Source organism: Delphinus delphis, chromosome 10 (genome assembly GCF_949987515.2).
Source record: "Delphinus delphis chromosome 10, mDelDel1.2, whole genome shotgun sequence".
In the NCBI taxonomy this organism is placed as follows: Eukaryota; Metazoa; Chordata; class Mammalia; order Artiodactyla; family Delphinidae; genus Delphinus; species Delphinus delphis.
Window position 1 is genome coordinate 98975415 of NC_082692.2, and position 237781 is coordinate 99213195.

Sequence of the window (237781 nt, forward strand, 5' to 3'; positions counted from 1 at the left end):
TGGAATATCACCGTGGAAACAGAATAGCTGACATCACTCTAATAGAAAGCCCAGTTCCTCAGCCTTCTGCTCAAACTTCCCTGTCCTCAGTCTGCTCAAAAGAGAAATTGTGTATCAATAGTAGCAGTTCCTTGTATCAAGAGCAAAGTTGGCGCATGGGTCCAAATATTCAAAACAAAATTATGTTCATAAAAATGGAAAGGCTTGTGGCTATGTAAGTAAGGCTCAGGTCAGTAGCTGAGCCTGAGAATTTACATAAACGATATTCGTCAACTTTGTAGACATCATGAAGGATGAAAATACAACCTGTAAAGGTGACTGAATTTATGGCATTACTATTTTTTCAATAATAAAAATGTACGCCATATGTTAGGCATACCATCATCCAGGGCTACAATAGCAAGTAAAAAAATCTCTGCCTTACGGGCCGTATGGGAAATCTCTGTACCTTCCTCTTAATTTTGCTGTGAACCTAAGGCTGTTCTAAAATTATAAAGACTTTAAAAAAAAAATGCTGCCTTCATGGAGTTCACATTCTAGTGTGGGGAGAGAAACAGTAAATAAATAAAAGTTTAAAATATAATTTCAGGTAGTGATAAGTGGTAGGAAGAAAAATAAAACTGTTAAGAGAATAAAGAACAATAGTGATGGAGGACCTCTTGATGAACCGACATTTGAATTATTTACTTAATAGTAGGCTTGGGTTGCAAGTTAAACACTTGGCAATCAATCATTCAACAAACATTGATTGTCCACTTATTTGGTTTCAGGCCTTGTAGGGCAACAGGTCGTGGGTGTAAAAAGATCAATAAGCCATGGCTTCTGCTGTCAAGGTGCTTACACCTTAGTAAGGGAAGATAGACACTTCATGGGCACACAAGCGTTGGGGTTTTTTGTTTTTTGTTTTGGAGGTTTTGTTGCTGTTAGCAACTGAAGTACCATAACTGCCTTTCCCCGGATCCAAGCTCCTTGCCCATTACTCAGCCTGGACACGGCATTTATGTCCTTAGGTCGCTAAACTCTGGAGTGTGCAGACGGTGGTCCTCTGAGCAGTGAACGCGTTTTACAACTCGCCCACGATAGACGTTAAGAGTTGAGAAAATTTCAGCAGAGACTTTTCTGATAAATCCAAAATCTAGGACAAATTGCTTGAACAACTTTTAAACAGAAGACTTAAGGACAACATTTTAAACCAGTTTGAATTTTTTATGATGAAATTCATTTGGGGGATTTACAGAATTATACAGAAGAGGGAGGCAGGTGAAGGTATAGATGAAACAGTATTAGCCATAGACTGAAGCCATAGCCATGGCCATAGGCTGAACCCGGGTTATGGGTACAGGGGGTATTCATTACACTATTCTCTCTACTTCTATATTTGTCTAATGTTTTTCATCACACAAAGGTTTTGTTTTGTTTTTTGTTTTTGTTTTAGTTTTATGTGACAAAGCCTAGGACCCATAAGTTCACATGCATACCATGAGAAAACCATTCTCATACAGATATCTGGGGTTCATAGCTATTTCAAAATCTACTTATTTGACTAGTGACTTTTTACTTACAAGAAAGAGAGTAGCATATCCATGTAGACTGATGACTAAATAGGACACATATATGAAAAAAAACCCTCAATTTAGCATCCAAACTGTGTTTTAATACATTAGTGAGTAACTTTCAGAAAAAAAATATTCTCATTGCTTTCACATAGTTGATAAACAACATTTATTGAGTTCCTACTAGGAGCCTGACTTGGCATTTTCTCATGTTATCTCACTGATGAGATTATGAGAATATATTTCCATTTTATAGATGAGAGAACTAAGCCTAAGAGAGGGTGAGTCTCCTGCTCAAGGTCACAATAAGCAGAGATAAAAATCAGGGCTCTTTCCATTCTATCAGTGCTTAATTAAAACCAAACTCTTGAAAAGAAAAGACAGATAGAAGGTAGGACAATTTTCCTGAACTGAAAACTCTGGCAGGCATTCTCTTCTTCCTAATAGCTACCTCCTACCTCTTCATACTTACAAGCCAATCTGATATGCAAAATACATCAATTTCTGAGGGAAAAAGTGAAGAAAAACTGATAAAGCAGGGCAAAAACCTCTTTTTTAAATTTCCTGAATATCAAAAGTATTTTTGAACCTTTAAAAGATATTTTCAAACCATTAAAACTTTAAAATTTAAATAGTCTAATTCAAAACTATTGAAATTGCCAAATGGAATTTCCTTGGAATTAGATATTATTATTAATTTCATAGGTGCTTACAGATTATGAGAAATAAAATATTTTGAAAATAGGAGTCATCTCATTCAATATTAAAGAAAAGCATATCACTGAAGAAATGGCCTTAAAATTATGTCTCTTTCAGTTCTTTCAAATTATCTAAAAGAAAGCTCTAAATTGGGGTATTAAGAGAAAATAAAATATGAATTGGCGTATATCTTCCATGTTTTTTATTTTGAACCAATACATAGCTGTATCATATCATAACCTAATGATTTGTATATAATCAAGTATTTATTAAAATATTCCAGCAAAAATTCTTTTTTTATAGGCAATCACTCAAAACAGAAAGAGAATGTAAGTTAAGCAGAGGTGTACAGTGAAAGGATCAGGCAATTGGAAATCAGAAGAAATGGGTTACAAGTCTGGCTTTGGTACTTAAGACCTTATAAAAATGGACAAGTCATTTGGTGAAGGGCAAGATAAGACAGAAAAGCAAGAGTAGGAGAAAAGGACCTTAATAAAATTCAAAGTAAAATTGGGAGATTGCAGGTAAAATTTCATAACTAGACTTAAAAATCATATGTGGGAACACAACAGAGTCATTCACAAAGTAGATGTGTGTGTGTGTGTGTGTGTGTGTGTGTGTGTGTGTGCGTGCGCACTTAACCTGTCCAACATGTTGAACTGGCTATCATTTTCTTTTTAATTTTAAATTAAGAGCATCTAAATCTCCTGAGAATTTATGGTATCTAGAGACTGAGAAATGGTATCTCAGTTAGAGGAGCAAATGTCAGAGCCATGACTGCGCACAGCTGCTGTAAATAAGTGACCCTCCCCCAGCCCCCACTGGATGACTGGAAATACAGCACATTAATTTTCCTAAACTCAATCTGGTAAATGGTTACATGTCATTCACTATTGATGCCAATGCTGTTTTGCTGAATGCCTTGAAAATAAAATTTTTGTCATGATTTAAAATGTTTCCCTTTAAAAATAATATACCAGTGTTTAAAAATACCTGAGGTCCGTCAGTAGGGGTAGTTTAAGTGTAGTTGGAGTAAACTGGGAATCAATTCAGTTAAGGCCAACTCCCACTACTAGACCTGTACTTCCTTCCCAGTATAATAAACAGAGTATGCAATTATGAACCTGGGAACAAAGTTCCCCTAGTTGGAAGAAAAGCAAATATGTCTGCAAATCTCAAATGAGATTAACAACTGAGCATTAACTGCAGAAAAATAAGTGCCTCAGGACCAAACCTCAATATTTGGAAGAAGCCCTTGTGGTTGGGGAAAAGTGAACCAAGGCACAATCTTTCATCTCTAGAAGCTAAATGTGGATGGAACTGCATGTGTGCACTGTTGCAGGGTGGAGACCATGTGCTATTTATCATATTGTCCCCAGGACTTAGCAGAGGGCCTGGCACAAAATAAGCACTCAGTAAATGTTTGTGGAATGAAAGAATTCTGCATTATAGTTTATACAGTGTTTCTCCAGCTTTTGAAAATGTGGCCCCACAGTAAGAAATACATTTTACACCAACTCCTGGTACATACAAATACATACACACGCACACACATAACACAAAAGTTATGAAGCAACACTTTAGGGGAAGAATTCTGATAGTTTCTGTTCTCTTGTGTTCTGTATTATTTGACTTATAAAAAAAATTGGTTATGACCCAGTAAACTGATTTCATAATCCACTAATAAATCAAGACCAGTAGTTTAAAAAATAGATTTATGCTATTTCTATTTCTATTGCTTAACTTCTTACATTTTTAGGCTTTACTAACTATAGATCACTTTTTAAAATGACAATTTTTATTGTTAGTTAGTTTACACTGTTGTGTTAGTTTCAAGTGTATAGCAAAGTGACTCGGTTATACATTTATATGTTCTTTTTCAGATTCTTTTCCATTATAGGTTACAAGATATTGAGTATAGTTCCCTGTGCTATATAGTAGGTCCTTGTTGTTTACCTATTTTATGTATAGTAGAAAATCGCTTTTTTTTTAATCTGGAAGAAAGTTTAGAAACTATTCAGATCAACTCTAAAATGTTGTACCAGTTATAAGCTCACTGTGGTGAGATTCCACTTAGTCAATATTGTTGAATTATGAGTATTTCTCCACGAAAAACAGACTGGCCCTACCTCACACCATACACAAAATTTAACTCAAAATAGATCATAGACCTAAATGTAAGAGCTAGACCTATAAATTTGTGGCCACCAGAGGTGGGAGCAGGGAGAATTAAAGGAGGGTGGTCAAAAGGTACAAACTTCCAGTTATAAAATAATTTAGTACTAGAGATGATAGATATTCACTAAACTTATTGTGATAATCATTTCATGATGCATGTAAGTCAAATCATTTATACGGTACACCTTAAAGTTATACAGTGCTGTATGTCAATTATATCTCAATAAAACTGGAAGAAAAATAATTTAGTACTAGAGATGTAATAGACAACATGATAACTATGGTTAACACTGCTGTATGATATATAGGAAAGGCATTAAGGATTAAAGCCTAAGAGTTCTCATCACAAGGAGAAAAAATTTTTTTCTTTTCTTTTTATTGTATCTATAAGAGATGATGAATGTTAACTAAACGTATTGTGGTAATCATTTCACAATTTATGTAAATCAAACCATCATGCTGTACACTTTAAACTTATACAGTGATATATGTCAATTATTTCTCAATAAAAGTGGGGGAGAAAACTCTGTCAAACTAAAAATCATTGGATTGTACATTTAAAGTGTACGGTATTTAGGGACTTCCCTGGCTGCCAATGCAGGGGACATGGGTTTGAGCCCTGGTCTGGGAAAATACCACATGCCGTGGAGCAGCTAAAGCCATGAGCCACAACTACTGAGCCTGCACTCTGGAGCCCGCGAGCCACAGCTACTGAGCCCACGTACCTAGAGCGCGAGCTCCGCAACAAGAGAAGCCACCGCGATGAGAATCTCACGCATTGCAAGGAAGAGTGGCCCCTGCTCACCGCAACTAGAGAAAGCCCACGCGCAGCAATGAAGAACCAACGTGGCCAAAAATAAATAAATAAATAAATTTTTTTTTTAAAAAAGAAGGGATGCATGCAGCACTTCTATGCTGGAGTGTAGAATGCTGAGCCGTGTCAATCTGACTACCTAAACGGCAGGCAAGGAAATGGTGTTTTTCAGTGATAAATAAAATGGTCCTCTTTGAAGTCCCTATTCAGCTGTGGCTCTTAACTTCCTATTTTATGGGACAGGTGGAGAGCATGAATCTATTGAATTAAGCTCTGAACCTTCTCCGAGGTGATAACCATCCTCATAATGTTTTACTTTAAACTGCAAACAAGGACCAGCTGCCCTAGAGGAAAAAGAACTAGCCATCCCCAACCAATTAAGACGCTAAAGGACTGGAGCAAGTAATCCTGGGCAAGTAATTGATAAGCTGCTTAAAATCACAGTTTTTATGCACCTTTGCTCCCCAAGGACGGCCAGGCCCAGAACAGGATGTTCAGTAAATGGGATTGGAAAAAGGTAAGGAAAGTCAGGCCTCAAGTCCAGAAGACTAGGAGGCTTTCTGGCTGGACATCTATCAACCCCCTTTGGATGGGTCACGATAAAGGGAGCGGCAGGAAATGAAGCTGCCCAGAGTCCACCTGGTCCATGCACGAGGAAGCTCGACCCCAAACTGCTCCTCAAACTGCAAACTTAAGATTCCCATGCCCCGCGTCCCGCCCCAGCCCCGCACCATGTGTCCGGGTCCCTCAGCGTGAAAAACACTGCTGAAGAAGTTTAAAAATTCTGTCAGAGGTTAATGAATACTTTAAACTTTTGCAATTAAAACTTTGTCGCTCTAAGTAAATAATGAATACCAGTGGGAAGTACAAATGCGAAAGCGGGGGGAGCAGAGTGTGCAGCGCCATTGCGTATGGGATAAAAACCAGGTGCTCCTAAATATGCTCTTCTTTCTTTTCTTTTTTTTTTTTTTTTAAGAATGTCATCGAAAAGAACTTGAGGAAAAGAAAAAAACAAAACAAAACACCCGCAGACCACTGCGAAGGCGAGACCCGCGGGCCTGGAGAGGGAGGGCAGCTCCGGAACTCCACACCTCGGCTCTCCCCGACGTGACCGTGGGCATCTTCCTGGGCTCCGGCCGGTCCCTCCTCAGGGAAAATGGGACCATTTCTGGGTCGCCTCCCAGCGGCGGCTGTGAGGAACAAGCAAGGCCGGGCGCAGAGTAGGGGCTCCAGGGAAGGTGGGCGCGGCGAGCAGGAGTCCTACTGTGCGCGGGGCGGCGGCGCCCCGGCCGCTCCCCTCCCCCTCGAGCGCCCCCCCCCCACGCCCGCCCCGCGCCCCCGCCCCCGCCCGCCCCCGGCCCGGCCTGGCTCAGCGGCTGCAGGCGGGGCCGACCGCACTCGGAGCCCGAGCCGGAGCCGCCGCCGCCTAGGGCGCTGGGTCGGCCACCGGGACACCGGAGCGGACCGCTAGGCTACCGCCGCAGGTCAGGGTCGGGCTGCCAGGGGCGGTCGGGGCAGCGGCGCCGGGCGAGGGCCCGTGGACGGAGGGGTTCGCCGAGGGGCGCGGGGCTCCTGAGGGACCCGCGCTGAGGCGCGCTCCGGGGGGCAGGGGCCGACGGGCTCTGGGACGGAGGGGCCCCGGGCGGACGGGTCGTGGTCCGAGGGCACCGGGGCTGACAGGTCCCGGCCGAGGGTCGCGCCCTGAGGAGAAGTCCCGGCGCAGGGCTAATACACAGGCGGCGGAGGGCACGGGCTGCGCGCCGGGCGCGCGGGGGAGAGCGGCGTTCCGCGCCGGCGACGCAAGCCCGTGCGCTCCGCGCGGCCGTGACGGGCCCTTCGGCGCGCGCCTGACCGGGGGTCTGAGAGAACCTGGGTCTTCGAGCTCCGGCGAAAGTGCGCAGGGTCCGAGAGGTGCTCCCGGGGTACTTCGGGGCCGGGCACGGGATCCCGTGCGGGTGCGTCCCGCGGCGACGGAGTCCGGCTCCAGCACCCAGACAGTGACCATTGCGGGGTCGTGGTGACAGTTAAGTTAGGGGCGCACTTGGGGGTCACCCAGCCTAGGTGCCCTTAAGCACTTTGCTGGCGGTGAGCCGAGTGGAAGGGCCGGGGATGGGGGCTGGCTTGCCGGAGGGCAGGGGATGGAGAGCGCGGCCCCCTCCCACCCCCGCAGTGGTCGGGAAGATGGCCTGCCGGCGCCTTGGTTCCTCCACGTGCCAGGCTCGACTCCTGCTCTTCGGAGCCTGACTGGGGTAGGTGGAGGTAGGGCAGCTAAACCGAAGTCTCTGGTCCCTCCGTGTAAGGGGTGGAAAGTGGGTGTGTATTTGTGGTACTTTCTGTCTCGGTATTTGGGGAGGAGCCTGAGGTAAGGAGGCAGAAACTGGGAGTAACCTATCTGCTCGTTTTATATAAGGTCACTTGTTAGGTAAAGAAGGGGCCTTTACCTCTGCTGGTGATCAGAAGGCTGCGTTTCTAAATTCTTAACTCCCATTGCTTAGGTGAGTCGGCTTCTGTAACTGCACTTTGTTGAAATGTGTTAGTGATGCGTACCAAATTTGCAAGATGATGATCATGATGATCGTGGTGATGATATTATATCGTTACTATTTTGTTGTGTTCTTGTTTTACCGCGAGAATTTAATTCACTTGGGTCTGAGAATAATGGTTGGGAAAATAGTGTCAATTATTTTAAGAAGCATAAAGTAAAAAAAAAAAAACGGTCTGTCATGAAGAAGCTGAAGTTTTCTTCTTTTCCTTTCAAAATTGGGGTCAAAATGTAAAATTAATTTGTATAGATCATCATCTGAAAACAAAACCAGGCAAGATGACTGAGTTGTATGAAAAACTCGATTTTAAAGTACATTATTTTCATGTTAACTTTTTATCATTCATGAAACACATTGTAACTGGAGTTACTGAGAGAGCAATGACCGACACCCTTTAGAAGGAGCTGGGCAGTTCTTGTCAGATCCCAGGTATTCGGTGGCAGTCTTCTTGTTCATAGCTAAGTGATCAATCGCTGACTGAAAACAGGACCTCCTGATGGTCTAGATGATTTAGAAAACCCTTTTGGAATAGAGACTGACATAGACACTCATTGCAGCTTCTTTCTAAAGAAATACCTTCCACTCCTATGAAAGTTCTGTAGAAAATACTCAGAGATGCTACCAGTTAGCTTTTGCAGTGATATTTCCAAAGATCCTTTTCAAGTTTGAAAACAATTTTTGTGTTGTCTGTTTTCAATCAGATTCACTCTGAAGTTTGTACGGCACCATAGTATTCTTTAATATACAAAATTGTAAAATGAATGCTGTTAGCTAAAAAGTGAGATTGGTTACAGAAGCATCCATTTTTGTCTTAATGTGTACTTCTCATCATTCTCCTTTATTTAAATTATAATGATATTTGACACTTCACTTGCCGATGATTATATCTTAAATTTAAAGGTCTTAGAATCAATTAGTGACCGACTGCTCCATCTTTTGCAAATCAGTGGAAGGGGGGAAAAACCTGGTGATTTAATTTTTAAATCAGAACTTCTTCATGTTTAAAAGTTTGTTTCTTGCTTTTATGATAACTGCTATGAAAACATGGCATCAGTGAAGTATAAAGTTTTGGAGAATTCCAGGTTAAGTTTTTTGGGCACTTTTTTTTCATTCTTTTAAATTTAAAAGGATATAATTTCTTTTTTTAATTAAAACTAAAATATCCACCAGCGTCATATTCTTTATTAAACTTAGAATACCTTGAAAATAGTTTTGCAATTGGCATTTTTAGTAATTAAATACACTATTTTCTTTGAAGGGACTAGTTTCCTTACTGTTCGTTTCTTTGTATATTTTTCAGAACTACATTTTAAAAACCATTAAATTGTAGTTTTTAAAAAATCACAATATTAATTCCAAAATCCCTGTGACATTAAAGTTGTATTGTTCCTGTGTATTAAAATTTATACAGAGAAAAAAAAGTATGACTTTAGGATTATGCATTAGAATAATACATTACTGATCACAGCTAATTGCTCTTAGTAAGTTATATGACGATAAACAAATGCTTATTTTTCTCTTCTGTAATTCTCTGAAAATAAGGATGTTTGCCACTAACCCTAATTATCAAGATCATTTTGTATTCGAAAGCTGTGTGAGTGGCACAGCTGTGGAAGCAGACACAGGTATTAATAATACATTTCATTTAGTTTTCGAATTGTGAAATGGTTTTTAATAACGGGAGACTCATGAAAACAATATTAAAATAATACTTTACAAATGTTTTATGTATCCTGGTCTATTACTTTCTCTTCTTTCCTAGGATTTATATATGTCCAATGGGTAGGACAGAAAATGTTGGTCATTCTAATTTGTGGGTGTTCTGCTCAATTCACTGTCACTTGAACTTAGAAACATAATAATGCCATAAGGTGTGGCAAATATACCGGAAGAACTTTTTGGTCTCGTAGGATTCCACTAAATGAATATCAGCTGTAGAGGATTTTTTTTTTAAATCACTAATCGAGAAAACTTGTTATGTCACCAGTCTATAGGCGTAAACATATGCCCCCTGACACCTTCAAAATTGTTAAAGTGAATTTCTAACTTGCTTTTCTTATTTTTCCTAACATCTCCTCATGAGGGTAGCTCACCTCTCTTAAGGCCCTGTCCCTTTCTCTCTTAAGGCCTAAAAGCAACGAAAAGGGCAGCGATTTAAAATGCTTATTACAAAGGTCCTTTGAAACCGATCTAATTTGACTCCACAAAAGTACAGTAAGATCTGTAAATAACCACCTTGCTAGCATAGATAGCCCCAGTATATCAACATTCAGTTAGCTTCATAGCCTTCTAGATAAAATTTTCAAATTGAAGATTATTTGTAACCTTCCTCGGCTTTGTCGTTTACTGTTTGTATTGTATCACAATACAGGGGTAGGCTTGGGGGAGTTACATGGCATATCTTTTGAAGCTTATTTAATAAAAATGTCATGTTTTAATTTTTATTTACCTACAGTACTTAAGTAGGTTCTTGAAAGGAAATCAGCTCAAATAAAATAGACCGTATTTTGGGGAAAACTTTTGGAGATGTTAAGACAACAGCTATCCCCGATAATAGTATATACTTAAATTATTTTTTTATTTTAAAAAACAGGTTGATGTATTCTTCGTATTTTTCTTCAGCAGTCAATGCACACCTATGTTTTAATGACAAATATTTAATTCAGAATGTGAATGTTTACATTTTTAACCATTTTAATTATTATAGTGAGGCAAGTCACTTATCCATTCTAAATCTCCATTTCCTAATCAATGAAATGGGAAAAGTATTGCAATTATTGTTCTGTGCTCTTTTTTTTGTATGACTTTAAGACTTTATCAGCAAACCTGTGTATCTTAAATGATATGACCTTGGCCCTGAATTTAATTGAGCTAATACTTTTCCAACTATTTAGTTCACCCTAGTATTAATTTTGAGATTATTGTTAAGAATAAACTGAAGATAATGCTTGCCATGTGGTGATCGATTTATAAAATGTTTCTGAAATGAAAAATTTCATCATTATTCAGCTTAAAACTGTATTTCCTATTCTCTGGTGACTTCAGACAAAAATCAGCCTAGGAATCATTTTTGTTTTACTGATAATATCTCTGTGAGTCCTGTGTAGACACAGTGTATATCCTTTCGTGTCCGTTTCTATGTCTAATGCGTTTAGAAGGTGCAGGCTGTGCTTTTATTTGATAAAGTTCTATTCTTCACATATTTTTATGGTGCACCCTGTAAATACTTAATGTGTTTGTTTTTTAGTGAGGCCTATGATCCTTCAGATCAAAAGACATTTTAGTATCGCAGCTTAAAGACTACATAGTGGCTGTGCTTGTCATAAAGCTTGGGGCTCTTTCTAAGAAACTGCAGCCAAAAAATAGACTTTTAATGGCTTGAAAAGTGAATCTGCCTCCTAGGAACCCAACAGTTTACTAGTAGGGACTCACTGGAAAAGCATATAATTAACTGTGCGTCATCCAAATAATAAATTTTAAATTCTCCTTATGGATTGTTAAGTAATCCATTTTATTGTCTCCTTTGCAAGCAAGTAAGGGCCTTGGTTCCAGGCCTGAACCCCTCACCCTGTTCCCTGAGTATGCAGCTACAGAGCCCAAGTGGGGACCTAACTCAAAGGATGGGGGAGCAGAAGTCAAAGAAAGGCTTAGGCCAGTGCTTGTAGATGAGTGTTCCATGTTTTCGGTGGCTTCCCCTGTGCAAGTGGGGAGTGGGGAGCAGCCCTCATTTCCACTCTCTTCACGTTCTGGTTTGGCTTTCTCACAGCCATTGCTATACCTTCAGCTATTCCAGCGACCAGGCCATTCTCGACTTGAAAATCTTTGGAGGGACGGGCTGCAATGAGATTGTTTTCTCTACTGTGATTTCTCAGATGTAAAGGAAAGAAATGAAGTCATCAATTCATGTACCATGAATCATTTGCAATAGAGATTTAAAACCTTACAGGGAGGATTTACACTCAATCCTGTAGTAGTTTAGTTCAGTTTGCTTCAGTGTCTTGTTTAAGAAACATTTTTCTTCCACTTCACTGGTTTTTAGAAAATAAATTCATTGCCAGTTTTAACTGATTTTTTAAGGAGCACTTTAATTTGTGGACTCATCTAGGAGAATTGTGATGTGTGGATAAGCCTCTCTGAGACAGATTTCCTGACCTTCTGGGAAGAGTTCAGATTAGCGCAGACCTGGGGTGAGAAGTCTGCACAGTTTACCGCAGATAAGGAGAAGGTAGATAGGAGGAAGAAAAGTAGGGAAATACCCTGAGTGGGAGTGTAAGAGATCTGTGTGTGGGTTGCACAGTAACTGTACAGACACCTGGATGAAAGGGTTGGTTTCTAAGAATTTACCCTGCCCCTCGGTGACATCATAGACTTTTAGGACAGCTTCAAATTCTAAAGTTGCCACTTTGCACTGTTTCTCTCTTGGGCTCTATAAGTTGCTTCAGGAGAGGATCTGGGAAAGTGAATGCAAAGAGGATATTCTTATCCTGCGTGTTTAAGGAGTAACAACTATTCCTTTACAGTGAAGGCGATGGGGAAACATACCTATCAGACTGCCAGGGGCAACGATGAGGTGCTGGAAAGAACTCCTTAACCTTGACCCCACCCCACTGGCCTTCATTTTGCCGCCAACACCATCTGTGTCCTTTGAAAGTTTGGAGTCCACTTGCAAAATGCCAATATTTCCAGCAGGGTTAATTCTTTAAGACATCCTCAGCAAAAATTTGAAAGGTTAGCTCCTGGTTTGCTTGCTACCTGCAAACAAGGCTTTTAAGGAATAGTAAACACACTTGGAATTTGAAAGAGGGGATCAGGAGAAGGAAAAATAAAATTAAAGTGATTCATGTCCCCAGTTTTCCATAAACCAACCTTCATGAAACCAAATATGAAAATAGCCACTTGAAATAGCCGTGATAGGAAGGAATATGTCCCACACATGCATTTGTTTTTCTCTTAAAAATCAACACACGAGAATTTCCTGGCGGTCCAGTGGTTAGCACTCTGTGCTCTCACTGCCAGTGGGCCCAGGTTTGATCCCTGGCTGGGGAACTAAAATCCCACAAGCTGTGTGGTGCGGGGGGGGGGAAAAAAAAATCAACATGCATTGTAATTCTTCCTTGAACCATTTTTTTCCTTCAGAAAAACAAATTGTCATTGCTAAATGTCAGTTTATCCAAGAAATCTTATCAGATTTAAGGCCAGGAGTTAGTTGTTGGTTCATGTAATTAGATATCTGAATATTACCTCTCGCTATGTCTTTTCTCTGTGACGTTAAACAAATTATGTAATCTCTTCATGAGTTCTTCCAGACGTTTAAAGTAGCTTTCTAATAGATTGAAATGAGAGGAGTCTTTCAATCATGTCATAAACAATATGCCAAAGACATACAAATAATGCCTAATACTTTGGCAGATCCACAGATCACAAAATTTTATACCTAGTTTATTTTGCCTTTTATTTTTTTTGCCAAAAATAGTTATGGGAAGCCAACATGTATCTGATAGAAATAGAAGCTTAGCAGTCACCTCAAAAACAAGTTCATTAATTCTGTGAATCAGCTGATAGGCAGTGTTTAACAAGTATAGGCCACCCTCATGGGTATGACTAAGCATATTGCTTACTTGTCATTCACTTTTCCACGGTGTTACTGAAGTCTGAATCTAAATCAGAGAATCCCCAAGTCTTACTGTACTCAATGTTGTTCTTTTCTGTCAGTTGATAATTACCTGGGTTTTGTAAACAATGTTTAGATTGTGTAAGGACAAGTACTTATAGAAAATCTTTCTCTTTTTTATATGGTGGATGGAGTTATGAAAGAGAACAAACACATGAATGGTATATATATATAAATGAAGAAGATACTGTAACAAATTATTTGCATATGTTAGTAAAATCCAGAAGAGTGAAGAAAACACTCAGGCATTTGCCATTGTAGGATTACTACATGTTTTCCTAAAGCATTTGGAACTAATTAGAAATACCCTGGCTTTATTTAAAGGGAATATAATATATTTTTAAACTTTGTTTTCAACAAGGTCCAAGTTTGTTGACTTTTAGGACTAGAGCAGTGCAATGTTTACAAAAACATAGAGTATTAATTTCTTGAAGCAGGTACTAACTGGTTTTATTCCTTTTTGTATCTCTAGCACATAGCATGGTACTTATTAGGCACTTAATACATGATTTTAAAAGAATAAAGAAATAATCTAAAGTGTGGTCCTTGGCCCAGCAGCATCAGCGTCATCTGGGAACTTGGTAGAAATGCAAATTCTCGGGCCCCACCCCAGACCTACTGAATCAGAGTCTCTGGGGATGGGGCCCGGTAATCTGTCCCTTAACAAGCCCTTCAGGGGATTCTCATGTGTAGTGTTTGGAAACCTCTCACTCCAGGTGATCCTTGCATCCCATCTGAGAGCCTAGAGCCCAATGCTCTGCGCAGTTAATTTGGATTATTTTTAGTAGGCCTTACTTTTGCCTATAGTTAAGTCCCTTGCCATATTATCCTATTGGTAGACTCTCTTGAGGTCATCCTGTAAAATTACCTCTGTTGGTTTGGCATTTTATTACTTAGAGAAGCTCAGACTTGTTTTCAATAAGCTTGTGTCAGTAGAGGCTCCCCGGCTCCCATCTTAGTCCAAGCATCACTGGTTCCGCTTACCTTAGAATGGTTGCCATGAATCCTGAGTCTCCAAGTTCAAAGACTGGATTTTATAAAATCTCTGAGGATGATATGGCCCTAGAGGACCCACATTAAACAGACTTACAAGATATGGATTTGTAAACTTCAGTTCCAGTTTAATAACAGTAGAAAATGTGTCAGTCTTAGCGATTGTTGATGACAGTTTTTTTTAAATCCTAAAATTCTGTAATTCAGGAATTGAAGAAACTTGTACTCTTATGTGTAGCTGATGTCACTGACACTTAGTTCCGCCTGCTAAAACAGCAATTGGGCAATATATTGCACCCTCTGCTGCTATACCCTCACTTCTGAGATTTTTTTCCAAAGAAATGTAGGACATAGGACAAGCCACATACACAAAGACCTTCATGCGAACATTGTTATAGGAACCAATATTTGGAAATAACTATTCAACAGCAGGGGAATGGTTAAGTAGATTATGGTGTAATCACTAGGTGGAATGTTATGTAATTATCAATGACAAATTAGAAAACTAGAGCAAACCTGAAAAATATTTTTAAAAAAGTAACATAAAGAATGTATGTGCACCATTGATTGCAACCTTATATAAACATGTATATATAAAGTCTGGAAGGGACTATACAAAAATTATGACAGTTATATTAAAATAGTGAGGTATTGGGGCTTCCCTGGTGGCGCAGTGGTTGAGAGTCCGCCTGCCGATGCAGGGGACACGGGTTCGTGCCCCGGTCCGGGAAGATCCCACATGCCGCAGAGCGGCTGGGCCCATGAGCCATGGCCGCTGAGCCTGCGCGTCTGGAGCCTGTGCTCTGCAACGGGAGAGGCCACAACAGTGAGAGGCCCGCGTACCACAAAAAAAAAAAAAAAAAAAAAAAAAAAAAAAAGTGAGGTATGGAGGGCTTTTTGTTTTTATATTTTTCTCTTTTCCAAAGTTTAGCCAGTAATATAAAATTACGTCTATAATTAAAAGCCTACATTTATTGCTTTTTTTAAGTATGTCTATGACGCTGATCAGTAAAGATCAAGCAAAAAGTAAATTAAACATTGAGAACCCCTCTAGCCTTTTTATTCCTTTAAAGCCATCGACAATAATGTGAGACACTACATGAATTCATTGCTATTATACCCAGTTTTATTTCATACATAATTTTACTTCATATATTGGGCTTCTCTGTACTCTGCTGGACTTGCCTGTATTTGGGTGGAAAAAATATCCCATCTTTGTAACAGCCTCTTAATTTTCTCAGCCATACATAAGGTTTGATTTTGTTGATTTCTTTGGGCCTGTGCACTCTTTGATCTTTAGCATACACCAACAACCAAGCTTTTTTTGAACAGTGGTTTCCAGAGCTATTTTATTTTCAAGCTCCCCCCCCTTTTAAGTCTTTTTCTAAAAAATATGTATATCTATTATGGGGTTTTTCCCCCTAAAATTAAATAACCTCAGGATAGAGTTATTTGTCTTCTAACTCTTGACAGAATACTGAACTTATAACCATAAATAGCTGATGGAGAAGCACATGAAGGTAAACTTCTACTACAAATGGTCATTATGAGACCTTGATGTAATTTGTGATCATAATTTTTAAAATAACAAGAGCTTTAAAATGGCAAATGAGTAGAGGTTTCCCAAAATCTTGTCAGACCTCTGAGTGAACACTGTAAAAGATATATATATATATATATATATATATATATATATATATATATATATACACACACACACAAACACACACATACACAGCAATATATATATATATGTGTGTGTGTGTGTGTACAATACACATACACAGAGCAATATCCTTTGAATTAATTAATTTTTCCTTTTTTCTGTTGCATTGTTCTAGAAATCCCAAAGGGAATATTAAGTAGTTTTGCCTTTGACCCAGATTACAGGTTACATTTTTCTTGTCACTTTCTTTGGAACTTCTTTTGAGAAATTTATATCAGTCTGATGTCTTTGGAATAGTCTTTATCTAAATGAAAACAAAGTTTTAAAAGCTTTTTAGAAACTTTATATCAGGGATACTAAAGTAATATTTCTCTCTTCTTTCGCTTCCCCCCAAACCCCCTGCCCCTACCATTTCTGATGATTTAATTCTCAATACAGCCCAAGGCAAACCTCAGCTAACAAAACTCAGTTTATGGCTCTCAGAATTTGTGGGTAACACAAACTTGGCGATGATACCCACCCCCCCAGAGCAAATCTGAGAAGAAGCTCCTTTTTAATGAAGACTTAACTTCTTCAACCAAAATCTGTTGAGCTCCTACTTTGTGCAGAGAGCTGTTTTAGAGAAGGAGGATAAAGCAATGAACAAGACAGACAAGTACATCCCTCCTGACGTTCATGAGTATTGTTATCTAGATTTAACAAGGATGTTAATGGGCGAGATGGTGACTAAGAGTAAGCAATAGCCTAATCCCTGCCTTGTGACCTGGCAGCGTTGCCAGGCCAGCCTGGAGCCAGGTGGCTGTCTTTCAGTTATGTGTGAAGTAGGGAAAAACCTGTGTCCTTGAATATTTTTCCTAAATCTCTTCTTATTACGTATTTTAGGTTATATGTATGTAGTATGTATCACACATAATGTATAATGTATTTACTATATTACTTTCTCCCTCAGTAGTAAAGTTTATTAGCAAAAGATGTAGGAATGCATCTTTTGTTAATAAGCTATTAACTATTCTTGAAAATCCAAATGATAGGGTACTTACTCACTTTGCAGAAGGGTTTATTTTATAATATTCTCAAAATGGATATATTTAAATGGTTAACTATCCAAGTGAATATAGTTCCTAACTTTATTTACAAAAAAAAGTTATTTACACCTAACAAAAATGTAAAACAAATTTCACTGGGACTATCCCATTCGAGTGAAAAAAAAAACACACAACTTTTTTCCCCTGGGAAATAAAGTTAGCTACTTACCTTTAAAAGCATATTTAGAACTTTTACATATCTGGAATATAATATTTGAGTAAAGGGAGACCCAGATCTTATTTCAAATGACTATCCTTTGGTCAATTTAAGTATTATAGCTATTTCCAACTTCTATATTCACAGTCCAGTTGTCTGACTACCATTTCAGTTGTTTTTAAATTCGCAGAAAATATATTACTGACCGCTTAGAGAGAAATCCTGAACAGCATGAAACTTTTGGGAAAAAATGATAAGGAAAATAGATTTTGAAGGAATTTATATGAAGTTAAAAAGAATTAATTTTTTCATATATAGACATGGACTATTAAAGTACATTTCAATGCAGCTGTAACCAAAACCTTCAAATTTTACAGATTTGACCATGGTTTATTCAAAATCCATAAAAGTTTATCAAATGACTGCTTGCTTTTCAGCACCAAATATCCTCATACGGGAAACAAAATCTGCCCACCTGGTGACATGGCCTTATAGATGGTGGGACAGGTGCCTTTCAGACCGGGTAGGGGAACCAGCAGCTAGCACTAGGCAGGCAAATAACCACACAGTGAAAGCTGAGAAAATAATTAAGTGATGGGAACACAGCGTATTGACATCATTGTGTCTTTAGGCCATATCACGATTCCTGTGTATTTGTTTTTTTGTTTTTTTGTTTTTTAATAAAGTGCAGCCATCTGCCCATCCCCAACAGATGGTGATGCCTTTTTAAAAAATATTTATTTATTTTCTTTTTCTTTTTTTTTTTTTTGGCTGTGTCAGGTCTTAGTTACGGTCCGCGAGCTCTTTGCTAAGGCGTGCGGGGTCTTTCATTGCAGCGCAGGCTCTTTGCTGTGGTGCGCAGGCTTCTCTCTAGTTGTGGCGTGCAGGTTTTCTCTCTCTAGTTGTGACGCCCAGGCTCCAGGGCGCGTGGGCTCTGTAGTTTGTGGCACACGGGCTTAGTTGCCCCGCGGCATGTGGGATCTTAGTTCCCTGACCAGGGGTCAAACCCACGTCCCCTGCGTTGGAAGGCAGATTCTTTACCACTGGACCACCAGGGAAGTCCCAATTCATGTGTATTTGACCAAGCCTGCTAGAATGACCTCCAATCCTCACAAAATACAGCGCATATACACAATTATTTTGTTCTTATTATGCATGTTAAGCTTTAAATGTCAGGTTGATTTCCTTTGTCATACAACATGTGTGTGAAATATTTACCCTGGCCACCAGCTTTTGAACTCAGAAAATGCAAACTAACTTTAATCTTAGCTGAAGTAAAACATCATTAGAAGGCAGATCTACTCTGAAATGTAATTTTATGCGCTCCAGATTCCGTATCACACATTGTATTTGCTGCTTGTTTGCTGTCAGGTCTTATAAGTTTTATGTGCAAGTTCTGTGTAAACAAAATTGTGAGTTCCTAGAGAGTAGGAATGAATGTTGTAATTCTTCTTATTCCACTTACATATATATGCCCTGCATACCTTCCCTAATTCACAGCCTACAGTACAGGGGACTTGGGCACATTATCAGTACTTTATAAGTACTTTAAACTTGGTTGGATATCGAGGACAACTTTGTGCTTTTTCAATGTGGGATTCTCAGTGCTAGTGTTTTCTACATGTTCAGGGAATTCCCTAAATTACTCTCTAAAATGTTTATTTCTATTTTATTTAACATTTTTCGTAACACATAATGATATGAAATTAATGCCAGAAGAAATTTCCATTTTGCTCTTCTAAAGCGGGCAAAATGGGATATGAAAGGGAAAAAAATGTTAATTATAGCCTTCAGCATTCTAGGTTGGATCTTTTACTTGTTCTGGTCAGAAGAACAGGTTTTAAATGGCCTAAGGGCCAGAGCACTGTTTTATTTTCTTGCTTGGAGGCTTCCAGTGGCAACTGTAACAAATTCTGTTTAGTACTACAGCTGGAGAAAAGTTCATAAGGATGTGTGATACGAGATGTTACTTCGACTTACTACTCATGCACAAAATGAAACCAGTTCCCTTTCAAACTTTTTGGCAATTGTTAGATAAAACACTACATAGTTTTAACCTATTCATTTGTTTTTAATATATAAAATAATTATACGCTTAGCGATTTCATGTATGAATCACAAGTATTACCGTAATTGTTTCACAGTTAATCTCCTTTTACAAGATAGATACACACTTACGAGCCACTTCAAATCAAAAATACCAGACAAAGGAACTGATGTACATATAAAAGCAAAGCAAATATATGAACCTTTTTTTATGTGGCCTTGTGACATCTCTGCATGCCCGCTTTTCTCAGTAGACCTTCATCTGTGCTTGTAGAACGAAGGTAGGAGTCTCTTAGCAAGAGATCAAGGCAGGGAATTTGCACCCTCTCCACCCTTGGGCACCCTGCCATCATCTTCCTGCAGCCACACCTGTTCATCTCCTACCAGAGCAAAGAGGTGACCCGTACCCATACATACAACACTGAGAAGCACAATGGCAGGGAGGAGAGCATGATAGAAGGAAGGATAAGAACTGACATGGGTTTGAAGCTCTCTCTCACTGATGGTCAAGACTTCACTTTCCTTAACTTGCTCCTCATTCAGAAACATCCGGACACAGTGAGTTGCATACAGTTTCAGTAGGTTCTGGGCACAAAGGGAGACAGCACAGCTCCTAGAACTAGGAGTTTATAATCTACATGAATCAAAAAGGGGTAACGTTGAAGCAGTTAACCAAAAATTCAAAGCACTATGTGATTAAAGACCAAACTAAAGAAGGCAGAAAACAAGCACTACGAAAATTCAGAAAATGGCGAGACCAGTGTGGAGTGGAGGGTAAATCCAGGGAAAGCCTGTAGAGGATATGGGGGTTGGACTAGACGTCAAAAGCTGAGGGATTGACAGGGTAACCTTAAGAAAAATGGCTTTAAAAATATACAGGGAGGGCTTCCCTGGTGGCGCAGTGGTTGAGAGTCCACCTGCCGATGCAGGGGACACAGGTTCGTGCCCAGGTCCGGGAATAGCTCACGTGCCGCAGAGCGGCTGGGCCCGTGAGCCACGGCTGCTGGGCCTGCGTGTCTGGAGCCTGTGCTCCGGAACGGGAGAGGCCACAACAGTGAGAGGCCCGCGTACCACAAAAAAAAAATATATATATATACAGGGAAAGAAACAGAAAGGAATCCAAGTACGATTCTGTTAATATGAAATACCCAGATAGGCAGATCCGTAGAGATAGAAAGTAAATTGGTGGTTGCCAGGGTGTGGGGGGCAGGGGCAGTGACTGATGGGTGCAGGATTTCCTTTTGAGGTGAAGAAATGTTTTTGAACTTGATAGAGTTGACGGTTGCACAGCTTTAAGAATGTACTAAATATCATTGAATCACACACTTTAAAATAGTTAATTTTAAGAATGTGAATTTTACCTAAAGGCAAAAGAAGTTCAGGGCTTGCGATGGCCTAAGAGGAGGGGGAAAGAATTTCCAGTGTAAGAAAACGGAGCCTGGCCTAGTAGAATAAGCGTGTGTTGGGGGGTCGTTTTGCAGAGATCGTCCCATTGGAAGTGGGTAGTGTGTCTGTGTGAGGAGTGAGAAACGTGATTGGAGATGTAGATTTCAGGTCAGATGAGAGTGGGTCTGGAATGTAGGCAAAGGAGTGTGGGTTTTATCTGGTAAGGAGTGTTGAGATTCCAGGTCTTGAGGAGAAGAGTGAGATGATTTAATCAGAAGATTAATTTGGCAGTAGTGTGCAGGGCCAGCAGCTAGGAGGCTATCGCAAAATCTGGACATAACATGAAGAGGGCCTGTCGGAACAGAGAGAGAGAAAGTGAGAGGGATGTTGCGAAGCAGTGAGTGGCCTCTGAGGACAGTTTAGGCACTGATGTGCTCCACACACACTCCTAGTTACTGACTTGGCACGAAGGTAAGTGCAGATTTGAGGATAAGCATTTATAAATGTTTATATTAGAAAACAAACTTACGGTTACCAAAGGGGAAAGGGGGGGATAAATTAGGACTTTGGGATTACTAGATACAAACTACTGTATATAAAATAGATAACCAATGAGGACCTACTACATAGCACAGGGAACTATATTCAGTATCTTGTAATAACCTATAATGGAAAAGAATCTGAAAAAGAATATATTTATGTATAACTGAATCACTTTTCAGGTGTACACACCTGAAACTAACACGGCACTGTAAATCAACTATACTTCAATTAAAAAAAAAGAAATGAAAAACATCATTAATGGAAAAAAAAGTTTATATTCTCATGACATTTAGGCACATGGTTTTACATTTTATAAAAGTATCCACAACAGATTGAAAAAAACAAATGCCTTCATCCCAGTAGAGCTCCACTCCCCTAAAGGACAAATGGACTGGACTTACTGACTGGGTCCTATAAGGGCAGTCATCAGCCATTTACTCATGTTTATGGCTCATTTTTATGGTACTTTACTCTGTGCCACGTGTCGTGCTGGCTCCGGACAAGAGCAGTGACAAGGCAGACTGGTCCCTTCCCTTATGGAGCTCCTGGGTCATAGACAGCCCTTGTCGAAGGATTGCTAGAAATTAAAGGGAGGCATACATGAGCTCAGTGTAAAGAAAAAAAGAGACATGTACCACAGTGTTCATTCCAGCACTATTTACAATAGCCATGACGTGGAAGCAGCCTAAGTGTCTATCGACAGGTGAATGGATAAGGAAAGAATTCTAATGACTACAGTTGTCCAACGGTGGGGAAGGCTGCCTTGTGAGGAAGTAAGTGCTTTTGTCAGTAGAGATTCATGCAGAATCTGAACGGCCATCTGTTAAGAAGTCTTGTTTGATAGAAGAAATGAATTAGGGAGCTTATAAAGTCCCTTCCAACTTTAAGCTGATTTCCTGTTCTACAACATTAACTTAGAGAACATATTTCTTTCTCTTTTTTTAAATGAAAGTGTAGTTGATTTACAATATTGTGTGTTTCAGGTGTACAGAGTAGTGATTCAGCATTTTTGCAGATTACATTCCTATTTCTTTCTTAATTGACCTTATTGGAACACCAATGTGTACGACCATTTTCATCATATGGGTAACTACATTTCCCTAAATTTGAATGCAAATTTGATTTTTAAACATATCTGTGCAGTTAGTTCCACAGTTCTTTTTAAAGAAAGTACTGTTCCCTAATGCCTTCTCAGCGTTCATTTATTTCCAATTGTCATATTTGGAGTAAGTTCCTCTTCCATATGATGTTTTTCACAAGCAACGTGAATTTCTGCAGAAGTGAGTTACGTAAATCACAGGCTGCTGACGTGATTCTAAATCATTTGTTCAATGTAACGCCAAGGTTGAACAAGACCAGGCATGGCTACCCATTTGGGGAATGTCTTTGGGATTCCATTTTGATGTGGGTGAAAGTTCAAATAACTTTTATTATTCAACTTATTTCACTTAGTTATTACAGGCTTCAACATTTTAGCAGCTAAAATCATCACAGATTAATTGTACTTGGGAAGATCCAGAGAACTCGACTCCTATAGGAGTGATAGCCTTACCATATTTGGGGGGAAATGCTGGAATGCTTTTAACTTCAATAAGGGACATGATTTTCATAAGGACTGGTTTAGTGCCAATGGTATCTGGTGGAGAAAAACGTTAGCTGCAGAAGAAAAAATTCATTTCACCTCAAGCCTAGTAGACAGTTTTGTTAAAATAGCTCATTTTCGTTGTGTATTATTGAAACAGCTGATATTTTTCATTATAATCTATGTAACATTTCAAACTGTTCCTAGAACAGTGCCTGGCATATAGTAGGTACTCAATAAATATATTTTTTTAATTAATTAATTAATTTAATTTTTGGCTGCATTGGGTCTTCGTTGCTGCGTGCGGGCTTTCTCTAGTTGCAGTGAGTGGGGGCTACTCTTCGTTGTGGTGCACGGGCTTCTCACTGCGGTGGCTTCTCGTTGTGGAGCACAGGCTCTAGGAGCGCAGGCTTCAGTAGTTGTGGCACGTGGGCTCAGTAGTTGTGGCTCGCGGGCTCTAGAGCACAGGCTCGGTAGTTGCGGTGCACAGGCTTAGTTGCTCCGCTGCATGTGGGATCTTCCCGGACCAGGGCTCGAACCCGTATCCTCTGCGTTGGCAGGCGGATTCTTAACCACTGCGCCACCAGGTAACTCCCAATAAATATTTATTGAATATTGTTCATCGAACGTGGGGTGATGGTGGACAAAGCATTTCACATGGGGAACTACTATTAGCACAGGCACAGAGGTAGGGAAAATGTGAGTTTAGAGAAAAACAGTTTGCTGAAGGCAACATCCTTATGTAATTACCGATGTGAACACTTTTTGGCTCAATAATTATGGTGGCTTCTTAATTTTTGCACAGTATTTAAAACACCAGTGATGACTTTCTGATGCTTGTATCCACAGTGAGCCGCTGAGCTAAAACAGGAAACGTCATTTCCTCTGACTCTGGTTTCGGAGCCTCTCCTCTCCCGTCTTCTTCCTCCTTGCTGCCTCCTGCCTCCCTCTGCCCCTCAATTCTTTCTCTAGCTCTGTTTTTATTCCCTCTTGTTCACACGTTTTTTTCCCCTTTTTCATTCTTGGTGTTTCCCATATTCTGTCTCTTTGTTTTCCTTCCTTTTCTGCCTCTGTTTCTCTCCCTCCGATTGCCCTCTTCCTTTTCCGGTTTCCCAATTCCTAATATCTCTTTTTTTGGTTTGGTCTCTAACTATAGTATGGAAATGAAATGTATTTTAATCTACTAATCAAATAAGGAAGTAGGGATTATTTTCTTTATTGAGGTATAATTGACGTAAAATTGTAAAGTATTTAAAATATACATTGTGGTGGCTTGAAATACATATGCAATGTGAAAGACTTCCCTCCATTTGCTAATTAACATCCATCACCTTGCAAATCTCTCTCTCTGTCTCCCTCTTTTTTTTTGGTGAGAACATTTAAGTTCTGCTCCCTTAGCAAATTTTGATTATACAATACAGTGTTATCAACTATAGTCACCATGTTGTACATTAGCGATTTTTTACTCTGAATGTAACATGAGCAAAATGCTTATGTTGCTATTTCAGAGACAAAATAAAATTGATTATCACTTATAACTGGATTTCAACTGATTTTTTAAAAAATTAGTGAATCACTAATCCTCATTTTTGGAGAAGGGCATCAATAGACCTTAATTCATAAACTTTAGTAAAGCACAGTAGCTTGTTGAAATAATTCCTAATTGTCTTTAACAACCTTAGTTCCTCTTTTCTTCCACATGGTAGATATATCAGCTATAGCATATGGATCCTTTAACACCATCTAATATTTTTTATTACATCTTTATTTACACAGTTACACAAGAGCTGGAATATTAGTCTGTTTTGTTCATTATCCCCAGTGCTTAGAACACTGCTAACAAATATCAGAAGCTCCACAAATAATTGTTGCCTTTTTTAAAAAATAAATTCATTTTATTTATTTATTTATTTATTTATTTATTTTTGCGGTACGCGGGCCTCTCACCGCCGTGGCCTCTCCTGCTACAGAGCACAGGCTCTGGACGCGCAGGCTCAGCGGCCATGGCTCACGGGCCCAGCCACTCCGCAGCATGTGGGATCTTCCTGGACCGGGGCATGAACCCGCGTCCCCCGCACCGGCAGGCGGACCCTCAACGACTGCGCCACCAGGGTTTTATTTATTTTTGGCTTCGTTGGATCTTCGTTGCTGCACACAGGCTTTCTGTAATTGCGGCGAGCAGGGGCTACTTCGTTGCAGTGAGCGGGCTTCTTATTGCGGTGGCTTCTCTCATTGCGGAGCACGGGCTCTAGGCGTGCGGGCTTCAGTAGCTGTGGCATGCGGGCTCAGTAGTTGTGGCTCACAGGCTCTAGAGCGCAGGCTTAGTAGTTGTGGTGCACGGGTTTAGTTGCTCCGCGGCGTGTGGGATCTTTCTGGACTAGGGCTCGAACCCGTGTTCCCTGCATTGGCAGGCGGATTCTTAACCACTGCACCACCAGGGAAGCCCCATAATTGTTTCTTTTTAATTTCAAATCTACCGTTTCATTCGACTTCCTAATCCTAAATAGGTATCATGAGTTTTTGGAGTAATATTACTCATTAGGATAACTTAGTTTATGATTGATTTATAAATGTAACCATAGGATTTCATGCTTAGAGAATGCTTTATTCCAGTTCAGTTTACACTTCAGTCTACTCCACAGTTTAAATCCTCAGCTAAGCTGTCATTTACCCATCCTTCTAAAGGACTCTTTCTTAATTATCTCAAGCACAAAAAAGTAGCCTAGCAATTGATAGTCATAGTTAATATTTACTGAGCACTTATTCTGTATCAGGCTCTATTTTAAGCACATTATGTACATTATCTCGTTTTATTCTTCCAACAAACTGTAAAAGGTATACACTATTATCTCCATTTTGCAGATGAAGAAACAAACACAGAGAGGTAAAAATAACCTGCCAGGTGATAAAACTAAGATTTGAACTCAAGCAGCCTGAACCCAGCCACCCTGTCTTGCACACTTTAGCAAGAGTCTAATTTTCCATTATGTAACTTGCCAGAGAACGAGATAACTCTACCCCATACTACCAGCACCATTCCACTCTACCCCATACTACCAGCACCATTCCACAATTAACAATTATATCTACACACGTGTAACCGTATTCAGATGTAACCATGGATTAGATCCAAGCTTTTAGTTGTTCTGGTTCACTGCAAATCCGTTTATGTGTCATGTAAGCGGTAAGCAACTTGAAAGTACTTATTCTGGTTACTTGTGACAAGGTAAGTTAGATCACCAAATCTTTACCTTATATTCAATTCAGTAACTCCACTGTCACTTAAAACCGACCACCCTTGGGAGATTCTTTATTTTCATTTTTCTCTTTCTCTTAAATTCCTCTTAATTCAAATGAAGTCATTTTATTTTGCCACCTCAGGATATAGACGTCAATTTAATAACCAATTTTGTATGCATGTTGTAAAAATCTAGGGAAGGATGTGATTGGCTCATCTTGACTCTGGCTTCTAAGGGAATCAATCAGCGATTTGCGGGGTTAGTGGGAGACCCATGTATTTAGTTCAATGGGATAAAAATTAGTCGTTTGGGAGCGTTCATATACTTTCACCTTCCCCCAATGCACCAAAGAGAATTTTCATTTGACAGCACAAAACCCGTTTCCCCTACCCTTAGAAAAGTTGATTTTACAAGGTCAGTTCCTAGATTTTTGTGCTGAAGTATTGGAGAATGAGAAGAAAGGGCCTGGACATGAAAAGCTGGAGGAGATTTGAGTTGCCCTATGTCATAAAGTGCTGGGAAAGAGAAGAAGGAGAGATTATGACATTACTGGGCTGAGAATGGAGGAAGTGTTGAGTGGGAGGGCTTTTGCTGAAGGTGACACTTCGGAAAGTGTGGGGTGTGGAAAAGTCGAAGGGAAGGGGGAAAGGGATGTGAGAAGTGTTGCCTATGGTTATGAACTGAGCTTCCTTGAATGTACTTTGCAAGGCTGGAGTAGAGATTAGAACACCTTTTCATCTAGCAGGGAGCGAGGAGTGGTCCAATATGTGTTGGATTGTGTGTCTTTAATTCTTCAGAGGGAGGAGATGGGTAGCCAGCTTAGGAATTGTTGAGTTTGAGGTTCCTGAAGAAACTCAGGGAGAGGTGTTCCCCAAAAATTGGAAATACAGATTTAGAAGTCTTGAGAGAAGACATGGTTAGAGATGAAGATTTGGAAGCTGTAAGCAAGTAGATATGTTTATGGGTAAGAGTGAGGCCAAGAAGGAACTTGCAGAACACACAGGATCGAAGAACTCAGGAGGAAGAGGTACCAAGAAAAAGGACTAACGTAGTAGTCATAGGGTTAGGATAAGAATTCAAAGTAACTGGTCACTAGGCAGCAAAGGGAGGAGACAGTTTCAAGAGTAGAGGATACACAGAATATCAAATGATGCAGAGGCAGAGATGGCGGTGCTGGAGCCAGCTCAGACTGGCCTGTGAAAGTCAATTGTTAAATTTTTAGGATTTTTGTGAGCCGACTGTTATCCACAGCCATTGTTAAAAGTTAGATTGTATATACGAGCAGTGAAACAAGTTATGATAAAAACAGAGGTAGTAACCACACCAACTGCATTGCTTCCTGATTATTTTACATCGATGAGGTGTTGGTGTGGATTGCATCTGTGAGGTGGGGATACCATGTAATATGCTGTTGCTGCCCCAGCTCTGCCCGACTCTGCTGTCATGTTGATGGCCCTATGTCAGTCACCGTGGGAGTATTTACACCACAGAAATTAGCAAACACTACAAACCAGAGCATTCTTCCTGCAAGGAGAGCCAGTTGTTAAACACTTACCAGCACACAATTGGGCAAATAGAATGAAAATCAAGAGAAGTCTAATGGATTTAGCAAAAAGGAGACCACCTGTCACTTTTGCTTGAGTTTCAGTAGAAGGGTGGGTGGCAAAAGCCGCAGTGAAGTGGGTTAAGGAGTGAAATAACGGAAAGTGAGAAAAGAAATGCTCAAATAAGTTTGAGAACTAATGAGTTAAACAGCTAAGCAGATTGTTATTGTTGATACTGTTTTTTTTCTAATTGTGGGGCTTACTGAGCATATACAATGCTAATGTACTTTACTAACCTCCAAATGTGAACAACATGTGCAAATTCATCTTGTGGTGGAAGCTTTTCCATTGGAAAATCTTAAAGAATCTAGTTATCTATAGAACATATTTTGGGAGATGCTGCTATAATATTTCACAATTAAGATGATATTGGTTGTAAGTTTGAGATTAATATTCTTGTTATTAAAGTTTCTTAGTTCTTTAAGGAAATATTTTCAAGAATGAATGTTGAATTTTATTGAGTATTTTCTTTTGTATTTCTTGAAATAGTCATGTGGTTTCTTTTAAAATTCAACCTAGTGCTGGAACACATTATTTTAATACGTATTCCAATATTAAATCTTCTTTGTCTTTCTGAGATAAATCCAACTTGATTATGGTGGTTTATTCTTTTAGTATACTATTGCATTCGTTCATTAGCATTTTATTTTTACTTGTAAGTCAGTATTAATAAGTGCGGTTGGTATTTTGTGAGGTTTTTTGTTTCTTGTTAGGTATCTTTCTTGTTAGGTTACCTTGTTAACTATTTTGTCTTGTTAGGTTTTGAAAAATTAATTTGGTCACTCTTTTTTTTTCCTACTCAGGAACAGTTTATGTGGCAAGAAACTTATTTCTTCCTTGAAAAAAATGTATCTATAAAGTTATCTAGCCCCAGAGCTTCTTGGGGAAGCAAATCTTTGATAAGTTTTCAGTCGTTTTCATTTTTAATTATTTTCCTATTTCTTAAGTCAAGTTTTACCATTTATACCATTTCAGACAAATATAGTAAGTTTCCCTCTGGCTTGCATTATTATCTACTTAGATTCTGGTAAAAAGCCTATCTCAGATATTAAAAAGCTGGATGAGTAGAACAGACCCTGTCTAGTGTGGGTTTTGTTGCAATGTGAGGGGCTTGTCTGCTCTCTTCACAGCCTGGTTCTCTGGCTTATATTAATGAGTAGAAGGATTTATAAACTAATGAATGTAAACCAGTCTGTATTTAACTGACCAGATGGGGAACATGAAAGAACTGTAATACTTGATATATACTGCCCCCAGAATGGATCTTGTTTCTGCCCTACTTATTATATTTTATGCCTGCAAATGGTACCGTCTATGGTACAGTGCAGTTCTGAATGGATACAGAAAGATTACTGATGTTACTGGGGGAGGGGGTTTTAGGAAAGGTTATAGATTCTGTCTGCCTTTGAAAATCACAGAAACTGGTCCAGTTTTCTGTTTGATCCAACTCTTAGGGCTACAAGCTAGGAATACATAGCAGTTTCCAGAAATCTTAACTTTGTCTTGTCTCTTTCTTGCTGTCTATTTCTTAGTGAATTCATATGTATTTCAAAGAGAAATTGGAATGAGTGTCAAGAAAAGCTACTATGGCTTAATCTTACCCTGTAGTCAACATTATTTAATTTTTCAGATAGAGATTTTGCTCAAATTTTTCTTTATTAATACTCTTTCCTTTTGTTTTCACATATTTAAGCACTTTTTTGTTGACTTAAAGGTGAAAAAAGTCTAAATAGTAATCCATTATAAAGTTGTTTCTCATGCGCTATGCATGTTATATGTAACGGACAGGTTTGATGTGGGTACTCCTTTCATTTTTGACTAACAAATGAAAGAGTGTTTGTTTCACATGGAGAGTAAACTGCTGTGATACAGATGAGCAGTCAAAAAGCAAAGCAGACAGGTCTAAAACCCTGACAAGCTAGCTCTTTCTATAGATGAATATGCCCCATTATGAAAACAAAATTGTTACCGTATTGTTGAGTTCATTAGGAGGTTTTCAGTTTCCAAACAACAGTACTAAACAGTGTGAGTGAAACAAAGAATCAAACAAAATACATTGGGCTGTAGTTTATATTCTTTCAAAGTAGAAATAACAAAATGGGAAAACATTTTATATTCATGATCCACTACGGTACCCATGCATTGGGTAATAGAATAGGTTTTGCAAATTCCAAGTGGAAAGGTGCAGCATTAAAAAAGAAAAAAAATTAGAATTTTGGGTAGGTTAGACTGTGCAGAATGTTGGGTCTGGATGTTGGGACTTTGAAGGCCCTGATGATAAGCCTTTGGCCCTGGGTACTGTTTTGTCTTTACGAAATGTACAGCTATTCTAGGATCCCTGAGCCCTTCGTAAGAGCCAAGGATACACATCCTTAGACCTTTGACATAGTTACTCAGATAATCTGCTCTCTGCATCTTCCTTTAAAAATCTGGTCCCCGTGAAATGTGCTGTATCTACTGTCCCTAAATGGTTGTGACGCTTTTACCTTAGGCTTAACAGCCATGTGCCCTCTAGAATGAGTATATTTTCATAAATGTAATCTTTGCTGTGTATAAATTTTATCAGTCCTCTATCTCTTGACGTTACTAACCCTTTTAAAATCTAGTTTTTCTTAAGTCTGCCCAACGTAGGTGTCTTCATTAATTTGACATAAAAGATGGATGAGACAAAGGACCCTGACTCATGATCAGTGACAGAACAGGAGAGTAGGCAAAATGAATCTAATCCATGTCTCTTCAGGAAGATTCTCCAGCCCTGAATGATGTACAAGTCAGTCTGTTGGTTGCTTCTAGAGAATACAAAGCATTCTAAGCTCAGGGACAGCCAACAGTCATGATGAAATCCAACAGAGAAAATACATTCATTTGTGCTTGTACATTTTGGTATCCTAGGTTGTCTAAAAATTTTGAATATGTGTGTATATTAAAAATCTTTTTTCTTTTTAATTGTTCAGATTTGAAAGAAGCCAACTCAAAGCCACAGACATACAAGAAGGCCATTTCCTTAAACAAGAGTTGCCCTTTAACGGTAGGTAAACTCAGAACTTATTGTACTAAATTTGTATTTAGAAAGGTCTCTTTTAAAGAACATGCAAATGCTTCATAGTATTTTATTGTAAAATTTCTTAGAGAGCTTTTATTTTGACTATCAGAATACTTTCTACTGTATAATTTACCAGTCAGTGGAAGGAAAGCACAGTAACGTATTTGACTAAGACAAAACGAAGATAGACAAAACAAAACAAACTTAGGGGTTGAGAAATAACACAAATCCTTAGAAATAAGTCTCAATACAGGTACATTATATTAGGTTCATGTGTTACTTGTAATTGAATTGAGAGAAAAATTAAAATATCTTTCCTGATTCTCTGTAGGCCATGCAACTATGATCCCAGGTCACAAAGGAGAAAGTAGCTTAATTTATCCAATGCCCATGCCTATATACTTTATTTGGGGAATTAAAATCCAGTACTATAGTTATTTATTTTATTGTTCAAATTATTCCAGCTCCCAATGGCCAAAGCTGGAATAATTTGATAAATATAAATAATTTGATAGATATAAATATATATAATATCAAATATATTTGATAAATATAAAAAATTTTTTAAAAACTATAGCACTGGATTATAACCCCCCAAATAAAATATATGTATACATGATTCCATACTGATATAAATAAATGACTGAATGAATAAATTGAAGGACGAGAACTTTTCCTTACAGAAGAATTTAAATTAGTAAATGTTAAAGGAATAAGGGAGATGGAAAATTGCCATCAGAGAACCTCAGCAGCAGTTACTGCTACAGGCAGGACCCACTGATGAATACTCAGATTAGAAGGTGAAAGGAGGAGCAGAATATGGACAGAACCTCCAAGCATCTCCCTTTAAATATTTATTAGTTACAAAGAGAAAAGTAGTAAGTTTAAGCAGAAGAATCCTGGCAGACACCACTTTAACCAAGTGATCCAGGTTAATAGGTTAATATCTACAGTACTAAGACATATTGAGCTTATATACCCCCAAAAAGGGCACATCAGGTCTTCAGTATTCTTCCCAAACATTCATAACGACAGTTGCATCATGAGAAAATGTTAGGCCGATCTAAATAGAGAGACATTCTACAAAATACCTCACCAGCATTCTTCAACAGCGTCAAGGGCATGGAAGACAAGAAAAATCTGGGGAACTATACATTAAATATGTGCACTTTTCTGTATGTCAACTATACCTCAATAAAGCCACTTTAAAAAAAAACAAAACAAAAGGAAAAGAAAAGACTGCGGAACTAGAGGAGATGAGGAGCAATGGCAACAAAATGCAATATGGGATCCTGGATTGGGTCCTGGAACTGAGAAAGGGCATGAGTGGAAAAACTGGTGAAATCCAGATAAAGCCGTTTATAGTAGTGTGCCAATTTTCATTTATTAGTTTTCCTCATTGGGCTGTGGTTGCAAAATGTTAACAGTAGGAAGCCCGGTGAAAGTGACGTGGGAATTGTCTCCAGTATCTTTGCAACTTTTCTGTAAACCTCAAATTATTTCAAGATGAAAAGTTCTTTAAAAGTTACATTGGAGTCACTCAGTAATCATTCTCGTTAGACTTTTACTGATTTTTAGAGTGAGTTTCTGTTTGTTTGCCAACCTTAGAACATTCTTCTCATAAAGGATACTCCTTGAGCTGTTTCTTAATCCTGTCCATACACAGAGCCATCCTCACCTCCACAGGTTTGCTCTCCACTTAGTTCTCCAGCCACTCACTTCCAGCCCCCAGAAAACCTGTGAGTGGGGAAAAAAACCCACTAGGCTCTGAGTCCTCACAGAGCACCTCTGAGCAAAATTTTTAGTTGGTGACGGTCAGGGTGTGATTTCAGTGTTCAAACCAAGTCTTTAGATTTCATTCATGATCTCTTGGTCCACCAGTCTTCTTTACCCAGGACAACATTTGAACAAGCACTTAGAATTAGTAGCCTTGTATTTGAATGGTGAAGATGAGAGAAGGTCATGCTGTTTTTAGGTAAAATGTCTGGGAAATTCTGTGAATATAAGCAGTACTAAGGGAACTTTGATTCTTAAAGGAAATCAATAGCTGTATTAAGTTTGATTTGAAAATCAGTTTAACTTGAAAAAAAAGAGATAAGTCAAAAGACCAAACTCTTGAAAGACCAAGTAAGGAGCAATTATGTACTTTGGCGTCTGGAAATGAGTGTTTGGTCTGAATTCAAGCGTTTGCGCATGAAAAACAAAATGCTGAGTCTTAAGAGTTCTTCCCTGAAGGGTTTTTGCCGGCAACTCTCTTATGTGTTCAACCAATTTTGGAAACTACACTAGTTCACACACTCTAGGCGAAACAAGAAAAAACAGAAGTGGCATCTAAAATAGTCAGATTCATAGAGACAGCAAGTAGGGTGGTGGTGACCAGGAGCTGGGAGGAGTGGGGGATGGGGAGTTAGTGTTTCAAGGGAACGTAGTTTCAGTTTGGGAAGATGAAAAAGTTCTGGATGGATGCACAGCAGTCTGAAGGTACTTAATGCCACAGAACTGTACATTTTTAAATGCTTAAAATGGTCAATTTTTATGTAATGTCTCTTTTACCACAATTTTAAGAAGTGAAAAAGAAATAGAAGTCTTCAGCAGTTCCATTCCATTTCCTTCCAGGGTGCCCAGCTCTGAGGAGAATCTCTGCTTGGGAGCATTTCTCCTTAGGAGGAATCTTTGTTAAAAATCTAGAGATGATTTCCTGGACATCATTTACCAACCGGCAGTTTAAATGGCCCCTATATCATAAATAGTGCAAGTAGAAAAGGAACCTGGTACACAGGAAACAGTAGAGCTGGGTGGTTGGGAGAGTTGCTTGTGGGTTAATTTATAACTAAGACAAATGAATCTATAAAAAGAAGAAAAGCCCCATAAGAAATATGTTAACTGATGGTAAGGGAGGAAAAAAGGGCTTAGATAAAAGATATCTGAACTTGTTTGGTCCCAATGATTTTATGGCTGAGGAATTCAATTATAGGTGTACGGGGTGGAGCAAATCACAATTCTGTAAATTACTAATAGGACACGACGATCTTTATCGTTTTCTGTATGTGCTCACATGCAGAGTTCAGGCCTGCCCTCTGTAAATAAACTCTCTGCTTAGCTATGCTGCTATGTATGAATTCAGGGCTGCAGGACTGGAACATAGATAGGGTTCTAAAATATTAAAGGTGGGGAGGTGGTACAAACAGAAATAAGATTAGGAACTGGGACAGATAAATGACTTTGAATTTGGGCCCTTGGGTTTGTTTCATTTTACATTAAATTCTTTTAAGACGTTTTTGTTACTGAAAAGCTGTGAAAATATCTTTTAAAATAAAAAGACCACACTTAATCACACGTAAACTACTATTCTAACTTCTGTATAGTTTCAGTTCTGGTTGACCTGTATACATGTTTTAATTACTAACAGTTACAGTATATGGAGCATTTCTGCTTCTTTCACTGTTAGATTACATGTCTTTGTTCCTTTTTACCTGGCTTTCAGATGTCATATTGGCAACACAGTAGTCCATATTAGTGATATCACAGAATTTACTAAGCCAGTTTTCAGGTGGCTTCTAATTTTTTATTATTATACAATTACTGTTTATTCTTACACAGTTACATATAGTGAATATCTTCATGCACGTATTTCACTTTTTAAAAAATCATTTTCTTCAGATAAATTGCTTTAAGAGGAGTTTCTATGTTAAAGGGTTTGAGCAACTATATTACTCCTGCATTATTCATTTTTATGGCATTTCACATTGCTTTGAGGATATATTAGTAGCAAAATGAACCAAAACATATTTCCAAAGCGTATGTTTAAATGATTTCTGTTCATTTAAATCTATTATCATTTAGCTCTGGCTCTGTGTGTTTGACAGCGGAATGAGGGTGGAGAGTGAGGAGTTTTCACCAGTTGTTTAGATATTAGCATAATATGGGGTTTTGGGTAGTTTTTGGTTTTTTGGATTGTGATGGGGGTGTTGTTTATGTTTTGGGTTAGGAAAAAACCAACTTGGCTGCAATGAAATTGCAGATTATTTCTTGAGGCTATACCAAATTTAAATCAAATTTAAAACCTGTGCTGCAGGTCCCTATGGCCTTTAAGTCTGCATGTTGCTAGCGGTTATAAAGGAATGATTGCTTGCAAAAATGAAGGTTTAACAAAGTAGCACATCCAGAGAGAAGGATACAAATCAATTCTGTTAAAGGATTTATTTCAATCAAATATTTATAATTTGCGGTTTAAATATTTGAGGTGAATAGTAATTTTAGAATAAAGATACAATGATAAGAGAAAATTTTAAAATGCAAAATCATATGGTTAAAATGTACAATGAATAGAAAAAAGATTATGGGTGTTTGTTTTTCCTTTTTATTCTGAACTTTCATTTGGGGGTTAAGTGTTACAGTTAATGACATGAAATAGAGATTACAGCTTTTAACTACAATGCAGTGTATTGTATTTTTTGCTATCAAATAAGCAACGTAATAACAACAATAAACATTTTAAACAAAAAAATTATCTATAATCTTAACATCCTTATTGAAACTATTTTAATTTCTACAAGTTGCCTTCCAGTTCTTAACACATATACATAGATTTTTAAATATGTGTATGTGATATTTGAGAAAGTAAATACACAGCTATCCCTGACCCTCACTGTCTATAAAACTAAGGGGTTGTGATAAATGATTTCTAAAGTACCTTTTCATTCAAAAGCAATATTTTAAAACCTAGCTGTGTCTAAACTGTATAATAAATATCTTCTGGAAAAACATGTAAGTCGATCACAGTGAGTACTATCTTTACTTAAAAACATGAGTCACTGTTATAAAATGTAGAGGGTTCATTCCTAAAAATTAAGCTTAAAAGAAATTCTGTGATATTAACAGTTTGTTAAACTGAAGAATGCATGGTGGGGGAGGGGTTTGATTATTTGAGACTCTTGAGTAATAATTTCAATAAAGCAGTGTTTGTTCTCAAGTAGTACTTTTATTAAAACCTACTGTACAAATGTCTGATAGAAGAGGATACAAAAAATTACTTTTGGCGATTACTTGATTTTCATTTATAACCACACTTTCATTCTTTTTAATCTTTTTGTAATTTCTTAATTTTAATGTTTTCATGAACTAACAGTGTGTAAAATTATTGATTTTGGCAGGAAAAGTGTACATCTTCCTAATCTCTCCTTCGATGATTTTGTTTACCTTTTTAAAAAAAATTGCCAATAATGAGCTCTGCAGTCCTAGCTGTAGTATGCTCGATTCTTTGGATACTCCCAGTAACTCATATGTTACCAATAATGTGCATAAATTCTGCCACAGTATCATATAGTAAGAGCTCAAACATTGGAGGCCACTATTATTCCATGGACCATAATGTGAAGCAACTGTGATCTCTGTGTTATTCTAGTTGTTGTTTTGATTTTTTTTTTTCTTCACACTTATGAACTCCTTGTCCTTCAGTCCAGATCCTGTGATCTGAAATCATTTAAATTATTAAAAACTTGATATTTTTAACCTTTTATACTCCCAGTAGACAGGACATAGGAAATTTAGTGACGTAAACATCTTTAATAATCTTTAAAAGTCATAAGACTTGGTAGCTGGGACAAACAATTAGGTATAAATTTCAGGGAAATACCATAATGGCATGACTTGTTTTCTTTTGTTAGCAAGCCACTTGGCTTTCCTCTCAAACCCAAGGAATAAGTCGTGTGGCCCCCTTTTATGATTTCGGTTTCATCTGCATCACAGAAATATATGTTTCCCTAAGTTTACTCACTATAATTTGTGATTGCTATTTTTCTTATCTGCGAAGGAAGTACAACAGTTCCCACTGGGGAAATACCATGTTAAGTTGATCCTAAAATAAGAAATCTAAGGGAAAGGTCACATCCTAATGACTTGTGCAAATCTAAATTCCCATGGAGCTTTAAAATTATTTTGTAGCAGTAGAGTATTAACAATGTGTTGTTGAACTTCTTCCAGATCGCATCATAAAATTGAGAGCACTTTTGTGTACAGAAATAACCACTGAAGAATGAGTACAATTGACAAGACCTAATTTTTTTTAGTAATCCATTTTGAATATCCAGAGAAATCTAGCATGAATAATAAACCACAAAATGCTTTTTGTTACTTTCACTGAAACTATAAGGAGTATTATTTAGGAAGTACTATAATAATTATATACAAACAGAGAAAGGGATTTTACCAGCCCTGACCTCCCGTTGTACTTTGGAAGAACCCTAATTCTAGAGAGAGTTGCTGCTTCCAGGACACCTGAAAGTTGACACCTGAACATCAGGACATCTGGGTTGTAGTCTGTCCTTTTCTGTTAATTGGCAATCGCTTAAATATTCTGGACCTCAATTTCCTTACCTGTTAAGGACCAAGTAAGATTAAATATATACAGTGCTTAGAAAATTTTTATAGTACTATATATCTTTAAGATATTACTATAATCATTGTCTTGAGTTTTCATCTTTTCCAAATGAGGAAATAAAATGCTTATCTGTGTGATATGGCATATGTTCAAAGAATCTCTGCAACTATTCAATATCTCTGTAATATCTTTGTTCAGGAAAGGCATTAAGCTCTTTCATTGTGCTAATTCATTTTTAAAATTTTATTTTATGCACCTACATGAAAAGGGTGAAATGTAACAGATCTGTACCCTTTCCCACATTCACCAGAAAAAGTGCTTATTGGAAGCAGTCCCGCAAAGGAGACTAACTTCAAGTTCACATCCTTTTAAGAACTGGGATGAGTGGTGGCTGGAATGTGATGAGGTGACTTGACTTTTACCCTAAGTCATGAGTGAAAGTTAACAATATTGCCAACTTGTGTTCTCAATATGTGGAGTAACTATTCTCATCCTTTCATCCATCAGACTTTGGAATAATAGTGATAGCAACAGCAAGTAAGAGTCTAAGGAGAATAAATTCTTTGAACACTTCTGCTCCCTGCTGTAGTGGGGAAAGAATCTTTATGTGTGAACCTACTGATTGCTGCTATTATAAATTTGTTTTTCCAACTTTTTAGTTTCCATCGATGTTGTCTTAGTTCAGGTTTTCCTTATTCCTCACCTGAGTTATTGCAAATTGTCTGTCCGACTCAATGCACCATTTCCATTTCATCCTCCAAGTAGACAGAGTTCTTTCTCAAACACTGTGTTTGCATTTCACCCCCCTTCCTGGGAGCATTACAGACTTCGTGGTCTACCTCAACCTACCCCCTCGGTCTCACTGCCTCCATTTGCATCATGGATATTAGGGCTCGGCCACTCCAGATGGCTCATCAGTGTTCCTCTCACAGCATTGGGTTCATGCCTGGAATGTACCAATCATCGTATTGGATTATTGTTGGTTTTGTAGTTAGTTTTATGGAGTGAGCTTCTTCTTTTTTTTTTTAATCTTTCTCTTAATTTAGTCTTATTTTGTTTTTTTAATATAAACTTATTTATTTTTGGCTGTGTTGGGTCTTCGTTGCTGTGTGTGGCATTTCTCTAGTTGTGGTGAGCGGGGGCTACTCTGTGGTGCATGGGCTTCTCATTGCGGTGGCTTCTCTTGTCACGGAGCACAGGCTCTAGGCACGCGGGCTTCATTAATTGTGGCACGCGGGCTCAGCTGTTGTGGCTCGCAGGCTCAGTAGTTGTGGTACACGGACTTAGTTGCTCTGCGGCGTGTGGGATCTTCCCAGACCAGGGCTCGAACCCGTGTCCCCTGCGTTGGCAGGCGGATTCCTAACCACTGCACGACCAGGGAAGTCCCTGGAGTGAGCTTCTTGAAGACAGAGACTATCTTCTGGGTGTCCCTAGCACTTAAAACAGTTCCTAGCAAGGATTATGCAAGTGTTACAATTATAATGTAATGAACATTAAATGATTCAGATATACTTTTATGTCTGCTAATTAAGCATAATGCTATTAGCATTCTTGCCTAAATGTTATTTTTAAATTTACCAATGAGAGATGCAAAACATGATGGAAAATTGAAGTAAGAAAATTCTGTGATATAATATGTATTTTACAATTCTGTAGATTTAACTTCTGCATAGGTAGGGACTGCCGCTGCTGCTTCTCCCCTCCGTCTCCCCCCTCCCCCTCCTCCTCCTCCTCCTTCAACTCCTCCTCCGCCTTTCATTTTTTAATTTTTTTGCAGATGTTGAAAATGAGTCCATAAAAGCACATAGATACCTTATCAGCTACTTTTTGCCTGTGTAATTCAGGGATGAGGAATATTCAGCTCACAGACTTGTTATGGCCTTTCAATCTTCTATAGCATTTGAAGCAGGGCTGCTGAGTCAGGTAAAGGGCTACAACCGTTATTCGTACGGAGGTTTTATTGTTGTTGCGGTTCCTATTTGTATATGTTGTTTATTAAACAAGTATTTCCAAGCTGCTTTTCTATATCCAGCCCTGTTCTAGACAAAGTGGAATTAGGCCATTCCTCCCTCACAGTCTCGTTTCAAGGGCAATACCAACACAGACCACATGAAAGAATTAAATCACAGAGCTGGGGTGATGTGTGTTTGAGGGAAAGCATATAGTGCAAGTTCATAGAAGAAAGCACATCTGCAGAGCTGGAATAGTCAGTGGTTGTTTCACGAAGTGCTTGCACCTGAGCTGAACCCCGAAAGTGTGGATACGGAAACATGAGAAGGAAGAGCTGGAAATTTTAAACACGAGGAGCATCATGGGGCAGGAATCTCAGGATGTCGGGGGCACACTGTACTCTAGAGTCAGTGGGAGGTTCACGTAAGAGGGGAAAAGGGCTGAGCTTGGCAGGATACAAAGGCTAGAGCGAGGAACTTGGACTTCGTCTAGGAGGCATTGGGGAACTTGAAGATTTGGGGAGAGGGAAGTGGTGTGACAGAAGCTCCGTTTGGATGGGACAAGTGAAAGAGATATTTTGATAATGTAAGATTTGGTGAGTGAATAAAAAATAAAGAGGATGAAAGAAAAAGAAGAGTCAAAAATGAACTCCAGGCTGATGTACAGAGAGGTGGAAGAAATATGGGAGAGGGACTCTGTTTGGGGGAAGAAAGATGAGGTTGATTTCAGACTTGCTGAATTTGAAGTGAAGGTGGAGTATCTCAGTAAGCCCTAGAGAGAGGTGAAGATTCGGGACTGAACCTCGTTTCGGAGGCCAGAACGAGACACGTGGTTTTGGGTGTCATGAGCGTAGAGTGAAGAATGCTTCTCAGGAAGCAGCACACGTCAAGTTTAAAAGGGGAAGATGAGAGAGTGGCAAGAGTAGATCGGGTCATCACTGCCAAACAAGGAGAGCTTGAAGGAGAGGAAAAGAACACAACCCTTAGTGCCTCCTATGGACCGGGCATTGGGTGAGCAACTTCAGGTATACAATCTTATTTCATCCTCAAAGCAACCCTGTCGCATAAGAATTAGGATTACCCCCATTTTACAGATGAATAAAGTGAAGTTTAGCAGGTGAAATAACGTGTCTAAGGGCATACTGCCAGTGCCAGGAGGAATATAATTTAAACTGAGATCCTTCTGACTCCCAAGCTCACGGTTTTTTTTTTACTGAAATACTGTAAAATGACAGTGAACTGTCAAGAAGAATGAAAAAAGGAGTAATTCCGTTAACAGTTGCAAGGAGGAGATCATTGTTTAAGATTATAGGCTAAGTACAGTGGGAGGAATGGGTATTTGGGGAGGTTAGAAGGTAATAGGTGGTATATGAATGGAGGGAGTGATTTTAGGCCACTGAGGACTGGGGCAGCCAATAGGACAGCTCTCCTAGAAAAGCTGAATCAAGGAAGGGAGGGAGGAGTGCAAATCAAGGAGGAGGTAGTACAGGGCTGAGGCCTCAGAAAAGACATTAAGAAGAGGCAGACCCTGTGAGAAAAGACTGCTTCCACCAAGTTTGGAGGTTAGTGTCACAGTGGAGACCAGAAGAAGGGTAAAGGAAAAAGGTGTCAGACAAAGATTTTTTTTTTTAATTTACTTATTTTTTCCTATTTATTTATTTAATTTTTGGCCATGACACACGGCTTGTGGGATCTTAGTTCTCCCATCAGGGATCAGGGATCAGGGATCGAACCCAGGCCCCCTGTGTTGGGAGTGCGGAGTCTTAACCACTGGACCACGAGGGAAGTCCCCTATTTAGTCACTTATTTATTAAAGAATTTTTTTAATTAAATTCAATTTATTTATTTATTTTTGGCCGCATTGGGTCTTCGTTGCTGCGCGCAGGCTTCTCATTGCGGTGGCTTCTCTTGTTGCGGAGCACGGGCTCTAAGTGCGTGAGCTACAGTAGTTGTGGCTCGCCGGCTCTAGAGCACAGGCTCAGTAGTTGTGGTGAACGGGCTTAGTTGCTCCGTGGCACGTGGGATCTTCCCGGACCAGGGCTCAAACCTGTGTCCCCTGCATTGCCAGGCGGATTCTTAACTACTGCGCCACCAGGGAAACCCAGTTATTTATTTTTAATTGAAGTGTACTTGATTTACAATGTTGTGTTGTATAGCAAAGTGATTCAGTTATACATACATATATTCCTTTTCAGGTTCTTTTCCCTTATAGGTTATTACAAAATACTGAGTATAGTTCCCTGTGCTATACAGTGGGTCCTTGTTGGTTATCTGTTTTGTATATAGTAGTGTGTATATGTTAATCCCAAACTCCTAATTTATCCCTCCCCACCCTCGCCTTTCCTCTTTGGTAACCATGTTTGTTTTCTAAAACATAGATTTTTTAAAAGCACTAGTTGTAATGATACCTCCAAAGTTATAACTTACTTGGAAAAAAGCACATAAAAATAGACATGGTGGATACGAGACCTTAATCAATCACTTCCCCTCTTCTGGCCTCAGTTTTCCCATACGTTGACAGATTAGGATAGAGAAGACAAATGGGTCTCTAAGGACCCTTCCAATACTTAATTTTCTAAGCATTGTGGAATGCGACAGCCTTGATCTGTTCACAGAGAGGGCAATCATATAGCTTTATATTTCAAAGGAACTTGTAGGAATAACTAAAATTAGAGATACAAAGGAAATGCTTAGAATTTTAAGTCCTCAATTCAAAATTTCTGGCTGTATCCCTTTTCCCCCTTATTAAAAGTTATTAGAATGTCAGTGTGTTACCAACTGTAAACTCTTGAAGGCAAGGACCTCTATCCTATTCTCTGATATGTCCTCAGCATCGAGCATAATGCTTGATACATAATAACAACTCAGTAAATACATATTAAATGAATGAAAGTTGAATTACAAAATAAAGTGTTGCCACTATATAGGCTTCCCATGCTTTTTCTCCCCTTTGGTCTCCCTTCTCCTCCATGACAATTCAGGGGTGTGTTAATTATGTCAAGATAGTCACTTTTCAATGTATCTATATCATTTTAATTGTTTTTTTTCATTTGGTTACTATGTTGGTTTTTTGTAGAAAGGGAACTAGGTGATTTGACTGACAGTTAATGGAAGTCTTAGCGTTTTTCAAAATTATCTTTTGTAGAAACTTCCAAATTAATTAGTAATCTAGTTTCCCATCTTTTTTCAGTTTAAATTTTACCAAGAATATTGCCTTTATTAAAAGGAATCGTGTTTTATATTATGGAGGGAAAATGATTTACAGAAAAACAGAAATCTATTCCTGAACAAATTTAGTGATGCTGGTGTAAGAAAAAAAAAAAAGCCACAAGAAATCATCCCAAGTTAGTAATGCTTCCCATCTTAAACACATGATTTCAGTTGTCCCTAGCTAGCTAAAGGTTACAAAATGTCACCATAATACCCTTTACTTCCTTATGAGTTCTTGCTCCCCCCCACCACACTCCCAAATATGGTAGATGGAGTTGTAAAAACCCTGAAGTATGACAATATAGTTTATTACACTTTTAGCTAGAAGTATTCTGCCAAAATGAGCTGAGAAATAGAAGAAATGGATTTAAATTTACAGCAGTCCAGTGAGACAGAATATACTTTTTCCAGACCACTCAACCAGCAAGCCAGTTTGTAACTTTAATGCTTCATACATTGGAAAAGTTGCAACTGTAACAAAATCAACAGAAATATCTCTGGCTAATGTACTTCAATGCGAAGATTGACTGCAGCAATATTTTTCCAAATGCATACTTTTATAGGCTTTATACTACTTTCCAGAATATTATCAGTTTTACTTAGTACTACTTTGGGAATTACTGATTCTTATCTCTCTGGTAGGAATTAAAACCAGAGCTGACATTTCACTGTTAGCAGACTCTGTCTTCAGCGATCTGGTGACCTGAAGATATCTGACTCTCTTTCATTACCAAGCTTCAAGTCTGCAGATTGTCGTTGGTCTTCCCTTTCCCTGAGGTAGAGATTAAGACTATTTGTTTACATGGGATACATGCAAATGCTGACTCTAATAAACGGCTGTTTGATTCTTGGATAGAAACTGAAATATTGGGCAAGATAACCAAGTATCCAAAAATTGAATGATCAGTGGAAGCTTTACAGTTACCTTGGGTTTTGAGTCAAGATAGTAAGTAGCATAGATTATAGAATCAGCCATCCTATGAAAACATGCACATGAAGGAAGATTGATTTTTATTTCTCCTTAAAAGTTTGTTCAGCTTTAAGTATTTGCTTATTTTTTTCAAAATATGCACTCTCACCCTATTATTTTGAGTGACCAATTTACTGTGGTATACGAACGAGTTGTGTTGGAAGAGGTTATCTTGTAATTTGAAATATGAGAGGTAGAGTGAAAAGAATCAAGTGGTAAAAGAGAAGGAAACTGGATGTTTTAACCCAATTTGCTTCTTCCTCTTTGGACTGCTGTTGATTTTATTTTAGCCGTTCTGTTTGCCTGAACGTAGGCGGTGTCACCACTCCTGCTACAATCTTCTGGACTTAGAGAGTTAGAAGCACCTATAAATCCATAGACTGAGTGGAATCTTGGCAGATGAGGTCTCCCTCAGGAAACAAGCGTTTTGTTTACATGTAGGCAATTCAAGAACCTGGCCTCTGGGCATTCAGTAAGAAGTCAGGGAAGGGAAACCACGAAGAACAGAATATTTATTATGAATAGATGTCACCTTTCTGCACTCAGGGGTTTAATTCCAAACAGCCTGAGAAAAACTAAAGATACTTCTCTTTCTACTTACTTGGCAAGTTTTTTAACAGAGTGAGGAGCCCAAATCAAAGGACAAGGACCACAGCAGAGCACGTAAGATGGCAGCTGGCGTGCATGCTTTCCTGGCTCTGTGGAGAAGGGTCTCAGACCCGAAGTCCGAAGAGGTAGTAAGAGGTCACTGTTCACAGTACAGTTGAGTTACATTTGGCAAAGTCCGTGTCATAAAAGAGGCGTTAAAATCCCAGGGTCTTTCAGCCAAGAATGGCACTTGCTTCCGTCAGAATCACTCATCAAGTTTAAAAACAAAGCAGAACAAACTGAACAAATAAAAATAATTCTTTAGCATCTAAATAGCACTGGCAGAGCTCTGTTGTTTCTTGCAAAACACTGTAAGGTAAAAATAGGAATAAGTAGTATTAGTTTCTGCTCTTAGAACCTACAGGGGAGAACAGTTGTGCTCTAACCTTTCTCTCCTGGATTCTGATAGCCACTTAATCATTTATTATCACCTCTGCTAGAAGGGGATAAAAAGGGTAATAGGAAATCAGAATATTTAGATTTATAGTTCAACGTTTTCAGTTATCCTTGAAGCCTTTAACATTCATCGCTAAGGATGATTAATAATTAACTTGAGCCATAGAATTAAAGTTTGTACTACTTGATAGGTATAAACCAGTTACGGAGACCTCCATAATTCCAGAAGAAGCAGGTAAAATAGGGGATTAATCATACACTTCTTACTGATAGTTCTTGAGGTCCTTGACTGTAGAACAAGTTTTCCTATTAAAACAATATGTTATATATTTCATATCTCTATTAGATCATTAACAGTTTAGCAATTTAGATGTCCACTCAGTAAATGACAAGCTGCCCATCTTCTTTCACTTTTTATTTATCATGGTAAATATCTATGTAACAAAATTTTGACATTTTAACCAATTTTAAGTATACAATTCAGCGACATTAATTACATTCACAGTGTTGTGCGACCAACAGCCCTATCTATATCCAAAACTTTTTCATCACCTCAAACAGAAACTCTTTGCCCATGAAACAATTAACACCTCATCACCCATCCCTCAGCCCATGGTTCTCTATTCTACTTTCTGTCCCTATGGACTTGCCTATTCCAGTTATGTGGGATCATACAATATTTGTCCTTTGGTATATGGCTTTTTTCACTTAGCACAGTGTTTTCAAAGTTCATCCATGTTAGAACATGTATCAAGAACTCCGTTTTATGGCTGAATAATACTCCATTGCATGTATATAACACATTTTGTTTATCCATTAATCTGTTAATGGACACTTGGGTTGTTTCTACCTTTTGGCTGTTGTGAATAATGCTGCAGTGACCATTCAAGTATCTTTTTGAATCTCTGTTTTCAATTATTTGGGGTATATATACCTAGGTGTAGAATTGCTGGCATATATGGTAATTTTGCATTTAACCTTTTGAGGAACTGCCATACTGTTTCCACAGCTACTGTACTTTTTTACATTCTCACCAGCAATGTACAAGGGTCCCAGTTTCCACATCCTCCCTAGCACTTGTTACATTCCATCTTTTTTTTTATTATCGCCATCCTAGTAGGTGTAAGTGATTCTCATTGTGGTTTTGATTTGCATTTCCCAGATGGCTAATGATGTCGAGCATCTTTTCAGGTGCTTACTGGACATCGGTATGTCCTTGGAGAAAGGTCTATTCAAGTCCTCTGCCCATTTTTTAGTTGAGCTGTTAGCTTTTTGCCTTTTTATTGTTCTTCTCTCACTTTTTATTTTCTTACACACTTCTTTATGTAATCAAAAAGATCATTTCATTTGAGCTCAGAGAAATGCTTTATATCTGCCTTTCATTGCCACATATGTGGAATTAAGGTTGAATGCTTCTCATCCTGCTGCCAGAATTAGTACCTGAGAATCTGTCTCTCTTAAAATGAAAGAATTTTTCTACATGATTTGATGTTATGGAATTCCTTGTATTCTCTCCCAAATCGCAGTTAAATGAGCCCACATGTAGGGAATGATTCACTAAGAAGTACTCAGGAAAATAAACATCTACTCTCCTAGAATGATTTAATTTTCGACCTGGAAGAGACCGTCTCTTTCTCAAACTGGGATCCACAGGTTTTTGGGGATCAACAAATATATTCTTGGGCTTATAGAATTTCAGAATTTAAAACTATTGCATTGGGGGCTTCCCTGGTGGCTCAGTGGTTATGAATCTGCCTGCCAATGCAGGGGACACGGGTTCGAGCCCTGGTCCAGGAATATCCCACATGCCGCGGAGCAACTAAGCCCATGCGCCACAACTACTGAGCCTGCACTCTAGAGCCCAAGAGCCACAACTGCTGAGCCCGTGTGCCACAACTACTGAAGCTCGCGCACCTAGAGCCCATGCTCCGCAGCAAGAGAAGCCACTGCAATGAGAAGCCCATGCATTGCAACGAAGAGTAATCCCCACTCGCTGCAACTAGAGAAAGCCTGCACACAGCTACGAAGACCCAACACGGCCAAAAATAACTAAATTTATTAAACACACACAGACACACAAAGCATCCCATTGCTTTAAAAAAAAAAAAGTAAAAAAGAAATATTGCATTGTTATATCAACAGTAATCTAAAAGGTCTTTATAAAAAAAAGCCCAGATTTCACAATTCAAGGACATTTCCCTGGTTTCTTACATTAGTTTTCTCAACTTGGGGATAGAGGACCTCTGGGGAGTCTGAGGACACAACCTTGGCAGGTCTGTAAAATTTTTTTCTGCCTTTAAAATGGACCCACACATTAGTGATGCTTAAGAAACTCTGATCAAATTCAACTCCTCGCCTTTTACAAAGGAGGCCTAGAGACGTTAACTGACTTCCCAGAATAATGCAGCAAGTTAATAAGACCAACCAAAACCGAAACTCGAGTCTTTAGTCCAGTTCGTTGTGCTCATATGGGGATGCTGCAGGGATCATGTCTTCACTGGGTTTATAATTTAGGGGGAAGGCAGACAATGAGCAAGTAATAACTAAAACGATGAGTGCTACGAGGGAGGAAAAGGGCAATGAGTTGTTTGGAATGATTCCAGGGTGATTTTGCCTGATCTTAGGGTTTGGGGAAGTGATTTTTATGCTGATAATTGAAGAGAGAATAGGAGCCCGCTTAAGAAAGGAGTCAGCTGAGAGAAAAGAACGATGTTACAGAGGAAATTACGTGTGAAGGCTCTGAGTGGAGAAAAGCGTAGCTTAACTCGAGAAAAGGACCGGGAAGAGGCTTCAGAGGTAAACAGGGATTATTCAAAGCGGCTTGGATTTCAGACAATCAGGAGTCAATACAGATTTTAAACAGCGAGTGACATAATCTGATTGGAACTTTAAGAGGTCACTCCGGCTAAAGTTGCAGAATTGATTGGAGAGGAGATAAGAGCCGATTTAGGGAGACCAGGTGGGAAGTAATGTGTGAAAGAGGTGAGAGTAGTTTGGACTGGGATTGATAGCAGAGAGGGCTGAGAGAAGTGGCTGAATGTACTTACCAGGTAGAATCAGAAGGACGTGGTGACCGACCGGATGTGGGTGTAAGAACAGGCCGTCGTGACTCTCTTTCGTGATTTGGCATGATCAGCTGGGAGACTGGTGGGGCCATTTACGCAGGTAAGGCTCACTGAAGAAGACCAGTTCTGGGGATAGGTGATAGGTGCAGTCTTGGACCTGTTGAGTTTGAGTTGCCTGTGACATATTTCAATGGACATATCAAATAGATATGTGTACATAGGCCTGAGGCACACAAGAGGCCACAAGGACAGAGATAGAGATTTGGTCTCAGTATATCCTTGATCTTTGAAGCCTTCTGTAATGAGATTGCTGAGGGGAGAGCATAGAGAATTGCAAGAATGAAGAGCCTTGAGGGAGAACCAGTTTTCTTGGTAGGACCTTTGGTATCTCAGGAGCCAAAAAGAAGAGAAACAGTGGAAGAAGGGCCAGGACCCAGGGGTCTGCTCTCTGATAGAAAAGTCTAATGATTAGTTCCACAGAGTATCTACCTACCTTACATGCTGAGATAGTTTTATGCTACTAATTGTCAAGTTAAACATTTTTCCAGTTCTTTTTCCAGAAGGTGGGCCTGTGAAATGTTGATGAACTGGGATGTACGTTGTTCTCGGTAAATTGAGTTTCTGGTCAACTCAGTCAACCAGAAACCCCTTTTCATTTCTGGTTATGTAAAATCCTTCTTAAACGCAGTAAGCCATTTTTCTGTCTTGGTAATTATTGTGGGATGAAATAAAATTTAAATAGAATTTAGGTAACTCTGAATTGATGATTCAGGAACTCTTAATGTCTTAGTTTCATTTTGAATAGCAAATAATATTTTACCGAAGATATAGAAAATACTGAAGATTATCTCCAGAAATGCTCTGGAAGCTGCTTTTAAAAACAAGTCACTTTTTAACTGCCTTTTTTATCTTAGCATTTGTCCATTTTTTCTAAAGGTATAGGAACAACTTTCAGTACATCAAGAGCTTTTGATAGTTGATGAAAATTATATTGCATTTATTTTTATGTGGATGTTTAATTATATAATTCTAACCTAGTAGAACCAGGTATATCAGTACATTCCTCAGCATTGTTAATTTCATCAGCATGTGTACTCTTTGATCACTGGCCCCATATGTAATGCAGCTATTTCAGAGTCATTCTGCTGACATTACAGATATGCATATGCGGGCAGTAAAGAGCAATGTGAAAAGTTACATCTATATCAGGTTTGCGTAAACTAAGTCCTGAGGCAGCTGCCCAGGGGATCTTTCCAATGGTAATAATACCAAAGTGAATCTTTTAATAAATTAAAATACCCTTTAAAATGTGGTGTGGGGAGAAGGAAACTAGTATCTGTGGTTACTCTGTGCCAAGCAGTTCTAAGTGCTCTGCATACATTATTTCTTTCAATCCTCACGACAATTCTGTTTTACAGATGAGGCCACTGAGACTTAAAGAAGTTAAGTACTTTGCCCAATGTTACACCCCGGTACGTGGTGATACTGCGATTCTAATTGAAGTTTATCTCATTTTAAAGCGAGTATTCTTTCCATTTACACCTCTACTCCTCCCTGGAAGTCAGGAGACCTATCGTCTAGCTCCTGCCACATCCTCTAACTATGTAACCTTGGATAAGCCACTTACCATACTCCTGTACGGCATGATAATGTTTGCATTCACTCTCTCCCAGACAGACTTCTGCTCTTTCCCCTTGTCTAGAATGCTCCTCACTTCCTGTCCAGGTGTTCATTCATGCATCATTAGTCCATTCATCAGTGGGTCAGACAAAAATAGTGTTTATCCATACAATAATTGTGGTTCTCTGACACAGCTATGAATAGATATATCCATAGCTTTATAGGCTATAGATACGTGGTCGCTGTTTTTCAGGAGGCATGCTCTCGTCTTATCTACATCTTGCTCATGTGTAAGCCATAGCTGAAATCCCATTTCTTCCATGAACCATCCCATCTTGATACTCTCTTCTGAGTCCCTGTGAAATTGAGTCATTTTCCCATGTATTTGGCGAGTCACCAGGTGCTACCTTGTGACACCTCGTCTATCATTGGCTGGAATTCTTATTCATATCATGAATCATTACTTAACTTTTCACCTGTTTGCAGCTTGTTTCTCCAACAAGATATGAATTCCTTAAGGGCAGGCTGAGACTTCTCTGTATTTCCCACCGTGTCTTGTAAATAGCAAAGTTTTTGACTGGGTTCACCCAACAAATGTTTGTTGATTTGTATTAAATTTTTTAAGTTCAGATTTTACTTCCTGGTCACCTGATCTTGGCCAAGTCACATAGCTTCCTTGAGCCTCAGTTTTCAATAAAATGGAAATAATTCCTACCTCTCAAGATTAAATAAATAATATATGGAAAAATGCTTTGGGCACTTTAAAAGACTATACAAGCCTTATATATTTATTATACTTTGTGGTGGAAAGTCGCCCTATCCTGAATTCCTCCAATAGGTCCTTCATGTCCCAACATTTACTGTTAACTGTTCACTTGATCTGCTTTTATCTCCCTTGTCCTACCATATTGCTCTCTACAGTTTAACATCTTTATTTGCTCTAAGCGTAGTTCTAAACTTTTTCTCCTTTATTTTGGGTATTCCCAAATCTTAGTCTTATTTACGACTGTGGATGTAAATGAACTGTCCTCAGACTGCCTTATCTGATGGGTCACAAAGTCCATCAGATTAATGGGGCCTCACACTGAAAAACTGGAAGTAATAGAAATTACTGTTAATTTTCTTTCAAGGTAGCTTAATCCATTCACTTGCAGTTTCAGATTGATGTAAAGGATTTGTTGTTAGGAACGTGATATTGAGATTTTTTAAATCTATATTAGAACTTTGTATATTCCCCAAAGTATATGTTAGGACTGGTACCATCCAAGCCTGTGTTGCCTTAGGTCGTGTTTATGGAACCTTGACAAACTTAGTAAGAACCCCCAAGTACAGTAATTTCAATAGCTGAATCTTATGATTAAGATTTCCCAAGTGTTAAGAATTTACTGAATTGAGTTATTCTGGTCTTTGCTACTTTTGGTGCTTTGGTTAATTGTAGCCATCAAACCAAACTTTATTTTACTCTCTTCATTGAAGTAAGCTTTTTTGAGCATTTAAAAATTTTTTAATAGGATCATTGTTTCCTCTAGCTTTTCTAGAGTGTGGTTCCTACGTGGGTAATGTCTGTCCATCTCTTGGAAACATTGGAATAAATATATTGACTACTGTTATTGTTATTTATGTTGAAAGATATTAAAATGAGATTTGTAATCCAAATGGGCATTACTTACTTCACATCTGGTTCCTTGAAAAGTGGCCAGCTGCAACAATTCTTAATGCAAGACAGCCTGGGGCAAAACCTTTGCAATTCCCACCCTCCTTTGCAAAACAACTGCCCTGTGTGAACCTTTAACACGAAAAAAGAAGAAGAATAAAGAAACAAAGAAAATTTACTTCACATTTAATTATAAATTTCCAATAGAAGTGTGACTATAATTCCTACACTTAAGAGCTAGCAACCATTGGAAGTGGAAGACAATGTGAAAAAAACACTACGGCAGCATCGACCTAGTTTTTAGTTGTCAGGACCAAAGACGTCATGAAACCTATCTCCTCTCTTTAAATCTCCTCACTTTGCTTAATTTTAAAGTGATTATATGTTGTAGTGGCCTAGTGACAGTGTCATAGTGACAGTGTCAGTTTATGCCTTTTGCCCTGTTTCACTCTTCAAAGTGCTCCAGGTTGGGCAGTTAAATATATGGTCATTTTATTGAATCCCTGAGACACTAATCAGGAAGGCTAAGGAGTGGGAATGATGAGAACGAATTAAAGGGACAGTGATCTTCAGGTTGAGGCAGTGCTGAAACCAAAAGGTTCCTGATCAGCGTTCTCAGTAAAGAAGGTGAAAGCTGAGCTAGGAATTGATTTGTGAACACATTCTGAACATCACAAGATCCACCAGATTAATGCTGGTTGCTCTTAGGGAGCGTGGACAGGCGGAGGACAAGAACCAGGTCAGGAGCTTGTGGTATCTTTTATGCAACACCAACAACATTAGACTTCCTGTCTGAGGTTTTCCAAGTTGAGTCTCTCATCTCTTGACATTCTTTGAGGAGTAGTGATACTGGTAGCTAGTAGGAAGACTTCAAAGGAAAAAATAGATGGAAGATAATAGTTGTTTAGAAAAATAGAAACACATTATTCTTGATAACTTTCATCTTCTTTGAAAAGCTTAGCTGAACATTTCTGCCATTTACCTTAATAATCTACTTAGAAATGTAATTGTATCAACTATAAAAGGCTTGCTTTTGATATTCTCTTTTAAAGAGTCCTCAGGATTTGACAGCTGTTTTTTTCATACTCAATTGTTGCACAGTGTCATTATTTGACTTAAAATAACTTTTTAAATTCTAAGAGTAATAGCTACTATTGAAAAAGATGCAGAAAAATATAAAGCAAAAAATAAGTACTCATAATCCTGTCACCCTGAAGTAACTAATGTTAACACTATAGCATAGTTCCTTTCAACTTTCTTACACATATATATTTTTAAATGTTTATTCAATGAAGGTCTTAAATTATAACCTTACGGAAAATGCTTTTAGTATTCTGGTAACAATAGGAAAATAATATCTTACGTTTACATAGAGCTTTAAAACGTGTAAAGTTCTTTTATATAGTAACATATTTAATCCTAATAATATCCCCGTAAGGCAAGGCAGATATTACTTCCTCTTTGACATATGGGGAAATTGAAGCTTAGAAGTGCTCAGTGATTTGCCCAAAGACATTGGTAAGTAGTAGAGCCTTGATTAGAACCCTGGGCTCCTTCATAGTCCAAGACTCTATGTACAACTTGAGAAATTAATTATACTAGAACTTTTAAGTCCTCCAAAACAGAATCAGGTCTAAAGAACTAATTCTGATTCTTCAGCTGGGAAAAGAAAGTAAGGAAGAGGAGTGTTGTGTTTGAAGAATGGCCTTTAGGTTTGTAAAGGGGCAGTATTCAAAGAATGATAACCATCTTTCTTAGAACCTCTTCTGAAAGTAAAACAAGGGGGCTGAGCTTCTTGGGGACATATGAGTTTGGGGTAGGGAACTTTCCTGAAGGCCTTTGAAAAGACAGTGTACTATCTGTTCGGAATTAACAGTCAATCAAGTCTTGAACCCCTAATGCTATATTAAGAACAATAAATGAAATAAAAGGCATACCCTCTTAATGTTTTCAAAGGACTTAACAGAATACCTGGAGGAATAAAACAAACATGTGAAACAACTTAGCTGTAAGTTATGTGGTCTTGACTCTGTGTATAATGAGTTATTAGGCGTAAGAACTAATGAATTGGCATTCAAACAGCATTTACTTTGTGCCTATCAAGAAAAACATATCATTAAGTATTGTATCATACATAAGACCAGGAAGCCAGAAACAAGTCCTGGTGGGTGACAGAAAATAGGAATATACACATTCACTGGCACTTTAATAAAGCCGCCCAACATTTATTGAGCACCTACTGTATACCACAGGTACATAGGAGTGAGTAGATACATCCTTTTGAATAGAACTTAAGATATGTGTTAGGAAATAGTGAACAATAAGGTGAGTGAGTGGGTGGGTGTATGGGCAGATGGTAGCAATAATACCATTAACTTGTTAATAATCGGTTAGGCATGATTCTGATTAGGGACAAGAGTTTACAATAGATGAGCTCTTAACCCTTAAAATACATTGAATGGAAGAGTTAACATAAAATATTAGAAGTCATCTAATCTACTCTCCTTTCCTTGTCTCAACTTTATAAATGGGGAATTAAGACCAGAGCCATTGTGACTTGCTAAGTTCATAAATGGAGTTAGTGGCAGAACTGAAGGTTGGACGCTGGTCTTCTGTTTTTTTCCAGTTACACTATTCTGCCTCTTGACTCTTGAATTTAGCTAAACATCTTTTCCTTCTCCCTTATGCCAACTGTATGAATACCAGATCTTAGATCCTAAATTAAAGGTTTGGATTGTAATCATTACTCAGTCATCAGTAGAAAAATATGATATAAAAAATGAATCTGTTTCATGTCTCAATCTCAGTAGATGTCTTATTTATAAAATGGCTAAAGGGTCAATGAGATTAACAGTATACAACCTGTAATAAATGTTTTGTAGCCATGGCAGTGAAAAGCCTATATTTTAGACCCAGCTCTGTCACTAACTAGCTGTATAATTTTGCGTAAGTCCTGTCACCTCTTTTTTCTTTATTTATAAAATGAGAGGCTTAGAAACTCTTTAAAGTTTGGTTCAGTTATTTTATATAGCCATATCTTATTACTACTTGAGTAAAGCACAGACTTCTTTTAAGGAAAAAAATGTCTTATGATTCTCAGTGTTCACATAATTTTTATTATAATGTAACTGAAATTTGCTCAAAACTAATTATAAATTGTTTACGCCTATAGCTCTTATATGCAACCAAAACAAATTAAATAACATGTTTAAAACCCCTTAACGTTCAAATTAACAGTCCAAAATGGAAATGACTGCTATAACACATGCTTTTGGGGGTTCTGCACCCTGTGCTTCTCAATGCTGTGTATATGATTAAGTTCTCCCTCTACTTTTCTCTTGTTGAACTCTTCTGTGAAACAGTCCTTCCTACAGTACTAATAGGTCTCATTTGACCTTCACTTAACTCCAGTGAATCACTTACATATTAAAAGTCTACCTTTGTCCTTCCGTCCTTAACCCTGGACAACTAAAGTAGTAGTACTGGGAACCAATGAAATCGTAAATACAAACTGTGGCACTGAACTGATAGTAAGTATTCAGTTAAAAAAAAAAAGCATCCAGATAATCTAAAATAGGAATTTTTGCAAATTTTCTGTCATTAAAATGAAAGAAAAATTGAAAATGTAGGATTAAAAACTTTTAATCAGGGCTTCCCTGGTGGCGCAGTGGTTGAGAGTCCGCCTGCCGATACAGGGGACAAGGGTTCGTGCCCCGGTCCGGGAAGATCCCACATGCCGCGGAGCGGCTTGGCCCGTGCGCCATGGCCGCTGAGCCTGAGCGTCCGGAGCCTGTGCTCCGCAATGGGAGAGGCCACAACAGTGAGAGGCCCGCACACCGTAAAAAAAAAAAACCACTTTTAATCAAAAAATTGAAACAATTTAAATGTCCATTAACTGAATGGATAGACAAAATTTGGTATACTCATACACAGCCTGGCCTCGATTATTCAGCAATAAGAAGGAACTTACTACAGATACATGCTACAAATGGATCAAAAACATTATGCTAAGTGAAAAATCCAGACAGAAGAGATCATGTATTGTGTGATTCCATTTATACAAAATACCCAATGAAAGCAAATCTGTAAAGGTAGAAAGTAGATTAGTGGCTGCCTGGGGGAGGTGGGAACTGGGATTGATTGTAAATCAGCATGAGAGATCTTATTAGGTGATGAAAATGTTCTAAAACTGATTTATGGTGATTGTTGCAAAACTCAGTAAATTTACTAAAATTTATTGAATTGTACACTTGAAATGAACTTTATGATATATAAAATATACCTCAATAAAGTTGTTTTTAAAAAGCTTTTATAAAGCTTTTCTTCTAGGACTTCTTAAGACTATACATCTATGGATATCCCTCCCCAGAGTAAGGAGACCAGTTGAAAATATATTGGTTTAGTGGAATTAGAGAGAGGGTTCAGTAATTAGGATATCAGGGATTCTAGCTTTGACTTTGTCACTAACTCTCTGTTATCTTGGGCAAGGCCTTGGGCAAGTCACTTAACCTGTCTGTACCTTGGTTTCTCCCACCATAAATGAAAAGGGTTTAGGTTAAATGTTCTTTAAGACTTCTTGCAGAAATGACAATCTCATGTTCACATTTCTATTATCTATGAATACCATACGGTTTCTCAATCCCCTATTTATCCCCCCTTCCAAATGATCTTTTCAAAACTCCTTTAATCAGCTTGGCATATTGCTTGTCTCAGTAATTCTTGATCACTAAAACTTCCTGACCTCAATGCATAGGTCTTTCGGGTGCACAATTCCCAAAATGTTTATCTGAAAGCTCTGTAGGAGACTGAATGTGGTTATCATTCATTAATCTCCCAGGGGCTATGTTCTCATCCTCTGTAATAACTCTCTTATGGAAGCTCTCCCATAGATAGCAGTACACATCCCCTTCAGGCAGTACATGAAAGAAACAATGGAATCATCCTATTAAATTACAGAGAATGAGAATCTGGCCCATTGTTTTCTTCTGCTGCCTAAGGAAGAAGTTGTACTCTTTGGATCGCCATAAAGATTTTGGCTTGTCCACCTCCTTGGATTCCCCAGTAACAATTAAGCAATCTGGCCTTCTTCCCACTTCTCATTTCAGTGTGTAAGATATTTGTCAACTTGCCCAGAAGGACTTTAGGCGTTTTGTGCTCTTCATCTGAGTGTGTGCAATAGATAAATAAAGACATAATTAGAAGGAAGACTGAGTTAAGACTCAGTTTTATTTTGATTGGGGCAGGGCATACTTATTTTAGAATTGAAAAAGTGGTTTCTTGTCTGTCTTCATATTTTAGTCTTTCCCTCCTTCCCTTTGTGTTCAATAAGATGATTCTGAATGTTTAAAAATGAAAAGTTTATTAAAATGGAGCTCATGTTTGTAAATATAAAAACGTAGCATCTGGGCTTCCCTGGTGGCGCAGTGGCTGAGAGTCCGCCTGCCGATGCAGGGGACGCGGGTTCGTGCTCCGGTCCGGGAAGATCCCACATGCCGCGGAAAGGCTGCGCCCGTGAGCCATGGCCGCTGAGCCTGCGCGTCCAGAGCCTGTGCTCCGCAACGGGAGAGGCCACAACAGTGAGAGGCCCGCGTACCGCAAAAAAAAAAAACGTAGCATCTTACTTCCTAGAGCTTAGTGTATCTGAAGAAAACCACCCTTGGAGTGCAGAGAACAAACTAGGTGGTTGGAATGTGGTTTAATTAGTCCACAAACCTGTCAGGAATCTTAGACTCCCTTCCTAAAGCTATGCTGACACACAACATAACTATGGAGGAACCAGTTAACTTTGTATTCTACTTATTCCCTATACATTAGGAACAACCACTTGCTAAAAACTGAAAATCACTATTAATGGAAATTGTTAGGTGAAACTGAAGCCTTAGTTATATTATTAGGGGTTGATAAGTGGTTTTGTATATGCAATAAAAAGAAAAAGGATTAGAGATCTGAAGAACCAAGGGATGGATGTCTTGGTTGTAACTGTCATAGGACCAAAGATAACAGAGAAAAGTGTAGCTAAAATAAAATTCTCTAAAAATAATTGAAGAAAAGAAACTTAGATATGTCAGTATTTTATGATATGAGCATCCAGTGAACAGAAGAAACAGGTATGCCTAACCAAGAAATTTTGGTATTGAAGATATCTACCTTTTTAATAACAGAGAACAAATTAAACATTTATTCTTCCTTTGCAATAGGAACTATATTTCAGGGTATCCGCATTGCGTTAGTTCTCAATGAAAAGCTCTACCTCATAGAAAAATGCCAGCTAATAAATGTAGGAGGAGTGATAGAATTAGAAAGACTTCATTTCATAAACTCAAAGCATTGATTCAGGCAAAGATTATTAAGTGTGTTATAACCTTTAGGTAAGTGATTGGTGAAACTGAATATCCTTATAATTACATAGTAACAGCACACAGCTTACTTTCTAGGTGCAAGAAGAAAAAAGTAACCCTACAATATTATCATCATTCTAAATTAATAATTGATCTTAGCATCACTAACGGTCAGTCATATACCATGTCTCTGATGTGATGGAATAGGAAGCATAGAACCTCACCTATGTTACATTAAAATAGAAAATGTTTCACCTGAATTCACACACCCTTAGATATAACATCCAGCTTGTGGGAAACATGGGGATAGAGAAGCAAGCTAAATGATCCCACAAGAAAACAGTCAGACAAATCCACAGGGTGAGACATTCTATGTGATAAACTGGTCTGATCTTTTCAGTTAGTCAGTGGCCTTAAAATTAAGGCAAGCCAGGGGTGGGGGAGCATGGCTATACTAGATTTTAAAAGACTTAAGGGACATACAGCCAAATGGATATCAACATCTTGGGTGAGATTCAGGTTTGGAACAAACCAGTTATAAAGAACATTCGGGGTCAACTGGGGAAATTTAAATATGGACTGGGTATTGTTTGAAATGAAACTTCACTGAAATGGAAAGATGGAGGTTACAGACTTGAAAAAGCAGGTTACCACCAGTAAGCGCCATATCTCATTTTTACTAAAAAGCACAAATACTATGTGTATAGGTACATATGTGTACACATGTATTTACTTATGATCATACATATGCCCAGAAAAAGATCCACTTAGATGAACCCTAACAGTTCAACAGTGATAATCTCTGAGTAGTAGAAATACAATGATTTTATTTTTACCAGTCTGTATTTTTAAATTTTCAACAATGAACGTGGATTGGTTCTGTAAAAATAAAACGTACTTAAAGATAAAAAAAGTTTTCATATAGACAAGCAACAGTGTTTCCTGTCCTTTAAGGAAAATTAAAATAAAATGTTTCCATTGAGGAAGAAAGGTGAAAAGACTAGAAAACAATTTAGTATCTTTCAAAAACATCTGACAGTGGGTTTTGTCTGTAAAGTTTTGTCTATTTGTCTTCAGTCAACATGTTGTAAAGAGTCAAACAGAGCGTTTGAATTCAAACTCTGTCACTTTACAAGCGTTTTTGCTTTGGGCATGTCACCTTATCTCTCCAAGCCTCTGTTTTCTCATCTAAAAGAGTGGTTGTGAGAATTAAAGATGATTTAAATAAATCAGTGCCTGGAGCAGAGTGGGCTTTCAAAATTATAATATTATGAATTCTTATCATCAAAAATTTAAATCTTACACGTGACAATTTGTTTAACAAAATAATAACAGTCATCAGCTGACACCCCTGTTGCTCTTAAATATGTTTTACGAGCATAAGTATGTTTCACAAAGAAACGGTATATAAGTAGAGGATGGAATCTTCAAAAACAAGTAGGAATTTTAAAAGTTCACTTAGCAATAATAGAACCATTTTATTTATGATAGCCGTTAGAGAATTGATAGAAAAATAAAGATTAACTCTATAGCCAAAAACCATTACCAGGTTCCACATCGAAGCTCTATTCAAGAGCTGCTGTTATTTTCTTGTTTTGCTTTAAAGGACCTCCCAGCATCATTGCGAATTTCAATATAGATGAAAACACAGTACAGCTTTAAGGTACTTTTAAAAAATTATAGTATGAATACCTCACAGTAGAAATTTTCACACAGTAATTTTATTATTTTCGTTAGAGGAACTATGTCAATAGAAAGCACGACTATTTGTACCAGAAGAACCCCAGCCTGCTAGGATGACTCATGAAGGCTAAGCATGAGGCAAAAGGACATTTGTCAGCAGAATGGATTCCTGAATTGATTGATCAGATATCACCAATTTTTAATTACCAAGTTGTTATTGAGCACTTCCTTTGTGAAAAGCACTGTCTCTAAACTCTGTGATCAACTATGGCATTCCCAGGGGTGAATCCTCCAAATTAAGTGACTCACATAGTACAAATGCTTTCGTGCTGATAGACTTCTAACATGATTGTTGGCATTAAGAAAAATTGATTAGAACAATTTACTTGAACGTTTTATTGCATCATTTTAATGAGATAGAGCACAGTTTGGAGCTTTGGACTGGGAATGAAGAAACCTGATTTCTAGCTCAAAGTCTGCTACTAATTATCTGAGTAATTCCTTGGGCAAATCATTTGATTTCTCTGGAACCCATTTTCCTTGTAAAAAATTAAGAGTTTGAATATATTAATCTCCCTAGTATTAAGTTATATGAGTGTGTGATCTCAAAAGTCCTTGTATTTCCTTTAGGACAGTCACAAAACTGGTAAATTGCTTATTCTACATAAACTAAACTTGCCTATAGCTCTGTGGCTCTAAGCTTGCTTTAGGATTGTGGGGTTTTAGTGTGGTTTATCCATGATGGGATATCTTACCTAGGGAATCTCCATATAACTGATCTTGAAAAATTAATTGATAAAATCTGAACAATGAAGAAGATACATGTTATAGAAGTTTGGGATTTCCCACAACTTAGATATGGGTCATTTGATAATATCACCCATGGTATTTTATTATGCTTAGAAACCAAATTGCTGGAGAATTTCAAATATTACATTGCAAACACAGGTTAACATAGTTTAGGTGGTATGTCTTTGGTTCAAAGTATAATGACTTGAAAAGTGTCTAGTTGATCCCTAGAAAGTGGTTAGACAGGTTAGGGTTGTTTTTTTGTGTTTTTTTTGTTTTTTTCAGGTATTACAAGCAAGTTAACTTTTGAAGGGGGAAAAAAAAAAAGGAAGTTTCCAGATAAAAGTGCCTTTCGTGCTGTACCTAATTAGCCACCGGGTATGAAAAGGAAGAAGTAACTTGGGATTAGAACATGAATAAGAATACAGTACACAGAATTTCCATTACACTTTAAATAAATGAATTACAGGCATACTGGTAAGTATTTCCACATTAGAACCCAAAGGACTTAAAGGATTATTCAGTTTTGCAGAAAGACTTTCTCATTCTAGAGATGAGAAGTGTGAACCCAAAGAGTTGACACAAGTCTGAACCCATATAAGAACCTAAAACCTAGGTTTTCTGGCTCCAGTTTCAGTGTGTTTTTCCATAGATTACATTGCTTCAGGGTGAAGAAGACCTTTTAAAATGCCAAATACACATCTGCTGGAGTTATTGGCTACAAGCTAACATCATTTCAAGTTAATTTTCTTTCAATCAAAATGGTATATTAGCTTAAAATATTAATCCTGTAGAGAAAATATGTTACTGTTTGCAATTCTGAACCAAATTACAGTTTTTGATTAAAGAAGAATGGATTGTACCTTCAAAAAAAATGACCCAGGTGTGATCAATGGCGGCCTTCCTTTGTCTCTTTCCGTGGAAATCCTGGGCTTGCTGGGATGGTTGTGGTAGAATTTACATGTTAGGATACAGGATTGTTTGTTCTTTACATGTTAGGTTACAGGATTGTTTGTCTGTGGTAGAATTTACATGTTAGGATTCAGGATGTGTCCCACTGGAACATCATTTCTCCCACGTTGTGTTCCCTGTGACTATGGAGAAACCCTGAATTTATGCACCCCCCAGTAGAAGGTGGGGTTCTGAGCCAACTTTAGTTGCACTAGGAAAAGACAGCAGTCCTGGGCAGGGGGAAGTGAGCTTTTCAGTAGCCGTTCTGGTTGTTGGCCGTTATGTGGCTTTCTTTGGAGGACCATCGGGAAATGTCAGTCTTTTCAGAACAAGAAGAAAATTGAAGGTGTTGTCAGTTCCTGAGGTGTCTGAACTCCTTGAATGATCCGTGTGAGACGGATGTGTCAGGCAGCTGTCCTCTCATCGTTCTCGTCAGCAACAAAAGCAATAAACACACGCTTTATGCCAACTAGGGACACTGTGCAAGGCCTGAGGGATGCGCACAGGTATTAGGGAGGGAGCTCCTGACCTTTTAGGACCTAAGGTGAGTGGTCATAGCGCTTGTAGCATGAAATCAAGCAAGTTTTTAAATGGGGCTATAGCAAAAGAAAAGAATACTATATGCACCATTCTAACTTGTACGAACATAGCTTGTTTTACAGAAAAGGAAAAGAAAGCAATTAAAGCAGTTTTTAAAATTCAAATTCAATCTAGAGAATGAAATTTCATTAATGAAATTTAATCTAAATTTAACTTATAGCCCCCCAAAACAGGGTTTTACGTAGATTCAGAGAACAGATTGGTGGTTACCAGAGGGAAAAGGAGGTTGAGGGGAGGGCAAAATGGGTAAAGGGGGTCAATTGTATGGTGACAGATGGAAAACTAGACTTTTGGCGGTGAGCATGCTATAGTGTATACAGACGTGGAAACATAGTGTTGTACACGTGAAACTTATATAATGTTATCAACTAATGTTACCTCGATAAAAAAAGAGCAAGGTTTTAATTAGTTTTCGAGAGTAATGTGACATGAAAAATATTCTATTGTATGGGAATATTTGATGTAAATCATTCTAAACACTGAATAATACTTTTTATAAAACTTCATATAGATATAATACCATGATTTTGTTAATTATACATTTTTAGACATTCTCTTTTTGTCATGGAATCATTTATAGCTGTTATTACTCTAGTTGCCTTCTCTAAATGTACTAAAATTTTGGGAGTATTTTGGCTGAGTAATATTCAGATTCTTTTGGTCAAAGACAGTTTCATAAATAATATTGAAGACCAAATACTGAAGAGTAGCCTTCTCAAATACCAAATTGTCCATTTTTTTTAATGTCATAAACTAGGATAGCATTAAGCTTTTCATCCTCCCCTTATATCATCATTCCTGATTATCCCCATTCTTCCTCCTGCTGATGGTGTGTACTGTACCCACAATCACATCTATACCGCTATGTCATCAAAGTCCAAGGGGAGCCGATCTTCTTCTCACCTCTACATGGCACAGAACCCAATATTCCTCAATAGAGGAAGCTGGGTTAGATTTTGTGCAATTGCATAAGGAAGGTGGCCTTCTCCCACTCCTCCTGACTCTGGAAAATTACCAAGTACTATGCTTCAAAGAGGGTTCCCCATAGGATGGAAGGCAATAGACTTCTATATAGAGGTACCCTTCAGTACCTCTAGAGGTATCAATGCAAAGTGCTGATAACCCGTTGGTGTACAAAACACCTAGACATGGTCTAAAGCTCCAAGACCTTACGTAACAGTCCCATTCACCGGCATGCTCTTTTATGCATCTTATTATAATATCCTTCAAATTTTGATATTATAAAGAATAAGATACTGGGGGAATCTTAAGACCTTGAAGATAAAGAAATTCACGTGCATGTCGAAACTCTCATAAGTTTCCTGGTGATCACACACTGTGTTGTCTGATGGTAACGGTAAGTAAATATATTATTTATGATATCAGCACATGCTAATTGACCTTCAATGTTAAGTAAGCTAAGCTATCACTCTTTTAGGTATATTTGGATAATTTTGATAAATATAGTTAAATGTGAACTCACTGAGGATAGGAACCTTGGCTTATGAACGTATTATCTCCTATGCCTAGAATAATACCTGGCACTTAGTAGGTATTTCATGAACATCTGAGGGATGCATGAGTGCATAGCTGTAAAATAAAATGTAATGCCTTTTCAATATCTAAGCACAAAACAGCTGTGTAATTAGATACAAATGAGATTGGCTCAGTTTATTTTTGTCCATTTTAATTTGTGAGCAAGTTGTTTCTTAAGTGACCCAGTGCTACAGTGTGACAGGACAGAACATGATCACTAACATAACAAATATGATTAAACAATCTATGTTATGTAAGTATTTTGTTAGTAACTTGGGGTACTTTCTATATTGCTTGATATGTTGTCAAGAGTTTAAGCAACATTTATTGCTCCTGCTATGTGCCAGGCTCTATTAAAACTGTCATTTTTGTCTACTGAGTTTTTAAACTCCACCATATAAGAACACATCCATCTTGTTCATCAAGCCATCACCTAGCTCCACGCCTGCCAATTTAGTGTGATATATTGCCAATAAATATTTGTTGACTAAATAAATGAATGGAAAACAGTGAATAGGTCAGGTTTTTGCTTTCAAGTAATATCGTCTAGGGGAGAAGGGTTGACAGATGGTGGTGCTGTAAGAGTCGGTAGTATTAGGTTCAGGTGCTATGGAATAATTAGCTGTTAAAAATAATTTTATGTTTGAATAGCTGAAGCACTCTGTCAGAACTATTAGAGGCTTACAAGTTCTAGTGACACAGGACATAGGCCAAATTGAATGGTGTCTGAGAAGAAAAAAAAAAAAGAATAGAAGTAACAGTAGGTGAAGAATCCAGAAATTAGTCCCTTTGATGATCGCTGGAAAGAATGAATACTACAGAACTCGAGAACTAGGTGATACTGTCAGCCTCAGAAACAAAACTCAGACGATCCTCAGGTAGAATTATGTGGCATGAATGAGCTACATGGTCATTGAGGAAATGTGGGAATGAGAGAAAGAAGGGCATTGAGAAACTCCCCACACCCCCTCCATAGCCACAGATACTGAAAAGTGAGTAACACAGTTACTCATTGATGTTCCTTGAAAGAGTGAACACGTTTTCCCCTGAAGTCACCCTATACTCTATCCCTGTTGCACCTGATTTATTAAAAGCGGTGATTTAGACACTTGTGAGAGTGGGAGTTGGTGAAGGCCAATAGTAAACTGGCCTGAGAGTTAGATTCAAGTTCCGGCTGTGCCCCTCCCTTGCTGTTCAACCTGGAGAATTTACTTGCCATTTAGGGGCCTCATTTTCTCATCGTATTAATAGAGCCTTAGACCACAAAGGGCTCAAAAATGGCTATCATTCTGCAAACTTTATCATTCTTATAATCTATCATAATCTTAAGAACATTTTAATAAACTTATTCATTTTTTTAAAATTAGAGAGGGGCTTCCCTGGTGGCACAGTGGTTGAGAGTCCGCCTGCTGATGCAGGGGACACGGGTTCGTGCCCCGGTCTGGGAGGATCCCACATGCCGCGGAGCAGCTGGGCCCGTGAGCCATGGCCGCTGAGCTTGTGCTTCCGGAGCCTGTGCTCCGCAGCAGGAGAGGCCACAGCGGTGGGAGGCCCACGTACCGCAAAAAATAAATAAATAAATAAATAAAATTAGAGAGACTTTGGAATCGGAAGGCAAGAATGAGGTGATGATAGGGAATTGGGTGAGGTACTGCCACTTAATAGGAATAAAGCTGAAATTTGCCTTTCAGACTCAAACACATCTTGGGACATTGAGTAGGAGTATCTGTAGGCAGAATGGGGCTTAAAATTTTGTTCTGTTTTATTAACAAGAAGGAAAGTGTTCTTGACTTTAATCATTTATTTTTATCTCTCATAAAGTCAACCAAGAATCTTGGATTAACACACCTTTAAATATGTCATTGTGCGAAATTTCCCATTGAGAGGAAAAGAGAAAGTCCTTTATGGAGAATTCAAAGTGAATATAGAGAAAACTAGTTCTACGCAACTATAATTCCCCCAGTCATTTGGACTGTCAAGAAACTTGCTTTACTAGTGGGAAGCAGCTGCACAGCACAGGGAGATCAGCTTGGTGCTTTGAGACCACCTAGAAGGGTGGGATAGGGAGGGTGGGAGGGAGACGCAAGAGGGAGGGGATATGGGGATATACATATATATATATATATATATATATATATATATATATATATATAGCTGATTGACTTTGTTATACAGCAGCAACTAACACAACAATGTAAAGCAATTATACTCCAATAAAGATGTTAAAAAAAAAGAACCTTGCTTTAACTTGAATTACCTTAATAAAGGTGTTTTGGTTTTTAAAGGTTTATACACTATGTAATTGCCCAACTCTACACTTTATTCTGCACTGTGGAGACCCAGCTAACTGTTCTTCCCACTGAGCTGTTGCTCCATGACTGACAAGGAAGTCCCTTGCAGGATGACTAGTTACTCAATGTAGATGAATCAGATACGTATTTCTTCCACTTGGGGAATATTGGGATGAGTGTGTTCAGAGATTTGTTGCCATCTGATATACTGCCCTATGTGGGGCATCTTTTTAAATCCATAAGTCACTGCAGTTCTATGAGGCCACTTATGTGACAGGAGGAGGCCTGCTCCCACATTGAGGTTTGGCACAGCTAGTGTTTCTCTTTGCCAAAAAGGGCAAAGGCCTTGAGCAAGAAGCCAGCTTTTTCCTGATTACAAAACTGACCACAATTCCTCGCCAACCTATCAGTGTAAGTCCGCTTTTTTTTTTTTTTTTTCTGGTAATGCATTATTCCTCTCAGGGAGAACTCCACTTTTTTCATTATGTTAGGGAATTTATTGTTTCAGCATTAACCGATGTTCAGACATCAGCTGATGTATTTGCTATTGATGGATAAACTTAATAATTAAGTTTTCAAAAAGCAGACCCTGATATACAAAATCTAAGCCATAGCTGGACCTGCCTCCAGTCTCTTAACTCTTTAATTTTATGGAATTTGGATAGCTTTCAGCATCATTTTTTACATACTTTTCAAAGTAGTAGAATAAATACCTTAGAACATTTTAGTAGCTGATAGCAAATTTTAAAATATGATCACATTCTTGAATTCAGATGTTTTCTTCAGATATCAGATAATGTGATTATAGATTCAACCAGGGATTGGCAGACAGAAGAAAGCTTTGTCCAAGTAAGTTTATTTCATAACCCAGAGATGTAAAGCTTTCCATTTAAGAAGCAATTGAATATTGAAAAATCTCTTCGCTCCAAGAGTTCTAAATACTGTACTGCTGCTCGCTTGCGCCCCTCACAAGACACGGAACATGAGGGTCACTGGCGAGACGGTGTGGCAATGTTTTCCTTGTAATGTACAAAGTCTTGCCAAAGCAGTGAACAAGATTATGACACAACATTCTGTCACAGCTGGTCTCCAACAGGAGGGTGCCAGCCAATTCAGGCCTGGTCCTTTGTGAGTTTATTCCCACCTCCCCCAAATATTTGGAAACTGATGTCTTGACTCATTGGTGCGTTCACAAGTTCTACTACCACAAATCTTTTTCTTTTAACGGATTGGACTTTTGCAAGAAATAGACAAATATCAGTGTGAATCACAGCAAACTCCTCTTCCATGCTGTGATGGGTGAAACTCTGGGAGATTCTCTTATTGACCCAGAGAGTGATTCCTTCGCTGACACACTGTCTGCAAGCACTTCACAAGGTAAAGTGAATTCCAGATACGGCTGTTGGGATACTTCGGGCATCATGGAAGGGTGAAATTGTTCTTGTAGTTTGTTTTCCAAGTTATGTTTGTTCTAATACAATGATGTGTATAGTTCAGTATTTTGATGCTTCGTGTGCTACTACTGTGTTCACTTATAAACATATTTAGAATGTCTTAGAAAACCTAAATTAATCCTTATTTTATCTCTGTGCATGACTCCTGTGCCCTGAATTTTAAGCATTAAAGGTATATTTATATTTTTTAAAATCCTATTCATTTTTTTAAATTGGGGTATAGTTGTTTTACAATGTTGTGTTAGTTTCTGCTGTACAGTGAACCAGCTATATGGATACATATATCCCCTCTTTTTTGGATTTCCTTCCCATTTAGGTCACCACAGAGCACTGAGTAGAGTCCCCTATGCTATACAACAGGTTCTCATTAGTTATTTTATACGTAATAGTGTATATATGTCAATCCCAATCTCCCAATTCATCCCACCCTCCCCTTTCCCACCTTGGTGTCCATACGTTTGTTCTCTGTGTCTGTGTCTCTATTTCTGCCTTGCAAACAGGTTCATCTGTACGATTTTTCTAGATTCCACATATATGCGCTACTATGCGATATTTGTTTTTCTCTTGCTGACTTACTTCACTCTGTATGACAGTCTCTAGGTCCATCCACCTATTTATTTTTATTTCCTGGGTTTATATATGTTTCTCCCAAATACCTAAGGTCTTTTTAGAATACCTGAAGAGTCACTTTCCTGCTTGTAGCCTTCTGTGTTACCTGTCTCTCATAGCAGTGTTTATCCCTCTCACAGCATTTATTCATCTTAAAGTACTCTTTGCACGTTTCTGCTCTACTTTGAAATCTAGATACTTGCATGTACGTTTTATCTGTCCCAAAGAATTGTAAGGTTCCTGAGTGTAGGACCAAGTTGTATTTCTCTTTATATTTCTTAGGGTGTGAAGCATAGTGCCTAAGGCTTTGTAGAATCGTGTGGGGACCTTGAGAAGGTCTAAGTGTTGCATTTTACACATAAAGAAAATGAGGCCCCTAATGCCTATCGTATGCTAAGTAAATGATTATTACTTTTGTTCGGTTATGAAAGATTCCGATACTTCATTTTCAGTATTCCTTTCTTGGCCGTTGCAAGATGTAAGTTCTTATTTCTGTAGCTCCTTCTACTGGAGCGTATTAGCACAGCCGATTCTGTTTTGTACTGTTTTGTACGTGTTTCTGGGCATTGTCTTCTCACAGATGCCACATAAAAATAGGTTGTGTTAACTAGTCTGATTCACGTTTTACAATACAGGTGCTAAAGCATTAAAATTAAGTTGCTTAATTGTTGAAATGGATGGCTTTACATTTTGATTTTCAGTTTTTCTGGAAGCCTGAACTTTGAACATATTGATCACAAATTTTTAAAACATCAAGCTTTTTAAAAATTAAGAGAAAATATTTCGTGAAATACCATTTCGTTTTCTTATGATGACTGGACTCAATGTATGTTTCTATCATCTGAGTCTCTTAAATAGGAGTTTAGTTTCATTATATTATATAAAAGTCTGTTACTCTGTTTTTCTATAAGCCATAAGAAGTATTGCTGTCTTTCTCCGGTTTTTCGTTTATGCTGCATCAGGGCAGAATGTCCTAGCTATACTGTAAAATAATTCTTGAGTCAAAATTTGATAGTTTTGTCTGTTTGAAAAGGATATGTCCAGAATGCAGTACAACAAATGTTTTAGGTTAACTGGGGCAAGTACTGTTTATGGTAAGGGATAGTTATGGGTTTCAAGTTAGTTTTCATCCTGTGCTAATCTCTTTATTTTTATGCCTTGAATTTTCCCTGGGTTTAATTCGTTTGACTCTCAAATACCCTTCAAAAGAATAACCCAGTACTTTTCTTCTTCATTAACATGGTACAGAATAGAATTATTAGCAGTTAAGAAATTATATATTGTGCCAATCATTTAACTATTGCGTTATATGGTCTCTGATTACTCCTTATTCGTAAATGTTTTTCTGTTAAAAATATGAGTTCCTTAAGGCCAAAGACCTGTGATTGTAAGCGTCTATATTTTGTAGGTGACCACTGAATACTCCACCGTTGCCAAAACAAACTTGAAAACAAATTGGGAATCTGGTCATCGTTAGCTAATTGAGGCCAGCAGAGGTGAAACACTGCAGAGATTAGGTACTTGGCCTCAATACAGGAATTCATCTGTATCACAGGCAAAGGGGAATAGGGATGTTGCAAGGAGCTGAGTGCTGCTACTGAAGACAGAGTGGCTCGTTGAGTGTGAATGATCCAGATGTCCAGCCATATTGGTCCCATTCATGAAACTAAAAACTCCACTGTGTGTAGCCACTGTGCCCAAAGGGGACTTCTATACGTTTTCCTGGGCTTCATTATCACTGTGACTCTCTTTATCTTATTTCCCTTTCTGTTTTCATCATGAGCTTTTCAAGGAACCCCAAGTAACCCCATGCTGGCTCTGAAACCATTTCCACTAGAGAAATTGGCAAGATTGAAGGGAAGCTCCATAAACTTAAGCTGAATATGCCTCCCACTTTTAGTGCCAGACTCAGTCCTGTGTGAATTCTCTAATTTTAAATTGTTGCACCAGAGCATTGAAAGATGATGACACGCTTGTCCTTTGGAGCTGGTTGAGCAATGGAAGTGTGCCTTAGAGACATGACAAATGCTGCAATAGATGATTCTTTGAAATGAGAGTCTCTCCTGAGAGAGGAGTGAGTGATTGATTGGCCGCCATTTCTATTGAGGGAGACAAACTGTGGCTGTGTGACTCCAGGCAGCTGTGTACTTGGAAGCGTTTAGATAATTGACCCAAGTCTTTACCTTTCCAGAAGTTTGAGGGGACCCATGTAGTATCAGGGAATGTAACTCCTGAACTTGTCTTGGCCACATACTTTCTGTGTGAATTTAAGCAAGTCACTTATCCTCTCTACCCTCTGTTTGCACATATATTAACAGAAAACACAGGGCTATTGTGAGGATTAAATGACACAGTAGTTGCGAAAGCACACCGGACAGCCTGTATAGAGTTTATTGGCCTGGCCTTGTAGTATTAATCACTTGTGGATAGAATGGAAGACATATAATATCCTAAATGTGAAGCATTTTAAGGAACATGGTGGGGAAATCAGCAGGATTCCTTAGGAATCAAAGCAAGTGGCAGTTTTGAGTGAGACGAGGCCTCTGCATGAGCTCTCGTGAATGTTTTGGTAAGGAAGTGATCAGACGTAGAGAAAGCATCATGTCTGATGTTTTTAAACGGGAGAATTACCTCCCACTTTTATTAACATTTATCCATGAAAAGATTGAATATCCAAAAGTTAAGTCATTCTTTGTGCCTAAATGAGAGCGATGATTATGTTTTCTTCTGACAATGAAAATTGCCTTAGATGATCATGTCCTCCGTATGATGAATTGCTACCCGACGGCAATTATCCATATAAACTGTTAATTGCGGTGTAAAACATGGGTCGTTAAGTGAAGAACAGTTTTTATACCTCTGATGGAGGTCGTCGTAGATTATGACCTTTGTCAGCATTCTCACTTCCACCTTGAATGAGATGAGCTGGAGGAAATTCTGAAATCATCGTAGCTCTTAGTAAGGTATGTATTCTTCATGTCAGAGGAAATCTGACCAAAGTAGCTTTCTTAGTTATATTCAAGCAACAGAACAGACACAAAGTGCCTATTATCTTAGCTTCCTTCGGATACCCTGAATTCGGCATTAGAAAGTTGTCCAGAAAATGCCTCGTGTCCACCTACCACTGTTGAGTATTTGTGAAAATAGGTGGTAGAAAATGAATCAGACTCGTCTGAGTGGGAGTTGGTTTCTATAAAGCTCTACGAGATTCACGTTTTTGGTAGACAATTTTGCACCTGTAACTAATTTAGAGACACAGACATTGCACATGTATTTGATAGCAACTGCTATTCAACTTTTATAACCTGGGAATTAAGATCACGTGGCTGCTTGAGAACACAGTTTTTGAGACCCACGTAATTTTTTTTTTTGAGTAAGGGATTGCCAACACAAGATTGAGGTTCCCACAAGTGGCGAATGGTTTGCATTAGAAAGATTTAAAACAGCCAACTGTCAATTACCTACATGTAAATTATGCCTCATTACCTCATGCCAGGATTTCTGTATGGCCTTCTAGCTGAGCTAAATGAGAAACTCTCAGCCAGCCAATCCAATCTGCCAGATAAGTGGTCCTAAAAGCCTGTCTTTCTTACCCGTTTTCTAATACGTGTTGAGCACCTGCGATATATACAAGGCACCAGTGTGAACACTGGCATTCAGAGCTCTTTGTATTCTGCTTCCACCTCATGTACCTTATTTCCCTCCACACCCCAGAGACTGGCCTGCCATGCTCTTATTAGACTAACATCATTGTCCCAAGAACAAGCCACACTCACTCTTGCCTCCAAAACTAACATGTCCTGGAAGGCCTCTCCTAATTCCTCCTCCTGTTCCAATTCTCTCTGTCCTTCAAGGTCAGGTTCAAGTAGTGTCTGCCCTCTGAATACCTTACCGTTCATCGCTCTCCCTCCCCCCTGCAGGAATATGTGTCTTCTCCCCACTCCACTGCCAGCATCTGATACAGGCTACCCACTGTCCCTTGCCTGGAGGACTATCCCAGTCTCTTGACAGGTTTTCCTGCCTCTGCCCCCAACAACCTAGTCTCAACCCAGCATCCAGAGGGATCACGTTAAAATGGAAGTCAGGTCTGTCCCTCTGCTCACAACCCTGCAGTGACTCCCCTTCTCCTGACACGTAAGCCCTGCACCCCACGCCGTCAGCGTCCACCCCTCCCCTCTCTCCAGACACACTGGCCTCCTTGCCGTTCCTCCCATGTTTCACACTTGCTCCTGCCTTAGTGCTTTCACTCGAGTTCTTGCGTCTTCTGGGAACCCTCTTCCTCTGACGTCTTGGCTGACTCTCAGCTGCTTCTAATCACTGCCCAGCTCTCACCTTCGAGTGAGAACTGCCTTGACCCCCTGTTGAATTATCTGTCCTCCCCACTGCCCTTCCGCTCCCCCCTGCTCTACATTTGCTTATTTCTAAGCAGTCCTCAACTTCTAGCCTGCCATATAATTTATTTGTTCATCGTTTTTATTGTTTATTTTATTTATTTTTTTAAAATTTATTTACTTATTTATTTTTGGCTGTGTTGCTGCACGCGGGCTTTCTCTAGTTGCGGCGAGCGGGGCTACTCTTCCGTTGCGGTGCACAGACTTACTGCGCTGGCTTCTCCTGTTGCGGAGCACAGGCTGTAGGCGCAGGGGCTTCAGTAGTTGTGGCACGTGGGCTCAGTACTTGTGGCTCCCAGGCTCTAGAGCGCAGGCTCAGTAGTTGTGGTGCGCGGGCTTAGTTGCTCCGCGGCAATCCTCCCGGACCAGGGCTCAAACCTGTGTCCCCTGCACTGGCAGGCGGATTCTTAACCACCGTACCACCAGGGAAGCCCATATTTATTGTTTATCGTCGGTTTTATCTCACTAGCACATTAACGCCATGAGGACAGAGATCTTTGTCTAGTTTGCTCACCCACTGGTACATCCCAACTGCCTAGAACATGCTCGGTGAATAGAGGGGCTCAATAATACTTGTTAAATGAAAGAATAAAATCCTCTATCATTTTTGGTCTGTATCACAGTATTTAGGCCTTAATTGGAGACCGCCTGATATTGTTTTCTGTTTTATATATTACCTAAGCCAAATTATATAGTCACTGGGGATAGGATCCAAGTTTTATTCTCTCCTATATTCCACCAGTATCTAACACGTGATAGGTAACTAATAAGTTCTTGCTGACTTATTAAGACCATGCTGATCCCTTGCCGTACTTCTCCTGAGTTCAGGCCCTGGAATCTGTTTAGTGTATAAAAACAAAATTTAGTGTACACTGAATAATATTCTAAAACTGATGTTAATATAAGCATTAAGTATTAAGTATATGCTAAAAACCAGGTACAAGTATATTTTGAATTACCTGTTATTTAGAGTTATTTGCACCATGGCCCTCCATGGGTTTGAATATCATTAGTTGAATATTAATTTGAATGTTATAAGTTTGTGAATTATCCAAATGCCTGGCTTCTTTTCAAGTCTGCCTCCCTTTTGATACTTCAGTATTCATTTGAACCTCAAGAGGCTTATTTGCTAGCAGAACCTTACTTGGTTAAGTAACTAATATCCAATATATAAAGCACTTAGAGCAGTGTCTGGTATGTACTCAGTATCCAACAAATGTTAGTTTTGTCTTCTCACCTCTAAAACAGAAGTTACACTTTGGGATAATACAGATTTTCATTATCCATACTATCAAAAGTTTTCTATTTCCATAGTTAATTAGGTCATAGTTACTTCTTACTCTCTTCCAATCTTTTCCTTAGAATTTTTTTCATAATATTTAGATATCATCTGAAAGATACTTATTATTAATCATAGTTCTAGAAGAAAGAAACCAAGGTTCAACTTCTTGTTTTGGCAAAGAGCCAGTGACAGAACTTAGTAACAGAGCAGAAGTTCTGGTATCCTTCACATGTTCCAGACATATGAACACGATGGCTCCCCTTACTTTTTTGGAGAATGCAAAATATCCATTATTCTTTTTTTTTTTTTGCTTTGCGTTAGCAATTAAATATTTTTAATGTAAGATAATTGGATATTATTTTACTATTGTCTTACACTTTACCTAAAACCCTGCCTTTAGTTTAGTTTTAAAAATTAAAGACCTATTGGTAATTGCCTGGCGTCCCAGTGGTTAGGACTCTGCGTTCTTACTGCTGAGGGCCCAGGTTCAGTCCTTGATCGGGGAACTAAGATCCCACGTGCCGCACTGCCCCCCAAAAAATTAAAAACCTGTTATGTAGACCGGGCAAGTTTGCTTAGTTGATTAAAGTATGATGCTAAAAAGATCCAAAGGTGTGAATTTGACCTAAATGTGGCCAGGTTCACATAGAAATTTTTCCCATTTATGAAGAAATCTCTTTGCTGTTGATACAACACACCTCTAGCCAGTTACAAGGTACAAACAACTGACCAGGAGAAACCAATCCAATTTGCAAGTGTCTGTCCTATATGAAATCTAATCCTCTTTGGTGTTATATTCATTTTGTTATTATTGCTTAAATAAACTCAGGTCATAGAAGGGCCATGCTGGATGAAGGAGACAAGTATCTTTTCCTTGGAATATCTTTATCAGTAATAATCCAAATCCCAATCACTCCACTGGGCCCTCATAATTCAAAACCCGTCTCTACCGAGTCGATATCCCCGATTATTTCAGAATGTGTGAGTCTCTGTCTCCTCGATGTTTTTAGAGCACTTATTTTCTCTGTACTTTCTTCTGTTATCAAACATCTTTCATCTTGGTAACTTTTCGAGCTCAAGAACTACATTATAATGTATTTCTTGTGGGGCCTGAAAAATACCTTGTACATAGTTTTAGGTCATTGGTTATCTTGATTTGAGGTGGTTTTGGTTTTGTATTACTGACTGAGCATGTACTGAGGTTAAGATGTTGAGAAAGAAAAATGCCCAAGAAAAGTAAAACAAGGAAAAGTTTTGGGAAGAGAAACACCATAGTAAAATATAATGACTCTTGTAAGAAACAAGGTTTATAAAATAGATTGTTGATACAGAGAAGAGTTAAATAGTTAGCATAAAATTGGTAGTTTGGATTTAACCTGTTGATTTATTTCACTTAAATGGAATGTCTCAAAAGACAACTCAACTGTTCCAAGCTCATTAACTTCCCAAACACGGGACTCCTAATGTAGGCATTAGTTTTTGGAAAAAGATTTCCTGCATTGTCTAAAAAAAAAAATACAGGGTTCTCGTAAGACAGAATAGGCCAAGCATATCTAAAGCAAAAACATAACTTTTAATACTCATTCCTTAGGATGAAGTGTGCACCCTGTGAATTTTTACCTGCCTTGTTTACACTGATTCGAGAACCTTGGTTAAATATGTATCTAGCCTTTATTGTACACGGAAGCCAGTTTAAAAAATAGATAGTTTACTAAGAATCATTTCAATACTGCTTTATAACTTCTGACTAGGAAAATTGTCAAATGAGTGCCCTGGAAATTCTACACCCATCCTTTGTAATACAAATGGAAGAGTTTTTGCTGGCTATGTAGTTGGTCTTAACGTTTCCTTCTATCAACCTCGACTTCCTGGACCCGTAGGAGACATCTCTGTTATTTAACCTTTTTATTAGAGAAAATGTATAAATCATTTCACAAATGAACATACTTGTGTAATTTGCACCCAGATAAAGAACAGAACAATACCAGTGTTCCAGAAGCTCTCTGACTATCCTAATTTCTAACCCAAAGATTAGTTTTGCCTGTTTTTGAATTTTATGTAAGTAGAATCATACATGGTTTACTCTTTTGTATCTGGATTCTTTTGCCCAGTACTTGTTTGTTGGATTAATCACATTATTGAATGTAATTGCCCTTCACTCTCATTACTATATGGTATTTCACTGTGCGACTATATCACAATATATCTTCCTACCCTACTGATGATGGGCATTCAGGTGGTTTTCAGTATTGCAAACAGTACAACTGTGAGCGCTCTCGTATTGGTCTTCCAGTGAACAAGTATACACATTTTGTTAGATATATACTTGGGCTGTGGGACGTGTTCAGCCTTGAGTCACTACCAAACGGTTCTGAATGCGGCTGTACCAGTGTATACCTCCACCAGCAGTGTCTGAGTGTTTCATTCACTCCACATCTTTCCTGGTTCTTGGCATTTTCTATCTTTTTCATTTTATCACTCTGGTGGGTAAGTGGTGGTATCATCTTGTAATTTTTGTTTCTAATTTTTATTTCCCTTTCTCTGATGACTGTAAAGTTAAGCACCTTTTAAAATATTTGTTGTCCATTTGGCTATCCTCTTTTGCAAAGTACCTGATCAAGTCTTTTGCCTATTTTTATATCAGGTACTTTAGATATGAGTTTTAAAGCGACCTTTGTCAAATATGTGTATTGCAGATACCTTCTCCCACTCTGTTGCTTTTTTATTCACTTAATGAACAGTTTTTAATCCTAATAGAGTCCAGTGTATCACATTTTTCTTTTATGGTCAGTGCTTTTTATATCCTGTTGAATGAATCTTTGCCTACTCCAAGGTTGATAAGGCGTTGTCCTAGTTTTTCTTTTTAACGCTCTTTTGTTTAATATTTCACACTGAGATCTGCAGTTCACATGAAATTGGTTTTTTGTGTGTGGTATTAGGTGGGGTTGAACCTTTTCTTCCTCTCTATGGATACCCAGTTTACCTACACTGCTTATTGAAAGTATTATCCTTGCCCTACTACAGTGACATTTTTTCATAAACTAGGTGACCGTTTACATGTGGCATTGATTCCGGGCTTGCATTGGTTGCATTGGTCTATTTTTCTCTCTTTGCACCAACCAACATCTGGTCTTAATGACTGTAGCTTTATCATTGGTTCTGGTATCTGGTAGGATAAGTCCTCCAGCATTTTTCTTCTCTTCAAGATTGCCTCGGCTAGTCTTGGCCCTTTAAATTTCCACATAAATTTTAGGCTCAGCATGTCAGTTTCCAGGCAGAAACGCTAGGATTTTGATTGGAATTTATTCTGAATCTATAGATAAATGTGGAGGATTGACAGCTTTATAATACTGAGCCTTCCAGTCCATGAACATGACACGTCCCTTCATTTATTTAGATACTTTTTCAATATACTTTTGAGTTTTCAGCGTAGAGATTGTACTCATATTTTGCTAGATTTTTCCCCCTAGGTATTTGATGGTTTTGATGCGATTGTAAACATCATTTCAAAATGTCATTTTCTGTTTGTTGCTGGCTTATAGAAATATAGTTGAATTTTTAACATCAACCTTATATCCAGGAACTTTGCTAAATTCTCCTTTTAGCTGTAATGGTTTTATTTTTTTTTATACAATCATGGCATCTGTGAGTAATGTTAGTTTTATTTCTACTTTTCGAATTCTGTGTCTTGTTGTTGTTGTTGTTGGATTGGATAGGATAGGATCTCCAGTGTTGATGATAACTAGTATCCTTATCTCATTCCTGACCTCAGAAGGAAAGCTTAGATATTTCACTGTCAAGTATGATGGCTCCTTTAGTTGTTTTGTCTTTTTTAAATAGCTGTTCTTTATCAGATGAATGAAGTTTCTCACCCTTCCTAATGAAGAGGTTTTTTGAACTCATGGATGCGTGTTGTATCAAATGTTTTCATGTAGAATATTTTTGGTAATGCTATAATGGCTCAGGAGGAGGACTTAGAATGAAAAGTGCTTACTAAGAATATTTTAATATCACATGGCAATATGTTTTAAGATAATATACAGTATAGCTAGTGGAAATCTGCACTTCATCCCATAACCACAAGTGATCTGGCTACATCTGTTTTGACACTTTTGTTCTCAGAGTTTGTATAGCTTAAGACCATTGTCTTCTCATTAAGAGTGCTTGGCACAGTAAATTGAAAACAAAAGAGTAAACAGAAGCGTAGTGTATCACTCACTTCGCCAGACTAAACAACTCTGAGTAAGGCCAGCTTTCCCCTCTAGCATAATTTCAGGCTGTTAGAGATGCTTCAGTAGTAAAGTTTTCTTTAAAAACACCTACCCACTCTCTCTCTTCCTGGTTGCAGGAGGTCCCTTACAGTGGTTGACGGGTGGACAAAGCAAGGAGAAACAGTCCTTTGGGAGATCTTTGGTGGTTCCCTCCTTTCTAAGTCGCTACAAACTTGTGGAGCATTCCTTGCATTTTTTTCCTTTCCATTCGGTCTCCTCTCTCCCATTTTCCTTCCCCTGTCACTGCAAAACCAAAACCAAATTGTGCAGAAGGAGCTGGCCAGGAGGAAACATTCCAGTTCCTTTTTTCTGACCTAAGTACCAGTCTTCGCTGGCTGCTGGTGTGTGCTAGGCGAGGCTAGAGTTTCAGCTAAACCAGAGTAACTAACTGTTCAGCAGATTTAGCCTTAGTCCTGACTAGTTTTTAGTAAGTCTCCTTTTAGAAACATGTGAAGGTGGTTTTAGCAGAAGAACCAACCTTGAACTAGTTTGACCATGATGAGAAAGAGGACTTGAATCTCCAGCTAAGGTAGCGGAAGAAACGATCATTCTGGATGAGGGCATGAGCCTATCATCTTTCCTGTCCCCTGATAACTCAGGACTGGATTAAGCAAGCTATCTAAACAAGATGTGGCCCATGCAAGAGAAAATGAATTTTTAGAAAGCATAAACTAACATGGACTTCTCCAAAGCTGATCATATGCCCTTTGTTGGTCTGAATTTGGAAATTTGCTGTGAGACCTTCTGGCTCTTTATAAAGAAATGTGCATATAAAGATACGTATTAGAATGCTTTCAACCTCTGCCAAGGCTATCGATGGGAGTGTCACCAGGACAGAAGCACTGGATTTGGTTTGTAATATAGTCTAAGTAGACAACACAATGAAAACATATTTTCTTATATTAAAGAAACAAATGACACACTAAGGAATCCACTAAAATTCCACACTAAGGAATTTTAATCCTTTTCTTAATTCCTGGTGTCCAAACTAAGAGGTTCTCTGTTCAGAGAAACCATAACAGAATTCAAACCCCAGTTCCAATACCTATTAGTTGTACTGGGCAAATCACTTACCTCTTTCTGTCTAATGTTTTCAGTCTATTGGGTAGTAATTATAATTGTTTACAACCCATAGGACTATTTATATATGTAAGTTATATTACTGTATGTACATTTCTAAATTATACTTACATTAACAAATTATAAATTACATATGTAATGGGTCTAAGGTACAGTGCCTGTCATACGATAATAAGTGCCTAAAAATGATTAGCTACTATTAAACTATACTTCTGCTAATGGGGTCCAGAGTCTTTTTCTTCCTTTGCTAATTAAAACTCATCATACCAGTGAAGGAAAAGAAAGGAATTGATAGAATTTATTTTTTAAATGCTTGAGTCACAAGGACAGTCATCTGTTGGTCAAGTATCAAAAATATTTTCTGATACTCCTTTATTTTACTTGAAACTACCATTAAAATTCTCTCTACTTTTCCAGGTTATTGCATGATAAGTCCTTTTAAGAGGACTGGGAAACAGGCAAGGAATATATTTACTCCCTCTGTTAGGTGAAATCATGGGAAAATACTGCAGTTTAAAGATATTTAACTTAATTTTTACTTTCATCAAAGTAATATTTGTACACAGTTTTAGAAGTCAGATCGTAGTACAAAGCTTTTAATGAAGAACCGCAGTCTTCAACCTACACCTGGTTGCCACTTCTCAGAGGCAATGATTTTTAACTTTTTAAAGCATGTCTCCTGGTTTTTACTGCTGTATGTTTAACATGCTTATACTGCGATCTTTTTAATTGTGTTGATTACCCACTGACTTACTGCTGCAGAAGATAAGAATTTAGCCCTTTGCCATCACACTCCCTTTCCCAAAACCTACACTCCTCGTCTCCCGCAACCCACCCTCACAGTGTGGTTATTCGTAATTTTAGGTGAAATTAGTTGTCTGTGTTTACATCGCAGTAATTTTGGAAGTGCACTTACAATTGAGCCGGACAGTATACTGCAGTTTTACTTTTTTTGAGGGGTGCATCGGGTCTTCATTGCAGCACACAGGCTTCTGTCTAGTTGTGGCGCGTGGGCTCCAGGGTACGTGGGCTCTGTAGCTTGTGACTCACGGGCTCTCGTGTTGGGGCACGGGCTTCGTTTGGGGGATCAAACTCGCGTCCCCTGCATTGGAAGGCAGATTCTTTACCACTGGACCAGCAGGGAAGGCCCTACAGTTTTACTTCTGACCCTGAATAGCTGTTTGTTTTTCTGGAGTTAATCATTCTTTTTTTTTTTTAATTAGTAATTACTCACTTTTGTTGTTGTTCCTTTTCTCCATACCTGCCACCAGTTCATTCTCAGACTCTCCCTCAAAGTGGGCATTTGCATGTCTCGGGCATTGCGGTTTCTCAGGGAATCTCATGAGGCCACCGGCACCCTCTGATCCATTTTCTCAACGAACAGGTTCTGCTCAGGATCTGTTGTCCTGGGTCTTCCTTGCACCTCTCTCCTGTACCTCAATCTTTTGCTTCCTGGATCCCATGTTTCCTTTTTGTTCTGGTGTAGAACTCTAGGAAAAAACACACGGGAGGTGACTTTTTTTTGAGGTCTTACATTTCTGAAAATGTCTTTATTCTCCTCTTACGCGTGAGTGATGGTTTGGCTGAATATAAAATTCTAAGTTGGAAATAATTTTTTTCTTTGAATTTTGAAAATACTGCTCTGTTGATTTTCTAGCTTCCGGCGCTGCTTTTGAGCAGTTCAGTGTCATTCTGATTCCTGACCCTTTTTAGGGGACTTTTTTTTTTTTTTCCTGCCTGGAGGCTTTTAGGATAGTCTCTGTAAAAAGAGCATTAGTCTTTACAGTGATTCCTTTCTCTGTGGTTTAAGTTAGAAATCCTTTCTCTCGTTGTTTTAACCAACATAAATCCTTGCCCTTAGTCACTCTAAAGTTAGAGAAAACCTAAGGGATAACTTAATAAAACTTTTCAAGTACATGTGGTAAAGGTCAAGTATGCAGAGGATGATAACTGTATGTTTAGAAAATGAAAGAAAAATGTACAAACTCCAACAACATAGGTTAGACCATCATTTCACAAACTCTGTTCCATCAGATGGTAAACTCCTCAAACGTTGTGTGCGATGCCCTCCCCTGTCTTGTATTTTCTCATGGATTATTAGCATATAATTCTAAGAAGTCCTGCAGTAGACCCATTTAAACTGGCTTCACCTAGCATTTCCTAAGTTTATTTGCCCACCAGAATTTTTTTCTTTTTAATTATTTTAAAAGGAACATCATTAACATATGTATAACACAGTTGGGGAAATGCCAGACAAGACATAGACTTTCCTGGCTACAGAAGAGCAATTTAGCATTGGAATGAGTAACCCAGAGAGGCCGTGGACTCTCCTTTTGCAGAGGCCTTTAAAACAGGACATCTGTTTTAGGCGTAATCCTCTTTGAACAATGGGACTTTGCTGCTGTTTCTTCCTTTTCCTGTCCCCTAGTGGTAGCGTTGGGGAGCTTTTAGCCTACCTTTTACATGATTCTAGTACTCTGGTTACTCTGGTGACAAAAGTTACCACTACTACCAATAATTACGTTTATGGAGAACTTACTTTCTGGCCCTATGCTGGGTGCTTTACATGTATTATTTAACTGAATCTTCACAGCAACTCTGTGAGGTCGGCAGTATGATTATTTACAGATGGGGATAATTAGGGATAAAGAGATCACAAAATTGACAAGAAAGAGGTCAGGATTCAAACCCAGGCTTCTAACTCGCTACTAGCTCTCCATCTTCAGTTGTTAGTGTTCAGAACAGCAACCTGCAACGAACAAACAAACAAATAAAATACATCCATCTGTATTTATTACGTAAAGACTTGGACGGATACGATGCTCACTTTATGAGGCTGTTCCCTAAACCTTTTGAGGAATTCAGAGTTTATTTTGTTAGAAACAAATTCTACTACCAATTTCTTTATTCTAATTTGTCAACCAGTAAATGGCTCCTTGCATGAGACATTTTTCCTCCATAAATTTGATGTCATTCCTGTGTGTTAGTTAAGACCGAAAAGTCTGGATCTGTGAAAATTGGTATAGATTAAAAAGTCCCCTTTTCAACGTATTTACACATGGTAACGACTTCGTAATGCAGTGTGGAGGATGCTAGGGGTAGGAGACAGAGAACCTGGACTCTCGTGGACTCGGCCTCTTCCCCTGAGCTCCTGAGCACATCGCTTTGCCTGGTTTTCTTCAACTGCCAGATGGGGAGCTTAGATTATCTCCAAAACGCCCTTTCTGCTCTGACATTTCAGAGTGATTTTTGTCTCTGGATATCGGCTCTTGTAACGGGAGAGGAATTAGGAAATTCACAGGTCAGTTCACACTGCAAAGTGATTTGAATAGATCAATAAGGAGGGGCTGGATGAATAATATTTATGAGTACCATGACCTTGAACTGAAACAAATGAAAAGAGATTGAAAAAAATTGGTGATTAAGTGTCTTTCTAAGGTCACTTCCAACAGGGCTACTAAGTTTTAGACATGTAGGAAAGGCTCTTTCCTGCACCCACTCTTGTTCAGCTTAACATGTTTCTCCAATGAAGCTTCCATTTGAGAATTACCCTTCATAGTGCATCCCCAGCCCCCTGTACCTGGCACATCATAGGTGTTCAGCGAAGCTTCGTCGAAATTAATTGTTATTTAATATAGAACTAGAAGATCAGGAAGAGATTTGTTTTTCTAATCAGTATTAAGTTTAGAAAGTCACGTGTGCGGGCTGTGGAGTTTTAGACCATCTGGGTTCATAACCCAGCTGTACTCCTTAGTAGCTGGGTGGTTTTAGGCAAGTTATTTCCATAACTGTGCCTCAGTTTCCTCTTCTTTAAGGGGATTTATAAGTATACCTACCTCATAGGGCCATTGTGAGCATTCAGTGAGACAGTCCAAGCATTGTATTTGGTATTATACTTAGCAGAGATTTAGGGTTCTATTAATATTAGCTAATGTCATTATTAAGGAGGTGCAGCATTTCTCCAGACATTCTAGTAGAAGTTTTTCTTTTCATAAGGGACAACATAGAACCCCAAAGGTAAACTGTATAGTTCTAGTGCTTGATTTTTATCATTTAACATCTTTTCTGACCCACATCCATACTCCCAAATAATGATGCCTCTCAGATGAGAGAAGTTGCTGTATTTTTGCATGATATGTCTTTTTGTTTGAACTACATTATACTTTGGCGTGTTGTGAAGTCTGCTCATTGAGTATCGTAGAGTTTAAAGCCAAGGTGAAGGTCTGAGGTAAATGGCACACGACTACGTCCTTCCCCACAGTGTCTGCCTCAAGACTCCTGCCTGCTTGAAACACACTAAAGGCTGTGAAATTAATGATGTGCCTGATGCAATGCACTTCTCTCGCCCAGCTGGAAAATTAAGACATTGTTACTTATCCCTGAGAAGGACTGTTGTCTATGCAAGCATTTTGTTCATTTATTCTTTCATGAGTAATTGCATGGAGTCACGAAAAACACCTACTCAACTTACAGCTTGGCAGAAACAGTAGCTTATGTTTTCTGGAGACAAAATTAGAAGCAGGCTCCCTGGACCCCATCTTTAAGTCAAAATAAAATGTCTAGGGAACCACTGTGCCTCCCAGTAACCATGGCCCCTGTGGAGTAATATTGTTTAGGTCAAGGTGTCCCAGAGTAAGAGGACAGGGAGAAGGGAAAGAGGGGAAGGAAAGTGTGTACTGGGATAATTTGTTTTCATAGAGATGAAGAGGCAAACGGTTTTTCTTTCTCACTTTGTCCTTTCTATGTAGAGAAAAAGTTTACAGTAGCCTAATCTTCCTCCTGCAATTATCAGAAGAGAAAAACTGAGTATACGTTGTTGAGAGGAGGAGTTACAGCTTAAACTGTATTTTATTTATGATATTGAAGATTACATCTTTTCTGGGGAGCTTAAGTCTTAGCAAAACTAAACCACTGAAAAAGTATCTTTATTTTTTCCATTTTCACAGAAAAATGAATACTTGTTCTTTCCTTCCCTATAAAATATGATCATTCAGTTGGCAAACGTTTAGTAAACAACAACTATGCATGAGGTCTAAAAGGAAAACAGAATAAGACCCTGCCCTTTGCTCCGGAACTGGAACTCTAACAGCGGAGATACTTATCCAAATAATTATACCGGAGGGAAAGAGAGGTACTCAGTGCTGTGGGAACACGGAGAATGGAGAGTGTTTTTAAGCTGGAGAATTCGTGGAAGGTTTCATGGAGAGAGTAGCATTTGGACCAGTGTGGGATTCCCCACTACCGTGGAAAAGACAGACGGGAATTTTGACGGGTGGTGCTGAGGGACAGGAGGAGGGTGAACAACTTCAGGAAGCAGCATGAACAGAGATGAGCGGACTAGACCGTGCAGAGTGTCTGCCCTGGGCACACGGTGTGATGCGCCCAAGCACAGCACTGATGAGAATGGGGGTGAGGTCTGGGATCCCGAGTGGAAAATGACACTGAAAAAGTAAGGCAGACTGTCAGGGAGGGCCTTGAATGCCACGCAAAGACTTTTCAATTTATGATGTAGGTCAGTGCTTCCCCTGCTTTTCCACCAAAAATTGCCCTTAGTAGAAGAGGACAACAAAGTCAGCGTTTTCGGGGGAGGAGGGGAGGGATGAATAGGTAGAGCACGGCGGGTGTTTAGAGCAGTGAAACCATCCTGTGTGCTACTGTGATGGTGGATACTTGACATTACGCATTTGTCAAAACCATAGAATGAACAACACAAAGAATGGATTCTACTGTAAACTGTGCGTTTTAGTTCATCATAATGTATCACTCTTGGTTCATCAGTTTTGTCAACAAGCATACCACACTAATACAAGTGTTCATAATAGGGGAAATGCACGTTAATAATGGGGAAACTGTGTGTTTCAGGGTTTGCGGGGGAGGGAGAAAGGGAAAAGGGTATATGAGAACTTTGTAGTTTCTGCTCAATTTTTTTTTTTTTTTGGGGGGGTACACGGGCCTCTTCACTGTTGTGGCCTCTCCCGCTGCGGAGCACAGGCTCCAGACGCGCAGGCCCAGTGCCCATGGCCCACACGCCTAGCCGCTCCATGGCATGTGGGATCTTCCCGGACCAGGGCACGAACCCGTGTCCCCTGAATCGGCAGGCGGACGCCCAACCACTGCGCCACCAGGGAAGCCCTCTGCTCAATCTTTAAGTAAACCTAAAGCTGCTTTTTAAAATAGTCTATTCTTTTTTAAAAATAGCGTTCTTTTAGCCATGAAATGTACTACAAGTATAAAGTTTTTTTAGGAGTTTCATAGTATATCTTTAAAATCACGTGAATTTTTTGCTCTGTTTATTTACACATAAATAACTATTTTATCATTAAAATTTTCCCTGAGACTTTTCAATAAAATAAATGACCCCTAGGGATATGATTCCTGTGTTGAGAAGCCTGACATTGGTTGGCAGGCAGTCACTGAAGTCATATGTTAAAAGTGAAACAAAAATAAACTAGTAAAATGATGAGCAGACAATTTTTCTTGCAACCCAGACGTTTTTTGCATCCTTATTTTCATTTCCCAGTATTCATACAGAAGCATATACACCAGCTTTAACTCAGTCCACCTTTACTTTGTCTACAGAAGAACTTTGCAGTAGGCATGATGAGAAATAGTTGATGAACCTACTTTTGTGGATATTGCAGTTGAGACGAGAGAGGTGTATTTTGATAGGAAAGTAATATATACTAAGAAAAATGGGTAATGAAATAGAAAATAAGCATGCCGAGGAGATGGGCAAAGTGAATGGGGTGACGTGGGTTAGGTAGGTTTAGCTGAAATTTGTTCAATGGCTGCCCCTGTCATTAGGAGCACACACTTTTTTCTGGATGTCATTGAGACCCCGTATGACCTTTAAGCTATCACCAGTGTAGTGTTTGTACTGTAACACAGATAACTTCAAGTTGTTTGGGTACTTATTCATGTAGATATTCAGACATGTGAACCCAAACCGTGCCTGATGCGTCCTCTTGGAACCGCTGAAGCGCATTCACAGCCCTAGTCTCCTTATTTGTGTTTTCAAGGCGCTTTGTTTTTCTTATGAAGACCACAGCTGGAATCTTTAACCTCTTGCAAGAGTCAGCCTTTGAGAGCTACATTCTTTAGCTCTCTGCTTGCTGGGAAAAAACAAGAGGCCCATTCCCAGATACCCTTAGGAAAGCCATCCTGCTCTGAAGAGAGCAGGGCTGTTTCTAGGACATTGATGTGGGTATGCCGTACACGTGACACTATCAGAGGGTCCTCAACTGTGACGTCCAGGTAAGGGGTGACTTCCCTACATTAGTTCAACAGCCTGGACGGCACCAAGAAGGCGGCTGTGTTCTCTGCTCTCCCCATGATCACCTAGGTGACGTCACTTGACCCAAGACTCTTTCTGTTCCCTTTCTGTGGATCTTTACGGGATGGCACTGTCCTCCAGGACTAACGTCGTAGCTGTTCTTTTCTCCATTTCAGAAATTACCATGGTGGACACAGAGATGCCGTTTTGGCCCACCAACTTCGGGATCAGCTCCGTGGACCTTTCTGTGATGGATGACCACGCCCACTCCTTTGACATCAAGCCCTTCACCACCGTTGATTTCTCCAGCATTTCCGCTCCACACTATGAAGACATTCCGTTCCCAAGAGCTGACCCAGTGGTTGCGGATTATAAGTATGACCTGAAACTCCAAGAGTACCAAAGTAGGCGGTTTATTTCACTTTTCAGACTACTGAGACTAGAATTGGACTAATATCTCATTCACACTGGGGTAAATGCTCCAGAGACTAAAGCCTATAGTGAAGCCATTTACCATTCATTTATTCACCCATTGATCCATGAAATAGTGGGCATTTATAATGGACCAAAAAGGAAGGTAGTGTGTGAACACCCCAGATCATCTTTCTCCGCCCCCCCCCCCCCCCCCCCGCCTTCCTGCCTGCTTCCCTTCTTTCTTTCTTTTCTTCTTTCCTTCTCAGGGACATTTTCCAGCCTGATTACCTTGCCAGGTGCATCTCAGGCTAAGAGTCCATCCCCCCCACACTTTGAATTCTTTTTTCCACTTGTAAGTAGATAAGGAACATTTTGTCACTTTTTATAACTTATCTCTAAATCACTGTTGCATCTTTACTAATTCTGCAGTTTGAACAGCTTCCAGTGAAACCTATTTTTCAGCACAAATTTAAATGTTGACGTTGTAGGCTATTGATAAATCCCCACGCCATTAACGCAGTTCACATCAAGCCATCAGACTCGAGAAAAACTAAAGCTGCACTTTTCAAGATTAAATTTCTATGATGCTCTTTCCTTGATTTTTATCTCTTTGCTGATATGCTGTTTTTCCAGAGCCACCACCATGTAACTGCAGCCATTACTTGACAATAAGTAAGAACTTCCTGTAGTTCTAGTTTTTTTTTTTTTTAAGATAAATGATATACTTGGTTATATTTATATGTGTGGCTTTCAGTTGGAGCCTGATACGAAAATTTAACAGGCCTGATCCTGATCAATGGAAAGATAGTGCTTGCTTTCCATAGGGCCTCTCTCTATCAGAGATCATTTTACAAACCATCTTTTCTGACTCAACATTGATGGGAACCTGCTCTCTTATTTTTCATGTACCTTCAAGCTGGGCTTACCATACCTTTTCATGACAATGTTCCTTCTGTTTCCTTTTCAAGAGTGGTTTTAAAACACTTCTAAAATGCAACATTTAAATTCAAATGTATAATTTAATATTGTCACGAATGCCAAATACAGCACATTATGTAGCAAAGTAACCTTAATGGTCTGAAATACCATATGTTGCCTGTTAGAGCTTTAATATTACGAGGTATTGGACGGTCATAGAACCACAAAGTTAAAAGTTAACCACAGAGTTAACCCCATTTTTTTTCACAGGTGGGGCTCAGAGGTGTTGCGACTTGCCTGTGATTACAAAGCCTACTTTTTCCTGTGTATTTTTCACGTTCCATAGTGCATCTAACTTAAATAATAAAATAATGGCAGCAAGGTGTACTATAGTGACCTCCCTGTTGCTTGTCGGGCATTGTTTTTCACGTGGTAATTACCTGCTCGTGTTTTTCTGTACACAGGTGCAATCAAAGTGGAGCCTGCATCCCCACCTTACTATTCTGAAAAGACTCAGCTGTACAATAAGCCTCACGAAGAGCCTTCCAACTCCCTCATGGCAATTGAATGCCGTGTCTGTGGGGATAAAGCTTCAGGGTTCCACTACGGAGTTCATGCTTGTGAAGGATGCAAGGTAAAAAAACATTTTTTCTTTTTTGAAATAATTTGCTGAAAATGTACCTATTATTTCATTTCCTGTTGCAAACAGATGGCAAAGAACTGAGATAACATTGGCAAGCTTTTAAATATTTTTGGCAAAACCCATTCTTCAAATGGTATAATACTTGAAAACCTAAGAAAATTGTTCAAAGCAAGGCTACTTTGCCTCACTTCCCTTTTTCCAAATTGGTCCTGTGCAGCACCATCTAATTTGAACCTTGCATTTTGCAGATTTAAAAAAAAAAAAAAAAAAGTCACTTGTTCAAGGTATCATGGAAAGATAGTGATGAGCTGACCCAGGCCGGTACCCGGATTTCCTGAATATTCTATATTGTTTTTCACTATACCATGGAATATTCTGTGTATGTAGGACCCGATAGATAGATAGATAGGTAGGTAGGTAGGTAGATAGATAGATAGATAGATAGATAGATGGATAGATAGATAATCTTCATTTGAGCCTTAGAACGGTCCTATAAAGTCAAGCTTATGTATGGCCACTTTACAGGTGTAGAAATCATGAATCAGTGAGACTTGCCCATGGTCATCCATCAGTAAGTGGCAGAGCCAGGACCAGAACGTATATCTTATGACTCCTAAACCAGTGCTCTGTGCTTTCTTGTTCCAGCGTCAGTTTGAGCTATGTGTTAGGAGCAGGGAAAGCGATGTAACTGTTTTGGAAAGGAGGTACTCTTTCTCCTCACCTCTTTTCTTTGTGAAAGAGGGTATTTTGGAAAGTTCATTTAGTAATATTCTGCCCAATTATTACGAAAATGTTAATCTACTCGTATTTTATTTTATTTTTATTTTTTTAATTTAATTAATTAATTAATTTGGCTGCGTTGGGTCTTCGTTGCTGTGCGCGGGCTTTCTTTAGTTGTGGTGAGTGGGGGCTGCTCTTCGTTGCATTGCGTGGGCTTCTCACTGCGGTGGCTTCTCTTGTTGCGGAGCACAGGGCTCTAGGCTTGCAGGCTTCAGTAGTTGTGGCACGCAAACTCAGTAATTGTGGCTCATGGGCTCTAGAGCGCAGGCTCCGTCATTGTGGCGCACGGGCTTAGCTGCTCCACGGCATGTGGGATCTTCCTGGACCGGGGCTCGAACCTGTGTCCTCTGCATTGGCAGGCGGATTCTTAACCACTGCGCCACCAGGGAAGTCCCTCTACTCATATTTTAAAATGTAGTTCGTATTTTAAAAGAATTAATTCTAATAGGCTCAATGAATAAAATAGTAATCGAATAGTACTTACTATATACTCCAGGGCTCAGAATAAATTGTTCATAAATACTTACCTTATAAAATAATGCTGCTTATAAAAGGTTAGATCAGATTCAATCGTCAGTTGGGCTTTTTTGTTCAGAATAATGATATATGACAGCAGTTAGGTAGGTGTTAGAATATCTGGGTTCCTAACTGGACCATGGGCCAAAAAAGGAAGTTAATATTTATTGAATTTCTACTATGCGCCAGATATTGTACAAGATGCTTTTGCATATTATCATTTTTAAACCATATTCTGTCTAAGTTTTCAGTTCTATAAAATGATGGTGTTGAATTAGATGATCTCTAAAACCTCTTCAGTGCAATAGTTTATTACTCCAAAGGCAATTTAATAAAGTGAAAGAGACAAGCTAGTGGTCACCTGGCCACTTGCCCAAGGTCCCTAACCAATCGCATGAGCACTTCAGCCTTCAGACACCTCGTGTGTAAAACAGCTTGGTTAGATTAGCTCCCCAAGGGCTTCTTATTCATCTCTAAGTTCTAAAATTCCAAAATGACTCCTTGAAATACTACTGGCAAGAGATGGCTTTCGTTTAAAACACGAAAACCCATTCATTCTGTGATTGAAACCAAACTAAAATATCTGTGATCTTATATGAAATCATTATCTTCCCAAGGAGTAGTAAGAACATGTCATTTTATTGAGTTAGATTTATATAATTTTGAGGAAATAGTGGCTAAATTCTGAGAAATACCCGAAGAAATCATTTACTTTTGGTCATCTTGGTAATTTATGCTGATAAATAAAAGTATGGTTGGCTAAGTTTCCACAATAAATTATTATTTTTATGGGCTGGTAAAACACTTAGAAAACTAGAAGGCTTAAGCAAATAGTTTCACTGTGATTCTGTTCATCAGGTATTTGTAGAGAGGTGGTTTTTTTTCTTTCTGAAATTTTTTTTTAAATTTTTAAATTTTAGTTTTTTATACAGTAGGTTCTTATTAGTCATCAGTTTTATACACATCAGTGTATACATGTCAATCCCAATCGCCCAATTCATCACACCAACAACAACAACCCCCGGGGCTTCCCCCCTTAATGTCCATACGTTTGTTTTCTACATCTGTGTCTCAACTTCTGCCCTGCAAACCGGTTCATCTGTACCATTTTTCTAGGCTCCACCTACATGCGTTAATATACGATATTTTTCTCTTTCTGACTTACTTCACTCTGTATGACAGTCTCTAGATCCATCCACGTCTCAAAAAATGACCCAATTTTGTTCCTTTTTATGGCTGAGTAATATTCCACTGTATATATGTACCACATCTTCTTTATCCGTTCATCTGTCGATGGGCATTTAGGTTGCTTCCATGTCCTGGCTATTGTAAATAGTGCTGCAATGAACATTGGGGTGCATGTGTCTTTTTGAATTATGGTTTTCTCTGGGTATATGCCCAGTAGTGGGATTGCTGGATCATATGGCAATTCTATTTGTAGATTTTTAAGGAACCTCCATACTGTTCTCCATAGTGGCTGTATCAATTTACATTCCCACCAACAGTGCAAGAGGGTTCCCTTTTCTCCACACCCTCTCCAGCATTTGTTGTTTGTAGATTTTCTGATGATGCCCATTCTAACTGGTGTGAGGTGATACCTCATTGTAGTTTTGATTTGCATTTCTCTAATAATTAGTGATGTTGAGAAGCTTTTCATGTTCTTCTTGGCCATCTGTATGTCTTCTTTGGAGAAATGTCTATTTAGGTCTTCTGCCTATTTTTGGATTGGGTTGTTTGTTTCTTTAATATTGAGCTGCATGAGCTGTTAATATATTTGGGAGATTAATCCTTTGTCTGTTGATTCGTTTGCAAATATTTTCTCCCATTCTGAGGGTTGTCTTTTCGTCTTGTTTATGGTTTCCTTTGCTGTGCAAAAGCTTTTAAGTTTCATTAGGTCCCATTTGTTTATTTTTGGTTTTATTTCCATTACTCTATGAGGTGGATCAAAAAAGATCTTGCTGTGATTTATGTCAAAGAGTGTTCTTCCTATGTTTTCCTCTAAGAGTTTTATAGTGTCCGGTCTTACATTTAGGTCTTGAATTCATTTTGAGTTTCTTTTTGTGTATGGTGTTAGGGAGTGTTCTGATTTCATTCTTTTACATGTAGCTATCCAGTTTTCCCAGCACCCCTTATTGAAGAGACTGTCTTTTCTCCATTGTATATCCTTGCCTCCTTTGTCATAGATTAGTTGACCATAGGTGCGTGGGTTTATCTCTGGGCTATCTTGTTCCATTGATCTATGTTTCTGTTTTTGTGCCAGTACCATATTGTCTTGATTACTGTAGCGTTGTAGTATAGTCTGAAGTCAGGGAGTCTGATTCTTCCAGCTGTGTTTTTTTCCCTCAAGACTGCTTTGGCTATTCAGTGTCTTTTGAGTCTCCATACAAATTTTAAGATTTTTTGTTCTAGTTCTGTAAAAAATGCCATTGGTAATTTGATAGGGAATGCATTGAATCTGTAGATTGCTTTGGGTAGTATAGTCATTTTCACAATATTGATCCTTCCAATCCAAGAACATGGTATATCTCTCCATCTCTTGGTACCATCTTTAATTTCTTTCATTAGTGTCTTATAGTTTTCTGCATACAGGTCTTTTGTCTCCCTAGGTAGGTTTATTCCTAGGTATTTTATTCTTTTTGTTGCAATCGCATAAGGGAGTGTTTCCTTAATTTCTCTTTCATATTTTTCATCATTAGTGTATATGAATGCAAGAGACTTCTGTGTATTAATTTTGTATCCTGCAACTTTACCAAATTCATTGATTAGCTCTAGTAGTTTTCTGGTGGCATTTTTAGGATTCTCTATGTATAGTATCATGTCATCTGCAAACAGTGACAGTTTTACTTTTTCTTTTCCAATTTGTGTTCCTTTTATTTCTTTTTCTTCTCTGATTGCCATGGCTAGGACTTCCAAAACTATGTTGAATAATAGTGGTGAGAGTGGACATCTTTGTCTTGTTCCTGATCTTAGAGGAAATGCTTTCAGTTTTTCACCATTGAGAATGATGTTTGCTGTGGGTTTGTCATATATGGCCTTCATTATGTTGAGGTAGGTTCCCTCTCTGCCCACTTTCTGGAGAGTTTTTATCATAACTCTCCAGAGTTATGGAGCAGGCAGGAATGGGTGTTGAATTTTGTCAAAAGCTTTTTCTGCATCTATTGAGATGATCATATGGTTTTTCTCCTTCAGTGTTAATATGGTGTATCACATTGACTGATTTGCATATATTGAAGAATCCTTGCATCCCTGGGATAAATCCCACTTGATCATGGTGTATGATCCTTTTAATGTGTTGTTGGATTCTGTTTGCTAGTATTTTGTTGAGGATTTTTGCATCTATGTTCATGAGTGATATTGGTCTGTAATTTTCTTTTTTTGTAGTGCCTTTGTCTGATTTTGGTATCAGCATGATGGTGGCCTCATAGAATGAGTTTGGGAGTGTTCCTTCCTCCACAATTTTTTGGAAGAGTTTGAGAAGGATGGGCATTAGTTCTTCTGTAAATGTTTGGTAGAATTCACCTGTGAAACCATCTGGTCCTAGACTTTTGTTTGTTGGAAGATTTTTAATCACAGTTTCAATTTTCATTACTTGTGATTTGTCTCTTCATATTTTCTATTTCTTCCTGGTTCAGTCTTGGAAGGTTATACCTTTCAAAGAATTTGTCCATTTCTTCCAGGTTGTCCATTTTATTGGCATAGAGTTGCTTGTAGTAGTCTATTAGGATGCTTTGTATTTCTGTGGTGTCTGTTGTAACTTCTTTTTCACATCTAATTTTAATGATTTGAGTCCTCTACCTCTTTTTCTTGATGAGTCTGGCTAATGGTTTATCAATTTTGCTTATCTTCTCAAAGAACCAGCTTTTAGTTTTATTGATCTTTGCTATTGTTTTCTTTGTTTCTATTTCATTTGTTTCTGCTCTGATCTTTATGGTTTCTTTCCTTCTGCTAACTTGGGTTCTGTTTGTTCTTCTTTCTCTAGTTCCTTCAGGTGTAGGGTTAGATTGTTTATTTGAGATTTTTCTTGTTTCTTGAGGTAGGCTTGTATAGCTATGAACTTCCCTCTTAGAACTGCCCTTGCTGCATCCCATAGGTTTCGGATCGTCGTGTTTTCATTGTCATTTGTCTCTAGGTATTTTTTGATTTCCTCTTTGATTTCTTCAGCGATCTCTTCGTTATTTAGTAACGTATTGTTTAGCCTCCATGTGTTTGTGTTTTTTACATTTTTTTCCCTGTAATTCATTTCTAATCTCATAGCGTTGTGGTCAGAAAGGATGCTTGATATGATTTCAATTTTCTTAAATTTACTGAGGCTTGATTTGTGACCCAAGATGTGATCTATCCTGGAGAAGGTTTCGTGCACACTTGAGAGGTGTAATCTGCTGTTTCTGGATGGAATGTCCTATAAATATCAATTACATCTATCTGGTCTATTGTGTCATTTAAAGCTTCTGTTTCCTTATTTATTTTCATTTTGGATGATCCGTCCATTGGTGTAAGTGAGGTGTTAAAGTCCCCCACTATTGTGTTACTGTCGATTTCCTCTTTTATAGCTGTTAGCAGTTGCCTTATGTATTGAGGTGCTCCTATATTATAATTGTTATATCTTCTTCTTGGATTGATCCCTTGGTCATTAGGTAGTGTCCTTCCTTGTCTCTTGTAACATTCTTTATTTTCAAGTCTATTTTATCTGATATGAGTATTTCTGCTCCAGCTTTCTTTTGATTTCCATTTGCATGGAATACGTTTTTCCATCCCTTCACTTTCAGCCTGTATGTATCCCTAGGTCTGAAGTGGGTCTCTTGTTTTTGTATCCATTCAGCAAGCCTGTGTCTTTTGGTTGGAGCATTTAATCCATTCATGTTTAAGGTAATTACTGATATGTATGTTCCTATGACCATTTTCTTAATTGTTTTGGGTTTGTTTTTGTAGGTCCTTTTCTTCTCTTGTGTTTCCCACTTAGCATTTGTTCCTTTAGCGTTTGTTGTAGAGCTGGTTTGGTGGTGCTGAATTCTCTTAGCTTTTGCTTCTCTGTAAAGCTTTTGATTTCTCCATCGAATCGGAATGCGATCCTTGCCGGGTAGAGTAATCTTGATTGTAGGTTCTTTCCTTTCATCACTTTACGTTTTTCATGCCACTCCCTTCTGGCTTGTAGCATTTCTGCTGAGAAATCAGCTGTTAACCTTGTGGGAGTTCCCTTGTATTTTATTTGTCGTTTTTCCCTTGCTGCTTTCAGTAATTTTTCTTTGTCTTTAATTTTTGCCAATATTATTACTATGTGTCTCGGCGTGTTTCTCCTTGGGTTTATCCTGTATGGGACTCTCTGTGCTTCCTGGACTTGGGTGGCTATTTCCTTTCCCATGTTAGGGAAGTTTTCGACTATCATCTCTTCACATATTTTCTCTGGTCCTTTCTCTCTCTCTTCTTCTTCTGGGACCCCTATAATGCGAATGTTGTTGCGTTTAATGTTGTCCCAGAGGTCTCTTAGGCTATCTTCATTTCTTTTCATTCTTTTTTCTTTATTCTGTTCCACAGCAGTGAATTCCACCATTCTGTCTTCCAGGTCACTTATCCGTTCTTCTGCCTCAGTTATTCTGCTATTGATTCCTTCTAGTGTATTTTTCATTTCAGTTATTGTATTGTTCATCTCTGTTTGTTTGTTCTTTAATTCTTCTAGGTCTTTGTTAAACATTTCCTGCATCTTCTCGATCTTTGCCTCCATTCTTTTCTGAGGTCCTGGATCATCTTCACTATCATTATTCTGAATTCTTTTTCTGGAAGGTTGCCTATCTCCACTTCACTTAGCTGTTTTTCTGGGGTTTTATCTTGTTCCTTCATCTGGTACATAGCCCTCTGCCTTTTCATCTTGTCTGTCTTTCTGTGAATGTGGTTTTTGTTCCACAGGCTGCAGGATTGTTGTTCTTCTTGCTTCTGCCTGTAGAGAGTTGTAACATTTCTGAGAACAGCTAAAAACTGAAAGACAAATATTGTAAGTAGCTACGTTCTGAGGGCATAAAAACTTAGAAGATAAAAGAAAGCAAAGAAGAAAAGTAGCAAAAAGAAAACAGGGAGGAGAAAACCCAAGTGCCCTCGAGTTACAAACAGAAATGTTCTAAGGCAAAAATGGAGAATGAACACTTAAGACCTGACGAATCTAGGGGAGTCCTTCACGTACCAGATATAAACAAATAAAGAAAAGCAGTAGAAAAAAATTAACAGTATAGTATAGTAACCTGCAGTAACTTGGAAACCATCCAAAATATGGATTACAGACTTCCTAGACTAAAATGCAAGGAAGGTTATGCTATCCTTGGAAGGGAAAATAGACATCTGGTCATTTTAAAGATAAGAACAAGAAAAACGTTAGAGGAATAATGTAATTTGGCTTCTCCAAGTATAAGTCATCAGTTCTCAAATTGTGATCTGGGAATGGGGTCCCTAAGACCCTTTCAAGACACCCATGAGGTTGACGCTATTTTCATAATAATAATAAGTTGTTATTTACCTTTTTCATTCTCTCAGGACTGTAAGTGGAGTGTTCCAGAAACTACATGACATGGAATGTTAGCATAGTTCTGATGCCTGATGGAATGTGGCTTGTGTGTTCTTGTGCATAGTAATTTCTCAGGTTTTATTTCTAGTCTGATCAATGCTAATAGGTATAGCCCACCTAAACAAAAGCTGTTTGGAAACCTCAACAGTTTGTACAAGAGTAAAGGGGTGTGGGCTTTCCTGGTGGCGCAGTGGTTGAGAGTCTGCCTGCCGATGCAGGGGACACGGGTTCGTGCCCTGGTCCGGGAGGATCCCACATGCTGCGGAGCGGCTGGGCCCGTGAGCCATGGCTGCTGAGCCTGCGCTTCTGGAGCCTGTGCTCCGCAACGGGAGAGGCTACAACAGTGAGAGGCCCGCGTACCGCAAAAAAAAAAAAAAAAAATAGAGTAAAGGGGTATGGAGACCAAAAAGTTTGAGAACCACTGTTACAAGGAATGAAGCTGAAGACATACTGACTCATTCTTTGCTACTATGGAGTTAAACAAAATTGCTGCCACACTCTGAATGCAGCTAAATTAGACCAGTGGCTGTCAGTAATCAAAGATATCACCTCAGTTCATCAACAATACTCAGTGAAAATGAAATTCACACATGTGTTAGACTCACCTGTATGTATGTTCTGAAAGGTGGTTTGGCAATTTAACATTTGTCATTTCAGTAGAATGTGGGCTATACCCATAATTAAAATACAGTTGACCACAAACCTGAAAACTAATTTATGGATTGCAAAAAATAGTTATAATCCTTAAGATAACTGTCAGTAGGTCTTTTTAAAAAGCTTTACAGTGCCAGTGGAACAGGTTTATGTTGGTGATCCTTGCCAAAATTCAGATAGGAATAAAAAGATTGGGTTTGGATTACAGGGAAACAGTGATGGAGTATTTGGTTGTTAACATTACAGATTTAGGCAATGTATAACCTGTAGCTACTGAAAGACTAATAAGTTCTACAGCTTTCACAGCTGGCATTTATTGCTTACAATTTGGACACTTATTTTTTTCTCTAGTCGGTTTTCATCATATTTTTATGCCTTTAGTGAAAGATCATTTTAGAACCATAGACTTAGCTAAAGGCATAAGGAAGCACAATCTACCATACAATACAGTATAATCTGGTTTTGTTTTTTTGTTTTTTGGGTTTTTTTTTGTGGTACACGGGCCTCTCGCTGCTGTGACCTCTCCTGCTGCGGAGCACAGGCTCCGGACACGCAGGCTCAGCGGCCACGGCTCACGGGCCCAGCCGCTCCGCGGCATGTGGGATCCTCCCGGACCGGGGCACGAACCCATGTCCCCCACATTGGCAGGTGGACTCTCAACCACCGCGCCACTGGGGAAGCCCTGTTTTTGTATTTCTATGTATTTTTTGTATCCTACCTCAGAAAGAGTTTTTAGTATATTCCCATGTGCCAGTGGCAGCTCGTTGATTCAGCCCCTATGGGCCATACCATTTCATGATAAAGCTGAATGCAGGTCCAACACAGGGCGTTTAATCTCATTGTAAACTTAACAATACCGCTCTTAGGTCTCATTGCACCTGAAGTTTTGTTACTTGTAAAACAATGAAGGATAGGTTGGAGAAGTTTTTTTTAAAGCAGAAAAAACAAAAAACAGGCATTACGTTCTCACAAGCAAATATGAAGACTTTATAATAAAAATATACACAAAACCATTTTCTGAAATGCTGACTGATGCATCTCCATCACACCAGTTCACAGACTTCATGATAATCAGAACTGTGAGCTGTTGGAATTGCACATCATTTTATGGACGCTGACACAATAAAAGAGTGTTGTTAGAGAGTGTTTCTTTATTGGCAATATGAAGAAACTTTTGAGAAGCCTGCTTCATTCTTCAAGTCAAGAAATAATTTTACAGAAGAAACACTGAGAGCCTTGTATCTTCCTCTCTAGATTTCTTGAAAGAGTCAAATTGCAAGAAAATGGTTGGTTATCATGAACTTAGTCTTAAAAGAAAGGTAAAAGTAAATTCCAGGATTGTGCTGGAGTCTGTATATATTTAGTTCAAGATTTTAGGTGCATAGTCAGTACGTAAATGATATACAGAATGATTATCCTTCAACATTGGAATCATTATAAAAAGAATGTGATACACTTTGAAAGACATCATAGGAGTCAAAACAAAAAATTACATTATAAGGGTTAAGCTTAAAAAACATAGTTCTCTTATTAAAAAGCCTTCCTCTCCAACCATGCCAGATAGGTGAGTACTGTGGGACCTGTCAGCTAGCCAAGCAGCATTTTCAACCACTAATATTAGATTTTAACAGTGAACATCAGAGAAGCAGTCAAGGATATCATAAAAAATATATGGTCACAATGGCAAAAATCAAAACAAAATTTCTCACCTGTATTTATCAGTGACAACAGTTCTGTACTTTAGCCTTGTGTGAATCATTGGGGGGAAAATGGCTTTTAAATATTTAAACCTTCTTATAACCCTTTGAGAATTAAAGAGGCTTAACTTTCCAGCATACCCTACACAGGACATACCGTTTGAGATATTAGTGATCTCACAAGAGGTAGGGAAAACGTTAATAGCAAAACAAACAAACAAAAAATCCTAGGTCTTGAGATGTAGCTGCAGGCATACTTGGAGGGGCAGGGCAGAGCTTCCTCATGATAGATGCCCATAGGAATACTGAGGTGCAGCATTGCCCTACAGGTAGATGCCTATGTCAGTATTCTGAGCTGTCAGTGAGGAGCAGCTGAGTCTGGGGCTTCTGAGTTGAGCCACAATTCTCAAGAGAGTCTGAAATAGTCATAAGCCAGTGTCACTCCTGGTTTTCAACAGAAGGATCTTTAAATTCTCTTTGGAGGAAAGAATTCCCAATTTAGACCCTGTAGGATTCTCACAGTTTAAGGTCAAGAAATGAGTTCAAAATAAAATGTCAGCAAACACTTAAGTAGGCAATCAACTTGATGACATTCACCAGAAGTGAACAAATAAACAAAAAAACAGACTTAGGCCTCTCCACCCCTACCCAAGGAAAGCAGATATTGGAATTGCCTGATACAGAATGTACAACAGCTGTGTATGAATTGTTCAAAGATAGAGGGCAGAATCATAGCAATGAATGAGTGAGCAATAATAGACTACCTGACCAACAGCTCTGAAAACAGGTGAAACTTCTAAAAGTGAAAAATACAATCATTGAAATAAAAATTCAATACAAGGGTTAAATAACATACTAGAAACAGGAGAAGAAAGGATTACTGAACTGAAAGATATATGCAAAGAAATTACTAAGAATGAGACCAACAATGTCTTAAAGAATATGTCCTACCCAGAATCTGCTAGAATTTGAAGCCTCTTTTAGTTCTTTAAGTATTCATAGGATCTTTGAATATTAAAAATATGTCTTCTTTAGTGATGAATAGAAACGTACAGAACTCTTCTTACTGATGAACTGTGGTGAGAAAAGTTTGCTTTTACTTACTTTTGCCATTGTCATTATATATTTTTTGTCATCTTATTTGGCTATTCTGATGTTTGCCTTCATGATGAACATTAATGAGTAATTAATGGTAAGAAGATGAAAAATATAAAAGAGAAGTTGGGAAATATTGAAGGATTGAAAAGAAATCCTAACATTTAACTAATTGGAGTACCAGAGCTGATGAACAAGTGAAACCATGATGCAGAAACCATGTGCAAGAAGATAAATGAAAGAAATCCATGGCTAGACGCACTGCAGTAAAACTGCAGAATATGAAAAACAAAGAGAATATATAAATGCAACCAAAGTCAATTGACAACAGACATCTCAACAGAAACAATGAAAGCACAGGGACAGTGGAATTCAGAGTGTTAAGAGGAAAAACTGAGTACCCTGTGATCTTTCAAGAATGAAAGCAAAATGAAAAGGTTTACAAGTTAAAAAAAAAAAGACTGAAATAGTAAACTTCAAGGATCGTAAGTCATAGAGAGGGGAATATATTTGCAATACCTGTATATAGTATGATACTACTTAATAAAGCCCGCAAACTAGCATACCTAAGCAACGTATTATTTAGTTTTATAGATTGTGTGATAAAACTATATTTTCTTAAAGGTCAAGGAAACGATAAACTCAAAATTGGGGATAATGATTATATTGTCAAGAGGCCACAGAGGCAGGAGTTAGATAAGGGAAGAACTCATAAGTGCAAGCAAGTGGCTGGTTATGATTTTAAATCTTGGGTTGAACAATGGGCTCATGTGTGATAATTATCTTATTATATTTTATAGTTACATGTATTTCCTACATGTTTGTAACTATTACCTCTAATAAGATAGCAACAAAAACTGAAAGGAAAGGAGTGTGCTAGTGGCCTTGTAATATCTCAGTCATAGTTTAGAATCACAAGATATCAGAGATGGCCTAGAAAGGAAGTTAAATGACACACATATTTACTCAACGTATTTTAACGTAGCACTGTTGTTGGCGTTTGGGTTACATCTAGGGGCATAAGAGACCATCCCTTCTCCCAGGGAGCTCACAATTTTAGTTGGACAGTAGGGGAAGAGCAGAAAATAAACATAAATATAGTAAGTAAATTATATGGTATGTTAGGAAGTCATAAAGGCTATTGGGAAAAAAGAAGAACAGAGTAAAGGAGAACAAGAACTGCCAAGGAGAGTTGGGGACAGGGACAGGCCACAGTGTGAAATAAGATAGATAAGCCTCGCTGAGAAGTCGAGGTGTTAGCACAACTTGAATGCAGTGAGGGAAACAGGCAATTGTGTATTTAGAGCAAGAGCTTTTCTTCATGAGAGAAAGAAGTTGAGAGTGACTTCAAGGTTGGAGTTGTATCAGCTGAGATAGAGAGAGCTGCAGTGAAATAAGCTTGCAGGGTATGATTAGGACTTCACAGTTGGACCTGCTGGGTTAGAGATGGTTTTAGATTTCCAAGTGAAGATGTCAAGTAAGCAGCTGAACATACTTGTCTAGAGTTCAAGGTAGAAATCTGGAGAAAGTCCAAATGCATGTCAGTGGTAGAGTCAGTCCTAATTCATTGCTTTTTGTGTCAAACAGGGCCAGATAAATTTGAAAGAATTAAGAAGTGAGTTTCATGAAGATGAGCACAATAGAAATGAGTAGGAATATTCTGAACAATAACAAAAAAATGGAGTAAGAAAATGTTTCTCATTAGAATTTTTTTTCTGGTCTTTCAAAAATATGTAAATGTAATAGAATTCAGTTAGCCTCCAATGGACATATTTGCTATTTTGAGATAGCTGTCAATTTTCTGAGGATTTATGTATTACTTCTCATGTTATTTTCTGCTATCTCTTCTTGTTTGTAGGCTACAACGATTATGGAGCACTCTTTCAAATGCATAAATAAATGAAACCAATTCTGTAGGAAATTATGCAACATAGAGAATTCCAAAAAATTATCCACATGTGGATTTTTATTGGCCCTGCTCATGTTTTAGAATGAAATGACTATAACTTTGCCAAACTGCTTAGCACAATTATAAGGCTGGGGCATGCTGTTGGAATGATTTACAGAGAGACTGAACTGATTACATGGTGTTTTATTTGCATTACATTAAAGCCAGAGCACTTCTTAGAGCTTGCTGAAATCCAGATGTAGAGCCAAGATGCATTCAATGACATCAGTGGGTTGTGGTCACTGTCTAAGAGCTAAAAAAAGGATACTGGAGATCCTCTGGTTCTTTATATTATAGCAGAGAAAACTGAGAGAGATGAAGTGATTTATCTAAAGTCACCAGTGACAGAATGTGTCAAGAACCTACCTTAGCCTCTGATACCCAGGCTAGTGTACCTTTAGCCATTGTCACAAACACTCAAAATTTGCTTCCTTTTTTTCCATATCCCTTTGCAGGGTTTCTTCCGGAGGACAATCAGATTGAAGCTTATTTATGATAGGTGTGATCTTAACTGTCGGATCCACAAAAAAAGTAGAAATAAATGTCAGTACTGTCGTTTTCAGAAGTGCCTTGCTGTGGGGATGTCTCATAATGGTAAGTGAACCCTGAGTGCCACATACTTTACTATTCTCATTATGGCTGCCAGATCAGTAGACGTGAGGGCCGTTGCTGAAAACGTGTACAGTTTTTCCACCGATTGCCAGATTTCAGAATACTGCATGCTGCTAAAACGTTTCTCAATTAGGTCAGAATTTTTCAGCTTTAAATGTGAATCCTTCTCTCTTACAGTTGAGCATCTGCCATGATGGGAGTAAAGACTGGGAAATCTGGGAGATAATGGATATAACTGTAGTATTCTGAAACAAATGTAATGATAGTTGTGGTTAATTTTCTGTGTTGCTTTAATAGTATTAAAAACAGATTATACTTTACTTATATATATCAGTAGTTTCTACTTTATTTTTTTAAAATTTTGGGGGGTAGAGTTGATTTACAAATTTGTGTTAGTTTCAGGTAGACAGCAAAGTGAATCAGTTATACATGTACATATATCCACTCTTTTTTTTTTTTTTTTAGATTCTTTTCCCATTTAAGCCATTACAGAGTATTGAGTAGAGTTCCCTGTGCTATACAGCAGTTTCTTATTAGTTATCTATTTTATATATAGTAGTTTCTACTTTTAATGTAGGAAAATTCTGATTTCTGGATACGGAACTTAAGTGGTGTATCAGAATTTAGATATGTGTCCTTTTTTCTCTTTACTATGCAAAAATGAGTAGAACACTATCCCTGACTTTATGCAGCATACAATTTGTGGATTAAGCAAATATTTTAAAGTTCCACAAAGCTTCAGTATCCATAGTAACATAAGAGAGTAAAACTTTCTACTTTTTAAACCTGTGTCTAAAGTCAGGCTTATGATTTGGAATGTCGACGAGGGAAGGACTGTAGGAGACCCATGTTTTCATGAACTGTAGCACTAACTCAGTAACATCATGGAAGACAGCGCTGTTTGAAGAAACAGTTCTTAATTTGGCTCTCATTGGTTGACTGGCTCGCAAAAAATAATTTTGATGTAATTTGGTAGTATTATATTTGTCAAGAATTAATCAGTTCTTTCCAAAATAATTATGGGTTCAAGAGATATAAAATGCCAAAGTAATCAAATTAAGTCCAAAGTCTCATGTCATCATATACCCTGTTTTTTTTTTTCTTTTACCTTTTCCTCTCTCAAAACTAATCTGGTAAGAAGATATAATATTTGAAGTCAGTCTTCATCTATAAGGACTCCAAAGCATCTGTGAAAATTCAATTTTTGTTCCATCGTGCAGATGTTTGGTTTTTATAGCAGAAATCAAGATATTTGGGAATCACTAATTGAACTGATCTTCTACCCTTTAAAAATAGTTTAAAAAATTATATTTGTATCATAATATGGGGTCATTTCCTCTAAAGGTAAGAATATATTTTGAATAGATCCATCAGCTATACTAGACAGGATGGAAATTTGGTCCAACTTTCCTCAACAGTTGATTATATCTGCTGTGTATACAACTGCAGTCATTAATTGCAAGATAATTTGCTGGTTTAATTCCATCAGTTTCCTCTTTATTTCAGACTTCACAAAACATAAGCGTTTTTACCAATTTTCAATTCAAGGGTTATATTTTAGGTGATGCAATCAAGTTGCAATAAACTTTTTTTTTTTTTTTTTTTGGGCTGCGTTGGGTCTTCGTTGCTGCACGCAGGCTTTCTCTAGTTGTGGCAAGCAGGGGCTACTCTTTGTTGTGGTGCACGGACTTCTCATTGCAGTAGCTTCTCCCGTTGCAGAGCACGGGCTCTAGGCACGCGGTTTCAATAGTTGTGGCATGCGGGCTCAGTAGTTGTGGCTCACGGGTTCTAGAGCACAGGCTCAGTAGTTGTGGCACACGGGTTTAGTTGCTCCACAGCATGTGGGATTTTCCTGGACCAGGGCTCAAACCCATGTCCCTTGCATTGGCAGGAAGATTCTTAAGCACTGTGCCACCAGGGAAGCCCGCAATAAACTTATTTTATCTTTATGAAGAAATCCTTGACTTTAAGGTCATTATTACTAAGACTGCCTAGGAAAGGAGACCAGTTTTGCTTTTAATGCTATTTATTTTTTTGTCCTTTAAAAATCGTCACTTTTCATATTGAAGAAAAATATATTTCCTAGTGCTTGCACACATTCACATAAAATATATCTCCTATTTCTTATTATTTATAAGCAAATAATATTTAAAGTCCAACCTATATAGTATTGATGGTATAATTTTATCTTTCCAGAAAAGTCAAAGAAAGCATCATGAACTTGATAATAAGGTCATCTTTTGACTTGTTATGACAATTAGCTTACTCTATTCAGATAGAGGAGCAGTCTTGGTAGAGTGTTTGGTTAGTTCATGCACAGGCAAAAAGAAAGAAAGAAAGGTCGGGGGCGGGGAGAGAGAGAGAGAGAGAGAGGGAGGGAGGAAGGGAGGGAGGGAGGGAGAGAGAGAGAGAGAAAGAAAGAAAGAAAGAAAGAAAGATAGAAAGAAAGAAAGATAGAAAGAAGAAAGAAAGAAAAAGAAATTAAATGTCATGGCATCAAACACATGCAGTTCAGCATTTACAGGATTGCAAACATGACTAAGAAAATCCCTTTTCATGGGTTTTGATGGGAATGGGTTGCACAGAAAAGAAAACATCCATTTGATCTATACACATGAAGGGGACCTCAACAAGTAGGTTTTGATTAGTTTTGTCTATTATCCTGATGAAGGAAACATTTCCAGATACAAAGTTTTCTAGGATATTGTAGTAACTACTTAAAATTCCTTGCTCTGGCCATTGTGAGGCCAACAGTAATGAGGTTTCCGTTCTTATAGAAAGTCTTTTTCTTAGTAGTTTGTGTGAATGGACCTCAATGTAATAACTGACCAACTTATCAAAAGAGGTTTCTAGGGTTATACCCAGATCAGCTCCTTTTTTTTTCTTTTAATACTTTTTTTGGTATTTTCTTTTTTAAAATTTATTTTTATTTTATTTTATATTAATATTTTATATAAATATTTATTTTATTTTTGACTGTATTGGGTGTTCCGTTGCTGTGCTCGGGCTTTCTCTAGTTGCGGCGAGCAGGGGCTACTCTTCATTGCCGTGCACGGACTTCTCATTGCAGTGGCCTCTCTTGTTGCAGAGCACGGGCTCTAGGAGCGCAGGCTCAGTAGTTGTGGCACACGGGCTTCAGTAGTTGTGGCTCGCAGGCTCTAGGAGCGCGGGCTTCAGTAGTTGTCACGCACGAGCTTAGCTGCCCCGCGGCATGTGGGGTCTTCCCAGTCCTGGACTCGAACCTGTGTCCCCTGCATTGGCAGGTGTGTTCTTAACCACTGTGCCACAAGGGAAGCCCCCAAGATCAGCTCCTTGCTATTCGCAGTACACACGAGAAGAAATAAACATCCCCCAAAGTGAATTCTCTCCATTCTGTGTTACTTTTCCTTCTGCTCTTTGGTCTCTCTGTTCAGTCCCTTCAGTGCATTTAGCTTCCCGGTTAGCCATCGGCTCCCACCTTTGAAGGAGACTTTGAAGTCACCTTCAAGGATCTCTAGGGACTCTGGGAACTATTGTTGGAAAATCACTAAAATCAATGATTGCGGGCTTCCCTGGTGGCACAGTGGTTAAGAACCCGCCTGCCAATGATGCAGGCGACACTGGTTCGAGCCCTGGTCCGGGAAGATCCCATATGCCGCAGAGCAGCGAATCCCGTGCACCACAACTACTGAGCCTGCGCTCTAGAGCCTACAAGCCACAGCTACTGAGCCTGTGTGCCACAACCACTGAAGCCCATGCACCTAGAGCCCTTGCTCCACAACAAGAGAAGCCACCGCAATGAGAAGCCTACGCACCACAACGAAGAGTAGCCCCCACTCGCCACAACTAGAGAAAGCCCGGGCACAGCAGCAAAGACCCAGTACAACCAAAAATAAAAAGTAATAAATTAATTTTTTAAAAATCAGTGATTGCTAAGTCCTTTCAACTTTGAAAATTCTATGATTCTATGTAAATCAAACAACCTACCTCACTTTTCAACCAGCTAGTCCATGTCTTACAGACAGTGCCACAGTCTTCCAAATATCTAGATATCTGTCATTTACCTGAATTTAAAAGTTTCCACCTATATGTTTTTCATATGCCTGAATCAGGTCTCCCATATGTTCTGATCAATTCCTCAGCAATTTAAGTCAGTACGTTTGATGATCTCATAATGATGTAACCCCAGAGTACAAATCCAGGGCAGTCTGGGGTAGGGAAAGTATAAATGGTATATTTGATTAGTGGTTCATGGTATATGGTTCCATCTTCAGATGGAACTTTCATTTTGACTGTGACATGTAGTCTAAACATCGTAGAAGGACATGATTTCAGAATTCTTCCATTTGGATACATAGTTGTTTCTCAAATATCCAGCATTAGGTAGAAGAAGCACCCAGGTGTTGGATTGATACGTTTTGGGAAGAAAGTTTTTGTTTTTCTATAATGATCAAGATAAACGAAGTTCCACTTATTTTGGTATTTAACAATCCATCATTTCTAGACCATGGTTCAATCCTGCTGACGGCTCCGAAGTCTTCCTGCATTGTGCCGAACACAATCAGCTCAATGCCCTGTCTAGGCACCACCTATAGAGGAAAGCTCTAAGCGAAAGTAAAGCAGAAATAAAGAACCAAATTCCTAAGTGATCATTGTATCAGCTACTACTTGTTTTACACTTTGAAATAGTGATGCTGGTATCTGTAGAATCTTAATAAAAATACTCTTGTATATTAATGTTGCTTCTTCAGTCAAATGGATACTCATACACATTTTTATAGTTTTTCAAAGTACAATTTGTGTTTTGAAGTCCTGCTGTCAAGATCCCTGACATTAATCATATTTTTTAAATGTGTCCTCTTTATTTTTAATAGGATAATTTAGTCATTAAGAATTTTTTTTTTTTTTTTTTTTTTTTTTTTTTTTTGCGTTATGTGGGCCTCTTCACTGTTGTGGCCTCTCCCGTTGCGGAGCACAGGCTCCGGATGCGCAGGCTCAGCGGCCGTGGCTCACGGGCCTAGCCGCTCCGCATCATGTGGGATCTTCCCGGACCGGGGCACGAACCCACGTCCCCTGCGTCGGCAGGCGGACTCTCAACCACTGCACCACCAGGGAAGCCCAGTCTTTAAGAATTTTGACTAGAGAATATTTAATATTCAAGAGCTGCTTTTTGTATGAACTAAATAATAAAATAATAAGTTTAGGCTGTGCATTTTTTTAAAAATCTGAAGTAAAGAGGAGTTGACTTATATTACTTATGAGTCATTCAGCTAGGTTTCCCCATACCATTCAGTTTGGACAAAAATAATAATTTTTATAAATATAAAAAGTTAGTGAAACCTTAGCTTTACTGATTAGGATATCCTATTATATAAATGATGGATTTTTTTCTTTTATTGAAAAAAAAGCGACAACTTTCAAAATAATTTTTTAGCAGCTTCATAAAATGCTAGCAAAATGGTTTCACAGATTTTTGTGGCATTTAGCATTTATAAGGTAGTCCTCTCCTTCCTTGTAAACAGAAGCACTATGTATGTTGCAAAAAAAGAAAAGACTGAATGGCAAATAAATTTAAACTGCAACATGTTACCTTTCAGAAAATATAACAAAGTAAAAAGTCCTAAAGGAGCTGTGGTACTTATACCTGCAGGGTATTCATTACCGCCCATGATCTAGCCTTCACCTCCTTTTCCCTTTGCTGCCCTTTCCACTTACATTTCAGACAAACTGCGTACTTTGCTGTTCCTGCAGAGTGCCCTGTGGTAGAATGCGTCTGGGGCTCTGAATATTGTGTCCTTCTGTCCCCTGTCAAAATCCTATGTGGTGCTGAAGGCCCAGTTCAAAAGCCTTCTTTTCCATCCGACTTCTAATTCCCCATTCTTCCTCTTCTGTGTGTTTCTTACCTTTCCTGTAGCACCACATTCTTATAAAGCGAGGGAGTGATCAGACCTGTATTATCAAAAACCAAACTACTGACAGCTCAAAAGGAGAAGTTAGAGAGGGAAAAATTGGGGAGAACCATCAGGAGACCAGTGCAATATTGTGATCTAAAACATTGGGAACGGTGAGAAGAAATGGCATTGAGAGAAATCTCTCAGCAGTGACCAATGAATACAAGTGTCCGAGGAGAGAGGGGTTGTCAGAGATTATTTGAGGTGTCTAGTTTGGGTGATAGAGTGAATTAATCAAGAAAGGAACACAGTAAGAGGAGACAGTTTGGAGGGGAAAATGAAAAGTTTGATTTTATGTTGCATTTGAGGTATTTGTGGAATATCCAGCATCCATGTGCAAAGGAACACAGTAAGAAGTGAAAAATAGGGGTCCAAATCTCAGGGAAGAGAGGGCAGGAGTCACTAGCACGTTTTCTGAGTTAGAGAGAAGATCAAACTAGGAATAGCAGAATATAAGTGAAGGAAGAGGCACTGTCAAAGACGTCTGGAATATAGCAGGCAGAAAGATAGGAGAGCCAGAAAAGCACAAACCAGTGTGAGAAAAATTTGAAATAAGAGGGTGGAGAAGGTCAACAGTATTAACGGCTGGGAGGAAGCTGGGAAGCTCAAGCAGAATGAGCACTTAGAAGAGGCCCCTAGATCTGACTGTGAGGAAAGCTTTGGATCCCTTTTTCTTTTCTTTTTTTTTTTTTTTTTTTGTGCGGCTCCGGACGCGCAGGCTCAGTGGCCATGGCTTATGGTCCCAGCCACTCCGCGGCATGTGGGATCTTCCTGGACCAGGGCGTGAACCCGTGTCCCCTGCATCGCAGGCCGACTCCCAACCACTGCGCCACCAGGGAAGCCCCTGGATCCTTTTAAGAGCGAAGTTTTGGTGAATTTAAATGAGGAAAACTAGATTGCAGTGGGTTGGGAAGTAAATAGTAAGACAGAACGGGGAAGACGACTCTTTCAGTAAGTCCAGTGGTGGAGGAAAGAGCATGAGGGGGAGATCATGCCAGGGTCGGAAGCTTAAACTCGGCTTAGGTGGAAAGGAAGGAGCTCGTAAAGAGCGGTACATGAGGGAGAGAATAATCCGTGTATATTTAGGCTCTTTTATATCTGGGATCTCCTAGACGCGTCCCTTTCATCCTTGCATCTCCCAGTCCAGTCTGTCAAGCCAGTGTCTTCCATCAAACAGGTGTTCAGTGAATGAATTAAATGTTGTCAAGTAAAACTTCAGGGTCAGGAGATGAGGCTGTCGTGTCTTGCTCATCTCGACCTTGGAAAGAAACCTAGGCAAGTGTTTAAATACTCTTTACACATAGTTTGAAAAATGTTACCCCAACTTAAAAATTACTTAATAATGGTGATAAGGCTGCTCCTTGTTTTACTTTAAAGGAGCTGGAAAATAAAGTGATAGTTATTAGGTTGCCCAATCCTGCAAAACCTCTAAATGCGTCCATTTTTTTTTCCTCAAGGAAGAGAGGTGGAAAAACGTAAGTTATTGGCAACAGTCGTATGAAAAGCAATAGTGTTGTATAAGTCTCGTTTACAGGCTACAACCGTTACAAAATCAGCATGTTAAACGTGGAAAACTGACCATGAGACGAAGCCTTACTCGTTGTCAAAAGCCTGATAGGACTGCAAGTTCACCCCTTAGATGTTAAAGGACAAAAACATTTTTAATAAGACTCAACTTAATTCATTCGCCCCCCACCATGTTCATTACAGCGTTATTTACAATAGCCAAGAAATGGAAACAACCTAAGTGTCCATTGATGAATGAAAGGATAAAAGAAGTTGTGATATATATATATACAATAACGCAGTCATTCATCCTGCCGTTTCTCTTCCTCTGTAGCCATCAGGTTTGGGCGGATGCCACAGGCCGAGAAGGAGAAGCTGTTGGCGGAGATCTCCAGTGATATTGACCAGCTGAACCCAGAGTCTGCTGATCTCCGGGCCCTGGCAAAACATTTGTATGACTCGTACATAAAGTCCTTCCCGCTGACGAAAGCAAAGGCGAGGGCGATCTTGACAGGAAAGACAACAGACAAATCAGTTAGTTCTCTTCTACTGTCTTCATTTGGGGTGGCTGGGTTTGTTGTTGTTGTTTTCCCTTTGAGTAAATGACTTACCATGTTACACACAGACACGCACACACATGCGGAGTACCACTCAGCTGTTGGCTGGTACCTACCACAGGCTGAGTCTGAAACAGAGGAAAGGAAGTGTTTTCAGATAGGGTAAGTAAACATTTTGAAAAGGGAAAAACTCCTTCAAGTTCTCCTAATAAAATTTTTGAGAATAGTGTAAAAAGGTACAGGTCATCTTAACTTGAACAAATGAACTCTGACCTCCCTCGTCCCACCACGCTCTTTCAGGATCCATGTCTTTTCTTGGCATCAAAATAACTGGCCACATCTATATGCCTTCACACAGCTCTGCTTTTCTCTGGGAAGGGCCTGACCTAGGCCTGGAAAAGGTAGTTAATCCCATTATTGTATCATTCAGAACTACTCAAATTACCTCTTAGAAGTTCTCCCTGGGGTATAAAAATACATTTCAGATATTACATCATTTTTCTTTCCTTGCAGCACTGTCCTGATTATTCCTGGGAACTGGAAGCTCTGTCCTTTTATTGTGTGTATGAATTTTATCTTCTTGGAGGCTCTGAGCCGCCAGGCCTACCCCAATGCATTCTCAAACATCTGCAGGCACATTGATGACCACTGTTTGGGAAACCCAGAGTGGGTTATAATGGTGATTGGGTCACGTTTTCCAAGAAGCAAAATTCTTCCCTGATAGGAAACTGAGAAAGCAACTTGGAATTATATTAAAACAAAATATAACTGTGCCTTAATTCTGGTCCCAATTCTGCCATCAACTTGCACTGTGACCTGGGTCACATCTCTGTACCGCAGTTTTCACAGGTAGGGTCTGACTCTGAGTATGATATCTGCAGCAGCTTCCTAGGGTAGTAAGAGCCACAGAACATTCAGAAGACACTGTCCCAGCCCCTGAAAGCCTTCTTATGCTGTCGTTTATTTTCAAATGAACCCCCGCAGGAAAGGTGTGCAATTACTGGACAGAAACGTGTAACTCTTTCCCCACTCAGTTATATTTTGGGAAAAGTTTTATCACCCGTTAATGTAATTTGATGACTATCTCAAGATGGGTTTTTTCCCCCCTTTTAGCTAAACCGTAAGAGTAGAATCAGCTAATAGAAAAAGAAAACTTCTGTGGGATATTGCTGCGTTAAAAGCCAAATATCAAGAAGGGCAGTAGGTTTTCTGACAGTATTATACCTGTATCCAGCTGTTTATAATTTTTTTTAATTCTTGCGTATTTATCATGTTCAAGACCCATGACCACCTTACAGCTGCTATTATTATCCTCTTTTTAAAGATGAGGAAACTGAAGTCCAGAGAGGTTGACCACCTTGCCCTGAGGTCCCAGAGTTAGCATGTGGAAGAAGCGGCACCGGAGCGCAGGCCCTGTGCCTCCCGCTCGGGTGCGTTCTCCTCCCTGAAGCCAGTCCTGCCCATCGGCCAGCAGTGGCCAGGCTGACATAGGCACTGTGGAAGTTTCACCTTGGGAAAGCATTCTGAGTTATGGTTTATTTTTCTGAATATTTAGAAAGACAGGAATTGTCCACCTTGTTCTGCTGTCCCAGTACATTCACAGTCAGGGAATTTTCCCTTTGCTGTTTCGTTCTTGAATTCTAGGGACGAGGGCCGCTGTCTTCCATAGGGCAGGGCAACGGAGTATAGGTCATAGTAAAGCTGAGTCTACGTGTTCTTCAAATGAAAAGATCAGGGCACAGCAAAACAAAAGCAAATGACCTCTCCATAGTCTATTTGACTACGGAAAGTAAACCGTGTTCATTTAAAGGTAGAGAAACAAACGGAAGATCAGGGCGACACAGCCAAATAGGGTTAACAATTGAAGGCAGCTTGCGCCAGCTCGCTGAGAGCCCGTGTGGAACAGGGAACCTAACCGGAGACCCTGAGCTGGGAGAGGCGTGATGACAGGGGGACAGCCCAGAGCACAGTGTTTACTCCACAGTTTGCCTTGGGCCATTTAGTTTCCAGGAACTGCTTTCTCCCCTTCTTTTAATCTCCCAATCCAGACCTGCAGTCCACACTGGAAATCCTATTAATTTAATAGTACCTGAAAGATAAGAGGAAAGCACTTAAAAAGCAAATTTCCTCAGTAGTCAAGATTTTAAATTTACACTCCCAGTGGCCAGCATACTGTTCTGCGTGGTACTCAGGGGCCACAGCCCGATCCACTGTAAATCACTTTAAAAGCTCACTCCAGTTGACTCCTTGGCTCTAAATCTTTGAGTTGCAACTAAGGTAATTGTAGGCTTTTTATGGGGTCAATAGGTATTAAGTTTTTTTAAGGGAAAGGGCTGCAAAGTGCTTGATTATAGGCTTCTCAAGTTTGTCCTTTTTCCCTCTGTAGTAACTAGGACTGTGCTTTATGTTACTCAGAACGTATCTGCTTAATTGAATTAAAAGCTGCTGCCTAGGGCTTCCCTGGTGGCACAGTGGTTGGGAGTCCGCCTGCCGATGCAGGGGACACGGGTTCATGCCCCGGTCTGGGAGGATCCCACATGCCGCGGAGCGGCTGGGCCCGTGAGCCATGGCCGCTGAGCCTGCGCGTCCGGAGCCAGTGCTCCACAACGGGAGAGGCCACGACAGTGAGAGGCCCGCGTACCGCAAAAAAAAAAAAAAAAAAAAAAAAAAAAGCTGATGCCTATGCCCTTGGAAATTCTGGACTTTCATCAGAGGGCCTCTAACCCAAGATTTTCGCACCAACCCGGGCACCATTAAAGATCGGGATAGAGGCAAAATTGCCTCTTGTTGGGGTCTGGGAAGGAAAAAGAGACTGGGCCAAATCAGAATAGTCCATCCCCTGATTACACAAAACTGCAGTAGAATTGTGTGGCGCTCTCTTTTCTCCTTATCTTGCAAAATCAAATTAAGCACCAGTGGAAAGAAATAGTTCAGAGAGGAATATGCGAAAGGGAAAAAAAAATCAAAATGTGACTTCCAGTGAGACTAGAGATTTGTTCTTTATCTTACGTGGTCATGTTATTCATTTGATGTTGTCAAGTAAGACAGGGCTTACTTGACAGGGCTGTTATGTTATCACTTGCCCAGGACTTTTGAAAGATAAGATTTGCATTGATAGGAGAAGTTTTGCAGAAGTGTGGACCCTGGAGAAGGTGGGGCATGTGGAAGAGGGGCTGTGGCTGGTGCGATAGAGCCGTTTGCGTCTCACTATACACCCTGCTTGAACTGATGTCGTTAGGGTTGGTTCAGTCAAGCCTGGGGGAGGCTACTCAGCATAGTGGATGGATGACCAGTTACCCAGAACCTTTGGAAAAGGAAATGACTTTACTGAAGAGGCCATTCTTTAAATTTATCTTCCTGCTCATTTTAACCATTGCCTAGGGCCAGCTCCAGCATTTGCCTCCAGGCCAACCAGGGCTTCTCCCTTCCCCACTAAACTCTCTTCTATCTCTTATTCGCTGGTGCCACCTTGCAGAACAGAACAGATAAATGAACAGATAGATTAAATGCCCCTTGTCCCCTCCTATCTTTTTAACTTAGATATCGTATCTTTGGGATATGATTGGCCCTACTTTCATTGTCTTGCCGCAAAGAATAATGCTTGGGAACTTTAGGCTTAGGGAAAGATGGGAAATGGACTCACTGGAGGTGGATCACCGGAGAAGAAATTTTAGGAGCACTCGGCCTTTTAGCCACCCTCAGATAGGAGTAGCACTGACTGTCCTCACAGTCTACTTCCCTTTCAATGGCTTGTTCCAGCCCAGCCCCTTCTTTGAGAGAACCTACCGAACTCTAAAAACCACAGATATGCTAGAGCGAGGGTGCTTATCTCCTGAAGGCAACCTGAGAACTGAATGGACTTTGGAAGTTCCCAGTGTTTGACTACTCCCCTGATGCGATGATCACACTGGGTGTGTCAGTGTCACGTGATCCCATGTTTGTTGATGAAAATAAACAGAGAGTGGTTTTCAAAAACCATCTTCAGTGCCATGGTTTGTCATAAAACAATAAATAGAAAAACGCTTGGTGTGTCTGCCAACTTTTCACTCCATATCTGAGCCATGGTGAGGCCGTCCTGGCTGCACTCTGTCTGCAAATAAGGAATAAAGCTTGTTATTTGTACTATATTGGACTTTGGGTCCCAAAGCATCCCACTGCTTATGACGGATCTATGTGGAGTCACTGTTTTTATAATTACAGGAGCAAACTGATGCCATGATAAAAACAGTTCTTCTAAATAATGTGTGAGATGTGAACCTTTCAAATAGTAAAACCAGTATTGAAATGTAAACTTTTGTGAAAACAGTTCTGTACCCATTTAAATTTTCACATCCTAAAATTTACAAGGGCCCTCAAACTGTTGGAAAGATATCTGTCCTTTTAAATCCTACACTGAACAACTAAACAAAGTGTGGTCTCTTTCCCCCTTTCACTGTGGAAAAGCCTGAGTGAGCTGGAATTTGCTCCCCTGGGAAGAAAGATACCAAACAGACCCTCAGAGAAAAGAGCCTTAGGAACCACAGTATAAAGAGCAGGAAGGTAGTGCTGATTGGTTTCAATGGTGACTAAAGAAGTTGGACTCCTGGAATCATTAGTTCATATGTTCATATTAAAAAAATAAATTTCTTTATTTCCAGTACTGTCGGGAATATAGCTAAAGGTATAACAGATCTGAACCAATGGTATTCTTTCAGACAATAAATTAAAAAGATAATATTCTATATAGTTAAGAAGAAAAGCATTTTAATTTTTTTTTCATTTTTTAATGATTAGACTCAGTTGGCCACTGCCCTTGTTTGCCAGCTGAGTAACATTTTGGCCAGCAATAGACTTTTCTTTAAGAGCTGTGGCTATGTGCTGGTTCATTAGAGTGTGAATAATTCTTCGTATTGAGTTTTTATTTGTCTTAAATCTCTAAACCATGTAGGAAAACAAGATTACGTTTGAGAGACTTTCAAACTTAACTTCGATCGCATACAGCACTTAATTGGCATCTCTAGGAAATAATAGTTCAAAGGACACTGCCTCCAAGATCCCGGCATATAAGAGTTTAAAAGCTCCACTTCCTCCCAGAATAGTCATTGTATTTTAAAAAGCAAAAGTGGGGAAATCATGTAGAAAGCAACAGAAAGAGAAAAGAATTAGTCATGAGTGAGGAGATCTGGTTTAGTGTTTGCTATAAATAGCTGTTTGACTTTGGAAAGTCTCGAGTTCAGTTTATTCATACATAGTCAGAGAATGATGATGTAGGTTATTTCTGAAGACCCTTTAGTTCTCTAAACTGCATGGTTCTCAACAAGAGGGAAATAGGAATGACAGGGGAGAAACCAGAAAGAAGTTGAGGAAACCCAACCAATGCATTTTGGATTAACATTCACCCAGTGGAGCTAATCAAGGAGAGAACCATGTGTGTCTCAGAAGATGAAAAGTCAGTCAGAAGTATAAAAAGAAAGAAGAAAAGAAGATGAAGAAGATAGGCCCTAAGAATTCAATTTTCTTCCTTGAGCCTTTGCTCTAATCTGTCAGGAAAACTAAGACTACCAGGAGAGCCCCGAATTTCAGTCTCCCAAATTGGAGAAATCACCAGAGTAATCTGTGCTTTCTTAGTTGATTTTCTCATTTATCTCCTCTAGCTTGCCATTTTATTATTCAAAAGGAGCTGTAAACTTAGAGCATTCATGTGTAATCACTAAAACAACTTGTGTATTAAAATGCTGCTGTTGTTGGACTACTAAGAAACAATATTGTTCTATCTGTCCATTCAAAACCGTAAAGTTTTATTACTCTACTTTGTTTTCATTAGTAAGCCAGCTTCCCCCATGATTTTTGTGTTATACATAACAGGTGTGCTATAGATCTAGAACTAATTTTAGTTATCTATAAAAACAGTACCCTTAATCCCATCCCGGTTTTGATATGTGGAGCCGTTTTTGAAAATCAAAACATATCAAAATAAATTACACTTGATGTATCTCTCCAAAGAAAACTAACTTCCTCTTACAGAAACCGTTTTGTTTCCCTGGAGAAACATTGTGTTCAAGTGCAATTTTCTTCATTCCATTCTGACCTTGTTCTGGTGTGTCCAAAATAGGAGAAGTACAAGCACTTATAACAGCCAAAGGCCGACTCACCATGAAGCTAATGAAGCTTCAGGGCCTCTCCCTTGTGCTGAGCCCCTTCCAAGGCTCAAGAAAGGGCCTGAGCTGTTTATTCTTATAATTTGTATTACTGAACCCAACAGTTGTTGTAAATGTCTTCAACTATCGTGTACATTTCAGGCCCCACAAAGCCTGGATCTATCCCTGATAACATCCTAGACATAATTAAGCATTCTTTCCTGTTAAGGAGAGATGCTTATCTAGCCATTTGATATAGTGTCTGAAGATAAATACATTGTTAGCCCCCAACTAAAAGTGTAAAATCATTAAGACCACATTTGAAGAGGATATGGTTCCTCTTAAAATGGCAGATCATTCAGTGATACGGTGCAAGCTAATAGAGAATGTAAGGCTTCCCTTTGCTTTGTAGAAAATACAGAAACATGGAAGTGAAGTACATTTTATGGGGAATATTTTACCAGAAGTGTAATGTTAAATTCATGATCCAAGATAAACTCCACTGGCTGAATTCCACCCGTGGTTTTAAGAGGTCAGCCCTGTGCAAACCAGGTGGGCCACTATCTTTTCGCTGTTTCAGGATAAGGAGGTCCCAGTGTGAAATGTGCAGGTGAAATGTTTGCAGTCTAAGAACTGGTGAATTGGTGGCGAAGAAAGGCAGATCTCTGGGCAGATGGTGTCCCATCACTCTTGCAGTTTGACAGATCCGCATGGGGGTTGAAAGAATCTATGCAGACTTCAGAAATGCAAGGAAAACAGCACAATCAGCTATGACGAGGAAAAACAAAGAAATCCACCTGGGATTCATTTGCATGTCAATACCCATAATTCTCTGCCAGTTCACGTTTTGAAAATGCTGAAGGGATCTTTTTTTTAAAAAAAGAAAAGACTGGAATGGTTTGGCATGATGGTGGGGGCTGCTGATTCCTTTCTGTGTCCTTGAGTGTTTACCGCCAGGAAATCCTGACCAATGCCGATTGCCAAGGGGTTACCAAGTCACATTGTTGTTAAATTGAGAGAGAAAATTAGCAGGATTGTGCCCTATGTGCAACTCGCACAGAATTTCGAAAACAGGAACCCGGGGCTTTATATGAGGGGACAGGGGAAGTCAAGGGGAAGAGTCACAGGATGATTTATCAGGGCATAGTTCCAGATAAATTGCTTACATGGAGGTGGAAGAATTTGATGCATCCGCTCTGTGCCAAGAAGCTGAGTGGTTGAGCTCATCCAAAAGTTGAAGTGGGCAGATCGAGGTACCGTCTTTTCATATGTGAAGAGGGGATGATGTTATATCCGTTGTTTTTGGTACTCTGTACAGGTGCAGGGGGACTCTTCAGGCACCGTCAGATTCTCATGGCAGTAAAGAAAGCCAGGCTCTTGTTAACGTAAATTATAATACGCTACAAAACTCCTGGAGGACAGAAACGACCTCTCCCTAGGTTCTGTTAACGTTTTTCTCATGATTAGAATGTGGCATTCTGGAGAAACTTAGCACGTGTTAACTGGTGTGACTGTTTATCCACTCCGTCCTTTTTTTCCTCTCCCGGTAATAATATCAATCTGAAGTGGGAGCGGGGGGAGCGAAATTCCCCAAAACATAGTAAGCACTCTTCACTCCTGGTTTCCTTGAAGACTTAGAGCCACCAGGCGAGCTTACTCTTGGGTTACTCACATCTGTCCTACTTTGTGGTTTTGTATTTGCTAAACAATACAATTGAAGTGAATTTGGGGGTTTAAAAAAGTAACAATTTCTGGAATAACTCCAGTGAATGGTGTGGAAATAATAGGCAAGTTTGGAAATCTACTCAACATCGAAAACCCCTTAGTATTACTGTTATTTCCTTCAGTGTAGAATAGACTTATTAGTTCGGTGAAGGGAATTCCCTGGCGGTCCAGTGGTCAGGACTCTGCGCTTTCACTGCCAGGGCCCGGGTTCAATCCCTGGTCAGGGAACTGAGATCCCGCAAGCCATGTGGTGCAGACAAAAAAAAAAAGTTTGGTGACGATCATAGACTCCTATAGAGATTAATAGTCAGATTCTCTGAACCAGTGGATCTTGAAGCTGGCTACTGCTGGCACTCACTGCATCTGCTTCCTCTTGCCAATGAGGAGAGTTCTCAGCGTCTCTGCTCAAAAGAAGTTTTATTTTTAGTACATCAAAGGCTTCATGTTCAGTGGACATGTAGCATGCATGCACACTCACACAGATACACACACACACGCATACAGCACAGACACTACATCTGAGAAATGCAACTAGCACATCCTCAAGAGAAGAGTTGGAAACTTCCAATGCAATCCACTCCCCTCAGTTGAGAAATTTGAGGCCTTGGAAAGATAAATGACTTTTCTAAAGTCACGTAGTTAACCGCAGAACCAAAGCTGGAACCCAGATCCCCTCAACTCTTGTTAGGGGTAACTCCTTATGGAGCTCAGTGGATCCACTGTATATATAAAGTGTAGCCGCTTCTCATTCAGAGTAGCCTTGAGAATTTCACGCAGACCACAAACCTTTGGTTAATTCTCTAGGAGGAAATGAAAGAGAAAGATCATCTATGACTAACACAGCGTGCTTTTGAGAGCAGCCTACTGCAAACCTGAGTCACTGATAAACGTGTTTTATTGATTCTTGACCCTTAAGGACACATACTTTGAAAAATAAGTTTTTTAATTTGACACTTTTGCAGCTTTTACCCACAGGCCTTACGCAGCTGCTCTTTCTGAAACAGATTGCTTCCAGAGCATTAAAAAAAGAGAAACAGACATTTTCTTGGCTCAGTATTTTTAATCTGCTTTCAGACTGATTTTCTTTTATAGTTAAGTGTAGTTCACATGCACACTGTGTTTCTTTCAAGATCTGAGTAGATTTAATGTATAATTGCAAGATTACTTTATGTCCAGGTGAGTCTGTTCAACCCTGAGTTGCTGAAATAATTTTTTTATTGAAAGAAGTTTAAAAACATACACCATTGATAGCCAAAATAAACAGTAGATTTCGTAGCATTTGAAAAATCAACAACAAAGACCCTCCAAACAACAGAAATTGGAGCTATTAGCCAGTCCCAGGTAAGGTGTTGCAGTATAAGTGGAAGGAAAGGGAGGCCAATATTAGTGAAATATGTTTGGTCCCAGAAGACAATTGGGAGGATTAATCAAGACACGAGTATTTGCTCATTATTAATTAAGTGTTTTAGACTTTAAAGATTTTAGTTAGCAAAGCAAGTGTACGTAGAGAACCTGGGGTGGTGTTGACTGAATTAGAAATCTCCAACTCAGCCATTTTCTCCCTTTTTTCTTTGCAGCCATTTGTTATCTATGACATGAATTCCCTAATGATGGGAGAAGATAAAATCAAGTTCAAGCACATCACCCCCTTGCAGGAGCCAAGCAAAGAAGTGGCCATCCGCATCTTTCAGGGGTGTCAGTTCCGTTCCGTGGAGGCTGTGCAGGAGATCACAGAGTATGCCAAGAGTATTCCTGGGTTTGTAAATCTTGACTTGAATGACCAAGTAACTCTCCTAAAATACGGCGTCCATGAGATCATTTACACGATGCTGGCCTCCTTGATGAATAAAGATGGGGTTCTCATATCCGAGGGCCAAGGATTCATGACGAGGGAGTTTTTAAAGAGCCTGCGAAAGCCCTTTGGTGACTTTATGGAGCCCAAGTTCGAGTTTGCTGTGAAGTTCAATGCACTGGAATTAGATGACAGCGACTTGGCAATATTTATAGCTGTCATTATTCTCAGTGGAGGTAAGCTGCTTCTTTGGATCTTCCGTGAAAGAGGGTGGCGTGGTGGTGGGATGGCTGAAAGAATTTGGACTTTCCTTAGTGTTAGGCTATGTGCCTTTTCTCTCTGCACTTACCACGCTTTTCATATGGAAAATGCCAGTGGTATAATGCCACGGGAGTGCAACTACCTATGTGACGTACCGAGAAAGAATATTGTTGACTTCCTGTTTGAAGGCTGTGGGTAAGTCAGGTACTTTTCTTTTATTCTTCAAAATATTTTTTCTAGTCAGATCCAAACATGGAAGACAAATGCCCTTGTCTGCTTTTTCTTTTCTCTTTATTTTCTTTTTCCTTGTCTTTTTCCTTTCCTTTCCAGAAGGCCAATCTCTTCTTCATTTAAGTAATGACATATATAACTTTGTAAGACGATGTTCACTTGACATAGAGAAAGCACCACTGTGTTTGTGATCAAATTATGGTCTGGCCCCAGCATCAGTGAGGTGTTCCTTTGAATTGCTTTCCCAGGATCAGGAATCGAGGAACACACGTTTACTGAGCCCTGTCTCCTCTCCCGTGTAGAGTCCTCTGCTGGCTCCCCTTGAAGTACCTTTGTGAGGTGGTTGGCTGTGATTAAGAATGCAGTCTGAACCAAAGAACACCCAGCGGAGAAATCAACTGAGTTGTTTAGCCAGTCATTGTACTTTTGGCCTTGCTAGGACATGATCTAACTAACCAACTCCGACAGCCAGGTTTTATACTAAATCCTACTTTCATTGGCCTTCCACGTTTCCAACTTGAGTAGAAGAAAGTTTTAGTGTCATCTCTTTAATATAAAGATTGTTTTCAAGTGACCAGTTTTCATTACTGAAATGGACTTCAGGCGAGCTTTTTGTGTGTACCCTACAGAATATCCTCTGTGCGTGAAAACTGAGGTGTAGGGGACAGTGGTCCTATAGATGTAAGCTGTGTGTGACTAGACAGCATGTTACAAAGAGCAGTCCTTTGTTGTCCAATTGCTCCAGCGCAGAATGCTTCTGAAATCAGGTGCATGGTGTATCAGTAATGATAATAGTAGCAAACACTTATTAAGTACTTACTGTGTGCAGGAAGTGTTCTAGCCACTTCACACACATTCATTAAATTCTCACGACCCCAGTAAGGTAAGTACCGTTTTGCAAACAAGGAAACTAAAGCACTGAAAGGTTCAGTCACTTGCCCAGGATTACCCAGGCAGCAAAGATGGAGCCAGGATGATGAACCGAGGCAGTCTGGCTCCAGAGTCTACACTGATACTGCCCTTCACATGACTAGGGTGCATATAGATAGCAACACAGCGCAAGTTAACTCTGAAGCAGCACCCCTTTTTTGTGTTATGTTCAATGTAACAAAAATACACTATCCAACATGTTTTGATATCTTGACGGAATCTACTTCTTAAACAAATTGACCCTTGATCATCTGGGATCTGTGATTAATTCAGCAAAGAAGAATGAGATTCCAGTTTATCTGAGGTCCACTGGGAGAAAAAGATTCAATTTTGGAAAAAACCAGATTAGAAAACAAGTTGGTATTGTTTAACTAGCTAATATTTTAAGGCACATTTTATTTTTATTGAAAGTTGGAAATATAATTATTAACATGTGATATATTTCTAAGATTTTTCCTAATCATACTATACATACCATATTTATATTCCTTTTTTCACTTAACCATTTTCTCATGCCGCTATTACTCTTTATTAATATTTTTATTAATTTTAAAAATAAAAGTAATATATGGTCATTTTATAATTCAAAGAGTACAGAAAGGTGTAAGTGAAAAGTAAAGCTCTCTATCCTCAGAATAAAATAGGATTAACAGAGTCCTAGTTCCCCTTACCAAAAAGTTTCTATGTATGTGCTAGCATATATACTATATATATATATATATATATGCTACCATTTAAAAAAAATTTTTTAATTGAAGCATAGTTGATTTACAGTGTTGTGTTAATGTCTGCTGTCAAAGTGATCCAGTTATACAGATATACATTCCTTTTTTGTATTCTTTTCCATCATGGTTTATCACAGGATATTGAACATGATTCCCTGTGCTATACAGTAGGAACTTATTGTTTATCCATTCTATATATAATCGCTTACATCTGCTAATCCCAACCTCCCACTCCACCCCTCCCCCACCTCTGCTCCCTGTTGGCAACCACAAGTGTGTTCTCTATGTCCGTGAGTCTGTTTCTATTTCATAGATAGGTTCATTTGTGTCATATTTTAGATTCCACATATAAGTGATATTATGTGGTATTTGTCTTTCTCTTTTTGACTTAGCTCACTTAGCATGGTAATCTCTAGTTGGATCCATGTTGCTGCAAATGGCATTATTTCATTCTTTTTTATGGCTGAGGAGTAGTCTGTTGTGTGTGTATGTGTGTGTGTGTGTGTGTGTGTCTTCTTTATCCATTCACCTGTTGATGGACACTTAGATTGTTCCCATGTCTTGGCTATTGTGAATAGTGCTGTTATGAACATAAGGGTACATGTATCTTTTTGAATTATAGTTTTGTCCGGATATACGCCCAGTAGTGGGATTGCTGGATCATATGGCAACTCTATTTTTAATTTTTTGAGGAACCTCCATACTGTTCTCCATAGTTGCTGCACCAATTTACATTCCCACCAACAGTGTAGGAGGGTTCCCTTTTCTCCACGCCCCCTCCAGCATTTTTTATTTGTGGACTTTTTAATGATGGCCATTCTGACTGGTGTGAGGTGATATCTCATTGTAGTTTTGATTTGCATTTCTCTAATATATGCTTCCATTTTTAATGACTATAACATATTTCATTTTGTAAAAGACCATTACATACTAAATTATCTTCCTATTTATGTTTGGGTTGCTTATAATTTGTTATAAGAACCTATAGAGAAGAATATAAAAAAGTATGGAAAATGTGTTCTAAATTCCACTGGAGTAATTCTTCTTATGTGTAAATTTCTGTTCACATTTCAGATTATTTTCTCATTCTAAATTACCAGAAGTAGAATTGCTGGGTAGATGGCTATGAACATTTTTAAGTCTTTAGTTTCATTATTGCCAGATGGTTTTTCCATATAGTTTGTACCAGTTTATATTCCTACCACAGATAATAAGGGAGGCATTTGAAATAAGCCATTCAAAGATACTTAGTTTCTATCTAGGAAAGTTCTAGACAAGAAATAATCATGATAAATCTGGGCTTTTTGAACCTGAGCAATGTTGTTTTATGGGCACATAAGACAACAGTATGATTTCATCTAGAAAAATGCCATATACTGCCCATAACACACAAGCTAGATTATTTGAAAATCAGTGATTCAGTTAGGCCTTTAAAATTTTTCTAAATTGGTCAAAAATAGCTCTGAGAATAACTTATTCAATTCAATAGATACTGCAGACTTTGGCTTTCAATTAGAAAATTAAAAACGGTATCCTTTAAATGTCAATGCTGTATAAACAAGTTACTTTTAGCATTTCCCAGACTGTCTTCACAGCAGCCAATATCCAGATTTCATTAGATCCTCACAGCAGTGAAAGAAATCTGAAGGTAGCTGCCGTTCTTAAAATCTTCTATCTGTGGTTATAATGAGAAGAAAACCCTGTGAATCATTTGAGACTTCCTTTAAAAAAAAAAAAAAAAAAACAGACTTTACCATTGACTAGTTCCCATATCACAAAAGGCACATCCTTCCCTGATCAAAGTTTGCTTTTGTAGATGAAGCCAACCTATGGGCACTAGATAAGAATGAATAAACTGGACCCCGTGTTTGTTCAACACCAAGGAATTTGATTCCCTTCTTTACCCAGAGAAGCTGGTTGGGTAGAGGCCAGAGAAAGAACTACTCCAGTCATTCCCAATCCAAAGACTGAGTTCCAAGGGGGATCAGTGTCCCAGTCATCTATAGATGGTGAAACCAACATCCCAGATTGTGGTTTACTGGAGTACAACATATAATTTGTTGTACAACATGTAATTTCTCAATTCCCGTCCTGGGTTTTCCAGAAAGGGAAAACATTCATGCAAGCAAGAAGGTTTGATCCCGTAAACAAATTTCTGATCCTGCTTATTCTTAACAAGAGGGATTATTTTCTCCTCTGCAGTTTATTCTGAAGCCTACAGATAGCTTTAGTGACTTGAGAGAGCAGCACTTTGGGCAGGGATCCCAGTGACCTTCTTCTAAGCTGGCCTTAGAATCACAGAAGAGTTTCATTCTGGTCAAGGCTATGAACCTAGACTGAAGGGAAAATGGGGAGATGGGCATTATGTAAGAGTGGGGTGGTGAGGGATTGGGGAGATCAAGGGCGGGGGATCCCCAGAGGACCCAAAGGGGATTTTTGGATGAAAGTACCTGATTTGACCCAACTAAGTATTTGCTGAGAAAACTGGAGTTGCAGTAGTAAAGATCACTGTCACTCAGCTTCAGTCCTAGAAACTGCTGATGCTGTTAGATTTGGTCCTTAGATTGGCCTGGTGTTCAGCATTTCTACTGTGTATTCAGGTCGCAAACCACTTGCTGAGGAAGATGACCTAGTTCTTCTCAAGGTTTTCTCCTCTCTCCCTCTTTCTCCTCCGAGCTTCAGGCAAGAAGAATGAGACTAAAAAGAACAATATTCCAGAACCAAGGGACAGCACCTTGTCCCTTTCATTCTCTCATTAGATCCTGACAGTTCTCCTGTATTTTCATTCTTATTCCATAGAAAGAGAAGAGAGAGTCATAGACTTAGGTGAGCTGAGAACTGGTGAGCAGCAGTGCTGGGAGGGAAACCCAGGTGTCCTCACTGTCACCTCCCAGTGTCTCTTCTGCCACCTGGCTGGCGGATGTGGTCGACTCCCTCACGGTGTCGGTGGCCCCAGCCTGTGGTCCCGTCCCTGCTCTCCTGAAGGCCTGGCCCAGAGTCCAGAAGCACAGCTTCCTTGGGAGTGGTGATAAGGGAAGGACTTCCCTTGCCCGCCCTGGTCTCGCTGGCTGGATGGGTGGCGTCGAGAGTAATCACACTGCCTCCAGCAAGGGCATGCTTGCAGCTGACGCCACAGCCTCACGCCAGCCCCACCAGCAAACTCCTCAAACCCACCAGCAGCCAAGGCCAAGCAGAAAGCTCAGGAAAGCTGACAAGCCCCAGGACACTCCACTGGACACTTTGCCCCCTTGGGCGTTGGCTGTTTGCTGGAGAAAAGCTTAGGAGGGTTCCAGCTGGAACTCGGCAACAGGAAAAACAGGAAAAAGCTCTTTCTGTTAATTCAAAACAGTTTGGAATCCATTACAGTTCTTCCCAAACTTCCAAGATATGGGGAGGAAATTCACTGGATTTTACAATATATTTCTCGAGGCCGATTGTCATCGCCATCCTAATGACAGAGAAGCTGTAAATATTGGTGCAGCAGTCACAGATGGCAAGTCATCGAGCCTCCTCATTTACCCTCTTGGGTCTGGCTCGGTTATACAAACCTCCTATACAGCAGTTCCTCCTGTTTCCAGCCGTCCCATTCTTTCTCTGTGAAGCGATTTTGGACAGCTGCTCTTGGAGCGATCCTGTGCGTTTCTGCTGTTGAGTGGGCAGGGAGCATAGGGTACAGGAAGGGGGAACTGTTCACACATGTACAGCTACAGATCAAGGAAGAGGGGATATTCTGTGACGGTTGGAAAACTCCTAGACCTCTCAGGTCAATACCATGGAGCTCTGTTTCTTACCCTTGGTCCTGACTTGTATGTGTATCAATATATACTTTTTAATTTGTTGGAATTAGAATAGAATCAAAGTACAGCACCTGGCCCAGAATAAGTACTAATACATCCTTGTTGAATGAATAGTAATCAAATATTAATAATAATAATACTGCCATTTATTGAATACTTCATTGTGAACCAGAATAGATGCTAAGCACGTTACCTGCATTCTGAATCTTTAATTTTTCCTGCAATTCTAGAAAGTCTCTCATTATCCCCATTTTATAGATGGAGAAAACAGAAGTTTAGAGAGATTAAGCAATTTTCCCAAGGTCCCAGAGCTACTAATCGGTGAGGCCAAGGTCTGATCCAATCTGACCTTAAAACGGATGCCCTTAACTGCCACTGCCTTTTTTGTATTGAGATGTGGAAGCATCCCAGTTACTTACCTTGGACTTGGGGTTCTTTGGCAATTATCAAAAACTACCCATTTCCATATTGCCCCCAAGTATTTTAATCAAGAATTTCCCGTTATAGTCCAGCTATTACTACTTCCTGCTATCCAAAGCCCTTCTCAAGACACCATTTGTACCTGACTGCCTAACAAAATTACACCCCAGGTTTGAGAACTGTTCTGGGACAGAACAGAGCCCAGGGTTAATGCCGAGACTGGTGCTGGTTCTTCCATTTGTTCCAGTAGCACAGCCCCCGTTCGCAGAGCTCCCTGCAGAAGCTGACCGTAAGCTTTAAGTACCTAAGTAAATATGTCCGAGCTTAACCAGATACCATCTTATAGCAGGTTCCGATGGAGAGAAGTGGTTGCAGGAGAATTTGTGAGAGAAATTTAAAATTGTTAACAATACCTTCCAGTACCTTAATTTCTTCCTGCCGTTCGGAGACAATCCCAACGTCACTCCTCCCGTTCGTGTACAGGGGCCCCCTCTCCCTCCAGCTCAGAGAGCACTAAGGATCCGCAGGACAGAGCGGGAGGGGCTCTGGGCTTGTGGGTGTCCGGCTCCCCTCCCCGTCCCTAAGTGCCCTCCAAAATCTTGAGGATAGTGACAGCTCGTGTGTAATCCTTCCATTTTAATGCGGAACTGTTTCTACCAGTTAGAAGGGACAGCCGAGCTCTCCTCTGGAACAAAAGATAGAGGGCACGTGCCTGAGTGGGCCTGTGCTGTTCTTGAGGAAACTCCAGCTCAGGGGCCCTCTGATTCTCCACAGCCCAGTGACCCCCATGTCTTCTTTGTCTGTTGGCATCATCCTTACTAGTTAACTGGGGGGAGACAAAACCAAAAGTATTTGAAAACTGAGGCATTAATAATACTATGAAGAACAAGAGGCCAACTTTCTTCCATTCTCCTGTGGCAGTTAAATATTCAGCTACTTTATCCATACAGTGTTTTTGGACAAGACGTAGGCTGGGGTCTGAGTGGTAAAAGTTGTTTTTCTGACGGTTCTCGTGATATTGAGAATAAACACAGACATCTGATTTCTCATGTGACTGAGCGTTGAGCAGGGCAGTTGAAGAGTGTTGATGACATGGTTCATATCTTCCATCTGGCCCATGATTGTGTCAGAGAGTACTTGCCTTCATTTATTAATTGAAAACTATTGAATGGGCACCTGCTCTGTGTCTGCATGGTGTATGGCACTGCTCCTTTCGCCTGCTGTCCTGGTCTCCCCGCTATGCTGCCATGACCAGTGGGCAAATCCTGTCAGGTGGCCAGGATGGCTTTGAGTAATGACTCAGTGTGGGTTATCTAGAAATGCCCCATTCGTTCACTCTTCTCATAACCTCACACACTTGGTTTAGACAGAGGGAGGTATATTTGTAAGTTCTCAGCTGGCACCCAAATTCTCAAAACCAGAGAATTGGGGGTGGGTGTGGGTAGGGAGAAGAGAAACACACTAGAATCATCTGAGAAACTTGAACTACACACACTCGCGTGCGCGCACACACACAGAGGCTTTTGTCATTTGTGGGACATTGAAGCATCTTTATCTGTGACTGCTTCAGAGATAAAATCCCCTCCTAACCCCAGGCCTGGTAGGCTGGGATCATTCGCTGTACTTGACCTCAGAGACAGACATGGGCTTGAAAGCCAAACTGCTGAGTCATTCCTGTCCCCACACCAGCATCTTGGAAGAGGCTCCGCCAGCCAGTCAGCGGGCCGCTTTGGGGAGCACTTTATCATTTTGGGCTCTCACAATGTGTGTTTAAACTCTGGGTGACCCCAGGCAGACTTCCAGACTGGCACGGCACTCAGACAGGTCCTCCGCAAGTGAGGAAGAGTGAAACCGGCCCCGGTTCCAGAGGCCGGCGCAGGTGTTGAGGCGCCCCGCGCTCCGGGTAGAGCGCCTTCCCCCAGGGTCCCGCCGCGTCACCCACCGGTGCACCGGGAGAGGCAGGCTGGGGCGGTGGGGGCCTGTGGGCTCCCCAAACCCCGCACCCCACCACTTACTGGATGTGTTATTTACCTACCTGAGCCTGAATTCCTTATCAGTTCTCTAAGTAAATGAAAGAACATTCTGTGAAGCCTCTGGCACAGTGCCTGGGACGTGGTGAGCACACAATAACTGCTCATTTTCCCTCTTCCCTGTACTGTATAATTTGAAGTAGCTGCACACAGTCCTGCCAGAGGATTGCTTGAAATTTCACCAACAGCATTCTTAAACTCCCTTAGTACCGTATAAATACTCCTAAGGAGATAGCAGCTAATCCCTGTATCAGCTATCACTTTAAGGGGATTAGCTGTGGATTGAGAACAAAACCCCAAGGGACAGAGATGCTGGAGGGAGGGAAGGGAGGGGAGAGCTCTGGGCCTTGCTGCCCCTGAAGGCGGTACCAACGAGCAGGAGTGTGGTGGGGAATTCTGTAAAGTTTGGGGGACATTATGTGTTAAGAGGTCATATTTAGAAGTTGGAGATCACGCCTATGTTTTGAGGTCACAGGTTCTTCTCCAAGACGTTGGAAAGGAAGACGTGGGGGGAGGGGAGAGGTGCAGAGAACAAATCCTTGGCCACTTTTTATTTTGTTGACTCCCTTTGGTGTGCCGTTGGCATTTCTAGAGGTTAAGGAAGCAAGGGAGAGACACTGGATTCGGAGCATGCGTGTGTCGGGCCTGACGGGGAAGAAGAAATCACTCTCCATCATTCCGCTCGAGCCTGGTTCCTCTACCTCCCGGTCTTGATCAGAGCTGGTGTGGGACGTAGAAGGGGCAGAAATTTATCTGCATCCCTCAGCTTGAGGGGAGCCTGCTCCTCCCCTGGTCTGGACGCAGAGAAGGGGAGCAAACCATGGGGCTGAGCTTCACTTGAGTGACCACAAATGACCAGAACGAGGGGACCCAAACCCCTGGTGAAAGGAGGCGGGAAAGATGGGACTTCCCAAGGCAGGACGGGAGCCTCTGGTCCCCTTTCCATTCTGAGAGAGCTGGAAATAAAACAGGCCCCACGCTCTGTTCACTGCAGGTGCCATTGAGAGATGAAACGAGCTCTGAACGCGGCAGAGGGGAGGCGCTGCCCACCTTGTTACCAGATACTTTTGTGTTCTGTGCTGTAGTTGGGGAGGTGGCTTTTGGAGGTGGTACTTGAGCATTTGAGGTGGGGGGACTTGGTGTGCAATTGCTACTTAATGGGCAGATAAAAGAAAATATGGCCTGGGCTTGGTTTCATTTTGGTGGTGGTCACGCGCGCCCTCCATCCTAGCCAGATCGTACGTGTCATTGCTGTGTCATTTTGCGGTTGTCATTTGGACACAGACAGAGAAAGCATTTATTTAACTGTTGTGTAACAGGGATATGTTAGAACGGGGACCACTTCAGAGGCAAGGACTCCATGAGCCACACGTGCATTCACGGCAGACATGCTTGTCACCGATGATCTTTATCTGTCCGGTACAAGATCTCTGTCCTGTTGTTCCCTTTCCCTGATAGCAGCCATCAACCACATTTCTCCCCAGATCATCCATTGTTCACACTTCTGATTAATTTAGGCTGGCCTTGCTAGGATTCTAGACACCACCTCCCCAGCAAGGTGCAGTCCCAGGAGTGGAAAGGGAAAAGCATCTAGAAGGCGGGGTGGAGAAGAAGGGAGCAATTAAGGGTGAAAGAATAGGAAAGAATAGGAAAGATAGGAAAGAATAGGAGAAGACCCAAGAGCATCGCAGAAATGAGAGGAGGAGAAAGGTAAGAAAGAAAAGAGGCACGTTGGATTGTACTGTTACACTAGTGCAAATAGAAATAGCTACCTTCCCGTGTGTCAGACGCTGCTCTGAGCACCTTCCGTCTAGTAACTCATTTCATCCTCTGGACAACACTGCGAGCTAGATTACTGTCACGTCTCCATCTTTTAAATGAGGAAACCGAGGTACAGAGAGGTTAAGGAACTCGCCCGAGATTACCCAGCAAGTAAGCTTTCGGGGTGAGATTCCAACTGCTTCTCACTACACCGGTGGTGTTTGCTCTCAGCTTCCCATTAGAATCACCTGAAAGCTTTTAGGAACGTTGGCGGTCATACCTCAGGCCAGGTCAATCGGAGTCTCTCAAGATGGGACCCAGGTATTAGTTTGCGTGTTTTTAATTTCCCCAGATGATTTCAGTGTGGAGGCAGAGTTGAGAATCAAGCCCGCACTTGGTCAAGCCCCGGTTCAAATTTAAATATGAAAAGAACATGGGAAACGTTCTTAGGTTATTTTCTCTTAGCGGTAGGATGGTGGGAGGGAATTGCTACAGGCCAGACCAGTTTACCAAAGACAGACTTGGGTGAATTCAGAGTTTTGCCTCATGATCCCCATGATCCTGACAGTTAGACCAGGAAAGGACCGCAGAATCCCTAACACCGTCTCTAAGGAAGAAGTGAATTTCGGCTCGGGGGCTTCTCTGTTTCATTATTGTTCTCAGTCCTGCTTACATGTGTTCAACTACAAGAATGAGAACTTGCCCCAAACCCCAAACGTGTATCTGCATCAGGAATCATTTTCTCACGCTCCTGAACTTATGCTCTACCAATAACAGCTCAGAAACCTCCCATTTCCCAGCTGCACACATGCCACCCCACCCCTGTTTATGCTCCGGACCCCATTCCTGTGGAAACTGCCTCTGTCTGAACAAACACAGAGAATAGTAAAATGTTACAAAGCTCCTTTACCTGACTCCTTCTAACCATGACCTTAGGAAAGAAACACCACCATCGCCTTGAAAATTCAGCCAAAACCCAGAAAGATAAGATGACTTGTCCAGAGTCACATGGAAGCCAAGTGGAGGAGAGACGAGATCAAGTCCTCAGTTTCCAAATCCACTCCTCTTTTTAACACATCTGTGAACTTAGGAAGCAATGGAATAAAGGAAATTGGGGAGCAAGAGTAAAAGGAAGTGAAATGCAAAGTGTGAGCTCCCGAAGGAGCTCCACCCCCCTTCAGTTTCAGCCCACACCCGAGCTAAGTTTTTTCATTGCCTTCGGATCAATTTACAGCTGCCCAGCTATCAGACTTCTTTTTCCTAAATGCCCTGGGTGCAATCCTTTTCCGATTTGTCTCCATCAGAAAGAAATCCAATAGGAAAAAAACTGGGAACAGCATGACAGCAGCAACTAGAAAAGAAACAATACCACGCGCTTTGATTTGTCTGCGTCTCCTTCAGGAGATGCCGCTGTGGCCATCTGGTTCCCTAACCGGGACCCCTCCTGAGAAAATCTGGTCTAGGGAAATGCCTGGCCCAGGTGGGCAGATCCCAGGAGGGTCCAGAGAATTTGAATCTGCTTCAGATAAGCTCCTCACTTAACAGAACCAGATCTGGATAAGATGGGAGCTTTGTAGATTTGCCCACAATCAACAGTGCTCTCTAATCAATTCCAGCGCTGCACGATGGGGACCGGAAAGGTTTCTTTCCCAATTCTTTGCAGCCTGGGGAGTAAGGAACCGGTAATTGACTCCAGCTTCCTCGAGTGTTGGGTCCTGGAGCCTGAGTCAGCACGCACTTTCCCAAAAGGGCTTTCTAGGCAACCTAGGGCCAATGAAGGAGGTCCCTTGACCCTGATCCCATTCCAGACCCCAACTCTAACCCTCAGCAGGGTGTAGGGAGAGGACCTCAGACCAGCCTCCTAAGAGCAATACCTTAGCAGGCCCTGGGCCAATGGGAAAGGGAGAGGGAAGAGGAGGGACCCAGGACGGCTGGGTCTTTAGACAGATTTCTGTGGCACGTTTGTGGTGCCCAGCTTAGCTCAGTAAGTGTTCAAGTGTGAGTAGAAGGAAAGTGGAAAGAGAAAGACGGGCAGGGGAAGCAGGGAAGGCCTTGGAGCTGACTGGAGGGTAAAGGGTGGGGACAACCCTGACAAATCCGTTTTGCCCTTGACCCTAGGGAGTGCTTAAGACCAAAGGAAGCTTTTTTGCTTTTTAAATAAGCCAAATGTTTTAAGTTTAATGTGTCAGCCCGTTGATACACTTTTCTATTTAGATTTTGAGTTAATTTCCCCAGTTTAATTATGTGACTTTTGTAAAGGGAATTACACATAAGAATAAAGCTTACAACGTTTGAACTAGGGTCTTAGAGATCACCTCTCTAATCCAGTCCTTTTCGTTTACAGAGGAGAAAACTGAGGCGCCGTGAACTTGGTCAGTTTGCCCAAGGTCACAGAACTGGTTAGTGAGAGACCTAAAAGTAGAGCGACCACGTTCCCGCTCTCCTGCCCTCCGTTCTTGCCTTGACTGAGGCTCCGTAAGGGCGACAGTGGGACAGATCTGTAAATGATCTAACTTGTCACTAGAGAAAATATAAATCAGTGGCCACAAAATTTCAGCCAAACTTCATCTGTCACATCATAAAAAATAACTTGCCAAAGAGAGGTTTGAAAATCCAAACCAGATCCTTCTCCACTCCTAGAGGGAACAGTTCCATTGTACTGCACGGCAGCCAAGTGTTTCCAGCAAACCGATCAGCTGCATTTGAGGGTTTGCTTGTTTGAACTGTCACGATAAATGAAACCTAGTAGATTAGCATAACCTCTTCTGCAGAAGTTCTGACCCCACGGATGCTGCTCTAGAGGAAGGAGAGAAGGCTCTGAGGGGCCAGGGCCCCAGCAAGCAGAGGGTCTGCACAAGGGTGTACACCGACGCCTCGACACAAAATGCTGCCACTGCCAACGCACATGCATTTGCTGTCCAGTCCAGGCCTTTGAAATCTGGCACGTCTGTTCAGGGGGAGGATCGGCAACCATTAAACCCAAGGCACCAATCCAGGATCTGGTTTTCCTTGAAGTGTCAGGGGGTTTCATTATTGCATAGCAACTGTGAGAAAGGACAACTCCTCCAGGGGTGTGATTCTCTAGGCCAGGACTAAATCATCTGTTTCATTCTCAGAAGCTGAGATTCTTGCTAATGTTTCCAAAATTAAGTGCTGAAATTGAAAAAAAAAAAAAATTACTCCAGTCAATGGGAGATGTTGGAGAAGTTGAGGGGAGAAAAATCAAACTACAGGTAACTTTCTGTCTGTAATTTAAAAAAAGAAAAAAAAATTTAAGAACATGTTTAGAGTTCCGAAAATCCCACCTGAGATCATCCTCACCTTGCTCTCCTGTGTCTCGCCTCAGCGGGTAAAGGTTGCTCGAGTTTACTAAATACAGGAAAACGCTATTTCCGGAGACTTCTTCTTTGTGCATTGATCCTGCCTTTAGGCTTGTTCACCAACCAGAAGAACTGTACTTTTCAATTCAGGACTCTTGGCTAGAACAGCCTTCTCACTCATAAACTCAGCCAACTGAGTGCTTCCTGTGTTTCCACTGGAGCCTCAGAGATGATCAAGACATAGTCTCTGCCCTCTGATCTCTCGTGGCCAAGTAGGGGAGATGAACAAGAAAATCAGTACCTATAATACAAGGTAATAAGAGTTAAGAGTATAGCATTCGGAATCAGATTCAAATTTCAGCAGTGCTGTTTACTAGCAAGTGGCAGATCTTGGGCAGGATCTAACTCCTTTCTCTAAATCTTCATTTTCCCCTCCTTAAAGCACTGACCTCATGGAGTTATTGTGGAGATTAAATGATATATTGTATATAAAGCCTTCAGTACGATTTTTGGGAAATGATAACCACTCAGTAAATGTAATCTACTAGGATAGTAGCAATTGAGGTGTTTGTAGAATGCTATGAGGACCAGAGAAAGGGGATTGGAAGAACAGGGGCAAGGAAGGGATGACCTCCAGGAAGGCTCCAGGACATAAGGACACGGGCTAGATTTTGAAGAGTAGGTTGAAATCAGTAGGATGGTTGGAGGGAAGGTGAGACTGCTCCCAGCAGGAGGAACAGAACGTGCCTAAGCACAGTTATGACAGAATGTAGGATGTTTGAGGGACCTGGTGTGGAAAGGGCTTAAGCAAAGGCACAATGATAAACGGAGGCAAGACAATGAGGAACATTAAAAAGAGAAGTAAAAACGTTTATACAGTGCTTTGGTTTACAGTAAAGGGGAGAAGAGTTAAAATGAGAAAAAGAGGGTGATTGGCCTTCAAGAGCTAAAATTTGGAATCAGTACAAGGTATCAAGTGAGTGACCTGAATGTCATACATGATCTCTGTGCCCCTCTGCTGAGCCTTAATGAGAAAACCTTATATTCTAACCAGACTTAGAAATTAGAAAAAACAAAAACAAACTCAGACTTTCCACTTGGAAATCTAAAAACATGTCTCTGTATGACTCTTAGATTAAAAGTGAAATCAAAATAGTAAAACAGACTATTTAGAAAAGAACTGTGAGAGTATGATTTACCGGAGCCTATGGGGTGAAACAGAAGTGACACTCAGAGGAAATTTTAGAGCCTTAAACTCATCTATCAGAAAATAAGAAATACTGAAACTAAATGAATTAAGCATTCAACCCAAGAAATGAGAAAAAGAGGAAAAGAAAAAAAACCTAAAGAAAGTTAAAAGAATGAATTAGCTAAATTGAAAACAAAAGGCAATTTTCAAAAACAGAGTTGATCAGTAAAACCAGGAGTTGTGCTTTTTTAAAAAGCAAAAAATAGATAAGCCTTTGGCAAGTCAAATTTTTAAGTGAGACAGTACACAAGTAAAAAGCATTCAGTTAAAGGAGGTATATATAAGAATAATAAAAGATTCAGATTCTAAGAGGATATTATGTACAACTTTATTCCAATATAAATTACTAAAATTTTCCTTTATAAGTAATAGAAAACCTGAATAAATTAAAAGCTATAGGAGGAAAATTAAAGATAGTCAAAGATTTACCACCAGGCTCAGATGGTTCTGCAAATAAGTTCCAAGAAACCATCAAGGAATAGATCATCACTACATAGAAACAGAAGGAAAACTTCTCAAGTCAGTCAATAAGACTAGTTAACATTTATGACCAAAAGAGGCAAAAGGTAGCACACACACACACAAAAAGACTCTGGACCAATCTCACAAATTTAAAAACCCTAAGTAAAATATTAGCAAACAAATGCAAGAGTATAAGAAAACCTATTAATGTAATTCACTACACTAGATTAAGATAAAACCATATGGTCATCACTCTAGGTAGAAAAACTTTCAAACATTTGATGAAATGCAACAACATTCCTGACTAAAACAAACACTTTAAAACTATTGGGGAGCCAGGAGAAAAACCTATCCACCATAATCCAGTAAACATCATACTTGTGGTAAACCATTAGAAGCATTTCCTTCAAGGTTAGGAATAAAACAAGAATGCCTCCCAACACTACTATTATTTAATACCATACTAGAGACATTAGCCAATGCAGTATGGCAAGAAAAAGAAATGAGAACTATAAACACTGGAAAAGAAGAAATAAATAAAACGATGATTATTTGCAGATGCAATTGTCTGTCCAAAAAATTTTTTAAATCTGTGATAAAAACTATTTGAATTGACAAGAGTGAAATTGGAATAGATTCAAGGTAACAAAGCCAATCGTTTTTTTCTAAACATCAGCAGGGATACATTAGAAAATGTAATGAAAAAGAAGTATAGAATACAAGTAAAGAAGTAAAAGTAAAGAAGAATACTAGAAAGTATTTAAGGTTGAATCTAAAAAGATCTACATGAAGCAAAAACATTAAAAACTTAAGAGTAATTTAAGCTTGCCATTTAAAAGTTCAAATAAGGAAAAGTATAAAGAAGAAAGTGAACATTACCTGCAACCTCACTAATCAGAAGAAGCCTATGTTAAAGTCTGGTCTGTCCTTCCCAAGCGTAACAGTATTTGAAAACTATGTCTTGTCTCTTCGAAAATGCATGAGCTATATTAAGCAAAAAGAAGACAAAAATGTGTGTTAAAAGTGTGTTTAAAGTAGTGGTAAGAAAGTAAGTAGAGGTTATAAAACATAGACTCATCAGGAAGGAACAGAAGTTGAAAATGAGATTTCTGAGTGAGTAGAAACATGCCAGCAGAAGAGTCCCCCGTCTGGTGAGACAGTTGCCTTGCCACCCTCTTCTGTCAACTGGTCACACAGATTTAGTCTTGGCCGGGAAGAGAACGGCCCTGGAAAGAGCTTTGATAGTCTTGGTTTTCATTCCATTCTCCTTCTATGCAGTTCTTGCCCACTATCTGCTTTCCTTCCCTCCATACCCTATTTTAGAACCAAAGCAAAACCAACAAAAAGTGAGTTGTTTGGCTGAATATGCCTCAGATGCGGAGCCAGAGAATTTTGTAACTGAACCTGCTGTTCTGTCTTCCATTTCTGCTCCCCCAGACCGCCCCGGTTTGCTGAATGTGAAACCCATTGAGGACATACAAGACAACTTGCTGCAAGCCTTGGAGCTGCAGCTCAAGCTGAACCACCCCGAGTCCTCTCAGCTCTTTGCCAAGTTGCTCCAGAAAATGACAGACCTCAGACAGATTGTGACAGAACACGTGCAGCTGTTGCAAGTAATAAAGAAAACAGAGACGGACATGAGTCTTCACCCGCTTCTACAGGAAATATACAAGGACTTGTATTAGCAGAGAAGTCCGAGTTCACTGACAACATTTTCCTTCTTCCAATTGCACTATTATTTTGAGGGAAAAATCTGACACCTAAAATAGTACTGTGAAAAAGCATTTGAAAAAGAAAAGGTTTTAGAATAATAGATCTATTTTATGCATATTGTTTATAAAGATACATTTACAATTTACTTTTAATATTAAAAATTATTACATCGTGAAATTGCTGTTGTATTTGAAGACTGAGTCTGCTGTGTCCCCCGCTCCACCCTCCAGGCTTTTTTTCCTTTTATCTCCTCCCCCTTCCTTCCTTCCTTCCTTTTCTTTTTCCTTTCTTTCTTACACATGTGAAACACTATGAATGGAATTGCTGATCAATTTTCATTCTCAGTCAAATAATTTTTTATACTCAATTTACAACTTTTCTGAACCTTCTATCTGCTTTAAAAATCACAACTAAGAATGGAATTTCAGGACCAAAAACTGCTCAGAGCATGTGTTTCTCAACCCAGAAGTACTCGTTTGGGGCGTATCCCTAGGCCTACCTAGGCCTACCAAGAATTCAATCTTCTTCCCCAATCCCAACCAAGATTTTCACTCACCAACAGCAGCCCTCTAACAAGATACCAAGGCATGTGCAAATACCCAGGGGCAGGTATTAACGGCTAGATGCTGTGGGTAACACAGAAGTGTTATAAGATGTGGCACCTGCCAAAAAGAACTTACCATTGAATTGAGGAGAAAAGATGAATCCTCCTTAAAAACAGATTAAAATACACAGTGCAACCATGTGCCAAATGAATGGTTCAGACTCCAAGTACTCTAAGAGTTCAAAGTAATGAAGATTGGAAAAGTCATGAGTGACTGTAAATTCATTCAGGTGGGCTTCGAAGGATGTGTTGGACTTGGGATAGGTAGACAGTGGAAGAGAAGACATTCTAGGAAAGCAAAATCGCAGGAATAACAACAACAGAAGGAAACAAAACCAAAACAAAACACGAATGAGGGAGAAGGGCCGCATTCTGGTCCCGACGTACGTGGAGCAATGTTGCTACAGGTATTCCTGCTGGCCTCCTTGGGACCACCTTGCCCAGGGAGCTCTGACTTTTGTAACCTCAAAGGCTAGTTATCTGTTTAGGTGATGCATGCCTCCCCAGCAAAATAGATGATATGTTCCCTAAAAGCAGGGACCTTCTTGGCATAATGCACAGACTTGTTGATTGAGGCCACCAAGTTCATTAGCATTGCTTAGCCATGAACACATATGATGACTCCGAAGAACGCCTCTCAGCAAACTATGCTGAGGTCTCTCTTCTCTAGGATGATTGTTTCCACTGACTTAAATTATCCCCCTGCTGCTTCTCCCTTAGTTTATCTTTTCTCACGGTGTTGATACTGAGGAGGACATAACTTTCGAGGCTTTCAAGCCAAAATATCAGGAAAGACCTTTTCATCCTCTACCCCAAAATAAACAGATCTCCAAAGAGTCAGGTTAGAGCAGTGAGTCCTGACCCCAGCCCTAAATATGCAAGACCCCTAACCCTTTAGGAGAGACAGCTCCTGAGCTCAGACCTTTAGAACCAAAGGACTGAGGTCGTTGTGTAAGTGACCTCAGAACGTTGGAAAGGAAAGTGACAAATTCAGTCCATCATGGGGCTGTTTTTTCTTTCCTTGATGCCAAGCAGCTAGCGGCTTCCCTGCTGTGCCTCCTGGAGGGTTATCATTGGGGGATCCTGAGAAAGTGCGGGCAGTAGACAAGGTGAGGATTCCATCTCAGAGGAGATCCCTTGTTTACGGGAGGGCTTGAACAAAGAGCCTTTCAGTGCAGCCACGGCCAGTCCAAAGCCGCTCCACGTTCTCGGGGCTGTCCTTGCCAACGCAGGGAAGAAGGGAGCCGCTCTCAGCTCTTTGGCACTGATGGTTAGCATTAAATAGCTTTTAAATCCTGGCAGCTTTCAAATTCCCATCTCTCTGACTTTTTCCCTGTGGTTTGGATGGTCATTTGCTAAATATTTTACGACACGTCCTATGCAGCCTCCAGAGCTCCCGCTCCACTCTCTGGACTCCCTCTCCCCCAGGATGATTCACAAGTTCATCAACAAATGTATCATCAGTTACTCACAGCACTTTCTCCGGACACAAACACACTTAGGGATTTGTGTTGACAAAAATAGGAAGAAAAGTAACCATGGTCAAGAGCCAAAAAAAAAAAAGGAAGAAAGAAAGAAAAACGGTTTCGAGGCTCCCACAAGGGCCCTTCCCCAGCACCCGCCTTGGATACGGCCTGGCTCCTCCCCCATCTCCCCGCTGTCCATGGAACACTGGAGCGGCGGGGCACCCAGGGCAGAAAGCTTATCTGCACACCCTGCTTCTCTAGACACGATCAGAAATGGGGGTGACCCAAGGGCTTCTTGCTGAGGAGCAAAGGACTGGGGCTCTTCAGTGAGAACTTGAGCTGGGAAGTCAGGCTGGTGCCACCCTGCAAATGCTCCGTTGTCAGCTCGGGGGCAGAACCGGAGTGTCAGCTACATCAACTCCGCTGAGGGCAGCAGGGCTGAGGGACCAGACTGCTGTGTAGGTTTACTTAGTTGCTCCTGGATTCCAGTGCCTTTTTCCGGGCCCCTCGAGGCTACCAGGCGAATCTTTTTTGTGGGCAGGCCCTAACTTGCTTGTGTCTCCTGCCGTGTGGTGCTGGTAAAGCAGGGCAGGGCTGACAAGGTTGGAAATTGGCCCCCGGATACCTATTCCCTTGGAAAGAGTCAGGGTACACAAGTGAGTCCCTAAAAATGTAGGATCCCTGAGCCTTCAGGAGAGACATCTTCTGAGCTCAGACCTCTAGAACCACAGACACGATCACATCAACCGACCTAGGACCTGGGGTGGGGATGAGACGCCTGTCTTCACTAAGTGCCCACCCCCCTATTTTCCTCTTCCTTCACCCCAGCCCGGTCCTTGGCCTCTGGCCCCTGGTTGCCTCCATCTACGCAATTATCACTATTACTCTCTGTATATCCCCAGCCTTCGCTCTGTGCCTGTGTGTGCTGGGCCCTCCATTTAATGCTTATTGGAATGAAGGAAAATAGTGGCATCTTAGGAGTTTAGAAGCTGGTCAGATGCCATCTAATCCCACCTCATTCATCAAATGTATGCGCCGGGGCTTCCCTGGTGGCGCAGTGGTTGAGAGTCCACCTGCCGATGCAGGGGGCACGGGTTCGTGCCCCGGTCTGGGAAGATCCCACATGCCACGGAGCGGCTGGGCCCGTGAGCCACGGCCGCTGAGCCTGCGCGTCCAGAGCCTGTGCTCCGCGACGGGAGAGGCCGCAACAGTGAGAGGCCTGCGTACCGCAAAAAAAAAAAATATGCGCCGTTCGGTCGCGGTGGCGTCTGCCACCATGTGAAGGGGGCTGCGTCGAGGCCCTGCCCTCGAGGGGGCCACATAATGCTGATGAGATCAGATGTGCTGGTGATGAACTGTCTAGAGATGGGAAGAAGGGTTCACGGGGGATGTGGGGAGGCACAGAAGTGTCACAGTATTGAACAAGCTCAGAAAACAGCAAGAAGTTAGGGATGGCTGCCCTAGCGGAGGGAGTGAGACGTGCGTGTGGCCAAGTCAGCGTCGGGTTGGGACAGCCTCACGCTCCTTGCTGAGGAACCTCCTTGGACTGTATTTGTAGGCCGTAGCGATCCAGTGGATGTTGTCAGGCAGAAGAGGGACGTGATCAAATTTGCATTCTGGAAAGTCTCTCTAGTAGTCAGATCCCCTCTACACTACTTCCAATGGCTATCCGACTGCTGAACAGCTGCCTGGAGGCAGGGGAAGCTCTCTCCATTCCAGACCCCTTGGTGATTTCCATCTCACAATCTTGTAGGCCCAGCTCTGCCCCTGGGGTCATGCATACCACACGCTTCTTCCTGCACCCTAGAGGTTCTGACTCACCGCATTACCTGGGGTCAGGTTACAGCCTTTGGCTGAAGGACGCTGCCACCCTCCCTGTCACTGGTCCCAGGAGCCAGGGCCTCTCATTCCCCTCACCACAAAGTTCCTGCACCTCGATGGCAAGGTCATTTCTACCCCATGTGCGCATCCTACACCCATTTCCAGACAGGCTCTGCATTTGTCCTGGAATTCCAGAAAGTTAGAGCTAAAGGAAACAACCCACTCAAAGGACAGAGGAAACCCTGAGGGTCAAAGAAGTTAAGCAACATGGCCAAGGTCCTAGGAGTCTAGGATTAATTTGCTCAAAGGTGTTGAATTACACAGTTTAACAAGAGAAGCTCAAAGGGACAAACATGAAGCTAGTATGAGTATCTGCACTGGGGAGCAAAGGAAAAGGATGGAATCAAGTCCTGAGAGGGATTATTGTGACAATCAAGAGATTATTGTATAAATATTGTATAACTATTGTATAAGTCACTTAGGACTGTGTCTGGCATATGGAAAACACAGCTTTTAGGGGAGACAGTATCCTCGTGTGACTTTTTTTTTTTTTTTTTTTTTTGTATTTTGGCCATGCCATGCAGCATGCAGGATGGTTCCCCAACCAGGGATCGAACCCAGGCCTCTGTAGTGAAAGCGCTGAATCCTAACGACTAGGCCACCGGGGAATTCCCCCTCATGTGGACTTTACTGTTAGGCTGATTTGGGTTAAAACTCTAACTCCGCTGCTTACTGGCTCTATGACCACATGGCTTTTGGCCAATCTCTCAACCCCTCTTTAGGTCTTAATTACCCGCATATGTAAAATGGGATAGTAATCCCCATCTTACAGGGTTATCATGATGATTAAATGTAATAGTGGTTGTAAAACACTTCACATGGTTTCTTGGCACATCTGAACCAGTGAATCTGTGTTGGCTACAGACAACATTATTGCCCTTGTTATTAAAGTACCCTTCATTTAAGAAGGCTTCCTGAGCCCACGTGACAGTCTCTTCCTGTTCAAGTATCTGGGCCTTACCTGAATATCCTATAGATTCAAAGCCAGGTGAAGAGATTGGATTTCTACATTTGGCAGTACACTAAAAATACGTTCTCTCAAAAGCATTCTGCCCTCAATCCATAAGTACTAGGAGAAAATAATTATTTGAAACACAGCTGCTGTGTTCTGATTTAGAACAAATGCTGGGATGAGGCTAGGAAAACATTTTCTCCAAAAGTAGTGGGACTTTCCTCTTGTGACTTATGCTCCTAATTTTAGACTAATATTACATAGTTTGCATTTCCAGAGGGGTTATAAAGAATAAGAAAATTGCTAATTTGGGTCTGTAGGGAGTGGGCTGGGATATTTCCATCCCCTCTGGAGTTTTGTAAATATGTTCCAGGCCAAAAGTTCCCAGGAAAGGGTCATTCCTGGGATCTATTTTGTGCCACGGGCTAGGCTCAAGGAGGATCCAAGTGGCTTTCTGCTAGAGTCAGAAAACTGTGATCCTCTGGCTACTTGTCCACAATCCTGGAGGCCAGGAAGTGTGTCTAGAGTATCCACTGTTTGAGGCTCAGCTCTGCCAGGTTCTAGGTGTGTAACCTTGGACAAGTCACTTTCCTCTCTGGGGACATAGTACCTGGTCTATAGAAGCCCCTCAGCAAATTACATCTAATTCATCCATCATGAATAAAGGAACAGGTCTCAGTTGCCCCATCTGTAAAATGGGAATAATAGTACCTAGGCTGCGTGTCTTACAGAATATCACAGGAAGGAAGCAGGGCAGGCCTGATCACCATTATTCACATATAAGAAAGTGAGACCCAGTGAGGTGAAGGAACTAGCCCAAGGTTACAGAAAAGAAAGGGAGGGGCAGAGCTAGGCTAGCCCTCCAGCTTCCTGAGGCCCACCCCGTCTAGGCTTCTTTTATAGAACAGCCCACTGTCTCTGCAAGAACAAAAGGCAGTGCTGCCTGGGTGTCTAGCATAAGCCTCCAGCATCAAAGACTTAAAGTCTGAGTGTTGGCTCTGCCACTTACTAGGTGTGCAGTCTCAGGCAGGTTGCTTCCTGCCTCTGGACCTCAGCTTCAGCATCTAACTTGTGAAGACCTCGGTTCCTATAGGTTTCTGTAAGGAATAGAGATCACGTATGGGGGACACGCCTAGAGTTCCTAAGCAATTAGAATCTTCTAAATACAAGCGCCTCCAACCTCACACAAGCTTGCTGGGTGCTGGTGCCTACCGGGGCACACTGGCGACCAGATGGTTTCTTCTCAGCCAGAGGAGAAATCCTGATTCCAGCCTGTGAGGCGTGTGCAGCGCTGGCCCGGGTTCTGACAGCAATTTGCCCAGGCCCTCGGGAAGGCACTTTCCCTGAGCCTCAGGTTCCTCATCTACACAGTCAGAGGCTCCGTTCTCTCCACTTTGGGGCTCTGCTGCCCCAGGACCTTGGGGTGGAGGGAGGGGAAGCTGGAGGGGAGGGGGCTTGGCTGACCCTCGGAGCCTGTCTGTGTTCCCTGCGGCCCGGGCGCGCCCTCCCCTCCGCGGCCCCCTGGACCGGTCGGCAGCCAGTGCTCCTCGGGGGCTGGGCTGCTCCAGCGGAGGGGGCGCCGGCGAGGGGCGAGGGCCGGGGGGCCGCGGAGGCGCCGGTTCCCACCCAGGGCTGAGGGGAGGGGGGCGTCGTGCTGAGTCAGCGGCTGGCTGCCCTGCGCTGGGGCTCCCTGGCCTCGGGGCCTGCCAGCTGAGCCCCGGCCAGGAGCCCCCGGGAGCCCCGCTGCGATCGATGACGCTGCCGCTGCTGCCACGGCAGCGGCAGCGGGAACCGGGCCCCGAAAAAGCGTCTTCCCAGCCAGGCCTCCCAGGGCTCCGGGGGGACCAGCTGTCGGTGCAGGGGCGGCCTCCTTCGGGCAGGATCCTGGCCAGCGCCACCTCTGCCCTCCCCGCCTCCCCGCTAGATCCCCTAATGATGGTCATTATTCCTCTCACCCATGCAAGCTTTACTTATAAACTGCTTTGCAGCCATTTAATCCTTCCAGAAACGCAGTGAGGTAGTTTATGAGTCAGGGCCGCACAGCAAATAAACAGCTCACTCAGAAGGGACCATTGGGGAGAGTTTAGTGCGGGACTATTTGCAAAGTTGAGGGGGGTGGGCGGTGTCCTGGGAAACCAGTAAAGCTGGTGAGACACCCCAAGGCTAGCCAGGGCCGCGGGGAAGGGGGAAGGTTACTAAAACCCGAGAAATGCAGCTGTAAGAGAGGGCTCCCTGCAGGAGCCTGCGCCCAGGGAACTGAGGGGCCCCATCACTGAGTCCCCCAGATGGCAGAGAGCAGCTGGGGGATAAGGACCCTGTCCCCTCTCTCCTCCTATCCTCCCATCTCAGTCTCCCATTGGCCACATCCTACCGGAAGCCAGAGAACAAAAGAGCCCGCGGATAGGACCCACGATCCCCCCTAGGACTCAGCCCCTGGGGCACAGGCAGGGTAGAGAAGGGGGTGGGTCAGGGGTGAACCTGCAGGGCAGGTAGAATCCAGCACAGGTGGGAGGTGTCATTAAGCCCACGATGCTGGAAAACGAAGCAGAGACTCTTAAATCTGAGGTCGCAGACTCTTAAATCTGCCCATCCTGGGATTCAAGCTCGGGTGCGTCCAGCTCCAAAGCCCTAGTTCTTTCCACTGTGTTAGACCAGCTGTGAGAGCAGACCGAGGGGACCAGGGCAAGAAGACGGGAGGGTTGATTCATTCAGCATCTCCTAGCCAGGGTGTCCTGGTATCCGGGAACCCACCCCATCTCATTCAGTGCTTCCTGACCCATTTCCATGATATTCCCTGGAGACCTGAGGAGTGTAGCTTAAAGCAGCCCATGAGTGTTTTCTCTCTAAAGTTAACGTAAACTTTATAGTTTACTTCACCAAATATATATATATATTTAATTGTTTAAAATAAAAATAACTTAAAAATTACTTTATTGCTCCCTACCCCAAAAGTTCAAGGAGAAAGAGACCCTCCTGGGAGGGGTGCTACACTTTTTCTCTGGCTTCAGGTGCCCCTAAAATAAGGCTGTGCACCCCACTGTGAGAAGAACAGAGAAGTCCTTTAGGGAAAGAAGTTCCTTGCCCAACATCACACAGCTAATAATCATACTTGGAATCCCGTGACCCTGCTCCCTGCATGGTTGAGAGAAAGGAAATCGGGCCAAATGGAGCCCAGGAGAGAGTCTCAGAAGGGGAGGTGGTCACTAGTGGTCGGCCTGAGAGGGCGGAGGGGGAAGAGATTTGAGCTCGGGGTCAGCCTATGTCCACTGGGTTCTCCGTCCCCAGCTCTGGGGACACTCAGAGGAGCCTGGTGAGGCTCGTGTCCTCAAGGAGCTCACACCCCGAGGAGACGGGCATAGAAGCTGGTAGAAGGGCTGGGAGGCAGGCAGTCCCACCAGGCAAGTGGCAGGAAGTCGAAGGGCTGGGAGGCAGGCAGGTGGGTTCAGAGCCCCAGCCTTGCCCCTTCTTGGCTGTATGACCTTGGGCAAGTCGTACGGCCTTCCTAGGCTTCTGATCCCTCCTTTACAACTGGGCAAGCTCCTGCCTACCTCATAAGCTAGTGGGAGGAAGCACGCGGTGCTGCGTGGCAGCACCTGCACCGACAGCACACGTGAATTGGTTGGCATCTCCTTACGATGATAAGCCCTGGGCTGGAGGGCTGTGCGGCCACGGCTGGATGGGACGGCCGCACTCCCCCAACCAAAAGTTGCATTTCTTGGTCCAACGTCAAAAGAGGTTCTCTCAGATCTCCTGGATGATCTGAGCTCTGTGGTTTCTGTCGCCGTGCAGCTGTGGGAGAGGTTTAACTCTGCCCGGGGCGGGGGTGGCTAGGGAAGGCTTCACAGAGGAGGTGCCCTTTGAGATGGACCGAGAGGATGTATGAGGGTCTTCCCGGGAGACAGGGGAGGGTTGTCCAGGCAAAGGCGAGTGGCATGTTGGGAAGGGTGAGTGTTTTGGTGTAGGTGGAACAGAAGCGGGGAAGGAGAAATGGCTGGAATCAAATTAGGGCGGGGCCCCTACCGACAGATGGAGGGGTTCGGACTTCATCCCAGGGGGAGAGCAGAGCCATGGAGACTTTAAGCAGGGAGGTGGCAGTTGAGGTACTCGCTCTAGCGACCCCTCTGTCAGCAAGCGAGGAGATGGGACGTGATGGGAAGGTGGGGAGACCTCTAGAGGCTATGACAGTTATGAGACAAGAAGAGATTGTGGCCCAAGTGAGGGGGCACATTAGCCATGAGGACAGAAGGAGAGGAGAGATCTGGGAACCAGTCCAGGCTCGGCTTCAGGTAGGGGTGACAGAGGGTGATTCTCAGGGTTTGATGTGGGTGACACGGAAAGACATGCTTTTTATCGAGATGGGGGCTTGTTTGCGGGAAGGAGCAGGAGCTCTGCTCTAGAAATACTGCGGTGGTGATGGGGACACTTGTTAGTCATCGGGGCGGGGAGGGCTCATTAGCTGTCACACAGATGGGTGTGTGCAGCTCAGCAGGAGTTGGGCTTGGGGGGCCACGTGGGCACGATGGAGGAGGGTGAGGACAGCAACAGGAAAGGAGACCAACTAATATTCCAAAAATCCATTTGACTCCCTAAGCCCTGTTTTCCCACCAGGGTCAATAGGAGATTTGACTTTCTCCGTTTTCTTTTTATCTATTGGCTCCATAATATTTATTGAGTGCCTTCTACGTGCTGCGGGCCGCTGGAGAAATAGGATTCTATTCAACGGCCAGTTCTTCAGAGCCTCCCGTGGGCAAAGTCACACGCCATCCCACTTCCCCTAAGAGTGACCGTCAGGGATGAACAGTATTCTTTCCATTTCACTCTCACCTCCAGGAATGGGGTTAGGGGCTGCATGCATGGGTCCCCGTGGGCATCCCATGGGGCCTCTGCACGCAGAAGCGCCACTTCATAGATGCTTTGCTCTGGCTCCTCTGTAGGGCTCAGTACTCTCCCATAACTCAACAGAAACCTCCCCTGAGCTCCTAGCTCTCCTTTTAGAGAGAGTTTTATTATCAGGAAGCCGTGGCCCAGACAGACGGCGGGGCCCAGGGCCAGAGTCCTTTCACTCTTAGATTCCTCTTCCTCCAGTTCCCAGCCTGGGAGAACCCCCCTCCCATCCAGCCTCACCCCAGCCTGTGTCCCTGGACCTCAGCTGGAGCCCCAGACTAGACTCGCCATGGTTGAAATTCAGCCCCGATCTGATTCCCTGGGTATTCTTTCCACCCCATTTTTTCCAGGCCTGAAACCTTGGGGCCTCGGTTTTTTCATCAGTAAAATGGACATGATTGCCAGTTTACAGATGGAACAAGGCTGTTTGGAGGATCAAATGAGATACTGGGAGGAGAAAGTGCTTTGCAAACACTGTAAACTAGAAATCATGGGGCCACTGAGCTCCTGTCACTCTTTTTAGAGCCATGTCCCCACCTGCGTCCCTGAGTCCGGCCCCAAGGCAGGAGCTCTCAAGACTCAAGCAAGAGGTCTGAGGTGAGGAAGATAAGCCCAGGGGCTAAGGTTCAACCCCAGGGAATCAGCTTTTGTCCCCGGCGCTATGGGAGCCAAGCCTCTGCCCAGGTTTTATGAGCTCAGAGAGGGTTTACACTATGACTAATAGCCCATCTCACTCCCTGGGTCTCCTGCTACCTGCTGGGCAGGAAGTCTGCGGGGACTCAGCCCCCCTTAATCACCGCCACCTCCCCGTGACCCGCCTCAATCACGTCTCTTTACAGTCGGGCAGAGCCCGCTGGGCCTCCTCAAACTTCCATATCTGCGCCGGGAGATCACTGATACGGCTCATGGCGTTTGCTCGCTTCCACGCCCTGGGCCCAGCATTCGGGAGTCACGCAACCCCACAGGCCCAGGGCGGAAGCAGCGAGGCCAGGCTGGGAGCCTCCCTTCCCTGTAAAGTACATGAACCGAGCCTGTCTTTACGGCCACCTGGCCGGCCTCAAAGCCACCGGGCAGTCTTCCTCCTTCCCAAGGACTGTCCCCCTCCGCCCCTCCTGCCCCGCCCCCCACACACATCTACGTTCTCCCTGGGCTCCAGGGATCTCCAGACACCGCATTTCTCCTGCCAGGGAGGGAGAAAGTTGCTAACCTCGTCACCACGCCAGTCCATCCCTCATTCACTCACCCACTCAAGTGTTCCTTCCGGGCCCACAGAGCATCCTCTCTGAGCCCGGCCCTGTTGCCGCGGACAGAGATGAATGAGCCTGTCGCTGCCCTCAGGGAGCGCGTCGTCAGAATTGGAAGGGGCTGCGGAGACCGTCTGGGGGGCGTTGCAGGAGGCAGAGGGAGAAGTCCCAGCGCATCCCTCGCCCGCACCCCTTGCCTGCACCTGGCCGCCGGCTTGGCCTGATGGTCTTTGCTGGGGTCTCTGGGGTCTTCCTGCTCCCCGGGAGCAGCCCACAGTCAAGGGCTGATGGCAGTCGGGGGCACACACCCAGCTCCCTCACCCCTCTGGTGCGGACTCCCAGGGTTTCCTAGTGGGATGAAGATGACGTCTCCCACCGTGGTAAACGGCTTGAAAGCACAGGTTTTTTGGGCTGACTTCTCTTCCCCCAGCCTGTGGTGTTCTCCTCGCCTCCCAGTAACTGACGTCCACGCAGAGCCCTGCTCAGGGTCTGCTGTGGAGGGGCCCACGCTAAGGCACCCCGTTAACAGTAATGGCAGCCAGCCGTCCACACGGGCTGTGGGAGCGCCCTGAGCGCCTCCTGAATACCAGACTCTGGGTGCGGGGGACACTGGACGGATCCAGTCATGGGCCCTGCCTTCAAGAAACGCCCTGTCTAGTGAGGGAGACAGACACGGAAACCAATGGTTACCGGTCAGAGTGATGCGGGCAGTGACGGAATGTGGTCCAGGCTGCTGTGACGACACAGAGGGGAGCCCCTAACTCAGCCTGGGGGTGGGAGAGGCATCCAGTAAGCTGGGTCTTAAAAGTCCCGCGGGAGGAAGTGTGCAAGGGTGTTGCGGGTCAGGAAAGGGATGCGTGAAGGCCGAGTCCAGCGTGGCCTGGCTCTGGAGACACTAAGTAGTCCACTGGGGGTGGGACACGGCTCATAAGAAAGAGCACCGGGAAATGAAGCCGAATCCAGATCCTAAAAGGACTCTTATTTTTCCGTTTGCGTTTTTCAAAGAGAATCTGAAGAGGGCAATGTTTAAGCCGAGGAAATGAGGCTCTAATGGTGTATTTCAGGCACCAGAGGAGCCGTTATGCAAAGCAAGGTCCTTCACTGCTTCTTGTCCTGCTGGCCTGGCTGTGACCAGATGGCCGTCTGCAGAGGGACTCAAGGCTTTGGAGGACAGAGTAGAGCAGAAGGCAGCAAGCAGGGCGGCGCCGGGCTCCCCTCTCCGGCCAGCGCAAGCTAGCCCTGAAAGCCCCCGCTCTCAGGCCTGGCTCCCACTCTTCCCAGAGATCCCTGTCTGTTGGAAATATGGGAAAATCAGATTTTGATGATAATTTATGTGGGTATGGAGGAGAGGTGATTCAGACATTCCTGGGCCCGTCAGGTGAGCCGGTGGATTGGAGCCACAGAAAGTCAGTTCCGTGAGCAACAGAGAAGCCTGTGAATTGGGTTCAGGAGGCTGACTGGGTAACAGAGTCTTCAGTGCGGGGAGGTGCATTTCTGAGCCCAGCGGGGGACGGTCACTGAAATCTCTCCCTGGCCCAGCTCCACGGACTTATATCTGGGTCCTAGGAAAGAAGAGACCTCTGGGTTAAGCCTAAAAGAGCTTCTTTAATAAATCTCTGTTCCCAGTTCTTTTCCTGGGTTCTCTGCCTGAGTCTTACAAGAATCCAACGGGGCTCCTGTAAAATTCCTATGCCCCTTTTTAAGAAGAGGTAAGAGAAGCTCAGAATTGCTGAGTAATTTGCACGTTTTTAAGTTGACAGAGAAAGGGGTGAGCCAATTTCCCACACTGCACCTCAGCCCCAGATGAAGCTCTGACACTCCCAAGAAGTCCAGTGAAGTCAGGCAGCCCCCGGACCAGGAACAGCCAGTCTTTTCAGGGAGCACCTGCCAACCTCTAGAACCTCAACCTGATTGGCCCACCAAAGTCGCATGACACACCACCTACCCAATCCCTGCATCCAGGGGGACGCTAAAAGCCAATGGGCTTATCCCTGTGTCTCATGCCCACCCCTGAAGCAGGGGATGGAGCCCCGCCCCCTCCAGCACTTTGGGAAGGTGAGGACATCTCTAAACAAAAACCAGGAGCTGTTGCTAAAGGAAAAGGAAGTGAATTCTGGAGGAGCAAATAGCTGGTGACGGCTTCAGTCGTGTGAGGGAAACGTGATATATTCCATCCACAACAGACGTGGAGCACATACAGAATTGTGTCAGGGCCCCACCAGAAAACAGCAGGCACGCTCAGGCTGAGCAGTTTAAAGAGGGCTGAATAAAGGGGTCTGTTTCTAAAGGGGCGGGCAGAGTGTAGAGAGACCACAAGGGGCAGTGCAGACCCAGGGCAAGGCTTAGTGACAGAGAGACAACAGTCACCAGAACCTGGAGGGAGAGTAAGCTGTGGGGAGAAGACAGCTGGCAAGAGGGTGACTTTGGTCCAGGGAGGTGGCCAGCTCATGGGGCCCCGACAGGGCAGGAACCAGGGGAATAAGCCCCCATCCGGCTCTCTTTCTCTCTCTGTCTCAGGTGTGCGTCCTGTTGACTACAGCTGGCCAGAAACCACAGGGCAAGGATGTCGATTCATGCAAACTGCGCAGGTCAGCCTCCAGCCTGGAGAAAGGTAGGATGTGGATCTAGGGAAGCAGATAGAAGGTGCCCAGCACATTGATGGCTCAGCAACTCTTGAAAGCAGTGCCCTTGGTCCTCATGCTGGGGAACTCCACTGCAAGCAGCGTTGTCACTGTTAAGGGTGCTTGAAAACGTGTCCCGGGACATGTCCAGACTCTGATTCGGTATGTCTTAGAATGGGTTCATCTGGGCCTTTGGTGCAGATGGTATCGGGGGGAGGTGATTAGAGGAAGCAGCAGTGAGGGCGTGAGGAGAACCAGACAGGCAAGGAGAAAAAGTCAGTGTGAGTGTGTGGTGGCAACGTTGCTAGCCTCTCAGTGGATAAATACTCCCAAGATTGTTCACTGGAAGCGCAGTCCCCGTCCCCCACTGGTTGAGGACTGACCCTGGGGGTGTGCTGACCGTGTCTGCATGTGGGTCTCAAAGGCTCCCACAACCTGGGAGCAAATCCTGGGGCAGAATGTGGAAAGATGTGCTGCACGTTCCAGACACGGGCCTCTGACAGCTCGAGGTGAGCCTGAGCCTGCACAGAAGCATCCCACAGCTGTGGCTGATTAGAAGCGGGCCTGGGATGTGACGTGGGCACCAGGTGCACGTGCATCTGCCAAAGGGGTCCTGTGTGCAGCCCCGAACCTGCACTGTAGGTGCACATGCCAGGTGCTCCTGAGAGAGACGGTCAGTAATCCACAACTGGGCAAACTTCCAAGCAGGACAAAAGACTATGTTTTAGGTACAGGGGGCTGTGAGTGAGTCAGAGTCCCTCAGAAGAGGGAATGAGTGGTTGGTTGCGCTGATATATAATCTTGTGCCTTGAGTGTGTCAGTTATCTACTGCTGAGTAACAAATTACCCCCAAATCTGGTGGCCTAAAACAATGATGATCATCTGTTGTCTCACACAGTATCTCTGGGTCAGATTTCGAGGCAGCTTAGCTGGGAGGTTTTGACTTGGATTGTCTCAAAGGTTGCATCCAGGTGTCAGCTGGGTTGCAACCTCGGAAGGCTTGGCTCTGGCTGTGGGATCTGCTTCCGAGATGGTGCACTTGCATGGCTATTGGCGGGAGGCCTCAGCTCCTCACCATGTAGACCTCCCTGCTTGAGTGTCCTCACAACGTGGCAGCTGGCTTCCCCCAGGGTGGGGGATCCCAAAGAGCAAGGCAGCATCCACAAGGCCTTTTATCACCCAGGCTTGGAAGTCACGTTCTGTCATTTCCATGAGGTCCTATTGGTCACGCAGGCCAGCCCTATTCACCGTGGGAGAGGACTACACGGGGCATGGATACCGGGAGGCTCGGATCACTGGGGGTCACCCTGGAGGCTGGCTACCGCCCCAGTGTTTGCCCAGAGCCTGGCACTTACAGCCACCCAATTAGTGTTTGGCGAGCATTGACTCTGTCCCAGCATCGTGCAAGGCTTGACGCAGCCCCTACCCCCGAGGACTCGTATTATTCTTGGAATTTTAAGATAGAGATTTAATAAGGAGAGGCCAGTACACGCTAGTGGTCAAGAGAACCATAAACGAATAGGCTCAAGGAGCTCAACGTGGCCCAGGAGGTAGTCCAGACGCCTTGGTGGCAGGCGGAGAACCAGCTGAGCCCCTGTGCTGACCTCAAGGGGAAGTTCCTTACTGCTTGCGAGTGGGGCGCAGGAGGTCCTGGGCCTCTGAGCCGAGTGGCCGGGTGACATTGAGCCGCTTCTGCCCTCTGTTTCCTGCCCGATGACTGACAGCACCCAAGATGGTTGCTCCAGTTTGGGACAAGCCTGGAGGCTGAGAGCTGGACAGGCCCCGAGAGGCCGTCTAGTCTCACATCCAATGTGAAGAAAGTGAGTCCAGAGAGAAAAGGGGGTTATCTAAGGTCCCTGGGAAACTGACACAAACTCGGCACCCACTTTGAGCCAGGCCTTGTCCTGGAACCTTCACCCCCATCGTGCCATTTAGTCTTTACAGCAACCCTGAACTGTAGGAATGATAGGCTACGTTTTACAGAAGAGAACTGAGCTGTCCAGGGTCAGAACTAAGAAGTGGTGGGGCCTAGATTTGAACCCTGGTCTCTCTGACCCTGAAGGCCATGCAGGGTACAAGGTGGACAAATGGAAGACGGTAGAGTCGAACGTCAGTGCCCCTACCAACGGTGGGCTCTGGGGACCGTGTTTATCTCCAGCCCCCTCCAGCCCTGGCTGAGCTCCCTGGATGGTGCCAGGGACACGGGGCGTGTTTAGCAATCCCCGGGTAGAGCCGGCCGCTCTGGGACGGAGCACGCGGTGGTGACACCATGGAGCTCTTGGCTGTCTCCACCGTCCCCGTTGCAAGAAGGGCAGCCACCACGTGAGACAGTTATTGCCACACACGTGGGGCTCAGCATCTTAGGATAAGGCCACGGGAACTCAGGGGACCTGAGCTCTGGTGCAAAGGCTCATATGATCAGGACCGATGTTGTGTAATGGTTTGGGTCAAGGGTTTGCTAGTCAGAGGCCCCGATAAACAGTGCTGGGCTCCTTAGATACAAACACAACAAGCGTTTATTGGGTATCCGCTGAGTGGCAGCCACAGGCCAGGGCGCCGAATATACATTATTTCATATTTTCACAGCATTCCTGGGACGGGGGCGGTATCGTCATCTCTCTTGTAGGTGAGGAAACTGAGGCTGAGGGGGGCGATGACATCCACAGTCACAGTTATTTAGGGCCTGAGTCAGCATCGGAACTCGGGGCTCCGGGACTCTCAGACCCCCTCCGCAGGCTGCGCCTCTGTTCTAAGGACGGGGATCTCTGCCCCAAGGGTGCGTGGTCAGAGGGGAGGCCCTTTCTTTGCATTGACCACAGGGTGCTTCCTGCAGCAGCCGTCCAGGTTTGCAGTGTCACCCAGGGGTTAAACATGGGCCATTAGGTGTCTGAGAGAGCGGCCTTCAAGCGCTGCCACTTGCAAGCTTTGTGGCTTCGGGCAAAGCCTGTCAGCCTGGGTGAGTCTCAGTTTCCTCCCACCTAGAGCAGCCTAAGAATCTGTGCTGCGGGCTGCCCGTAAAGGGGGATGTGGCTCAGGTACTCCGTAGCCGGGATCTTGACTTCCACGAGAGCCTGGGCACCCCTTAGCGGGACAGTCACCATCTTATTCACCTTCGCATCTGCTGAACACGGAGCCTGGTGCACTCCAACCGACGGCTCAAGGCCCCGCGTAAATGTCATCACCTCTGAGAAGCCGCCCTCGATGCCACCGGCCCCCTTCACCGTGTTCTCAGTCCTGTGTTCCTTTAACGCCCTGGACAGACCTCTGTGTTGGCATTGATCGGCTTGGAGAAGAGTATAGTTTCATGGCAAAGAGCAAGGCGGATCTGGAGTCCAGTCCACCCCTGCCTTTCTAGCGGCCCTGGACAGGTGACTCCACCTCTTTGATCGTCAGCATCATTTCCTGAAGACAGGAATGGTAACCCTGTCCTCTCAGGGTAATTTGTTCCTACTCCTAGCACAGGAATTGACACAAACTAAATGGATAATAAATGGTATCATCGTTGTCATGGTTGCCGGCATTGTTACTGTTGTTATGCAAATATTCTTTTGTCTGTCCATCTCTTCCCTCGGGCTCTGAAGTTGCAGGAAACCCAGGAGGACAGGGGAGCCTGACCTCTGCTGACCAGTCTGTTCTGTGCCAATATCTACGCTGGGGGCTTCGCATATGCTGTGATCCTGTTTGACTCTGCTGGCCGGTGGCACTGTCCTCATTCTTACAGAGAAATGCCCTGAAGCCCAGAGAGGTGAAGTAACGTGTGGAAGGCTGCACACCATGGAGAGGTGGAGTGGGTCTTCTAAGCCCCGCTCCTTCCACCAAACCTATCTCGTTCATCTCTGCATCCCAGGGCCCAGCACGACAGGGACCCGAGAAACGCCTGTTGACGAACGATCAGCATCCCAGCTCAGGCCGTGACACGTGACGTTTAGGAGGGGGTCTGCTTAGGCCTCGGGGTGTGTACTTTGCAGGGGCAGAGAAGGGCACTTCCTCCCAGGTCTGATGCAAACACTCATGCCGGGATGGATGAGGGTTGCCGGACACACAGCCACTGGAATCCGGTCCCTCCCTGGCCGGCCCAATGTCGTTGCTCCACACTGGCTCCCGTGGGGACCGTCCACCTCAGCCCTGGCCAGGCTCCACATCACCTCTGGACCCGGACTTAGAGCATCCCCACCCCCGTGTCCTTCTTCTGGAGCTGGAGGGAACAATCTTTCATTTATTTTTCTTTACTGTGCAATTCATTTTATTTTAGAAAAAATATATAGTTAATAGAGAATGAAATTCTCTATTTATTTCAAATATTTATTTCAAAACGAAAACTGAGAAGTTACGGATTAACCACAACATGACACGGAGAGGCAAGCGCCGTTCACATCTTCCAAACTCCCAGTCTACGTGGACACATGCATACCTTTACAGAAATGTCTTTTTTACCAAAATGCTGTTTGGAAACCTGCTTCATCATCTAAAAAAATATTATGACAAAAATAATTCGTGTACGTGATAGACAAAGTGCAAACGTTGGATGACGCGGAACAAAAGCAGACGTGGCCGCCACTGCCGGCCTTTGGTGGGAATTTCCTCTCCATCGACATTTCTTTGCTGTAGGTGATGCAGGCAAGGCTGTGCCACGGTGCTTGAGGATGAGCGTCAACATGTTTTCTCTCTAAATCCGATGAGGATGTTTTCAGGGTGGGCGAACGAGGGAAGTTGAAGCAGGGCCTCTGGTCTTCACGCTCCCGTGGCCACGCGTGCAGGACTCGCTGGTCTCTCAGAGGCGGGCGGCTCTGAACCCGCAGGCCCAGCCAGGGTGGAAGGGTTCCCTGACCCAGGTCCCCCCCACCCCACCCCAGTCACAGTCACTGCTCCAGCATCCACCCCTCCTCCCCGGCCTCCGTGCCGTAGGCCCATCAGCAGCTCAGCCGCCTCCAGGCCACCTCCCAGGTCCCCAGTCTCTGGGGACACAGCCCCTTCCTTCCCGCTTCTACCCCTTCTATCCAGAGCCATCCAGCACCGTCACCTCTGGGAGCACAGGCTCTAGGGGAGAAAAGGCCAGTAAATTCTTCTCTGGGAGAAGCTGATGTGGAGAGGTGGAGATGCAACCTCTCTTTCCTCCTGGAATCTCCTACAGCAGTAAGAACGAGTCAGGAGTTAATATGCCCACACGGTGTCCCGCCCGCGGCAAATGCCCATAGCAAGCAAATGCACAGTGGCACTCTTTTGGAACCTCTTTCCATTCCCTGTCTCCTTCATGTTTTTTCTCCTGTTCAAGCTCTTCTCCTTCTCCTCTACTTTCCTGGCCCCTCCAGCCCTCGCTGGCCTTGCCCTCTTTTGAAATCCTAAGGCTGAAGGATCCCGGACTGTAGGGCCTCCAGACGGGGTGGCTCGGGTCACCGCCGTGTGCGCTGGGCTTGGCTGGTCTTCAAGCGCCGTGGGTTCAGGCGCTGCGTCTGCCCTTGATGGATCCCGGAGGAAGCGGCCAGGGACTTAGCAGGAGCCACTCTTGACCGAGAGGTAGGAAGTTAGATGGAAGACATCTGTCCCCAAACCTCATCTCCATTGGTGCAACATAGAGGCTTCTTCTAGGGTGCGTCTGTGGGCCCAGAGCAGCAAGTGTCAGCCCGAGCTTAAGGGCAGACCTGGAGTCTGTGGCTGCCGTGGAGTGGTGGGGAGAACCCGGAGAAGCTTCAGCAGCATCTGGGGTGTGGGCAAGCTCGAGGCCGGCAGCCAAAAGCCAGCAGCCTGGTTAGTGGCAACACCACCTGTGCAAGGCAGCCCAAGACCAGGCGGTACAGATGTGGGAGGTCTTGGAGTGTCTGAAGGAAGTAAAGGTGGATGATGGGTGTCCGATGGCTAACCCAGTGACCCCAGTGGCAAAAGAGTGGCCTTCTCAGTGCCCCAGCCCCTCCTGTGGCTTCACCCAGTCGATCTGGTTTAGCTGGAGCCTGATTCAGGCCACACAGGTCGTCAAGAGGAAGGACCCAGAGGAAGGAACTGCTTCTGTCACCTTTCTTTTTATGTGCTCTTTGCATCTAGATACGTGGTAGCCATAAAATGAGCGATCCCTGCCTTGGCCAACATGGTGTCCAGACCATCGCTGACTTTTTCTCATTGCCAGTGTCATCAGGATGAACCCCAACAGAGCGGCTAGTGCAGAGCTGTCTGTCCCTAAACCAAGTGGCCCTGACAAGTGAACTCCTCCCTTCCCCTGACTGGCCTGTGGTACCTCTGCTTCTGTCTTTGCTGGTGGCTGCACCTCTCATGAGTGTCGGGTTTCAGCAGTGCTGCCCGCTCCCTGAATTATCATCTGCTCTCTGAAAACTGAGTCACCTCGTAAAAACTCTACATGTATTTAAGTCATTTCTAAATCCAGCAGGTACCCAGCACATCGCGGGTTCTCAATTGGCATTTGCGCTTTCATTCAATCGGAGAACTCAGGGAAGGGGCCTAAAGGAAACTCATTTTCCCTGTCGACTCCGGTGTAGCTGCCAGCAGATCCAGGCCCCTCTGGCCAGGTCACTCCCTTGCTCAGACACCTTCAGTGGCTCCCCGTGACCTACGGGATAAGATTACAAATCTTAACCATCATTGAAGACCCTCGCAGTCTGACTCCAGCCGGCCTTTCCAGCCTCACCTCCCAGTCTAGCCACACAGGGCCACGAAGCCTTCTCCAGCTGTCCCCGGTCCGTTCAGCGTTCGAGGCCCAAACCCTCCCTGGGTCCTTCCTTAGTTCTTCCATAGCACTTTTATTCTAATCCTCGTCAAAAGGGAACTTAGATTCCCGTAGGGTTTTGGCCGTCCGTCGCAGGGACTGGAACTTTCTGGGTTGGAGGTGTTGTCTTAGCTGAGAATCCTCCATGCCCTGCGCCCAGAGGAGCTCCGTCAATACCCAGTCACTGCGCCAGATGCTTTTGACAAACAGGAGCTCATCACTGTGGCAACCTCGCAACCCGGGCAGTGCTTTCCCCAAAACGAAGTCTCAGGTTAAGCAACTCGCCTGAAAGTCGCATCCACTTAGCTTCAAAGGCAGAACTCTTTCCCATGTGTCCAAAATACGAAAAATAAATCACTCTTTTCGCAGAAGCAGTGTTACCTGGACCTAATTCCACCTCTCGTGGAAGCTCCCTACCAGGGCAAACAGCCCCCTTCTCTGAACTTCAGTTTCCTCAGCTGTTACGGGGCGTGATGTTAATAGCTTCCTTCTTGGGCTGACAGATAATGCACGCAAAGCGTGCGCCCTGGTGATAAGTCCTCTTCCTTCCTGGGTGCCCTGCCCCATCTCCATGTGGTGCAGAGGCCCCTGCGACGGCTGAGCAGTGCTGGCTGGGGCAGGGCAGGAGGCAGGGCCCGGGCCTTCCTGAGGTCCCCCAGAATCCCACCTCTGGCCCCTCTGGGCGGGGGGTGGGCGGGGAGCCAGGCTCCCTGGTCGCTGATGAAATGTGTCTGTTGTGTGCCTGTTGGGAAACGCTGAGAGCGGAGAGGACGGCACAGCAGGCATTGCGTCTCCCTGCCGGGTCCAGGCTGCTTGAGCAACCCCCTAACCCTGGCAGTTGCTCCATCTGCAAACAGGGCGATGATGCCCCAGGGCGGGTGTTGCACCATGTTCTTAGAAAGCCGCCTGTGTACAGGCATTTCCATCTGGGGCCTGGGCTGGTTTGTTTAGTCACTGTCTTTTTCACTTCCAAATTTCTGAGGGCAAATTGGGAGACAGCGAGATGGTGAAACGACCATCATTAGCCAACTCTCTCTGAGGGCTCACCCTGCGCCCTGCGCTGTGCCGAGGCCTTACATGCGAGATCTCGGGGAATCCACACCCCAACCCTTGCACGAGGTACCGTTCCTCCCCTCACTTGCCGAGGAAAACACTGAGGTCCAGAGGGTCACAGGGCTTGTAAATGGTGGAGCCAAGATGTGAGCTCAGCCTGCGGGATTCTGGGACGCTTCCCCGCTGCTCCGCGCTGACCGAGGGCTGACAACCTGGGCTTTGAGATCAGGTTGTCCTGGGGTTGAATCTCAGCGATGCTCCTGCCTCGCTCCGTGCCCTTTGTAGGCCCTGCCTCCTCTCTGGGCCTCCATTTCCCCACCTGGAGAATCAGTGGCTTAGAACAGATCACTGGTTCTCCAATGTTCCTTTAGCTTTCTGTAAAAAAATAAAATGCTTCAAGCAGCTATGGACTGCAAACAGGCAGGAGGGAACTTCGTAGGGTGAGGGAAACGTTCTAAAAGTGGATTGTGGTGACGTCTTTTCTAAAAGACCTTGAATTGTATACTTACAACGGGTGAATTTTGTGGTATGTAAATTATCCCTCAATCAAGGCGTAAAGAACTAGAATGTTTCATGAAACAGCGACATTCAACCCTCAGGACCCCAAAGGATTGTTTAAAAGCCATCGGGCCACTTGGACTCTGGATGGCCTTCAGACTCTGACCTTGTGGAATTCTGAGGTCATTTTAGTTCACTTTGCGCAGCCGGCTGTGGGTTCTGTGGGGACAGGGATGCCACCTTCTCTGCTGCCACCCCAGCCCAGCACGTGGCCCATAGCAGGTGCCTCTGGCAGTCGTGAGATGAGTCGGTGTGTGGCGGGAGGGTCGCCTTGTACGTTCTCTCGGTGTTCACACGACTTGGGGCTGCTTGGAGGAGGGCATTATGTTTTCATTTCTTTCTTTCTTTCTTTTTTTTTTAAACCATGCTGCATGGCTTGTCGGATCTTAGTTCCCCGACCGCAGATGGAACCCGTCCCCCCTGTGCAGTGAAAGCACAGAGTCTTAACCACTGGACTGCCAGGGAAATCCCATGTTTTCATTTCTGAACCCCAACTCCCAGCACGGATGCACAGAGTAGGTACCTGGTAAGGGTTTGTTGAACTAATTTAAAAAGTGAATGAATAAATGGCTCGGTCCCTGCTCAGGGGACAAGCTGAGGAGGCAAGACATCAACTTGTTTTCAGACCTAAATGGCGTCGGACGCACAGCGTATATGCACACTGTGTATTACTTAGGGTGTAACTTTAGGGCAAACGAAATTTACTGGGAAGGCCCGCGGGGGACTCGCAGCTCATGCCACGGGAAGGATGGGTCCCGGGTCTACGCAGCAGACCCAGCTCATCTCTTTAGGAAGCCTCTACGGGACCAGGCCGCTGTAACCATTCTCGTTCCTTGTGTTACTCCCCCTCAAAATGCAGACCCCAGGAGAAGGGCATCTGATTGGCTTGGCTGGGGCCCTTCCATTAACAGACTGCATTTAGTGAAGCAGAGAGGGGCTCAAAACCCAAACTGGGTTCTGCTTCTAGAAGAAGGGGAGATACATGCTGGGCAGATCAAAACAACCGAAATCCACTGGAAAATTTCCCTAATTGCAGAAGAAGGAAATGAGAGTTGGAAGAGTTACCGGGGGGCCACCCAGGCAAGGCAGGGAAGCTCAGCACCGCGAACGTGGGGCCATCACTGAGCGCCAGATACGGCGCGGTGGGGAGAGGGCGCAGAGGGCAGAGAAGGAGGTAGGCGGTGGGCTAGGAAGTTAAGGAGAACCAGGGCAACTTATAGTTTGTTCTTTAAAACTCTTGGCCAAGCCACTGACTAATCCTGATAGCCATCTCTCAGCACCCGGGGCCATTTCCTCTCTGTTCTGGAAGCCACAGGAGTCCACTGGTTTTGATGAAATGGTCCGAGGAGGACCAGTGTGGGCCAGGCGCGCTGATGCCTCTGGGGTCCTCAGGCGCCCACCTGAGGCGTTTGCTGTGTAGCACTTGCTGCAGCTCCAGCCCCAACTTGTATTCCATAGAAGATGGGGGGAAGCAAGAATACTTTGCTGTGGCCCCTGCTGTGGACCTGTTTTCTGATTTAACGCTCACCGCTGGTCTGTGGGGCGAGTATTAACCCCATTTGGCAGTCTGAGCTGCTGAGAGTGACAAGTAGCAATGTCAGAATTTGAACCCAGGACCGGCGAGCTCCCTGCTTGTATCACGTGCCTCCCCACTGGTTGCTTCAGCTCAGACAAGTCCTGCATCTTCTGTGGGTTTCCCCACCTGCAGATCAAGGAGCTAAAAGCTGAAAGAGAGGGTCGTCTCCAGCCCTAGTGAGACTATTCAGAAGCATCCCAGGCGGCCCCAGAGGCGACGGGGACAACCCGCCTCTGGTCTCCCTGGGCCCCTACCCCCCACCCCCAGAGGCGTCCCGTCGCCGGGGCACAGGCGCACAGGCGCACAGCCTCTGTGGTGATGAGTACGTGCTCCGACACACACACAGACCTCGCAAACAATGCAGGGAAATAAAGTTCTCACAGGAAACATTATCATATTGACTCACGACAGACCCATCCATAAAACAAACTCCGGGTACCTGGGACCGGCTCACAGAGCAGCGGCCTGGGAGATAGCAGCCAGGCCGCACTCTCCTGGGCCTGGGAGGAAGTGGGTGCCGCCAGGGGGAAGGGCAACTTCCCCTGGCTGCTCTGACGCTGGCCCGGGATCTGAGTTATTTGTCAAAAAGAGAAAAAAATGATGATTTTTCAAAAGGCGCACGAGTCCCAGAGCGTTATGGCCTCTTTGCCTTGTCACAAGAGCTCTGTTGCAAAAAGCCCACTCAATACCGTGGTATTTTGCAAGTGATTTGCCACGTCGATGCAGAAAATATGACCGTCTCCAGAGGCCTGTGTCTTCATCAGTCCTTGCTCAGCAAAGCAGCCTTGACCATTGCCAGTGTGGAAAGAAGTTTTGATCCAGCCTCTTTTCAGATATGGGAAGGCAGCTTGGTGTGTGTGCGAGGCCTCAGGTGGACAGAGCTCTTGCTACAAGTAATCAAACTCAGTTTCCTCATCTGCAAAATGGGAGCAGTCTTGAGACTTCAAGTAAGAAAATGTAGGTTTAACACACGGTCCAGCGTTTGTTTTCCTGACCCTTTGTGAGAAGCACCTTAGAAAAGCGACTTGGGAACCTGGAGACCTTCATCCGAGTTCGGACTCTACCCTTTCTTAATCCTGCGAGTGTGGGCAAGCCCCGGCCCCTCTCTATATCTCATTTTCCTCCTCTGGAAAAGCAAGGGTCTAACCAGCCCTGACCCGCCTGCCTCCCAGAGTTGACGTAGCTGTTAGGGGAGCTGGGTTGTCAACCAGGCTTAGGCCACTGAGTCGTGAAAGGTTCGAGTACCAAGGAGGTGGTGCCCGGGGCGTTTGGGTGGTTGCAATCTCGGCTGAGCCCTGGACATGGTTTCACATGTTGGTGCCTTACGTATGTTCTTCTCACAGGTAGGTGGTTCCTTCTCTTATCTTCCAACAAACTTCTATTCATCTTTCAGAGCTCAACTTCAATATCCCCTTTTCCCTCTGACAGCCCTAAACCTCCTCCAAACAGTTGCTTTCTCCTCTGTGCTTCCACAGTGCCCTGTCCTCTCTGTCGTAACAGCTACCATGCTGTCTTATCATTTACTTCTTTATAGATCTGTCTCCTGCCCGGGGATAGAAACTTGTCAGTTCGAAATTGATTTCTGAGTATTTTGCTCTAAACTCTTAAAATTGCCTCACCACTTTTAGGAAATGTCCTTCCCTGCAGTGGTAACCGTGTGGACTGTTGTTCTTTAAGGAATCTCCGAGGATGCCCAGGTTTACAACAAAGTGTCCTTCAAGGAAGTCAACTTTGCCTTCAAGCTTTAGAAGCTTGTTTTCCTACCCAATAGACGCCCAACGAGTCTGCACTAGAGGCCGCTGATGCGTGCCTGCATTTTTAAGAGGTTTTAATGTGTAACTGTTTTAATTCTTCCCGGGAAGATATTTTCTAGGCGATAGAGATGCTTTGTAAATAATACGCTTCTTTTGTGTTGGAGGTAAAGTTTCCATGAAAAGTCAGAGCACCAAAGTACAACTGTTTCGCCGGCCCCTAGAGTCAGCTCTGAGGATGAGAGAGAGGATGCGTTTCAGCTCTAAGGAATGAACTCCTTGGGATGGATGTCTGTCAGGCAGAGTTGTCTAGAGCACTTCCTAGAAATCTTGACCCGTCGCTGTCAGTGGGGAAGGCTAATTAAAGGAAATAAAAGACTAGTAGCCAGGAGATTCCAATGTGCTGAAAAAACAAAGGCAGCCAACCTGGAAACTGAGAGTTGAGTCAGCTCTTCACTTCGTTCCGTCCGGCTCCCCCACCCACCCAGACACTCTTTTCTTTCCCTGATTTTTCCACCACCAACACCCACTCGCCTCTGTTTACCCCAAGGGATCAGTGGAGACAGGCTTTGAAGCTAAGGCTACTGCAGTCTCTCAGGCCCTGACACCAACTGTGGACCCCTTGGGGGCTGGCGCTGGCCAGGCAGCTGACCATGTGATTCAGGGTGCGGATGGGGAAATGCAAGGTAAAACTACAGCTGCCTCTCTTCCTCCATCACAGTGACTAAAACTAAAAAGACTGACCGTAGCAAGTGTTAGTGAGAATGTGGAACAGCTAGATCGTTCATATACTCCCAATGGGAATGCAAAATGGTACATGGGGAACCACATTGGCAGTTTATTGTGAGGTTAAATATACACTTTACCATATGACCCAGCCATCCACTCCTGGGTACGTACTGTTTGTTTTTTTTTAAAGGGCTTCAAATGCTTGGCTTTTTTTTTTTTTTTTGGCTGTGTTGGGTCTTTGTTTCTGTGCAAGGGCGTTCTCTAGTTGTGGCAAGTGGGGGCCACTCTTCGTCGCGGTGTGCGGGCCTCTCACTATCGCGGCCTCTCTTGTTGTGGAGCACAGGCTCCAGACGCGCAGGCTCAGTAGTTGTGGCTCACGGGCCTAGTTGCTCCGCAGCATGTGGGATCTTCCTGGACCAGGGCTCGAACCCGTGTCCCCTGCATTAGCAGGCAGATTCTCAACCACTGCACCACCAGGGAAGCCCCCTGTGTACTTTCAAAAGTGAAACGAAAACATATATCTACACAAAGGCATGTATGTGAATGTTCAGAGTAGTAGTATTCACAGTAGCCAAAAGGTGGAAACAACCGAAAGGTCCATCAGAAGATGAACAGATCAATAAAATGTGGCCTGTGCATACGGTGGAATATTATTTAGCCATAAAAAATGAATGAAGTCCTAATAGATGTTCTATTACATGGATGAACCCTGAAAACATTATAAATGTTTTTTTGAAACATTTTTTGAAACAACCCTGAAAACCCTGAAAACATAAGTGAAAGAAGGGAGTGACAAAAGACCACGTATTTTGTGGGAATCATTTTTATGAAATGTCCTGAATAGGCAAATCTATAAAGACAGAAGGTAACTTAGTGGTTGCCAGGAGTGAGAGGGAGGAGAGAATGAGGAATGATTTTACTAGTGGGTAAGAAGTTTCTTTGGAGGGTGTGAAAATGTTCTACAGTTGATGGTGGTGATGGTTGCACAACTCTGTGAATATATTTGAAACACAATCATTCACTTGGAAAGGGTGAGTCGTGTGGTATGTGAATTACACGGTGGTGAAGAGGTCCGTGACTCCAGCCCGACAGAAGCATGCACCCGAGGTAAGGAGCCCCGTAATTAGGTCTGCACATCAGATCGGGCTGTGGAATCCCGTTTGGCTGGCAGCGTTTGAAAACCGTATTTGATCTCTTTGCCTGTAGGCTGGGCATGTGCTCTCCAGTCCCCTGTTAGGCACTCAGGACTGACTTGTTCACTCAACCTGCTCGGCTTGCTGTGTCCACCCCTGCACCAAGCCTGGGGGACCCCTGGGCGCCCAGGGTTGTGGGGACATCGCCCTGACCTGGACCGAGCGCCTCTGGAAGCCGCTGCACCTCATCTTTTCACGGTGTCCGATCATAAGATGCCCCACGGCTGGCAGATAGAGCTGCCGCATCGGTGAATCGGCAGAGAGCAGACCCAGGGCTGGACCCCGCCGTCAGACGGGTCTGACGTGCCGGTGTGCCCTCTTTTGCGTGACAGAAATAGTACAGACCACTTATGGGGCGCTTATTGTGCCCGCGCCAGAGTAAACCTTAGTCTGTAGCATCTCACCTAATCCCCACCACGACCCCACGGGGACCCCCGGGTGCCCACTGGTGGTTGTGTACTTTGCTCAAGGCCACCCAGCCGTAAGTGTAGAATAGGGAAGGGACCCCGGTTGGTTGGGCTCCAGACCCACAGGTGGCCTCGCCGGGGTCACAATGGCAGAGCCGGAAGGGCCAGCGTGTCACCTGCTCATACTGCACCTGCGCCAGGAGAGAGCAGAGGGCGGGGAGGACACAGGGCTTGCCCGAGGGCCGACAGCCAGAGCTGGGCTGTTCACCCCGTGACCCTCGGCCGGTTATACTGGCTGCAGATCAGGAGCTCAGAGGAGCATGGGTTTTACCCCGTGACAGGCAAGAAGAAGGGGACAGAAACACCATGGGCGTTTCTGACCTGAAGAGTTAGGTTTAGAAGATTACCAGGCAGAAAGTTACCACACTGAGAGAGAAGATGGGAGGGAGGGGAGGGGAGGGGAGGGGAGCATGGCAGGGAAGGAAGGAAGAAAGTCTTCTCAGCTCAATGAATATTTGGTAGATGAGTGGTTTTATTTCCTGGTTTGTTGGTTGTTTCTGGAGACATCCATAATGGTCCAAGCAGAGGTTCAGTTCTGTTCGAAGTAGTTCCAGAACCTTCTTTTTATTCTTTAAATATTTATTTATTTATTTGGCTGCATTGGGTCTTAGCTGCGGCATGTGGGATCTAGTTACCTGACCAGGGATCGAACCCAGCCCCTGCATTGGGAACCCAGAGTCTTAGCCACTGGACCACCAGGGAAGTCCCCAGAACCTTCTTATTGAAGAAAACCCCAGCGGCGCACAGGTGGGAGCCCAAGAAGTCTCCAGACTTTGAGAATGGATGCTTTTGCTTTTCATCTGTTTTGGCCTTTGCTGATGGCGGGCGGATAAGGCTTTCTACATTCGAGCCAGGTTTCTCCGCCAGGCTCTTTCACAAACATTCCAGGTGGACTTATCATCTTGTGGGTTGTGGGAAGTTCTCATTCACTGAATTTATATCACAGCCTAAAAACGAAAGAAACAGGAAACTGTATTCACTTTGAAAATGAATTCAAGTGTACCAATCAAAAAGAAGTCTGTAGCATTTTTGAAAACGCGTTTACAAATTCCTTTTTTCCTCTTTTCATTACTGCAAAGGACTTACTCTTTTCTGGTATCAGGACACGGACAGTTACCCCCCAGCTGCCGTCTCTGCCTCTCTGGAGAGGCTGGAGGCTGAGTGCCGGGTCCAGTGGGCACAGAGATGAGTAAGGCCCAGGCCACCAGGTCTTCACAAAGCTAAGGCATGCTCGCTAAACAGCAGTGCATGCCAGGCCTAGGCTGATAAGGGCTGTGGGAGAGGCTTAGATAAATGTCCTGAGATTGTGGAGAAGGGAGAGGGCCTTCCGTCCAGGGAATTGGGCAGGGCTGAAGGATGGAGACCAACTGGCTGGGGAGACTCAGTGAGGAAGGCCATCCTGGCCGACTGCCCTGCTGCTTCCTCACCGGCACTGCAGCTGCCGTGGGTGGTCCTCTCCAGACACCGTGCCCTGCACATTATCCACACGTCGTTTAATCCTCAGAGCAACCCTCGGAGGCAGTCCCCCTCCTGCCCCCTCCTTTCAGATGAGCAAACTGAGGCCCCCGGAGGTGAAGTCCCTGCCCAAGGTCACAGGAGAGTTGCAGAAGCAGGCTGTGAATCCCACTCTGTTTGAAGCCAAAGCCCTTGCTCTTAGGTCAATTTACCATTTTCAAAGAACTCTCTAACGCATTTATCCCATTGATCTTCCCATACCCGAGTTTCTCTATGTCTCACCAGCCTGTTGGCACAGATGAGTCACTACCGGCAACAGCATGAATTCTACCTGCTCGGCCCCTCCCCTCCCCTTGCTCACCCTGGTCCTGGGGCCACGTGTGAAGCCTCACCACCGCCGGCTGATGTCACTGGGAGTGTCCATCTTTCCCTCCACCCGCCCCCCCATTAAAGGTCACTGCCCAGGCCTTCCCCAGCCAGCAAGCCGAGCATCCAGCACGTGATCAGCTGCCCCACTATCACCCTTCGGTAAACCCTCATCTTCTCCTCTGGGAAGGAAGAGGGGTCAGTTCACTTCCCCACAGGTTCCCTGAGCAGCAGCTAAATACGATGGTGAACCACAGAATTGAGAGAAACGTGTCAATCAGCCCTGGCCCTGGTAAGACACCCACAGGAACAATTACACCCTAAGCACCACGTGTGGGGAGAGCACCACCAGGGCATCCCACTGCCGTGGGGAGGGCCGGTCGTGGCTGGGGAGAGGCCCACGTGGCCGCCATCCACAGAGGCCGTCGCCTGCACCAGATCCCCAGTTCAGAGCTGTGCTGGCGTCAACTCCGTTCATCTTCCCCCAGAGCCAGCTGGGGCAGCGACCAGCGTTACTTCCACGTTAGAGAGGAAACGCTGAGGCTCAGAAGGGTGAAGTAGCCCCCTGCCCGAGGTCACACAGCTAGTGAGAGGTGGAACTGGCCCACTCAGGTCTGAGGGCCGGTGCTCTTGGTGGCCGTCCTCATGGAAGTGGAGACAGCAGATCTCGGCGCTGGAAAGCCAGCCCAGTCCCGGCTCCATCCCTTCCTGCCTCAGGACTCTTGGGCTAGAATCAGGTTGTTACTTCCCAAGCTGCACAGTCAGCTGGAACAAGAATTCCTGGAGCTCAAGTAAAAACCATGGGGATTGTCTCCCAGTTCACAGAAAAGATATCAAGTGGTCGGTCAGAGCTGTTTCAGCCTCGAGTCTTTTTCCCCCGCACGGTTTTCAGAGGCCTTGGGAGCCCATGTCCCTCATTCCGGCCAGATGGAGCGTGCGATGGGACCTGGCTGATGAGGCATCGTGACAGTGAATGTCACCCAGCCGGCGAGCGCCCTACACGCTCTGCTTCGTGTCGTCTTCCCCACGAGGGCATATTTGATCTCTGCCTGACAGAGAAGAGAACAGCGGCCCAAAGGGGGGCGCGTCCTGCCACAGGTGACCCAGGCGGTGAGTGGCCGGCCCTTGACCCATGTCTGGGGGCCCTCAAGCCGGAGCTCTTAACCGCGACTTGTATGCGTTTCTTATTTTCCATTTTCTCGGTGGTTCTCAGCCCAGGCCGCACATCTGAAAGGCCTGGAATACTGCCTGGACCCATCCCAGACCAGTTAAATCAATCTTCAGGGGTGGGAGTTCTAGGAAAGGCCCAGTGGTCCACCGAGAGCCTGAGGCTGACCTGGAAAGAGGAGAGAATTGAACTGTAGGGCAGGGTTGGGGGTGGGGGGGAGCTGATTCTTCTCCCCCTCACCTTCCCTTCCATCTCCTCCGCCTCCGGCCCGCCAGGAACTGGCCTCCAGCCTCCCTCGTGGTCTGGGACCATTTGGCATTTGGGCTAAGATTTCCGTGTGGCCCCTCCTCAGCCTGGTGCGTAATAGGTGCTCAGTAAACATTTGGTGAACAGATTCGTGCAGAGCCCCTCCAGCCACTCCTTCCACGACGGGCTTGATGGTTGTCTGCTGCAGGAGTTTAAAGAGCCCAGCAGGTAGCATTAGGCTCCTGTCAGCAGCACATGGGGGTGCCTCTTGCATCACCCCTTTCCCAGCAATATGTATTCACTTAAAAAAAGAAATCCTTTCTAATTTAGTAGGTAGAAAACAATCTCGGTTTTGGTTTGAATTTACATTTCTTTGAATACTGGTGAGGATGAACATTTTTTTCATGTGCTTCTTAGTCATTTGTATTGCTTGTTCTGTGAATTGTCTGTTCCCAATTTACTAATTTACAACAAGAAATATAACTGCCAAAGGGACCGGATACACGTGTCCTCCAGCCAACACCCTACTCCCTGTAGGCACACTGCACGGGAGGCCAAATTCTAATCAGAACGATGCTTGGTGAGCACAGAATGAGAGAAGAGAGGGGTTGGTTATGCGATTCCAGGGTTTCAGGGCATCAGAGCAAGCTAGACCTGCTGCCGGGGTCCACCGAATCCTTGGCCGGGATGGCGTCCTTCCTTCTCTGTCCTTCGCCTCCCCGGCTGCCTGGCCCTTCTTCAGATGGACACGTTCTCTCTTTAGAAACATTACTATTTAGAAATTACTACATTCATCTTGGGCTCCCTCTGGCCTCGGAGCCCTCCTGGGTCAATGCTTGAACTCTCGAGGCGGTCTTCCGCCCTAATTCCTTTGCCTCCTTGGACCGCCTCCGCATTCCCCAGGGATTTACAGAGTGTAGCTGGTAAACTTTAGGGTGTCTGCCTCTCTCTCGTTGTCTTGGAATTGCCCCTTCCCATAAGTGAAAGCAGCTTCAGGGGGTCCGTGAGACTCCACACACATTCCACGTTTGGAACAGTTCTATCCCTGAGCAGTTTTCCAAGCCTTTCCTTCGGCTCTCCTAGAGCTCTGTGACTGCCGCAAGGTTAAGATCCACGGCTGGAGAGAACCCTGAGAGTGCAAAGCAGCTACCCAAAGAATAAGAACTCCAGAAACAGGTGAGAGGGGCGCCAGGCAAGCGTGTGGTCTGGAAGGGTGCCTAGAGCAGGAAGGACAGGAGATTTCCTTCGAGGGTGAGAGGAGAAGGAGGGTCTTAGGTGGGCAAGGCCTGGGGATCTCTGGCCTGGAATATGCAGCAGCCTCCTTCCAGGGGGCTCTCGGCCCTATTGACCCTCCTCTACCGCCGGCCCTCAGAGTGACCTTACGAAACCAAATCCGACCGAGCCACTCCCCGCCTTCAACCCTTCCTGCGTCCGCGTGGATAGCAGTCAAGGCCTTTCACAGCCTGGCCTCCACTTTCCTTTCCAGGCCTGCTTCTCTTCCCCGTTAGACTGCTGGATGGTTCCTGAATATTCCACGTAGGCAGGGCCTTCTGCTTGGGACACCCTTCCTGACTTGGCCAATTCATGCTCATTCCATAAGTCCCAGCTCAAACGTCCAGTCCTCCCTGAAGTCTTTCCTGAGCCCCCTCCCCTGCTTGAAACCCTTCGTGGTAATAGCATTTACCACATTTCTGAGAGTAGCTTTTCCAAGCATCCCTTCCTGCTGGACCCTGAGGACTCTGACATCAGATACCACATTTGGTTTATCTGAGGGTCCTAACCTCCAGCTCGGTGCCGCACGGAGCAGGGGCTGGATGGACAAGAAGACGGCTGCTGCAGACGTGCTCATGGGGAAGCACCAAGCCCAGAGAACAGGGAGCTCTGGACCTGGCTCTGGACCTCTGGGGCCTCGGGCAGATTCCTTCTTCTCTCGAGACCTCAGTCTGCTTCTCCATAGAAGGAGAGCATGGGGACCCAACTACTGCAATGCCATTGATTAAGACTTACGCTGCATCAGGCACTATTCTAGAAATAAACATATTATAATAATTATATAATATACGTAATAATAATGTACATGAATATTTCTGGTAGAATGAAAATGCAGAAACAAAGTCCTTGAAGTTACTTGCAGTCTAATTATAGAACCAAGGAAGGCAGGACCAAGACCTCTCAGGGGGAGAGAGTTTTAACTTTTGGGGAGCAATGTATTTCATTACAAGAAAATCATGCTGCTCGTGGCCCCAAAGAGGAGGTGTAGAGAAGCAAAATAAACGTGGATGTGAGAGTCAGGCAGAGCACGGCTCAAATCCCAGCGCCACAATCCTCCAGCTGTGTGACCTCAAGCCAGTCACTTTACCTCTCTGAGCCTTGAAGGGTGGAGATTGTCTAGTTATCTCAGAGAGTTGCTCAGTGAGGACTCAGTTGGATGTAGGACTCCGTGAATACTAGGACCCCTTTTCTTTTCATCCCAAGGAGTGTAAGCTACACGGAAAGGGAGCTTGGACATGGGACTTCACCCTTCTAAGCCTCCGTTTCCACATCGGCCGAGTGAGGGCTGCCACAAGGGCTGGGTGCAGAGAACTGTGCTGAGATGTTGAAGGAATGTTAGCTTCCCTCCCAGCCTGGCAGGGGGGCATGAAGCCCAGCCCCATCTTCTTGGGCAGAAAGCTTAGAACAAGGGATTCAGAGCCCTGGAGACAACTGAGAAGGAAGCACAGTCAAGAATACGAGTCAGAGACTCTGGAACACACGACGATTTGCTTTCTCCCGTCAGAAAATGCTCTTAAACAAACAGCAAGTTTCCTCCATTAATAAGGCCTGTGGAATGCAGATGAGATTTTTTTTCCTTCTCCTTTTTTTGCTGATTAAGTTCCCCCAAAACCCCCTTAAGAATTTTAATAAGAAATGCGAAAATCAACAAAAGTCCAGCAAACCCTTTCCTGTTATTAAATAAAGGGAAAGTAAATATTGCAAATTGGACATATTTCATAAGAGGATGTTTTGTTTGGGCGAAAAAAAAAATGAGAAAGAAAAGAAAGAGCTATTTGCTTTCTGGCAGCAAATTCATGTCTTTGCTGAATTTTGGTTTCAAATTTGATGACTGGGGCATTATTCCTGGTTTGCCTGGAATTCAGGCCTTTTGACATCTGAGGCGGACATACCCAGGAGAGCAGGAAAGCCAGGTTGGGGCCACGTTGGGCCTCTTCTCCTGTCTCTCCTGTGAACAGACCAAAGAGTTCTTCAACCACCCAGGAAATTACAATCCTGAGCTCAGATGGGGATGACCTGCAGGGGGGTCACACACAAGACAAAAGCAACTTGGAACAAAGAAAATTTCCATGAGAAAGAGGAAAAACAGAACAAAACACAAAATGTTCTCTTTACCTCCTTTTTAGGATAAGATACGAGACCATCAAACTTACTGTGTCAGTACAGCACAGTGGCCCTGCAGTCAGGCAGACCTGGGTTTAAATCCTACCTCCGCCACTTCTTCACTGGGTTACCTTGGGTTAATTACATAACTTCTCTGACTCAATTTCCTCACCTTCAAAATGGGGAGTATAAATGTATTCACTAATAGAGCTGTAAGGAGGAATAAGTGAGTGGGAAAATGAACCAATACAAGGAAAATGCTAGGCTCTACCTGTATGTCTTATTATTTTGTGTATTATGACAAATGTAAAGGATGAGGAAAAAGAGAAAAAGAGGACTTTATTACTTTGTAGTAATAGATAGTTAGCGCTCATGACCTCCCATGCTGGTCACTGCAGCCCCGGGAGGTGGACAGAGTGAGAACTGCCCTTAGTTTCTGGTTGCAGCACCTGCTTCTGGAAAGTGGGCGTGACCCCTCCAGGCCACACATTAAATGGTCCATGTCACCATGAGTTCAGAGAAAATGACCAGAGGAAAGGGAGGGAGGGAGAGAAGCCAGAGGGTGTAACCGCTTCCAGCCACCTCTCTCGCACACAGGAGCCACATCTTCCCGGGACTCCTGCACCCCGTCCTGGTCCTCTCTGGCCCCCTCACAGGGTTCCCATGGCCTCACCTGCCGCCTGCTGCTCCCCGGCAGGCACGACAGTCACAGGGTGGTGGGACCGCTTGTGTGATGCCAGGATGGGCTCTTCCTCTGGAAACGCTGGAGAACTGGACCCCACCAGCCATATTCCCATAACAGAGCCAGGCCTGTGCATTTCCGGCCTAACCTGCGTGCCACTTCCTCTGGTCACCTTCTCCCAGGTTCCTCTCCGACCCTCCCAGAGTACTGGCACCCGCCCCCCCATCTTCAAACCATTGATCCTAAATAGGAAAATTATTTTGGTTTTGTAGTTTTCTATCTTTGTAGTTATTGGTTTGACTGAAGCATCTGTTTTTGCAAAGATTAAAATGAGAAATGAATACAACAAATAATTTAACAGTCACCTATAGTCCCAACCATATATTTGCTTCTAATTTTTTTTTTTTTAAGAAATGAAATGTAAAGCTAAAACCCCTTATCTACTACCCAAATCCCACAGATAACTAATGACTTTGGTGCATAACCTTCCTGTTATCTTAAAATAGTTTAGCATACCTATACATACACTCAGGACTTGGTACTGTTTGGGGTGTGTTTTAATTTATACCAAAGGTATCATAGGATTCATATTGTTCTGCTTCTGGCCATTATGAGCCAACATGTTTGTGAAATCTATCCATGTTGATAATCATAGAAGAGCTAGCTTTTCATTGCTGAATACTTTTCCACTTTATGAATCCTTTGTACCTCATTTTATATGTCCATTCTTCTAGGGATGGGCATTTATGTTGTTTCCCTTTTTTATTATAAACCATCATGCTTCGATTTAAGAAAAAAAGGAAAATCTTTGTATGTGTCTCCCTGGGCATCTCTGCCCAAGTTTCTCTAGGAAATTTACCCAGAAGTCGAATGTGTTTGATTAATCACGGGGAGGAGTAGGCATACCTGGGATCCCCTTCCCCCTCCAGTGCTTAACCCCAGTGTGTGACCTTGGGCAAGTCACGTCACCTCTCTGAATCGATTTTCTTACCTGTAAAATGGGTGTATGATAGGGCTTCGCTGGTGGCGCAGTGGTTGGGAGTCCGCCTGCCGATGCAGGGGGCGCGGGTTCGTGCCCCGGTCCAGGGGGATCCCGCGTGCCGCGGAGCGTCTGGGCTCGCGCGTCCGGAGCCTGTGCTCCGCGGCGGGAGAGGCCACAGCGGTGAGAGGCCCGCGTACCGCAAAAAAAAAAAAAAAAAAAAAATGGGTGTGTGATAACCCCTAACTCACTGGGTGGTTGCCAGAGAATTAAGGGAGACTATCTCTAAAAAGCAGTGGGAATTGAGCAAATGGTAGTTGTCCAGCGGCTCCCACCATCCACGCTACAGGTTCTTCAAGCAGCCAAAGTAGGATCTAAAGGCAGTGCCCCGCCCTTTGCACTAGGGACTCTGGGCCCAGCTAAAGCACTGCCTTGGGGTCTTGCCCAGCCCACCCCTTACACCTGCTGCCAACACTATCTCCCTTCCTAGCCTGGTGTCACCTCCGTAAATAATTGAGCAAATGTAACCTTCAGCGTCTCAGTTTCCTCGCCTGTAAAATGGGATGATAACACCTGCTTTGAATGACTGTTGTGAGGCTTAAATGCTAGAGAATGTCTGCAGGGCAGTTGTTAAAATGGAAATGCCCTTTCCTGCACGCCCTGGACCCTTTCTCCTTCACAGCAGAGAAATTATCTGAGGTTTCGTCTCGCCGGCAGGGAGAAGCTGAACTGTGTCCCTCGTTTGATTTTCATTTCCAGCCCTTGCGTTTTCCGTTGCGTGCCGCGGGTAAGCGCGTGGAGCCTTTCGCTGGGTCCCTGTGTTTGTTTTCGCTGGAAATTGGAGGCTGGGTGGTTTAAATTTGCTAAAATATCCCCATCTAGTGGCCTCGTTGAAATGCTGCAGGGCTCATTCGGGCCCCCGTCTGGGAAAAACAATGAGGCGACGGCGGAGGCCGCCCAGCCCAGCTCAGAAACGCCAGTGGCTCCCCAGTGTCTACGGGGTAAAGTCCAAACGCCAAGCCTGGAATTCAAGCGCCTGCACGATCGGGCCGCGCCCTGCCTATCGGACCTTATCGGCGTCTTCGACCTCGTAACCCGCCAAGCCCGGCTCCTCCCTCTGCAGAACTTCCAGGCCCACACCTCCTGGCACGTGGGCCTGCCCTGTGCCCCCGACTGCTGTCTCCTTCCTCCTCCACGCTCTCCCCAGGCTCAGCGCAAAGGCCACCTCTTCCCGGAAGCCTCCCGGGTCCTTCAACCCATCTGGGTCTTGCCTGACCTCCCACCAAAACTTGCTGTAGGTCATTTTTGTATTTCCATGTTTAAAGCTGTGCTTTGTCAATGCACTGCCCTCCCGTATCCCACATGATAGATGGAAGTGAATGCAAGCCCCTTGGTCCTGTGGATTTGGATCCTCACCTGGCCTCCACTACTTCCCAGCTCTGAGAACCTGGGCAGGGAGGGAACCTCAACTGTGAAATATTGGTGAGAATACCTATCTCACAGGACTGTGGTGAGAGTCAAGATTGGATGCAAAGTGGCTGGCACATATGAAGGCCCAATAAATTGTTAGGTGGTCACATAAAATACAGGATACCAAATGAATTTGAATTTCAGATAAACGATTTTTTTTTTTAGTATAAGTATATCCCAAATAGTACATGCAGGTTCTGTGTTACCCTTCATAGACACATGATGTTAAGGATTATTGTTCATTTTGTTAGATGTGTTAATGATATTGGGAATATACATATACAGTCAATCGTCATTATTGGCAGATTCTGCATTTGCAAATTCACCTCCTGGCTAAAATGTATTTGTAATGCCAAAACCGATATTCACAGTACTGGATCACTTACAGACACGCACATGCGTAGACAGGAGAAAAATTTGAGTCTCCCAATATGCATGTTCTCAGCTGAAGTCAACCAGTGATACTCTGTCTTATTTCAGCTCTCATATCATAAACAAGTGTGCTTTTTGCCATCTCGTTAGTGCCACGTTTTTCATGTTTTTGTGATTTGTGTTGGTAATTTTAAAATGAACCCCAAGGGGCTTCCCTGGTGGCAGAGCGGTTGAGAATCTGCCTGCCAATGCAGGGGCACGGGTTCGAGCCCTGGTCCGGGAAGATCCTACATGCTGCGGAGCAACTAGTCCTGTGCGCCACAACTACTGAGCCTGTGCTCTAGAACCCAAGAGCCACAGCTGCTGAGCCCACAAGTCACAAGTACTGAAGCCCACGCACCTAGAGCCCGTGCTCCACAACAAGAGAAGCCACCGCAATGAGAAGCCCGCGCACCCCAACGAAGACCCAATGCGGCCACAAATAAAAAAATTAATAAAATAAAATAAATTTATAAAAAAATTAAAAATTTAAAATAAATAAAATGAACCCCAAGCAGAGTGCTGAAGTGCTGTCTAGTGTCCCTAAGCCACGAATGCCGTGACGTGCCCTACGGAGAAAATACACTTGTTAGATGAGATTTGTTCAGGTGTGAGTTATACTGATGTGGGCCATGAGTTCAATGTTCATGAATCTACAACAGACATTAAATAAAGTGTTTTTAAAAGAAAGTACACAGGGGCTTCCCTGGTGGTGCAGTGGTTGAGCGTCCTTCTGCCAATGCAGGGGACACAGGTTCGTGCCCCGGTCTGGGAAGATCCCACATGCCGCGGAGCCTGTGCTCCGCAACGGGAGAGGCCACGACAGTGAGAGGCCCACGTACCTCAAAAAAAAAAAAAAAAAAAGAAAGTACACATAAAACAAGGTTGGTTGATGAAAATGTTGTGACCAGAGGCTGCCAGGAACCGACCTGCGTTCCCTTAGAAGCAATGGTTCAGTGTTCACCAATTCAGTGTTCATGGTGACTCTATAGAACTTCTGTGAATAACAAGAATCAACTATATAGATATATATGTAATAAAATTTAAATTCTTACCTGTTAGAGTCACATATTTAAATATTATGAGTGAAATTATATGATGTCTGGAATTGCTTTAAAATACACCAGCAGTGGGGAAAAGGTGTACTTATGGAGAGTGTAAAAGAAACAAGATACCAAAGGTTGAAGATGCTGGAAGCGATCTACTTTTGTGTATGTTTGAAAAGGACCATAACAAAATGTTTAAAATACACACTATTGAGATTTACCTGGTGGCCTAGTGATTGGGATTCCGCACTGTCACTGCTGTGGCCTGGATTCAATTCCTGGTCAAGGAACTGATTTCCCAAAAGCTGCACCACACAGCAGGGAGGGGGGGAAACACCAAGGAGAAAATCTTGGGGGAAGAATGTCTTGTTCATTAGCTTTCACTCTGGACCCTCTGTGGGGACAGAGCTCCAGATGATGGCCCCTGAGATCCCATTATGGGCGCCTCCCAAGCCGAGTGCCAAGCATCCGCTGAGGTTGTGGAGACCTGGCTCTAGTCTCAGCGCCTCCACAGACTTGCTCTGTTACCTCTGGCAGCTCACGGTGCCTCTGAGCCTTTTTTCTTATCAGTTAAGTAAGGAAGTTGAACTGGACAACCTCGGAGTTCCCTTTCATTTTTAAAAGCCTCTCATTCTAAGTCCAGTATTTCCTCCATTGGCATGTTCTGGTGCAATGTTACAGCCTCCCTCCACCTCTCTCTTCCCAGCCCAAACCATCCCGATACCACTATTCTGTGAATGCTGCTCAAGTTCTCCCTTTTTTGCAACGTTGTAACCAGGAAGATATTCGGCTTTTGATTTCTCTAAAATCTGAACTCCTGAGCTAAGCAGTTAAGGCCCCTGCAGGCAGACCACCCACTTAATGCCACGTCTTGAGCTCTTTCTACTAGGAGCTCGCAGTCCAGTTAAGGAAGACCAGGAATCAGGGACAGCATAGGGGGCACCAGACTATTGTGGGAACACAGAGGCAAGTAAGTCACCCAAGCCAGCCTGGGAAAGCAAGAGGAAGTCTGAGGAAGAGATTTCTGAGCTGAGGCCTAAAGGGTGACCAGGAATCACTGCTCCAGACAGGAGAGAAGGATGTTCCAGGTAGAGACAACAGCGTGTGGGAAGGCCTGGAGACAAGAGGAAGTTGGGAAAGGTCCAGATTTCAAAGCCTGTCTCACCTAGCCCCATAAATCTCTCTGGCACAATTTGCCACCCTTCCCTGTCACCCACCTTCCCCACCTGCCCAGCATGGGTGGTATGTGTGCTGGAGACCCTGGGGTTCATATTTAGGAAGGTGTTTATTGGACTCCCTACCAGGCCTCCTTTAAAATAACCAGGTGGGAGAAACTTTTACAATTCCCAGGGCACTTTTGTTTTGCTTATCCCTCATAATCCTGACGACCCATTTTTCAATAGAGGAAAACTGTGGCTCAGAAAGGTTAAGTCATTCACTCAAGACCAACCACACAGCCAGTGAGCGGGGAGGTGATGCAAATGCCGGTCTGACTCCCGGCCCGTTGTCCTTGACTTGTCCTTGACTTGTCCTTGACGCTGCATAGGGCGGCCAGTGCCTACAGGGGCTTTTGGTCAGTGCCCTGTGCGAGGGGCACTTCTTACAGGTTCCCTGCATGCTGCACTTACACAAAAGCATTGAGAAAGCTGAAGTCTGCGGGCTGAGCTCAGCGGACCCGCTTCCTCAGGGCTGGGGTCATATCAAGTCCGGTCGCTTCAAGAGCCCCATCTCCCCGGGGGCGAGGACCCCAAGTCCTTAGACCTGAGTTCTGAGTCTAGTCCTATCACTCTTAACTCCAGTACCTCCCAACTACGTGATATTGGATAAGTAACTTAGATCTCATCTGTAAAATGGATCCTGCGGGATTGTTGTAGGGATTAAACGAGAACAGCATGTGTGCACGGGGGTAGCGCTACGATCACGGGGAAGGCAGGAAAGAGGACGCGCCGCCTCTGCCTTACACCTCACGAGGAACGAGCAGCACCCACCGAAGACCCGCCTTACGGCCCTCCGCTGCGCGGATGCGCTCCGCAAACACCCGGTGGGCCCTCTCTCGGGCTCTGCGGCTGCGCAGTCGTCCGGCTTTGCGGCCGCACTGCTTAACGGCAGCGGTGTCCGTCCCCCCGGCCGGCGTTGCCGGGGTAACGGCGAGCGCGTTGGGCAGAGGAAGGTAAGGCTCCGGGGTTCGGGAGCAGGTCGCGTCCCGGGGAGCTGAGCGCGGTGCCGCAGCACAAGGGGGTGGGGGTGGGGGTCTCCGCCGCGGGAGGAGACATCGCCTTTTTCGAAAGCCCTCTGGGGCGAGAACGGAAACGGCCCACAGACGTTCCCCGGGTCTCAGAGTCGCACCAGACTGGGCCGGGACGCGGGGCCTGGCTTCCTTGTTCCACCGGAATTAGCCCCTTTCCCCTTCTCCGTGTACCCGTAGTCCTCTTTTTTATGTTCTTTCTGGAAACATTAACGCCACGTGCAGTGCTGGGGACAGAGGACGTCAAGGTGCACCTGACACCGGCTCTGCCCGAGTGGAGCTTTAGCCGCTAGTAGGATTGCTGGGGGAGCCACTCTAGGGAACCAGCAAAGGAATGCGTAATGACAAGGAGTTGTGGGTTTGTTGGGCCCTTAACACTTCTTGATCGTTAGTTGCAGCTACAGCTTCCGTCGGGCTAGCACTTCGCATGGTAGGCCCAGTACTAGGCTCCTTCGCACAATTACCCATCTAATCCTCACAACAGCTTGCAAAGGTTTGTCGTTTGTTTACATGTCTAGTCTCGGGTTCTAACCTGAAAGCTCCCCAGAGGCAGGACTGCTTGCCTTCTCCCTTTAATCCTTGCCTCCCCCGGCCCAGGACGTACGCGTTCGGAGCTTCAGCGGTTTTTTAATTGGGAGAATGTGAGTTGTGCTGAGTGGGGGGTTTTAACCAGGCTGGTTTGGCAAGGTGGGCCCACAGGGTTGGAAAGTTAAATGAAGCTACCTCCCCGTTTCTGTTTTACTTTGTTTTGTTTGGAATAAACATTTACGGAACACCTAAAAGGTGTTAGCTTATCCACTCAAGGGAAGAATTAGGAACAAGTCCTGATTTTGATAGAAAAGTAAATGTACTTAACATTATTGGTGCGTCGAGTTGGTATGCCCAGATTTAGAAAAGGAAAAGTAACAGCTGCTTCCTTACATGTGCGTAACAGTCAACCCCTGAGTCCCTTTCCTCACCTGTAGGGCGGAGTTGGCTGTTGGCACTGAGTTTGAATAGGCCATCCTATCACCAGTAGTTGACAACTTTGGCTACATATTGAAATCACCTGGGTCCCACCCCAGGCTTTCTGATGTAATTATAGGTAAGGCCTGGGCATTGGAAGTTTCAGAATTTCCCCAGGTGATTCTAAGGGCATCCAAGCCTTGAGAGCCACTGTTATATATGACCCCGGTTTAATTTTCTTAATCTTTTCTTTTAAACTTTTTTTTTTTCCCCTCTGCCCTGCCGAGTAGCTTGTGGGATCATAGTTCCCCAACCAGGGTTGAACCCGGCCCCTCAGCAGTGAACGCATGGAGTCCTAACCACAGGACTGCCAGGGAGTTCCCTCTTAATCTTTTCAGTTGTCATTCCCAGCTTGAGAAGCTGCACAGGCATCAAGCCTTCACATCCCAAACCCCCTGACCAATGGCCCAGTCCTTCCTATACATTTGTGTGTGCTTCAGACAGGGGTCCTCTTTGAAGCCAGTCTTCTCACCGTGCCCTGTCTCCCTGCCTTACTGGCCTCTCATCTTCCCAGCTGTGGTGCTGTGGCCAAGTGACCTGCCCTCTCTAAGCCTCCATTTACTCATCTGTGAAATGCGGGTACTGGTCCCCACGTGTGTAGCGTTGGCACAGTCGGTGCGTGGCATGTTGTACCTCCAAGTGATGGTGAGCTGTTGTAATTGCACTCACATCCCACATCTCCCGTCGTGCTGGTCTCCTATCTTGGCACTGAAGAAACATTTCTGAGATGCCTATTGCAGACACGGAGACTAACAAACTCAATCCTTCCTCCCCTGCTTTGCCTTCCCAGTTCCGCACAAGGCAACTCTTGTACGAAACTATGGCACGAGAGATCTTCTGGTTTGTCCTATTGAATTTTTTCAGCTTTATTGAGAGATGATGCATATACCATAAAATTAACCCTTGTGAAATGTACAATTCAGTGCTTTTAATACGTTCAGAGTTATGCAGCCAACACCATCAGTGCAATCTAATTGTAAAGCTTTTTCATCCCTCAGAATAAACCCCATACCTATGGGCAGTCATTCCCCATAGCTCCCTTCCCCCAGCACCTGGCAGCCACTAATCTACTTGGTGTTGCCCTTTGGATTTGCGGACGTTTCATGTTAATGGTCTTATACAATGTGTGGTCTTTTGTGACTGGCTTCTTTCACTCCACATAATGCTCTCAAGGTTCACACACGGTGTAGTCTGTATCAGTACTTCATTCGTCTGTTAATTGCTGATAGTATTCCATTATATGGATATAACCCATTTTGTTGATCCATTCATCTGTTGATGGACCTCTCGGTTGTTTCTACTTTTTGACTATTATGAACAATACTGCTGTAAACATTCATGTACTTATTTATTTATTTATTTTTGGCTGCATTGGGTCTCCGTTGCTGCGCGTGGGCTTCTCTAGTTTTGGCGAGCGGGGTCTACTCTTCGTTGCGATGCACAGGCTTCTCATTGCGGTGGCTTCTCTTGTTGTGGAGCGCGGGCTCTAGGTTCAGGACTTCAGTCGTTGTGGCTCCTGGGCTCTGGAGCACAGGCTCAGTAGTTGTGGCACACGGACTTCGTTGCTCCGCGGCATGTGAGATCCTTCTGGACCAGGGCTCAAACCCGTGTCCCCTGCCTTGGCAGGTAGATTCTTAACCACTGCACCACCAGGGAGGTCCTGTGTACAAATTTTTGTACAAATGTGTTTTCAGTTTTCTTTTATCTACCCAGGAGTGGAATTGCTGGGTCATGTGGTTACTTAGTGTTTAACATTTGAGTGGCTTCCAGACTGTTTTCTAGTTCTGTTCAATTTGAAGAGGAAGAAACTGGGTTCAGGGAGCTTTACCTGGGGTGTTGAAAGTTACATGATCGTAATGGCAGCTTTGCATATATGGGAGGCCTGCTAAGAGCCAGATTCTTGATGTGCTTCCTGTCTCATGTGCAGAGGTGGCACTAAACCTGGGATTTTGAGGTTTTGTGAAAAACTGGGAATCTTTTGTGGCAGGAACCTTCTGTCCTGCAAACTTGGGTAGGAGTACAGAGTTCTTGCCATCAAGTGTCATAGCTCATTTTTGCCTTTTTTTTTTTTTTGAGAGTGTAATAGCAATCTGAAAGGGAAAATCCTAAACAAACCAGGCAAACAGAACTATTTCACTTGTCTGAGAGAATTTAATTGGAAGTTTTTGAAGTTAGCCATTAAAATTTTCTCTTTCTTAAAAATCTCAAATGTAATATGTACAAATCAAATACTAACCAGAGGTTAAGTTATAAAAGTGCATTGATCATAAAAGTTCGAATTATTCCTGGAAATCCCTAGAAGGTGCCTCACTAGAGACCCACATCCTGCCTCAAAAAAGCCAATACAACATCATTTTAATTTTTAGAAAAAATTGCCGTTTCTTCAATTGAATGCTAAATGCAGTACAATTGACCCTTGAACAACGCGGGGAGTCAGGGTTCTGACCTTCTCTGCAGTCAAAAATCTGAGTGTCATTTATAGTCGGCCCTCTGTATCCCTGGTTCCTTCACATCCGAGGTTCTGCATCTGCGCCAACTGTGGATGGTGTAGTACTGTGACATCTACTCTTGAAAACAACCTGCGTGTAAGTGTACCCATGCAGTTAAATCCCATGTTGTTCAGGGGTCAACTGGAGTTGCTTGGGTTGAGTGATAAATTGGCAAGTGAAAATCTACTTAAAATGCCCTTGGGAGGAAATCTTAATTGCCCATTAACATGTGGTGTACATAGTATATACACACATATATACATATACACACACACACATAGATGTGTGTAAAATGCATACAGTTGTGCTCATTATTTAATTCCATTGAAGGACTCTTATTTAGAAATTAAATTAGTTTAGCATTTTGCTGCTTGGAATACTTTGGCAATTCTATGGCGGTTCCAACTTGCTGATTCTTACTTTTTATTGTTACTTTTGTAATTGATTTATCAATGTCTCTAACTTCCTTGGTCTTTGTTTTTCTTTGTCCTCGTTTAATTCCTCAACATCTTTGGGAGGGTGGATAAAGGAATCATTACACATTGGACAAGGCTTTTGATTTCTTTTTAATGGGCGTAAACCCTTAAAGCCACTCAGCTTCCTGCCTCAGCTTTGGCCGCCTTCGTTGGCTGTTTCAGGCTTGATTACGTCCTTTGCCCAACAGGATGCTGGTACTGAGTGCAGGAGGCACCTAAATAATCAGTCGTACGTGTTCCCCTGTGAGGGTTTGGAGCCATGGAGGCTAAACACGTGTGTGATACAGCCCCGCTGTATCTTCAAGCACCAGATGTGCTGTCCGTGTAAGTCGGGTCCAGAGCCGGGACTGAGGGTGCAGCAGATTCAGGTCCCCTGTCTCATTCCAGGGCACCTGCCCAATGAGTGGAGCACCTGGCCCAGTCCCCTGCACTGTCTCTGTTTCCCCCTTGCATGTGGTTGAGTTTTCCTGAGTTAAATGCATCTGCTGTGGCGCTCTGTCTTTATCGTACAGTGCACTCAACTTGACTTCCTTCCCCCAGCCATTATGGAATTGCAGCCTGTGTGTGTTTTGTCCTTGTTTTGTCTCCTCGGGTTGAGGGTAAGGCCTGGAAGGGAGAGGTACTGGCTTCGCCTTCCTTTCCTCCCTCATAGTGCTGGGCGCATGGTAACTCCATAATTCTCCATAATTCTCTGTAACCCTTCAGCCCCTAACCTGGGGAAACAGTGAGCCTTCAGACAAGAGGAGGCCTGCCTGTGCTCACAGCGGAACCCAGAGGGAATAGCGTGGCCTTTGGCGTTCAGCAGACCCGGGGTCATCCAGGGCCACCACCCTCCAGGCCTCTGACAACATCTGTCCAACCTGGCTCTGTTTCCTCATCTGTCACACGGTGTTCTTCGTAGTGGACGTGCAGAGCACTCCGTGCCGCGTGCGGGGCTGTCCTAAGCTCCTATGGTCTAAACTATAAGACGGAGTCTGTATGTATCCTTATTTTGCAGATGGGGAAACCAAAGCACAGAGGGATCAAGTAACTTTTGCCCCACGTCACACAGCTGGGCGGTGGTGAAGCCGATTCCCATCCCTGCCCTCTGGCTTGACACTTCCTGCTCTTAGCCACTCACGTTTGGCGCTGAGGAATAGACCCTTAAATGATGACTGCTGCTGCTGTTGTTACTATTATTAATTTACCCGAAAAACTGGGAGATGATTGACCACATGTTTGGAACGTATTTTAAGGTCCTTTTTTGGAAAAGGAGGTGCTCACTAGATTTACTTCTTTGAGAACAGGGTCCTTTCGGTTTTCTCTTTATATCCCTAGCACCTCTGTTGATGGGGAGCCTCTGGTGGGTGCTCGGTAAATGTCTGTTGGCCGCTTGAGAGGCTGGGAGGAATCCTCATGGGCAGAAATCCTCTTGTGCTCGCTGTCAGGAGACCTACAAGTGGCACTGTGACCATGGACGTGTCACTAGGCCTCAGTCTCGTCAGCTGGAATGAGAAGTGGTACCACGGCATTGTCGTGGGAAGTAATCGAGATGCCCTAGGTGGGTAGGCTTCGTGCTGCACAAACAAAACCTTCTCGTTACTCTCTCTTTTTGTTCACTGCTTTGTAGATATTTTTCCCACAGACCACAAGGTTTTCTGAGCCTGGATATAAATGTACTCACGTGTTTCGTCGGTACGGTTACTGACTGACTGGTTTCTTTCTCCCTATTACAGTCTTTAAAGAACAGTTACCTTGGAAAATGGCAGAGGCAGTGTTCCGTCCCCCAAAGAGGAAAAGAAGAGTGTATGAGAGCTATGAGTCTCCACTGCCGATCCCTTTCGGTCAGGACTGTGGTCCTAAGAAGGACTTTAGAATATTCCGGGCCGAGATGATAAACAACAACGTGATTGTGAGGAACGCAGAAGATATGGAACAGCTGTATGGGAAGGTATGTGCGGGCAGCCTCAGCCCTGCTGCTTCCTAACAGCCCGGAGCCAGCCATTCTCTCCCCATCCACCCCCAGAAACAGACCATGAATGACCCATACGCTTTCCTTGCCGTTTAGTCCAACGTAGGAACAGAATCAGGTGCCCCGAAGCCATAAGCCCAGAGGACAGCTCCCAGCCACAAACCCACATTTCGTCAGTGAAGCTGGGTCAGTGCATTGACCTTTCTTGTTTTTTGATTATAAAAGCAACACATGTTCATTGTAAAAAAAAATTCAGGCAATTTACAGCAGTGTAATGGGTAAAAAGTAAAGATTTCCCTCCTCTCACTGCCGCTCCATCCCCAGAGGTAACGCAGGATGCAGATTGTTCTGTCGCAGGACAGACCAGATGGGGCTTCAGCAGGGCCTTTGCTCGCTCTCCTGGTTGAGGACCTCTTCTTACGTGAGGACGAGTTCCAGTTTTGGCTTTTTCCATCAGCCATAGGTTTGGGATGAGATTGGAAGCTTGCTTATTTTTTCCCCCATAGCCAATTCAACACTGGAGGCAATTTTTTTTTTTTTTTGTGGTACGCGGGCCTCTCACTGTTGTGGCCTCTCCCGTTGCGGAGCACAGGCTCCGGACGTACAGGCTCAGCGGCCATGGCTCACGGGCCCAGCCGCTCCGCGGCATGTGGGATCTTCCCGGACCGGGGCACGAACCCGTGTCCCCTGCATCGGCAGGCGGACTCCCAACCACTGCGCCACCAGGGAAGCCCCAATGCTGGAGGCATTTTTAAAGCAGCTTTATTGCGCTATAATTTACAGCCATAAAATTCATCCATTGTAAGTGCCCGGTGCAATGACTGTAATGAATTCATAGAGCTGTGCCCCCACCATGACAGTCCACTTGTAGAGCGTTCCCCGTGGCCCCAGAGGGCCCCTGATGCTCACTGCACTTAATCCCTGTCCCCACGCCCAGCCCAGGCACTGCTGATCCACTTCCTGTTTCTGTAATGTGCCTTCTCTAGACATTTTATATAAAATACATGTTGTAGTCACCTTCCCAAAGTGGGATACAGTGGGTGGCACTGACCCCAGTGAGACAGGGGTCTAGGCCAAGGACAACCTCCTCCCCATTCGCGATATGCAGCGTTAAGCGGAGGCTTTGTGAAGCGTCATACACATGATTTATTCTGATTGTCAGTCTGGGCGGAGGGTATAGGGTGTTCATTTTATTATTCTTTCAGTTTTCTATGGGTTTCAATATTTTCTAATTTTAAGAAATGGGGGATGGGGGAATCAGTGTTTTTGGAGTCAGCAGGAGGGAGAAGAATAGTACTTCAGTTCTGCGAACAGGAGAATCCGGGAAGCTTTTTTGTTCCTGGTGGACTTGGCTCCTGCTTTTAGGCCACTGTTCCTGATCCACGTGTGCAGAGGAGATCCTGCCTCTGCCTACCCTTCACCTTCAGCTTACCAGACCTGGACTGAGACCACTGCTCACGAGACAAGCGAGGTGCCCTGGAAGCTTCCCAGCTCCCTTCAAACGATCGGAGAGAGAAGACGCTAAGATGTTCACTAGTAATCATGAATTATCTATAATCAGAGGGAAGATGTCAAGCTGTGAAAAATGCAATGACTGTCTTGTTAACTCAAGTAGTTATTCTCCCTCAGCTAAAAAATTGATAACTAAACCTGAACTACTTTTTCTCTTCCCGGAAGGGTTATTTTGGAAAAGGTATCCTGTCCAGAAGCCGTCCAAACTTCACAATTTCAGATCCTAAGCTGGTTGCTAAATGGAAAGGTAAACTTGTGCAACATTCAGTTCTTTTGGCCAATTATCTTTTTCTTCATTTTTAGCTCTAACACCAGATTATACAGTAAAATTCTAGAGGAGAAGTAACATGCCATTGGCAGTTTTACTGGTAAAAATAGCAACTAGAATAATTCTAATCGAGGTGAAAGTGTTCTTATGATTGGTGAAGATGTGTTTCGTCTAATTTCTGGAATTATCAAAAGTGTTACTTAGGCTTTTCTGTTGTTAAGCATTGCTCAGCAGAGTCCTGTGTGTGTGGAAGGCACTAGTAATTAAGTGCCTCCTCACCTGTGTGCAAGGTGGGTTTCATATTTTATTTCTAGAATTGGAATTTACAACAATAACCATGACATCGATGTATTTGTGAAAACATACTAATGTATATGGTTCCCATTTGCTGTTCCTCTTCAATTTATAAAGCTTTCATCTGGGTGTATTTTTCTAAGGGAATCTCATGGTAATTGCATAACCAACACCAGCAGGTTAAAACAGAGTTAGAAAGGATTTTTAAAAACATTTTATTGCAAGACAAAATACAAATTAAAACTGCACTGAGATACCATTTCAGCAATCAGAGTGACAGAAATCAGAAAGTTTGACAATGTGCCCCATGGGTGAGCCCCTGAGAAGCACTCTCACGCGTTGTTGGTGGGCGTGCAGGTGGTATGGCCATTACGAAGGGAACTTGACTGTCTCAAAAAACCATATATACATTTGCTCCCCCCCCATCCTCCTCTCCCCCTAACCCCTGGTAACCTTAATATGCTTTCTGTGTCTTTGATTTTGCCCATTCTAAATATCTCATATAAGTGGAAACCTTTTGTGTCCTTCACCTAGGATAATTTTTTCAAGGTCTATCCATGCTGTCTATCCATATGTTTTCATTTCTCTTCTGTGTATACCTAGGAGTAGACTTGCTGGATCATATGATAATTCTATTTTAATTTTTTGAGGAACCACGAACTGTTTTCCATAACACCTGCATCATTTCACATTCCCACCAGCAATGCGTAAGGTTTTCCAATTTTTCCACATCCTCACCAACTTGTTCTTTTCTGTTTTTGTTTTTGATGATAGCCATTTTAATGAGTGTGTAGTGGTAAAAGTTTTTCATTTTAATGAAGTCTAATTTATCGTTTTAATTTTGTTTTCTTTTCATGTGCTTTTGGTGTCGTACTAGGGAACAATTACCAAGTCCAAGCTTGTGTAGACTTTCCCTGTGTTTTCTTCTAAGAGGTTAATAGTTTCAGCTCTTAAGTTTAGGTCTTTGATCTATTTTGGTTTAATTTTTCTATGATGTAAGGTATGGGTCCAGCTTCATTGTTTTGCCTGTGGATATCCAGTTGCCCAGTATATGCATTTACTTTTTGTTTTTTTGTTTTGTTTTTTGTTTTTTTGCGGTACGCGGGCCTCTCACTGCTGTGGCCCCTCCCGTTGCGGAGCACAGGCTCCGGACGCGCAGGCTCAGCGGCCATGGCTCATGGGCTCAGCCACTCCGCGGCATGTGGGGTCTTCCCGGACCGGGGCATGAACCCGTGTCCCGTGCATCAGCAGGTGGACTCTCAACCACTGCACCACCAGGGAAGCCCCTATGCATTTACTTTTAACACAGCAATTCCACTTCTGGGAATTTATCTTAAAGATACACTGGCAAAAATATGAAAAGAAAGAGCCCAAGGCTATTCATTGCAACACTGTTTCTAATGTTAAAAGACTGGAAACAACCAAAATGTCCATGGAGGGTGGGGATCCCAGCTGAATGAACTATAGGACATTCATATAATGACATGCTGTGGAGCTGAGGTAGGAATGGGACATCACTGGGATATATTTCTAAGCAAAGAAAGCAAGGTAAAGGAAAGTATGCTATGGCTTATCTAGAGGGAGGGGAATATAAATATATTTTTGGACTGTAAGGAAAGATAAATCATAGTTTTTTTAATGCCTATGGGTGAGGGATGGAACAGGATGGAGAGAGAGGTGAGACTATAGGTTTGACCTTGGAACCTTGTAAATGTATTACATGACAACAAGGTGGTGTAGCCACAGAGGAAGCTCTTTTGAGTGACTTTAAAACATGGTAATTTGACTGTTCAGTCCTAATGGGATAGACTTTGTATCTCCTGCCACAGTGATGTTTAACAGACCACCCCCAAATTCAGTGCCTCTCAACAGCAACCAGGTTGCTCATTTGAGTTGCCGGGTTTGCTGGGTGGGTCCACTGACCTTGGCTGGATGTGCTCATCCATCTGGTTAGTTAGGGATCCACTGGCTGCACTATTAGAAGTCCAGTGATGGACGTAGCTGGACTCACTGGTGTCTGCTTGTCTGTTGGATGGCGGTCAGCTGGTCTAGGATGGCCTCAAGTGGGATGAGGCGGGGAGGGTACTGGGTATGTCGTCCTCCACAGGCCAGCCCGGGCATGTTCTCATGGTGATCGTGGATGTACCGAACCGTTTAGAGATGAAGTGATATGAGGGATCTGTTTCAAAATAATCTGGGGGCCAGGGGAATGGGCAGAAGAACAGGTAGAGCACCACTGGCCATGAGTTAATTTCAAGCTGAGTGATGGGAACATGGGAATTCATTACACTGTTCTCTCTACTTTTGTATGTTTTCAATTTTTTCATAGAGTTTTTAAAAGGGAGAAAAAAAATAGAGCACGTAGCATAATGACCCTGCCTGTCCCCATCACCCAGCTTCAGCAGTTACTAATATTTGGCCCCCCAAAAATAGAAAGTCTTCAAATAGTGTAATGGTCTTAACAGTTGAGAATCTTTTCCTGATCTATGTAGCAACTAAGTTTTAAGTAGGGTAGAAATTTGAAGGAAATGAATTTAGGCCAAGGAAAAAGAGATTAAGGTTGTGGGCTGCCCTCAGGAAGTAGATCTCAAATGTCCATTTCCACATTTTGGCTTCAACCTCATCTTCTACCCCCTCTCCACACACCCTCTTCTACTCGTTGGTACCACGGCCACCTTGGGCTGCCGGCCGATGTGTGAAACTGCCGTGCGTTTGCCATCCCCAGCCTTTGTGCATCGTGTCCTCTGCCTTTTTCCCCTGGTCCGCCTGGCGAACTCTTACTCATTCTTCAGAGCCCCACTCGATTACTCCTTCTCCTTTGTGTTTTTTCCTAACCCTTCCAGGTAAAGTAAGCCAGTCCCTTTACAATATGTACTGTCCTTGCTCAAGAAGGGTTAGAATCAGCTTGGGTTAGAGTCAGTCATGTCTGGTCTGTCTCCCCAACTAGCGTGTGAGTATCTCAAGGAAAGGGGATTTGCTTTATTACTTCTGTATATCTCGTGCTTGGCACATGGAAGGCTGTCAGTAAAACTAGCTAAATTGTAGCTTGTTGTTAAATTACCAGAGGAGGGAGGTCTCCTTAGGTCAAATTACTCAGGAGATAGGAGTCTGTGAACTCACCTCCCTAGGATTCTAAAGCCGAACGTCATCAATTCCAGGCCTTTAGGGCACCAGAGAGGAAGCCGAGTATGGAAAAGGAAAGATGAGCTGCCCAAAGGCAGGGTGAGGGAGGACCAAGACAGAAACCCACTCCGTTAGTGACCTGGTCAACATTTTAAGTGGAAAGACTTTTCCAGCCAGATGCCCAGAGCTGGAACTAGAGCCTGGAACTCCCAAACCCACATCCAGAGCTAACACCGCCATGAGATCTACTCCAGCATCCCTTTGCTTAGGCGCATGTGAGCACCTGTCACAGAAGGTGCTTGATGGCACACGGAGAACGGAGGTAAAGTGTGTAACTTTAGGGCTTCGGTACCCTCGCCTAGAAGTTGAGGGCCCGAGCATTCGGAGGTGGCAGAGTTTCCCCTTCCATGCTGCCGCTGCTTAGCTGGAGTGTTGAGAAGGATTCTGAGGCCACATCTGAGCCCAGCAAGGGCCTTGATGGGTCAGCAGCGCCCGCCAGGGCGCGCGTGCAGGGAGTGATGGCGCATAAAGCATCTGTTTGGCTGCTTGGACAGGATTCATTCGACCTTCTAGATGTGAGATGTTGTGAATCTTGAAATTCTTTGTCGTTTCTGGGTTGTCAGTGTTTTCCCCCTTAAGGAAAATTTGTCTCAACTAATAGTACTTCTTTGTTGTTGCAGATGTGAAGACAGACATGCCTGTAATCACGTCAAAAAAGTAAGTCTTGGTGGACTTTGACCTTGGGCGAAATTATGGTTTAAATCAGATCTGTTTTCAGGTAGCCTTTTCTGATGTGGTTGTGCACACCTCTTTTGTGTGTGTGTGGTAGTAGTAGTAGGTGTGTCCTTGAAAATTATGTCTGAATTTAATGTGGATCAAATCATATTTGAATTGTACTAAGTAAGTTTATTTTAAAAAGTAATCGTAAGCCAAAACCTTTGCCAGTTCAATTCCTTCCAAAATATGAACACTAATCCTGTAACGTATATTGTCTGTAAGCACTAAGGTACTTAGGTTTGGAGCTGGCCTTCTGCGCTGTGTGGGCGTCAACAGCCCTGTCCTCTTTCATCGCTCCACGCTTGCGGCGTTAGAGAAAGCCGCTTTCCCAGAGGCTCTCACACAGACCACCCACACAGCCACGATCCTTCCTTCCTCTGGGCTTTTGTTTATGCTGTTTGCGTTTCCCAGAACACTTCTCCCTAACCTACCAGGCACGCGTGCTGCTGGCTATTCCTGCACGTCCAGCCTACGTGCCAGTTTCCTGGAGCGTCTCCGCGCCGCCCTTTCCTCCACTGCCGCCGTACAATCTGCCTTGGCGCCTGTTGCTGTGCCGTACATCACACACTGGACTTAGACTGTCAGTTGTCAGAGGGCGGGGACCATGCCCGGTTCCCCTCTGCAGCGCCGCACCGAGCGCGCCCTTGGTAGATTTTGTTGAGTAAATGTTCCTCATTCTAAACGCTGGTCGTCCCTGTGGGACAGCTCAAGTTGCAACTCTTCCATGAAGCCTTCTGAAACCGCTCAAGCCTATAGTGGTTCTTCATCTTGCTTCTGACATGTACTGGCAGAATCTGACAGCTCCTTTTCATGCTCTGAAACCCCACGGCCAGGGAGTGCCCAAGAGGCAATGGCACCTGGAAGATCTCAGGGGCTGCTCTGGCCATAGCCGCAGGCTGGGGGACGGCATAGGGCCTGAGAGGACCTGGCCGAGCCCCCGTTCCACTGGGGGCTGCAGTGTAGACAGGCTGCTGCAGCCAACACTAGGATGCAGAAGCAGCAGAAGCCCGTCCCTCAGACCGCATCCCGATCGGGCTGGCAGGACAGATGACACGGCAGCAAGCCTGTTTGAATATGTGAGGTTCTGGGGGGTGGGGGACTGCTGCCACCCCCCCATCTGAAGGCTAACCCTCGGTAAGCTCTGTAGAATGTGCAACATTCCAGGAATTCTATTGAGCCTTGCGTCAGTTTCCTAGGGCTGCTGTAACAAAGTACCACAGACTTGGTGATTTGTTGGGTTTTCTTTTTTTTTTTTTTGGCTGCGTCAGGTCTTAGTTGCGGCAGGCAGGATCTTTGGTTGCAGTGCGTGGGCTTCTCTCTAGTTGTGGCACGTGGGCTCCAGAGCGCGTGGGCTCTGTAGTTGCGGCACTGGCTCAGTAGTTGCAGCGTGCAGTTTCAGTTGCCCCACAGTACGTGGGATCTTAGTTCCCTGACCAGGGATCGAGCAGGCATCCCCTGCATTGCCAGATGGATTCTTAACCACTGGACCGCTAGGGAGGTCCCAAACTTGGCAATTTAAGAGAACAGAAATTTATTCTCATGGTCTGGAGGCCAGAGGTCCCAAATCAAGGTGTCAGCAGGGCTGTGCTCCCTCAGGAGGCTCTAGGGGAGGGTCCTTCCTGCCTCGTCTTAGCCTCTCGTGGTGGCCAGCAGTCCTTGGCCCTCCTTGGCTTGTAGACACATCACTCCAGTCTTTTCCTCCATCGTCGCATGGTGGTCCGCCTTGTGTGTCTCTGTGTCTGTGTCCAAATTTCCCTTTTTTTGTAAGGACACCAGTTAGTTTGCCCTCATCTTAACTTCATTACATCTGAGAAGACCTGTTGCCAGATAAGGTCCCATTTGCAGGTGCCAAGAGGTCGGACTTCAGCACATCTGACAGTTCTGTCAGGAAAGTATGCCCTCCCCAGCAGCTCCCCCCCATCAATACTCGATTCATCATCAGTTCATAAAACTTGCAGTCACAATCTAAATTTTGTTAAATATTAGAAAAATGGGCTCTTTTTCATACCTTGAGGTTAATTTTCCCACTTAAGTACTTGTTATAATTGTTTATTTCCTCAGAACTTTGGATCCCTCTTTCCAGTGGATTCACTCTAATTGGCCTTTTTCCAACAGTAGTCGTCCTTGGGTGATGAGAACCTTCCGTGTGATCTTTTCTGGACGTGAGCATCCAGACCCTCAGGTGATGCACCTGCGGGCTGAAGATTGCAGGGTTGTGTCCTGGAAGGACCAGCCCTGAGGATGGTAGTGGCCCCCTCCTGACCTGTGGTCCTCTCTCCAGCCAGCACTTACTGCGGGTGCCCACGTGTAGGGCACTGGGTAGGTGCTGGACATACAAGAGGAGGAAAGGTCTCTGTCCTCTTCTCGGGGGTTTAGAGTCCAGTGGGAGGGGAAGAGGAGTAGACAAATGAGCTCTTCTGTGATGCATATTATGATGAGGTATCGCCATCAGCAGCCGCGTTGTCATAGCCAGTCGGTACTGATTCTCCAACAGTGCCGTTACTGGTCCACGTGTTTTACCCGTATCCTCTCAGCTCGTCTTCTGGAGAAACCTTTGAGGTAGGTGTAGTTGTTTCCATCACGTGCATAGGGAGCCTACAGAGAGCTGCCCAAGAGCTCGTGAGCTCGAACCAGGAAGCACGACTCCGGAGCCTGGGCGGTAATCGCATAGTTGTATGTGCCGGCATTTCTGGGGTGTATTCCATGTAATAGGCACTGTGTCCATAACAGCTTTGTGGCTTAGCTTTTCATGTCCTCACGTCACCCCTAGGTGGTCAGTTCTGTAATCATCTGTCTTGGACAGCAGAGGAAAGAGCACCGGAGGAGGTTAATTAACTTGCTCAAGGTCAGTACTTGGACCTAAGCAGCCTGCCTCAAAACCGTTTTGCCATGAACTTCCAGGAATAGTTAGGCCTCGGTCAGTAAGAGGTGAAGAAGGATGTTCACTGCAAATGGAAGAGGTGTGCTTGAGGGCAGAGGCACCTGAGAAGCTGAGCCGTATTCACACCGCCCCGCTCGGTGCTCTTGGGGCCCCGGCACGGCTCTGCACCACCAGGTGCTTTGCTGCTTCTCATCGCACCTGCCACCTCCTCCCGCTCTCCCCTCATGTTTTCCAGTTTTTACTTTTTACTCTTCTCTTCCTGCTGCTTCTCCAGCAGTGTTCAGGGTTAATCACAGCAGGACTGTCTAAGGCATTGCCAGCCAATGAGAGGACGCCTTCTGCTCTGTGCCCCATTGCCGTGTGTCGATCACAGGCTGAGTCAGAGGCTTTCTTCCACAGGCTTTAGCAGCCGCTGTTGCATTCAGCTTCCATAAACAAACATCTGAGGTCATCAGAGGCAGGAAAGCGGTGTGATCCCGGCATTTGGCAGAAGAGCAGAAGGTGTCAGATGCTGAGTGGCTCAGCTCAGTCACAGAAGAGCCAGCTCCGGAACCCAGATCTGGTACAGTGCTCAACCCGCACGGCTGCCCCTGCTCCCAGAGAGCGATTCATTAAGGTGTACGTTTCCATCCATTAAAATGTCATTTGTATTTTTAAATGTAATAAGTATTGAGTCGAAATAATTTTATTTTTCAAGTCTCCCCGAAAAATCCCACAGTCATAAAGTAACAAATATTTATTGAACACTTACTGTGTGCTGAGCACTTCACATGTCTCATCTCCTTTCATCCTTGCACCCCCCCTGAGGCAGGTCCAGTTATCCCCGAGCTTTGGAGGGGAGGGCACGTAGCTGGTACGAGAACCTCATGCTCACAGTGAGGACTTGAGCTCACATCTGCCTTGACCACTCTGGTGCTAAGAAGCTGAGCAGGGACCTGTGTGCGTGTGCACTCCCTCTCTCTCTCAGTTCCACGTCTCCTGCTCAAAGTGGGAGCTGTTGAACCTTTAATGCTGTGGTTCTTTCACATATTTTAAATCAGGGAATCTGATGAAAGTTGTGGATCCCTTCCCTAGGAAAATACACATGACACGAAAATTTGTGTTCAGACACAGGAGATTCGTAGACCCGTGAAGCCTTTAGCCAATGTTACAGGTGACGTGAAGAGCATATATCTTTTTAGATCCCTCATATGAAAGTCCTTCTAACTGCACATGAGAGAGGCTGTACCTTTCATGCAGGAGAGGAGACACCCTGCTGCTCTCTGGGCAGCTACATTTTATGCTGATTATGAAAAGGAGCACATACGTGATCCTTATGAGGTAATGGTACTATTATTTCCATGTTAGGGGTGGGGAAACGGGCACAGAGCAGTTAATTCATTGGCTTTGTCACCCAGTTACGAGGGATAGCGTAAGGGCTGAACACAAAACGTGCAGGACCAGAGTCCACGTGTGTAGTCGCTGCACCGTCCTGCCTTGTGGGTGTAGAGCAGCCTTGCCAGGTCTTAATCTTTATCTAAGATACAGTCCCCAGTGTATAGGGCTGCGTGCTTATCCCACCCCCCCACCCCCCCCACCCCCCCCACCCCGCCCCGTGTAGGATAAGCAGGGCGTGGACAGCTTGGAGATTGTTCTGATGAATCAGGGTTAATCAACCACAGGTCTCTTTTTTAAAAACAGCAGAATGGGACTTCCCTGGTGGCACAGCTGTTAAGAATCCACCTGCCAAGGCAGGGGACACGGGTTCAAGCCCTGGTCTGGGAAGATTCCGCATGCCGCAGAGCAACTAAGCCCATGCATCACAACTACTTAAGCCTGTCCTCTATAGCCCACGAGCTACAACTACTGAAGCCCGTGTGCCACATCTACTGAAGCCCACGCACCTAGAGCCCGTGCTTGGCAACGAGAGGCCACCACAATGAGAAGCCCACGCACTACAATGAAGAGCAGCCCCCGCTCACTGCAACTAGAGAAAGCCCGCGTGCAGCAACGAAGATCCAGTGTAGCCAAAAATAAATAAATAAAATAAATAAATTTATTTAAAAAAAACAGAAGCCAGCTTCCTTGCTTCACTGTGTGTAATTATCAGTTTATAGACTATGACGTATCCCATCATCCGTACACAGGCAGGATACTCAAGGTAGAGAGAAAAGTGACATCTCTTCCCACAGCCACATGTCGTCTTCGATGCTTTGCAGACTGATTGCTGTAGGTGGAGGCGAACAGTGCTTGAGTTTTGCAACGTCTTTCGCCTCTGCGGATCAGATTCCACACACGTGTGGCATCTTATGTCACATGACGCAGCCCAGCAGCCTTGTCAGGTGTTGACGCTGCTGCAGTAGGCAGAATCCTTTTGTCTTGCCTGTAACTTTTTGTAACTTGGGAAGTGTTCAGGGCTTGCCTTCGAGTTTCAGAAACTAAGCATGTATTTTCTCATTAAAATATACTTTGAAAATTATGGAAAAAAGGGCCATTTTTTATTAAGATGCTTGGGTGTATGTAACTGTAATCATTTCTTTCCATACACGGTGGAGACATTAGTAAGTACTGTACTGTGAAAAATGTTTATTAAAATTCTCATTTTGCTTTCCAATACTAAACAAAGACTTTTTGCTATGACTGAGATACATATCTGAAAACATGATAACCAAAACTGAAAATAATGCAAAACAAACCCTGACAAAGGATGGCCATTTTCTCTTTAAATTTACCTAAATCATTTGGTCCACCAGTTTTAAATTATATAAATTTTCATACTTTGTTAAACTGGGGTCATTTTTTTTCAAATTAAGCAAATTAGATGAAGCTGTGTAATAAAAACAAAAAGTAATAGGGCTTCCCTGGTGGCGCAGTGGTTAAGAATCCACCTGCCGGGCTTCCCTGGTGGCGCAGTGGTTGAGAATCTGCCTGCTAGTGCAGGGGACACGGGTTCGAGCCCTGGTCTGGGAGGATCTCACATGCAGCAGAGCAACTAGGCCCGTGAGCCACAACTACTGAGCCTGCGCGTCGAGCCTGTGCTCTGCAACAAGAGAGGCCGCGATATTGAGAGGCCCGTGCACCGCGATGAAGAGTGGCCCCTGCTTGCCACAAGTAGAGAAAGCCCTGGCACAGAAACAAAGACTCAAGACAGCAAAAATAAATAAGTTAAAAAAGAAAAAATCCACCTGCCAATGCAGGGGACACGGGTTCGATCCCTGATCCAGGAAGATCCCACATGCCACAGAACAACTAAGCCCGTGCGCCACAACTACTAAGCCCGCACACCTAGAGCCTGCGAGCCACAACTACTGAGCCTGCATGCCTAGCGCCTGTGCTCCGCAGCAAGAGAAGCCACCGCAACGAGAAGCCTGCGCACCACAATGAATAGTAGCCCCTTCTCGCCACAACTAGAGAAAGCCCGCATGTGGCAACAAAGACCCAACACAGCCAAAGATAAATAAAATAAAAAATTTCTTTTAAAAAGTAGTAGATAATTATTGCAGAGCAGTTAGAAAATGCAAAAAAGTATAAAGAAAACAACCTACAGCCCATCGTTGAGAAGAACTATAGACATTTTGGCATACTGCCTTCCCATCTTTATCACACATTCTGCTGTCTTGTAAATATTGAAATTTAAGTGTTGTTACTAACAGAATTTCTACTTTGCAGGTATCAGCGTAGCATGGAATGGGCCACAAACCTCATGCGAAGACAAGGCCAGGATGAGAGCACAGTGCGTAGACTCCTTGAGGATTACACAAAGCCCCTTCAGCATCTTTGTCTGCAAAGGAATGAAGAGGTCCAGTTGTGTAATGAGCTGAACTCTGAAATGGTTTCCAAAACGGAAGGCACAGCAGATAGAGAGAAACTTTCTGCCATGAATGGGGTTGCAGGAAAGTCACACGATCTGGAGGATCCCAGCAAGCGATCAGACTGCCTGCATGACTCCAGGCCTGACCCGATACCTACCCACGGCTCGGGTGAACATGTGGCGGAGGTCACCGCTCCTCTGCCCCATGTGCACTGGGGCAAACAGGATGTTCTCCTCCCGCCCTCTGGTGCTCAGCCTGGGGACAGCAGCCAACGAGCGGGTCTGGTCCTGGCCAGAGAGAGAGGGCCTGAGCATCACTGCGTGCTGGTGGAGGAAGTCGTGTGTGACGTGAGTGAGAGGGAAGACGCCTCAGGTGGGAACGTAAGTAGAAGGAGAGAGATCACCTCCTCCAGAGCCATCTGTGTCTGACCCAGAGGAGATGCTGGCCAACAGGGACGTCCCTTACTCGGAGCTGGTAGCAGGCCCGTGTTCAGCACCCGGGACGTGTGAGAGCTGGTGCAGGACACACACTGCAGACCCTCCAAGGGCACCAGCCAGCCCTGGGTCCCAGCCCTGAGGGCTCAGTAGTCGTGAGGGCTGTTTCAACTGAAACTTCAAAGTCTGTGAATAGCTTAACTTTAAAAAATATATGAATATATATATATAATATTTAAATAACATATATCTGTAATACATAACATATAAAGTAACGCAGGTCCAGTAACATTCTCTCCCTTGCCAGGGAGAAGAAGAAATGCAACGGTGGTTACGCAGTCTTGAGTGTAGCGGTGGGCAGGGGCTCAGGTGGGGAGGGCAGGGGCTCAGGTGGGGAGGGCAGCCCTCACAGGAGGAGGCTGGGGCACAGAACTAGATCCATTTCATTCAGGGACCTACAAGATAGTTGCCCCAGCAACATCTGTAGCAGCTAAAAGTGAGAAACAGTCTAATAGTTAAATAGCATGAGAAACACCCGTTTGAAGAAATATCTCGCCTTTAGAGTGGAGTTTATGAAATCTCATTAAGAACGTGGCATATGCTTGGGAGGTGCAGTTGGGTGAAAAAATACAGCACATAAAACTGACCAACAAAATGATCACAACTGCAGGAAAAGTTCATGGGCGATAAAAGAAAGGAACTAAGTCAAAATGTTAATACAGTTGACCCTTGAACAACATGGGTTTGAATGTGGGTCCCCTTACGAAAGGATTTTTTTCCGTAGTAAATACCGTACTGCTGCACGACCTGCGGTTAGTTGAATCTGCAGATAGGAAAGAACGCAGACGTGGAGGGCCAGGGCCTGCTGTGAGTTACACGCAGACCTTCGACTGCCCGGAGTCAGCACCTCAGCCCCCTTGTTGTTCAAGGGTCAGCTGTAGTAGAAAAACGAAAACTTCTTTTTCTACATAAATAATAAAGTATTTTTCTACATAAATAATAAAGTATTTTTCTACATAAATAAATTATTTTTTAACCGGATTAATCCAACAAATGTGAATCGGGGAAATTTAGAAGAAAACGTTCGTTTTAAAATGCGCCCTCCTCCAGGTAACATGTAGTGCTTCCATTTGTTCTGTATATATTTTATTTTTCTCTTCAGATGTCGCCAAAAAAGAGACTGATATGCAGAAGAAATCCATTTAGGATCTTTGAGTACTTGCAGCTCAGCCTGGAAGAGGTATGTTCCCAGCATGTCGTCTTCTCAGCTGTCGGTCTCTGGGCCCGGGCAATGCCACGTAGATGAGTCCACCTCAAAATGCAGTTCCGCGTGCAGTCCAGTACTGAGGTCGCCGCAGGCAGAGTCCACATGCAGTGAAATGCCTGCATTTCACTCCTCGGCCTTCATTTCATCGATTCTAAGATGTCCGTTTAGGGCGGGCCTGCCCCGTATCATCCCACAGAGGTTTCAAGGGGGTTGTCTGAGCACTTCTTTTCACATCAAGGTTTCAGATTGTCCAGATACTGTGTTACTAAGTTTTAGCAGCTTCTAAAAAACATACAGGTTTATTGAGACACCGAGCACATACCGTACCATTCATTCATTTAAAGTGTGTAGTGGGTTTTAGCATATTCATGGAGTTTCACCAGCTTTTCACAGGCTTCGATGCAGGCCCCGAGTCATGTAGCGACTGCTAATTACGTAAATGGATTCTAGGTATTTCCTTCTGCAGAATTACTAACACGTGTTCCCTTTACTGCGTTCTCAAAAGTTGCTGCAAGTGGCTTTCTGAACCTGCCTTATATTTTCCGTCTGATTTGGGGCTCCTCTGTCCTGTGTTCACGCGGCCATCAGTCCCCCCTTTTTTGCTTATGTCTGTACTGTACCCAATTTTGACGACAGCGCCCCTTCCTCCTTCTCCTGTCCTTGGCTGTGCCCTTCTGCAGGGGTGCTCCTGCCTGTCCGGAGGCTCCTGCAGCAGCTAGCTCAGTGCTTGGCGTATCTGTTGGTCTCAGGCAGTGCTTGTTGAAAGCGTCCACGCTGGTCATTTCATAGATGTGTTCACAGAGAAGTGACTGTGTCTCCGTATTCTCTTCACCTGCTAGGCTGTGCTGCCTTCCTTGCAGTGAGGCCAGCGGTACAAAGAACGGGCTCTCAGAGCAGGAAAGGATGTTGGGATTTATTTACTTCATCTCCTCAGTTTACAAATGAGACAGCTTAGTCTGCTGTGGAACACAGAAGCCACTAGCCGCATGTGACTGTTGAAACTAATTAAAATTGTGCAAAATTAGCAATCCTTTTCTCGGTTGTGCCAGCCACATTTCAGACGCTCAGCAGGCCCCCGTGGCTACTCTGTTGGACAGCGCTGGGGACACCATCCTCTAGGTCCTTGACTTCTCTGAGCCTCAGATTTCTGCTCTGTAAGATGAGGGTGATGTAACACCTTGTTCATAATACGTTCTGGAATTAAGTAGTGCACGTGACGGCTTCAGCACCGTGCCTGGTGTATCGTAGATGCTCAGTAAGCATTGTGCCTGCTGTTTCTGTCATTACCATCGTTATTAAGTCACTTGTGAAAGCTACTTAGTGGCTGCTTGGAACTCTTCCTTTTGCAATCAGTGTTTAGCAAAAAGATTACCAGGGACTTGCTATGTGCCGGGCACTGGGCGGAGTACTAACGGTACAGAGAGAAGCAGAATGTGGCTCTGGTCCTAAGAGAGCCACAAATTGCAGTTCAGTGTGACGGACACCGTGTGGTGTGTGGGCTGTGACTGCTCCTCTTGTACCCCACGTCTGACATCTGTGAGGCGCTTGATAATTATTTGTTAAGTGGATGTGTACAAGGTGGGATGGGCACAGAAACTGGTGGGCTCCAAAGGGATGCGAGCCACCTGGAAAGACTTTACAGGGTTGGTGGTACCTGCAGGTGTTACAGGGTAAATAGGGGATTGCCACGTGGACACGGGACGGCAGGCCCTTGCATGCAGCATGGTCCCAGAAGCGGCCGCCCAGGAGGGGAGATCACGGAGGGCGCGTCTATGAGTAGGGGTCTGACCTGGTCCTGGTGGCACCGGGGCACTGCAGGCGGCTGTGCAGGGGAGTGGCAGGGACCGGAGCTGGCATCCGGGTGAGGGCAGGCTGGAGGGCTGAGCCGTCAGGAGGCAGCCAGCCTCTCAGCTGTAGGGGCAGCAGCAGCGGGCGGAGGGAGAGGATTCGGTGTCAGAAGCTGGGGGCCGAGCCTCACTGCTCCAGGCGGGGACCAGCTGATGCTTTTCACTGACTGTGTTGCTCCCTCCTCCCACACACCCGCTGAAGAAATGCCACAGTAATGGAAGGCAGGAGGCGAGGTGGTGCTTGTTCTTGGAGGCCGCTCGGTTCCTGAGAACATTCCAGAGACGTGTTGCAGAAGTTTCCAGGGAGCGTGCAGTTAGGCCTGGCTCCGCTTCCCAGCTCTGTTTTGGCAGGTTTCCTTGGATGAATCACCCGTGTTTGGTGGTACCACCCGTACAGTGTAACATGTTTCCATAAATGGCCCTCAGGAACACGGGCAGCCCTGCTGTGGTGATTCAAAGCGGTTCTTAGGTTTTGAGAATGGTAACAGCGAGCTGACTGAGAGATCTGTCTCTGAGAGCTGTTTTTCATTTCAACGCTTCAGGCCCTGACCGGATTTAGTGACAAGACATTAAACCATCATGAAGCTCATCCGTCCATCTTATTAGTACTATCACAGTAAAAACTTACTCATGAGATTTCGAGGGTCTAGTCTCCAGCCTCCACAGACCTCCCCGGTCTGCTGATGACTTAATTCTAAATAAAGCCAACTCCGTTGGATTAAGATTCTCCCCATGTATAATAAGTGCCTAAGAGCAGCTTGCAGAGGTTCATAAAAGCTATTTTAGGCCAATTATAAACGAGGCTTTGGTTTCATCAGTTCTTAGGGAAATGTGTGTTTGCTAATAATGGAAAGTTTCTGAAGAACTTAGATTCTTATGGATACCAGGAGGTCATCTCTTCCTAGGCAAGGACTGGATTGAACCTTTCCCAGCTACAGTGTCTTCTTAGAAAGGCAGGGAAACGAAATGAATTGAGCAGTTAGGTGCTTTGCATGCTTTGGGGCGGGGGGCGGGGGGCGCTGTGCCTTGCGGTCTGTGAGATCTTAGTTCCCCGACCAGGGATTGAACTTGGGCCACGGCAGTGAAAGCACCTCCTAACCACTGGACCACCAGGGAACTCCCAGCATGGTCTTTGTAAGTCTTCAGGAAATCTAACCTCATTAAGTCTTTAAGAAGGCTTGATCATCCCCATTTTCTAGATGAAGTGGGAGGGTTTAAGTGATACTTCCAAGCTAACGAGATTTCAGCCCAGGTCTGCTTATCTCAGAGGATCTTCCTGTTCTACCACTGTGAACCCAGAAGGGAAAGTTGAGGGAAAACGAAAGGAAAAGAAGGACTTGGCTTTTTGAGGAACCACCTTTTCTTTTCTGTTGCACCTTTTTGCCACCATCTGTGTCCATCTGAAAAAGCAGTGCGTTGCGTTAATAAGTAGTGGGCCACAGGAGAGCAAGCAGCAGGCTGTCACCAGGAGCTAAAGGAGAAGCAGGACAGTGTCCACCCCGAGGAAACGGAGCTGGGAGACCTGCCCTGGGTAGCCTGGCCACGTGCTCCAGACCATGGGCGGGATCCACACCTGCTTCTTTATTCTTTCAGCACAAGCATTGAGCCCCTTCTAGGTCAAGGGCACGGCAGGCAGAGTTTCTGTCTCACAGAGTTTACATTCTAGCTGGAGAGACACACTTAAGAAAGATACTTTCAGGCGAACGTAAATGCTCTGAGGAAGTCGATCGGAACGGGGTCACACAAACTGGGTGGTCAGGGAGGAGCTCTCTGAGGAGGGACCTTTGACTCCGGGTGTGGGAGCAGCAGTTACAAAGGCGAAGGCAGGAGTGAGCTCAGTGTGTCCGGGGACGGAAGTGAAGCGACCATGTAGGGAGAGCGCTGGGCGAGTGCCACGAGACGCCTGGGAGCCAGGGGCCTTCACGTGCTGAGAAGGTAGCTCGGGCTGCCCTAGGGGACGGGCTGCGGGGCCGGAGCACAGAGGCCTTCGCAGAAGTCCAGGCGCGAGGTGGCGGCGGCCAGGATCAGGGCGCTGGGCCCAGAGAAGCGGGCCTGGCAGGTAACCACCTGCATCTTCAGAGAAGCTCTCGATTTGGATCTGGGTAGAACTAAAGTAGTTCTCAGGGACTTCCCTGGTGGCACAGTGGTTAAGAATCCACCTGCCAGTGCAGGGGACACGGGTTCGAGCCCTGGTCTGGGAAGATCCCGTATGCCGTGGAGCAACTAAGCCTGTGCACCACAACTACTGAGCCTGCTCTCTAGAGCCCCCGAGCCACAACTACTAAGCCCACGTACCACAACTACTGAGCCCGCGTGCCACAACTGCTGAAGCCCATGCACCTAGAGCCTGTGCTCCGCAAGAGAAGCCACCGCAATGAGAAACCCGCGCACCGCAAGGAAGAGTAGCCCCTGCTCACCACAACTAGAGAAAAGCCCACGCGCGGCAACGAAGACCAAACACAGCCAAAAATCAATCAATCAATAAAATTTAATAAATAAATAAAGTAGTCCTCAAACCACATGTACTCTTAAAAATTATTGAAGGACCCCAAGGAGCATTTTTACATGGATTATATCTATCAGTGTTTACCAAATTATACATTAAAATGAAAACTTAAATATGTGTTTATTAACTCATTTTAAATTAATGATAATAAACCCACTATACATTAACATAAATAATATTTTTATTTAAAATAACTATTCTTTCAAAACAAAACAAATCCAGTGAAAAGAGTGGCATTGTTTTTCATTTTGGCAAAGACTTTAAGGTCTGGCTTAAGAGAAGTCCCCTGGATTCTCACATCTGCTGCTGCGCTCAGTCTGTTGTGGTGTCACGTGTCTTGGAGCCTCTGGGAAGAATGAGTATGAACAAGGCCAATAATGCCTTGATCACACAAAATGGTTTTGACTTTGAGAGCTCCTGCAAGGGTCATGGGGACCCCAGGATCCCCAGACTGACCACACTTAAAGGACCACTGCTGTAAAGAGAAGTGTCATCAGGTGGCCAGGAGAGGATGACGGTGGGGTGGATTGGGGCAATTCCTGAGGGTCAGGACGGTGTTTCCTTAGCAGGACCTTGTCACTGCTTGAAAGCCCTGCACCTTCACAGCCTGTGTACACTTGAGTCCTGAGCCCTGGGCGGGGAGGAAAAAAGCCGTCAGCACCACTGTGGTGGAGCAGAAGCCTGAGGGCTCAGGGCAGGGACCACCTTCCTGCTGCCACCTGCACCAGAGGCCCCTCCAGGATACCTGAAATCTCATCTTCCATCCTCATGTTAAAAAAGAAAGTAGTTGGGCTTCCCTGGTGGCGCAGTGGTTGAGAGTCCGCCCGCCGATGCAGAGGATGCGGGTTCGTGCCCCAGTCCGGGAAGATCCCACGTGCCGCGGAGCGGCTGGGCCCGTGAGCCATGGCCACTGAGCCTGCGCGTCCGGAGCCTGTGCTCCGCAACCGGAGAGGCCACAACAGTGAGAGGCCCGTGTACCGCAAAAAAAAAGAAAGTAGCATTTAGAGCCACCATTTCTTCATCATTGACTACTACAGACCAGCCTCACCTGAGCTGTTCAGACATCAGCGCAGATCCTAATCCCCTTGTACAGGCAGAGCCAACACCGGGGCCTGTTTGCTGTTGTCAGTGCTTGGTATTGTCTTGTTTTTGTCAGAAAGTTATTTTTATTTCCACGTCAGTGTGATTTTACTCAGCTGGGCCCGACCTTGTCTGCCGTTCCTCTTGCCTCCCCACGTGAGTGAAACATGGTGCCTTTCAATGAAGTTAATGGAAGATGGGGTTTACTTGATCGGAAATCACTTTACAGCAAGAGTGACCAAGAAACTCATTTGGTTTACACAAACCAAGTCTGCGTTGCCCACTTTCCACAATTTTCTACTTATTTTTTTCTATAAATTCTTTTCTCACTTTAGTAAGGTCATTTGACAGAGGAAAATCCAATGAGCACAGGTTTCTATTGTTGTTGCTATTTACATCGTTTTTCAGTTTAGCCGTGTGTTTTTATAAAGAAAAAATACATGGAAAATTTCATAGAAATGTGTTGTACTGATTCTAAACCATTTTATGACATTCATATTTTAATCCTTGAAATTTGAATGAACCATTTATGTTTAAAAATATGTGACCATTTGGATGGTGATAAGGACATTAATTTGTATTTAATGCAAAGAGAAATCAGTCTGTAAAATAATTTCTCAACGTGGCACAGTTTCTGATGAGCATTTTCTGCTTGCTCTGTTTTTAGGCCTTCTTCCTGGTCTATGCTCTGGGATGTCTAAGTATCTACTATGAGAAGGTAAGATGTTTTATTCAGACCCAGTCCACTTAAAATTTCCCTGATGTTAAAAGCAGGTTGTAGTAATTTCCATATTGCTGTAATACAAATGTGTCCACTTTCACTGGATAAAATTGGAATTGAATTTTTTCTCTAAGTTTAGGCTTTGGGTCCTGAATTGGGATTGTTCAGGCAAAAGCCAGCTTTGACCCTTTCAGACTGAATTTCATTCCCAGAGACTAGGAGGATAGCAGTATCTTCTATAACGATCAGGAAATCTGTCAGAGCAGTACCAAAAATTAACAGCAAAAGTAGAAACTACCCGTGTTTTAGCACCTGCTTCGGTAAAGGCGGTAAGTTAGGAACTTTATATGCAGTACTTCTAGTCCTCAACTTGCGCCTGTAAAGACTTTTATAGACGAGGTAACTGAGGCTGAGGAAACACGTAACTCACCCAGGGTCACACAGCTGGTCTGGTTAGAATTAGTATTTGAACCTATGTCAGGACAGCTCCAAAGCCCGTGATTTTGTGCTGTATCCTGCTGCCCTTAGCAGAACGTTAATCCCAGTGCTTGCCTCCTGGTAGAGGAATTGGGTGGAAGGCGAGACTTCACCGTATACTTTTGTACTTCTTGAATTTTCGCCCATGTGAATACAATACCTGTTCAAAATAATTCACGTGAAATTAAAATTAAGATGAAAAAGGTAAGCAGAACATTAGAACAGAGAAAATACATTTTATTCTGTTGTTGAGGGTACGTATTTCGTCATTCATCCGTTTCTAACTGTGTAAGTCCCCTTCATGAGTATCCCAGTGGTTTGGAAACGGGTGTCTGGCTGACGGGTGACCCATTGTCTGAGAGGGGGGCCGTCCTTAGCCCACCCCACCTCCTTCCCTGGGCCTTCACTGACATTTGTCGGGGCGTTCCAGCTGCTCTGTAGAACCCTCAGCCTCTGAAACTCGGTGGGCTGTCCAAGCCGGAAGTTCGGCCTTCTCCACGAGGCTGTTGCTTGTTTTGGAGGGGGGTAGATTTCAAGACCACACACATATGGAGTTTCCACCTTAGGAACAACCGGTTGTTTTGTTTTGTTTTGTTTAAAGGAGAAAAGAAAAAACAAAAAAAACCCAACTCTAGCTCATACTTATGGTGTTAAAATCTCAGACTGAGACAAACTGAGCAAGTCTCATTGAGTGACCGATCCGTAAACCAACTAACTGAAGGACTGGCCGTTTTAGTCAGCACTGAAATGAAGCGGAAAACCTTCCAAACTTACCTGGTCTTTCCTGTTGTGTTTTTGTGTTGGCACGTCAGACTGTTCTCTGAACCGTTCTCAGCGTCTTCAAGTCCGACCTTAGAAACAAAATTCCCTTTGAAGCAGTTGGATTACTAACTTGTGCCTTGCAATAAATGTTCTAGTTTCAAAGAATAAATGGAACATGTTTTTGTAAAAATGTTACAGAATTATTTTTGGCTTTTCTGAATGTGGCCTGGCAAACCGCAGCTACCCATTAGGGTCTGTGCGTGCTGCAACGTGCGCCCTCTGGCTTTGGTGGACACCCGGCCCGCCCCCATTCCTCTGCCTGGACTGTTCTCCCACCAGCAGCCCCTCCGCTGCCCTCCCCCGCTTCGCTTGGCTGTTACCAGCCTGCAGGGTTGCTGTCTCAAGGGGGCCTCTCACAGGTCCTCTGGGGCAGTGCTGTCCAGTAGAAACATGATGGGAGCCTCAGATGGGAGCCACATGCATAGTTTTCAATTTTCTGGTAGACACATTAAAAAGGTTTTTTTTTAAGTCAGCTGAAATTGATTTGCATTATTTACATAGTATATTTAACCCAACATATTTAAAATTGCTGGGATAATTTATATTCTTTTTTTCATTCTCAGTTTTGAAATTCAGTGTTCTTTTGACACTGGCAACACATCTAAGTTCAGAGGAGTGGCTGGCTGCCGCCACACTGGATAGCGCGGGTCTGGATCTTGTGGTTAAACCCTTTGTCATGGGCACCGTGTTTGTTTATCTTCTGCTCACACTTAGTATAGATGTTGTTGATTCACCGGCTGGATAATGGGTGGATACATACGTCATAATGCTTTGTTTTCCCCCAACAACCGTAGGAGCCTTTAACGATTGTGAAGCTCTGGAACGCCTTCCGCGTAGTTCAGCCTACGTTCAGGACTACGTACATGGCGTACCATCACTTCCGAAGCAAGGGCTGGGTGCCCAAACCGGGCCTGAAGTACGGAACAGATTTGCGTAAGTGATTCTTGGCTTGGCAAGTGTGAGCGCACCAGGGTTCACATCAGATCCTGGGGTGAAAATCGAATCGGTTATATGTGCTGTTGCTGTTTTTTCCTGAGATGATGGATGTCCTCCTGCCTTAGATAATCATGTTTGGATCGGGGTGGAGGGTATGTTTTCCTCTTTTCCACTCTGAGATCTTAGAAGAGAGTCCACAGTCCCTACCCCCGCCTCTCTTTAGTGTGTGATGTAGGGCAGTCCCTTATCTTCTGGGGTAGTCTCACCTGTCAGATTGTGTGCAATGCCATTAATAATCATCGTAGAACTGTGGTGATAATCACAGCTGACATTTATTGAGCCCTTATTGTGTGCCAAGCATTGTAGGAGACGTTTGACGTGCACGACCTCGTTTAATCCTAATAGCAGTTCTACAAGATCAGAGCTCACCATCCTCGTTTTTCTGATAGGGAGACTGAAGTTGTGAGAGAAAGGGTCATTTGCCCCTAAAAGTTCCCAGGGTCAGTAACTCATAAGTCTGGGCTTTGAATGCTGGAGCCGAGGCCCTTGGGAACTTCTACACAGTACTGCCTCCCTCATCTTTATTTATAGGAGGGAGTCGGGACCCGCTGAGCACCTCGTTCACCAGATAATTGCTCAGGGTCTTGTGTGAGCCAGATCTTCTTAGGTGCCAGGAACACAGAGGTGCACAAGACAGACAAAGCTCCCTGGGTGGAGCTGCTCACGTGCTGGGGCGGGGCAGGGGTGAGGAACAAACAAGCAAACACATAAATACGTACTGTAATTTCAGGGTACTAAGAAAAATAAAGCAGAGTAAAAGAACAGAGAGTAAAAAAGAAACTTAGGGTGGTTAGGAAAGGGACTCTCTGAAAAGATGTGCCCCAAACAACAACAGAAACGTGACTACAGTGAGGGAACAGGTCACTTGACAGTCTGGGGAAGAATACCCAAGGCACAAAGGAGCAGCCAGTGCAAAGGCCCTGAGGCAGGACTTAGGAGCAGCACAAGGCCAGTGCGTCTAGAACTTAGAGGTCCGAGGGGGAGAGTGACGTGAGGTGATGTCTGGGGAAGATCACGTGGGGCTGCGCAAAGACTTGGGGTGTTATGCTGGTTATTGGAAGTCCTGGGAGATTTTGAGCAAAGGAGTGACATATTCAGTAACATGATTTAGTGGGACCTTTGTGTACTTTCTTACTAATAGACGGCAGGGGTCGGGGGGCGGGGGGCAAGGGACGGGAATGGAAGCAGAGGGAGTAGTTAGGGAAGCTGACCTGACCAGCCCTGCGGACAGAATGATCGGGACCAGCTCGAGATTAGTTTGCCAGGTTTCCAGATGATTGTGTGGCCCACAGGTCACAGCGTTTCAATAAGTGACGTAGCCGTTGCACTGCCGTCACTGGCTCCCCGCCCTGCTCTCCTTTCCCTGCCCCGTGAGAATAGCCGCTCCGTGTGAGCGCTTGGCAGGCCAGTGTGCTCACCGAATGGGCGAAACCTGAGCAGAACTTTCCAGTTGACCAGGCCACGGTGATGTGCTCTGAGGAGGTAGGGGTAACAGAAAGAGCTCTCCGGGCTCACACCGGTTCCATGTCTTACTACCTGTGTGACCTCAGGGAGGTCAGTTCATCTCTCTGAGCTTCCGTTCACTCATCATGTAACATGGATAACAACATCTTTATAAGACAGCATCTTCTTTATAGAAAATAAAAACAAAACGTAGCCAGGGGAAGGGACCTCTGTTGAGTGCCTTGTAAGCATACCTTACTGCGTGTGTTTTCAGTACTCAAGCCGTATTTGTGGATGGTGGGTAGAGAAAACTTTCCGCATTGAAAAATAAACTGCCTTATAAGGCTGGATGAAAGGACAGACAGATGGACAGACTTTTAAAAAGAAAAGAAATATGTCAGCTGCTGTTTCCCAACCCCCCGAGGGCTTTGCCGCAGGAGGGGTGTATCGTGCCCTTGGAGCTGCTTGTGTGATTAGCGTGAGACCAGGTTTCTAGCCCAGCAGTGCCATGAAGGGTGTCTTCACATCTCCTGCTTTAGGGAGAATTCAGGAGCTGCGCTAGCCTGGGGTGCGAAAGAGCAGCTTCCTAAACTTGACCTCTTCTCCAGGCACGGCTACATGGTGCTGCTGGTCTCTTACCAGCATCATTTTAATTTTGAAGGCGAGTGATGTGATCACACATACCCTAGAACACAGGCTACACCCAGGACGTGCTCCCTTAACAATGGTTTCTGCTCACAGAGGTAATGACTCATGACAAAGGGCCGGTAGGAAATTCACATCTTATCAGGGAAACCCTTCCCTTGACTGAGTCTTGTCAATCAGATTTCATTCCAGGAGCAGCGCTTGGAACAGGTGATAAGATCTCAAATCAGGCGCAGCTGCTGGGCCAGTTGACCTTGATTGCCCTGTGCTGAAAACCAGGCCAGAAATCACTTGGGAGCCTTTCCGTACATCCCCCCCACCCCAGAAGCTGCTGCTGGCTCCTATGGTGACCAGGTGCCTTGGTGCTTTTCTTCTCCCGTCTTATTTCATCTTCACGCTCCGTGAGGCGTGTGGCGCTCACCTCCTTCAGTAGCTGAGGAAACTGAGGTTTCGAAGGGTCAGGGGAGTTGCCGAGGGTCCCACAGCTGGTAAGTACAGCGGTTAGGGCTGTTTGGGTCCCAGCTCTGTGTACTTCCCACCACACCTGACTAACATTGCCAGCCAGAAAGCCGAAAACCAACTCCAGCCTTCTATTTTCGTCTTACGCATTCCCACCCGTTCCAATTTTGGGTTCACGTGGACTGAGTTTGATCATGTGATTCCCCAGCTCCCTGCAAATTAGAAGTTGCAAAACAGGTAGAAGGAGGGGAGCCGTTAGAAGCCAGCAGAGTTACAGGATGTCCAGAGAAGAACCATTGCTGGTCGTGGCATTGGCCCAGAGCTGGTGGCTGGCTCTGCCCCAAGGGAGAGGCCCTGGGGCCCCGTGCTCCTCACAGAGCAGGGAGGCGCACCTTCCTCCCATCCCCATCTTCAGTTCTTTCCCAAGCCACCCTCTTGGCTTATTCTTCTAATCAGACTTTAAATGTTTTTGTTAACATTTTCCACATTTGCACACATAATACGTATTAAATCATAAGTGTTTTTCATGCAACTCCTGAGAATATTCTCCTCCATAATTATGGCGTCATATAATACCTAAGAGAAATCAGAATTATTCATTAATATTAATCAGAATAATTAACAATTCATTCTTGATTATTCATTAATATTAATTAATTATTCGGTAATATAATATCATAAAAATATCCAGTCCATATTTCAATTTTCCCACTTGTCCCCACAATGTCTTTTGTGGCTGTTTGGTTTTTGATTTTTTTGACAGGCTCCACTCAAGATTCATTTGTCACATTGAGTGCATTTACCACTTTCAGTTTCCTAGGGAGGCCATGAGAAATGACCACAAACTGGGGACCTAAAGCAGCAGAAGGTCTAGAGGCCGGAAATCTGAAACCACGGCCTTGGTGGGGCCATGCTCCCTCCGTTCCTTCCCGCTTCCAGCTTCTGGTGGCGCCAGCTGTTCCTTGGCTGTGGCTGCATCCCTCCAATCTCTGCAAAGATCCTTTTTCCAAATAAGGTCACATTCACAGGTCCCAGGAATTGGGACGTGGACATATCTTTTGGGGGCCACCATTCAACCACTGCAGTCTCTTCAGTCTTTTTTAATCTAAAAGAGTCCCTCCACCTGTTTGTTTTCTGTGACGTTGACTTTTTTTGAAGAGTCCCGTAGGGTGTCCCACAGTCTAGGTATGTCTGATCACTTCCTCGTGGTTAGATTCGGGCTTGCCGTTTTTTTGCAAGCACGGGTGATGTGTGTCCTCACTGGGCCACGTCCAGGGGTGCCTGATGTCAGGTTGTCCTACTGCTGGTGATGCCGTTTTTTATTGTGTTTTATTTTTATAAAAATAATTTTTTTTTAAATAGGGCAGCCATTGTCGGGTGTCTGCGCTTTTCCTTTTGTAGTTCACGAGTGACTTGTAGGGTGACACTGAGTATCTGGTTCCCTAGTAGTTACAGTGGTTGCCCAAATTGATTATTGCCCTGATCACTGTGTTCTGACTCTATCATTCCTTCCGCACGTCACGTCTGGTGTTAGTGTAAGAAAGCACGTTTCCTCTCTTCTCCCTCTTCGTTCAGACTTTATTTTTAAATACCCACTATTTCTTAGACTTCTGAAGCTTTCATCTTTCTACCTGGGAGGCACTTTTGTAAAACTATTTCATTTTCCCCTCTGAATACGCTGTTATCGTCGTAATCTCTATTATCATGGGTAACTCTTCGAGCACCTCCACCTGCATTATTACCCCCATTTTCCATAAGCAGATTGAAACACAAGTGTCATCGTATGGTCTTGGCATTGCTGAGCCTTGAGTTGGGGTCTGACTGATGCCATGTTTATGCTTTTAACTCCTCAGCTGCACCTCCATCGTAGTCAGGCATCTGAATGGCCTGAGTTGGGGGTCGGAGCTGCTTTCGAGCTGTGTCACTTTCCAGATGCATCTTAGGTGAAGGATGTGTAACTGATCATAGATAATAGCAGATGAGGGCTAGAGGAGATTTTAATTTCCCCTCGTGTCTTCATTTTATGATTTTGGAGACTGAGGCTCAGGGAAGTTACTAATGTGTTTAAAGCCACACAATTAGGAGTGGCAGAGATCAGGCCAAAACAGAACCCCGAATTCAGTCTCATCCCAGTACAGGGTCTCCTTCCACTGCACCACATCCCCAGAAGTTGAGAAATAGGTGTTTAGATATTTACTTAAATGTGGGCCCTTACACAGTGAATTTGAGCTGACTTGCCAAATACTTTAAATACAATTTAAATAGGAAATATGTTCATAAGAAGGAAAGGTGACCATGGAAAATATACGTGAAGGGTTACTGTATCATCCATTGGGTCCTAAACTGGTTCTGACCTCGTGGTGCGTGAGCTAAAGGGAAACGTGATTAAATGCCGGGTTTATGCCCTAAAGGAAAAGTTCTGCCAGTTCCTCAAAGGAAACAAAGCTTTTCTGCCTTGGTTTTTGCACAAGCTCACGGATATAATTGTTAGTTAAGGTAATTCCTGCGGCTGTAGTTACGTATAAATTCCAGATTTCATGGGCTTAATTAACACTAGAAGTTAATTCTGTTCATGTGAAATCCAAAGCCAGTGTCTGAGTGGCAGGTGGACCAACTCCCACAGGGACTGCAGGGGCCCGGCTTCTTCTTGTGGTCCCACGAGCTTCACTCGGCCTCACAAAGCAACAAGCACAGGCTCGGTGCCGGGGAGGGTTTTCTGGGCCAATCAGGAAGTGCCCTGGGACACACAGCCACTCCTTGCTGCTTGGGAGGCTGATACGGTGTCTCTCACGTGCCTGGGGAGAGAGCAAACAGATCTGGTGGGCAGATCTCCGCACCCTGCCACAGGCTGTGCGCCCCCGAGGGCTCGCCTGCACTTCCACCGTCCACGGCAGACCCCGGCCAGCCACTCTGACCTCCACAGACTGAATGAGGTGGGCAGGCGGGTCTCCGAGTGGCGTGTGTGCTTATGTGACTTTTTCCCCACTTGACTTTGAATTTCCTAAAAGTAGGCATGAGTCTCATTCATCTTTAGCACAAGCACCTATCCTGTACCGGCCAGAGGAGCTCAGACCCTGAATGACGATTCAAAAGATTTGAAATGAATAACTGAATGTTGGTCCTCATTATACCAACTTGACACACTTGACATGATTTCCCACTCTCTCTCTGGAGAGTGTAAGACAAGAGACAGGATAAAAATTGCTTATACTTGGATTTGGAGTTCATTTGTGGGGTGCGGGTGGGACGAGGGTATTAGGGTCTTGGCACCAGATTTGCTTTGCTAATTTTTGTTCCAGGGGAAAAAACAGTTTGGGTTTTAAAAACAGACCACAGGGTGTATTACAGGTTACCCACATAGAGAGCCCTGGGTGTTTGAAGAAGAAAATATAAGTATGAAATGAGACTTTGATTTCGAGCGGTTACCAGTTTTCTTTCTTTCTCTTTGCAGTGCTGTATCGCAAAGGCCCTCCGTTTTACCACGCAAGGTTTGGAGTGATTTTTTTTTCTTTTTGGAGTATAGTTGATTTACAGTGTTGTGTGTGTTTCTGCTGTACAGCGAAGTGATTCCGTTACACATACACATACATTCATTCTTTTTTAGTTTCTTTTCTCATTTTGGTTATCACAGAATAATTGAGTGGAGTTCCCTGTGCTATGCAGCGGGTCCTTGTTGATTATCTATCTTGTACATGTTAGTATGTGTGTGTTCATCGCAAGCTCATGATTTATTGGAGTGATTTGTAAATAAGTTCATGGCTTAAAGTGACAGGAGGAAATTTCTGAGCCCCAGTTTAATTTTCAGAGGCACACAAATAATTAGAGTCAAATTCCTCCTGGTTTAATAGGAATAGATACTATATGTCTGTCCCTTATAAGTAGAAGTTGTTACACTATCTATAAAATAATAAATAGGTCAGGATAATTTATGTTTTAGCATTAAACATTGAGTTAATCTGTGCAGTTACTGCTATATAGTAATTATTCATCTTCATATCAGTGAGTATTATTATCTAAACAGTTGAGTGAATTCATGGGTTTCACGCTGGGAGAAATATTTCTGTTCCTTTCCTGTAAGTGCTGAATCAGGCTTATAGTTTGTAATGTAAAGTGTGAGTTTTTCATTAATACTTTTCCCAGTAGTAGTCTAGGGGAATTCAGGATCAGATGCTGTGTGTTTTATTTTCTGTATTTTCGTTCTTGGTAGGACAAACAATGTTATTTTTATTTTATTTTAATATTTATTTATTTATTTTATTTTTGGCTGCATCGAGTCTTAGTTGCGGCACGCGGGATCCTCCGCTGTGATGCGTGGGCTCCTCGTTGCGGGGCTCAGGCTTCTCTCTAGTTGTGGTGCTTGGGCTCCAGAGCACGTGGGCTCTGTAGTTGTGGCACAGGGCTCTCTAGTTGTGGCCTGCATGGTCAGTAGTTGCGGCACACGGTCTTATTTGCCCCGCGGCATGTGGGATCTTAGTTCCCTGACCAGGGATCGAACCCACGTCCCCTGCGTTGGAAGGTGGATTCTTAACCACTGGACCACCAGGGAAGTCCCAAGCACTGTTCTTTGTAAATGGGTTGACTTCATGTTTTTTTTTTTTAAAACACCCTTTGCCTTGTTTTCCAGTTACTCTGTCATCATCGAGCTGGTGGATGACCGTTTTGAGGGCTCTCCTCGCAGACCTCTCAGCTGGCGGTCCCTGGCTGCCTTGAGCAGAGTTTCAGTCAGTGTCTCCAAGGTAACACCGCATCAGCTTTGGGGTTCACGTGTCATTTAAATGGTTGGATTTTTCGTCTTAATTGTGGTAGAAGCATAAAAGTCACGTGTAGGGACCGCAGAGCATTTGTGTGAACGAAGCTCTGGAAGCTGGTCCTCCTCTCCGTTTGTCCCCCCACCAGCTAGTGCACAGCTCCAGGGGTGGAGCTCCGAGGTTTCCCATGGTGATGGGTGTCAGTGGGCATTGCCTTCCTTCCTCGGGGCAAGCCCAACCAGCACGTGCTCAGAATCCACTCCCACTCATTCACAGACGACTCAAAAAACACTGACGTGTTTGTTTTTTCATAGGTAGCAGATCTCTCAAAGAGAGAGAGGAAGGGAATTAATATTTATCGCTAAACACCTTATGTCTTTTCTCACTACCCTGTTATTGTCCTCATCCGAAGGGTGAGGAATCAGAGTCAGAGATGTTGGGTGACCAATCCAAGAACACACGGCTCATGAGCAGAGCTGGGATTCAAACCCAGAGCCACGTGACTGCCCCACCTGTGTTCTCCGATATCCCACTGCCGTCAAGTTAGAAGGGACATTTCGTCTCATACCAGGACTACGAAGAATGAAAGTTTTGTGTGTTCTCTGTTACTCAGTAACTCTCTGAGTTCTCCTTCCCACAGCTGCTGGAGGCGTGCAGGGCGTTGAGGCCGGAAGGGCCAGCAGGGCCAGATGGCGGCTGCCTGGGCGCAGGCTACGTTGCTTAGGTTTTATCCTGTGCGAGTCACTGTGTCCTAGAGAAATAGGGGTCTAAACTGTTTCCAGTATTGAATATTTTAAACGCTGTGTTTATAATCAGCATATGCGCTCTGTTTGCATTCTCCTGCCATGTCAACGATGACTGAACGGCAGGTCTTTGGTCCAGAGTGGGGCCTGGTTACGTTCCCGGGAGGAAACGGACATGCTTTATGAGCTTCGGGCAGCACACACTGAGAGGGGGTGGAGGCGGCCGCGTTTCCTGCCCAGATTTGGATTTGTTTTGTGGGATACGGAGTTTGTTTTCCATGTCTCAATAGGAATTTATGCTGTGCTATTTGATTAAACCCTCCACCATGACTGACAAAGAAATGGAGTCACCAGAATGCATGAAACAAATTAAAGTTCAGGTAGGTGAACTCGGAAACAAATTCATGTCGTCACAAAGGCTCTGCCCAGCGTATTGCGTCCCTTGGAACCTGTGGTCCCGAGACAGGACGGGAAAAGCATCTCGCCTCGGCGATGAGAGCCCTCTCAGGTCCTTCCCCTCTGAACCCAGCCTCGCTCCCCCTTAGCCCTGTGGCCCCTTGTCCTGTGATGTCCTCTGGTTTCCGCCCCTGCCGGGAGCAGCCCAGACCTCTCCTGGGTCTCGGCCCCTGAAACGACAAGGGTCACTGTTGGCTCGCCACCTCCTTGAACATCTTGTCTGGCTGCTGGGGGCCTGTGTTGGGCTGAGGCTCCCGCATCTTCCTGGCGGGATTTTCTCTGCCGGCACTGCCGACCCGCCATCCAGTTGCCCATCCCGCAGCAGGCCAGCCGTTGGTCCCCAGGGCCCAAGCGCCTCGTCCCCCTGTTTATCCTGCTCACACCCACTGGCTCAGCTCTTCATAAAATGCCAGTCGAGACCCACGTCTCCCTTCCCCATGCTGCCCCAGACACACCGGCACCGTCACAGACCTGGTACTGTGTTGAACGGTGGGTTCGCACCAGCACTCCTGTTCCTGAAATGTGCTGGTAGGAGACCACAGCAGGGGTAGCTCTTAAAATCTTGGGGTGATTACTGTAGATACTGTAGATGTTTCCACATGAGGTCTGTTTGCTACATTCACATTTCTCCAAATGTTTAGTTACAAGGAATGGGGAGCAGGTATCATCCTTGTACAGACAGCTCTCTACAAAATGTCTCTGCGATGCTGTATGCCTAGCGTGTTCACGTTCGTTCATTTCTGTTTTTGCAATTCAGTCGCCTTTGTATTTTGATTGGTTACAGGAGGTGATTCTAAGCCGTTGGGTTTCTTCACGGGAGAGGAGCGATCAAGACGAACTTTAACAACTCAGCCTCAGGTTTCTGATTTCACCAGCAAATATTACTGAGTCTCCTGTATAAGCCAAGTTCAGGGCGAGGTAAAGAGTCCTTTTATTGTAATTGCCCATTAATGTAAAAATTTTAAAGAGCGTGGCACTCCCAGCACCGGAAAGTGTTAGTGTGTTAGAAGTTGAAATTACACAGGGAAGAAGAGCCCTGTGCGGGGACTGGACTACAGGTTCTGTCCTTGGATCGGTCACTCACTGACCCCGGGCCTCTCGCCTCAGGGCCTCGTCCTTTCTGCGTGGGGGCTGGACTAGGCCAGTCCCAAGAGGACCCTCCCAGCAACAGGCAACTTCTGTTACTCTCTGATTTTACCTGAAATGGTAGTTTCTCTCCAGGCGGCTCTGCAGTTTTCAGGGCACCACTGTGCACCTGCCTCTCTCATTACCCACGTCCAATCTGTCCTGGAAGAGGGGCTTCTGTCCACACGTCTCCAGCTCTCCAGGAACTTCAGCCAATTTCGCAAACATGGGAAATTCCATTTACTGTCTACCAAGGATTTCTGTATCATAGGAAGCATTTTAAAACACATTACCTCATTATTTAATTCTCAGTGAACCTATTGGTGGGCACGTTGTGTAGAGTACACAACAGTATTGTGCAGGATTAGATAAGAATTGTATCTTGCTTCGCTGAACTCGTTATAAAATAAAAATATGTGGTGAAAAAATGAATGGAGATATATAGTGAATGCAATTAATATTTGGTAAAACACAGTAAACGAAGCCCTTTTTTAAATTGTTTAGATGACAGTGAGTTGCCTGAGGGGCAGCGGGGGGTGGGGGGGATGGGTGGAGGGGACGGTGAACAATGTCTGAGATCCACCCAGCGCCCAAATTCACATCACTGGCCGGCAGCCCTCTCCTTGACACCAAGTACCCCAGAAGCGGATGGCTAAGAACCATCTTGGGAAGCTGTGGGATGAAAACACCAAAATGGGCCTCTGTTTGCATTCCCTTGACCTTGGGCTTAGAGCTCCTGATGACTGAAGATTCTGCTTGAGGTTGAGTGTTTAAGGGGTTGCTTCTCTTCTCCTCACGATACCGCTCTGGCAGCCAGACCGTTTCGTCGGCGTGATCTGCGTCTTACAGATTTGGAGTCCAGGTGATGGAGCTCCCCTTCCTTCCCTGTTTCAGACCAGTAAAGCCCATCCGTTTGAAAGAGCCTGTGGCAACCTTCTTGCTCTTCATCAGTGATGAGAAGAGTTGGTCAGCATTTTTACCGTCCGCCTTGCTTACTCCGGGCTCCTTACACCGCAGGACACTTGGCTTTGAATCACCACTTTATCAAAACCTTGAAAGTCAGCAAAAAATTTCAAGAGCCGTTTCTTTCCTATTTCATTCATCATTTGTGATGACACTCCTTTCCAAGCCTAATCAGTGCATCGAATGCCTTTCTGGTAAAAACTCTGCCATGAATCCTTCGTCAAAGTTCAGTCACCCTCTCAGCTCTCCAGGTACTGTATCATCAGCTGATACGCTTTGAAGGTTGTGGTGACTCCTTGGAATAAAGGCTACATTAAAGGTGTGTGTAAGCGGAAAGACCACAGTTATTATCCGTAACTGAAAGCTCTAGAAGGATGCCTAGAAGCATCATCTTCCGTCAAAGAAGCCTGTGTGAAAGATTCTCCTGCGTCATGTGTATGGTTTGAACACCGTGTAGCAGGCCATGCGCTTTGTTTTCAAAAAAAAAAAAAAAAAGCTCAGGTTCATCAAGATTGGAAATTTGCTCTGCAGTAGTCACCTTCGGGAATTTCAGGGGTTCACTGGGGGAGCTGCTGCAGCCTTCCATGCAGCTGCAGTCAGGCTTACATAAATCTCCCAGACCTTCCAGGCTGGCTTTAAAACCGAAGTCCATCACCAGATCCTCGTTCCCCATCATTTTTCTAACTCTCCATCTGTACCAGCATGTGCTCAGTGGCATCACGCTGACTGGCTGTGCATCCTCCACACACGAATCTCACTAGCTTGATAAAAATAGCTCCCATGCTCCAGAAGACTGCGAGACTTTGTGGAACCCACACATTTCACAAGTTGTGCTTTGTCACCCACCCAATGCAAAAACCATACACAGGAAAGGGACGCACGTACTTGGCCGAGGTTATACCTTTTATATGATCACCCTTCTCAATAGACTGTCGCTCCAGCTTTTTTTCCTAACAGAGGGGATTTCCTCAGCGTCTGAAACTCACCTGCTTTCTTCATGGACTTCTCCACTTCCAGAGGAGACAGTTTCACCTAATAAAGTGGGGAAAATGAAGTGGTAACAGACTACACACCTAAACAGCATAAGTTCCCGGCAGTCGGCTAAGACAGCGGCGTGTGCTGCGGCCTCTGTTCGGTTCAGACACTCAGAACTTGAGGATTTTGCTGCAGGCTCTTACGTATTCGTCATTTTTCACTTGGATAGCCAATATGGGCTAATGTTTTTTTGCAAACCATTACAGCCAATGTTTGGATAGTGAGAGTCGAGATGGGGCAGATACCTTTGTGTTCTTGTTTAGCCCGTAGCAGCCTCTGAGTTCAGGGAGTGGGACGCTCCACAGGAGGAATAGGGAGGCTCAGAGGTGGCCGCCGTATGCCACCGCCAGGATGTCCACGCGGGGGACTTGAACCAAGAGCCCTCGGTACCTCTGTGAGATCACCACAGCTGAAGTGACACCGGCCCAGAAAAATCATATGAGTCAACAGAACAGCCCTGCTAGGGCTCATCCAGTGGAGGTTAGAGGGGAAGGCCACCCACCACTCCAGGCAGGGCCTGGGGTGTGCTGGCAACGCGGGGCAGTGGCAGTGTGCTGGCAACCTCAAGGTTGGGGTATAGCCCGGGGCCCCTGTCACCAGGAACGTGCTGGTCCATGTCACTTGGCACACAGTGTCAGGGGTTCGCAGATTCCATGAGGACCCTCTGTGGATCCAAGGTCAGGAACGTCGGTGCAGAGTGTGGTTCTTAGCTCTTAGTTTCCCCAGAGAGAATTTTACTGAAGTCAGTGTAGTGGAATGAGCCTTCTAGAAAGGACACATTGAGATCTCAGCTCTGCCTCTCCTGGTTCTGTGACCTTGGACGATTTACTTGCCCTTATGAGCATTGATTTTCTTATCTCTAAGATGGGCCGATGATACTGTTTATGACTCTCACCTCAATAAAAGAAAGTAAAAATAATAATATAATGTTAGTGGGAATTCCCTGGCGGTTCAGTGGTTAGGACTCAGCACTTGCACTGCCGTGGGCCTGGGTTCAACGTCTTGTCAGGGAACCGAGATCCTGCAAGCCACGTGGCACTGCCAAAAAAATAATAGTGTTCCCCCAGCGGGTTGCTGGAGGATGCAGCGGGCTGGTCCTTACAGGGTGCTTTAAGCACAGAGCCTGGCCCATAACACCCTTCAGCTCTGCAGCTGTGAGGGTTCATCTGGGGGAAGGAGGAGGCACCATGTCCTTACAGCCACAGTGCACACTGCCTGTGACAGCTGCTGCTTACACAGATGATTACCGTAGGTTGATTCTCCCGCCTTTGTGGAGGCTGGCCTTCTGACCTCAGCCCCAAACTATAAGGGAAAATGGTGATATCTGTGCCTTCACTGTTCTAAAATTCCCTCATAAAGAGATTCAATTCTATAAAATAATTCGTTTATGTGTAACACTTGGCAGGGATTAAACCAACATGAATGGGACATAGTTTTAGGCAGGTTTACCAGGCTGGACCTGGTTAGGTTTCCCAGCATTTTTGAGCATAGCATACAGATCTGAAAGTTCATTGTTACTTATTGTTAAAGTTTTTATTTTGTCTTAATTATTTTACCTTTATTAAACCATTTTCATTTTCTTTAAAAAAAAAAAAGTTGCTCTTTACTTGAATGTGGTTTTTAGTGTTCCCCTGTGGGGAAAGTACTTAGGCTAAAAAGAAATTAAATGTCTCTCCTCCCCATCACCCACCTCCCACTTGTGATTTTTCCAACCGAATTGAATTTTTTAAAACCTGATTACAGGGACTTCCCTGGTGGCGCAGTGGTTGAGAGTCCGCCTGCCGATGCAGGGGACACGAGTTCGTGCCCCGGTCTGGGAAGATCCCACATGCTGCGGAGCGGCTGGGCCCGTGAGCCATGGCCACTGAGCCTGTGCTTCCGGAGCCTGTGCTCCGCAACAGGAAAAGCCACAACAGTGAGAGGGCCCGCGTACAGTAACGCAAAAAAAAAACTGATTACAGACTCAATTATCCCATGAATGTTAACTTCCATAAGACTGTAACTGAGGCCCATTTCTAAAATTGAGAGAGATTTAAATCCATGAGTTTATCTTAAATCTTTGGTTTTTAATATATAAGCTGAAAATTTTTAGTCTTTTTACCATTTTGTGAAATATACGGTTGCCTCAGTTAAGAATACATGATATGGAAAAGCAAATTTGTGAAGTTGTTAAACTAAGGCAGTACTTTTTATTTCAAAGTAATTCACTATGATTTCTTTTAAGTGAAAGTTTTTTAGCATTTAAAAATTTTTGGAATCTTTCCATTTTCAGAAGCAGTATTTCAAAGGTAGATATTCTTCTTTCTGACGTTTAGATGGCACATTCTGATAGAGTAGAAAGGGTGGAATCAGAAAAATCTGGGTCCGGGGCTTCCCTGGTGGTGCAGTGGCTGAGAGTCCGCCTGCCGATGCAGGGGACGCGGGTTCGTGCCCCGGTCCGGGAAGATCCCACGTGCCGCAGAGCGGCTGGGCCCGTGAGCCATGGCCGCTGAGCCTGCGCGTCCGGAGCCTGTGCTCCGCAACGGGAGAGGCCACAGCAGTGAGAGGCCCGCGTACCGCAAAAAAAAACACAAAATAAAACAAAAAAAGAAAAACCTGGGTCCAAGAGTCCAGGTCTACACTAGGAAAACAGTGGTGACCTTGGGAACATTGCTTAACCCCTCTGAACCTCAGTTTCCTCACCTGTGACGTGGGCATAATTACTAGCTCCGGAGTTTGTTTCGCAGACTAAATGAGATGGTCTGTGAAAGAATCTGGCACATTATAGGTGTGCTTTTTTCCCTTTCAGATGAAACAAAAGTGTGAGCATTGACATAATTATTTCCTCTAGGAAGTAAAAGGCCTATTTTATGCCCTGGTAGGTAACACAGTGGAGGAGGAGGTGACAGAAAAAGTTCGAGGTAAAGTAGTGAAGACAGCTCTGGGGATGGGGGAGGGGTACCATGGTAAGCACTTCCTGCACGAAGGGAGCGAGGTGCAGCCATTGCGGGTGGCTTGTTTTTTTAATATCGTTTATTGGGTTTTTCTGGTTATAAGAGTAATCCATGCACGCTGTGGAGGCTTTGGAAAAATGCCTTCGTGTGGGTTAGTTTAGTCTTGCGGATCGGTGACTCTGTGGCCTTGCTGTGAACAGGAGCCCAGCCGTCCATCATCCCAGGAGCGCTGACGGAGACAGATGTGTGCCCAGGGCTGCGCTCACCGCTGATGTGAAGGAATGCACTTGGGCTGCCAGGTGGACCTCAGATTTCATCTGGGGTTGGAGTCGGTGCCAGTGCTGAGGATTCTCAGCTCTCACTTCTGCAGAGCTGAGCCACGTCGCCCATCTGTCTGTGGTATTCTGATGCCGCATTTCCTTTACTGGGGTAAAACCTGTAGGCTGGTACTGTGGTTTTGTGAGCAGGGCATTTGTAGCCTGCTGAAGTGAAAGAAGAAATACGAGGCCGACCGCTACCAAAGGCACCTCCATGGTGTAGAGCAGCCCCGAAAATAGGGAGCGGGGATTGTTAACGCTTTGTTTGAAAATCAAGGTCAAGCACTTGGAGAAAGCATGAAATTAGCGTTTCTAATATTAACAATTTTTTTTTTTTTTTTTTGACTGCATTGGGTCTTCATTGCTGCGCGCGGTCTTTCCCTAGTTGCGGCGAGCCGGGGCTACTCTTTGTTGCGGTGCACAGGCTTCTCATTGTGGTGGCTTCTCTTGCTGCAGAGCATAGGCTCTAGGCGCACAGGCTTCAGTAGTTTTGGCACGCAGACTTAGTAGTTGTGGCTTGTGGGCTCTAGAGTGCAGGCTCAGTAGTTGTGGCATACGGGCTTCGTTGCTCTGTGGCATGTGGGATCTTCCCGGACCAGGGCTTGAACCCATGTCCCCTGCATTGGCAGGCAGATTGTTAACCACTGTGTCACCAGAGAAGTCCCAACAATTCTTATTTTAATTGTTTTATGACATGTTTCTTATCTGCTGTTCATATTTGAATGCTGATGAAAGCAGAATGCTTATCTTCTCTAACGATGGCAAATTGCTGACCCAGTTGCCGTACACCCTGCGTGCCACTGGTCGCTTTCGGGTCGCTAGGTGCTGGAGGTAACTGCACAGGCTTTGCAGTCAAACCTGGTCTGAACCCTGGTTTTGCCACTGGGTGCCTTTGGGCAAGTCCGTTTCCCTTGTCATCTGTAAAATGGGCATGATGTCAGTACCTACCTCACAGGATGGTCTTGAGATTAAAAGAGAAGAGTAAGAAGTGTTTACTCTGGTGTGGAGTCTTTTATGAATACGTGTTAATTGCAGCTGTTATGATGACTAATAATAGGGTAAAGAACTGGTCCAGGGAAGCAGAGTCCTAAGACAGAGCTTAAAGAGAATGGGGCAAATCGGAATATCCCCCAAACCCCACGCCCCTTTCATCTTTACCCGCTGAGGTCTTTATGATTCCTTGAACACAGAGTAGCAGGCAGGTCATTTAAGGTGGTCTCATTTTCTAGGTAGGAAGTTTTGTATTTCTTAAAGAACAGTCCTAAAACTTAACAAATGCAAATGTTGAGCTGCCTGCAATTTTTCCCACTGAAGTCGCTAGTGTGGAACACTGACCAATGCCTCTTTGGAAACAAGCTTGAAGAATCTGTAGCAAGTTTTCGGAATATCTTTATTACTGAGTAACTATTGCTACCTTGAAGATGGGTTTGGTTTTTGGAAATTAGACATGATTCGGTGCCCACGCTGAGGAATAAGATTAGGTGGATAGTATATCACGTTTGGTCAAAAACAGAGAGTTCTGGAAGCAGTTTCCAAAGAGGAATCCTGAAATGTTTTGATCACTGGCTATTTAAAGTCTGATTATCTGGGTGTAAAAATTCTAATGTTAACAATCCTTGTTAACAATCCTTGTGGTTACTCATCTCAGTCGTCCCCTTCCTCCTCCTGAAGGTATGAGAGACAGAAGACGGACTTTCATCGTGTCCTTTCTGAATTCTGCACCTAGAGTGGGCAGAGGAGGTGATTCGCTGTGGTAACTCCAACACCCCAACTCCCCACCTCAGGCCAGGGAAACAGGTTGATTGAGGAATTGCCAGTCCTGTTTGTGCGTGTAGACACAGAAAGGCTGACCCAGGAGGAGTGCATGGTTCCCGGCTCAGATTCTGAGACCTTTTTCCTTTTTTTTTTTTTTTTAACTATTATTGATTGTCAAAAGGTTACCATGTGCTTTTTATATAAAAACAATGAGGTGAAGGCAGTCATTACTTCATAAACTGTAAGGGTCTCTTCCTACAAATCCCCAATTTCTGGATTCACAGTGAAAGGTGAATTTGTTCCCTACTTAATTTATAGGAAGAGTTCTCATTGCTCTGTGAAAAAAAGATGCTGCCACTTTACGCTGTAACATGGACCCCAAACTACGGTGAAAACAATTTTAGTTGTGGTGCCTACAATTTTGAAAACCCAGGACAATTTTTATTCATTTCGTAAATTCTTACACTGCAGTAAGCTGAAATATGCGTAAAGGGAAGCCGTCTAACTCTTTTTTATTAAACACAGTTGAAGACATATAGAGGCCCAGTAGCTGTTCCAGGCGGGAACCCCCAGACATCACTTCCTGTCTGCTCTCAGGTGCGATGCGCGCTCAGCACGAGCCGCTTCCCGGACGTGGGCTTGTCTGGGGACCAGGGGGCTCGATGACGTAGAAGCCGTGCTCTTCTATCATGCGGTAGAGCATGATGTACTTGGAAGCCTTCCTCGTCCTCGGGATCACGAACTTCTCCGTGAACTCGTCCCGGTCCAGCCGCTCCTCGCCCTGTGTGGCCAGGACGCAGTTAATGAACTTGAGGGCGTAGCTGTAGCAGTTGTGGTGGTCTTCTTCGTACCTTATGGGGCAAGGGCGTCGAGAAGACAAGGCTTAGCCCTGAGCTGCCCAAGGCCTTTCATAATTTTAACCTCGCTGCAAGCTGGGCCCCCATGTGTGCTGGCCCCCTTGATGACATAGTGTCCAGAGGTGCAGTTCAGAGGGACACTTGGCATCTGGGGCTATTTCTGCTTGCAGCTTAAGTACAGCTAGGACTCACCGACATGTCCAGAGTGGTGACTCAAGTTGCATATAGGCCCCAATTTGGAGAACTTAATTTCACTGAAATTCTAGATTCTCGAAGTGGAATTCCATGTCTGAGTTTTATGATATCCTACAGTGTCTAAACTTATTTCAAGGGAAGCATCAGGACAGTTTAAGTCCACAAGTATGCTATATATCTTCTACAGTGAAAAGGGGGCAAGGAATCGATAAATTAATTTCAAACTTGCTGAAACTTAAAATGGGGGAGCTTTAGATAGGTTTACATTTTGAACCTCATTTAAAATTGTTTTGTTTTAAGGGAATATACTACTGTGGGTTTTGCTGTACATATTATTAAATGTCGAGTGTGTAAAGGAGTCAAATAAGTGAAATAACTAGAGGACTAAGGTCTGGTCCCTAGCTCTTAGAGTGCTGTGGTTCTGTTGGGGAAATGTGTGCTAGCTCACCTCTGCAGAAACCCCAAGTAATTCAGCCCCTGCTTAATTCTGTTACAGACGCTACTATCTCAGTACAGGCTCAACATGCAAGTCAGTGCAGCTTAGCGTCCTCTGTGAGCTGTGATGGCACCTGGTGGTGAGTGAGGGCCCTGTCCTACCTGTGAGGCAGCCAGGCCCCCGTGGTGGAGAAGTCTTCCAGGTACTTGTCCCACTGGTCCATCAGTCCGAACATGCCGGGCTGCAGGAGCGGGATGCTCACGCTCTGCCCCCAGCCCGCTTCATCTCGCTGGACACCGTGCACCGTGTAATTATACACGACTCCTGCCGCCAAAACCAAAATCACACGGAGGCGTCAGGGGAAACGCACCCCGGTGAACGGGACAGCAGCCACCTGCTAACTGCACACAACAGGAGCCCAGACAGCACTTCCCGATTGCAGTCCGAGAGCTCTCGAAGCCCCTCCTCCAGGGAGCCTCTGCCTCCTTGCTCTCAGCCCCCGAGGTTGTCCCAGAGAAACGAGACAGTAATAGGTGCTGGGGTGATCATCTCCAGGTATTTTTGTTGAAGTTCTCTGTCTACAAAGGCGTCCGTCTCACTTCCTTAAATCAGCAGTACATTTCTCCTGACAAAGACTGGTGCAGATTTGACTGTTCGTGACAGTCAATGAGTTCAAAACCCAGTCCTAGGTTTCTGTTCACTGTATCAGTTCTCCTGCCTCAAGGGAGCAGCAAGGGCTGTAATCAGACTTCACCTGTGGGACCTGATCGCAGCCGCAAGTGGCTGGCCTCGCTCACCATTCCCAGGCCTGCACCCTCCTGCTGGTGGCACTCCCCAGGCCTTTTCCTGCAGACTGTGCCCTCCAAGCTAAATCTGGCCAAAGGAACCATTTTATTTAAATGTGCTGCTTTTCTGATTTTTTAAAGCAAACTTTCGCAGGGCCTACCGCACGCTCAGGTGCTGTGTCCCCCCAGTTTATCCCTGGTGTTCCTGCTTGGCCCCTGGAGACCCCAAGTATGAGGACCCAGTGGCAGTGGGCTGAGTGTGGCATTGGGAGCAGAGGGTCTGCTTCTAACACAAGATGAGGTCTTGGACAACTCAACCTCTCTGGATGTCTGTTTCTTCCTCTCTTTAAGAAAAAACATACACGTTTGCAATGTTTTTAATGTTTTCTCAGCTCTTGGCTGAGAAAACATTAAAGAGCTTTCAGATACTTAGTATCGTTAGTAACGTAGCCACATTACTTTCTCTCTAGAAATACTGCTCTCTTCTAACCAGGTGTTGGGGGAACTTTTTAAGCTATGAAAGCGCACTTACCATTTGTGTTGGTTATCCCCACGTGAAGATCAGACCTTCCGTCATACTCCCTGGAAGAAATAAGAGCGTTTTTGTCCTCTCATTTGCACACACTAGGCGTGTGGAATTGGTATTTAAAGTGGGAGGAGAACAGTGGGCCTCCCCTCTTGGCCGGTGCCAGAACTCGGCCTCGGTGCCAGAGGCCAGGTTAGTGGAAAGGCCAAGAGTACGTGTGAGGTAGAAAACAGTGCCCTGCACCCGCTCTGGATTTTCTTGGCCCCCGCAGTCCTAAAGGTGAGTGTGCTGGAAGGCCAGCCCTGCTGGAGCGTAACGTCAGCATGACGCCTGGCTCTGCAGCAGAGGGGCCCACCCCTGTCAGCTGTTGAGGAAGCTCCTGACTCTTTCCTCCTTAAGTGTGAGAGGGCAGCCCGTTCCTCAGGCCAACGTGGGTGAGAGGGTCCTGAAAGCACCTCAGTGGGCTTCTACCTTTGAAACTAATATGGTCTTGAAGCCCGTGGCCACACTCACTTTTCCTGGACAGCCCTTCTTTCCTGAAATTATTCTTCCCCCGAGGCTGTGCATCAGATGTATAACCCCAGGTAATTTAACCTCTATATACGATCCCAGGCTATCACTTGTTTGCCCCGAGACTTTCTCACCTGTGAGATGGAAATAGCATTAGCTCCTAGCAAGCTGGTTGTAAGAGTAAAATGCCTGTTGAGTGCCACCATGTAGAGGTGTCACATAAGTCAGGTAATTTTTAAATGATGCGCTCCTTTGTCAGACCACAGTTCTGAATGTTTGGTTCCTCGTTCAAGCAAGCAGTCCCGGGGTTTACAATGGCCAAGGACACAAATGGCTGCCCACCTCTTCAGAGCAGTCCCCCCAGGCCGTCTTGTTGCAGCCACTGTGAGTTTTCTGAGACCCTGTGGGTTCAGAGGTTGAGAATGAAGCTGGGAAAAACAGTAAGTCTTGGGTGGCCGATCACGGTGCTGGACCTGGATGTGTGCCATCCGCAGATCACTCCCTGCATGTACAGCCTCTCTGTTTCCCGCCTAAATCCCAGGCGTTCCCTCTCACTCCCGCTCTCCTCCAGTTATTTCTCATTCATGCAACATGTCAACTACGGGCCTGTCATTTGAAGTGAAGTGCTAGTGACACAACGGGAAATGAGGTCCCTGCCTCACAGGGTTTGCCTGCTTCCAGAGAAGACTTTTCTAGTTTTAGTTTAACAAGTTGTTAATAGATTGAGAAGTGTTACAGAAGCATGTGATGGGGCAGGGCCAGGGCCACCCCTATCCCATATGATAGTTTTGTACAGATTAAGAAAAGGTGCCCCTTCTTCCTGCAGATGCAGGTCTGCCCAGGGTGCTGCCCGGGGTGAGTGGAATGCAGGCTGAACTTCGGTACCCGCCACTGCCTTGGCCAGGTGCCTTTGTGCAGTCCACAAGCTGCACGGCCCTATATGGCAGCCCTGAGGGATCCTCATCTAGTTAGATCAGAGCCTCCGTGATTCCTTTGAGTCACTGCTGGTTCTCTTAAGAAGTAGATGAAATTGTCTCAAGATGAGTTGTGGGAGTTGGTCCTGAGGGTTTAGAAACAGGAGGAGAGGGAAAAAACTAGTCTGGAACTCGGCCTTCAAGGGACTGGTGGGCAGGGGGCTCCTTGGGTTCTGCAGATCCTGGCCTGAGTTCCTGAGGGGGATAGGAAGATGCCTAAGCACACGATGTATTTCCACACCACCACCTCCTTTCTGCTGCTGCCGAGGGAGGCCAGGGCTGTTAGTGTCACCACCACATCACAGAAGAGAGGAATGCTTCTCAGGGGCTAGCCTGAAAGCCTGTCGCGTGTTGTGTCATTTCTGGAGAGCGGGGCAGCAGCTTGTTCACTGTGACATCCCTAGCATTTCCCACACACAGCTGCTCAGTGAGCACCTGTTGAGTGAACCAGCGTTACAGGAAGTGAATTCTGAATTTTAAGCTCTGTTCAAAAGCTTTCGGAATCCAACCAGTTACTAACTCCAAGTTAGCGTGAATGAGGGGCCTTATAAAACAGTTTGGGCTTCATGAATCTGGTTAAGGGAGAAATGAAGGTTCTCCCAGTCACGTTCTGAGCTGAGTATGAAAATATTGGGACAGGAAGGAGCGTGTTGGTTCAACGTCGTGCCCGGCACCCGGGCCAGGTTTATAGGCCTTTTCACTGACCCTCACAACTCTGCAAGGTCAGTGGGTCCTCATTTTACAGGTGAGGAACCAGAGACTTGGAGAGGGTCCTGGAGCTGGTCTGAATCAGGGTAGGAATGGGGGGCTTCTTGGCGTACAAGCCTGCACGGTCCCCTCTGCATCCCGCTGCCTCCCCGAGGAAGGGTCAGGAGTGCAGTCTGTTGTGCCCCTAGTGTTTGACCAATGCCTTGTACACACGTCGGTTCGTTTCATCCCCATAGGGACTGGAAGGAAATTGATTAAGGAAGTTAGCGAGCAGGAAAGTAGTCAACTCCAATTTTCTTATCCCAAACCAGCACTAGAGGGCAGGAGGGACTCAGGAGGGTATGTTTCAAGGAGGCAGGAAGGTCTGGGCATCAGACCACAATAGTGTGCACGACACACTTCCCAAAGCTCGCACCATTACTCATCACTGTTCTCTTGAAACCTGGCTCGTGCAGGGCCAGTTCCAATTCCACCTGTAAACTCAGGACTCTTAAGAAGGCACCATCCTTTCTTTTGATTTCTGAAATGTTTCTTAAAGTCAGGTGACGTCTACCATTGAAACAGACCAGCTCTAGTCTCAATTTCATGCACCTCCATGCAAAATAGTCTGTACGTGGCCATCCTTCAGGCTCTGTGCAGGGTACCTGCTTGTCACAAATGTTACAAACTAACTCGAAGTAAAGGTATTATTTTGATGAGATTAGCTGCTGGGTCATTTTCCCAGTTAGCCTCTTAGCACAAAATCTATGGGTAAAAAAAAATCTCCAGGCTATCGATTCCTCTCTTAAAATTGTATAAGCAGGTTTGACCTTCGTATATTCTTGCACTTATCATTCCAGGAAAGTATGCACCCTTCTATTCTTATGAAACAAAAAGGCCAACATTTTAGGATTTAACACCAGACCGCTGAAAAGATTATCCACCAAATCTCACACTGTATATAGCACGTTAGAAAAAGAAAGTTTAAGTGACTAAAACAGAGAAGGGAAGCTTTGCACAATCCAATGCAACACATAAAACACTGTACCTGAGAAACGTCCCTTGAGTTGGTCTGAGGAGGAATGAACACTCTTCTTGATGCCCATCGGTAAACGGATTAGGGATGCTGACAGGTGCTTCCTCCAGCTTCCTGGAGCCCACGTCCTGCCAGCAGAGGGGGCAGCATGGCGGCACGCTGAAGCTGTAGATGTACTTCTGACAGTGGTTGAATTTGATAATAGGCTTCCCAGCCTCTGGGCGCTGCATGGCTTTCCCCTCCTGGGCAAGGAGGGGTGCGTTCCCCAGGACTTCCTTTTCCGCGTTACATGGCCAGCAAATGCCCTCCATCTGAGTAACCTGATAACAGTGATGTCATTCTGACTGGTGGCTTCAGAAGCCAAAACAGCTAGGGTTAACCTGTAACCAGGCCTCCCCATGAACAGGTGTCTTAAAGAGCCAGCTTCATTTGTGCTCACAACGTTTCTTTCTAGCCTTTGTACGTTTTGCAACAGTCGATAGCCAGCTCTTCCTCATTCTCCAAAGCCCTACCTTTCTGTGAAACCTTCCTCAGCTTCCCCCAGCGTTCCCTTGCGCTGGCAGCACTGTATTTGTTTCCACCAGCGCTGTTATTTAATTTGTCTGTGAGCTTCTTGGAGTTAGTGACCCACATTTACTTTTGGTTTTCTAGAATAGGTTATATTGTTTGGGTTTTGGATAAATAAATGGAATCCTTACTTTGAGGCTGTTTTTCTTTTGATATTTTATATTGTAGAAGGACTCATGCTCATAAAAAATTAACAGCACAGGGATAGGGATAGTGGTTACCCGAGGTGGTGGGTGCTGACTGGAAGAGGGCATGAGGGGGACCTGGGGTCTGGGGTTGTGCTGATTCATTATCTAGGTGTTGATTATACGAGAATATTCAGTTTGTGAAAATACATCAAGCTGTACGTTTTACTATATGCACTTTATGATTCTTCAGTTTTAAAATAATTTTAAGCACCTGCATAAGGATATGTGGAAAGAAAGGTAATGCCCCCCCATTTCTCATAGCATTTTTCCACCCACCGTATTGTACTCCCGGGAGAAAACTGCAAGGTAAAATAAGTGAATATTTCCACATACTTTCTTCAAACCCCAATGTTGTTTTACTGTATACTGTTTTGAAATTTGTGGTTTTCTCTCATCTTGGAAACTTTTTCACACTATCAGTTGTATAGGTCCAGCTCAGCCTTTCAGATGCCTGCAGAGGAATCCAAAGTTTGGTGGCAACACGCTTTCCTTAGCCAATCGCCTCCTGATGCCTGTGGTTCCAGAGAAAAGCGATCGTAGAGGGAAGACCCACAGAGAAGGTGTCATGGCAGGTAAAGGCGCTTCAGAAAAGTGTTTCCTAATGTGCATTTAAATAAGGCACAGTATGCTGAAGTGCAGAAAAGCACGTATTCAGTGTAATAATATGGAATGATGATCAGACTCACAGCAATAAAAAAAGACCTTAGAAATCATTTCAACCAACTTTCTCTTGTTACAGCGAAGGCAGACAGGTTATAGCTAGACACGCAGCTCAGGTGACAAGGATCTGAGATTGTTCATTATTAATATAAACCACCGCTACTGTTCGATTGTTTGTGTGACGCAAGTTACTTTCAACTGAGAATATATTCATCTTCATGACACCAATACCAAGAGGTATTTTTAGTCCTATGAAAAGAAACAGAGGAGCCATGCCTTAATAAACATTTTTAATATGCTAGCATTCTTTTTTTTAAATCGTTTCTTGATCTTTTCAGTGAACAGAGCAGGGTAAAAAAAGGTGCACACACACATGCATGCATGCATACACATAAGGATTACATGCTGTTTCCAATTCAACTTCAGGACTAGTGTTTTTACTTAATCTCTTCTATATTACATTTGTATCTCTTTTCCTCCACACTGAAAACCTTGGTCTCAAGGATACAGGGGATGCTTTATCCCACCTTACACAATCTCAGAGTAGCAGTAGTAATACCACCACCTCTAATTATGATTAGAGGGTTTTTTTAATTTTTGCACATACTCTCCCCATCTTCCTCTCATGTATTTAAATGGTTATCCTATTTCTTCACTGTCAAAGCATCTGCCATTGTAAACAATAACCTCTCCCCTCGCTAAGGCTTAGTTTTACACACAAATATCTTTTCATGCTCACTATCAGTCCTTTCCTCACTCTCTAATAATTATGAAGTTCATTCCTAGAAGATTCCTCAGGAAGGGCTCATAGGAAGACTAGTTTCTGAGTTCTTTTTTTTTTTTTTAATAAATTTATTTATTTATTTTTGGCTGTGTTGGGTCTTTGTTGCTGCGCGTGGGTTTTCTCTAGCTGTGGCAAGTGGGGGCTACTCTTCGTTGCCGTGCGCAGGCTTCTCATTGCGGTGGCTTCTCTTGTTGCGGAGCACAGGCTCTAGGCACGCAGACTTCAGTAGTTGTGGCTCACGGGCTCAGTTGTTCCGTGGTATGTGGGTTCTTCCTGGACCAGGGCTTGAACCCGTGTCCCCTGCACTGGCACGTGGATTCTTAACCGCTGCACCACCAGGGAATTCCCTCTCTGAGTTCTAGTATGTCGATAACTCATCTCTGTTCTTTAGGTCGGTTTTGCTGGATATAAAATCCTTGGCTCGCATTTTCTTTAATATGTTATTCCATTTTCTTCTGGTATAAAGCACTGCTGTCAAAAGTCTGATGACAAAACAATTTTCTTTCTCCTGTAAGTCGTGTTCTTTTTTGCCAATATGCCCAAAGGATATTTCTTTTTTTTTTTTAAAGATCAGTAATTTTATTATACGTCTTGATGTTGTTTTTTTAGGTTGATTTATTCAGGCTTGTGGTATGTTCTGTGTAGTTTTTGAACTTATAAAACTTTATTTTTTTAAAAGTTATAGTCTATTTATAATTATTATAAAATATTGGCTATATTCCCATGTTGTACAATATAGTCTTGTACCTTATTTTATACCTAATAGTTTGTTCCTCTTAACCCCCTATCCCTATATTGCCCCTCCCTGCTTCCCTCTCCCCACTGGTAACCACTGGTTTGTTCTTTGTATCTGTGAGTCTGCTTCCTTTTTGTTATATTCTGTGGTGTGCTCTTTGAATATACAGTTTTGTATCTTTTTTATTTCAGGAAATTGTTCATAAATTATAATTTTGAGGATTTGTTCTGTTTCCTTTTTTTGGTTTTGGTTTTCTTTTTGTGGGGGGGAGTATAGTTGTTTTAAAATGTTGTGTTAGTTTCTACTGTACAGCAAAATGAAGTAGAGTTCCCTGTGCTATATAGCAGGTTCTCATTAGTTGTCTGTTCTATATATATTAGTGTATATATGTCAATCCAATCTCCCAATTCTGTTTTGATTTTCTTCTTCATGAAATTCTATTCTCTGTATGTTGGATCCCTTTTTCTATCTACAATATGCCTTACTTTTTTTAAAAAATTGAAACAAAATTTACATATAAAAATCACCCATTTAAAGTGTACAGTTCTGTGGTTTTTACCTAATCTAAGTTCAGAACATTTTTATCACTCCAAAAAAGAAACCTTGTACCTGTTAGCAGTCACTCCCCATTCTTCCCTCCCACTAACCCCTGGCGACCACTGGTCTGCTTCCTGTCAATGGATTTGTCTATTCTGGACATTTCATATAAGTGGAATTATACAATATGGGGTCTTTTGTATCTGGCTTCTTTCACTTGGCATAATGTTTTCAAAGTTCATCCATGTTGTAGCATGTATTGGTTGTTCATTCCTTTTTTATGGCTGAATAATATACCGTTGTACAGAGGTACGACGTTTTGTATATCCTTTCATCAGCTGATGGACATTTGGATTGTTTCCATTTTGGGGCTACTATGAATAACACTGCTATAAACAAGTTTCATATTACTGTACAAGATTTTGTGTGGACATATGTTATCAATTCTCTTGATTATATACCCAGGAGTGGAATTTCTGGGTCACATAGTAACTCTGTATTTAACATTTTGAGCAACTGCCAAACTTCTTTTCAAAGTGGCTGCATCATTTTCCATTCCCACCAGCAATTTAAGAGAGTTCCAATTTCTCCACATCACCAACACTTGTTATTGTCTATATTTCTTGTTTTAACCTTCCTAGTGGTTTCGAATTGGTATCTCATTGTGGTTTTGACTTGCACTTCCTTAATGACTGATGATGCTGAGCGTCTTTTCATGTGCCTGTTGGCCATTTGTATTTCTTCTTTGGAGAAATATCTATTCAAATGCTTTGCCCATTTTTTAATTGGGTTATTTTTTCTATTGTTGAGTTTGTGTTCTTTATATATCTTTGTCTTTTTTTGTATTTTTTGTTTCTTTATATATTCTGGATATACTATATATATTCTAAATACTGTCTTTTCACTTTCTTGATGGTGTTATTTGAAGCAGAAATTTTTTAAAATTTGATTAAGTCAAATGTATCCATTTTTTCTTCTGTTTCTTATGCTTTTGGTGTCCTATTTAAGAATCCATTGCCTAATCCAATGTCATGAAAATTTATGATTACGCTTTCTTCTAAGAGTTTTATACAGGGTCATATCATTTGCAAGTAAAGATAGTTTTACTTTTTCTTTTCCAATCTGAATAACTTTTATTTCTTTTTCTTGTCTAAGTGCCCTGGCTAGAAATTCCAGTATAATGTTGAAAAGAAGTGTTAAGAGTAAACATCCTTATCTTGTGCCTCATTTTAGAGGGAAAAGTTCTAGTCTTTCACCATTGAGTCTGATGTTAACTGTGGGGTTTTGGTAGATGATCTTATCAAGTTAAGGAAGTTCCTTTCTCTTCCTAGTTTTTTTGAGTGTTTTTGTTATGAAAGGGTGTTGGATTTTGTCAAATGTTTTTTCCATTTCTATTGAAATGACCATATTTTTGTTTTCTATTTATGTGGTGAGTTACATTGATTGATTTACATATGTTCAACGAATCTTGCACTCCTGGGATAAATCTCACATGGTCATGGTGTATAATCCTTTTTATATGCTGCTGCATTCCATTGGCTAGTATTTTGTTGAGGGTTTTTATATTTATAAAGTATATTGGTCTATAGTTTTCTTGTGATGTATTTGTCTGGTTTTTGTATCAAGGTGTAGTACTGGCCTCATAGAATGGGAAGTATTTCCTCTTCTGTTTTTTGTAAGAATCTGTAAAGGATTAGTGTTAATTCTTCTTTGAATGTTTAATAGAATTCACCAGTGAAGCCATTGGTTTGGGGATTTTCTTTGTGGGAAGTTTTTTGATGACTAATTTAGTCTCTTGTTAGAGGTCTGTTCATATTTTCTACTTCTTGAGCCAGTTTCAGTAGTTTGTGTGTCTGATCCAAACATGACATGAAGAGAATGGCACTTCAGCTCCAAGTTCTTCCCTCACCCCTGAAACCCATAATCCCAGTCTAATCATGAGGAAAACATGAGATAAATCCCAGTTGAGGGATATTCTGCAAAATATCTCACCAGAACTTTGCAGAGCTGTCATGATCATCAAAAATTAAGAGATTCTCAGAAACTGCCATCCCAAGAGAAGCCAAAGGAGACAGGATGACTAGATGCAATGTGGTGTCCTGGATGGGATCCCGGGACAGAAAAAGGTATAAACTAATGAAATCCGAATAAAGTATGGGCTTTGGTTTATAATAACATATTAGTATTTCAACATACATTGCCATATTGATACAAGCTGTTAATAATAGGAGAAACTGGATGTGGAGTGTATGGGACGTCTCTACTATCTTCACAACTTTTCTGCAAATCTAAGACTATTCTAAAATAAAAGGCATGTTTTAAAATGGGAGCAAATACTTCCTCATATAATAAAGGCTGAGAAAATTAATAGTTGGAAGATCTTCAGTATAAGAAGTACTAAAAGAGTTCTTCTGGCTGAATAAAAATGATCCTAGATGGAAACATGGAATGGTTGAAAGAAATGAAGAATACCACATTTTAAAACAACGTTCATTACAATATGTTGTTGGGTTTAAACATATGCAGAAGTAAAATATATGATAACAATAGTACAAAATGGGATAGGAGAGTTAATGGAGTTATCATAGGTTTTTTGCATTGTTGAGGAAGTGGTACTAGTACTAATTTAAGGCACTAGTACTTTAGTAAATTCACAGACGCATATTGTAATCTCTAGGGTAATCGTTAAAAGAATAATTTTTAGGGGCTTCCCTGGTGGCGCAGTGGTTGAGAATCTGCCTGCCAATGCAGGGGACACGGGTTCGAGCCCTGGTCTGGGAAGATCCCACATGCCGTGGAGCAACTAAGCCCGTGCGCCACAACTACTGAGCCTGCACGTCTGGAGCCTGTGCTCCGCAACAAGAGAGGCCACGGTAGTGAGAGGCCCACACACCGCGATGAAGAGTGGCCCCTGGTTGCCGCAACTAGAGAAAGCCCACGCACAGAAACGAAGACCCAACACAGCCAAAAATAAATAAATAATTTTAAAAAAGAATAATTTTTAAATGATAATTAGAAGTGTATAATCAGGGCTTCCCTGGTGGCACAGTGGTTGAGAGTCCGCCTGCCGATGCAGGGGACACGGGTTTGTGCCCCGGTCCGGGAAGATCCCACATGCCGCGGAGCGGCTGGGCCTGTGAGCCATGGCCGCTGAGCTTGCGCGTCCGGAGCCTGTGCTCCGCAACGGGATAGGCCGGAACAGTGAGAGGCCTGCGTACCGCAAAAAAAAAAAGTGTATAATCAATAAAGAAAAATATGGAATAAATGAAAATACTTAATCCAAAGGAATACAAGAAAGGAGAATAAATAACATTATATGAATGGAAAATTAATAGCAAGATGGTAAATTTAAATCCAACTGTATTGCATTTAATGTAAATGGTCTAAATAATCCAATTCAAAACAAAGATTATCAGGATTTTAAAATTAATCAACTATATGCCATTTACAAGAGATACAGTTTAGATGTAAAAATACCAGGTAAGTTGAAAATAAAAGGATGGAAAAAGATATACCATACAAAGACTATCTGAAAGAAAGCCGATATGATTATATTAATATCAGACAAAGTACACTTTTAAATTAAAAGAATTTCTGGACACATTCTAACACATTCTTTCACTGATATAACACTGCCCTAATTAACATGTGCAACTAAGCACAAAGAAGGACATTTCTTAGTGATGTGTTGAAACAAAAAAAAGCTAAAGCAATCTTAAATTTGTCTGAACCTAAAACACAGCTTCAAAATATATAAATCAGATGTTGACCAAACCAAAAGGAGAATAGACAATTCCACAATGGGATTACACTAGAAATCAGTAAGGAAAAGATAACTAGAAAGTCCTCAGTTGTTTGGAAATTAAGCAGAACACTTCTAAATAACATACGCATCAAAGAATGGAAATTAGAAAATATTTGAACTGAAGGATAAGGAAAATATGACATAAAAACTTGTGGAACACAATTAAAATGTGCTTAGAGGGAAAATTATAGCTTTAAATAGTTAAAAAAGGAGAACATTTGAAAACTGGTGATCTAAATTTCCATCTCAGGAAGCCAGAAACAATAGCATTGTGAATTCAAAGAACATAGAAAAAGAAAATAGTAAAGATATGAGCAGAAATCACTGAAATAGAAAAAAACATGTACAATAGAGAAAATGAATAAAGCCAAAATCTTGTCCATTGAAAAGATTAAAAACATTGATAAATTTCTAGTAAAATGGATTTTAAAAAGAGATAAAACACCAATTATTAATATCAGTAATGAAAGGAGACACCATTACAGATCATTTTTTTAAAGAACATATTATTAACAACTCCATGTTTCATAATTTAGATGAAATGGACTAATTTACTTGGGGGAAAAAAGCTTCCCAAACCTGATAGAAGATAAAATCTGAATAGCCCTATATGTAATACAGAATTAAACCTTTAATAAAAAATCTTATGACGTTATGTGCAGGCTGAGATGGCTTCAGTGGTATGTTCTTTAAAATATTTAAGGAAAAAATTAATAGCTATATTACAGACTTTTCCAAGGAATAGAAAAGAGGGAAGACTTCCAAACTCACTTTATGAGGCCAGCACATCTCAGGTACAAAACTTGACATGGACATTACAAAAAAGGAACACTACATACCAATATGTCTTATGAATAAGGATGCAAAACTCCTAAACACAATATTAACAAATAGAATCTGATGATTTATAGAAAGAATAATATATCATGGCCAAGTGGGGGTATAGCCAAGGAATCTGAGGTTGGTTTAACATTCAAAAATCAATCAATATAGTTCAACACATTAACCGAATAAAGGATAAGACATGGTTTTCTCAATAGATGGTTTTCTTAATAGATGGGGGGGAAAACAGATTTGATTTAAAAAACAAGACATATTCATGATTAAAAACTCTAAGAAAACTAGAATGATAAAGAAACTGCCTTAAATTGATAATGGATAGTTTCAAAAACTCTAGGGCTAACATTTTAATTAATGATGAAATATTAAATACTTTCCGTGAACTCAAGAACAAGACAAGGTGTCCACTATTACCACTTCTATTTACACTTGCACTGAGATTTTCAATAGTGCAATAAGAAAAAGAAATAAAGGATATGAAGGTTGAAAATAAAGTGAAACTGTCATTATTTGTTGATGGCATGATTGTGTGTGTAGAGAATACAAAACAAACAATTTAAATTAATACATGAGTGTAGTATGGAGCAAGCAACAAACAAGTAGGACATTTTAAAAACTATCATTTAAAACAGTATCAAAAAAACTCATCTAGGTACCTGGGAATAAATCTAATAAAAGTTGTTGAAGACTTGTACACTGAAAACTACAAATTTTCCAATATTCTTCCTAAGTTTCTGAGAGAAATTTCAAAAGGTCTAAGTAATTGGAGGTATATACCATGCTCATTCATCAGAAGACAATATTTTTACAGCAAAGTAAAAACAACATACAGCTGTGTATAACAACATGGGTAGATCTCACGGAATGTTGGTCAAAAGAAGAAAGACAAGAGAGTACATACTGAATTATTTCATTTATATGAAAGTCAAGAAAAATTGAAACAGTTGTTCAAAGAATTGAACAATTGGGAGGTATTGACTGGGCAGTGGCATAAAGGAGCCCTCTGGAGTGTTGATAAAGTTCTTTATATTGATCTAGTTACTGGTTTCATGAGCGTATACATACGTAAAAATTCACATATGTATATATGTATTTTGTGCACTTCCCTGTAGTTTGCTATTATCTCAAGTTTTTACAATTTAAAAAAGAAATTTTGAAAAAAGCAATGGGAAACTACTGAGAGGTTAATAGAGGTGAATGACATGATCCAATTTATGTTTTAAAAACAGGTTTTGTGGGCTTCCCTGGTGGCGCAGTGGTTAAGAATCCGCCTTCCAATGAAGGGGACACAGATTTGAGCCCTCGTCCGGGAAGATCCCACATGCCCCGGGGCAGCTAAGCCGTGCGCTACAACTACTGAGCCTGCGCTCTAGAGCCTGTGCTCCACAACAAGAGAAGCCACAGCAATGGGAAGCCCACGCACCGCAACGAAGAGTAGCCCCTGCTCGCCGCAACTAGAGCAAGCCCGCGTGCAGCAACAAAGACCCAACGCAGCCAAAAATAAATAAGGTAAAATTAATTATTATTTTTTTAAAAACAGGTTTTGTGTGACAGACTAGAAAAGGGCAGGAGCAGAAGCCAGAAGACCAGTT

General features: G+C 43.4%; 3 protein-coding genes across 8 annotated transcripts; 2 read left to right on the forward strand and 1 right to left on the reverse strand.

Moving 5' to 3' along the window:
• The first annotated feature begins 6626 nt into the window (after nt 1-6626).
• On the forward strand, nt 6627-135761 carry PPARG (peroxisome proliferator activated receptor gamma). 2 transcript variants are annotated; one of them, XM_060023076.1, is made up of 8 exons: nt 6627-6728; nt 30714-30787; nt 85418-85645; nt 87038-87207; nt 100912-101050; nt 108839-109038; nt 118480-118930; nt 135318-135761. In XM_060023076.1, the coding sequence occupies exons 3-8, from the start codon at nt 85426-85428 to the stop codon at nt 135563-135565; spliced, it is 1428 nt and encodes a 475-aa protein (XP_059879059.1). In that variant the 5' UTR covers nt 6627-6728; nt 30714-30787; nt 85418-85425; the 3' UTR covers nt 135566-135761. The 2 variants fall into 2 exon arrangements, with proteins under 2 accessions (XP_059879059.1, XP_059879058.1); XM_060023075.1 differs by lacking the exons at nt 6627-6728; nt 30714-30787 and adding an exon at nt 66177-66258.
• A 40817-nt stretch (nt 135762-176578) lies between these two features.
• Nucleotides 176579-222286, forward strand: TSEN2 (tRNA splicing endonuclease subunit 2). 4 transcript variants are annotated; one of them, XR_009520931.1, is made up of 13 exons: nt 180530-182237; nt 182413-182627; nt 184326-184407; nt 188526-188562; nt 195152-195674; nt 196891-196968; nt 203096-203146; nt 205243-205381; nt 211443-211479; nt 212616-212727; nt 213773-213862; nt 214723-214856; nt 221983-222286. XR_009520931.1 is itself a non-coding variant. In XM_060023080.1 (12 exons), exons 2-12 carry the CDS (start codon nt 182439-182441, stop codon nt 214780-214782), a joined length of 1398 nt encoding a protein of 465 aa, XP_059879063.1. In that variant the 5' UTR covers nt 176579-176652; nt 182413-182438; the 3' UTR covers nt 214783-215494. The 4 variants fall into 4 exon arrangements, 2 of the variants coding, with proteins under 2 accessions (XP_059879063.1, XP_059879062.1); XR_009520932.1 differs by lacking the exon at nt 221983-222286 and adding an exon at nt 220195-220721; XM_060023080.1 differs by lacking the exons at nt 180530-182237; nt 221983-222286 and adding an exon at nt 176579-176652 and having other exon boundaries at nt 214723-215494.
• A 375-nt stretch (nt 222287-222661) lies between these two features.
• Nucleotides 222662-228317, reverse strand: MKRN2OS (MKRN2 opposite strand). 2 transcript variants are annotated; one of them, XM_060023081.1, is made up of 4 exons: nt 228085-228317; nt 224872-224921; nt 223716-223878; nt 222662-222917 (listed from the first exon to the last, which is right to left on the reverse strand). In XM_060023081.1, exons 1-4 carry the CDS (start codon nt 228300-228302, stop codon nt 222677-222679), a joined length of 672 nt encoding a protein of 223 aa, XP_059879064.1. In that variant the 5' UTR covers nt 228303-228317; the 3' UTR covers nt 222662-222676. The 2 variants fall into 2 exon arrangements, with proteins under 2 accessions (XP_059879064.1, XP_059879065.1); XM_060023082.2 differs by lacking the exon at nt 224872-224921 and having other exon boundaries at nt 228085-228242.
• Nucleotides 228318-237781: the final 9464 nt, after the last annotated feature.

Excerpts from the sequence above, each read along its gene's own strand:
- PPARG (XM_060023075.1), top strand. The coding sequence starts at position 66,177 with ATGGGTGAAACTCTGGGAGATTCTCTTATTGACCCAGAGAGTGATTCC. Across the intron at positions 85,646-87,037 it reads GAAACTCCAAGAGTACCAAA|GTGCAATCAAAGTGGAGCCT; the intron begins GTAGGCGGTTTA and ends TTCTGTACACAG. Across the intron at positions 109,039-118,479 it reads GAAAGACAACAGACAAATCA|CCATTTGTTATCTATGACAT; the intron begins GTTAGTTCTCTT and ends TTTTCTTTGCAG.
- TSEN2 (XM_060023079.1), top strand. The coding sequence starts at position 182,093 with ATGGGCAGAAATCCTCTTGTGCTCGCTGTCAGGAGACCTACAAGTGGC. Across the intron at positions 196,969-203,095 it reads TGCAGCTCAGCCTGGAAGAG|GCCTTCTTCCTGGTCTATGC; the intron begins GTATGTTCCCAG and ends CTCTGTTTTTAG. Across the intron at positions 211,480-212,615 it reads CCTCCGTTTTACCACGCAAG|TTACTCTGTCATCATCGAGC; the intron begins GTTTGGAGTGAT and ends CTTGTTTTCCAG.
- MKRN2OS (XM_060023081.1), bottom strand. The coding sequence starts at position 228,302 with ATGCAGCGCCCAGAGGCTGGGAAGCCTATTATCAAATTCAACCACTGT. Across the intron at positions 223,879-224,871 it reads GGGGATAACCAACACAAATG|GAGTCGTGTATAATTACACG; the intron begins GTAAGTGCGCTT and ends TTTTGGCGGCAG. Across the intron at positions 222,918-223,715 it reads GGGGCCTGGCTGCCTCACAG|GTACGAAGAAGACCACCACA; the intron begins GTAGGACAGGGC and ends TTGCCCCATAAG.